General features: G+C 37.6%; 1 protein-coding gene across 2 annotated transcripts; it reads left to right on the forward strand.

Moving 5' to 3' along the window:
- Window positions 1-1,399: 1,399 nt before the first annotated feature.
- On the forward strand, window positions 1,400-223,947 carry KCNK2 (potassium two pore domain channel subfamily K member 2). 2 transcript variants are annotated; one of them, XM_036756312.1, is made up of 7 exons: window positions 1,400-1,508; window positions 44,482-44,792; window positions 85,479-85,596; window positions 145,583-145,743; window positions 148,632-148,818; window positions 160,157-160,296; window positions 223,340-223,947. In XM_036756312.1, exons 1-7 carry the CDS (start codon window positions 1,400-1,402, stop codon window positions 223,655-223,657), a joined length of 1,344 nt encoding a protein of 447 aa, XP_036612207.1. In that variant the 3' UTR covers window positions 223,658-223,947. The 2 variants fall into 2 exon arrangements, with proteins under 2 accessions (XP_036612207.1, XP_036612208.1); XM_036756313.1 differs by lacking the exon at window positions 1,400-1,508 and adding an exon at window positions 41,300-41,345.
- Window positions 223,948-288,358: the final 64,411 nt, after the last annotated feature.

The following is a 288,358-nucleotide window of genomic DNA, read 5'->3' on the forward strand; positions in this document are numbered from 1 at the left end:
AATTGAAACAAGACATCTCCCTGTAATAATAACATATTTCTTTGACCATTTCAGACTTACATCATGCTTCCCTCATAACTCTGTGAGATCAACAATGCATAAATTATTATATTTGTTTTGCAATAGGGAAAGTTGAGGCTCAGAGAGGTTAAATAATTAACTTAGAATGCTAAGTGTCAGTTCTGAGATTCCCAAACTAGGTCTCTCTGGACTCCGAGTACTACTGTCATTTTCATTTCCATTTCTTGTGAACATAGCCTGCAAGGAAACATTCCTCCAGTGCCAGTGCTGCAAGTCTGCAATATTAAGTACCCATTGGATGCATGCCATAGGAGAAATAGGGAGTGAATAGTGAATCAAGCCTTACCTTCAAAGAGAGTAATGTAAAGTGAAGGCAGGACAAATATACCTGAATATTTCAATGGATCCATGCCTTCATCTAGGTCGGTAGTACATCTCAAAATGGAGGTTACAACTTGTCCATACCTTCTCATCCTTTGTGGTTTGTCCATGTCCTCAGAGAGGGTCCATGTAGTGTGTTAGATGCCTTCTCCTGGGTTACTTAAGATTCTGTTGCTACCAAGGTAACACACAGACTGTCTATCTGTTATCCCTTGATTTAACCAACCAAGCAATCACCAAGCATTGATTAGGTACCCACTATGTTCTAGGGCAGTGGGTTAGGGATAAAAAAGAAAAAAATGAAGTAGTCCCTGCCCTTAAGGAGCTTACCTTCCATCAGCGGCGACAACATGTGCATACTACCAAAAGCAGATATAAAATTAATGAGAATTAGATATACAAAGTAATTTGGAGGGCAAAGACCCTAGCAGCTGAGAAGATCGTGAAAGAGCTGACATTTCTCTTTTTCTGAACATACATTTCTTGGGTGATATTTTTTTTTAAATGTCACTTCTTGCACATATCATAATTGATAAGATATTGTTACTTTATTATATCTACCATGCCTTTCACCATTTCCCTTTGGGACATTTGCAACTGCTCTTCTTTGATGACTGCAGTTTGCTATGAATTATAGTCATGTAGCATTGCTGGGAAAAAATGATTTAAAAAGTGGATTTTTTTGTGGGTCAGGGAGCAGTTTGGGATTTCTGAAAGCACTACATATTTCCCCAAATGCCACCCAGCCAACTTTATTCCTCCTATTCAATTCTAGGCTCAGCTCATTGCCTACCTACAGTGCCTGTCCAAAATATATGGTAGTGAGAGACTAATTCAATAAGCTTCCCACTCAACTACATCTCTTAGCCTGGAAAAAGAGGCATGCTTCATTCATTTTGTTTTTCCTTTGTGGATTGTTAGACCTATCTTTTTTGAGTGGTCGTGACTCTCATTGAAGAGGCTCTGTAGTATTCTGAGGCTTGATGCAATCAGCACAATGTCATCTGAAAACAGGAGCATCCGGAGGACCTCACCATCTATAGGGAATCCCTCTTCCATTTGGACTCTGCATTGGACATCCTCCATGATGGTGGCCAATACTTTTGGTGAGTATACATCTCCCTGTTTTATGCCTCAATTGATAGTAATAGACAGAGGGTCATAGAATCAAGTTATCTGTGTTTATGTCTTTCAAGGGAGGAATTTTATATTGGAAACTCTTTGCTGGCAGAGAGGCTTCAAATTGATGTTTGGTTCTATTGTATCAAGTGCTTTAATCCAACCAAGTAGTGGAAAATGTAGTAGGATCTTGTATTCTTTATACCTTTCAGTTAATTTTGTGCCTGAAAATGTGGACTGCTATAGAATCAATCAATCAATAAACATTTATTAAGTGTTTACTATGTGTCAGGCACTGTGTTAAGTGCTAGGATATAAAAAGAGCTAAAGGACAGCCATTGCCCTCAAGGAGCTAGAAAATCATTTGAGAAAGCCTGGCTTTTCCTTTCTCACATTTTCATCAAGGATACCTTCCATATAAGCATAAATCATCATTAGAAATATTTAAGAGAGATGAAAGAGTAGCCACGTGGGTTGGCATATATTATTTATATTTAGCTTACTTTTTTTAGTAACATTATTGTCCATGATTTTTTCTATTCTCTTGGTATTATGTCCATATCAGATATCTACATAATTGATTCTTCAATGAATTGAACATTTTGTTAGCTCTGGTACAGATTTCTTCTTTGATCTTATCTAACTGGCCTTCCTATCTTTACCTTTTCTGAGTGCCATTTCTATTTCTAGCACATTGCCTTGGAAATATATACCTGTGATATGTTATCAACAATGAAAATCACTCATATAAATACTGGCAGATCTGTCCCATGTTTTTGTCTGTTATCTTCTAATTTCATCTATAAGTAAGGGGATATACTGGCTTGCATAGGTTTCCTGCCAAGCCTTTTGCAGATTCATTTCCTACTCAATGACTTTTGGAAGCTTTTTGAAGCAATGATGCTCATAATCTTTTACAATTATCCACTGTAAAGTTTTACAAATGACTTTAAATTCTAAACTGATATTGCTCTTACCTGGCATATCTCTCTGTATGCCTAGGAGATCAAGTGTTTACTGCCTTGGGTGATTTCTGGACTCTTTGTGCTTCCTCAGTGCTAGCACTACTTTATGGTCATTGTCTATGGGGAATAGTGATAATTCATATCAATGTCTTTTCCTTTATCCAGTTCCCATTTTTCTGTACCAAGAATTTCTTCAATTAGGCCATGTTACAATGTTGTAATTATTTACAGTATCTTCTTTATCCTTTCTTTCAATTTGACCTTGATTGTGAAATTTGCTTTAACAATTCAGTAGTCTGTCTGCTCATAGTTAGTTGATTTAGAAGTGGCTTCCAAATTAGCAGCCAATCACTTCCTGTTTCTTAAGGTATAGTCAAATTCACTTCTTATAATTTCAAGTATTTACCATACCCAGCACCTCCCAGTTTTTTTAAAACAAAAGCATTACTTAAATAATGCTAGATATGCTAAAGCAATTTGAAAATTATTATTATTTGTAAATATACTTTATTGATTACAGAGGAATTTGATCTATTACAGAAGATCTAGGCAGGTTATCTCTTTTGTCAGCCATTAACTTAAGTTACTTAGTGTCCTCAAAAGTAATAAAATACATTTCTTTAAAATTATATTATACCAGTTTTAAAGAATTTCCCTCCTAATTAATTTGAGTATTTAAAATCAGTCTTTGGAGGACCTTTGCTCAAAAGTATTTTCCTCAGCAACTTACCAGCTACAGTGCTTGTAATTTCTTCCCTCCAGAGTCAAGGTTTTGGAGGTAGCATATTAAATAGAAAGAACACCAGTTTTTGAGTCAGAAAACCTTGGTTTAAATGACAGGCCTGGTTCAAATATAAGCCCCTAGACTTGCTTTCTATGTGATCTTGAGAAAATCATTTATGCCTCTCATTTTCCTTATTAGCAAAATGAAGGAGTTGGATTAGATGGGTTCTGCACTTCCGTCCAGCTCTAAGTCTGTGATCCAACACCCCTATGACTCTGAGATAAGGCATTAACGGCACCCGTAAAGTGTACCTATGTTATTATACCTGGAGAGACGTTGGTTGGAAAGGGGCTAATGTTATCTTGGATTTATCAGATTAGCTGGCCACTTAGTAACTAGTCTTCCTTGAAAGAATGAGACCTTGAACATATATTTTGGTTGAGAATGCTAGGAAGAACACACAATCCCTCCTTGGAAGGGAGATGAGGTCACAAATGTGAGCCCTGGGCTACAGAAGTTTGGGGGTATGACATAGAGTGAATGTCTAAAAGGCAAGAAGAAAGCTAAAACGAAGCATGGGTAGAGGGCTATCAAAATGTACAAAATCAACTTTCTTTTTTTCACAACATCACCAAAGGCCAGTCAGTATCAGCAGCCGAATAGAAGAGAATAGCTGGACCCAAGTGTTTTTGGTCTGGGAAGATTTTTGTGCAGGAAGTGTACTTAAAGAGAACCAAGAGGGGGTAGGTATGGGGGATAGAGACATGTTTGGGAGGAGATGAGCCCTAGGAATGATCCCCACAGATTTGCAGAGAGGATGAGTCAGCAAGCTATTGCTGTCAGGGAACTGACTAGAATTGTGTGTGCTCACACCACGAGGAGTGCAGACTTGATATCATTACCTGCATCACTCAAGCCAAAACACCACTTTCACCTGGTGTAACTAGGTAATTAAGGCAGAAGTATACAGGGCTTTGTTGTTGTTATTGTGGTTTTGGCTTGGATGCTCAGGATAATTGTCTCGGTTCTAGGATCATGGGGTTTAGAGCTGGAAGGAACCATACAGATTATCTGGGCCAGCTACTTCATTTTGTTTTGTTATTTATTCTGAAAGTAGTAACCATCCAGAAAAGCTGACATTCAAACACATGGACTCCCTTTGCCATTCCCACCCCCCAAATCTTATGAGATCACAAAGTTCATTATTAAATGTGTATGTTCACTTTAACAGAATAACAATAATATCTTCTTTGCCTCTGAGTACTCCTCTAAACTTTACTTTTGACCAAGTTCACTTCTCTTTGTTGCTGTTATCATTCTTCATATCATTCTAGTTATTGTCTATATTTTCCTGACTCTACTTTTTTTCCCAGTTCAATTGAACTCAATTTGATGATCATCAGCCAGATGAAAGGCAGGGTGGTGTAGTGAATATAGAGTTAGCCTCAGAGCCAGGTTCAAGTACCACCTCTGACACAAACTGCATGGCCCCAGGCAAGTTGCTTAAAGTCTCAATGATCTAGACTACTTTTTGTAATTAAAAGTTGCAAATAAAGTGCAGGGGGAATTTCCTCATCGGAGAGTGTTCTTTATTTGCAAAATACATCATGCACTGTGCTAAGTTCTGAGATACAATGACAAAAAGGAAATAGTTACTACTCTCAATCATATACTACTCTGCATTCATATATATTTTTCTATATTTATTTTATTTTTCAAAGTCATTATTTCTCATGGAATAGTAATATTCCGTTATATTCCTATGTTCCAATTTGGTCAATTATCTCCTACTGTGTAGACACAGGATGTTTTCTAGTTTTTGTTTTGTTTTGCTTTTCTGAATAAAGATGCTATGAATATTTTTATGTTCCTAGTGTTAGATGTAAGGTCAATTATTAGAGGATCAGCCTTATTGAATTTGTAGAGGCTCAACCCAGGTTGGCAATAGGATGAAGAATTTTCGGGCAGCTAGGTGGCACAGTGGATAGAGTACTGGGTCTGGAGTCAGGAAGATTCATCTTCCTGAGTTCAAATTTGATCTCAGACACTTACTAGCTATGTGACCCTGGGTAACTCACTTTATCCTGTTTGCCCCAGTTTCCTCATCTGTAAAATGAGCTGGAGAAGGAAACGATTAATCACTCCAGTATCTTTGCCAAGAAAACTGCAAATGGGGTCATGAAGAATTGGACATAACTGAAATGATTGAACAATTCTTAAATACCATTCATTAATTTTAAAAAGTTATAATCTGTATTAGTTGGGGGCATACCTGCACTGAAGAAATTACAAATCCTTAGGGAAATGAAGTGAGAATATTTTTGCCCAGAAAGGTGGTGGTTATATTTTTTTTAAATCCAGTAACATTCTGAACAAGCTCTCAATTTTGCAGGTGAGGAAACTGAGATATAGATATGATTTGCTTAAGTTCACACAGGAAATAAGTAGCAGAGGCAAGATTCAAGATTCTTTGACTCCTCAATTCAGCAATCTTTGTGGTGGTGGTCCACACCAACATGGAGTCTCTCCCTCCTCCCTTTTTAACCTGGGTCTGTGTAGACACAGCCAACAGAAAGCAAACATCTTTGATTTTTGTCCTAGAAAAAGCCAGAAATTTCTTCCAAATGAAATCTATCCTAGTTCATCTGCCTCACCTTTGTGATGTGGCTATAGAATTAAAGGTCTTAATCTAGCAGACAGAAGGAGGAGTATCTCTCTCCTTGGGTGATTCAAACAGAGATTGCCCAAGTTTGGCAGGCTGAGGCTTGTTCAGTATTTTCTGTGAGCTCTCCTTTACAACACAGAGACTCTGCATGAAGTGTCTCACAAGTCACTTTTTCATTTGAGCCTGGTAAGAATCAATTGAGTCCAGTGTCCAAGAAGCAAAAGATAGGATTGTGATGATAGAAATTCCTGATGTTTTGGTCCTGTTAAGCTAAGCTTCTTGTATTCTTAAATATAGGAGGAAAGATTTTGTCATAGTGTGGTTATTAGTACAGAAGTGTTCTGGCTGAAACCCAACTCTGGTAATTTTATTATTTATCCCTAAATTATCTTGCAATTTTAGCTGGAAAAAGGTATAACCTTTCTCTCTCTCTCTGACACCCTTCTATTCTCCCTGTGTTTCCTGTGCTGACATGCTGTGTAGTGGTACAGTATTTAAATGATGACTGTATCTTGCCCATAGGTCATGTAATTACTTTGTTCACTTGTATTTGGGGAATGGCTAAAGTGGGTCTGTGAGTGAAATATTAAGGACATTTGGAGATATATGGTGTGACAGGCATGTGGGTTTATAAGAGGACACAGATATAAAATAACTGCAAAACTGATGAAGGAAATAGCCACATTAAAGCTCTAAGCCATTTACCCAAATGCACACACAAATGTATTTCACTATATACAGAAGCATCTTGTGCCTGGGAGATTTAATCTAGAGGGGTTTCTGATTTGCCATTTCAGTTCTGAAGTCTTTTCTTCCTATAACCTTAGATGAACCTTTGCACATATCTTAGGTACTTATTGTGTACTATGCTGTATTATAATTATTTCTGCTTGATGACCTTTTCTACAGTATAAGATCTTTTAGTTATCTATTTATTTGTTGAAGAGGTTGGTATAAATTAATATTTTGAAATCAAATTCCATTTTAAATTAATTAGGGGAACTCACTTTTTAGAGCAACCCTGTGGAGAATCTTGTTACTACAATCAGGGAGTTAGAGCAGTTCAGCGGTAGGAGCAGGAAGCCAACAGTTGCTATAAATAATCCCAATCAGGGCATAAGCCTCTCTGCCATTGAGAAGCTATCTGAAAGCCTCCTGTAAAAGCAAGAACACCCATCTCTGGGTTGTTGTTGTTCAGTTATTTCAGTTGTGTCCGACTCTTTGTGACCCCATTTGGGGTTTTCTTGGCAAAGATACTGGAGTGGTTTGCCATTTCCTTCTCCAGCTAATTTTACAGATGAGGAAACTGAGGCAAACAGGGGTAATGACTTGCCCAGGGTCATCAGCCTTACCTTTGTTATGTGGACAGAATTAAAGTTCTTAATCTAGCAGACAGAAAGAAGAGTGCCTCTCTCCTTGGGTGATTCAAGCACAGATTACCTTGCCAGGAAGTGTCTGAGGCCAGATTGGAACTCAGGAAGATGAGTATTCCTGACTCCAGGCCCAGTGCTCTATCTACTGCACCACCTGGCTGCCCCTCATCTGGTAGGTGTTCCTTAAACCATTTTTGTTCTTTGACTGTAGAAGAGAATGTATTGATAAAAGGGAGAGAAAGAGTGTTAGCTAAGACCTCACCATTGGTAGACCGGTGCAGCTCTAGGGTATCTGATCACCTGGTTATCCTTCCCTGGTATCTCTGCCTATATGTCCCTGTATTGGGTGTTTTATGCTTTGTACTGTGCAATACAAGCTATTTGAACCCTTGTTATTTCTTGTTCAATTGTTTCAGTCATGACCAAGTCTTCATAACCCCATTTGGGGTTTCTTGGCAAAGATATTGGAGTGGTTTACCATTTCCTTCTCTCATTTTACAGATGAGTAAACTGAGGCAAACAGGATTAAGTGACTTGCTCAGGGTCACACAGCTAGTAAGTGTCTGAGGCTAGATTTGAACTCACAGAAATGAATCTTCCTTACTTCGGGCCTGGCACTCTATCCACCATACCATGTAGCTACCCATTTCAGCTATTAGCTACAAAATATGCCATAAGCTAAGCGATTATGACCGTCACAAAATGGATACTACCTTCTGAGTTCTGTGCCAGTAGTCACAGAATACTGACCCATAATTTTATAAAGCCCAAAACCAGTTCCTCATTTATCTAATTTTTGAAGTTTAGTTTTTTGAATTGAGTTTTCTCAAATCAAGATGAACTGCCTGACATAGGGTAGGTATTTAATAAATGCTCGCTTATTGGTTTTATAAAATGATATGTAAACCATAAGAAGTTTCACAGTGGAAGGGTATATTTGTCTAATACTACCTCCCTAAGCAGCAAGAAAACCTACGCTTTTTTTTACTTTCAGATTTTTTGCAAATGGCCACATTTGTATTGATCTTGATTCCAAAACAGATCTTCTAAAGGAAAAAAAAAAACAACTAATCGAGATTAAGAAGACCCAGCATTTATCAGATTTGTGAACAGGAGAGACACATGGAGTATGTTAAAGTAGTGAAAGTGTAAAGCTAGCAGACCAAAATTCTTTTACTAACTAGACTTGCAATGAGACATACTAAGACTTTGGGCAAGTCAAGACATCTTGTTTTAGTTTTCTTTCTGTCTTCAAGGAAAATTAAAGGCCCTGAAGCTAGCAGGTGAAAAGGGCTTTGTTAAAGCAAGGTGCTGTCATAAAATTATTTAGGCAATTAAATAGCAAAGATCTCTTGTACAAGTAATTACTCTTCTTCCACAAGTATGCCATGACTTCATGGAAAAAACCTGGATGGTGCCATGTCAGCAGTTTTTCTTCTGCATTGTAGATGTTCTCAAATCTTCTTGGAAGAAGAGCTGGAGGGAGCCAAGGAAGTAGATGTACCTTCTAAACTTGTAGCATTTATTGAGCTGGTTGGTCGCCCTTTTCTTTCTCAGTGTCTAAATCATAGATTTCATGTCTCAGGCACAGCAGTCAGTTAGATTGTGCTCATGATGACTCTTGTTCCGGCTCAGGTTTTGGCTGAAACTTTTCATTCCTGATCCTACTTCTAGAATTTCTAATTCCATACAAGAAATATGTGGGATCCTGAGTAAGCCAAAGTAGTGGGGATCTATTGAGGGATGACTGTCACCTTCTCCTTGACCTTGCATGGCCTTGCTTTCATGGTAGAAGCAGCAGGGGGGGCGTATCCTGGTATAGTGGAAACAGCATTTCAAATTAGATACACTTGAGTTTGAGTCCTGATTCCAACATGGGTATGATCATTCATCCGACTAGCAATATACCATGGGCAAGTGCCTATAGCCAAAATCATTGTCTTTCTCCCTAGACCTACCCTTCCTCCAAACTTCTTTATTTCTATGGAGTGAGCCACCATCCTGCAAGTCATTCAGGTCTGTTACCCTAGAATCATCTTTTACTGTTACTTCTCTTAGATGTCCCTCAACCAATAAGTTTCCAAGTCCTGCTGACTCTACCTCCACAACACGTTTTTTTTATCCTTTCCCTTGTTTCCATCTGGGTGGCCACATAACACCTAGCCTTTATATGATACTTAAAGTTCGCAAAGTGCTTTACAAGTTATCTCATTTGATACTCATAATGACCCTGTGGGACACGTGCTCTTATTGTCTAGTTCAGGCCCTTATTGCCTTTTCATTGGAATACTGTGGTATACAAGTAATTGATCTTCCTCCCTTCTGTCTTTCCAATCTATTCTTTATACAGCCTCCAAAAAAGAAAAAAAAAGTCTTGCTAAGGCATGAGTCTGACCTAGTTATTCCCTGCTCAAAAATCTTCAGTGATTCCCTGTTGCATCTAGGATAAAATACAGATTTGATAACCTGACATTTAAGGCCCTCCACAATCCGGCTTTGACTTACTTTTCCAGCTTTCTCACTTCATACGCTCTATGAGCCCGCCAAGCTTGAGGACTTAGCTATTTCCTGAGCTTGACATTCCCATCTCCTGACCCTGCTCATTTGCTCAAGGTATACTCTGTCCTCTGGTTGTGCTCTCTTCTTATCTCCAACTCGTATAATTCTTCCCTTTCTTCCTTTAATCGCTAAATCACTAAATCAATCAACATTTATTAAACACAGTGCCAGACACTGCATTAAGCTCTGGAGTTACAAAAAGAGGTAAAAGATAGTCCTTGCCCTCAAGGAGTTTATAATCCAATGATTCAAGGGTCATAGGTGTCACCTCCACAAAACCTTCTCTGATCCCTCCTCCTGTCCATTGTTAGTACCATTTCTCTCTTCAAATTTTCCTGGAGCACTTTGACCTCTCCCTTGCCCTGTTCCCCCTGTACTATATTTAGTCGTGGACATTTTTGTATCTTACAGTAGAACATACGTCCTTTAGAACATAGATATTTATTTCAATTCTGTCTTTGCTGTGGCACCTAGCAATGTAAGAGAGTCATAGATTTAGTGGTGCTGTTGAATCGAATCAATCTTAATTCAATTGAATCAATCTTGAGGTACCTCAGCCTCAGTTTCCTCCCCTCTAACATGAGAGTAATGATTCTTATGTTCCCTGCCTTCCAGGCTTGTTATTGGGTAGATCGGATTGGGATAGAATGGGATTATACGTAAACACTTCTTAATGATAAAGCATTATATAAATGTGAGTTATCATTTGAGGACCTTTTGATTTCAACCTTGGGTTCAAAGGGTTGCACTTTGGAGGACAGCATATAGACTACATTTTATCATCACATCTGGACCTTGCAGAACAAGTGCCTGGACTGAAGGAGACTCTCTTTCTACAGAGGGAAGCCACTAAACAGGTTTCATAGCCTTGTGGTTAAATCCTTAACTGCTTGAGTTATGCAGATATAGCGTATGAGGGAAAGAATTCAAAATCTGAGATTGATGCAGATGACATCCATCAAAAAAGGCAAAAGAAACACTACAGTTAATTACCAAAGAAGGTTGGCAAGACATTTTGGAATCTGTGCAATGCACTATTGGCTTTCTTTCTTGGGAAGAGTATCAATGGAAAATACTAATCAGGTTTTTTTCCATATACCAGTCATCCAAAACCAAACCACCACAAAATTCAACTTTCCACTGTTGGGATAGATGTGAAAAAGGGGAAAAATAGGTAGTTTATACCACTCAGAGTTACATGTGGTTGCTAAAAGATTTCCATAAACAAATTTTAAAAAGGAAAAGCAGAATATAGTTGTGATGTATGTGTGTGTGTGTGTGTGTGTGTGTGTGTACATGTGTGTGGGGGGTGTATCTGGACAGCTGCTGTAGGTCTTTGCTAAAATCTCATAGAATCACAGAATACAGGAGTTGGAAGGCATTTTAGAAGCTTTGTAGTCCAAACCATATCTGAACAAAAATCTCATTTACAACATTCCTGAAAAGTATTAATCCACCCTCAACTAAAAAACCTCCTGTGAAGGGGGCTCACTACTTCTAAAGGAAGCCCCTTCCATTTTTGAACAGTTATAATTGTTTGGAAAAAAATCCTACAATTTCTTTCTATTCTGTATTGTTCTACCCACTGGAGACAAACAGACAACTCTCATCTTTCTTTCAGTCGTCAGCATCTCAAATAATTGAAGCCAAGGGATTATATTTCCCCTCTTCTAGGCTAAACATCCCCTATTCCTTCAGCTGATCCTTATGTGACATGGAGTCCTATCTCCTTACCATTCTGGCTGCTAACCTCTGGATATAGTCCCAGCTTGTCAATATCTTTTCTAAAATATGCCACTTAGTTGAAAACAATTCTGTAGATGTGATCTGATCATGACAGAATGCAGCAGGAATATCACCTACCTTGTTCAATAGGACGAGGCCTCTCAACGCAGCCTAGGATCATATTCACTTTTTTGTTTTCCATGTCACAGTGTTATTAATTCTGAGACTATTACACTAAAACTAGTAGATATTTTTCATTTGAACTGCAGTTTTGCCAGGTCTGTCCTGGCATTATGGAATTAAAATCTCAAACCCAAGTATAGGATTTTAAATTTCCCTATAAAATATCAGCTTAGTAGATTCTGTGCAATTATTCACCATGTTAATTTTTCCTTCCAGTTTCATGGATCTGATTTTTAAATAAATAGGCCATCCAGGTCTTATCCAAGTCATTGATAAAAATGCTAAAAAGCACAAGGCCAAGGAGAGATCCTAGGGGTACACTAGTAGGTGCCCTGTTCCAGGTTGATATCAGACTATTAGTGACGATTTTTTGGGAATGGTCATTGATCCAACTAACAACATACCTAACCTTACTACCTTCTAGCCCACATCTCTCTCTTTTGTCCTCAAAGACATCATATGAGACTTTAAGTGTTTTACTGAAATATAGTGCTACTGTGTGAGAGGGGACTATCTGCTATCCCACATCAATTAATGTAATATAGTCACTGAAGGACTGGGCAAGTTTTGTATATTTACACAAGATGATTTACAGTACCCTATGATCTCTTGAGAGGAAGTTAGGTGGCACAGTAGATAGTTGTTGGGCCTGGAGTCAGGATAACCTGAATTCAAATCTGGCCTTAGACAGTTACTAGCTGTGTGACTCAGGCATGTCATTTAACTTATTTCTGCCTCTGTTTCCTCATAAAACCTTATAAAATAAGGTTAATAATGGCATATACCTCACAGGGTTATTGTGAGGAGGATTAAATAATATTTGTAAAGTGCTTAGCACAGTGTCTAGCTCATAGTAGGTGATTAATTTTCTTTCTTCCTTGCTAGCTTCTTTTTTTATAAGGTGTGAATCTCTTATTGAGTCAATAAAAAGAGCATGGCTGGCTAAGCTAAATCCACTGAGTCTATGTATAAAATGCTCTCAGTCCATTGGTAACTAATTCACTCCAGAGGCTTACAATCCAGTGCTGGAAGATATTGGTTTGGGAGTTGAGGATTCCCGTTCAAACCAAGTCCCTGAAAGGAGATCATTCTTGGGAGTTGGGTGAAGAAGAGTCTCTTGCAATGACCATGTCCTCAGAGAGAAGGAACCAGGAGGAGATAATGTATCCAACTGGGAAATGATTGACACAATGAAGAACATGGACAAACACAAATAGAGACAGATAAATGAGGATGGCCATCTAAGGGAGGAAGCAGTTTCAAGAAATAGTTCGTGTTGCAGAAAAGAATAACGACTATGGGCTTAATAAAGAATTTCTGGGAGCCAAGAGCCCTAGCCACAGTATTCTCTATGTGTCTCTCACTATCATTGCATTTTTAAAATTTTAAAAATTTTTTATTTGTTATCATTTTTATTTAATATTTTAGTTTTCAACATTGATTTCCACAAGATTTTGAGTTATAAATTTTCACCCATTTCTACCCTCCCCCCCATTCCAAGATGGCATATATTCTGATTGCCTCATTCCCCAGTCAGCCTTCCCTTCTTTCACTCCACTCCCCACCATCCCCTTTCCCCTTACTTTCTTGTAGGGCAGGATAGATTTCTATGCCCCATTCCCTATATATCTTGTTTTCCAGCTGTATGAAAAAAACAACTTTTTTTTAAGCATCTGCTTTTAAAACTTTGAGTTCCAAATTTTCTCTCCTCTTTCCTTCCCACTCACCCTCCCTAGGAAGGCAAGCAATTCAACATAGATCACACATGTATCATTATGTAAAACACTTCCACAATGCTCACGTTGTAAAAGGCTAACTATATTTTCTTCCATCCTATCCTGTCCCCCTTTATTCAATTTTCTCCCTTGACCCTGTCCCTTTTCAAAAGTATTTGCTTTTGTTTACCTCCTCCCCCTATCTGCCCTCCCTTCTATCATCCCTCCTTTTTTAATTCCCTTCCCCTTATTTTCCTGTGGAGTAAGATGCCCAATTGAGTGTGTATGTTATTCCCTCCTCAAGTTGAACCTGATGAGAGTAAGATTCACTCATTCCCACTCACCTTCCCCCTCTTCCCTTCCAACAGAACTGCTTTTCCTTGCCACTTTTATGTGAGATAATTTACCCCATTCTATCTTTCCCCTTTTCTTCTCTCAATAGAGATCAACCCTTAAATTTATTTCATTTTTTAGCTATCATTCCCTCACATTCAACTCATCCTGTGCCCTCTGTCTATATTCCCTTCAACCCCCCTAATGCTGAGAAAGCTCTCCTGAATTACACACATCATCTTTCCATGTAGGAATGTAAACATAACAGTTCAACTTTAGTCCCTTATGAATTCTCTTTCTTGTTTATCTTTTCATGCTTCCCTTGATTCTTGTATTTGAAAGTCAAATTTTCTATTCAGCTCTGGTCTTTTTATTGAGAAACCTTGAAAGTCCTCTATTTTATTGAAAATCCATATTTTGCCTTGGAACATGATAGTCAGTTTTGCTGGGTAGGTGATGCTTGGTTTTAATCTTAGCTCCTTTGACCTCTGGAATATCACATTCCAAGCCCTTTGATCCCTTAATGTAGAAGCTGATAGATATTGTGTTATTCTCATTGTGTTTCAACAATATTCAAATTGTTTCTTTCTGGCTGCTTACATTATTTTCTCCTTGACCTGGAAACTCTGGAATTTGGCGACAATATTCCTTGGAGTTTTCTTTTTGGGATCTTTTTCAGAAGGCGATTGGTGGATTCTTTCAATTTCTATTTTACCCTCTGGCTCTAGAATATCAGGGTAGTTCTCCTTGATAATTTCTTCAAAGATGATATCTAGGCTCTTTTTTTGATCATGGCTTTCAGGTGGTCCAATAATTTTTAAATTATCTCTCCTGGATGTATTCCCCAGGTTAGTGGTTTTTCCAGTGAGATATTTCACATTGTCTTCCATTTTTCATTCCTTTGGTTCTGTTTTATAATATTTTGATTTCTTATAAAGTCACTAGCTTCCACTTCCTCCAATCTAATTTTTAGTGTAGTATTTTCTTCAGTGTTCTTTTGGACCTCCTTTTCTAATTGGTTAATTCTGCCTTTCAAGGCATTCTTCTCCTCATTGGCTTTTTGGAGCTCTTTTGACATTTAGGTTAGTCTATTCTTTAAGGTGTTATTTTCTTCAATTTTTAGGGGGTCTCCTTTAGCAAGTTGTTGACTTCTTTTTCATGGTTTTCTTGCATCACTCTCATTTTTCTTCCCAATTTTTCCTCTGCTTCTCTTATTTGATTTTCCAAATCCTTTTTGAGCTCTTCCATGACCTGAGACCAATTCACATTTTTCTTTGAAGCTTTTGATGTAGGCTCTTTGACTTTGTGGACTTCTTCTGGCTGTATGTTTAGATCTTCTTTGTCACCAAAAAAGGAGTCTAGAGTTTGAGTTTGAGTCTATGTTTGAGTCTGAGTTCATTTTCACTGCCTGTTCATGTTCCCAGCCAACTACGTGACCCTTGAGCTTTTTGTCAGGGTATGACTGCTTGTAGAGTAGAGAGTACTTTGTCCCAAGCTTTAGGGTCTAAGCACTGCTGTTTTCACAGCTACTTCTACTCCACTGTCACTGCAGGCTCTGTCAAAACAGTGCTCTTCCTCCCCCAAGAACCGCAATACAGATCCAAGCAGGGCATAGCAAGAGAATCTGCCTTTGTGCCCACAAAGCACTCCTTGCAGTCCCACTCTGATCAGCTGCTAGAGTCCTCCCACTGTGTGAGCCAGGGACTCAGGAAGCAGCTGACACTGCAGCTCTGGAAGCAGCCTTAGGAGCTTCCTGCTGCTGCAACTACCAGCACTGCACCACCTCTGCCACCCCCAGGGTTGGTGATCAGACCACTATGAACTCGATCCCGCAGTTTCCCTCTAACCTGCTCTTTGGCGTTTGTGGGTTGAGAAGTCTGGTAACTGCCACGGCTCAATGATCCATGGCCCCAAGGCCTGTTCTAGCTGGCTGTCTCTGGGTCTGGTCTGTCTTTGTGTGTCTTATGCTGGGCTGCACTCTGCTCCCAGAACTGTGCGATAGACTCTTCAGGTGACCATCCAGGCTCTCCTGGGCTGGAGACCTGTTTCCCTCTGCTATTTTGTGGGTTCTGCACCTCTAGAATTTGTTCAGAGCCATTATTTACAGTGTTTGGAGGGATTTGGGAGAGAGCTTAAGCAAGTCCCTGCTTTCCAGCCACCATCATGGCTCCGCCCCACTATCATTGTATTTTAAATTTGTGCCCACTCTCCCCTGGGGCATCACACATATTTGTGGGAGATTATATCCCAGTCTTTTTGGGGGGGGGATCATTTTTGTATGAACTGTCCTGTATACTTGCTTAGTTAATGCCCATTCTAAAAGCTAATTAAGTCTGGCTAATAATCAGTGGGAATCAAACTGGTGGGAGTTTGTGAGCAACAGTGCTAGAACCTTAAGCCTCTCATGGTTGTCCCTGAAAAGTAGTCAGCCACTCTATGGAGACCTAACCTCTTGGTACTACTGGGAGTTTCGGGTATGAGTCGAGAAAGGCTACTATACCATTTTTAAAGCATTCTTTGATTTACCAGCCTACTAACTGCCACAAGAATAAAATAAAATAAAATAGATAGATAAATAAAGTGAGAGTAAAAGGGTATGAATTGTTCTTGATAAAACTATGCTTGTTTCTAATGTTTTCCCAATTTCCATTTCTAAATGATTACATACTACTTCTTTAATTATAAATTATAAATTTTTTCCAGGACTCAGTTAAGGTCACTAGCTTATAGTTGTATAATCTGTGTTCTTATTTCTTTCAAAAATTAGGATATTTGGTCTCCTTCAATTTTGTGGCATCTCTCCTGTTTTCCACAGTCTTTGAAAAATCAGTCATAATGACTGCTTCTTTCAGTACCCTACAATGTAGTTTTTCCTGGCTCAGTTAAGTTGTGCTCATTGATGGAAAATTAGGGACTGTCTTGTCATCGTATTTGTCTTGGGTTTTAACTTTCTGTTTTACCATTTTCATTTTATCCTTCACAGTATTAAAGCTATTCTTGGAAGAGAAAACAGAAACAAATTATGAGTTGAGAAGTTTTGCCTTCTTTCTCTCATCTGTTATCATATATGCAGATACCACCTCATCCTGCACCTTGTTACCTTTGTGACTAGGCAAGTCTATTGATCTCTTTAGACTTCACTTCCCTCATATATTAAATAAGATGTTTGGATTAGAAGTTCTCTAACATTCCTGTAAAAGTATATGGTCTTGTGATCATTGTTTAGTTCTCCCCTAGAGGTGAGATGGTGATCTTGTTAAGAGCAGAGCTAAACAAAAAAGGTTCCTTTTGTTGTTGTTCTTGCTATCATCAATCAAAGTCATACTGAACTTTAACCTTCTTAGACTTTTCTCATGCTAATCTTTAATATAATTTCTCCATCACCTGTCTTTGTTTCCATCTCCTATACATTATTAAAAAATCTGAGTTGGTTGATGACTTTCCTGTGTATCCACATTAATCTTTTTTAAAAGTTCTATATTTTCTTCCAGATAGAATAATTTTTGTTTTTGTCTTCAAAGTTTCATTTTTGTGAGTTTCCCATCCCTCTTGGATAAACGCCCATGTGGAACTTTGTATCCTTCTTATCTAATGCTTTGACTTCTGCGTATAGCTTTTCCCTCCTTTATGATCATAAATTTTTTTCTTAATAGTTTTATTCAATTACATATAAAGATCGTTTTCAACATTCATTTTTGTAAGATTTTTGAGTTCCAAATTTTTCTCCCTGTCTCCCTTTCCTCCCACCTCCACAAGACAGCAAAGCATTCTGATATGTTATTCATATACCGTCATGCTAAACATATTTCCACATTAGTCATGTTGTGAAAGAAGAGTCAGAATAAAAGGGAAAAACATGAGAAAGGAAAAAAAAACCAAAAAACAAAAAAAAGGACATAATAAACTTTGCTCTGCATTCAGACTTTATAGTTCTTTCTTTGGCTGTGGTTAGCATTTTCCATGAGTTTTTTGTCTCGGATCATTGTATTAATGAGAAGAGCTAAGTCTATTATAGCTGATCATTGCACAATCTTGCTGTTACTGTGTACAATATTCTCCTGGTTCTGCTCACTTCATTTAGCATCAGTTCATGTAAATCTTTCCCAGTTTTTTCTGAAATCTGCCTGTTCAACCTTTCTTATTGAACAATAGTATTCTATCACATTCATATACTACAACTTGTTCAGCCATTCCCCAATTGATGGACATCCCCAATTTCCAATTCTTTGCACCACAAAAAGAGCAGTTATAAATATTTTTGGAGATGTAGGTCCTTTTCCCTTTTTTATGATCTCTTTGGGATACAGACCTAGTAGTGGTATTGCTGGATCAAAGGGTATGCGCAGTTTTATAGCCTTCTGGGTGGATCATAAATTTTAAGGTAGTCAATGCCTCCCCCAAGGTTCTCATCATTTCTACCTCAATACCCAGTTGCTTCTTGTTGGTCAGAACACAGTTTACTTGTCTTTCTTTCATGCTTTGAAGAATAAATTATCATTGGGGAAAGTCAAAATTTCATCAGAATAAAATTATCAAAATGAAGTTTCCTCCAAAGAGAAAATTTGACAACTCCTTTTGAAAATTCTCTTTGACAGCAAATAAGAACTCCAATAAATGTCTGAAAAGTAGGAATTCTCCATTATTAAGTAATTTCTAACTCCATTCCAAGTTTGTGAACCATTCCTCAAGTATCTTTTCTATTTTCTTTGATCCAGGTGGTCTCCAGTGCATTCCTACAACAGTATCATTTCTGCTTTTTTTTCTTTGACTCAAATTCTCTCCAGTGTGTTTTTTCCTCTTCGAGTTCCTGGATTTCTTCAGCTTAGTCTGTTATCTTTAGGCATAATGCTATGCCATTGTCCCCTTTGTCTATCTCTTACTTTTAAATAAAGAATACTTTTCCCTAGCCATGTCATGAGTCCCACCCCACCAAATTCAAGTTATACCTTTGAGATTAATTTTGTCTCCTTGCATTTGAATTTCTAGTTCCCCCTTTTAATTACTTTGCACATTTATTTACTGATATCTAAGGTGCTAAGTTTCATTTGTCTTTCATCTCGGTAATTTTCTTCTGTGAATTACTGATCTTCTCAACTGCCATTTTCCCTATACTACAAATGCTATTCTGTATGGTTTTGGGAAATTTTCTCACTCATGTCCATCTTCAAAATGTTTCTAAGACTTTATATATATGTTTTCAACAGACTTAATTAGGTGAACATTAGGTGTATAGGTGCTATGGCACATTGGATAGGTGGAGGATCTTGAAATTGGGAAGACCTGAGTTCCAGGCCTGCCTTTGAAGTGGGGGAAGGGAAGGAAATAAGTACCTACTATGTGCCAGGTACTGTGCTAAGCACTTTACAAATAATTTCTCACTTGATCCTCACAACAATCCTTCAAGGTAGGTGCTGTCATTACCTCCATGCTCTACTTGAGAAAACTGAAGCAAATAGTGGTTAAGTGACATGCCCCAGGCCATTCAGGCAGCATTTGAGATCAGATTTGAACTCAGTTCTTTATAACTCCAGGGGAAAAATACAAATAAATATATATGTATATGTGTATATGTGTGTATAAATATAGTCACATATAGATAAATCTCTGAGAATATAAATGAGAGACAAATTACTGACCTGCAGTGTTGGAGGGGCAGCTAGATGGAGCAGCGGATAGAACGCTAGGCCTGGAGTTAGGAAGACCTGAGTTCAAATCCAACCTCAGATACTTATGAGCTGTGTGGCCTTGAGCAAGTCACTTAACCCTGTTTGCCTCAGTTTCCTCACCTGTAAAATGACCTGGAGAAGGAAAATGCAAAACACTCCACTATCCTTGCCATGGAAACCCCAAATAGGGTCATGAAGAGTTAAATAACAACAGCATTGTTAGATGGATTTTCCATAATGGAAATTCCTTATGCACCTGAAATCGTAAGACTGAACCTCCTCAGATCCCTCCTGAATCAGAAAAAAAAATTTGTTACTTGCACCTGAACCTTTATTTTAAGCTGAAAAATTCTCAACTTGATAATTTCGTCTTTTAGAAGATCGAGTCAGGTGGAAGACTGATTTACTGGACCTGGTACTAATCTATAAGGGGGAACTAGTTAGTGAAGAGAAAATTATGGGAGAAATTGGAATAGTTAGCTTCTAACCTTTATAATTCTAAATTTACCTTAAATTATTTCAAAGAAATAGGATGAGTGAAACAGGGGTGGGGTAGAATAGCATTATGTATTAAAAAAGATATAGTCTTATCAGGAAATCCAAGAAGTAAGGGTAAGAGAGAGAAGCAAGGTGGAAAACATTTTGGAGGCAACAGAAATGGAAAAGGAATTTGTATTGTTATTGGGCTATATACAGAGCATCTGCACAGAGATGTTAGATATGGATCTCAAGAAAACATCACAAACCTGTCATAGAAGCACAATATATTAATGACAGGGGAATAGAGTGACCTGCTCATCCATGCTGCCTCTCTCCTATCTTTATTTTCTCTCTCTCTCTTTCTTCCTCTCTCGTTTTCTCCCCTTCTGTCTCTGAGTCTCCTTCCTTCCTCTCTTCCCTGTTCTTTCCTCCTTCTGCTTCCTTTTCTCCCCAGAACATAGCAGCCAATAATCTCTTGATTGACTTTAATCATAATTTGATCCTTCAAAAGACAGAGAGACCAATAAATCAGAATTATTTTCTGGATCTAATTTTCCCCCAAAAGAGGAACATCTGGTTGCTGGAGGTAGAAATCATGGGAAAATTGGGGGAGAATAACCACTTTATCTTAGATTTCACATCTCCACATAGCACAGTGATAACAGCTGTGGAGTTGTAGATTGAGCACTAGATATAGAGTCAGATGACTTGGGTTTGAATCGCCTCTCCATCCTTTACCATCTGCCTGATTTTAGTCGAGTAATTTAATCTCTTGGGTTTTTGTTTCTTTATGTGTAGAATGGAGGAACTAGGATAAATGACCTCCTAGGGTTCCTTCCAGATTAAAAAAATCTAATGGTAAAATGGGAAGAACCCTGATTCAGGATGACATATTTGCTGGGTTACCCTGGGCTTGTCGCTTCCTAGCCATCCCCATATGATTGCTAACTTCCCCACTCCTCCTTATAACCTTGGAGCCTGACTTCATCAGAGAAGTTCTGATGGATGAGCTTCCACTTGATCTTGCCTAGGAGCCAGGCATCTCCATACATTGCCTCCTCCTCCCTCTTTTCCGGCTCTCTGTTTATGTTTTGTCTTTCTTTCCCTATCAGAATGTAAACTCCATGAAAGCAAAGACTGTCTTTCTTTTACATTTTCATTCATAAGTATCAGTACATAATAGGTGCTCTCAAATGATTCATCTATATAGCTAATTCATTTAACCTGTCATTTTTTTTCAATCTGACAGGTATCAGGTAGAACCCCAGAATTGTTTTATTTTGCATTTCTTTAATTATTAATGACTTGGAACATTTTTTCAAATTTTTGTTAATAACTTAGATTTCTTCCTTTGATAACTTCCTGTTCATATTCTTTGATCATTTATCTATTGGAGATGGTTCTTTTACATTTGAATCAGTTTCATATATATCTTGGATATGATACTTTTATCAGAGAAACTTAGTGCAAAGTTTTTTCTCAGTTCCCTATTTACCTTCTAATTTTAGCTGCATTGGTTTTATTTGTGCTTCTTTATTCTATGTAATAAAACTGTCCATTTTATCTTCTATGATCTTCTCTAGCATTTAGTCATGAACTCTTCATTTATTCATAGTTGCGAAAGATATTTCTTTCCTTGCTCCTTGAATTTGTTTATGATGTGACTTTTTCAATTTGTCATGTATGTTTTTGGAGTTTTACTTGGTATGTGGTGGGAATAATTGGTCTAAACCTAATTTTTTCTATACAGCTTTCCAGTTTCCCAAGAAATTTTTGTTGAATAGTAAGTCCTTAATAGAGAAGTTGTAGTCTTTGGGTTTATCAAACACTATGCCTCTCTCTTCATTTGTTTTTGTGTTATTTACATGATACCTTGCACTTCTTTAAATCTCAAATTTTTTTTCATCTCCAAAATGTGGGTAATAATACTTCATCGGCTACCTCACAGGGTTGTTTTGAGTAAAGTGCTTTGTAATTTTAAAGAACTGGGTAAATATGAGTGGTAACTATTATGATTCTACAAGGGGAGAAGACTTAGTATGCAATATCCTGAGCACTAGAACATCTCCAGGTTTTCATGACACTCTGCTCTCCTGGTTTTCCTCTTACCTGTCTGAATGATCCTTCTCAGTCTGTTTTTCTGGATCTGAAATCAAGACATGGCCATTAATCATGATGGCCCCAAAGCCTCTGTCCTATACTTGCTTTTCTTCTCCCTTAATTCTATTTCTCTATACTATTAGCTCCCGTGGATCTCTATGTCGATAACTTTCAGCTCTATTTGTTTATCCCTAACCTCTCTCCCTACCTCTAGCCTCTCATATCCAAATTTCTATTAGATATCTTAAACTGGATGTCCTGTAGACATCTTAAATTTAACATGTCTAAGATTTAACTCATTATGTTTCCCTTCAAACCTTTCTTGTTCCAAATTTTTCTATTACCATTGAGGGTACTACCACCTTCCCAGGCATCAAGGTTTGTAACCTAGTTGTCATACTTAACTCCTCACTCACTTCCTATATGCAATAAGTTATCAATTTCTGTCATTTCTACCCTGTAACATCTCTTATATATGCCCCCTTTGCTCCTTCCACACCTCCACCATCTTTTTTTTGCAGGCCTTTATCGCCTCATGCTTGTACTTTTGCAATAGCCTGCTGATTGGTGTCCCTGCCTCAAGTCTCTTCCTATTTCATTCTATTTCCCTTATAGCCTTTATAGAATATAGTATTTCCACCACTCCTTGACATGTGGTTATCTTCAACTTTCTTCACTATTTCCTACTTCTCCTAGTGTGGTGGACAGACTTGACTGTTCCTGTTTGAAGATGCTGCATCTCTTTTTGCCCACAAAATCCTCATCCTATTCAAGCAATGTGTCTAATTTTCCATTTGTTTGTAGAGAAGAATGGGAATGAGAGAGCCTGTAGACTTACCCAAAATACTGGAGTTAGAGAACTGGTTTTACTACTTAATAGCTCTGTGACTTGGGCAAGTCACTTCTTTAGCCTTAGTCTCCTTTTCTGTCAAATAGGGAAAACAACATTTTTATGAGCTATCTCACAGGACTGTCATGAGAGACTTTGTTAGATTGTAAATCATTACAGAATTGTGAGCTATCATTATCATCATTGCTATTACTCTTCTGTTCACATTCATTGGCTCAGGTTACCAGCTCCACTGGCTCTCCTAGGTGTGATTCATCAGCTTAAGTGCCCTACAGCAGAAGTTCACTGAATATCATCTTATTGCTTTATTGTATATAATACTCTAAATACACATTGAGAGTAATCGCAGGAAAGTTAAGGCCCATTGTGAACTGAAACATGCAGTAAATGCTAAAGAGGACAAAAAAGAAGTTTTTTAAGTTATGTTGGAGACAATCAGGGTCTCACAGGAACATAGGAATATCAAGGAAGGATCAAATATTTACCTTTTTCTTTGGGTTGAGTAGGAATGTGATAAGAATAATGATTTAGAGTTTTAGGGAGGCCCTCTGGTTCAATGTCTTCATTTTATGGATGAGGAAACTAAAGTCCAGTGACCTGCTCAAAGTTACATGGGTCACAGAGGGAGAATTGGAATATACCTTGCTCCCCATTTCCACTTATAGGCTCCCTCTGTCACCATTACTCAGTAATTTCTCCTCCTTTGAGGTTAATATACTCTATATTTATCACAAGATTGTGGTGATAATTGTCTACCAACCTCCAGGACACTCTCCTTCCTTCCTCAATGAGTTCAGGGCCTGGTTCACAGTGTTGCTCTCTGCTTCAACTCCTGTCCTCATATCTGGGGACTTCGTCATTCATATTGATACTCCTTCCAACCTCCTACTCTCCACTTCTTCAACGTACTCATTTCTCATGACCTAGTCTTCCACCACACCCCAACCACACACAAAGAAATTCATATCTTTGATCTTGTCATCACTTACAAATATACCACAGTCATGTTCATTAACTCTGAAATTCCTTTAATTTGTTACACTCTGTGGTGATTTCACTCGCATACTGGCTACACTTTCCTCACTTCCCTGTCTCGACCCCTTGGAGAACCACTGCAACTCTATACTGTTTTCTTGTCTTGATTCCTTTGCCTCCTTACCCTCTCAAATACTGTGCCCTAATAAGCCTCAGATCTGGATTACTTCCATCATCTGCTAACTTCACTCCTATATACACACATACTCCAGCTTAGTAAAGCTGGAGAAAATCACCAAACTGTGCTGATTGGGTCCACTGGAAATTTATATTGCAAAAAAAAGTTGGACCTCACTGTGGCAAGGCAACCCTTCATATCTCCCTAATTGACACACTATCTGACTCACCACAGCAACTGTTCCAAACCTTTTCATTCCTCCTCAAGCCTCCCTTTAACTGCTCAGCTAAGAACCTTGCCTCATATTTCTTTGAAGAAAGTGAGACAGTTCATTGAGACTTACCTCTTTTTTTCTTAATCATCTAATATTACTCACCACCACATTCTACCACTACTTCCTCTTTCACCCCTGTCTCATAAGAAAAGGTGGCTCTCTTCCTTTCCACCTGCACAAATGACTCTATCCTGGCCCCTCTTCTCCAACAGGTTGTCCCCTTTATTTCCATCATTCTCTCACTAATCTTTGATCTCTCTTGGTCTACTAGCTAAGTTTCTACTGCCTACAAATATACCCAAGTCTCCACCATCCTTAAAAAAAACTCTCCCTTGATCCATTTATCCCTGCCAATAATAATCTTATATCTGTCTCTTCTCTTTTTTGGGTCTAAGCTTCTTGAGAAGATTGACTATACTTGATGTTTTAACTTCTTTTTTAAACTCTCTACAGGTTGTCTTCTGACCTCATCATTCAACTGAAACTGCTACCAAAAGTTAGCAGTGATTTGTTAATTGCCAAATCTAGTGGTCTTTTCTCAATCCTCAGCCTTCTTGACCTTTTTGTGTCCTTTGACACTGTCCATCACTCTCTTCTCCTTGATTCTCTCTCTCTCTCTCTCTCTCTCTCTCTCTCTCTCTCTCTCTCTCTCTCTCTCGGTATTGGTCTCTCCAAGTGCTCTTCCTGACTGTCTGACCACTCCTCCATCTCCTTTGCTGACTACTCTTTATTCAGCTCATGCAAGCCCTCTTCAATTCTTCCATATTATTTTTCTTGGTGATATCATGAGATCCCATAGGTCTTTATATTTGCAGATGACTCTCAGATCTATTTATTGAGCTCTAACCTTTCTCCTAACCTCACCTCACATCTTCGACTACCTATCAAATATCTCAAATTGTATATTCCAGAGACATCTTAAATGCAAACTGAACTCAATATCTTTTCCCAAAAAACATTCCCTCTTCTTAATTTTTCTATTGTGATTACACTATTCTCCCAGTCACTCCAGTTTGCAACTTACGTGTCATCATTGACTCCTCACTCTCTCACCCCTCTATGTCCAATCTGTTTCCAAGGTCTGTAAATTTTACCTTTCTAACATCTGTTCTCTATGCCCCCTTCCCTCCTTTGCTACTGCCACCACACCGTAGCAGGGCCTCATCACCTCATTCCTGGACCATTGTAATCACCTGCTAGTTGACCTCCATGCCTCAAAGTCTCTTCCCACTCCTGTCCATTCTCCACTTAGCTGTCAAGTTGAACTTTCTAAAAAGCATATTTGACCATGTCAACCCCACTCTCATCCAATCCACTACAATGGTTCTCTATTGTCTTCAGGACCAAATATAGGCTCATCTATTTGACTCTTAAGCCCTCCATAACTTGACCCGTTCCTATATTTCCAGTCGCTTCATACCTGACTCTCTCAACACCCCTCCCCCCACTCTATGAGCCAGTTGTTCCTTGAACATGACACTCCATTTTTCAATCATGAGCATTTTCACTGGATGTGTCCCATTTCTGGAACTCTCTCCTTCCTCATCTCTGAATCTTCACTTCCCTGGTTTCCTTAAATTATCAACTAACAGCCCACCTTTTACAAGAAACTTTGTCTAGCCTTTTAATGCCTCTGAGGCTATTTCTAATTTATCTTGTAGAAATACTCTTTGTACATAGTTGTTTGCACATTGTCTTCCCTACTTAGACTCTGAGCTCCTTGAGAGCAGGGACTATTTTTGTTTGTTGTTTGCTTTTTCTCATATCCTAAGTGATTCTTATGGTCCTTGGCACATAGTAGGAGCTTAATAAATGCCTGAAAAAAGAATGCAAATCAACTCTTGTTTTACATCTGTTTTCCTTACTAAAGAGAATAATCTTTAAGCTAGGATGAATAGGGGGGAAAAGAATAATTAGGAAAATGAAGCCCAAGATAAGTGAAAAGATGATAAGATAGCATTTAGCTGTCCTGACTAAAAGTCACCTGGCCCAGGTGAACTACAGGTAGAACTGTAGATGGGACTGATGAACAATAGTGATCTTTGAGACAGTCATTAGCTAAATTAGTAACCCTTTATTAAGTGATTACTACATTCCACACACTAATCTAAGCATTGAAGATGTCTAAATGAAAAAAAAAAGTCCCTGCTTTCAAGGAGTGTTCAATTTGTAATTGTGGAGACGACATACAAACAATTATCTATAAACGTGATACTTGCAGGATAAATTGGAGGTGAAATGATTAGGAAGCACTAGCAGTAAGGGGAAGTGGAGGGACCAAGAAAGAGTTTTTGCAAAAGATGGGATTTGAGCAGAATCTTAAAGGAATTCAGAAAAGGCAGAAAGTGGAGAACATTCCAGGTATGGGAGCTTGGTGAGTAGGCAGCCACAGAGGAGGCATGAAGTAGAGAGATGGAATAGTAGATTACCTTAGGGCTCTGCCCTTGGCATTGTTCTGTTTATCATCCTCTGTCAATAACTTCAATGATGGCACACCAGGTGCCCACCAGGTGAGTGCCCAGCTCTGAATCAAAAAGTGGGGGAAGTGACTATATCAGAGGTTGAGGGTTTCTAGATGAAGTAACATTCATTGCAATGGTGCACAGGATCAATTCAGTCTGTCAGTTAAATGTTTATTGATCACTTATTATGTGCCAGACACTGAGCTAGGGATCTAAAGAAAGGCAAAATCATGCTTACATACTTTCTTCTTCAATAGACTATAAGCTCCTTGAGAGCAGGGACTGTTTTTTTTGGGGGGGGGATGTGGGCTGACTTTCTTTGTGTTGACTGGCACATAGTAGGCATTTTATAAATTCTTGTTGACTTGTTAAACAGTCTCTGCCCTTCAGGAGCTCATATTTGGTTTTTTCTTTTTTAAATTTATATTTAGTTTTAGTTTACAGCATTCAGTTCCACAAATTTTTGAGTTCCTAATTTTCTATCCCTCCCCCCAAGACTGTATATAATCTGATATAGGTCCTACATATACCTTCACATTAAACTTATTTACAAAATAGTCAATTTGTAAAGAATAATTATAACCAATGGAATGAACCATGAGAAAGAAGAAACAAAACCAAAAAAGAAGAAAAAAGAAAGACCAAATAATTTGCCTCAATTTGCATTCAGACTCCATAATTCTTTCTCTGGATATGGATAGCTTTTTCCATCATGAATCTTTTGGAGCTGTCTGAGGACCTTGTATTGCTGAGAAGAGCCAAGTCTATCAAAGTTAGTTATCACAGATACTGTGTGTCTGTAATCATGTATAATGTTCTTCTGGTTCTGTTCCCCTCACTCAGCATCAGATCATGTAAGTCTTTCCAGGTTATTATGAAGTCCATCTGCTCCTCATTTCTTATAGCACAATAGTATTCCATTACATTCATATACCACTACTTGTTTAGCCATTCCCCAATTGATGGGTATTCCCTCAATTTCCAATTCTTTGCCACCACAGAAAGAGCTGCTATAAATATTTTTTGTACATATGGGTCTTTTCCCCACTTGTATGATCTTTTTGAGATACAGCCCTAGAAGTGGTATTGATGGGCCAAACGGTATGTACATTTTTGTAACCCTTTGGGCATAGTTCCAAATTGCTGTCCAGAATGGCCGGATCAGTTCACAACTCCACCAACAATGTACCAGTGTTCCTATTTTCCCACATCTTCTCCAGCATTTATCATTTCCTGTTTTGTCATGTTAGCCAATCTGACAGAAAAGATGTGGTTTTGATTTGCATTTCTCTAATCAATAGTGATTTAGAGCATTTTTTCATATGCCTATAGGTATCTTTAATTTCTTCCTTTGAAAACTGCCTCTTCATATCCTTTGACTATTTCTCAATAGGGGAATGACTTGTATTCCTATAAATTTGGCTCAGTTCCCTGTATATTTTAGAGATGAGGCCTTTATCAGAGACACTGGATGTAAAAATTCTTTCCCAATTTTTCTACTTCCCTCCAAATCTTAGTTGCATTGGCTTTTTTTGTACAAAAACTTTTCAATTTAATGTAATCAAAATTATCCATTTTGCATTTTGTAACACTCTCTGTCTCTTGTTTGGTCATAAATTCTTCCTGTCTGCGTAAATCTGACAGGTAAACTATTCCTTGCTTTCCCAAATTGCTTATAGTATCAGCCTTTATAACTAAATTGTGAACTCATTTTGACTTTATTTTTGGTATATGGTGTAAGATATTGCTCTATGCCTAGTTCCAGTTTTCCCAGCAGTTTTTGTGAAATAATGAGTTCTTAGCTGGCTCCTTTGGGCTTATCAAAGTGTAGATTACTGTAGTCATTGCCTACTGTATCTTGTGTACCTAACCTATTTCATTGTTCCACCCCTCCGTTTCTTAGCCAGTACCAAATAGCTTTGATGGCTGTTGCTTTATAATACAGTTTAATATCTGGTATGGTTAAGCCACCTTCCCTAGCATTTCTTTTCATTAATTCCCTTGATATTCTGGGCCTTTTGCTCTTCCAGATGAATTTTGTTATTATTTTATCTAGCTCTATAAAATAATTTTGGTAGTTTGGTTGGTATGGCACTAAATAAGTAAATTAATTTAGGTAAAATTGTCATTTTTATTATATTAGCTCAGCCTAACCATGAGCAGCTGATGTTTTTCCATTTAATTAGATCTGACTTTATTTGTGTGAAAAGTGTTTTGTAATTGTGTTCATATAGGTCCCGGGTTTGTCTTGGCAGCTAGACTCCCAAATATTTTATAGTGTCTATAGTAACTTTAAATGGTATTTCTCTTTCTATCTTTTGCTATTGGTCTTTGTTAGTAATATATAGGAATGCCAAGGATTTATGTGGGTTTATTTTATGTCCTGCAACTTGGCTAAAGTAGGTTTTTACTTGATTTTCTAGGATTCTCTAAATAAATCACCATATCATCTGCAAAGAGTGATAATTTAGTTTTTTCTTTGTCTATTCTAATTCCTTCAATTTATTTTTCTTCTCTTATTGCTACAGCTAACATTTCTAGTACCATATTGAGTAATAGGGATGGTAATGGACATCCTTGTTTCACCCCAGATCTTATATTAGAAGTGCATCTTGCTTATCCCAATTACATATAATGCAGGAGCTCATATTTGAACTGGGGAGATAGTATATAAATAATGATATACCCAGAGTAGACAGGAAGTAGCCTCATAAGGAAGGCAATGGAAGTGCAACGAGAACAGAAAAGACTCCTTGAAGAAGAGAGGCTTTGAGCTGAGTCTTGAAGGAAGCTGGGGCAATCTATAAGTGAGAGTGATGAGGAAGAACATTATTCCAGGCATGGGTATTAGCTATGGAAAGGCATGGAAGGGGAAGAGAATAAATATTTATTAAATGCCTTTTACATGAAGGCACTATGCTAAGTACTTTACGAATACTTCATTTGATCAAAATACAGAGACAATAGTTAGAGGGTTGTATCCATGTGAAAAAGACCTAGGAATGTTAACTCAATATGAGTGAAGAGTGTATTTGGGCTGGCAAAAATGTTGGGATCTTGTACCATAGTAATAGAAGTATAGCATCCAAAATGATGGAGGTGGCACTTCCATTGTGCAATACCCTGGTCAGAACATGTCTGAAGTATGAGTTCCAGGTACCATCTTTTAAGAAGAATATTTAAAAAGCTGGTAAGAACAAAAAAGAGGATAAAGAGATACAATAAAGAGACTGAAGCAATTGCAGTTACTTAGCTGAGAGCCATTTTCAAACATTTAAAGGGTTGCTATATAGAAGAGAAATGAATCTTGTTCTTCTTGATTCAAGAACTAAGAGTCAAAGGATGGAATTTACAAGGAGACTGAGCAATCTAGGGTCAATGTGAAAGACAGTTTGTCAAACAAACAGACCCCAAACTTCTAGTATGCAAAGCTGCCCAAAGATAGAATGGATTCCTTTGAAGAATGGTGGAACCAGAGTACCTTAAGCAGAACCGGGATGACCACATGTTGGGGATATTACAGAGACAATTCATAATTTGGGAAACTAGAAACCCTGTGAATTCTCTTTCAACTTTGACATTCTATGACCCTGGCACTCTTAAATTCTCACCAAGGGAAGAATGTTTCATAACATGTCTTTGGGGGAAAACAATACACTTGACTTAGTAATGAAGAGAGAGGAGATGAAGAAAGATCTGGAATAATGGAGGCTTCACTGCCTTGAGGGACTTTGATCATAAGTTCCAGATTTGCCTGCTCTGCATCTGTACCCTAAGTTGTCTTTAATTTAGAAGAGTGGAACAAGTGACATAGGTCACCTCTATAGCAGAAGAGAGGGATGCAGAGCTTTGGCTACAACAAACCAAAGGCAAAAGGATCTCTTTTGAATGTGCTGCTTCTCTGGGACACATCAGTAAGGTCTTTGTAATGCTCTAGACTTGTTGCTAGGGTGAGGTTGATTTTCCATGGACTTGGGGGGTAGATTTTTGACTTTGCTTATTTTGTTTCTTCCCCTCAAATTTTAATTGCATGGTTTTATATAATACTGTAGTTCCTGTTCTGGGCACAAATGTTTTCCTGGTGGGTGCTTTAAAATTCCATAAATAAATTTGCATAATTGTCTATGGCAGGTCTAGCATGATGTTTATGTGTCTTGTATTTCTTTGGATCGAAGAGGCAGTTTGCATAGATTGGTGACAATCCTGGAGACAAATATTTTGACCTCAGTTATTATTTCATCATGCACATTATCTGATGGTGGGGTCTGTGGTACTGACACAGGAGATGGACTACATTTTGAGTGCATAATTGGGAAAAGCCAGAGGTACTGGTGTTCACATTGACACTCAAAACTACTCAAAATTAATTTCCAAGTTGAATGCTTGAATCCACATCCATAGCATTCAGTTTGAACTAATGCCCATTTGTTGAGTACAAGTATCACTTTCTGTTTTTCATGGCCAGAGAGAATCTGCCGACTCTCTGTGGTTGATAACATGGAGAGATTAGTGAGAATGTTTTGATGGATTAAGACAAGCTCATCCCAGAAGTATACCTCAGTGATGGTGGTATCATTCTTGTCCATAAGGAAATAGTAAAGCTTCGATTTTTCTTCTGGTGAAAAAAAAATTGGAGAAAGTCTTGGAAATATGTAACTTACAGTGGGGTCACTGGGGTTTTACCTGATGGCACCAAGATTTAGAAAGCAATGACAGCACTCACATTCCTTCTGCAGGGTAGAAAAAAAAACTGAGTTTAGCAACAGTAATATGTTAAAATATGAAATTGTTAGAAGGCTATTTCCTCTGCTCTTTCCCTTGGTAGGTGTACCCCAGGTGACCTACTCCTTCATGCAGCTTCATGCTACTCCTTCCTCAACCCCTCATGGATGACTGCTTCCCCAACAGGTACTTTAAGGAGCCCACTCTTGGGTCTTTGCTCACAGTGGAGGGTATCCTGACCTCTCTGTATCTATTCCATCATTCAATAGTATCATAGGATCTCCATCCACAAGTCCCTTAATCAACTGAATTTATCTTAAACACTGATTTCAGGGTATGTTTCATGTTTCACCAGGCACCAAAATATCTAGTCATAGCTGTGCTTGGGGGCATTTGAAGCATTTGCTTTGCATGGAAAGTACTGGGGCACTGTAGTAGGAGTCAGTGGTACTTAATATTTATTTATGAATCAGCTGCCAATAGAGGGCATGCACTTGTAAAGTCAGAGGCTCACAACTCACCACGAATTTTTAAAGAATCGTCCCAATACTTATAATCTCTGTGAAATGTCATTTTCTACCTAGTGATATTCATGAATATTGACTGTTTTCTGGCTATATGACTTACTCTTTGGCTTTGCGGGCAGGATAGTTTTGCTTTTGGATTTCCCACACCCCTATAGACTTTATTCTTTGGCTGCAACCATGGATATGGAATTGGTGAATGCTTCTACCCATGGCCTTCTCATTTCTCAAAGCTACTTCTAAAACATAGTTACTATCATGGACAGGTACTTAGGACTCATCTATCTCTGCTCCACCTTCCATCTGTGGTAGAGGCTGGGATTGGTCCCAGTGGAGAAGAGAAAACAAACAAAAACAAACAAAACAGGAAACCAAAAAATAAACAACCAAGGAAAAAGCAGGAAACTGATTCCCAGGTTTTAAATAGTTTATATAGCGGGGAAGGCAAAGCACTCATGAAATAAGATGGCAATAATTATGGTGAGATGCAACAAATGAAAATGATATAGTACTGATTGAATGGAATCATAGACTCTTACATTTGGAAAGGGTCTTAGAAACCATCTAATCCAACCTCACTCCTAATGCAGAAATCTCTTCTACAGAACCTCTTGCAGATGATTAGCCAGCCCCTCTTGCACACTTCTAGTGTCGGAACACTCATTACATTGTAAGCTCCTTCACTGAGTCCTTGTGATTACTTTACTACTTCTAATTGTTGGAAAACTGTTCCTTGTTTTTAAGCTGAAATCTGAGTTTCTGTCATTTCTGTCCATTGATTCTAACTTTGCCCTAAGAACAACACAGAATAAATATATATTCTCTTCCACGTGGTATCTTTGAACAAATTCATGGTCATTCAGTGATTTTTCAGTTGTGTCTGACTTCTGTGACCCCATTTGGGATTTTCTTGGCAAAGATACTGGAGTGGTTTATCATTTTCTTCTCCAGTTCATTTTACAGATAAGGAAACTGAGGCAAACAGGGTTAAGTTACTTTCCCAGCGTCATACAGCTATTAAGTGTCTGAGCTGGATTTGAACTCAGCAAGATAACTCCAGGCTCAGCACTCTTTCCACTTTACCACCTAGTTGGGAGTTTAATTGAGAGAAGCTTCTTGGCATTTTAGGTCAAATGGGTGCTCATTTAATTGTAGAATCAAAAAGCTGAAAAGGACCTCAAAGAATTCTGTGTTTGAATTCTGAATACACCAATATCTAAATTACCATATATATGATAATGATTTGATTTAAAAAGAAGTCAATTTTTAAACATCTTCTGGCCTTGAACAGTCCAATTAATTCTACTGTATATTCTATGTTACAATCACTCTTACACTTGAGATTTTTTTCCCTTATGTTTAAGTAGACTCTCTTCCTGCTTTCTCCCTGTCTATTTGACCCCTTACTTTGTCCTAGAAAGCAAGCATTAAGTTAGCTTGACCTGCTCTTCACAAAGACGCTGTGCCCGCAAGCCACTACTTAGTGATCTTTAGGTGACTTGGAAATGCTGCAAATGGTTGGAAGGCAAGACTACAATTCACTGCAGAAAACTGGATTTTCTAAAATGCAAAATGCAGCATAAACCACTCAGATTCCGTGCTTCTAATGAAGAACTTCTTGTTTGATGGCATTCGTTTGCCTTGTCTTGGGAGAGTTAGAAAATGCATTCAGTGAATTCATTTTAGGGAGGCAGTAAATGTCATGGAGGATTTACCTTTGATTGCCACAGGTAGAAAATGTTAGATAATAAACTGCAGACTGATAGCTTAATTTTCATTTCCTAAGGATAGCAGTTTGTTATACTGATCTTGGAAAAAAAACTGGAAAATCCTGGAGTGGAATTTCTTATTTGGAAGCAAAATGGTTATAGTGGTTTTTCTGAATAGATTCCTTATCTGAGAATTATTTCACAAGATTTGCCCCTTGTCAGAAATAAAAACACTGTAAAATGTTACACTGTTATCATATTCTAATTAGTGTTATATTTATTTATGTACAGTTCTTACGATATCTCTCCAGCCTGAATATAATAAAAGCCTTAAGGATTTTTATTGTTCAGTCTTATCTGCTTCTTTGTGACCCCATTTGGGGTTTTCTTTTGCAAAGGTGCTGGAATGGTTTGCCATTTCCTTCTCCAGCTCATTTTACAGGTTAGGAAACTGAAGCAAACAGGGTGATTTGCCCAGGGTCATATAGCTGGTAAATGTCTGAGGCCAAATTTGAATTCTTAAAGATAAGTCTTCCTGACTCTAGGCCTGACACTTTACCCATTGTGCCACCCAGCTGCTCCCACCCTAAGGATGGGATATCCTATCGAAACCTTGTCCATTGTGTTTTCTCCAGTGTCTACTAGAGTGTCTGGCAAAGAGAAAGTATTTAATATTTGTTGAATGCATGAAAATTTTTCATTCAAAACTCACTTCTTGATCCCTTTGTTGAGACAAGACATGGAAGAAAGTGATTTATTATTAGGTTTTTTTTTTCTGATCATGTTATTTCATCATCGTAGGGAATTCCTGGTGTAGAGACTCACTCAGTCTAACAAATGGGCAACAAAACTTCTTGGAGAAAGTGGGAAGTTAAATGATTTGCTCTAACTCATATAGTTAGTCAAGATATATCAGAGTTAGGATTTGAATATAGGCCTTCTCGATGCTAGGGCAAATCCTCTTTCTACTATAGCATGCTGCCTCTAGTCTTATATTTAGTACATACTTAGTAAATATTAGTTGGAGGCAATTATTATCATTACTAATAATAATGACTAGCATTTATATAGAGCTTTAAGGTTCACAAAGCACCTTGCAAACTTTATTTCATTTAATACAACCACCCTGGGAGGTAGGCACTTATTATCTTGATTTTACAGATAAGGAAACCAAGGCAGATAGAAGTTAAGTGACTTGGCCAGAGTCTGAGGCTGGATTTGAGCTCAGGGCTTCAGGACTCTGGGCCCTTTGTTCTATCCACTGTGCCATCTAGCTGCCTTCTATGGCATTTTTGAATCACAAAAGGACATGCACATTTAGATGACCATGGATATAAGAATGAGGAGCTGAATTGCACATTTAAATTTTTCATTTTGAAAGTGAGAGTGAATGTTGATACACATAATTGCCATTTAACCTTAGATCTTTATGTTGGAAGGGGACTTGGTGGTCATCTAGTCCTATCTTGAATATAATGCAGTGTAACATAGTGATCAAATCCTACACTTTCTTGACTTTGGATAAGCTTTCACTTAAGCCTGATAATGCCCCCTTCACATTGTTATCAATCAAAATCCTATCCGTCCTTCAAAGCTGTCCTTAAATTTTACTTTCTTCATAAAGCCTTTCCTGATTATTTCAACTAGAAGAGATCCTTCCCATTGAAATCATATAGAATTTTCTCTCCTATTAATCTTCATACCCTACTTTGTATGTCTATAAACATCTTATTTCCTCATTTGAGTCCTGGTCATATACTATATATTATCTCTCTTTGGTACCTCCTTAGGATGTATGTCAGTGCCATGCACATAAGAGATGTTCAATATGTTTGTTGATTTTGTTGTCATGGTTGCTGACTTGGAGACCTCTGACCGATGATCATTCAGACTCTTCTTGAATATTCCACATGAAGAGCAGATCATTTTCATCGTTGTTCAGTTGTGCCTGACTCTTCATTAGCCCATTTGTTTTTTTTCAACAGAGATACTAGAGTGGTTTGCTATTAATTCCTCTGAGCCAAACAGGGTTAAACAACGTACCCAGGGTCACACAGCTAGGAAGTGTCCAAGGCCAGATGTGAACTCATGAATTTGAGTGCTCTTGACTTTAGATGTGGCACTGTATCCACAGCACCACCTAGCTGCTATACGTACTTAGCTTTAATTATTGGGAAGATCTTCCTTATATTGAACCAAAGTCTATCTTATCTGTAACTTTGAAGTAATTGATAGTCAACTTTTATATCTTTGTTTACAAAGTGTTTTGTACACAGTATACTTTTTGATCCTTACAATAACCCTGTGTGAGCTAGGTAGTACAGGTATGACTATCACCATTGTACAGATGGGGAAACTGAGACTCATAAAAGTGGAGGGACTTCTCCAAGTCACACAGCTAGCATTTAGCAGGGGCCAGGATTCAAGTTTGGATTCTCCCACTCCAGATCCAAATACTCTTTGCACCAGGACAAACAAAACCACAGGATTTAGGCCTTTAAGGCATGTTAGAAGTAATTTTTCATCATTTTACAGATGAGAAAACTGAATATCATAGTGCATATGTATCTTTCATCAAGGAGCAAGGCTGGGATTCAAACCCAGGTCTTCTGTCTCTAAATCACTATTCCATGCTCCCGGCCGCTATACCACCCCTATCTCAGAAGTCATACGGAGTAAAGCTAATTCTGTATAGAAATAATATCGCTATAAATATTGAAAAATGACTGCTATGACTCTTCTAATTCCTCCCCCCCTCCTCTACCCCAGTTAAAAAGTCAAGTTTCTTTAAGAATTTTTCATATTGCTAGTTCGCACAGTGGATAGAGTGCTGGACCTGGAGGTAGGAAGACTCATCTTCCTGAATTCAAATCCATCCTTAGACACCGACTAGCTGTGTGATCCTGCACGAGTCACTTAATCCCATTTGCCTCAGTTTCCTTATCTGTAAAATGAGTTGGAGAAGGAAATGGGAAACCACTCTAGTATCTTTGCCAAGAAAATCCCAAATGCAGTTATGAAGAGTCTGACGTGACTTAAAAACGACTGACCAACAATAAACACAGTCCTATTTACTCACCTTTGGTTACAATCCACTTTGTCAAATGAAATGATATGTATAATGCTCTTGGTAAACTTTAATGCATTAATAAGTGCTAGCTATTGTTGTTGTCAATGCCCATATTAAAATGCCGTTCATGAACTGAATATAGAATCCAGGTGTAGTCCAAATAGTATTTAATATAATGATTCTATTGCCTTATTTTTTCTGGACATTATGTTTCTGTTAACGTAGCCTGAGCTGCATTCCTCCCCTATGGTCCTCTCTGATACCTAATAGCCTAATAGCTGGCATTTATGCACTTATACAGTTCTTTGCTTTACAGATATCTCCTCTGATCCTCACAGCAACCATGGAGAGTAGGTGCTTTTATTATCCTCATTTTACGGATGAGGAAACTGAGGCAGACAGAGAGTTAAGTGATTTACCCAGGGTCACACAGCTAGTATCTGATGCTAGATTTGAACTTAGGTCTTCATTGCACCAAGTCCAGAACTTTATCCACTTCACCATCTAAGTGGATTTTGATATAGAATAAACCCTTGGCTCTTAAAAGTTACTTGGTGGAACTTAAGTTTAATCAGTTTCTATCAAGTATGATATCTCTGCCTAACTATATCTTTTATTTGAAGACTAGTCTAATTTCAGAGAGGATCATCACCTGGTCAACCACAAAGTAATGAGCTTTTGGGCCACAGCAGCTCTCAAATATCAACTGCTAAATCCTTGAGAGGGAGGGGACACTCGTGGTGATGAAATAAATCACAGATCACGGAGGTATTAAAAGATTAGATTGCTTTAGGGTACCACTAGATCTCATAATTGACTTACATTGTGTTTTTAGTCGACTAAAATTTCTAGCTATGTTTCCCATAAATAAAAACTCCCCATACTCTAGTTGGGTAAATTGACTTCAACACTCAGTATTAATTGGGTTAACTAAACAACAACCTTGGTTAACGAACAAGTGGTGACATTGCTTGTTTCTTGTGGCCCTGAGCAACTCTGTCTCCGACTAGGTTACTGGTCTAATCAGGATTTCGAAGAATCACGCCAATGACATATTCATTTTTATTATGTCACTTTGAATAGGCCAAGGTTGCATATCAAAATAAATGTTAAACTGAGTTCAGGGTATTTAGAGCTGCTGCTTGAGCTAAGTAAAGTTGGGAAATGACATTGTGGCATTTCTTCAATTGAATCTTGCTATTATGTGATATTTCTAAACTCCTTATTCTAAATGCTATGCAAATTTGTACATGTTCTTAGAAAAAAGGAAGCCAGGATAGGTCTGAAGGATATCAGTAAAAGAAATGGAATCGACTTGGTCCTTCATAAAATGTTCTTGTGGGATTTTCTACTTTCCTGATGATATTGGCATAGATGTAGACAGGATAAACCATCCCATTCCCTTCTTTCTGCAAATGAAATGATATACAAACCAGCCTACTTCCTTTTTTCCCTCTTGCTTCAAACGCTGAATGACTGAGGATATGTGATTCGAGATGACACTGCCCCCTGTGTAGTACTGGTCTCTGAATAGAAGAGGTGCTCATAGGCAGGAGAATTGAAGGATGGTGCTGGTAAGCATGAACAATAGTCATCTAAGTAATAGTTTATTGGTCCCATAAACTTGTGTATACAAGAAAAGAAAGAGAGGTCCACAGATTCACTTATTGTGATTCTTTTGATTCTTTTATGAATTTTTAAAAAAAAATCTCTTTGCAAAAAACATTTGTTCTTAAATATCCCCTCTACACTCAGGAAGGCAAGGTCAATCCAGGGAGTGATACAAGGGTGAAATTGAGGCAGTTTGTTTGCTATACATGGAGATGAAGAAGGACTGACAATTTTCAAAAGGAACAGATATTTGGATCTTGTGGTGAACCACTAGCTGAAAATGTTAGCCATACACTGTTTTTGGGAAAAAGGAAACATTTTATTGGGACTATGGTATGAAGGAACTGTGAAGTAACTTCCCACCATATTTAGCATTAGTCAGCCCTTGGTCTGACTTGGAGGTCTACAATTTGAGTAAGATGTGGTTGATTTTTACAGAATCCAGAGGAGAAAAGGAAAAAAAATAAACCCAATTAATTGGAGATTGGAAAACAGGGGGAAGCAAGAAAAGTGAGAGAGCGACTGGGATCATTAAGCCTGGAACAATGTAAGAAGAGAATAAAACTGTCCAGAATATGTATTAATTCCATGACTAGGAATACACCCAGTCTTCACAAACTTGAAAGGAAATTTGGAATGATGGTTAGTAAGTTGAGGTTTTTCATTTTCGTTAATAGAAGAAAGGGCCATGGAGTTGGAGGAGGCTAAAGTTAAAAACTTTTGGACACACAGGAGCTGTGATAGTTTATTATACTTACAAAGGCAAGAGGCTGGGGGAGAGGGATCCATAAACTGCACTGAACATTTTAAAAGAAAGTTCATAATTTCTTAGCCTTATTAAAGGTAACCTGCAGATCTGTTGTGTACCAGGAGTCACCTTCCAGGTTCACGTGGTCTCTGGGTTTCACCAGGAAGGTCTGCTTATTACAGGACATGCACTCCTATTTGCCATGACTTACTGCAGTTACAGAAGGTAAATTTGGTGTGGTTGGTGGGGGTGGGAGGGTGGAACACAGCAGGCAATTCATGCTGCAGCCCTGGAAAGGGAAAATAATTTACTCTGGGAGCTTTGGTTATATTCCTGTTAAATCATTTGTGTACTGTGAAATGATTTGTCAGTTAGCACAGGAGTTTCTAATCTAAACACCCTCTCCTCTCCTACTAGTCTCCCAACTGCACTGTTAAGCAGGCTATGGCCACAAATTTAGAGTATCCTGGAAAATGATTCCTAAGAGGATAGATAAAAGGACCTGGCAAAGCCAGGGCTTTAAAGTGGTGGAGGGGGCTGATCTCATTCATCCGACTTCTGCTACCCTTCTGCCCCCACTGAAGTAGTACACCGTGTACCTCTACGAACCCTTGGCAACTGGTAGTTTCCGTAGAGGACGGTGCTTTCTCCCCTTTCATCCTTCAGCATCCCTTCTTAGTGTTTTTGTCCTTGACACATCTGCTCTCCCCGTCCCCTCCACCCCCACCTCCCCAATCCTGTCAAAGCAAGGGTTGGTCAGAGTTCTCTCAGGGAATAAAGGAAGAAGCATCAGTGGTTGCTGGGATGGATGGCTTGGCAGAAAAGAGAACAGATGGACGTTCTCACATCGGTACCAAGTAAGAGAGAGGAAGCCCAACTACTGGGGTCTCTTTTCCACACACTTACCCTTAGGCTCTTTAGCAAGAGCAGAGTGCCAGCCTCAGTGCGGGAAAGTCCCAGAGAGAGGAAAGACCACGTGGAATGATCTTAAGGACTGAAGACATCCTGTCTCCCTCCTTCAGCTATGAGGGACCAATGCATAGATTCCAGGGAGGAGGTTGGGGATTGGGTGGGGCTCTGAGACTAGAGTACCATATACCTGAGAACAGTGAGTGTCACCTGGTTTTAGAGAAAATGGTGGCAGAGTCAGGGACCAGGGCACAGAGGGGAAGAGAGAAGTCAATTGGGCGCAACAGAGTTCCATTTCCAGCCAGGGGAAGGGGCAAAAATCAGAGACGGAGCCATAGGCAGAAGATGGCAGAATGGTGAAGGTTGTTGGGAATTGGGGGGAGGATTGACAAGCGAAGAGCAAAGGCAGGGAGGAAGGAGGAGACAAGTAGGAGGGAAGATTGAAAGGAGGGAAAGGAGACAGGCTGTGGTGGGGCGGTGGAAGGGAGAGAGGGAGGGAGACAAGCAAAGAGAAGGGAGAGGAGGGGAGACAGGCAGAGGTGGGGAAAGGAGGAGGGAGCCACACGGTGACTGTGTCACACACACACACACACACACACACACACACGTTCATACACGCGCGCTCACGCACTGGGGGTTGGGGTGGGGGACTTGCGAGAGAGGAGACACACAAAGACATGCAAAGAGGGACAGAGCCAGATTCTCACACAAAGACAGCAGGGCGGACAGGACCGACTGACACAAAGACGCCCGGTGACAGAGCAAGGAGGCGAGGGAGAGCCTGGGAGCCCCCTGGGCGGTGGTGGTGGCGGCAGCAGCCCCACTCCTGCTCCCTCTTACTCACCACCCGGTGACAGCTGCAGCTCTAGATCTCCGGAGCAGCACCTTGCTCTCCCGGGTCTGGGGGGACTTTGGAGGGGTGCTAGGGGCAGGAGGATACAACTTCTCGCCTTGTCCTCTTTCAGCTAGCCAGCCACCAGTTCCTTCTCCTCTGGTTCCCCCCCCCCCCCGCCTTTTAGATTCACGTCTGTTTTCCCCTCCTCCCCTCTCCCTGCCCCCCCCCCCCCCCCCCCCCCAGTAAAACAAAGACTGGGAAAATGCCTGCCCCTGAAACTCGGAGCGCGCATCCAGTCTGTGAATAAGAAGTGAGTACCTCTGCGTCTTTTTTTTTTTAAAGCTTCGAGGCCCCCTCCCCTCCAGCCTGCCCCCACCCCACCCCCCGCCCTTCCCCCAGTTTTGAATGCTGCATGCATGCCTCATGCTTTCTAGTGCCTCTCAGGAGACAACCGGCTGCAGTGCAGGAGGTAAATCCCTTGTTCCCAGGCGTCATCCCTCTGGTCTCCCAGGGCCAACTTCGTCCTAGGGAACAGTCGCCTGGCTTTTTCCAAGCTGCGGGTAGTCCATCCGGACTCTGTTTAAGGTCAACACCTTGGGTCTCACTTGGCGAGCAGATCATTAGGGAAAACCCACTTTTTTCCTATCCTAGCCTGACCCCTCCTTTTCACCCCTATTTCTGCTCCCCCCATCCCCTTAATATCCGGACGTTTGCATCTGCATTGAGTTTTTGCTTTGAATATTTTAAAGATTTGTGATGGGGAGGGAAGGGAATAGAAGGAGGGGTCTATGAGGGAGAGGGGGAGGTTAGGATTGTCTAGGGTTATGTTATGCCGTGGTTGTCCACACTTGTTGCTAACTGTGTGAGGAGGATAAGTGGTGCTGAAGTCTGGCTTCTGCCAGCATCAGGTCTCCAGTCAGAACTCCAGAAGAGTCTGTTTGAAGGATAAGTAAATGGGTGAGGATGGGGAGCATCTGATTAAGAATAGCCTGTCATTAGTTTAGGAACCCTCTTTGCTGAGGGAGGAAGGAGAGAAGGGAAAGATATAGCCTCGATTTCTTTTCTCTGAGTAGCTTCCCTTGGGCTTATACCAAGTAAAGTTACCAAACTTACTGATTTCCCATATTTGACTTAGAAAAAAAAGATTATTTTTGGTTTTTATGTGGGATTTTACCAAAATTTCTTTATACTCAGTTATTAGAATATACATCTCATTTGTTTTTGGTAATTGAAAATGTTTTAATTACTGGAGGGAAGTAGATTTCTTTGAATTTTAAAAAGAAAAATTTGGGCTTCTTCCAATAATAAATTAAGTGACTGTTATAGGTGCATAAGGAAAAGTGAGATGATCTTTTGAGAAGCAAGTAATTTTGAAAGGTTCCCAGATTCTTCAGGTTAGAAAAAACTGATTTAATGGATTGTCTGTGTCTGTGTATTGAAGGGCTTTTGGGGAGCTCTGAGATTTCTTCCAAACAATAAGTGCAGTGCTTGAGTGTGTATTATTTGTCATTAGTATTCCTGTTTACCACCCAGATATGCCAATAGAGCTTGTCTGTCTGTCTATCTAATCAAACCTTATCAAGATTGTATTGTTTTCCCTTGAGGACAGTGACTCTGAAAAGAATCCTCATTTAGGAAGTCTGAACTTTGATTTTTCATAATTATATAATGTTATATACATTCATGTTATTTTCAGTTGTATAATCAATTATCTTTCAAAAAAGTAATAATTAATGGTTTTAATCACTGACATTATTTAATACAGCTGAATATACTTGGGGAGAAAGATAAACACATACATATACATGAAGATATTTATCTATCTGGATACATATTGAGGTGTCCTCAGAACGTTTCCTGTATTTTTTTTAGTAGGTGAACGAAACATGGTATATTGCTTTACAGCTGTGAACTCACTTTTTTTTTTTTGGAGAAAATTGAAAAAGGGGTATGAGTTCTACTCAATGAAGAGACCATTTTTTTCATCCCTCACCATGTTACAGCTGTGCTTAAGCCCAGAGCTTTAAATAGCTTTGTGTACAAAGCTTCTTGCCTAAATGCTACTGTAGATTTATTTTATGAAATGATACTGTGGTTGGTAGCTGTATAGTTTAACTCACAGAGGATAGTCTGGGAGAAGAGATTAGACATGTGAAATATGATATCTTGATTTTACTCCTTACTAAGTATGTATTCTTAAGTTTTCTATTGTATTTGAATTTCCCATATGGCTACCTAATGTGTATCTTGCATCATCAAAATTAGTGAGTGTACCTATAATGCACAATATAGTAAATTCACTTGCTGAAATATTGAAATATGCAGTTTGGTAACTCATTCTATGACTATATACTTAGGGAACTTGATACTACAGTCTCTTCTGTTTGGGTTTATGTATATACTTCAAATACATTCCCATCTAACAAGCAGCAAACATTTGTTAAGTGGCTACTATGTGCAAGGTACTATATTTGTAAGGTCATAAGTCAAAAGTATTTTGGTTAAAATTTTTTTTGTAGAATATTGCCATTCCAATGGTTTGTTGAGGTAGATATAATCAAATGACCTTCAGTAGATGATTGATTCCCTTCTTCCCTTCCCCCAACATGATAGAATTCTGCTATCTCTTTTATTTTCTAAAAGAGAATCCATTAATGATATTTTTGAATAGCTGAGATGAATAATAAATGGCTTCACAGTTACAGCAGAGTGTATGAGAATTTGTAAGAGGACATATAAACATACCCTAATGGACAATTATCTTTTTCCAGAGCATGTAGAGTACAAGAGTACAAGGGTAAGAGACAAAGTTTAAGTTTTCTTTTTCTGGATGACTAGTCATTATTCAAATACTTGTGAGTTGTATCTAGGATTGTGTTATTGTAAGTAGCAGTGAGTTTCCTTTTTTTGAATATACTACAATTTAAAAGAATGAAAGAGAAAATTTTATTTGGAGGTCCCACTGGGCACTAGGAAAAAGAGCTTTCATGATGTAAAGAAGGCTCAGTGACATTATAAATGCTGCTGATTTACTATGCACAAAAATGTTGGTGTCTTAAGGACCTTAAGGTATAAAAATAATCTTTACTTTAAATTGCAAAATAACAAATTATTTCTTATATTGTTCTGACTGTTCTGATTGTAAGCTGCTCGAGAACAGGGGTTGTAAGTGCTTTATTTTTAAAATGCATTTCAAATATATAGGACTAAAAAAACCCCATTTATTGTTTAGCATGGAAGATGGCTATAGAAAACAGCTTACTAGAGCAAAAGACTACAAATTTGGAATTTTAAAAGGGAATTCTTTGCAAATTCTCATCTTTGTTCAAGTTTCCAGGTCCACTCTTCTTTCTTCTCTCATGCCACATGACATCATGAGAGTAAAGATCTCAACCCTTTGTCTCAGCAGATACCCATATATAGGCTGCTGGATATGAGATTCTAGGAGGTGATATCTGGTTTAAATATTAGAGTTCAGCCACCTTCTACCAGGAAAGCAGGGAGAGTTGAAATAAGTTATGCTGGCCCCATAAAAAAAAGAAACTCACCCAACCAGAACATCCTAAACCAACTCCAACCTAATACTCCTTCTCTGTTATTACTAGTGGCGGCACCTGACTTGCTGGATCCTAAATCTGCCACTCAGAACTCCAAACCGAGGCTCTCATTTTCTACAAAACCCACAGTACTTTCTTCCCGGGTGGAGAGTGACACAACTATTAATGTTATGAAATGGAAGACGGTCTCCACGATTTTCCTGGTGGTTGTTGTCTATCTGATCATTGGAGCCACTGTGTTCAAAGCTCTGGAGCAACCTCATGAGATTTCACGGAGGACCACCATTGTGATTCAGAAGCAGACATTCATATCTCAACACTCTTGTGTCAATGCAACTGAGCTGGACGAACTCATCCAGGTAACCTGTATGTAAGGAGCTGCTGCTTGTATATTCTCTGAGGAGAAAGGAAAGGGATGGTTTAGACTTTGGAGTAAGGGTTGGCAGTCTATAAGATACCATTTTTTTCTCCTTTTCCCCCTTTTCTTTCCCCCCTTACCTATATCATAGACTTGCCAGTTGTAGTACTTATAGATTTCAGGGGCGGGCCTTCTGGGAGCTCTCTGGTGTAGAGAATCTGTTGATCTCTGATCAGATAGTAGGATGACTGATTATTGCAGAAAAACGTAAAAAATATGTGTATGTTTGGGGGCTGTAAGAATCGGCTAACACAAGTGAACTGAGAGAAGAACAAGGTGGTTATCTGAAATCAGAAGCAAAGGGGAGCTATTGCACTTATGAGTTGCTCTTCATGGCCAACAAGTTGTTTCTGATTCCATTTCCTCTGATCAGTGTGCATTTATCATAACCTCCTTGGTGTGAGCACCCAGGGGGTACTGATTAAACTGCCATTCAGCAGAGTTAAAAGCAATTTACTAGATCCCAGAGGAATGAGCTTATTGATTCGTCTTGACTTAGTTTAACTTAGTTTACAAAATATGAAGAAAGAAAAAATATGAAAAACTGAATTCAATCAAACAAACATTTAGTATGCATCTACTGTATGCAGAATACTGGGGCAAGCCTTGAGATAAAAGAACAAGTAGACCTGTTACTACATTATCAGAAGGGCTATGTCATTTGCTCCTTCCCCTCTTTTAAACTGTCTTTATATTGATCAAAAGGATGACACTAGAAATTTCCCAGAAGGAGAGAAGTGACTCATTATTCAAAGTAATTTGCATTAATATTTCTCTTATAAATCCTAATTTCTATATTACTTCAAGTCAGATTGGAAGGAAAGTTAATTATTTATATGCTATCAGCTAATTTTCTTCTCTTTATCTCTCAAAGACCATATATTGTCTGAATTTAACAAAATGAACTCCTTGGAATAGGGAGAATTGTTAGAGAATTGTTTATTTCTAAACAAGCTGCAGGTTCTGGGAACTTTATTATAGTATTCCCACCATATTCTACCTTTCTGGCTTTCAATAAGCCTTTCTCTGTCTTTCTACATTACAACTACATAATTTCATCCTAAAAAAGCAGATGTCTAAATGCAATAACCTTGTTCAGATCCGTACCCAAAATGCTGCTCACTCTCAATCCTTCTCATGTTGCCCCCGTCTTTGAGTCCTCTATTGATATGTCCTTTTCCCTTCCATATTTTGCTCATTTGGTGGCCCACGCCAGATAGGATAGATTATGTAATTTTAGGTGGTGCTAGAGGATGCCCAGGGCCCACCAAACAACCTAGACGTCATGATATCTTGGTGTGATGTCTCAGAGAATATTTATCACTTTGGCCTCATTGTTTTTTAAATAGGTGAAGATTACTTCAATCAAATACAACCCATTTTACCTTATTGATCTTCACAGACAATCAGGATCAATCTTACTGATTTCTATTGCAAACTGACGTATTTGCTCATTTGTTGAAAATTGCTTTCTTTCAATTCCTTTCTTCTTCTCCTTCTCCTTCTCCTTCTCCTTCTCCTTCTCCTTCTCCTTCTCCTTCTCCTTCTCCTTCTGCTTCTCCTCCTCCTCCTCCCTCCTCCTCCTCCTCCTCCTCCTCCTCCTCCTCCTCCTCCTCCTCCTCCTTCTTCTTCTGAAAATTGTGATAGTTGGGATTATCTGTTACTGACTAAATGTGACAACAGCCATCAAACCTATTGTTTCAAGACGTTCTTTTTCCTATAGAGGAATTACTACCAGTGACATATTGGGGAGAAAATGGGACTTGAATTCAGATCTTTGATTCTAAAACAGGTATTAGGAACTATGTAAGAGTAGAAGGGAGGAGATGGTGGTAAAGAGAGCTCCTATTAAGAGGATTGTTGGCAGATGCTATTAGTCTGACTGTCAACTGGTCTGATGACTCTCATCAGGTCAGTTTCTTCAAGAATTAGGGAAGAATCGATCTTTCCTAGTATCCTTGCAGGTAAAGAATACTAGTATTGATGAACAAGCAGTTCAAGAGGAAGGGGCAAAGAAAGTGCTCTAGAGAAAGAGTTTGTTGGCTTTGGCTTTTCAATACTTCTCTCAACAACATGAAGAGAAGAATCAAACCGAATTTGATCTGATGCCAAGAACCATTAAATTCAAATTAGTATTGGTAGGAAGAAATAAATTTAAGAAATTAAAAATGCTGCTTTGTCATGACTAATAAACTCTCAGTGTGCAGAACCCTCTGTACAGTTTTGTCTAGGTATGGTTTTGTCTAGGCTGAAGCTCTAGTTATATTTGTCACATACATAGTAAGGCATAAAGCATCTCCTGCTTTATAAGTGTTCTAACCTGAGTTAATTTTGTTATTGAGGCACCTAGGTTGCACAGTGGATACAGTACTGTACCTGGAATCAGGATGGCCCGAGGTCAAATCTAGATACTCCCTAGAGATGTAACCCTAGGCAAGTCACTTAACTTCTACCTGCCTCAGTTTCCTCATCTGTCAAATAGAGATAATAATAGCATCTATATTCCAGGGTTGTTGTGAGGATCAAATGAAATAATATTTGTGAAGTGTGACACAAATTTTAAAATGCTACGGTCACATTAGCTATTGTTATTGTTGTTTCTGGATGCCAGCATTTTAGTGAGATTTGCCTTTATGAACATCCTCATTCAGGGGTCAGTTTCTAGATTTACATTAGATCCAAAGTCATTTTGTCCTAGATTCAGTTTTTTTTTTCATCCACAGAATGAGGGCATTGGACTATTTGGCCCCAAGGGACCTTTCAACTCTCTATCTGTACTCAAACGTTATCTTAGAAGGTTAATGCATTTCTCTAAGGATTACTTTCGTAGTTTACATTTGATGTTGGATCATGGGATTGAGAGTTAGAAGGGACCATTACTCCTTCATTTTGAGGAAAGTGAGGCTTAGAGGGATTGAATGACTTGCTTGAGATGATTCTAATATTATTGTAAAGAGTAGACTGAGGATTTGAGGTCGGTATCGAAGACTTCAATTCCAGGGCTTGTTAGACTATATCATGTTGACGTTCATGTTTTATGTTAGCAAATTGGTTAGTTTCCTTTGAAAGGGGGACCTTGAAGGAATGGCACTGGATAAGAAAGTTTCGTTGAAGCATGGCATCAAGAAACATCTACAGTATGAATTTTTATTAAAAGATCCAGGTGGGGTGTCTCAGTCACTGGGAGTGAGAAAATTCCTGACTGCCAAGAAAGCAGCATCGCTGGTTTCTTGGAGAAAGGTAATTCAAAGAGAAGAGAGGGTACTTAGGAATAACTTCCTACTCATATCTTCTCCCCTCTGCACACACTCAGAACTTTTCCTAGCTCCTTTCCCCCACCCTAGTATAACTGTCTCAGACTGTTCTATAGCTCAGATATAGATAATAGTTTCAGACTATTCTATAGCTTCCTGATTTTAATGACAAAAGTATTAAAGGTTATTAACTTTGTCTCATTTGAATTCCTTATTTGAATTCTGTGAATTTAAAAATATAATCTTTATGTAGTGATAATAATACTTTTTTTTCTGGGGGTGGGGAAGGCAGGGCAATTGGGGTTAAGTGACTTGTCCAAGGTCACACAGCTAGTAAGTGTGTCAAGTGTCTGAGGCCGGATTTGAACTGAGGTCCTCCTGACTCCAGGGCCAGTGCTCTACTCACTGCACCACCTAGTTACCCCAGTAATAATATTTTATGTAGTGATAATCATACTTGGTGTTGGTGTTGGTGGGGGGATGGTGTTATGAGAGGTAGGTAGTACAGTGGATAGAGAACAAGCCTCCAAGTTAGGAAGACTTGGGTTCAAGTTCTGACTCTGCCATATGCTGGCTGTGTGACCCTGGGAAAGTCACTTAATCTCTCTGTGCCCCAGGCAACTCTCCCAAATGATAGGGTTCAAAGTAGATGTTGATCTGCATTGGTAGATGGAGCTGCCTACACTGGTAAAATTACAGGTCTGATTTCTGTACCTCTGCCCCTCCCCTCAAATAAGTTAGGGTAGGATTATAAGCTAAAAACAAAAAGCAGCTTGTTGAAGAAAGAATGTTTGGTTCATAAAGGCATGTGAGCATTAATTAAGGAATATTGGTAAATTGCTTTGGAGAGGATAAAGGACATGGGGCTACTATGTGTCATCAGGTATCACTCAAACTGGTGTAGTAAAAGATTCACTAAAAGAATATTAACTAAAAATAATGCATAGGAGGGTATCATTGGATGCTTTAATCATAAGTTGAGAGAGACCAAGGGGAATTATTGTGATTATTCACTGTAATACACTCTTTATAATAGTCTATTTATGGCTGAGTATTTCTTGAGTCTAAACTAAAATAAAACATACGTGACATTAATTTAATTCTAAGCCATGTATCCTAGGCAAAGAAACATTCATGGAACAAAGTTGGCCATAAATAATTCGTATATGAATTGACCTAATAGAATATTGTCAACAAAAATAATAATATCTAATATTAACGGTAATGAGTACCTCGCACTTTTATAGGCTGTCTTCATGACTTTTAAAAGTGCTTTCACATACATTATCTCATTTGATCTTTGCCTCAATCTCATGAGGTAAGCAGGGTAGGCATTATTATCCTCATTTTACAGGTGTGAAACAGAAAGGTTAAGCGATTTGCTCAAGGTTGTATACCTAGCAAACCTCTTCCCACTCTCACTCCTGTCATCTACCAACCCCCCAGAATACTTTCCCACCTTTGTCAATGATTTCCTGACTGACATTCTTCCTTTCTCCTGGACCTTCTGCTGCCATCTTCATTGATGTAAATATACCTTAATGATTCTTCTAATACTTGAATCTGTCAGGATTTCTTAACTTTGTCAGCTCTAGTGACCTCTCCTTTCAACCCATTGCTTCAGAACCCTGGATTATGAAATTTTATGTTCTGATCCTAACTTATGGTCTTTCCATCTTTACTTTTCATATATAAGTATTGAATAGGTACCAGGGCAGGGCTGTCCAAAATACGGCCAGTGGGCCGCATGTGGCCCACAGTGAGATTTTATGCAGCGCTCCTGTGGGTTTTAATTTTCATGAGTGAAAAAATAAAATAATAATTTGCATGGAATGCATATAAGATTTTTTAATTCCATCACTAATAATCTCATTGATGTTAATTTTCTTTGGTGTTTTTAAACAGTATTATGGATGGAACATGTCACACGGAATTTTCAGTAGATCTGTGGGATGCATTCCTTCTGTACAATGCAGACTAGTCAGTATGCACCAACCTTTATACTGTCGTGTTGTCGCTTAGTGGTTTTATGTTTGCTTTCGCTCTTCGCGCTTTCACCTGTTATATTGATGACACACGTCCCCCCATTTTCTATTAGTGTACTATATTTTTTATTCTGGGTGCAGGCCTCAAATAATTATTGTATTTTAATGTGGCCCTATGATAACCTAAGGTTGGACAGCCCTGTCCTGGGCATCACATCTGTGCTGGCGTCATTTGTCACCTTACTCAGGCCAAATCCTATGATCAGCCATTTAAAATTTTTTTTCTACCACTCTCTCCCCATGAGTTAAAATATCATCTCTATGCAGATGATTTCCAGAGCTATGTCTCCAGCTCTAGTCTCTCTCTTAAGCTTTTCTCACTTCTCTCCAATTGCATCTTAGGCAAGCTCGACATGTCCAAAACAGAGCTCATTATCTTTTCCCCCAATCCTTCTCTCCTCTCACATTTCCCAATTACTGTCACAGGTACTTTCAGCCTTCTAATCACACGTGCTTACAACCGCAATGTTTTAAACTAAATTCCTTGTCCTTACTTACTTTATCTATCTAATCCATTGCCAAATCTTAGCATTTCTAAAGTTGCATCTCTTGTGTCTCTCCCCTCCTCTCTGCTTACGCAATCAATCAGTCAATAAACATTTATTAAGTGCCTACAATGAGCTAGTCACTGTACCAAATGAGGCATACAAAGAAGGATAAAAGACAGTGCCTGCTTTCAAGGATCTCACAGTTTAAGGATGGAGACAACATGCAACCAGATATATACAAGTTACATATAGTACAAATTGGAAATAGTCAAAAGAGGAAAGGCACCAGAATTAAAGGTGATTAACAAAGGCCTGTTGAAGGTAGGATTTTAGCTGGGACTTGAAGCAAATCAACAGACAGAAAAGAGGAGGGAGAGTATTCCAAGCATAGGGGACAGCCAGTGAAAATTCCTGAAGTTGGGAAATGGAGTGTCTTGTTGAAGGAACAGCAGAGGCCAGTGTCACTGGATCACAGAGTGCGTGGAAATATAAGGTATAAGCAGACTGCAAAAGTAGGGAAGGCAGGTTATGAAAAGCTTTCAGTGCCAAACAGAGGATTTTGTATTTAATCTTGAAGGTGATAGGGAGCCACTGAAGTTTATTGAATAGTAGGTGGGGGAGGTTGATATGGTAACCAATGCTTTAGGAAGATCACTTTTGATGGCTGAGTGAAGGATGGACCAGAATGGAAAGAGACTTGCAGCAGACAGAGCAACCAGTAATCTGCCTATTATGGTAATCCAGGTGCAAGGTAGTAAGGGCCTTCACCAGCATGGTGGCAATGTCAAAGAAGAGAAGGGGGCGGATGTGAGGTATGTTACAAAGGTGAAACTGACAAGGCCTTGACAACAGATTGTATATGGAGGTGGTGGTGGTGGTAAGAGAGAATGAGGAGTTGAGGATGACCCCTAGGTTGCAAACCTAAGTGACTAGGAGAATATTGATGCCCTCAGTAGTAATCGAGAAGTTATTAAAAGGAGGTTTGGGGTAAAGATAATGTAACAACAACACTGCTTGCAGCTGCTATGGAGGTGTAAGGCCAACAACACCAGCACACAGGAGGGCTGCTAGCACAGGTTCTTTGATCTGCTTTTCTAAGGAAAGCAACTTTAAGGGGTTTACAATCTCACTTTAATTAAACATATATATATATATATATACATATATATATATATATATGTCATTCACTTAGTTCAGGGGAAAAAGTCAGCACCCTGAACTTCAGAGAAAACACAAACAGAAATTACAAGCAGAAATTATATAAACAGAGAAAATAACACAAATCAGCAGACAGGGCTTCTGTCTGTCCATAGCAAGACATATGTAGTTACCAGAGAGAGAAGTACCAGCATCTGGGTTTTCCAAGCCGGGCGTGGGGGGTGCTCCTTAATGGCTACCCAGAGTCTCGTCTGGTCAAATCACATGAACACTCTTCTAGTGAGTGAGCCCCCAAAGCAAAATACTAACCTACGAGTATATATATGCTTCTTCAGGGTCAGAAGGCATCACAATCATGTGACTCAAACTCATGTGACTTAGGCTTTCTTGTAACTTAAGCAGGTCATCAAAGACTCATGATTCAAACAAAGGCAAGACTAAATCAATGGCACTTAGTGCTGAGAAGCACTCCAAAAGAAAAAAAAACAGCAAAAAGTCCCATTTTGCTTGCCATTACAGGTAATGAGTTCAGTTTTGGACATGCTAAGCATGGCTAGAACCCTAGTTCAGGTCCTTATTACCTCTTACCTAGATTACTTCAATAGACTTACAAATGGTCTCCTTTACTAAGTGTCTCTGCAATCTACTTCATCCTCCACTCAGCTGCCGATATGATGTTTCTAAAACATAATTCTGAACATGTTCCTTCTCCCACAGTGATCTCCAGTGACTCACGATGACCTCCAGGGTCAAATGTCAAATCCGCTAGTATTTAAAGCTTTTTATAATTTGGCCTCTTCCTCCTTTTGCTACCTGCTTGTGCTTTACTGCCCCCAAAATTTTACTATCCAGCCACACTGGGCCACTTGCAAGTCCTTGAACCTTCCATTTCCTATCTCTCTGCCTTTGCCTTGGCTGTCCCTCATGATTATAATAATTTCCCCTCTCATTTGTACTTAATTTCCCTGGCTTCCTTTAAGACTCAGTTCAAAGCTTTTCTGCAAGAAGACTTTCCCATTCTCTCCTTATGCAAAATGGCTTTCTTTTTCAGATTAACCTTCCATCTATTCTGTATGTATATCACTGTGTATGTATAGCCTCCTCTGTTAGAATCTACCCTTCTTGAGAGCAAGGATTGCTTTTTGTGGCCTTTCTTTGTGTCTTAGAACAGTGCCTGGCATATAGTAAACATTTAATAAATGTGTATTGAGTGACTGACCACCCAAGAATCTCTCATCCATCTTAATCTTCCACAATCTCCACTTTTGAGTGGTTGAACCTCAACTCTGGTTTGTTTGCTTTCCAGTCAAACTCTAGGCTGCAAATTTTGCTCAAAAAGTTAAAAAAGGTATTAATTTAGTGTATTATAAATTCATACTGACTAACCTCACCTGAAATCTCACTGCTACTACACAAAGGAAGGCAGCATAATGCATTGGACAGTGTACCAGACATAGACTGGGGGCCTGGGTTCAAGTCTTAGCTCTTGGACCAATCAGCTGTGTGATTTTGGGCAAGTACCCCTCCCCAACCTGTTTCACCGTTTGTAAAATAATATCTAAGGACTCTTTGAGCTCTAACAAACTATGAATTCTCTTGTTAACTCCTTACAATAAATATTTATAACCTTTTCCCCCTCTTGAGCCCCTGGCCCTCTTTTTTGTCTCATATTCTCAGCAGACCATTTCACCTCTTCCTTTATTCAGCAGATATATGTCATCTTCTTCCATGGCTTCAATGACCATCTCTATATAATTAACCCCCAAATCTATATTCATTTGTAAGATGGGAGCAAGAGTAATACCCTACAAAGTTCTAAGGCTCAAACAATGTACTCTGTGTGAGGTGCTTTGCAAACTTTGAAGCACTACATAAATGCTATTATTATCATTACAATTATTTTTATTGCTCTGATTAATTTCTGAGAAACAGAATTGCTTAGTACACAAAGGCCCAGCCTTGGAACTGGGGAAGACTTGGGTTCAAGTTCTTTCTCTCAAACATATTTTATGTGTGACATAGGGAGTTAACTTTTCAGCTACACCTTTCAGTGACTGGTCTCCTTGTTCCATGAGAAAGACACTCTATCTCTCCTCTCCAGGGCATTTTGTCGGGCTGGCTTCCATGCCTAGAATCTTCTCCCTCCTCATCAACTCCTCCTGACTTCCTTCAAATCCCAGCTCAAATCCCATCTTCAATAGGAAGCCTTTCTCAGCTCCTTGATTCTAGTACCTTCTCTCTGTTAATTATTGCCTGTTTTTCTGTGTATTGCTTGTTTGTACATATTTGATTGCTTGTTGTCTCCTCTATTTTCCTGTGAGCTCCTTAAAGGCAGGGACTTTTTCCTCTTTCTGTAACCTCAGTACTTAGCACAGTGCCTGGCACAGAGAGGATACTTAATAAGTGTTTGTTGAGTGACAGGCAACTGTTTATGACTGTAAACTGCAGATGAGTTGCCTCTGCATCTGTGAAAGGAGTTTTTATATAAAAAGTTTCCTATACTGATGGAATCACAAGTCTGGACCAAAACTAAAACAAAAACAAAAAAGCTCTATTATTTCCTCTGAACTTCAGTTCCACATCTCCTACTACCTGTTGGACACCCCCCACTTGGATATCCTTCTAGTATCTAAACTTAGCGAGTGAAAATTTGAATTCATAATTATCCTCCTCAGAACCTGCCCTGTTCTGCCAATTTTCCTTTCCTGTTGGCACCCCTCTATTCTCTCATTTTCCGGACCTGAAACCCTCATGTCACCTTTGACTCTTCTCTCCATCACTATCATCCTCAAATGTTGCCAAATCCTGTCAATTGCATTTTATGCCAACTTGCCAATCTGTCCCCTTTTCTCCATTCATTCTTGCCACCACACTGGTGGAGGTCCTGATCATGTTCCATCTGGATTATTGTTAGATAGTCTCTTAGCTTGTCTCCCTGACATCAGATTCTCCTTTTTCCTTTGTTTATTTCCATAGCTGCCAAAATAATGTCTTAATGTACAGATGATATCTTCCTCCAAAATAAGTAGAGGATCTTTACTCCTAGAGAAGTAAATAGCAGGTACTTCGCAGAATATTTTAATTAAAATTTTTATTTAAGTTTGCTTTTCGCCCCTCGAACTCCATTGGAAAAAATAAAAGTAAAACCCTTTTATCAAATATATGTAGTGAAGCAAAACAATTTCCCACATTGGTGGAATCCAAAATTATGTGTGTTTTTTGCATTTTGAATCCATCATTCCTCTCGAGGGAGGTAGGTAGCATGTTTCATCATGAGTCTTCTGGAATCATGGTTGATTATTGTATTGATCCGAGTTCTTTAGTCTTTCAAAGTCATTTGCTTTATAGTGTTTTTGTTCTTGTACAAATTGTTCTCCTGGTTCTGCTCACTTCACATGAGTCTTCCCTAGTTTCTCTGAAAAAGTCTTCCCCAGTTTCTCTCTTTCATCATTTCTTATGGCACAATAGTAGTCCGTTACACACATACACCATAATTTGTTCAGCCATTTTATAAATTGACAGACACCCCAACCCCTTAGTTTCCAATTCTTTGACACTACAATAAAAGCTGCTATAAATATTTTTATTACATATATGTTTATCTCCTCTTTCTTTGATCTCTTTAGCGTATAGGCCTGGCAGAGTATCTCTGGATCAAAGGGTATGCATAGTTTAGAATGCTTCACAAAATGTCACAGAACTTCTAAGTTGGAAGGAAACTCAAAGGTCATCCATTCCATGTCATACTAAACAAAACAAAACAAAAACTCCTCTGCCACATACCGGACAAATGGAGGCTTGAAGGCCTCCATTGAGGGAGAACTCCAGAACTCCAAAAGCAGCACATTTGTTAGGGAGTTCCTTACATAAAGCCTAAATGTGCTTCTTCATAACACCTATCTATAGCACCTACCTCGATCTCTGCTCCTAATTTTTCCTCTGGGGCCAAATAGAGCAAGCTTAAATCCTCTTTCACTTGACAGTCTTCAAATACTTCAATAGCAAATGTTTGTTGAATTGTTATTGATATTTAAGGCCCTCCAAAATCTGACTCCACCTTACTGCCTTTACATGGGCCCTTCCCTAGGTGTTGACCTTCTCCATCTCCATTCTCTTCCTTGCTAATATCATCTGTTGTTATGGCTCCAGTCAGCAGCTCTTTGCAGATAAGTTCCAAGTTCATATTTCTCTGATTTGCTTCTCTCCTAAACATAGATTTCAATGAATATCTATTTATTAAACTCTTATTATTTATCCCTTTCTGTGTGAGGTGAAGAGATAAAGAGGGAAAAAACAGTCCCTATCTCCAAGTGCTTCCGTTATAATGTAATAACAAACCCACTCAAATCTATGAGTGTGAGTGGCAGACTTCATATTTACAACAAACCAAAGGAATTAATGGACTAATATAGTAAAGTAATATAGTAAAAATATAGTTAAGTGGATATTTTAAATATTTTTCTGTCATATGATGACAATTAAGAGAGGCAACCTGGAGGGTTGCCAGGGGCACTGAGGGGCTAAGTGACTTTTGCATGGTCACACAGTCAGTGTGTGTCAGATGTGGAGCTAGAATCCAAAGTCCTGAGACTGGCTTCCTGTCTTCTATCATACACTGCCTCTGAAAATTGCTATTGTATGGTCGAAAAGTACTTCACAGGAGGCACAGAGGAATGTTCTGGTACAAAATGACACAGAATGTGAAATACATAGGCTTTTAACCACTGCGCATGTGAGCAAGAGAGATCTCAGCAATGTAATGTTCCAGTCAAAGAAATGTCTCTTTTCCCTATATTTTATTTCTTGCCTTTAAAGCAATTCTCTATATCCAAATATTATTCACTTTTCCATGGTAATTCAGCTTTTTTTTCTTTTTAGTACCCTTTGGTGTAGAAACTCCTAGTCTATTTAAAATTATGCCAACTGTTTTATCCCTGCCTTTATTTATCCTCTCAGATAACTCCATAAGTTAGCAGGGCATAATTTCCCTCTACTGAAACCATTGTGCCTTCCCAATTAGCTTGTGTTTGCTTATATATTCAAATGATCCTACATTTCATGATATGATTGTACCCTGTTACTCTTCAGGCTATTTCTTAGCCAATTCACTTCCATTCAGGATCTGCAATTATGTATGTGGGCTGACTTCAGTTTTCATGCCTAAGTGTTAACCAATCTGTTCAGTGGGCATAATGATACTATACCCATAAAAATGTTAACTGAAAAGTGACAAACATTTGCTTGCTCTTGAGTTGAAAAGATTTTTTTTTACTCTTTTAAGGGGCACCAAAGGAATCAACAATCATTCAATGCTCCTAGAGGTTTAGCATATTCTTTGGTTGTGGAAAAGTAAAATTGGCTTTGGGAAATAAGTGAATCTTAGGAACTGGAGGACTGGGAAAACTGGGAAAAACCTCTCTAGAAGTCATTGAATGCCGAAACAAATCACAAAGTTCTTTCCAGGGAAAGGAGATTTTAATTGGTTCTTAAACTTTGTAATTTTTAGGATTCCAACAGGGTTTTTATTTTTGTGTTTTGTAGTTGTTGAATTTCTATCCTTTAACTCTTCCAGTCACAGCTATCTACTCCTTTAATTTTTGCTGGAGTCTATACTTGGAAGATTATGGATTTAGACCTTCCTTTTAAAATGCAATTATTTCTTCTGTTGAATGAAAATAACTTTTACTTCATTTATTTTGAAATAGGTTATATCCCAATGTGATAACTGAGAAATGTTATATCTAATCTTCAGACTATCTAAAGTGAATTTTCCCCAATAAGATATGTGTTTTGTTCCAATGAGATGACAAAGCCCATTGGACTCAGACTTTGGAATAAAGAAGCAAGAGAAGTTAAGAAATCAAAGCATAGACTAAATCACAGGCTAAGACAAAGCATAGGGATTCTAGTTACCTCTTGGGCATAGAGGAGACTTGGCAGTTGAAGTTTTGGTGGTGTCATTCTGACATATGGAGCCTGCATGTTCTGTCATTTTCGTGCATATCAGGCTTTCACTGGAATGATTTACAGGCTCAGTTCTGCTGCTTTCCTGATACTAGCTAATCTTTACCTAGTTCCTATTTCCATTCCTTGAGTTCTCTTTTCAGTTTTTGGTGTATTTCAGTTCCTTTCGGGTCCTGTTGAGGTACAGGATTTGTTTAGAATTGACTTTATTTGTTTAAACTAAACTCAGTTCAGTGGGTATTTGTTAAATACCTACTTTGTACAGAAAACTGTAGCAAGCACTGGTTGGGGGAAGTATAAAAATTGGTAAAACATTGTCTCTACACTTATTAGACCTCATGGGTTATAATTTAGCAAACATATACATCCAATGGCCATATTACAAAGTAGATCATATTAAATGTATATGAGTAGTGGTATTTCATGGCTATGAAGCAGAGATCCTGGAATTTGGCCTTAGAAGGGACCTCCAAGACTAGGTGATCCCAGCCTTCCTTTTTACAGCAGAGAAAACTATGGCCCAGAAAAGTACAGTCATTTTGCCTAAAGCAGGGGTGGGGAACCTTTGGCCTCAAGGCCACATGTGGCCCCTCTAGGTCTTCAAATGCAGCCCTTTGACTCTTCAGATCCTTCTGTCAAAGGGCTACACTTGAGGACCTAGAGCTCCACATGTGACCTCAAGGGTTCAGGTTCCCCACTCCTGGCCTAAAGCCATATAAATATTAATTCTGGGAATCAGGATTTAAACCCAGGTCTACTGACTGCCAACCTATAGCTTCTTCCAGTGTGATACTATCTTTCTTTGTGATTGTGAGAAAACTCACCTTCCTGAAACCAGCACACTCAGTATCTTCAGATTCCCAAGAAAGGCAAAGCAAAACAGAAGAGATAAAATGCATTATTTCACTGTCTTTTGGTGTATCCGCTGCCTGATTTTCTTTATGATTTAAACACAGAGGAAGATTTTTTTTTTACTTTTCTTATTTTACCCATGAAAACAAGTTTTCCAAAATAAATACAGTTTAATAAGCAGCATCTTGCCAGCCAGGAACTTCATAAGGCTAGTGCCCAAGTCTTTAAAAGTAACTCTTGTTATTATATGATTTTTAGATCAGTAAATTTGTTCCTATTTGCTGTGCCAAGTACATAGAAATTAAAATTTCTGAGGAGTTTTTGAGCTTGCTTGCTGCTGTCCCCCTGTTTAGACTGTATTGGACATTGTTAATGATTTCTCAGGGAGAAGGATGGTTTTTAGTACTGTTCAATAGGACAGCTACTCTGCTTGAAGTTATGCTATCTACAGGAAAAATAAATTTTATGATATTTGATAAATTATGCTTACGGAAAAAGTTACATTTAATCATGAAGCAATTGAACAAGTCCATCACAAGTGGAAAAAAATCAAGAATTGCTCCATAAATTTTAATTTTTTTATTTTTTTGTAACTTAAAACACATCTCCTATGCCCTCTTCTCCATCATCAGTCAACCTTATTTATTTTGTGTCTACTGTCTTCAGAATACACAGTAAGGTCTATATTCCATCAGTCATTAAGGAGTAAAGGATGGCATTTAACAACCATAATTCAGTTCAAATATTTATTAAGGGCCTACTGTGTGCTAGGTATTGGGTGAATTCAAAGTTTGGATAAGAACTTATCGGTAATCTTATGTAACTTACAGTCTGCTGTGGGAATAGCAAAAGATACATAATACAGACAACTATCATATATAATACATGATAAGTAGATTGTAAAAGCATACTTGAGAGTCTTATTTAAAGAGAGAAATAGGATAAGCCATATGAATAATAGCTAGTTTTCATATAGCATTTGTCAGATGCCAGCCCTTTGCTAAGTGCTTTAGAGTTATCTTGTTTAATCTTTACAACAACCTTAGGAGATGGATATTATTATTATCTGGGGACATTGAGGAAAACAGGTCACCCAGCGAGGAAGTGTCTGAGGCCAGATTTGAACTCAGGTCTTCTTTGCTCTGGGACTGCTGCTCTGTCACTTGCGCTACCTAGTTGCCCCTAAAAACGTAAATACACAACATAAATATTCCATTTATCCTGACTTCATAGACCTATACATTCAAGTGTTGGAGAGGTTGATATGATAGAAGTGATGATCCAAGAAAGACGAGCTATTATTATCCCCATCTTATAGTTGAAGAATTTGAGGAAAACATAGGTTAAATGATTTGCCTAAGGCTACACAGCTAGGAAGTATCTGAGGCCTGATTTGAACTCAGGTCTTCCTCACTCCAGGTTTAGTGTTCTATCACTCGCACCACCTAGGTGCCCCTAAAAACATAAATATACAACACAAACGTGTAATCGGTCATGACGTCACAGACATACACACACACATACACACGTATATATATATGTGTGTGTGTGTGTATATATATATATATATATATATATATATATATATATATATATATATATATATAAATGTTGGAGGGGTCGATATGATAGAAGTGATGAACCAGAAAAGTTTAATGTAATTGATTTCTGAGGGAAAAAGATTTTTGAGCAGTTTTTGAAAGAAGACTGAGGCAAAATCTGATTAAGAGAAATGGAAAGTGCCTTATAAGCAAGGTTAGTAGAATGGATAAGAGTTGTGGGGTGCAAGAAAACAAGTTGTATATAGGGCATTCACATAGTTCAGGATGTCTAGAGAGGGGTAAGAATTGAGATGACAGAAATGGGGGTGGCTACTTAGGAGAGGCTGATTTGTTGGTAAGTTAGGAGTATTTACTCATTTTCAGTAGAGCTAAGAGAAACATTTTTAAAGTAAATGGTTTTTATGAGATATAATAATGAGAATATTACCTAGGATACTTTTCCTATCTTCCCTGTGGTAGAAATCCTTTCCATTTCAGTTTGATTTCCTCCCTCAAAATCAATTTTCAGCGTATTTCAAGAATATTAAGGGGTTGATGTTTTTAAACCTAGGATTGATTTATCTGAGTGCATTGAAGTTTAGATTCTAGAGAAAATGATTGGTTACATTTTGTCAGTAAAATTGCCTTTTTTTGTGGGTTAACAAGTTTAGCATTATCTCTTGAATATTTCATTTCTGGAGAGAGATTTATCAGATGTTGACAACTGACACATAATTTGAGCGGACCTGGTATTCTAGTTTATAAAACTGACATCAAATCATTCAGTTTATTAAAATTGTGCTTGATTATATTTTAAAGGAAACATTACTCCTAGGAGATATTTTTCTTAGACAGTTTGTACGTTGCAACTGAAAACAAATATTCTGTGGATGGCAGGGGAATAGCCCCTTTCTTCCCTCACTGGATTCCCTATGACCTAGACCAGGGATGGAGAACCTGCGGCCTCGAGACTACGTGTGGCCTTCTAGGTCTTTGGGTGTGGCCTTTTGACTGAGGCCAAGTTTTACAGAACAGATCCTTTTATTAAGGGGATTTGTTCTGTGAAGTTTAGATTGAGCCAAAGGGCCACACTTGAGGACCTAGAGGGTCACATGTGGCCTTGAGGCTGCAGGTTCCCTACCCCTGACCCAGGCTATTTCCCAACCAATAAAAAAAAAATAGAATTTTCTCCTTTGTGCTCCTTTCTAAATGAAAGGAGTACACCACGAGATGACTCATGAATAAGGAACCTGTGCTACACAATTGGAACAGTGTTTACTTTCTTATTTACATATACATGGTATCAAAGCATAGAAATAAAACCCCTTACACTATCTGTCTCACAGAGCTGTAAGGAAAGTGCAATATAAGCTATGTGATATTATCAAAATGTGAGCTATTATTATTAACAATAGTAACTATTAGTACTGTGATTCAAACCTTAAAGGGAATGCAAATTACAAAGTCTAGCTCTAGTTCTCTGAAACAGAAGAAAACTCTATCTGTTTCACTGTAGGGTGCTCAAAATTGTCTGGATACAATGTACTAGGAAATCAATCAACAACAAAAAAGCATTAATAAAACACTAATTATGCTCCAGGCACTGTGCTAAGATCTGGAAATAAAAAGAAAGATTAAAATAGTCTTTGCTTCCAAGGAACTCACATTATGTGGGGGAGAGAACATACAAATAACTAAATACATCCATACAAGATATACACTGAGTAGATGGGGAGTAATCTCAAAGGGGAAGGCATTAGAAGCTGAGGATACCCTTTCAGAAGGTGAGCTCTGAGCTGAGACTTGACAGAAGTCAATGAAATTAAGATATGGAGGGAAGGAAGAATGGATGTTTTTATGCTCTGTTTATTGTTCTATTATTTCTCATTTTTTTAGAGCTCTATTTCTTACTAACCTAAGTTGTATCTTCCCAACATTTTGCTCTTCTATTTAAATAAAGCAATGGTTTCAATTTCATCCTTTAGCCACTAGGGCTGTCATATACCATCATGGCTGACCATAATGACAGCTAGCATTTCTATAGAATTTTAAAGTTTGTAAAGTGCTTTGCAAATATTTTCTCATTTGATCCTCACAACAACCTTGAGAAGTGGGGGCTATTATTATCCTAGTTTTACAGATGAGGAAACTGAGGCAGATAGCGTGGCTTTACCAGGGTCGCACAGTTGGTTAAGTGTTTGAGACTGGATTTTAACTTAGCTCTTCCTGATCCAAGCCCTGCACCACCTGGTTGCCTATGATGCCTGCAAAGGTAAATAGGATAAATGTAAACTTTTCCCCAAAATTTAGTGAGACAGTTCTTGGAAATTATTTTTAAATTTAAATAGCTTCCCTTCTTTGTAGCAATCAAAATCCTACATGTTTATGAAAACCAATTTCTATTTGTTCCCAACCACTCTAATTCATACCAGCTTCTCTAGAACTTATATTCAATGCCTCACAGTTTAGGACACGATTATTTTTGGAAGTAATGAAAAACTGGAAGACAGAATGTGATAGAGAACCTCCTGAGAAAATTGTCAAACGTGAGGACTGACGTGAACTTCTGATGATTCAATGCTTAGCACAATTCTTGTCACATAGTAGGCAATTCATATATGTTGATTGATTGATTGATTTAGAAACAAAATGCTACTATAAGAAGGAACCTGGAAAGAATCTCCAGGGAATATGAAGACATGAGCAGAATATTGAAGAATTGAAGGGGAACAGGTAGTGTTTTATTAATTATCTTCAGCTGAAAAGAGGATGTTTAGAAGAGAAAATATGTGAGAAGTTAAGAACTGGCTAATAATGTAGTATTGGAAAGTGGGATTTTGTTTTCTGGACTCTCTTAAAAGATGCAAGTATATATATACATATATATATACATATATATGTATATATATATATATGTACACACACACACACACACACATATATATATATATATACACACACACACATATGTATACCCATACATACACATATACTCACATAAAGGCATTTTATGAAGATAGAGAGAATTCAGTTCTTAGATTAATTATCCATCTGCTCTGTCTGTCCCAGTTATATATTCTGAATGTTATAGAGACATTGAAAAGTTTCCATTTTCATCAATATGTTTTAATCCAGTCAGATTCATCTATGAATATTCTTGGAATGATGTGGTTATTTCTGGAGACTTTACATCCAGTGTTTTGTTTTTAATTGGATGATAATATTTGTAATTGTCTGCCATTCTTTTCTGTAGTGTTTTACAAATAAGTTTATATTCTAAACTAGCTTCTTTTAACTATCATCTTTCTGTTCTTGGCAAGAATTTCAAATGTTTCTTGGCTAAGGCAGTTTCTGTGTACTTTTAATCTTCATATTGGGGCTTCCATTCTATATCAGTTAAATTTTTTAATGAGATTTTCATAAATCTGTCATCTTTGCCTGAGAAGGGCCTTCTGTTTATTAGAAAAAAGAGTAAGGAGGAGAGATGAGAAATGATGTCATGGGGTTTTGATATGTATAGTCAGGGAGTAGGGGGAGTTTATGAAAAATGATCTCTATTTTCTCAGTCTAATATGTAGAAAGGATCTTTTGTGAGAATCTTTTTATTTACATTAAATAATTAATAATAAATCACAAACTGTTTCCACCCAAATTATATCTTAATAAAATGGTTCTGATCTACACAGGAAGGAGGGATATAGGATGGTATGATAGGTTTTAAGAGAGAAGAGAGTATTTCAAATAGCTTTTTTGGAAAATGTGATAGTCAATTAGGGAAGAATGAAAGGTTTACCTTGAAGCAATGAAGGATCAGTTGATACTAGATAATATAGGAGTAGTGGATCCAGTCAAGCATTTTTTAAGGAAATATTTTATTTTTTCAATTATAAATAAAACAATTTTTAATATTTGTTTTCCAAAATTTTGAGTTCCAAATTATATCTTGAGAAGGCAAGCAATTTGACATAGGTTATACATGCGTAATCATGTAAAACATATTTCCATATTAGTCATGTTGCGAAACAAAACACAGAAAGGAAAAAATAATAAGAAAAATAAAGTTCTAAAAACATGCTTCAATCTGAATTCAGATTCCATCAGTTCTTTCACTGGGGTGAATAGCATTTTTCATCATAAGTCCTTTGGAATTGTTTTGGATCATTGTATTGCTGAGAATAGCTAAATCATTCACGGTTGATGATCATACAATATTGCTGCTACCTTATACACTATAATCATGGTTCTACTTATTTCACTTTGCATCAGTTCATGTAAGTCTTTCCATGTTTTTTTTGAAATCATCGTGCTTGTCTGAGAGCATCCCGCATCATTTTTTATAATGCAATAGTATTCCATCACAATCATACACTGCAACTTGGTCAGCCATTCCCTAATTGATGGACGTCCCTTCAATTTCCAATCCAAATTCCACCACAAAAGAGCTGCTATAAATATTTTATACATATATGGACTTTTCCTTTTTTTTAAAATCACTTTGGGATACAGACCTAGTAGTGGTATTGTTGGGTCAAAGGGTATGCAAAATTTTATACCTTTTTTAGCATAGTTCCAAATTGCTCTCCAGAATCATTGGATCCAGTCACAACTCTGTCAACAATGCTTTAGTATCCCACTTTCTCCACTTCCCTTCCAACATTTGTCTTTTTCCTTTTCTGTCAAATTAGCCAATATGATAGGTATGAGGTGGCACCTTAGAGTTATTTTAATTTTCATTTCTCTAATCAATGTTGATTTAGGGCATTTTTAAATATAACTAAAGATAGCTTTAATTTCTTTATCTGAAACTGCCTGTTCATATTCTTTGACCATTCAACTTAGTTCTCTATATATTTGAGAAAAAAGCCCTAGGGAAACTTGCCATAAATTTCTGTTTCTCACTTTTGGTTACTAACTCTATTTCCCTCCACCCTACTTTTCCCCTGTTTATCCTTCTCTTTCTCGTTCTCTTTCCCTTCTCAAAAGTGTTTTGCTTCTGACCACCAACTCCCCCAAGCTACCCTCCCTTTCTTCTCCCCCTTTCACTCCTACTTCCTTGGAGGGTAAATAGATTCCTATACCCAATTGAGTGTGTATGTTATTCTCTCTTTGAGCCAATTCTGATGATAGTAAGGTTCAAGCATTGTCCACAACCCCTCATATTCCCTTCTATTGTAAAAGCTCTTTTGTGCCTCTTTTATGTAAAATATTACCCTATTCTATCTCTCCTTTCTTCCTTCTTTCAGTACATCCTTCTTTCTCAGCCCTTAATTTACTTTCTTTATCATCCCACCACAGTCAACTCATCCCCATGGGCTCTGTATGTTTCTACTCTTTCTAAGCACCCTAATAATGATCAAGTTCTTAGAAGTTACAAACATCATCTTCCCTTGTAGGAAAGTAAACAGTTTAACTTATTGAATCCCTTATGGTTTATTTTTACTGTTTACCTTTTTATTGTTTCTCTTGAGTCTTGTATTTGAAATTTTATTGTTTCTCTTGAGTCTTGTATTTGAAAATCAGATTTTCTATTTAGCTCTGGCCTTTTCATCAGAAATGTTTGAACGTTTTCTATTTCTCTAAATATCCATTTTCCTCCTGAAGGATTATACTCACTTTTGTTGGGTAGGTGATTCTTGGTTGTAATCCTAGTTCCTTTGCCTCTGGAATATCAAATTCCAAGCCCTCCAAACCTTTAATGTAGAAGCTGCTAAATCTTGTGTTATGCTGACTGTGGCTCCATGATATTTGAAATGATTCTTTCTGGCTGCCGGTAATATTTTTTTCTTGATCAGGCAGCTCTGAATTTGGCTATAATATTCCTGGAAATTTTCATTTTGTGATCTCTTTCAGCAGGCAATTGGTGGATTCTTTCCACTTTTGTTTTGCCTTCCGGTTCTGGGATGTCAGGGCAATTTTCCTGGATGATTTCTTGAAAGATGATGTCTAGCTCTCTATTTTTTATCATGGCTCACAGGTAGTACAATAATTCTTAAATTATCTTTCCTTCATCTATTTTTCAGGTCAGTTGTTTTTACAATGAAATATTTCCCATTTAAAAAAAATCATTCTTTTTATTTTGTTTGATCATTTCTTGATTTCTCATGGAGTTATTAGCTTCCACTTGCCCAATTCTAATTTTTAAGAAATTATTTTTTGTCAATGAGCTTTTGTACCTCCTTTTCCATTTGGCCCATTCTGCTTCTTGAGGAGATCTACTCTTCAGTGAATTTTTCTGCCTCTTTTACCAGTCAGCTTCTTCTGTTTTTCAAGGTGTACATGTTATTCAGTCTTTTTGTGCTCCTTTTACCAAGGTGTTGACTTGTTTTTCATGATTTTCTTGCATCACTCTCTTTTATTTTCTTACTTTTTCCTCTTCCTCTCTTAATAGATTTTGAAAATCCTTTTCAGGCTCTTCCGGAATTCTTTTGGAGGCCTGAAACCAATCCATATTTTTCTTTGACATTTTGCATGTAGCATTTTGACTTTATTTTCTTCTTTTGAGTTTGTGTTTTGATCTTCCCTGTCACCACAGTAATTTTCTATGGTTATGTTCTTTTTTTTTGGTTATTTTATAATTTTCCAGCCTATTTCTTGACTTTTAACTTATGTTAAAGTTGGGTTCTGCTTCTGGGGCAGAGGGGGCATCGCTCCAAATTTCAGATTTTTGTTTTGGTTCTGCCAAAATGGTATGACCTAAGGAGAGGTGTGATAACTAGTCTCCTGGCCTGTGTTTTGGTCTGTGAGTGACCACAATCACTCTTTTCTACCCTGAAACTGTGATCAGGTTCCCTGTTCCCCTGTGGCCACATGCTTTCACGTGCTAATGCTCTTCCTTGCCTAGAGACTGTGAGCCAGAGCACAATCCTGCATCTAGTGCCAGCAAAAGGGACGAGTTGTCTGGCCCCTTTTACCTCTGTGGGCTGAGACCTCTGGAAGCAGCTGCTGCAGTTTCAGTTGTTTTCAAGGCCTGCTTGCTGGCTTGGGTACGCGGCCTTTCATCCCATTGAAACAGCTCTTTCCTTTTTTATGTGAAGGGTATTTTATTATTTCCAATTACATGTAAAAATAATTTTAAGTATTCACTTTTTACAAGATTTTGGGTTCCAAATTTTTCTCCCTTTCTCCCCTACTCCCCAAGATGGCAAGAAATCTGATATAGGTTATACATGGCAATCATGTTAAACATGTTTCCACCTTAGTCATTTTATGAAAGAAGAAACAAATCAAAAGAAAAAAATCACAAAAAAACACCAAAGAAAGTTAAAATAGTATGCTTTCATTTGCATTCTAGCACTATCAGTGCAATTCCTCTGACACGAACTAGCTGTGGGACCAATATGGAAATCACGTAACCTTGTTAAATAGTGGGCAATTCTTTGAAACTGTTAGTTATAGATAAACAAGGTCAAATCTGCTTCAGTCGAGGGTCTTCCCTCATCAATTAAGTCATAAGTCATTGATGTGTCATATAAAATCAGTCCCTTATCACCAATAGCTTACTGGACATTTCCAATTGGTTATCATTCACACACACACACACACACTTCATACATATAAAAAACTCTTTCCTCTTTCTTTCTGTCTGCATAATATATACACATATAAATAAATATTCTAAGTTAATGACATCTAGTTATATATAATATTATAATATGCACATATCTTTTCTAAATATACAAACATATATGATATACATATATATCTTATACAATGTCAGAAAGATTAATGACCTATGATTTACACATATATGTTAATTGTGCAATACTTTAATATACATGCAATGCACACACAGATGTATGTCACAGACCATAGATGTATTGTATGGTATATGTGTTTATACATATATGGAGAGAAAAAAGAGGAGAGGAGAGATAGAGGGAGGGCAGGAGGGGGGGAAGGGAGGGAGAGGGAGAGAGAGGGAGAGAGAGAGAGAGAAAACGAAAACTTTTTTCAGCTACTAGACAGAGCTAAAAATACTAGCAGAAGCATGATATGTACTGGCAAACTTCAAAATTAGCCCATCTACCAGTGCGGTGTATGTTTTATACCAAAACCCAGTGTGACTTTTCTCCCCCTTGAACACTTCCCTTTACTAACCTTATTTTTTGGTATACGAATATCTTTTCAGGCAGGTAGGGAGTGTGGCTTGCCCCAGGTCCTACATCTCTTTAGGCATGACTTTGGAGAGATGCCTCCTTAGAGGTGGTCCCCACAATAGTGTAATTTCTAGTGCTGATCAGAAATTTTCAAAGTACTTTTCCTCCTTCCTGCTGCCCCTCAGGTATAACCCTTGTGCCACCAGTGGCCATGGGGCCAGGATACCAGAAGGAAAAAGGATGCTGCAGAGAGTGGAAAGAGTACACAAGCCAGGCAAGAGAGTATAGCACAGCTCCGTTTGTTAATCTGAGGGAAAGGGCTTATATACTTTTTAGGCAAGCAGATAAACAAGTTCCCATGTGAAACATTTTGTTACATTGTGTGACTTCCTTGTGCTTTGTTCCCTTTTGCCACAACAATATTGTGTTAATAGTCCACAGAGGGTAGTTAACACGTGTGTGCCAAGGGGGTTTGGAGAGTCCACATCCTGAGTTATCAGCCCAAGGGCAAGAACAGGCTTCAGCAAAAACATGGCTTGTATTTTATCTCAGAATGGACTTTCTCAGAGCTGGCCCTCTACACCCTTGTTCTATGTCCTGATATGCCTCAACTTAATGAGTCCCTTACCTTCTGTTGGGTGGTAGTTGTGCTTATGTGCATTGAGATAAATAACCTAGTATCTGAGGAAAGATACTGTGAATTCTGGTGGCGGTGATGGCACTCTCTTGATTTATCTTTCTATGAATAATGACTCAGGGAAGGGTTTAATTATGTAGTCATGTAGTAACTTATTGACAGGTATAGCTATTTTATAGTACCCGGCTTGAGAAATTGAGCAAGACACCTCAGTTGGTCTTGTTTTCTAAAGAATAGATTTATGGAAAAGAGAAATGAATATCTGTTAATGTGTTTATGTGTTAATGTGTAAGTATTTGGGAAAAGTTTTTTGCTATGTTTATTTCCATGTGTCTTTATCCTAGCTCCTTTGGAATGTGGATATGTCTTTTAGGAAGGGGGTCATGAAAGGGATTTGGAAAGGGAAGTGGGACAGAATAGGATGGATAGTACAGGGAAATTAAAAGGGCAGATGACAGGGAAACCTTACCGTTTGGAAGCCATGTGTACTTCATTTGTACTCTCTAAAATTTGTTACATAGAGCCAGGGAATTTGCACGTTTTCATTTTTTAAATTGCAAGATTGCTCTTTTTCCTCATTCAGCCTGGTGGGCAAGTCAAGGAATTTTGCCCAGTTTCTGGAAACAGAGAGATGTCTTGAAGTGTGACTGCTTGCCATGTATCCACTCAGTCTCAGAAAAAGAGTTAAACTTTTATGTGAGACCCAGAGTCTGGATCTATAAGATGAAAGTCATCAAAATGAAAAGCAGCCCTTCTGCTTTGTTGAGCTTTTTTAATGGCACATGTCAATATGGTTCAATAGAATCAATTGTTCTGTTCGAAAAAATAACACAAATTAATTGACCAAAAAAATGGCCAATTTGGGGGTGGTGTGTACACCTAACTGCAGTGTTTGGATCCAAGCCATGATTTTCTAGTTTTTATTATCCTTGAGAGACTAGGAGGAGAACACCTTTGGATTATAGGATCACAGCATTCAGACACACAACTGACACAATTTAGACCTGAACGCCAATTTTTAGATCTACTTAAAAGGTTGCTTTTCTATGGGATCAGAGATTATCATTTTCAATTAAAATGTTATTTTGTCCATAGTTTTCTAGATTAAGGAATTCAATTAAATTCATCATTCATCGATTGCCTACCATGTAGGATATTTTTCTAGTCAACAAGTAAATAATCATTTACTAAGCACCTACTCTATATCAGCCACTGTGCTAAATTTTGGGATATAAAGGGAGGCAAAAGACAATCTCTTTTCAAGGAGTTCACAGTTTGATGGAGATAACATGCAAACAGTTATGTACAAATAACATATATACAGGATTAATTGAAGATAATCTCAGAGGGAAGGCATTAGCATCAAGATGGGGGGACACTTCCCATCTGTTTCTTGCAGAAGGGATTTTAGCTGAGATGTGAAGAAATCCTGTGAATTTAGGAAGAAGTAAGGAAGGAGACAGTTCCATGCATGGGAGACAATCAGTGAAAATATACAAAAATAAGATCATCTTGTTCAGGGAACAGCAAGAAAACCAGTGTCACTGGATCATAAATATGTAAAGAGAAGTAAGGTATGATATGCTTGGGAAGACACAAAAATGAATGAAAATCTTCAATATACCCCCAAATTGTTATTAAAAACAAGAGAAAACTATTTGTTCAAAAATATGAAAAAGTATTCTATAATAGGGTAATGCTTAAGTAAATTGTGGCATATTAATGGAATAGAATAATTTAATGCAATTAAGATCAACAAATATAAGTAATATAAAGATATCTGGAAGACTTTTAATGAAATTATATAATGTGAAAAAAGAGCCAGATGATCAGAGTACACAGTGCAACCATATAAATGGAGTAGTAAATGAAAATTATAGGAAAGACTTGGAAAGAATGAGTGAAAAGTTATATTATTTTGAGGATTAAAATGAATTTAACTGTAAATAGTTGTGAGGCAAGCTTAATTGATGTTGACATTTAGTATTTATATTTAATATTATTTTAATACATTATATTATTAATACATTAAATATATTTAGTATTATTCATAACAAATAATTGTGAATTTGGTTTATTTTAATTTTTAATTTATGGAATAAAACAAGCACTTCCATAACATAGTATAATTAAAAAAGTTGAAATGACATTATCACTACCCTGATGGAGGATAGGGATCACACACATATATAATATTATATATATATATATATATATATATATATATATATATACACACACATACCCAGAAATACATTCCTGCTAAATTATAACTTTTTATTTATGACTTTTCATATATGTGTATATGCATATACACATATATGAAAAGTCATATATATTGCCATATATATTTATATATAAAAGTTATGAAGGTAACTTTCGATGTGTTTGTTTCCCTATTCTCCTATAGTGATAGGCTTATTAAATATTTATTATATATGTTAATCAGTAAGTACCAGTAATACAAAGAAAGGCACTAGATAGATCAATCGATTGACAGTAGATAAGAATTGAACTTCTGATTTCATTTGATAAAGGGAATGCCTGGATGAGGAAATTTCATCTATTAATGCAGGTTCACATTTACTCTGTAACTTAGTCTTGGAGAATAGCTCTAGAACATTGAAAAATAAATGGAACTGCCCAGAGTCACCGTGGCATTATTTGTCAGGGGTGGAACTTGATCCCAAGACTTCCCGATTCTGAGGCCAATTCTCTATCCATATATCTGAATGTATGTATGAGAGGCAGTGGGGTGAGGGAGAGGGAGGCTGCAGGAAGAGAGAAGGGGGGTAGCTGACCGGGTTGGGTGGGGGAGAAGAGAAGAAAGAGGGAAATGAGAGTGAGATTAGTGATCTCTACTTCTTGTGACATCAAGGCTTTAAAACCGTACTATTTGCAATAACACTTTTCATTGTGAGCAGATACAAATAAGTAATATATGTACTCTTTCTTTACCTTTACCTTCTAATTCCCTATAATTTATCATTCAGCAGACATTGCTACCTACTAGGCATACGTGTCTCTTGTGTACATGAAACATTAATTCTGCTAAATACAACTCCCCTTCCTTCCTCCCCTGATCAGTAGCTGGCTTATGAGATAGATATTCATTACTTTTTTCTTTTTTTTTGGAGACAATTGGGGTTAAGTGACTTGCCCAGGGTCACAAAGCTCATAAGTGTACCAGGCCAAATTTGAATTCAGATGCTCCTGATACCAAGGCCCATGCTCTATCCACTGTGCCTCCTAGCTGCCTGGAGATACTCATTCCTTGTGTTATAAATGTGGCATTCTTGAGCTCTTGGCCCTGAATAAGCCGCTTACTTTCTTAGTACCCCAGGGAAACTCTAAGTTGGAGAGCAGTGAAAGATCTGCAATCATGGAATTTCCTTATCCAGTGTTCTTATACCGGGAGTTCAATATTCATCTTTTGCCTACTATGTAGAACTAAGGGAGATGCAAAGAGTTGGTCAGCACTGCTATGTTCCTTGGATCTCAGCTATATCCAATAAAGATACCCAATAAATAGTTTTGTATCTTTTAATACCTTGCACCTGCCCTCAGGCTATTGTAGCCAAGAAACTTACCTGGTTCTGTTGAAATGTAATCTTTATCTCCTTCCCAAGAGCTTTTCCCCTGTCTTCCAACACTACAAAATTCTAATCTGATTACCTACTGGAGAAGGTGCCTGCCACTCCTGGCTCAAGCTCTTTCTCCCTTCATGAGTACTGAACAGTTGCAAATTCTGAAGCTGATAGATATGAGAGGGAAGGATTGACGTAGAGGAATATGTGTTTTTCTAGGGATTTGTGAGTTGCCCTCATAAATCCAAGTTAAATTTTAATGGTGGCCTTCTGGTGATTGTCCACATCACACTGAAACTGGTTCGCATGTATTCAGGGAAATGAAATTTTACACACACACACACACACACACATACACAGTTCCCAATTTGCCTCGATGGATTCCCTCTCCATCAAAATAAAGAAGTTGTAATTTATTTTTATGTGCTTTTAGTGATTAATGGGCTAAAACTGCAAGCCTGTTTCGCTTATAGATAAGAATGTGGAACTTTTATTTTCCCAATTATTGGGAGGAAAAGATCAAACCAACTGATGATTGCTGTCTTTTAAAACATTTCAACTGTCCAGATCAGAACCATGTGAAAGCATATTCACACTTCTTAGAAGTCATTTAGCATCTTAATCGAATGTCTTATAATGAAATGGAGATGACCCAGGACTCTCAAATGCTATACTTATTGAACATTAGCTCTAGTGGGTAGTAGCCAAGTAGAAAGACTTTAAGTATGGGCACTACAATGAACTACCTGTCTATCATTTGAGAACCAGTTCAAAGGGTTCCTCATAAATCGGCTGGCTACTAAGTTGTAGTATTTTTTTTAAAATTATCTGTTTATTTTTGGCCGCAGAGACTCACTAAGACTATCTAATAAGTTGTGGATGATTTGTGGTCTACGGTTTTTGGAGAAATTACCAACATTAATGAAATCCTTTAAATACCCAAATATTAATTTCTACCCAATGTTTGTGACAGTAAGCATTTCAGGGGTCCTTTTGAAAAGGGGTTCAGTTTTCAAAGTATAAACCCTCTGATTTTATGATCCAGAAAGTCGCTTGCAAATAATGGGCACTTAAGAAATGATTACTGAATTGAATTGGATTGAAAAAAGGAAGGATCAAATCTGGGTTTTCTTACCAAAGGATTTCCTAGTAATTGTCCTGACCAATGGTATTGATCAATCAACAAGTGTGAAGTGAAACTCCTACTATGTGTCAGGCACAGCACTAGTCACTGAGGATATAAATACAAAGAAAAAATAAAACAATCCCTAATCTCCAGAATGTGCATTCTATTGAGATGGACAGTGGATAGCTATGCAAGTATATTTAGAATAAATATTAAATAAATGCAATGCAGTTATATGGGATATGACTTTTTTCCCACTGAAGTCCTATAAAGATGGTTGGGGTTAGGTGGAAAATTTGTAACTACCAGCAAAAAGAAAATTTTAAGGCAAAAGACTAAGAAATAACATTTTAACTTAATTAGAATATTCCTACTTTGTGATTCAGAGAACTAATATATATGATATATATGCACATATGTATATATATACATATATGTATATATATACATATATATTTCTAGCATCTATTGAGCACTAATCATGAGATATACTGGCTACTTAAGGAGGCAACATGTTGTAAGGTAAATGAGAGAGCTCTGAACTTGGAATCAGAAGGCCTGGATTCAAATTCTGGCTCTGACACTTGCTTTGTGACTACAGGCAAATCCCTGAAGTTTTCTGCCTCAAGTTTTTCCATATGTAAAATAGGAGTAATCATAAGGCTTGTGCCACCTAACTAACAGATTTGTGGAGAAGAAAGTTGTTTTCTAAACTTCAAAATGCTATATAATTGGAAGCTATTATTGCTTCTAGTTCATTTCCAGGTCAGTGCAGCCTTTGAAAAAGATATGACAATACATCGTTATTGGATAATAAAAAGTTTTAATATATTTAGTTATATGTTCCTAAAAGTCAGAGCAATGAAATCAAAGCAAAGGCATGTAATCAGTAACACAAAAGGATTTAGAATTCTAGAATTAACAGTCATATATTCAGAAATTTAATGGATTATAGGCTGAGCTGGGGAAATCACACAAATTGCTAAAAGGTTTCTATTATTTGTATAATTGGTTAAAGGTTGGTGTTGCAAAACTAGCCAAAATGTGCTTATTTCTAAATGGAGTCTATTGAATTTGGATTATTGGAAGTGAAATACAAATATATTTGAACCATAAAAAATTTTATTTGGAAAAGAACCTTAAAGATTATCTAGTTCATACCTCTCTTCTTTGTAGTCAGTCAACTGGCATATAACAAGCACCTACTATGTGTCAGGCACTAGAAACAGAGATTTGGAAAGGACAAATTACATAGATAGTTGATTCTGCCTCTACTATATCTTGCTTCTTTCCCCTTCTCTTAATTCATATAGCCAACATCCTAGTTCATGCACATATCTCTTTTAGTTGTACTGTGGCTATAACCTCCTAATTAATCCCTCTGCCCTGATCTTCTCCTTTTCTGATACATCCTCCACACAGCTACCAAATATGTATTTCTAAAGTGAAGATCTGACGACATCAGTTCCTCGCTTAAGAACCTTCAGTGGCTCCCTATTGCTCCTAGGATGAAATACAAATATTTCTGTTTGTCGTTTAAAGTTTTTCATAATCTGGTTGAACCATTCTAGATCGAGTTCCCATTATTACCCTTAATCATGCTACAGCTGCTTGATGTTCTGTTTCAGAGGTCTTTGACTTTGCACAGACTGTCCCACATGCCTAAAAGGCTCTGTCTGTACACTCTGGCCTCTTAGGATCCTGATTTTCCTTCATGTATTATTTCCTAATTGTGCCTTTCCTGATAAGCCCAGCTGTTGCCATTTTCCTCAAGTCTCTTTTCCCCAATTGCCTTGTATATATTTTGCTTTTATTTACTTGTGTATGTATTGTTTCTCCTGTTAGAATGTAAAGGTGAGGATTACTCTGTTTTTGTCAGGGGCCAGCACCTAGCAGAATGACTGCTGCATAATCAGATTCTTAACTAATACACTTAGTACAGTACCTGGCACATAATAGGCACTGAATAAATGCTTGTCGACTCAATTTGACTAATGCTTGTTGATTTGAATTAAGCCTAGGTCTTTCAGCTCCCAGTTTACTATATTTCTCAATAATATCTTCTCAATCAATTCAATAAAATAAGTGCTTATTTTGTGAACAATGCCAAACATTGGGGTTTGATATAAAGGTGAGTTAGATGTTCCCAGCCTCAAAAGGTTGGTAATGGTAGTGGTTCACAGAGCTTTACACATGTGATGAAGCAGAATCTGGAGATAACCCAGGTCCTATTCCCACTCCAGTACTTATTCCAGCTCACCATGCTTAGGAGATAACTGGACACAAATAACAACAATGCAAAATAGAATATGACATTCCTTCCTCATCTATTGGGTTTGCAACTTTGGCATTATTCTTGACTCCTCACTCTTCCTTACTCTATGCATTCAATCAGTTTCCAAACCTTGTCATTTCAACTTCTATATCATCTCTTGCATTCTTTGCCTTTACTCCACCCTCACCCAACCACCACCTAAGTGCTTTTTTGATTGACTAATAAGAGGGCACACATATGCTTTGCTAAATTAGAGGATATGAAATGAATGAGTGAATGAATAAATAGCTTTTTAAAAAGTGCTTACTATGTGCTAGATGCTGTGCTATGTATTGGGGAAAGACATATAAAAGCTGACAAGCTTACCTCCTAATAATGAGAGAAAACAGATAGGGAAATGGTAGCCAGGGAAGAGAATTTCAGTCTGTTAAGGTTAAGGGACGATAGGCAGTCAATTGATATGCCTTTTACAGAAACAATGATATCGTTGATTTGATGCCAGTTCTAAAAGCAAGAAGAGGAAAGTAGGAGAGGGATGGTGCCCACCAGTTGTCAGATTAGAAAGTGTTTGGGACCCTGGTCACATCCTGGATATAATGAGGTCTCATCATTCAGGAAAGGCAGAATGTTTCATATTGGTGGTGGGAATGTGCAGGGAGAATTTAAAGATGTGGCATTTCAGCTAGGTCTTAAGGAATGTAAAGGATTCCCACAGATGGGTGGGTGGCATTGAAGATTTTAGCAGTAGCCAGAAATCATAGGATGAGTTTGGAAGAGAGAAAGTAGTCCATCCAGTTTGACTGCAGTGTAAATTAACACATTGACGCCATGTCATTTATCATAGCTTTAGTTTCCTTCTCTTCTTTCCCAACCCCAACTTCTCTCACTGCTACCATTTCCTCACAAGTTGTTGCTTCTTCAGTCCTTTGGTGCTAACTGGCTGTGTGACAATGGACAAGTCAATGAAGCTCCCTGGGTGCCAGTTTCCTTATTTGATATACAAATGTCATCTATTATTATTAATTATTGTTACTACTAATAATGATAAAAAGGGCCATGCCAGCAAAGCAGAAGTTCTGGCCAATCCTCCTACCAGAAAGATTTCAGAGATGGGCTTAGTAACATCTGTCACTAATACTAACTTAGTTCCAAAAGGCTCATCCACTAAAAGTTTTGGAGGCTTGATATTTTGTTGGTTCCAGTAATTCTTAACCAAAGAGGTTGCAATCTGGATCAGTGGGAAGAATACTATTGGAGTCTTATCTATTGAAATATAATATTAGTGAAATATATTTTTTCATACACAATTTCTGCATCTTACATCCCTGTGATTTTCCCTTTACCCACATAAAAAGGTTTTCCTTTGAACAATTTTTAGTAATTGATACCTTGAAAACCAAATTTGGTTGGCATTATTTCATTTTTTATTCTTCCTTCTTCCTCATTTACCAAATACAATCAGTTGCTAGATCCTGCTTATTCTAATTCTGTGATCTCTCTGATTTATTCCCTCAGTTACACACAGATAATAAGTGACATGTTCATGAATCAATCAATAAGAATTTATCAAGTTCCTCTTATGTTCCAGGCACCAAGCATACAAATTTTTAAAAAAAGAAACACTCTCTTCTCAAGATTCCATAATAACGGGGAGCAAACATGTTTATATATAATAAATTTGAAGCTTACTAAAGCTTAAAAGTAAACTAAGCCTTTGGGAACATTATAATGAGAACAAACACAAAATAGAAAGGGAGGGGGAGATCAGAAAGTGGTGTTTGAGCTAGGTCTTGAATGAAAAGATGGATTCTATGAGGCAGAGGGGAGAAGAGAATATTTTAGTCATGGAAGACTGCCATTGCAAAGATAGGTGAGAGAAGGAATGATGAGTGTAATTGGAACCCAGACCTTCCAATTCACTTAGGCAGGCAGTCAAAAAACATTTATTTTAAGGGCTTACTATGTGCCAGGCGCAATGTAAAACACTAGGAATACAAGGAAAGGCAAAAATAATCCAGGTCCTCAAGGAGATCATATTCTAAGGGGGAAGACAACATAGAAATAATTAGAAGTAAATATGTATTTACGTATACGAAATATACAGAGAAATTAGAAGGTAATTTCAGTAGGGAAGCCAGTAGCCATTGAGGGAGGGGGAAAACAGGAAATCCTTCCAAAGTGAGGACGCCTTCCGTTATAACACATTGCTTATTTTGTAAAACATATCTTACATTAGAGTAAGCCAGAAGCTGCATTTTAGTGTAGATTTAGACATCAGTCAGTCAAGGAGCATTTATTAAGTACCTATTATGTGCCAAGCAGTGTGTTAAATCCTTGGGTTACAAAGAAAGGCAAGACACTCCCTGATTTTGAGAAGCTCACAGTCTAATGGTGGAGACATGTAAAAAACTATGTACAAACAAGATACAGACAGGATAAAGTGCAGGTAATCACTAGAGGGAAAGCACTAGCATTACAAGGGATCAGCAAAAGTTCTTCAAAAACAGAGGAGATTTTAGCTGAGATTTGAAGAAAGCCAGGAGGAGGAGATGAGGAAGGAGAGTATTCCAGGCATGGGGAACAGCCAGTGAAAATACTCAATCAGGAGATCAAGGGTGTTGTGTGAAGAATAGGAAGGAAGCCAGTGTCATTGGACTACAGAATATATGGGAGGGGAGGAGCAGGGGGTATGAGACAGAAGAAGCCTGGGAAGGTAAGAAGGGGACAGTTTATATAAGACTTCAAAAAGCCTAACAGAATCTTCTATTTTATCCTGGAGGCAATAGGGAACCCTTGGAGTTGAATGAATGGAGGGGAGTGTGACATAGTCACACCTGTACTTTTGAAAAGTCAATTTGACAACTCAATGAAGGATGAGAGTAGGAAGATCAGTCAGTAGGCTACAGCAATGATCCAGGTGTAAGGACCTGCTCTAAGATAGTGGCAGTATCCGGGGAGAGAAGAGGGTGTATATCAGAGGTAGAAACTATGAGACTTGGCCAGTGTTTGGCTATGGAGAGTGAGAGAGAGTAAAAAATGGAGGATAATACTAAGGTTGTGAACCTGGATAGTCGGGAATATTCAATTCAAAAGCTCTTCAATTTAGAGCTTTTTAAGCTTGAATTGTTGATGGGGATGGTTAAAGTGATTATAGCAAACCTAGCACAGAACTTTTTGTCAGGATCATAAAGGTAGGAGGGGACTTACAAAGGGTTTCTGTGGGCTTATGTCAGTAATTGGGGAATAACCTTTCCGTGACCTTCCTCCTATCATCCTCTAAAGCAGAGGTTATTAACCTTCTTTGTGTCATGTACCCTTCTGGCAGTCAGGTGAAGCATATGGACCCCTTCTCAGAATAATATTGTTAAATGCATAAAATAAAACACATAGAATTACAAAAAAAATTATGTTGAAATATAATTATCAAAATATATATTAAAAAACACAAGTTCAGTTTCCTCTTTTTAGAATCTATGGGAGCCTCCATCCCTGCTTCATCTTTATAATTTGGTCTTCAATCTTTGTTTTTACATATGGCTAATAAATTCATACTTTCAAAAACAAGAAGAAAAATGCTTAGAATGTATTCATTCATTAGCTAATACAAAAATAACTTTGGAAGACTGAGGCAAGAGGGAGAGAGATGAAGGAAAAGGGGAAGACAATTCTAGAATTGCCTTCCAAAGGATAAAAGCAAGGGAATCTTTCTCCTGGAAAACAATACAGTATTTTATACATTAAAAAATCTCATTCTAATAGGAAATGTTGAAATATGTGGTCAGGATTGATTGTGCATTATTTGGGAGGTTGTCTAAGAGTTTTTAAAACCTTTTAAGGAAAAAAAGGTTTTATTTTCATCCAAGCTGTTCTCTTACAAACAGTGATAATTATGTCTCCTGCTTCTCTCCCTACCCTGGGAAAAAGAAAAGTTAGCATATACTGACTGTCTGGCTTACATAACATTCTATAGAGAAACCTTGAAAACATGACTCTTACCCAGAACCTAAATACAGTATGGCCTAATCTAACCACCTGTAATCTTAGTAAGTTACACGTATTCACAGCTATATTTTTCTCTCTGTTGATGTAATAACCTGTGTAGGAAGACAAACACAAAACCAAAAGTAACCTGCAGGTGAAGAATTTAGATATGGGGGAGGGCAAGGCCAAGATAGAAAAAGTTTCATTATTACCAGCTGAAAATATAGGACAATTACAATAATCCTGTCAATTCTGTAAAGGTCCTTCAGTCATGGATTTTTAGTGTGAAATGTGACTTTAGGACTCACTTTTGTTTCTGGATCTATACATATCCTGCTGGTGTTTGGCATATAACGGAGAGAAAAAGTAGGTTTTAAATCCTAGGTAAAGTGTGTGTGTGTTTACATACATACACAAATACTTTAAATTTCAGGTCTTCATTCTGTGTAACCTATCTTAAATTTGGCATGCCTCTATTATATCTAAAGATGAGGATATGAGAAAACATCAGCAAATAAGGAATAATTATCATAAAATTCACTAATTAAAAGATATGATTATACTTCTATTGTCAAATATAACCATGTATTTAATCTTAGGTCATTAATACATATTCTTAAACCTAACCCTTTCCCCAATTTCCCTATTTCTGTTAAAGACCATTTTCCCAGTTACCCCTCTTGTAGCACTGTATTCATTCTAAATGCCTCGCTTTCCCTCATGACACATTTCCAATCAGTTGTCTAGTCTTATTGGCTTTACCTCCTCAATATCACTTATATCCATCTCCTTTTCTCCACCTACACAACAACCCCCCCCCCACCAGTTCAAGCACTCATTACCTCTTTCGGTTACTATTCCAATAACCTCCTAATTGGTTTCCATGCCTGACATCTTTTCCTCTATAATCCATCTACCATATATTTGCCAAAGTGATGTTCCTAATGCACGGTCTAAAAAAGTAATACATTGCTCCAAAAACTCCAGTGGCTCCCTGTTGCCTCTAGAATCAAATATAGATTCTTCTGGCATTTGGAAAGCCCTTCTCAATCTGGCTCCAACCTACCTTTCCAGGCTTATTATAAATTATTCTCCTTTGTGTCTTCTATGATCCAGCAAAATTCACTTTATTGCTGTTTCACATGCATGTCTTTCCATTCCCCATCTTTAGTCCTTTTCATAGGCTGTTGTCCACTATGCTTGAAATATCTACCCTTCTTGCCTCCCTCACTTAGAATTCTTAGATTTTTTCCAAAGCTTAAAAATGCCACTTCTTTCATGAGGGATTCCTTCATACTCTAGTTACTAGAGCCTCCTGTACTCCTCCCTCCGATTCATTTGTATTTCCCTTGTACATATTCTGTAATTAGGAGCACATATACTAAAAGAGAATGCAAACTTATTGAGGACTGATCCTTGTTTCATTTTTGTCCTCGTATCTATGGCTTACCACAATGTCTGAAACATACATAATACGTATGTATGTATTGATCGATTAATTCCTGTGAGATGACTAAATTTCAGAAGCACGTGTGACTTACACACATTTTTATTTCTTGTCATGGGCCCACAATAAGTCAATGCTTTGTTAATATTGACTGAGGTTTCAGAAAGGTGTAGCACTAGCCAAAAAACAAACAAAGAAAAAAACCCTATCAAACTGATTTGCTGTTTAGCTGTTATTATGACTACAGCTGCAAATAAATCTAGTGAGTTAATACATAAACAGTCATTAAATTCAATCAATTTTGGAAATATTTATTAAAGTCTCTATCATGTGCAAAGCCATTTTGCTATGGAGCTATGATGATAAATTAGTCTCTTTGTTTAGAGCTTATAATCTACTAAGGAAGTATTGTACCCAAATAATTAATATGCAAAATAGAGTATAGAAATTACATATGAAAGGGTCAGAGTATTCTTTGAATTCAGAGGAGGGATATGTCATTTCTATTAGGGAAGGTCAAGGAAGAAATGATGTTTGAGCCAGGACTCGGAGGATGAACAGGACTCTAGCAGTCAGATGTAAGAGATAGAGAAAGTGAAGGGGGAAGGGGATTCTATGTGTAGCTAACAGGTAAAAGAAAGGCATCACTAGGCTAGTCAGGACAAGTAAAATGTCTGTTTTGGCTAGAGTGTAGTATATTTGCTGTAAAGTAGTGGGGTAAGGCTAGACAGGTTTATGGGGGTCAGATTATCTTTTCTAGAAATGCCAGATTGAGGAGTCTGAACTTTACTCATTTGGCAATGGAAAACCACTAAAGAATTTTGAGCAGTAGTATGATTTAATGGTAGGTGTGTGTTAAGGATATTACTTTGGCAGGAGTGTTGAGAACTACAAGTGGAAAGAAAAGATGAAGCTATTATAATTGACCAAGCAAAAGTCTGTGAGCCAGAATGCTGACAATGGAAGGCTGGGAACAAATACCAGAGACGCCAAGAAAGTAGAATCTAAAAGATTCACTGACTGATTAGCTATGGGAATGAAAAAAAGAGAAAAGCTTAAAGATGAAAAGGAAGTTTCACATCTGGCTAACATTAAAAGAAACAGGGAGGTCTGGATGACGGGATACTTTTGGAAAAATGACTAATTTGGTGGCATAGCTAGTTGACTATGTCCAAGAAGTAGTTGAAGATGTTGATCTGGGGGTCAGGGAAAAAAAGAGTAGAGAGTTCGACTTCAGAGTCATGTGTACAGAGGTGAAATTTGAAACCATGAAAGTGGATGATAGGACAGGAATAGAAGAAAGGAAAGATGTTTGCTTAGAGCTGATGTGGGAAATGCCTAAATTAAAATGACAGGAAAAGGACCAGTGAAGGAAACAGAGGAGTGATGAGTATTCACATAAGTACTATATAGTGTCTCTGAAGCCATGAGATTAGGCAGAGATGTGATGTGCTAGTAAATGGCTTCGGTGTATCTAGTAAATGTTTAACAATTGACTCTCTGTTGCAAATACGATTTAAAATGTAATTTGTGTTATTCATATTTTCTCCTTTCCTTTCTTAAGACAAGACACTCAAAAATAAATCAAGCCCTGCTTTATAGAATTTGCTAATTTGCAAGATATAGATACACCGAAAATTTAATAATTGGCTTTTGGTGTAATTCAAGCTGGTACCAGTACACCCCCGAGAGAAGGTGTCAGAGAATAGATGATCAACAGTATGCAGAGAATGAAGATTGGAGAAAGAGGAGGACAATTAGGAGGTCATTGATGACTCTTTAAATGACAGTTTCAGTTGAGTAGTGGGAGAAAAGCCAAATTGTAAATGCCTGAGGAGTTGACAGTTGGTGAAAAAATTAAGACTTTGAATTTAGACTCTTGAGGTTCAAGCAAAGAAATGTAAGAAGAAAGAAGAGAGAGATGAGGCAGTACTTGAAGAAGTATATAGGATCAAGGGAAATTAATATATTGTATACACATGAACATGCACATATTAGTCAGAAAGACCTGGGTTCAAATCTCACCTCTGACACTTACCATCTGGGTGATCCTGAGCAAGTTACTTAAGCTCTCTGGACTTCAGGTAACTCTCTAGGACTTACCTACTAAGTCATAGATGGGTTGGATCTGCATGGTGGAGGGAGTTCCACCACAAAGAATTCTTCACACTGGTGGTAATTCATAAAGCATGACTTCAGGACAGGGGAAATTTGAACCTCTTCTTAGACAGAGGGCAGTTGCTTTACAGATGACTTTTCAAGAACATATTTATTGTCTAAAAATGAAACACATCCATAATCTTCCACTGTGTTAGACTCTTTAGTCTTATCCCTTTGGAGTAACTCCCTAGGATAGCTCTTCTACTTTCATTCATTTAGTTATTACTTATATGAAGATGATTTCCAAATCTACACCTCTAACTTGGGCAGGTTCCCCTCTTTCCTTTTCTCTTTGTATTTTATTCATGGATTTTCCATATCAGTTTGTATATAACCACATAGGTGTGCACTTTGAATGCTTTTAAATCATCTTTGTATATTATAATATAATAATAATATTAACTTCAGATTTTTAGATCTTTTAATAACCAGCAATATAGTTGGTTAACAATAATATTAACTCCAGATTTTTAGATATTTTAATAACCAACAATTCCCTGAGAGAGGTAGCTGGAGTATAGCGATTCTGATTTTGCATATGAGGAAGCCCTTAGTTGTGAATAACCAGATACGGCAGAGCTAATAAAGCAGATCATAGATCAAGTGCCAGAAGGAATCTTAGAGATTGTCTCGTCTAGTGCTGTTGAACTCAAATAGAAAAGTAGCTTCTGATCCATACAGAAGGATCCTTTCAGGCCATATATTCACTTAGCTTGAAAATATAGTGTTATCTATGTTTTATTGTACTTTTATTTATTTTGTTAAATATTTCCCTATTACATTTTAATCTTTTTCCAGCAGTAGAGAATACATGGGTTTGGCTGTGTTTGATGCCACCGATCTAGTCCAACTCCTTCATTTTGCAAATTATGAAAGGGAAGTCCCAAGAAGCAAAGTGATTATCTAAAGTCTCACAGATTGTCAATCAAAGCCAGAATGTGATGCTAGACCATCTGACTCCAAAGGCAGCATTTTTCCTATTGCATCATAATTCTCTTCATGCTCTTACTAAACTATCTGCTCCTTGAAGGGAGTGATTGAGTCTTCTCTTTCCTCATAGCTCACTACACCTTCTGGTATGATGCTTCCCATCCAATAGACACTCAAACCTTATTGTACAATAATGGCTAAGTGAAGACTGTGAATTTCCCATCACCATCAGTTTTTTTAAAATAATAGTTCAGTTGTTTTTGTCCGACTCTTCATGACCCCATTTGGTGTTTTCTTGGTAAAGATGCTGGAGTAGTTTTGCCATTTCCTTTTCCAGCTCCTTTTGCAAATGAGGAAACCGAGGCAAACAGGGTTAAATGACTTTCTCAGTGTCACACAGCTACTTAGTGTCTGAAGCTATATTTGAATGCGGGAAGATGTCTTCCTGACTCCAGGCCTGGTATTCTCTTCACTGTGCCGCCTGACTGCCCCTTTTAAAAATAAAACTGTTATAAATTGTAAGAACTTTGAGACTTTCTGAAATATCACACTTTGGACTTAGGTTCAGTAATGACTCTATTGTTAAAGTTTGTTTCTCTTTTACACCTTATCACAATCTATTTTTGAGTATAATTGGTTATGTTCTAAATTAATGATCATTATTCACATAGAGGTATAAAAAACAGACTTGATGGACTTGTTAAAAAAGATTTTACTTTCTAGCATTTAAACTTCTGTGTAGTTTGCAACTTTTGTATTTAAGCTCTATAGTCATTTCTGACGTAGGGGAAGCTTTATTAAATTCATATTGGTTAAATATGTTAATTAATGTATATCAACACTGTGGTATTTATTTTATCCTATTCCCATGGTTTTAATAATTAGTTGATATCAAACATAACTTCTCATAAATTAATTATAAGAACTTTACATTATAAAGTATTGTTCTAAACTGTATATGATTCACATTAAAAAGTAAAACCTTAGGACTGATTTTTCATATGATTAGTAATTAATAATTCTTTAAAATATTCTCTATAATTCCTATGATCATGTATACTGACAAGTTTCTTTTTAAACTTGCAGCAAATAGTGGAAGCAATAAATGCAGGGATTATACCTTTAGGAAACACCTCCAATCAAATCAGTCACTGGGACTTGGGAAGTTCCTTCTTCTTTGCTGGCACTGTTATTACGACCATAGGTAGGAAATATCTTATGAATTTTTATTTTGGGAAAGTGGTGTGAGCTACAATGCATTTCTCTTTGAAAACTGTTTTCCCTCCAACAGTTGGTTTGCTTTGTTGGTCATAATGTCACACTTCAGAACAAAGTAGATTTCTGCAAGTCATATGGAAACCAAATTGTGGTAATAAATGAGAAAGAGAGGATTGCTTAAAATGAGGTAGTCCCCAAAAGAAAAAAAAAAGGAAAACTGCAATCTTAATGTAACATGAGAGCTGAGGCCTCAAGAAATCTGGGTCTTAGTTATTGTCTTACCTTTAAATTGGGAAAATCATTTATGCTTTGATCCCTGTCTTGTTGTTTTAATGCACAGATATGGAACCCATTTACACCATTTTGATTTTGTGCTATTTCCATATTTATGTTATAACTTTATGTTGTGTTTCAGCAGATATTGTCATCCTTTGTGTACTTGCATATTTTTTCATATTGTTGAATGATGTTTATGGTTTAAGCGATGAATTTTGAAAGTTGTAAATAGCCCAGGCATAAAAAAAATCTATATGTGTGTGAAGATAACAGAATGAGACTGAAAATTTATACTACTTTACTTTATTGCCTACTATAATGGCAAAAAACCTACTAAAATTGCATCTATCTTATTTTAAATCTTTCTAATGCATCTGTTTGGCTTCATCCCCGGTAATACCTCCTAAAGGAACTATATGGCATAGTGGATGTGGGAATGGGGTGGCTATCCACAAAACAGTCTGCATTTGTGCTTGTATTATTCATTCTGCCTACACCAAGTGTCTATATGTACACAGTCCTATAAAATGAATGGCCAGGGGACACAAGAGCATATGAAGCTAGTGCAAGCAGGGTACATACCTGTGGTGAGTAGGTACTGGGAATGCTCATGGTTGGGAAGGTTTTCCATGAGGAAGTGGTTTTGAAGCAAGACAAGAAAAGTAGTTTGCTGAAGAAGATGAAAATATTTCAGGGAGGAGGAATGATGTGTACAAATACACGGGGTTGAGAGTGAGGTAGTTTTGACAACCTGAGTAGATATTCTCGCCCCCTTCAAATAATTTGTCAAGGACTTCCCTCTGTAGGTCTAAATAGATGTGATCTCAGACTACAGCATCTCAGGGTAAGATTTAATGTTCTGATCTGACTATCCGAGGAATAGCAATACGATAAGGCCAAAGTCACAGTTCCACATCATTATTTTTAAATTAAACCTCTAAATTCCAGAGCAAAGTACAACAAACATTCACTAAGTACCTGCCATGTTCTAGGTACAGTGCTGGGTATAAGGGATATAAACCAAAAAGGAAACAGCCCCTGCCCTCAAGGACCTCTCTTCTACTAGATTGTCCAGATTACCTATTTTTCATCAACCAAGGCCTTGTTTTGTTTTCTGTGACTCACTTCACAGTTAAGATGCTACTGATGTATGAATTTCTGTTTGTGGAAGTTAGACTAAGTGGTGAATTAAGCTATTATTGTTATCATTATTTGTAATTTACCAATATAACTGTGCAATAGCAATTTTGGGACCCTCCTTTCCTGATTATTAAGTGGACTTAATTAAAATCCTTTTATTTTTTTGCTGGAGTGTTAAGAGTTATCCATTTTCTTTGATGCCTACCCACCTGTAGCCTCACAAATTTGCATTCCAGAACTTCAGGAAGATGTGACTCCCCACCCCACTTTTTGTAACCTTTGCAAATGACCTAATACTCATTCTGAGATAGTAATAATTTCTCTTAGGATCATTTTAAAATAATGATTTTGAAGTTTGCTAGAGTGTATACTCTGAAGTAATCTTATGTCACTGAATATCGTTACCAAGTAATTTACAATAACAGCTAGATAGCACAGTGATCAAAATGCTAGACGAGGAGTAGGTAAAAACCTTAGTGTGAATCTTGTCTCAGACACTCATTAGCTGTGTGGGCCTCTCATTTAACTATGTGCCTCAGTTTTCTTATCTCTAAAATGAGGATAATTCTAATGCCTTCCTCTCATGGTTATTATCAGGATCAAATGAGGTAATTGTAAACCGCTTAGTGCAGTAGCTTGCACACAGTCAGTACAATATTAATCTTGTCATTGTCAGGATAAAATGAAATAATATCCATAAAGTTCTTTGTAAACCCTAAAACACTGTACAAATGCTAGCTTATTATTGTCATCATCATCATTGTTATTATTTTAGTTATTAACTGTTTTATCATAGGTTTTGCTTTAGTGAAAATAGCACTGAGTTTTTGAGTCAGAAGACCTGGTTTCAAATCTTGCCTCTGTCTTGTCTACCTGTTTGATTGTGGACCTCAATTTCCTCATCTTTAAAATGAGGAGGTTAGACTCTGAGATCTGTTCTTGGTATACGAGCCTAGGAATAGGCATCTACCTCTGAGGGTCTTGACTGTATGTCAAGGAAAGCTGTCCCAAAGACAAATTACTCATGAGTAATGACATATATGAAAGACTGAGAGCTTAGATAAGTGGGCCTTGGCCAAGTAGCTTTCAGAAAAGATCATCTAAGAGATCAGGTATGTGTATGTTGGCCAAGTAGTACTCAGATCTTTAAGAACATTTGAAAGGCAGAGCCTTAAGGAGAGATATCAGAAGTGGAGTTTATATAGAGCCTCAAATCCTATGTCAAAGATTTCTTCTAGGATCCTCACATAGATACTGCACTTGTATCAACATGAAGAAAACTGGCACTGTATAGATTGAAAGAACATGCCTCGCATCCAGAAATGCCCAAGGGGACCTTGATAGCTTTCACACTTCTTGTACTCATTTTTCATCCAAAATCTGGGCAATCAGAATTCAGATCCTTCAGTACACTACAGTAGAACACACATGAGTTGTCGGTTGAATTTCACTGTAGACTTTTAATGATATGGCAGTAATGTTTACCATATAGCTATCCATTTAGAGAACATTCATTGCTAAATTTTAGAGAATGAATAGGAGAGTCTGATCTGTTATTCGACCATTAAAATTAGCCTCATGAATCTAACATATGAGCATGTATGTGTGTGTGTGTGTGTGTGTGTGTGTGTGTAGGGGAGTTAAAACACATGCTCAGAGAAGTTAATACAAATATTTAAAGACAAAGAGAGTATTAATAATTGTAGGGATTAGAAAAGGCTTTATTTAGGCACTAAGGCTGTGGTTTGAAGGAACAAAAGAATTCCATGAGTTAGAAATGAGGACGGATGCACATGAGACTTGAGAGATCACTTGTATATTGAGTTAGGAGATAGAATGACATATAAAGAAAACAAATAGGGCAATTTGACTGGAATGGAGACTACGAAAAGTAATAATATGAAATAAGAATGGAACGGTAGGTGGGAGCCATATTGTAGAGGGCTTTCAATACCAGTTTAAAGAGTTTGTGCTTGATTCTAGAGGTAATTGGAAAAAAGTAGAATAAAACTAAAGGAAATGCTACTTAGATTTTCTCCTTTGAAGTAATTTGTCTTCTTTTCATTATGAGTTCACGACAGTCTTTCTACCACTAGATCATACTAGATTGAAATATCTTAGTTTGCCTTAGCCATGAGCCAGGTCAAAAGTTAGGTGCCTGTGAAAATCTGGAAGAAAGGAAACCCTAATTTTCAACCATAATTATAGGTTAAATTTGGAGCTTAGACATTTTGACCATTTCCACTCTGAAAATAACTATTTATTGTTTGAATTACTTTGTGTCCGAAGGGAAAAAATCATCACAAGAGTGTGTGAGGATGGTTATTTTCTGCACAATGAAAATTCAAAAGGTCAGGTTATACCCCTTTTGACTACCACCAAATTGCTTTGAGAGAAAATTCTGTCCGTCACTACACAGACTTAATGTTGAAGTTCCACAGTATGTTTATAAACAGTCTGATTTCAAGAATCCCCAAACCTGTAAGGTTTGCAGACATATACTTCAATACATAAAAAATACACTATTATTACCAGCCTTACCTCCAAATTATAGCCATTGAATACAGTAGCTGATTATTTCCATTGCCCTTTGGAGTCTACAGGCAGCCAAGATCTCTCACTGTTTGAGATCAGTCTCTAGGTTTTAAGTGAATTAGTTCATTTTGGGTCAGTAACATCTTTCCTAATGAGATATTTTTTGAAATAGAAAGCCCTAAAGCATCCTCAGCTCTTTCTTAGAATTTTAATCACAGAATCAAAGAAATTTCAACATCGGAAAGGCCACCAGATTCCATATCGTCCAAACTATACCCGAAAAGTAATTCTTTCTACAACATACCCTATATGTGTCAAGTTGCTGAAGTTCTCTAATGAGACTGGAAACTTGTTGCTCCTTGAGGCAGCCCATTCCTAATTGTTGGGAAGTTTTTCTCCCCCTAAATTGAGCTTAAGTCTGCCTCTTTGGACCTTCCACTCAACTTTAGACAGTAATACAAAAAATAATTCAAGATACATTGTTATTTCTATTGGAATATAAACTCTTAAAGGCTTTATATTCATCATAGGTATATACCTGAAAGACACCTAAGAATTCATATAATTTATGCCCTTTATTTGATGGGTGAGGAAACCAAGGCCCAGTAAGGTTAAAATTGGTTATTAGGAAGTGAATTTTGAACACTGGTCATCTGACCCCAAATCCAACGCTCTCTTCGTTGTACTAGCTGCTCATTCAAATCTCAGCTGTACTGATTATTTTAGCGTTCTTATCAATTATATTACTAGGGAGAAGTGTAATTAGCTTTCATTTGCAATCAAATAAAAAAGATACTTTAGGATTTAGTTATTTTGTACTCTTAGGGAAATGCATGTAAAAGTCGTTGGAGTTTATTGCATGCTAGAAAGATGCTACATAAACACAACATATCATTATTAATCCTGTTAGGAATTAATAGTAGTCTGAGAAATAGTGGGCCTCCTGCACTATCTGTACTTCATTAGTTCTTTAAAAATACAACTTTAGAGAGTTTTGGAAAATAAGTTACAATGGTTTTTTTATAGAGTGGCTGGTACAGACAGTGCCTCATGGGGACATGCTAGACATGTAGTTACCCAAGGTTTTTTAGTCAGGTTATAGCTATTGGTCTCAGAAGAGTAAGAAAACTTTCCTATTAGGGAAAATGCCTAATGGGAATTTTGCTTACAAAGAATAGACCATCTTAAAATTTAAGGACTTGTTTCAGAGAAGCTCTTACCAAATACATCTGTGCACACATGTTGTATATTATGACACACAATTAATAGTACTATACCAGCACCAGGTGTTGTTTTTTTCCTTCTGGGATTTGAATTATTGTTTGGGGAATTCACAGAATCCCAGAACTCAGAGGGAACTCAGAAGCCATCTACAGTAGTCCAATGCATACCTGAACAAAAAGTCTACTGCATACCTGAACAAAAAACAAAAAAATATATTTATTGGGCTTCTTTACCATTTTTTGGAGTCCCAAACCCCTTTGATCATCCAGTGAAACCCATGGAACCCTTCTTAGAAGAATGTTTTTAAATGCATAAGATAAAATACATAGGAATTCAAGGGAAACTAATTATATTAAAATATAGTTGACAAAATATTTTTTAAAAAAATGTTCATAAACCCCAAAATAAGAACCATTGCTCTTAGCACAGTGCCTTGTCCATAGTAGAAATTTAATAAATCTTTATTAACTGACATTAATCTATTCAAGTAATCATTTAATCTTTGCTTGAAGACTTCTAATGAGGGGAAGCCACTACTGACTAACTCTTAAGACAGTCCATTCTACTTTCAGATAGCTGTAATTGTTAGGAAGGTTTTTCCTTAAATCAAACTTAAATTTTTCTCTGAATTATTGTTCCAAATTAGTTTGGCTTGAATCTGTCATCACTATGGCAGCCCTTCACATATTTGCAGAGCGTTCTGATGTTTCCCCAGGTCTTTTCTTTTTCAGGCAGAAGGTCACCAATTTGTTCAAACAGTCCTGATTGGGCATGAACATGAAGTCCCTCACCATCTTGGCTGCCATTTTCTCGATGCTATCCAGCTTATCAAAGACCTATTAATAATGTGTCTTTTAGAACTGAACACAATACTAAAGCTGTCATCTAACCAGGACAGTGTCCCGCAGCACTATTATCTCCCTCATCCTGGACGCTCTATCTCTTTTAACATAGTTTAAGATTTCATTAGCTTTCTTGGCTTCTCTATAATGGCAGCTGACAGCTATGAAGCTCTCATGTTTGCAAAGTGCTTTACAGATGTTATTTCATTTGGGCCTCAGAAAAACCTCATAGGTCAATTCAATAGGATTTTATTGTCTCCATTTTGAAGATAAAGTAACTGTAGGCCAAGGAAGTTGAGTTTCTTACCCATGATCCCACCGCTAACTTTTCACGGGGTAGAGGGCAGGTTTTTTTTTTTAACTGCACATCCAGCACTCTATCCACTAAGCTATGATGCCTTATAACACTATTAATTCATATTGAGTTTGAAGGCCAACCTGAGAATTTTTTTTTGCCAATGAAGAGCACCAAGTGTATTCCTCCCATCTTCTACTTATGGCATTGATTGCTTGAACTCAATCTTATTCAATTAGATCCAGTGTTCTCTTGACAAAGTCTTTTGGAATCCTGATTCTGTGATCCCATATAGCTTTTGCTCATATCCTTGTGTTACCTACAAATCTGATAACCATGTGATGCCATACTACTTTTGCCCGTTATTGATACAGATAATATGGTTTATAAGCTCAAGCATAGACTTCTAGAACACCCTCCTGGAGATCCCCTCCCAGGTGGACATTGATCCATTTAATGACTTCTTTGTGAGTCTGGTAATTCAATTAGTTCAGAATAGGCTTACTTGTGTTATTATTCAGCCTATGTTAGCATGAAAGATATATCCCTGAGGCATCCACCAGGAATCTCTTTGTAAGTTCACATTGAACCATTAATGACTGCTCTTCGGATCCAGTTTTTCAACCAGAACTATATGTAAAAACTTCTTAATATGTAAGAAGTGCTTTGTAAGCTGCAAGGGAAATTTAAATTGCTCTTATTGCATTGGCTTTTGGTGATGAAGAATTTAACTATAACTCAAAATAATATGAGCCAAAAGTCTTTATGATGTACCCCTTGTGTACCAGGAGTTACAAGGGTACTATGGTGGATTAATGTGAGTTTGTTTAAGAATTAATGAGTTCAGCCACTAACTGTTCCTGTTCCCAGGAAATTTGGGAACTTAACAACATGGAAGGATAACAATTAGTATTTCTGTGAATGGTTAAGCCATTCTAAATTTGAAGTATTAACATTAATAATTCAGGGACCATGAAATGGTCAAGCAGTTGACGAGACTGAGCAAATACAACACATTACTTCAAGAATTCAAAGAAAGTTAAGAGATTTTTCAGGAAGTGGCTGGACCAGACAATTTATCATCTAAGTTCTCTGAATACCTTCTTTGAAATCAATCTATTGATATTGGTGATCCCATGACTTATCACTGATGTGGAAATTTAAATTTTTAAATATTGTGCTAGATGGCTCAATGGATAGAGCTCTGGGCAGATTTCAATCACTCTGCAACCTAGTCATTGGGAGTTGATATGGCTGAAGAAATCATCACTCTGTATCTAGTTTAATAATAAATCTCTCTGAACTATAGCTAGGCAGACTAAACTGTGCATGACAAGTCTGTTCTTGAGGCTTTTATGACTTGGTAGAACCCTCCACAGCTTGAGCTCTGCTGCCTTAGCCTTTGAGAACCCAGGACCACATCCATACCACATTGAAGCTCCAGAGGTTTTGGTTGTTGTCTTGAAGCCTTAATAGGCTTTGTAACTCTAATAGATAACCCTCCTTATCATGAACTCTCCCAATCTTATCTCAGAGGTCAAGCAGGGGCAGGCATAGTTAGTATTAAGATGGAAGTCCATGTGGTAAGGCTGAGTAGCAAAGGCTTTTCTGTTAATGAATCAATGAGATGAAGTAGAAGGAGCACCAGGTTTGGAGTCAGAGGACCCAGGTTTAAGTGCCATTTCTGTCATCCTCTATGTGAGCTTTGGCATATGTCTTAACAATTAGGGGTCTTTCCTCATCTGTAGGATGAATGGGTTTAGAGTAGAGGACTTTTGAGTTCCCATGCAACTCTCAATGTATGGCCCTACTTCATCAAATACTACACTGTCTAAAAAAAAATGAAATCATAATATTTTGTGGCTTTAGAAGTTAGTTAATTGATTTGACTTGTTGATTTCCCACTTTGAAACCAGAGATTTTAACTTAATGTGCTGCTGCTTTTATTGTTCATTTGTTTTCCAGTCATTGCAAACTCTTCCATGACTCCATTTGTGGTTTTCTTGGCCTAGAGATACTGAAGTGGTTTGCCTAAACAGGGTTAAGTGACTTGCAGAGGGTCACACAACTAGTAATTGAGGCCAGAACTCAGGAAAATGAATCTTCTTGACTCCAAGCCACTGTACCACCTAGCTGCCCTATACTGATACTTAAAGATAAAATTTAGAAATCTTAGGGTAGCCTCTAAATAGTTGCTCAGAAATCAGATATCTTCTGCTCATGGAATGAAGTTGCTTCTGTGGGATTATTTTCTGCTCTTATTTCATGACATGCATCTTGGTTAGGTGGTGCTCTATTTTACATGATTATGGAAGTTCTTCTTCCTTCCACCTTCCGTTTTAAGCTGGAGTACTCAGTTGAGATGCAACCTTTTCACCAGAGGAGGAAGGACAAACTCTAATGTCTCTTTTTTAGCATATTTTTAAGAAATTTAAGCTTCATTTCTTTTAGTGAGTTAGGCTCTTCCTATCCCCAATATCAGTTGAATAGAAAAGGTGCTTTTTCTCCCTCTCCATTGAGAGAATTCTATCAATTCTAAGAGTTAACATGGAGGAGATTTTCATCTTCAGAAAGAATTTTTGCCTCCAGGAGCCAAGTATTTTTTTAGGTACATAGAACAGCCAGGAAGCTTAGAAGAATCTATAGGCATTAAACCTGATACTTTTATTTTTAACCTTCTTTATCTGGAACTGAATTACAGTTTCTAGATAATACTCGGACAGTATTATAAAATCCTTGTAACTTCCGATGAGTCCTGATTGCCAATCATTACTCCTTTAAAAATCATTTTTAGTGGTAGTAATTGTCCTTTCAAAGAGTTACCAATGGTTATCTGGTTTCAGGCCCCAGCATTTTTAAGTCACTCCCAAGCCCCTACTCCCCAAATCCCCTGGTTTCCAGTAGAAATGAAAAGGAGCAGTAAAAGGCAAGGACAAATGACAGGTACAGGCATCATTCCTCCAAACATTTCTTCCAATGACTAATCTTGATTATGTATATGTGGCCAGCATCAGGTCTCCCAAATTTTGGTCTGGCTTTCTTGTTCAGTTTTTTTTTCAGTTGTATCTGACTCTTTGTAACTTCCTTTGGGGTTTTCTTGGCAAAGATACTGGAGCAGTTTGCCATTTCCTTCTCCAGCTCATTTTACAGATGAGGAAACTGAGGCAAAGGTAAGTGACTTTCTCAGAGTCGAATGGTTAAGTAAATGTCTGAGGAAGATTTGAATTCAGGTCTTCCTGACTCCAAGCCCAGCACTCTATCAACTGTGCCACCTAGCTGCCCCAGGTTCTGGCCTACAGATGCAATATTATTATGTTAGAAACCTTGGCTAGTCCATAAAACCCTGTTTAATAATTTTTGAATGGTAGTACTAGAATGCTAGACACACTATTTCTTAAACATGACTAAAATACATTTATTTATCCTTGTTACATGTAAATTTTTTGCATGAGAAAAGTAGGAAAAATGTCATCTACATTACAATATTATAGTCAGAGGCAACTAGGTGGTAAAGTGGATAGAGTTTGGGGCCTGGAGTCAAGAAGACCAGAGTTCAAATTCTACCTTAGATACTTATTAGATGTGTGCCTTGGCAAGTCACTTAACCTTTGTGTGCCTTCATTTCCTCAACTATAAAAATGGGGATATTAATGGCAGCTAGGTGGTGTAGTGAAGAGAGCACTTACCCTGGAGTCAGGAGGACCTGAGTTAAACTCTGGCCTCAGACACTTGATACTTACTAGCTATGTGAACTTGGGCAAGTCACTTAACCCCAATTGCCTCAAAAAAAGACCAAGATTTTCAATTAAAAAAAAAGAAAAAAAGACCCTCTCCCCAAAAGGGGATAATAATAGTGTCTACCTCTAAGGGTTGTTGTGAGGATCAAATGAAATAATATTTGTAAAGCACTTGGCACTGTGCTTGGAATACAGTAGGTATTAAATAATTGTAGGTATTATTTAGTAGTGATATTAGCATTACTTTGGCAGAGGGAGGGTGTGTTGGAGTCTGTAAGGGCAGCACCTTCCAGCAGCTGGGGAGTGGGGAAATCTGGCAGCAAGCAGTGGAAGCAGAGGTTGTAACTTCTCAAGCAGGCAACATTATGGGGTTTGGTAGATATGGCAGTGGGAGAGACACACGGCAGCAGGGGATGGGATTGTAAAGGCCATTCATGTACACAACATGTTAGTAAGTCAGGAGTTTGTAAATTGGGTGCGATACATACTTTGGAATAAGACCTGCATGTCAAATTTTCTTAGTAGCATCTTCTTAATCTTCAGAATAGTGATTGTCAAATGTCATGAACTTACAGTTGCCTAAAATCAGGGAGCAACAGATAGACTTAAAGGTCATGAACTGAATAGAAACAGAAAACCTGGGAGTTTTTTTTCTTTTTTAAATAAGCACTTCCATCCACAGTTGTTTGGAGAAAGTTAATAGATTTTAATATAATGGGATCTAAGCCTCAGACTGCCAACCAGAAGTGCAAGTAAGCCTTTGGGTATGATTATGGCTGGATAAGATTGTTATCAGAAGTATACTTTTTTTAAAGTGTCTCAAGTATTTCACTTGATAAGGAAAGAACATGGGTTGGTTTTTGCCCAGGCCTGTCTACTTTCAGTTAGTAATTATGCCACATATTTGTTTCCCTCCCAATTCTTTTTTTCAGACTTGTGCAATCTTCCTGTTGGAAAATTGGCATTGTTATTTATGTGGTACTGTAAATATAGCATGATGTTTACAGAAGATTTACTCGTGCCATATGAGGTTCGTGTTTAAGTACTGTGGTTTATATGCACGTAAAGTACAATGCAGATACGACTCATTCCAAAAGGGAAAGGATTGTTGTGTATCCAATTCTTAGTTATGTATGGTAGTGGGGGAGATGGTGATAATGTGGATAATTGAGTCACAGGTCATTAAACAAAACCCCTTATTTCAGCCATTCATTTCAACCTTCTCTTCCATGAAAGTCTTTTGTTGTTTTACTAGAACTGCTAACAAGAGACCTAGTTGACTTGCTGTGTTTCTCTTCTTCCTTCTGATTCTATTTGGTCCACTCCACTTCCAATTGGAAATGGTAAAAGAGAGTGAATATTCCAAAGACAAGCAACTTGGAGAAGATGGAGATGAAGAGAAGGAAATGGAGGCCCTGAATAATCCACAAATTGTATTAAAAATAACCTCTCTAGCCAGAATGCTGCTTTTGATGGATAAGTTTAGTGGAACATATGGACTTGCGGATGGGAAGTCCGTATGCAATATTTGAACTTTGTGGGAACAAGTAATTTAACAAGACTAAAATAACTTGGCTTCTTCCAGATGACTCCGCATCTCATAACCTCCTGACACAGTGGGCCTGAAAGGAGTTAGAATATTCTTTGCTCTCCACTACCACTTTCCAGCCCTTTCTTTGCTGCTCTCACTCATCAACTTCTTTCCTCTGAACTGATTTATGCTATCCAAATTTATCACCTAATCTAAATATTAGAAAGTTATTAATTTCCCTCCTCCCCCTGAATTCTCCTTCCTTTCTCAAAGAGTTAGCACCTGCTTATAGTTTTTATTTCTACCCAAACTCTTCCCTTTTTTACTACATGTTGATGTCCTCTGAAACACCTTAACCTCCTTGTTGCTAAATCTTCTTAGTTCCCATCATGTTCTCTTCTATTGCTATAGCTTCATGTGGACTTGGGTGTACTCATAATCTTATCATCACCTGCATGTATATCACTTCTCAGACCAAAATTCCCAAAATTCTTTTATCAGGTCATAAACTAACATACTATCTCTTCCTGTGCTGCATCCCTGATAAATAGTGCTCTCTTCACTGGGATCTCCATAGTACTTTTTCAGGTTTTCATTCATGATTTAACATCACTTCCCTCCTTTCATTTTTTTTCTTCTCTTCCTGGAAAACTTTTTATTGTAGGTGGAATGGGATAGCTGGACACAGTTTAGATGATTCCAATTTTGTTGGCAACATCTAAAGCATCATAGTCTCAAGCGAGTCATACATAGGCCTTCTTCTCTTCACCAGGCTGGATCAGTGTGTTGACCTTGGCCATGCTGATATCATACAGCTTCTTTACTGCCTGCTTCATCTGATGCTTGTTGGCCTTGATGTCTGCAATGGAGACTAGTGTGTTGTCCTCAGTCTTCCTCATAACTGACTCTGTGATCAAGTGGAACTTAATGATGGCACAGTGATCAAGCTTGTTTCTCCAAGGGGCACTTTTCTGAGGGTATTTGGGCTGCCTTCGAAGTCTTAGTGTCTTAGGTCACTGGAAGGTGGGGGATGTTTGGATCTTCTTTTTTGTAGCTATGGACACCCTTCAACACTGCCTTCTTGGCTTTCAAGGCCTTGGACTTGTTTTCTGTCTTGGGGGGGACAATGGCTTCCTTCTTCACCTTCAGCACTATCTTGGAGGAAAGGGTCACTTCTCTCCTTTCAAAGAAAGAGATGCTATCATTCATCAGTTCCACTTTATCTATATTCCTATTTCCATATCGTTTGTTGCTGGTCCTGTCCATTCTCATACCTTGAAAATCCAACCCTGAATTTTCTGGTTGTTTCCTTCACCCCTACTCATGTACTGATGAAAGGAGCCACAGACAAGCTCACTGGATTCGCTACAAATTTATGTCTTCTAATCATTTTTTAAAAATTTATTTATTTAATATATTTAGTTTTCAGCATTGATTTTCACAAGAGTTTGAATTACAAATTTTCTCCCCATTTCTACCCTCCCCCCACTCCAAGATGGCGTATGTTCTGGTTGCCCTTTTCCCCAGTCGGCCCTCCCTTCTGTCACCCCACTCCCCTCCCATCTCCTTTTCCCTTCCTTTCTTGTAGGGCAAGATAAATTTCTACACCCCATTGCCTGTGTATCTTATTTTCTAGTTGCATGCTAAAACATTTTTTTTTGTTTTTGAACATCTGTTTTTAAAACTTTGAGTTCCAAATTCTCTCCCCTCTTCCCTTCCCACCTACCCTCCCTAAGAAGTCAAGCAATTCAACATAGGCCATATGTGTGTCATTATGTATAACCCTTCCACAATACTCATGTTGTGAAAGACTAACTATATTTTTCTCCTTCCCAACTATATTAGGAAGGCAGAATTTATGATTTCAAAGAGAATCTGATATGTGCCTAAGAGGTCCGGAACCGCAGGATATAAGGAATTCTCTAGGCAGAAGGCAGGAGAACTAAAGCATGTATTTACACTCCACAGTAACAAGCCCACAAACCAGCGTCCCCATTTTGATATTTTCATCAAAAGCTTCCAGGCCCAATAAGTCCGCCTCACAAGGGTAACCAGGAGGCCACAGAGAAGTGAGATAGTATAAGGCAAAATCATATACATGCTTCCCCTCTATGGTAAGAAGATTACCCACTGGCCTCCAGTCCTTGCTCAGCACTCCAGTCAGCTCTGCTACCGGCAGCTCAGCTTTGGCTGTAGGCATCTCTGGCTCCAACTGGAAAAGGAAGAGAGGATCTTCAAGCTGTCCTCTCCCCTCTTATAGAGTTTTTGACATCATCAAGCGCCACCTGAACGACCAGGGCCAATTGGCCCCTCCCCCTAGCGTAGACCAGGTTAACACACCTCCCCTCAGCCAGCCCCATGACTCATCACAAAGGAAGTTCTCTGATTCCTGGCATGGTCATAGGGCTTCCTGCCCCGGAAGAGCAAGCCCCAGTGTCCAGGGAAGCTCAATGAGGTAAGCTGAGTCATTCAAAGAAAACAAAGTCCATTCTGGTTACACCAACCCATCCCCCTTTATAGAATTTTCTCCCTTGACCCTGTCCCCTTTCCAAAGTGTTTGTTTTTGATTACCTCCACCCCCATCTGTCCTCCCCTCCATCATCGCCCCCCCCTTTTTTATCTTCTTCCCTCTTCTTTCCTGTGGTGTAAGATATTCAATTGAGTATGTATGGTATTCCCTCCTCAGGACAAATATGATGAGAGCAAGATTCATTCATTCCCCCCTCACCTGCCCTCTCCCCTCCTCCCACAGAACTGCTTCCTCTTGCCACCTTTATGCAAGATAATCCACCCCATTCTATCTCTCCCTATCTCCCTCTCTCAATATATTCCTCTCTCATCCCTTAATTTGATTTTATTTCTTTTAGATATCTTCCCTTTATCTTCAACTCACCCTGTCTCCGCTCTCTCTCTCTCTCTTTATATATATATATATATACACACACACACACACACACACACACACACACAGAGACACGTATATACATACATACACATTCCCTTGTGTATATATATATATATACACATAAACATATACATATAAACATATATATATATATATATATATATATATATATATATATATATACATATATATATATATATATATATATATATATATATGCATATTCCCTTCAGCTACCCTAATACTGAGGTCTCATGAATCATACACATCATCTTTCCATGTAGGAATGTAAACAAAACAGTTCAACTTTAGTAAGTCCCTTGCAATTTCTTTTTCTTGTTCTTTTTCTTGACTACCTTTTCATGCTTCTCTTGATTCTTGTGTTTGAAAGTCAAATTTTCTATTCAGCTCTGGTCTTTTCACTGAGAAAGCTTGAAAGTCCTCTATTTTATTGAAAATCCATATTTTGCCTTGGAGCATGATACTCAGTTTTGCTGGGTAGGTGATTCTAGGTTTTAATCCTAGCTCCATTGACCTCCGGAATATCGCATTCCAAGCCCTTCGATCTCTTAATGTAGAAGCTGCCAGATCTTGGATTATTCTGATTGGGTTTCCACAATACTCAAATTGTTTCTTTCTGGCTGCTTGCAGTATTTTCTCCTTGTTCTGGGAGCTCTGGAATTTGGTGACAATATTCCTAGGAGATTTCTTTTTGGGATTTATTTGAGGAGGCGATTGGTGGATTCTTTCAATTTCTATTTTACCCTGTTGCTCTAGAATATCAGGGCAGTTCTCCTTGATAATTTCTTGAAAGATGATATCTAGGCTCTTTTTTTGATCATGGCTTTCAGGTAGTCCAATAATTTTAAAATTATCTCTCCTGGATCTATTTTCTAGGTCAGTGGTTTTTCTAATGAGATATTTGACATTGTCTTCCATTTTTTCATTCCTTTGTTTCTGTTTTATAATATCTTGATTTCTCATCCGGTCACTAGCTTCCACTTGCTCCAGTCTAATTTTTAAGGTAATGTTTTCTTCAGTGGTCTTTTGGACCTCGTTTTCCATTTGGCTAATTCTGCCTTTCAAGGCATTCTTCTCCTCATTGGCTTTTTGGAGCTCTTTTACCATTTGAGTTAGTCTATTTTTTAAGGTGTTGTTTTCTTCAGTATATTTTTCAGTATTTTTTTGTGTATCCTTTAGCAAGTCATTGACTTGTTTTTCATGGTTTTCTTGCATCCTTCTCATTTCTCTTCCCAATTTTTCCTCTACTTCTCTAACCTGCTTCTCCAAATCCTTTTTGAGCTCTTCCATGGCCTAGGTCCAGTTCATGTTTTTCTTGGAGGCTTTTGTTGTAGGCTCTTTGACTTTGTTAACTTCTTCTGTCTGTATGTTTTTTTTTTTTTGTCACCAAAGAAAGAATCCAAAGTCTGAGATTGAATCTGGGTGCGTTTTTGCTTCCTGGCCACATTCCCAGCCAACTAACTTGACCCTTGAGTTTTTCAGCAGGGTATGACTGCTTGTGGAGTTAAGAGAACTATGTTCCATGCTTGGGGGGATGTGCCAGCTCTGCCACACCAGCACTTCTCCTTCCCCAAGAACCCCCAACCTGGACTGGGTAGATCTTCAGCAGGTTGTGCACTCCTGCTCTGATCCGCCACTTAATTCCTCCCACCAGGTGGGCCTGGGGCTGGAAGCAACTGCAGCTGTACTTCTGTAGCTGCCCCACCTCTGCTGCCCCCAGGGCGGTAGCCAAACCGCAAACTTCTTTCACTCCCGCAGCTTTTCCCACTAACCTTCTCTGTTGTCTTTGGTGTTTGTGGGTTGAGAAGTCTGGTAACTGCTGCAGCTCACTGATTCAGGGCACTAGGGCACACTCTGCCCAACTCCTGGTCTGGTTGGTCCACGCCACTCACGCTGGACTCTGCTCTGCTCTGCTCCGCTCCGCTCTGCTCCCAGCTCCTTGTGGGATGGACCTCACCCAGAGACCATCCAGGTTGTCCTGGGCTGGAGCCCTGCTTCCCTCTGCTGTTTTGGGGGTTCTGCAGTTCTAGAATTGGTTCAGAGCCATTTTTATAGGTTTTTGGAGGGACTCGTCGGGGAGCTCATGCTAGTCCCTGCTTTCCAGCCGCCATCTTGGCTCTGCCCCTTATGTCTTCTAATCTTAATAGAGCCCTCATTGCAGCAAGGCAATCCTTTGACTATTCTCTAATTTATTCCATATTCCACTTTCCACAAAACTGTTTCAAGCCTTCTTCTCTCTCTTCAAGTCTTATTTGCAATCCATCCCTTTTTCATTTAACTGGGCTCATATTTTATTAAGAAAATAGACTATTCACCACTATCAGCTCCCTTTTGCCACTTCTCTACATCACAAACCCCTTGATATCATTCTCAGTTTTTTCTTCCTTTATTTCAGTCTCTCATAAAGAGTTGAACCTTTCGTCCAAGACTAACTACTCAATTTGTACGCTGACCCCTTCCTCTCTTGACTCTAGCAGAAAGCTTCTGCAACTAGTTTTTTTACTCTAATCTTAAATTTCTTCCTATCTACTGATTCCTTTCTTAGTGCCAACAAATACAACTAAGTCTCTCCATCATTAAAAGGCCGTTTAGTCATTATTCTATATCTCTCTCTTCCCTTCCTCAGCTAAAATTTTAGAAAATCAGTCTATACTTTTTGTTTCCATATCCTCTTTTTTTCACTCACTCCTCAGTTCCCTATAATCTGGCTTCTAATTACCTAATTCAATTCACCCTGGATTTACCTGTGGTTTCTTAATTGCCAATGACCTTTTCTCAGTTCTCATCTTTTTCAATCTGAGTTTAGTATTTCACATTGTTAGCCACCCTCTTCTCCTAAATACACTGTATTTTCAGAGTTTACATGACAGTGCTCTCTTTCGGTTCTCAGTGTCCTTTGCCTATACATCATCATAACCTTCATCATTACCATCTTCACCTCAAGCGTTCATATAGTGCTTTAAGATTTGCAAAGCATTTTACACATATTATCTTATTTTATCCTCAGAAAACTGTTGAAGCAGACAGAGATTAAATAAATTGTCCAAAGCCACATAGCTATTAAGTGTCCGAGTCTGGATTTAAACTCAAATCTTCCTGGTTCCAAGTCCAGCTCTCTTATCTGCTACACCACTTAGCTAACTCTGGGTGTCCATCAAAGCTCTGCTTGGAACCTCTTCTCTCTATATAATCTCACTTGTTGAGCTCATCAGTTCTCATGGGGTTAATTAATAGGTACATTATAGAATATATAGACTATTCCAAGATCAAGCCTTAATATATTTCCTGAACTCTAGTCATACATTTCCAAAGTTTATTGGACACCCCAGCTTGATGTACCCATCTCACATTCCGCAAATCAGATGGGCTAGGTTGTATATTCTTCTCCAGGCTGCACTCTTGACTACCTCTACCATGTCCCAGAAACCTCTTCATCCTGGAATCACTACAACCCTGGAATTCACACATTAGAATTAGGTTCACTTTTGCAGGGTCTTCCTTTGGTTGGTTGATTTCTCCTAGAGCCTCCATTTAAGGAGAGGCCCCAGGCCAGATGTGTCTCATTTTTCTCTATGCTGCACTGGAGGCTTAGTCTACCTTGTTCCCATACCACACCTCTTCTCCCCTCTTCCTCCCTTTTAGCTCCCTTTTATGTCTTGTCTTCCTCTATTAACCTGTAAACTCTTTTTATTTCTCCTATTTTTACGCCTACTTCACAAGACAGGGAGTGGCACATAGTAAGTGTATAATATAAGCTTGTGGACTGAACAAAATCCTTTACAGACCAGCTACAACCTACTTTATCTCACTAAACTCTGTTTTAAGACTCAACTCAAATGCTGCCTTTTAAATGAAATATTTCCTGATCCTCCTAGCCACTAGTTTTGTTGTTGTTGTTTCAATCGTGTCTGACTCTTCATGACCCCATTTGGGGTTTTCTTGGCAAAGATACTAGAGTGGTTTGCCATTTCCTTCTCCAGCTCATTTTACAGATGAAGAAACAGACAAACAGGGTTAACTGACTTGCCCAGGGTCACACAGCTAGTAAGTGTTGAGGCTATATTTGAACTCAGGAAGATGAGTCTTCCTGAATTTAGGTCCAACACTCTATCTAGTATAGCGCCTAGCTGTCAGTACCCCCAAATTACCTTAATTAATCTCTTTCTATTTCTTACATGTATATACACATGTTTTCATTGATAGCACAAGTTCCTTGAAGGCATGGACTGTTTCATTTATTTGTCTTTGTGTCCCTAGGACAGTTCCTAGCACTTAGTAGGTACTTAATAAATGCTTGTTGATTGATCAAAGTTTCAGTTTTCTGTAGAAGTGAGATTCTAATTAACACATACACACATACACATATATAATTTATGTTAGCTAGGTTGGGATGATGGAGGTATTCCCTCTTGTAGTAGTATTCTTGCATACAGTTCTAGGAAGCTTCTATATTTACATAGAAAGTCATTCTATCACTCTTCAACCTTAAAAACATATGAAATTTTAGTCTTCACATGGTATTTCAAACTTGTTCTATGGGACTAGAATTTTGTATAAAAGAAGCAGAGTATACAGTGATGCCACCATATGTGTGTCCTGAAAAGTTAATCTACAGTTATTTTGTCTATACAATGTCACATAATAATTTTGACTATCTCTGCCACCACCCTTCCCTTAATAGACTGACATTTTCATTTTATTGTGAGTTTCATGAGAGCAAAGACCATACCTGTCTCATCTTAACTTTGTATCTCCCCCAACACAGAGCACAGTGCTAAATAAATTCAATTCAATAAACATTTATTATATATATATATATATGTATATATATATATATGTAATATATATGTACATACACACACACGCGCACACAAAGCAAGTTCTATACAAGATTAATAGGAAATAATTAAAAGAAGAAAAATGCTGGAATTAAGAGTTAGGAAAGGCTTCCTGCAGAAGGTGGGATTTAAGTTGTGTCTTAAAGGAAACCAGGGAGGTCAATAGTTGGAATGGAGGAAGGAGAACCTTTCAGGCATGGGGAACAGTCAGAGAAAATGCCTGGACAGCTGAGAGATGGAGTGTCTTGTTCATGGAACAACCAGGAGGGTAATGTCCCTGGATCATTGAATCTCATTGGGTTAACTGTAATAACTGGTGAATGTAGTGCTAGATAGATATCATCCTAAATAAAATTACAATATGAAATACTGTAGAACTGTGATATAGTATTATAAAATAAAAATCACTATAATGGTGGTCATTTTGGACTCCATCCAAGGAGGTCTAATTGTTGAAGTAATCTGTTATTAGGTGGTCTTACCTATGAGGCTTCCCTTCCTCTAGTATGTAACCATAGAGCACTTATACTGATTCTCCAAAGTGCTTCTTGAATTAATAGCACCATAGGATATTAGAGCTGGAGACCCTCTAAGTTGTTAGACCACCTCATTCATTATATAGATGAGGAGTCTGAGGACTTGATGTCTTAGTTGAAGTCACATAGCTAGTTAATGGCAGAGTTGGGATTCAAATCTAGGTCTCCCAAAACCCTGTCAAATGTTCTTCTCATTAAATTATGTTGTCCCCTCATTTTTTGGCGTTAAGGGTCAGTGAAGATTGTGTTCTTCATCTGCTGAATATTTATAGAGTCTTGACTATGATCTTATAACCAAGTCAAAGTTAGTAGAAAGTTAAGTATTGACTTGGCTTATCCAGAGAATAGGACTGGAGTCAGGTTGATGAGTTCAAATCCAGCTTCAGACACTTACTAATTTCGTGGCTCTGGGCAAGTCACAACTTCTATCTTTCTTAGTTTCTTCATCTATAAAATGAGGGAAATAATACCACGTACCTCTCAGGGTTGTTGTGAGGATCAAATGAGATGTGTGTAAAGTACTTTGTCAAACCTTAAAGCACTATATAAATGTTTGCTGTTATTTCCCATCACAATTAGAATTTAATATATCATGGCCCATGGCCTGAAATTTTTAAAAGATTTTGGATTTATACCTTTAGAATGTCTTAGAGCATTTCCATTTAATATTTTCCTTTATTCTAAAAGATATCTTGTGCTGAACTTCAAAATCTAGGAGAGTACAGCACAGTAAATAGAGCACATATGGAAAATATTATGCCCTAAACAGTAGTGAGTGTGGCAAAGTCTGTTGATCTCGTGTAGGCAGTTGAAAACTAAGGCACTACTTAATTTGTTGTGTACAGTGCCTAGGAGGTTATCATAAGCATATGTGTATTTAATAATAAAGGAAACTTGATAATCATGAGAGTAATTTTTTAAAATAGCACTAAAAATATAATATCACACTTTGTTTTAAACCCTGGTGTAGCCATGTTTTTGAAAAAAAAAATTCCCTTCTCTTAACATCTTACAGATCGTAAAAAAATACCATACCTTGTTTCCAAAAGCATGATGGGAAATGACATCTTGCAAAGGAGGCTAGAGTACTACCAATGCCATGAAATTTAATCCTTTAAAAAAAAGCTTAAGAATCCTTTTAAAAACTCCTTCTGTAAAAGGTTCAGGGAAATGTGAAATTTAAGACCCAGGCAAAGTGAATGAAAGGGGTAACAGATTTCTGAAAGAAATACATCAGGAAATGGAAATACTGGGTGTATTATAGTCAGCACAAAGGAGACAGTTTCAAAGAGAGTTGTAATGTGGGGAATTAACTGAGTGGAAAGGAAAAATCCATAACAAGGAAAGGATTGTGAATGAAATTTCATGAACTATGTGTGTTTTGGGTTAGACAACATTTTTTCCAGGTCCTCTAGACCAGGGGTCTCCATACTTATTTTCACTGTGTAATTCCATCAATTAAAAAATTATTTTAAGCATGATCACACATATATATGTATATATATATACATATATTTATGAATTACATATATGGACTACTAATATGAATGTATTATACATATCATAAAACATATAGAGAATATAAATTAGATTTTAAAGTATGATATAAAGATAAGAAATGTTTAAAAGTATATGTGTATGATATATACACAAATATGTGTTTGTATGTGTATGTGAGTGTTTTTTTTTGTTGTTCCTGAGCACTGAGTGTCCTATCCTCAGAGATTAACAGAAATTATTATAGACTTAAAGAACCATAATTATTTTTAGCGTAAAAGAGGAGAAAGTTCTTGGAAAAGATCATTCTTGGTATAAATATACACCTAAGGAAAGAAGGCCCTTGAACTGTTTTGAATTTATTAATAAAACATTATCTTCTGGATCCTTGAGATTTCTTGGGGAATTTGGAATGGAGAGAGGAAGGATAAAAGTATACGGGTTTGTCTAGTCAATAGACATACATTTATTGAATAGAGACATCCCCACACCAAATATTCACGTGGATTATTTGTTCTTGACCTATGGTAGAGCCTTCAGAGCTCCTCTTGGTCTGATTGGCCACAATCAGACACACTGTACCTTGACCCCAACGTAGTGATGTCATTTTGATACTCTTCAAGACTGAAGGACAACAATAATTAATGAGGAGGTCTAACACCTAATGGAAAGCTATCCTTCTTGGTTCATTGACATTGGATGCAAGGAGTAAGGCTAATAGGATATATCAAATCCAAAAGAATTTGAGTGGCCTATTGCATCCTCACGGCATGGAGGTTACCTCGGGTTATGAAAGCCTTTCCAGATGGGTAGGAGTCTCCAAAGAATGCCTCTGTCTCATTTGCTTTCTTCTGTGTAGCTCAATGCTAGGCCTGCAGGCAGTAAGACCTGAATACAAAGCAAGCCTCAAATACTTACTAGCTGTGTGATCATGGGCAAGTCATTTAACCTCTGTTGCCTTAGTTTCCTCAGCTGTAAAATGGGGAAACATATAACACCTACCTCCAAGGCTTTTGTGATGAGCAAAAGGGATTAATTTTTCTGAAGCACTTAGCATAGTGCCTGACATGTAGGAGGTGTTTAATCGATGTTTATTCCCTACTCATGCCTACAATGGATCTCTACAGTCCCCTCTATATGACACTCATTTTTGATTCTTCAGATTTTTGGATTTCGTGTCTCATTGATAGAGTAAAACTGGTAGAATGCAAGTATTGAATGTACAGGCCTTTGTTTTCACAGAAAGCATGGTTATATGATGTGGTATTAGAGTCCAAATGCCCCACTATCTTTGTTAGTGAAAAGAGTCTGGTATAAAAACTCATATATATTTTCTATTTTTTCATTGTCTGTCCTTATACTTTCATCATTATCTATCTCAAGTCTGACTTTATCCTTTCCAATCTTTTTTTAAATTTGTTTTCCCCACTACTACTCACTATTTTATGAAGTAAAAATTTGCTGCTCATATTTTGTACCATTTCTCCCCCAAAATAATTACAAATGTGTTTAAATTCTAAACTGGTGTCACTCTTGGCTGTCATATCTCTCTGCTTGTCAAGGAGATCAAATGTTCACTGACTGAGGTGTTTTCTAGGCTCTATTCACTTCCATGTTGTAGGCACTGATTTACATAGGTCAACTGGATTTTAAAAATAGTTGTAATCATTGTCAATGTCCATTCCTTTATTCATTTCCCATTTTACAGCATCACAAGTTTGTTGGATAGGTCAAATTGGAAATATTTCAATTGTACTCCATTTCTTTTTTTAATTTCAATTCTTCTATTTTTGCATTAACTTTGACTTTTCTCCAATTTGCCGGTTCAATAAGACTATTGATTCAGGAATGACACATATTGGTAATATGTATTGGTAACAATTCCTTTTCATTAAACTATTATCAACTTAATTTTTTTGATGTAATTTGGTGCTTCCCATGTTCAGTGCCTCCTCATTATTTTCTCAAAGAAAGCATTCAGGATATAGCAATGTGACACTTCTTTACAATCTACTAGCTTTAATATTCTCTTAATTTTTACTCCTGAACAATATGTTCCAACATATTTTTCAACATCCTTCACTATGTCCAACTTTACCCAAAAGCTATTGAGTATAAATATATGTTGTTTTAATTTGATTTTATTATTTAAAGAATTTTTCTACCACTTTTATAATTTAAAATTTTTTTTGGCAAGGCAATTGGGATTAAATGATTAAATGATTTGCAGGGTCCACAAAGCTAATGTCAGATGTCTGAGGCCTATTTTTGAACTCTGGTCCTCTTGACTCCAGGGCTGGTGCTCTATCCACTGCACCACCTAACTGCCTCCAATTCAACTGTTTTTTATTTTTTTTAATTTTTACAAATACTTAGCATGAGTACTGCAGGTTTTTTTGGATATGTGCTAACAACCTATATAACTCCTTTATGTAACACTTTGGATAGAAAGAATACAGGAACCATCCTTTCCCTTAAGTGAGGACTTTTGTTTGTTTGTTTGTTTTATAATAAGAATGTCTACATGGATACAATTCTTGTCCTTCAGGAACATATCCATTCATTGGTCATTGGAGAATGATGTCATAGAGTAACACTAACAAAGTTAATATTTGTAGATGGTCTAAAGATTGTGAGATTAAAAAACAATAACTTTCTATTTCTTTTTCTATCACTCTGCTATCACTACATAAGCCGAAGAGTGGCATGTGTGTAGGGGAGGTGTACATGTCTAGTGGCATGTGTATAGGGCAGGCACATAGGAGTGACAACAAATTTCTCATTTTCTTTATTTCATAGGTTGCCATGGCCAAAATAACTCATTGCCAAGTGCCTAGTGGTGGTGATTCTTTCTACACTTACCAAGACTGGTTCTTAGAGACCAGACAGTATTTTATCAGAAACATCCTCATAAATCTTTGAACATGGTATAACCTGCTTGCACTCTGTTGGCATAACCTTGAAGAATCCAGGGTAACTTTCATATCATAATGAGACATCAGGGTAGAACTCTTTGAAGGGAAGTAAACATGGAGTTGACTTACATTATTACTATGTTACCTTTCCAAAAATTAAATGAATTACACATAAATAAATGTGTAATAAGGATTAACAAATAATATAAGTAAATATAAATGATTAATAAATAAGGATGCATAGATATTTGTATACCTTAATGATTATTTGGTGAACTAGTCTTACCTAGAAATGAGACTCAGCGGTGCTAAAAATGTTGCAGTTCATCAGAATTAGAGATGATTTTTGTGATAAAACATTATGTCTAGAAAATACTACCAATACTCACATTAAGTTCCTGGATAGTTAGGCATTTCTGAGAGATTTGACTTGTTGGATTTCCTCCCTCATCTTATTATTGACAATGATAGTGCTTGCTGGCTATTCCTCCAAGATAAAAGTTAAAGGTCAGTCTTGTTTGTTGCAAATAAATTTTAAATTGATATTTCATGGAATTTAGGCAGCCTCTAACTTCCATGGCTTCACATCACGCATTTCACATTGTCTGTTCATCCCATGTTGCCTAATTAGGATTCGTACCTCAGCTCCACGGGGCTAAATCATAAATGTAACATAGATCTTTGTAAATTGGAAGCATGGATGTCACCTTCCCAGCTATAAGATTGTATAACTCTATGAAAAAAAGTTTTTTGCTGTCTTTAATTCATTTGCATTCGCCTCTTTCATGAACAGAAGGCAATAGCATGTGTTGTCAGGATATAACTCAGCAAATATGTCCTAATCACCTAATGTAGACAAAGCAGTGGTCTATGGGCTGGGCATATAGACCAAAAAACAAACGTGTCAGAGTCGCCTCAAGTAACTTGTATTCTATGATAGGGATGGGATATATGCATATGTAAGTAAGTACAAAATAGCTTAAAGAAGGGGAAAGAGCAGAAGCAACATAGTACAATAGATATGGTTGCTAGACTTAAGGATCAGAAGGGCATAGGTTAGAATCCTACATCAGGCAATTACTAACTGAGTCAAAGTTCCCTCTTTGGTAAAATGAGGTGGTTCACTCAATGACTCCTATGATACCTTCCACCTCTTTTTATAGGATCCTATGATCAGGAAAGGCTTCACACAGAAGGTAGTTCTGAATTGTGCCTTGAAGGAAATGAAGGATGCTAAGGCACAGGTGAGGAGGGAAAGTGTTCTTAATCATGTTTTAGCAATTCGGTGAGAGAGCGTTTGAAGCTCCCATTAAAATCCAAATTGCTATTTATCTGACCCTATGTTTATGGCTTCTGATGGTGTGTGAAAATGTTTTCATAGCTGTCAACCTAATGTAGAGTAGGCTCTGTGACTTTGAATGGTAAGAATGCCTTTCAGCCCTTATTATTTCTTGATGAATTTTATATGATCTGATATTGTACTTTTTATGAATGAATTGAGGAAGTAGGAGAGGGTGAAATGAACGTATCAGTTTTCAGTAGGAGTACATTGTCACCAACCACAACCTGTTTGTTCTCAGGGTTATCATGAGGCACTATTGTGTAGAGAAAAAAGTGATGGATTTATATGAAGGAACCTACTTTTTGTTTGATCTTCTGTTTCTGCTTACGAGACCTTTGGTTGATCCTTTATCTCTCTCTGGGCCTTTGTTTCCTCATCAGATGGGATCGGGGTTGATGATTTTTAAAGACACTTTCCAGTTGTAAGCCCTATTAACTTATCAGTGAACTCTGAGGTGAATGAAATTAATTTGAATGCTTTTTGCAACAGAGAAAGTTATCAAGAGAAAAAAAAAGCCATCATCTTTCTCAGATAATTTCTCCCCTTCAAATGGAACAATTTAAACCATTAACCCCCTCTAACTTTCCAATAATCTAATTAAGCACAATTGACATTAATTAGTTATTTACTATTTGTCATGCAGGTACTAAAATAGTTCTGTGATTTCATTGATTTAGAACCTCCATTTAATTATGCAAATCACAATCCATCTCGTGGGACTCTATTCCAATGATCTATAAGTTTTCCTCGTGGAGATCCCCTCATTGTATTAGAGGCTTTCCCTCCAAATTTTAACCATACCACTGCACTACCCTATCTGTCCTTCACTCTTGCCACATGCCAACTCATCTTCTTTTTTCTGTCAAATTATTTGTCAATAATTTTATCATGGTATTTTGCCAAATTTCTGATTTAACAGAGTTACGCTTTTACATGCTACATTAGTTAATCCACTTTTTACTCATGTGGACTCAACATATGCACCAATTTTGTGTATAATCCATTCATGGGACTTTGTGCATCATTTTCATCTTTTTAATAATTAGGTTCATGGTTGTATTGTGGCTTTTATAGCATATTGTTAGTCATATCCATAGGGTTTTATTGACGCTAAGTTCTTGTTTAGGAAAACAAACCCGAATGAGAACACTCTTCCTGCAGGGAAAGATTCTCTGCGAAATGCTTTTCAAGAGAGCATAACAGCAAAAAGTAGCTACTGCCTGTCTTTTCACATGTAAAGACTTTTTAAAATATACAATCTTTTAACTAAGAAAAATCCCCAAATTTCCTTGATTCTAGTTATTTCATGGTTCCTAGAAAAAAAAAAACCTCAACTGAATTAGATGGAAGTTCATATAGACATGGATTCACAGCTGAGTTCAGAAATTACTTCAACATACCTTGAATTAGAAGAAGGAGCAGACATTTTGCTGCTAGGATAATAAATGACATATGGAGAACAGCTTTAAAATTGCACTGGTGACACCTTGAGACTATGAGATTTGTAACTTTGAATGTATAAATTGAGATTGCAAACATACTCTACAATATGTAAATCAAGATTTTAAACATTTTTGAAAATCCAGGAGCCATCAAGATTTTTTTTTAGATTTCTTAAAGATGGAGCATGCAATCTTCTAGAGATTAAAATACTTGGATTAGAATTTATAGTGGTCCATAAGCTCTGCTTTATGATGAAAACATTCAATTTGGAATCTTAAACTGTAGAAAAATGAATGTTATCTGCACCCAGAGAAAGAACTCATAAATAGATGTATAGAATAATTTTGCATATATATACACACACATATTTGTGTCTAATTGTAGCTATCTCTAGAGTGGTGTGGGGGAAGGGAAAAAGAGATTTAAATAACTTTATTTTATATTTAAAAGGAACAGCAAGTTGTACATAATTGATTTGTTTCATGTGCAATCATTTTATTATACTATATTATGGAAATACTTATTTTGTTCCTGCGCTCAAGGAGCAAATATTTAAATTGGAAAATACAAAATGGGTACAAGGTAATTTGGACAGATGTGAAACTTACTGGAAGCTGGGAGAATCAGAAAAGTATTCCTGTAGAAAGTAGCTCTTGTGTAACAACTGGCTCTTAAAAATTTTCTAACTTTAGGTCCAATTCTAATTGTTCCTAATTTTATGTTGTACTTCAAAATATTCTACAGTACTTTGAGAATATCACTGTTTCTACTCACAATTTTTTTTTATTTAGCTCATTCAAAAGTTCAGGAATATATTAAAAATATTCATAGCTTCTCTTGATAAACTAATATGGATATACTTTTTCTGAATGCATTTAAACCTTTCTTGATTACATCTATATTTTTAGTCTATGCTGCTCCTTAGAGTAATGAAGTTTATAAATTTTCTAAGCGATATATAAAACAGTACTTTATTTTATTCATCCTTAAAAAACGAAGCTACCTGCCTCTCAAGCTCCAAGGAATATCCATTATTCTTTTAGTATGAAATTTCATGAATAAAAAATGAGGAAATTCTCCTTATCCTCTCTCAGCCATTCCCCCAACCCTAGACTGGAGAGCCTTCCTCTATGGAAATCTATTCATTCTCCTTCAATTTTAGCTTTCCTTTTCTGGACCATCTGCAACTCTGTTACATATTTCTTAGTACCAGAGTAACTGGATCTAAGTGGGACTGGATTGTCTTGTCCCAAAGTACAATCTGCGTATCTCTTCGTTCTCTGTCTTTCTTTAGGGAAGCTAGATGGTACAGTGGATAGAGTGCCAGGCCCGAAGTCAGGAAGACTCACCTTCCTAGGTTCAAATCTGGCCTCAGAAACGTCCTAGCTGTGTGACCCTGGGCAAGCCACTTAACCTTATTTGCCTCAGTTTCCTCATCTGTAAAAATGAGCTGGAGAAGGAAATGGCAAATTACTCCATTATCTCTGCCAAGAAAATCCCAAAGGGGTCATGAAGAATCAGACGTGACTGAAAAATGACTGAACATTAACAGCTGTCTTTCTTCAGTTGCTACGATGAATTTGCATTGACACAACCATATTTTCTTGCTCCTTCTATACAGTTATCAACAACATGAATTTGCATAATGGGTTATCAAGAAGACAGATCCAGTCAGTACATGGCTAACAAAAAAAAAAAAAAAAACAACTGGCAGCCCTTATGGGATGATTCAATCCATAGCCTTGACCTTTGCAATGCAATGGTCTAGTCAACTGAGTTAACTAAGCCAGAAACCATGATGCACTTTCTCTTTAAGTGGAGGACTTTTCATAAGGAAAATTCTATTTAAAGGAAAAGCCTATACCTTCTGAAGGAAGAACTCAAGTAATAAAGGCATATTTTATTTTATTAAATTAAAAATACCTGTTTAATTATCTCTTTGAGTACAGATACATTTCTCCAGAACCAGAACTTCCTTTGAGTTACTTAAGTTCTTTCCCTTGATACTAGCATTCTTTTTTTTTTTTTGGCCAGGTGGTAATGATTCCTGACTTCAATGCTTTACACAATTAACAATTTTTCTTATACTAGTAATTTTTGCATGGAGCAATTTCACATCTGCATTGTCATATTCCTTTCTTTCTGAACCTTCCTTCAACCTTGGTATCTGCAATTAATATTGTCTCTTCTACACTGAAGCATTAAAAAAATCAAAACTTCCAGCCTGGGGCGGAGCCAAGATGGCGGCTGGAAAGCAGGGACTGGCGTGAGCTCCCTGCTGGGTCCCTCCAAAGGCCTATAGAAAATGGCTCTGAACCAGGTCTAGAACTGCAGAACCCACAAAATAGCAGAGGGAAGCAGGGCTCCAGCCCAGGACAGCCTGGATGGTTGCTGGGTGAGGTCTGTCATGCACGGAGCTGGGAGAGGAGTGGAGCAGAGCTCAGCGTGGGATGCCTGGACCAACCAGACCAGGAGCCCGGTGGAGCAGGCCCTAGCTCCCTGAATCAGTGAGCTGTGGCAGTTGCCAGACTTCTCAACCCACAAACACCAAAGACAACAAAGAAGAACTGCAGAACCCACAAATAGTGGAGGGAAGCAGGACTCCAGCCCAGGACAGCCTGGATGGTCTCTGGGTAAGGTCTATCGCCCAAGGAGCTGGGAGAGGAGCAGAGCAGAGCCCAGTGTGGGCTGAGTGGACCAACCAGGCCAGGAGCTGGGTGGAGCAGGCCCTAGCACCCTGAATCAGTGAGCTGCAGCAGTTACCAGACTTCTCAACCCACAAACACCAAAGAAAACAGAGAAGGTTAGTGGGAAAAGCTGCTGGGGACAGGGTGATAGAGTTCCTGGTTCAGCTACCACCCCGGGGGCAGTGGAGGTGGGGCAGCTACAGACTACAGCTGCAGTTGCTTCCAGCCCCAGGCCCACCTGGTGGGAGGAATTGGTTGGTGGATCACAGCAAGAGTGCAGAGCCTGCTGAAGATCTGAGTCCAGTCCAGGTTGGAGGTTCTTGGGGAAGGAGGAGTGCCAGTGTGGCAGAGCTGGCTATAATAGCTCTGAAAACAACAGTGCATCCCCTCAAGCTTGGAAAAAAAGTACACTTTACTCTACAAGCAGTCGTACCCTGATGAAAAACTCAAGGGTGAAGTAAATTGGCTGGGAACATGGTGAGGCAGCGAAAACGCACCCAGATTCAGTCTCAGATTTTGGATTCTTTCTTTGGTGACAAAGAAGACCAAAACATACAGCCAGAAGAAGTCAACAAAGTCAAAGAGCCTACAACAAAAGCCTCCAAGAAAAACATGAACTGGTCTCAGGCCATGGAAGAGCTCAAAAAGCATTTGGAAAAGCAAGTTAGAGAAATAGAGGAAAAATTGGGAAGAGAAATGAGAAGGATGCTAGAAAACCATGAAAAACAAGTCAATGACTTGCTAAAGGAGACCCAAAAAATGCTGAAAAATATACTGAAGTAAACAACGCCTTAAAAAATAGACTAACTCAAATGGCAAAAGAGCTCCAAAAAGCCAATGAGGAGAAGAATGCCTTGAAAGGCAGAATTAGCCAAATGGAAAACGAGGTCCAAAAGACCACTGAAGAAAATACTACTTTAAAAATTAGATTGGAGCAAGTGGAAGCTAGTGACTTTATGAGAAATCAAGATATTATCAAACAGAACCAAAGGAATGAAAAAGTGGAAGATAATGTCAAATATCTCATTAGAAAAACCACTGACCTGGCAAATAGATCCAGGAGAGATAATTTAAAAATTATTGGACTACCCAAAAGCCATGATCAAAAAAGAGCCTAGATATCATCTTTCAATAAATTATCAAGGAGAACTGCCCTGATATTCTAGAGCCACAGGGTAAAATAGAAATTGAAAGAATCCACCGATCGCCTCCTCAAATAGATCCCAAAAAGAAATCTCCTAGGAATATTGTCGCCAAATTCCAGAGCTCCCAGATCAAGGCGAAAATACTGCAAGCAGCCAGAAAGAAACAATTTGAGTATTGTGGAAACCCAAACAGAATAACCCAAGATCTAGCAGCTTCTACATTAAGAGATCAATGGGATTGGAATACGATATTCCAGAGGTCAATGGAGCTAGGATTAAAACCAAGAATCACCGACCCAGCAAAACTGAGTATGATGCTCCAAGGCAAAATATGGATTTTCAATAAAATAGAGGACTTTCCAGCTTTCTCAGTGAAAAGATCAGAGCTGAATAGAAAATGTGACTTTCAAACACAAGAATCAAGAGAAACATGAAAAGGTAATCAAGAAAAAGAACAAGAAAAAGAAATTGCAAGGGACTTACTAAAGTTGAATTGTTTTGTTTACATTCCTACATGGAAAGATGATGGGTATGATTCATGAGACCTCAGTATTAGGGTAGCTGAAGGGAATACACATATATATTTATGTGTGTGTGTGTGTGTGTGTGTGTGTGTGTGTGTATGAGAGAGAGAGAGAGAGAGAGAGAGAGAGAGAGAGAGAAAGAGAGAGAGAGAAAGAGAGAGAGGGAGGGCAGGCACAGGGTGAGTTGAAGATGAAGGGATGATATCTAAAAAAAAATAAAATCAAATTAAGGGATGAGAGAGGAATATATTGAGAGAAGGATAAAGGGAGAGATAGAATGGGGTAAATTATCTCACATAAAAGTGGCAAGAAAAAGCAGTTCTGTAGGAAGAGAAGAGAAGGCAAGTGAGGGGGAATGAGTGAATCTTGCTCTCATCAGATTTGACCTGAGGAGGGAATGCCATGCACACTCAATTGAGTATCTTGCCCCACAGGAAAGAAGGAGGAAGAAGATAGAGAAGGGGGATGACAGAAGGGAGGGCAGAGGAGGGGTGGAGGTAATCAAAAACAAATACTTTCGAAAAGGGACGGGGTCAATGGAGAAAATTCAATAAAGGGAGATAGGTTAGGAAGGAGCAAAATATAGTTAGTCTTTCACAACATGAGTATTGTGGAAGGGTTTTACATAATGATACGCATGTGGCCTATGTTTAATTGCTTGACTTCTAAGGAAGGGTGGATGGGAAGGGAAGAGGGGAGAGAATTTGGAAATCAAAGTTTTAAAAACATATGTTCAAAAACAAAAAAGTTTTTGCATGCAACTAGAAGATGAGATGCACAGGCAATGGGGCGTAGAAATTTATCTTGCCCTACAAGAGGGGAAGGGAAGGGGGGATGGGAGGGGAGTGGGGTGACAGAGGGGAGGGCTGGCTGGGGAACGGGGCAACCAGATTATATGCTATCTTGGAGTTGGGGGGGAGGGTAGAAATGGGGAGAGGGTTTGTAATTCAGGCTCTTGTGAAGGTCAATGCTGAAGACTAAATATATTAAATAAATTAAATAAACTGAAAAAAAAACAAAAAAAACTTCCAGCCCAAGAAGCAAAAACTATAGATATAAAATCTTTTTTAAAGCTTTTTAAAAATCAGTGGTCTAAGAACTTCACTTTCTAGCCACAAGTGAATATAATTAAATACAATGGAAATTATTAGAATGGCAAATAGCAGGACATAATAGTTTATATTCTCTAAAATATGAGAGTAGATAAAATGTAACTTCATCAGGTCTATGCTATAATGGAAATACATGTGAATCCTGATTTTTAAAGGCAACATACAAAAAATAGCACTTTAAGAAATGTTTGTAAAAACTCCTCTAATCTCTAAATGTTAATTCTATAATAACTTTCCATTTAAATGGTATATTGAATTCCCTTTAATTTTTTGACACATGGATTTTCATCATACACATGTAAGGAAGTAGCTAGAGGGAAGACAGTATCCTCTTCATTTCAAAGATGTACTCAGAATAATTATAATTTGCTTTGGACTATATAATAAATGTTAGTCATTAATAGAATGATTGCTCTCTTATTTTGTTGCTCCCTTATTTTGAATCTCCTTAGCATTTATGTATTAAATTTGTAGTCCTTGCATACTTATTTTCATTTGTTGACATATGGCTTTGTACTTTTTGTTAAATTATTTCTGTGTATATATTTGTTCTCTTGATTTCAAAGTCCTTGAATTTGGGGATAGTCCTCTAATTCCCAAATCTCAGAGTATGAATCAAGTCCAATTTGTACCTGAATAGGTCTTCCCTCTACAGTATCCCAGGACAAGTGGTCTTCAAACTCCTTTTGAAGGCCTCCAATGAACAGGCACCTGCTACCTCCTGAGGCAGCCCCTTCTACTTTTGACCATCTGTGATTCTCAGGGAGTGTGTTTTGTTTTGTTTGCTTTGAATATCCACCTCTCTCCAAATTCCACCCTTTAACTCCTGTTCTTCCCTCTAGGACCAAGAAAAAGATTTAATCCTCTTTCTAATGACAGTCCTTCAAGACACCTATTGTCCTTTGTAAATATCCTCTTTCCCAGGCTAAACATCCCTAGATCTTTAACTGACCAATCAACCATGTAGCATCATCTACATCATCATCTATCCTGGTACTTAGAAGGCTCTTAATAAATGCTTGTTAACGTGTCTTGACTTAGTAAAAGGTATGAGGGCCCCAGAAAAATAAAAAGTCTGACATGCCATCCATTAAGTATTTTTATACCATGGATACTTCCAAATGACTGAGAGTTATGCAGTCCCAGTTTAAGAAACTCCTTCAGGACTTTCCTTTCAATTTTCTGTGAATTCCAACAAAGGAATGTTAAAAAACAAAGAAATAACAACAACAACAAATAAGAGCAACAACATGCAAAGAAATATGGAGAAAAGGTTATTATCATGCTCAGACTAAAAATATATGACTTCATAAAGGACATCCTTATGTAGATTCATAATACATAATGGGGATTAGGAATGTAAGCATATTTCTCTGAAGTCGTTAGTTGGTTCTATGAAAACACATCATTAGTCACAACAATGTTGCGGGGTCCTTTTTTCACTATAGGAACTAAAGCACTAGTTATTTTATAGAATCAGAAAATCAGAGAGATGGAAGGGCCCCCGCCATCAGTCATCAAGGTCATCTAATCCCTAACTTATGTTCATCCAACCTTAGGTCATTCAATTCCTTAACTGCAACATGAGTCTCCTCTGTAGTTGAAGCAAGTGACTATCCATTGTCTACCAGAGAATGTATTCATTCCTGAGGCTGCCAGCACAGGGCAAATAATTGCTAGCTCTATGATTTGTGTTTGGTGGCAATTAGGCAAATGAAATTATAGTGGGATTTCATGATATAACAATGGGGTTTGGTCATAATCTATTAATAATATGATTGAGGAATCAAATTGGTTGGGGTAACTTTGTATTTTAATACAAAATGGATTACTATAATCTTAGTTCTCTTTTATTGTAAGATAACTTTTTGCTATAATACTAGACTACCCTATTCTCCTATTGAGATTTCTTCCTTCCTTCCTTCCCCTCCATTTCTTTGTTTCTTTTCTTTCTTTCTCTTTCCTTCTTTCTCTTCTTTTTTTGAGACTGCCTCTCCCTATCTCTGCTAGGCTGGAAGAGTAGTGTCTGCTCCCAGTCTATATGTAATTAAGAAGTGAAATTTCCTTGGAAACTTTAACCTGCTCCATTTTTCTTACCTGGACCCTTTTTCGTTTGCCATGTTTTAGGCAGCTTGGCAACCCTTTGCTCCAAAGGGTTCACCATACTGGTGCCAGGTTTAATGCATTCAACCAATCAACATTAGTCCTATTACAGCTCAGAACTCTTAGAGTCAAATTATCCAGTAGCTTCAGCCTCCCCAGTGACATGCACTAAAATCATGTTTTGCCGTGCCTGACTGAACCAAACATTTTAAAAAATTTTATTTCAATTGATTATTGACTATTGACCAATGAGGAAATGAAATTTGGTCAATAGTCAACAATCAATTAAAATATATTAAATGGCTATGTCAGAGGCATTGTGGCCAGGGATATAAAGAAAGGGAAACAACATTCCCTACCATCAAGGAGGTCACAGTCTAATGGGGTAGAAAACATGCTAACAACTATGTGCAAACAAGCTATATATAGGAAAAATTGGAAATAATCAACAGAAGGAAAGCTCTAAAAGTAAGAAGTATCAGAAAAGACTTCTTGTAGATTCTAGGGAGAATGAGATCTTAGTGGAGCCTTGAAAGAATCCAGGGAAGCTAGGAGGCGGAGGTGAAGAGGGCATCCTCCCCAGGCATGGGAGATGTCCCAACTAGTGAAAAGCTCAGACTAGGAGGTGGATTGTTTTGTTCAAGGAACAACAAGGAGGCCAGTGTCACTGGATCACAGAGTAGATGCTAATGGTATTTGAGTGTGAGAAGAGGAGGGACAGGTTTTGAAGGACTTTGAATGCCAGATATGATATATTTGATACTGGAGGTCATAGGTAGTCACTGGAGTTTATTGAGTGGGAGAAGGGAGTGGCACAGACAGACCTACACTAATTTAGGAAGATCATTCTTGTTGCCTTTATTGTTATTATTCTGAAAAGTATGCTATCACAAATTGCCGCTTCAAGTTGGGGGTGAAACCTTGAACACTATTTTCAGTAAAACGAGCCTATTTCCTGAGTAAAAGGTTAAATCAGTAGATAAGTCCCTCTAGCTTTAGCTTAGACAAGAGAACCGTGCATTTTTCACGAACTGCCTGTTATTTAAATAAAACTCTCATCCTCTAGAGCATTTGATTTGAAACTGACAAGTCCGAACAGCTTAATTTTATTTAATTCCAACAAGGCTCACATGGAAGGTTAAAAGGCTGCTGAAACCCTGGTTTAGTTGAAATTCAGACTATTTTTCATCAATCTGTGGTTAGGATGTTCATGTTTCAAAGGAAAAAAACTCTCTTGGGCAAGAAGTAGCCCTTTTAAGAGCTCTCCAGTTTGTATCCTGAGGAGGCATGAGGGACAAGCAGTAACAGTTAGGTGCAACCCATGTCCCTTTGGTTGACCAATTTAACATTATTAACATTTGAAATTGCTGAGTCTCAACATGCTTCTCTCAAAGAGCAATTCACTGTTTAAATAACTGTAGCTAAGGATCCAACTAGGTAATCATTTCATATCACTAGGTGAAGTGCATGACTAATTAGACCATCATTGACTTTATTATCAAGTGGGGAGATTTGCCCCTTGATGAAGAAGAGCTACAAAGCTGTTTACTGGCATGTTTGTGTGTTTGTACTGTTTACAACTGCTAAAAGGGCATAAAGAGAAGGGGTAAATTCATCGGCTATCAGGGGACGTAGGAAAAGAGGACTTCTTCGTTCACTGTAAAAGCCATGAATTTACATTTTAAATCTAATACTGAGCATAAATCATTGAAAGTTTTGCTCATGGGATAAAAAGTGTGATACAGTGGACAAAGGGCCCAGGCCTGGAGTCAGGAAGGCCTGAATCCAAATCTAGTCTCAAACTTATATTATCTGGGTGACCCTAGGCAAATGACTTAAACTCTGCTTTCTTCAGTTTCCTTGTCTGTAAAATGGGGACAATAATAGCACCTACCTCCCAGGATTGTTGTGAGGATTAAATGAGGTCATATTTGTGTAAAGTGCCTAGCATAGTGCCTGTATAAATGTTAGCTATTATTGTTGCCGTCATTATTAATAGTAGTAGTATGTTCTGTCTTCATCCACATCTTGCCAGTGGGCAGCTCCTGCCATCAGGCGTCTAGCTCACCATTCCATTTCAGTTGACCTTTTTAAGTCTTTTAGCAATCTCCAAAATACCAAGCCCAGTAACCATTTATCTGTTTTTGTCATCTTTGACCTTCCTACAGCATCTAAAGCTGTTGAACATCTGTGCCTTCTTGAAATTCTCTTCACCAGTGTAGTGGATAGAGCACGGAGCTTGGAGTCAGGAATACCCAAGTTCAAATATGGCCTTATGCACTTACTAGCTGTGCGACCTTGGGCAAGTCACTTAGCTTCTGTCTGTTTCAGTTTCCTTAATGAGAAAATCAGGATAATGAGAGCACATACCTTGTAAGGTTCTTGTGAGAATCAAATGAGATTATATTTGTAAAGCACTTACCACAATGCCTGACACATAGTAGGCACTTAATAAATGCTTATTTCCTTCTTTCTTAGCTTTTATGATATCCAGAAAGGTTATCCTTCTCTAATGGTTCATGTTCATTCTTTTCTTACCATGTAGAATGCCCCTCCTAGATTGCCTGTTGACAATCGGTATCTTTTCTATCCTTCAAGGCCAAGATCAAAAGCCATCTCCTCCATGAAGCCTTAAATGATCATTCAAGCCTGAAGTGGCCTCTCCCTCCTTAAATCCCAATTTTATTTATATTACTCATGTAGTATACATTTATATACCTTATTGTAATATAATTAGTTGTGTGCTTCTTGAGATTGAGGTAGGTGCCTTATATTAATTTAGTATTTTGCACAAGATAAATGTTTACTAAAAATTTGTTGAGTCAATGAATGCTCATCAGTCAATCAAAAAGTGTTTATGAAATGACAACTGTATACCAGGAATTGTTAATTATTGGGTATAGAAATGCAACAATCCCTAGTCATAAGGAGCTTACAGTGTACTGGGGAAGAGAAGTAAATATCTAATTTATTTAAAGAGAATAAATACAAAATAGTCAAATACAAGGTAGCTTGGTAGGGAGGGCACTAGCATTTGGGGGATCAGGAATGGCTTCACGTAGAAGGTGAGCATCGAGCTATATCTTGAAGGGATTTTCTGAAGCAAAGATTAGGCAGTAGTGTGTCCCAGGCAAGGGGCGTAACCAAGGCAATGGAAAAGACATAAGAGAGGGAATATCTTATATGAGAAGAATGAGAAATCCAGCTTGGTCTACCAGATCACAGAATTCAAGAAAGTAGGATCATTGGATCCATTTTCAATGAGTCTAGGAAGATAGGTTAGGTGCTGATGGCTCTGACAGCTTAAAAAAGTGAAAGGTTCTGCCCTCAAGGAGCTTATCTTCTCTTTAGAAGATAACATGTACACATACTGTATAGTTATATAAAATGCATGCAAATGACTCAGAGGATGAGGAAAGACACTAATAACTGGAAGGATCAGGGATGATCTCATATAGAAGGTATCACTTGAGTTAAACTTTGAAGAGGGTTAGGGACCCTAAGAGGATAAAGGAAGAGAGGAGAACTTTCAAGGCTCTTACGTGGAACAGCAAATGCAACACCTGAGAGATCAAAAATAGAATTTGATATATGAATAATGGGAAAGCTAGTTTGATGATATGTGTATAAATAGGTACATCTAAGATACATTCAGAGTAGAGTGAAAGTAGGGAAAGGTACTAGCCATTGGAGAAATGATTATCTCTTAGGAGTGGGCACTTGAACTGAGTTTAACGAAAGGGATTCTAATAGGTAAAGGATAGGAGGGACAGCATTCCAGGCTTTGGGGAACAGCCTGGGAAAAACTACAGAGAGATGGTAAAATGGAACACAGTGTGAGAATAACAGCAAATAAGCTAGTATGACTGGAATACAGAGTGTGTGAAGAGTAGAAATGTATCATAAGATTGGGAAGATAGGGCTAGCTAAGACGGTGAAGAGCTTTATATAACAAATAGAGGAGTTTACATTGTCCATATTGGAATGCTCTGGAATTTATTGAGAAGCAAAGACGTCTGTTCAGACTTTAGGTAGGGATTTTTAGATAGGTTTCACCAATCCCCATTTTATATGTATGCAATTTGTTTTATTTATGTGAGTGCTCTGCTTATAATTTTCCCCATTTCTGCTACTTATTATGATTGTGCCCTTGGAAGGTGACTTTAGCTTTTGAGACTTCACTTTTGTTCTCTGTAAAATGAATGGGTCAGACTAGATGAGCTCTAAGGTCCCTGATGGCTGTATGACCATCAACCTGTGATCTTTTAAGAAGTCTTACTATGTCAAGCCCTTACTCAGTAAGCTCTAATGGCTCTCTGTTATCTCTAGGATCAAATCTAAATTATGTTTGACTTTTAAAGCTCTTCATAACTTTCTGCTTTCCTATCTTTCCAGTCATTTTGCATATTACTCCCCTTTGTGCACTGTACAGCCCAGCCATATGGGCCAATTGGCTTCTCCTCACACATTATATTCCGTGTCCTATGTCCCATGCCTTGTACTGGCTGTCCTCCATGCCTGAAATTTGCTCCTTCTTCTCCTCTGCCTTTTGCAATCCCTCATTTCCTCAAAGACTCAGCTTGGTTGCTATCTTCTTTTCCCACTTCACTTACTAAAGATAGTTTTCAACATTCACTTTTATAAGATTTTGAGTTTCAATTTTTTCTCCCTCCCCACCCCTTCCCAAAATGTCATGCAATCTGATAGGCTATACCTGTACAATCATATTAAACATATTTCCACATTAGTCATGTTGTGAAAGAAGAATCAGAAGAAAAGGGAAAAACCACAAGAAAGAAAGAACGAAAAGCAACAAAAAAGAGAGAAAATAGAATTCTTCGCTCTGCATTCAGGCTCCATAGTTCTTTCTCTGGATGTGGATAGCATTTTCCATCATGAGTCTTTTGGAATTGTTTTAGATCATTGTATTGCTGAGAAGAGCTAAGTCTGTCAAAGTTGGTCACTGTACAATTTCTGTATCTGTGTATGATGTTCCCCTGGTTCTGCTCACTTCACTCAGTAACAGTTCATGTAAGTCCAGGTTTTTCTGAAATCCTCCAGCTCATCATTTCTTATAGCACAATAATATTCCATTACATTCATATACCACAACTTGTTTAGCCATTCCGCAATTAACGGGCACCCCCTCAACTTCCAATTCTTATCCACCACAAAAAGAGCAGCTTTAAATATTTTTGTACATGTGAGTCCTTTTCCCTTTTTATGATCTCTTTGGGATACAGATCTAATAGTGGTATTGCTGGGTCAAAGGGTATGCACATTTTTATAGCTCCTTGGGCATAGTTCCAAACTGATCTCCAGAGTAATTGGATTAGTTCACAACTCCACCAACATGATTGCTATCTTCTGCTGATGGATCTACCCAGTCTTCTCAACTGCTGCTGCTTTCCCACCTAAGGCTAGCTTCTATCTACTCTGCATGTATCTTGTATGTACATATATTATATTCCATTAGAATATACTTTTTTTGAGGGCAGGGACTGTTTTAGCTTTTTCTTTGTGTCCTTAGCACTAAGCATAGTGTGTGGTATGTAGAAAGTAATAAATGCTTGTTGGTTACTTGATTGGTTGATTACACCTATTTGTCTAACTTATTAGACTATTAATTTTTAAATTTAAATCTAAAAATGTAAATTCTCTACTATATAAATCATCTGCTGCTCTTGTAAATTCATTGACCATGCTTTGATTTCACTGTCAATTTTGGTTAAAAATTATTAAGAGTAACTTTTGTGGGGAGAGAGCTTTTGTATATTTAAGATACTATCATGAGAGACAGCATGGCATAGTGGATACAGAATCAGCCTTAAAGCTAGGGAGGACCTGGGTTTAAGTCCAGTCACTGCCAGATACTGGAGAGAGGTCACTTATCAGTGCTCTAGGTCACTTTATAAGACTATTAAGTTATAGAGTAGTTGTAGATCAGTATTTCTACAGGGAGTTGTTCACCTGTAATTCCCTATATTAATCATATCACAGGTCCCATCCTTATCCCTGTCACTTACATGTAGAGCCAAAGCTGGAATCCTTGATTTTATATTACATGAAGAGAATGACACTGCTATCGTGGCAGTCAGGCTATGTAGTATGTACTATAAATTTCAAAGCTCCCGGACAAAAGCATTTCATAACTTATTAGCTACTATCTGGGTTAGTGGTTGTCACATGCTGTGGGGATTATAAGAAATAGTATTGGAATTTATTTTGGTAACTCTTCCAACTGTAACTAAATATATTAACCTATATTAGAATCATAAAACTAGTTGAGTACAAATGTAGTTCTTGATTTTAGTAAAACTTCCAAGCTCATATGAGAGTGATGGTGACCAATGTGTGAATCCAAACACTTTGAGATGAGAAATGAGGCATGACACATGCCTTTTGAGTCTTTTAGCACTATCTTGTATGCATTTTTGAAAATTTGAGGCTGACTTTTAGGTTGCTTTAAATGAGCTGTTCAAATGAGCTGTTCAAATGAGACATATGAAAACCAGTTAGCTGTATTCCCCATATGCGATAAATGTTCTGCAGAAAAGTTGAGCAAATAAAATAATATTTACAATGGAGCAGGGAAACTCCCTACTTCATGGAATCATTTGAAAAATACTTGTGTAAAATGAAAAATCTTTCCATGTTAAGAAAATATTGCCCTCTAATTTTTGTTTTGCAGTTTTGGACATTTTTGTGCAGTATTATTGTTGTCTTAAGTGCAAACCTGTATTCAGTAAAAATAAACAGGATTAGGACTATTCAACATTCTATAGCAACAGCTTAATACGCCAGTGGTATGGAGGAGGGTCAGAATTACATTCTTCCAATAGATTTGGGGATATTCTATAGGTGGCAGTGAGGGAATGTTCTCTGTTTCTGTTTAAGACATGGCAACAGGTAGTGGAAACCACTGAGTATGGTCATTGAATCCATATTGTTAAGGACAACGAAATACTACATAATCAAGGCTTCAGTGAGATAAAAGGGATCTAAAGTGGAGGTAAGGAAATGGGAAGGGACACTCCTCAGAAAGTTGGAGAGAATGAAGGGGGGGGGAGACTTCCAGTCAATATGACTGCCTGTGGAAGCAGACCACCTAGAAAACCTACACTGGCAAAACTCCAATGTTAGTAGCAGATCAAATTTTTGTTGCTCAGTAATTTTTAGTCATTACAACTGTTTGAGACCACATTTTGGGTTTTCTTGGAAAAGATACTGGATTGGTTTACATTTCCTTCACCAGCTAATTTTACAGGTGAGGAAACTGAGGCAAACGGGATTAAGTCATTTGCCCAGGGTCACACAGCCAGTAAGTATCCGGGGCTGGATTTGAACCCAGGTCTTCCTGACTCCAGGCTCACTGTTCTACCTACTATATCACCAACTGCCCTTGCAGACCAAATACTGGTTAACAAAATGAATTAGGAATTATAGTAAGTGACTTCTTATGCACCAGAACTACACAAAAAGTCAGCTATTATCTTATGATTTAAAAAATCTGGATAATATGATTCAAGGTATAATAAATGAAAACTTTCCAGCTATATAGGAAGCAGAGTGCAAAATGAAGACAGAAAGATTCCACTGATCACTTCCTAAGAGATATTCTGAAATGAAAAGTCCCAGGAATGCTTTAGCAAAATACAAAAACTGAAACAAAGAGAAAAGTAATGCCAGCAATCAGAAAGAAAATGTTCAGGTACCAAAGATCACACAAGACCTGAAATCTTCTACTTTAAAGAGGAGCAATATTGGAATACAATATTCCACATGGCAAAAGAGATATGCTTACAACAAAGAAAGTGTAATTCCTGCAAAGAAAGTGTAATCTTACATGGGAAAAAATGGATCATCAGTGGAGTAGAAGACTTCCACGTATTCCTGAAAAGACCAGAACTAAATGGAAACTTTGAAATGAAAACAGAAGAGACAGATGTATAATAGAAAGGTGTATTTATTTAAACCGTTATAAGAATTGCATCATGATACAGTACTTATATTCTAATGATATTCCAGTAGAGGGAAAAGAAATATGTCCCTTTAGAACTTTAATGCTTTTAAAGGGTATATTGATGAAGTTAAATAAGAAAAACAGAGGTCCTAGAGGGGGGGTAGATTAGTTTTATTCTGAAGGCTTTAAAAAAGGTAAAAAGGAACACATTAATATAGATCAGAGATACTTGCTATTTCTGAGAAGAGTGTGTAAACATGGAAGGCTGGAGAAGAGGGCTTAGGACAGACCTGCACAACCTGAGAGGAGGTAGGGTCCAAAATTAAAATAGACTAAATTTCTTTGGACTGCAGATGGGTTAGACAATAGGGAGACTGAGGATGGTTGTTTGCCGCATGGGTCACGTGACAAACAGGAGAGTGAGCAGTGCCAACCCTACATTTTTTGCAGGCTACCCAAAATCCTTTGGTGGGCTGCAAGTGGCCCACAGGTCATATGTTGTGCAGGCCTGACTTATTATGAACCTCATTCTTATCACAAATGGACAAATGGACATATACACATCAAACTCAAGAAGGAAACAAACATGGATAGGGAAGGTAGATAATAGTGGGGAGGGAATGTCCATAAGCAAAACAAACTTCCTGATCCTGAACAGAGCTACTAAATGAAGGGGAGGGGGAGCAAATAATTACAATCTAAGAACATGACCATCTGTTGGGAAAAGGCTCAACAAAATGTGGCTTCTAAAAGGATACACGTCAATTATGGACTGACTGAACAAATTGTGGCATATAAATATAATGGATCATTATTGTTCCATAAGAGGTAATGAAAGAGATAACTTCAAAATATCTTGTAGTATGCACTGATGCAGAGTGGAGTGAGCAGAGGCAGGAAAATTATACAAAGAGAGCAATATGGTAAAGAAAAACAATTTTGAAAGATTTAAGAACTCTGGTCAATTCAGTGGTCAACTATATTTCCAGATAGACTCAAAGTGCACAAAAAGACACATTTTTAGACATGGCCTACATGTGATTTATTTTATTCAACTATGCTTAAATGTTATAAGGAATTTCTTCTTTCTTTTTCTTTTTAATTAGGGGGTTAAGAAGGAGGAAATACCAATAGTGATGACAAAAAGGAGGCCATTGAAACATTTTTAGAGTGCACAAAAGTGAACAGAAATAAGTTCAGAAGGAAGCACAGACAGGCAATTTTAAAATAACATGTGGAGTTATTATGTACTTAAAAATAAACAGTAGAAAATAGAGATTCATAATACTCTTTTTGTGTTCTTCAGTATAGAAATGCTGTTTTTTGGTGTTTAAGTTCAGAAAAAATTAAGAGAATAGAAGGGGAGAAGGGGAAGGAAAAAAGTCTACACTCTGAGCTCAAAAGATATATTTATGCTTTAGGAGCTTGAAATGTGGGATATAGAAATTTTAATTAATTATTTAATAATTTAATTATTTTTTTTTCTAGTTCATATGTATGAAATCCTCTAGGACAACTCTCTAAGACCAGGAATTACAGACCTGCATTGGCAGTCATATTTAGTTTTTTCTATGTCAACTTGGATCAGCTTTAACTTTGATTCTCAATGTTTTCCTACCTTCATACTTTGAGAATCACTTTTCCTATGCAGAGACTACTAGTGGCATTCAAATATTAACTCTTTTAAGGCTTGCAACCACTGCCCCAAATGTTAAAATTACTCTTGGTGGGGAAGGCATTGAGAACAATCAGTCTCATTGACTGGACACTAACTGAGAGTACCTGGTTTCACACAAAATCTTGATTCTCACTCTCTGTTGTTCAGTCATTTTTCAGTCATGTCCAACTCTTCATTGACTGCATTTGGGATTTTCTTGGCAAAGATATTGGAGTATGCCATATGCTTCTCCATCTCATTTTACAGATGAGGAAACTGAGGCAAACAGGGTTAAATGACTTGCCCAGAATCACACAGTGACTGTAGTGAGTATCTCAGGCTAGATTTGAATTCAGGAAGATGAGTGTTCCTCACCCCAGGCCTTGCACTCTATCCACTGTGTCACCTAACTGCCCCTCTCACTCTCTGAAGCCTTCCTGAATCAAGATTTGCTCTATAATCAAACCAACCCTCAAGGGTTCCCAAACCAGAGACACCAATAAAATTGCTAAAGATATTGTACTTATCACATATCCCCACTGCTTGGGGACCTATGACTGAACATCCACATACACATTTACTCTCACAGCATGTTTTGTTCTTTTACTCTCTGATTGGCACCGCCACTCTGCAACAACTCAACTCCAATCACAATGCTAATTTTCTGTCTATACCCTGGATTCCATACCCTGAAGAACTCATTTGTTAACCACATCTATGGATTACCAGAATCAAGACGCTGTCAGAATTTCCCCTATGGCTCAGAGCATAATTGAGAACAATAAGCAGAAATGATTCCTCTTCTTAGATGCATGGCTGTAGATGTGATTTTCTTGTGTTCTTGTTTCTGTTCTTGTAGTGGGTATGCAGAGGGTCCTTCTTGGGTCCTTATTGTACCAGCAAGAAGGCCCTTTAATGGGGAAGGGTTTTTTGAGAGGTCTCTTAAATGAAACATGAAGTTTTCTTGACAGGGTTAACTCTGACAGCTGTGAATCCCTTGAGATGTTCTGGTATTTGTTGTTCCATTGAGGCTTAATTGATAATGACGATGTTTTGAAGTAAGTTAATATAGATAAGTTATAGCCTTAGACTTGGCTTTTAAAAGGAGACATGGAGAGAAAGGATGAAGGTGAGAAAAGGGAGGGTGGACAGAGAGAGAGACAGAGAGAGAGAGACAGAGAGACAGAGAGAGAGAGAGAGAAGGGGAGAAGGGGAGGGGAGGGAAGGAGAGGGGGAGACAGACAGACAAAGAGAGACAGAGATTGTGGAGAGTGAGGCTAGGCTACACAAAAATTCAGAAACATATTCTTGAATGGAGTACTGTAAATATACAAAGCTCCTCTTGGAAACCACATGACCCCAGAGATGTGAGCAGGAGACAGAGGCAGTGACTGAATGGCAAGATGTTCCTAGACTAACTGGGAAGATAGAGGAACACTATCACAGCAGTGGAATTCTTCTTCTGGATCCAAATCTGCAGGGCCTAATGCCTTATTTGAGGGATGTCTAAGTAGCACTTAAGAAGATCATTAGGAAGAATGACCGGATATAACTAAAAACATTTATAATCACTACCTTTGGGTTGGAATAGATTTCCTGTGAGGTTTCTTCCAGTTTTAAAATTCTGATTCAATGATTTTGTCACCTTTTCAGATTCTATCAATATTGCTAATAATAATTGATGCTGATGGTAATAATGGTTGGAGCTGACTAGAAAATAGATAATTGTTTGTTTTCTTCATTTCCAAACTTACCCCACAGAATGGAACCAAAAAGACAATTCCATGGCTTTATTGTTAAACGTCCCATTGTTTATGACTATGTTAATTCACTTAACTCATATTTCTTTAAAATTTACATAGCACTTTACATGCATCATATTCATTAGACCCTCACAGCAACCCTGTGAGGTAGGTAGGGAGTGGACACCATTATTTTACAGATTAGTGAAATGAGGCGTTTGGGGGACTGTTAGGTAGCACAGTGAATAGAATGCTGGCCCTGGAGTCAAGAGGACCTGAATTCAAGTCTGTCCTCAAACATTTACTAGCTGTGTGACCCTGGGCAAGTCACTTAAACCTACTTGCCTCAGTTTCCTCATCTGTAAAATGAGCTGGAGAAGGAAATGGTGAGCCACTTCAGTATCTTTGCCAAGAAAACCCCAAATAGGGTCTCAAAGAGTTGGACGTAACTGAAATGACAGGAACAACAAATTGAGGCTTAGAGGTTAGGGTAACTCTCCCATTGTCATACAACTGATTTGTATCTGAGGCAGGATTTGAATTTCGATATCCCTGATTCCAAGCCCAGCACTTCCTCCAGTATTCCACCCTGCATCATTATACTTGGATCAGGCAGACAAGGACTTTAGCTCGTAGGCTGGCCATCTCATTTTCTTTCTCTATTCTTTTTTGCCTTAGATATATTACTTTGCAAAGATCAGCTAATGTCTTTGTCTTGATCTTTGTCTAATGTGCTGAGCACATTAGTCTATTTCATAATTCACTCAAGAAAAAGTTAATTGTTAAGGCTTATTTGAATAGGGAGACAAAGGGTATTCATAATAATTAACTATCTCGAGCTGGCAAAAAGTACTCTTGAGTGTCTAAATAGACTAAAATATCAAAGGATGCTCTTGTACCCTGAAAAAAAATAAATGTGCTTATAGAGCTAAAACAGAAATTCACATTAGTTCTTTATAAAGATGCATTTCTTTGCTACTGTTCATTCTCTCTAGACACTTTTAATATGAGGATTGTAAGCCTATCCTAAATCATTATCAATTCCAAGAATTCTCTTACTCAGTGGCAAAAGCAAGCTGTCTAAGTTTGGGGAGTGAAGCACATTGTAAACTTACATGTGAGGTAAAAGGAAGACACATTTCCCTTGCTCGAGTGTAGCTATTCCATCCAAATATGGCAAACTGCTTCTTTTGGGGAAGTGTCTTTTATCTATGTAGTATTTATATGCCCTATTAAGGTTTGTTATCTCATTTTTTCCTCACAAAAGCCCTGGGAGGTAGGGGCTATTATAATACTCATTTTATAGATATACATGATATACAAAATGCTATGTAACCATATCTTCCCCTGTGGCAGAATGATGTTACCTAATATAATATTTGGTCAGTTTTATTATTATTTGTTTTAACATAATAGATTTTTTGTTGTCATTTTTCAGTTGTGGCTAACATTTCATGACCTCATTTGGGTTTTTATTGGAATTTTAGCAGTTTTTATTGGATTTTTATTGTATTTTTTTGGATTTTATTGGATTAGATTTATTGGATTATTTTACATTTCCTTCTCCAGCTCATTTTACAGATGAGGAAACAGAGGCAAACAAGGTTGGGTGACTTGTCCAGGGTCACACAGATAGTAAGTGTCTGAGGTCAGATTTGAACTCAGGAAGCTGAGTCTTCTAAATTCCAGGCCTATCCACTGAGCAACGCAGCTGCTCAATATAATAGATATTTCCCAGCAAATACCTGAGTAACGTACCCTTTATTTCACCTCCTATCTCCAAATACATTCTCTGGAAACAATAATATAAAACTACAGTAATGTGATTGCCACCAACAGCATATATCACTTTCTGTCTTTCCAGTTTACCTATTGTTAACAAAGATAGTTATTAGGTACCAGTAAAATGTGGATTTTTTTCCATTTAGTGTTATGTTCCTTTAAATTTTGTAGTTATGTATATTGCTAGCATATAGGATGTTAGAGTCAGGATCTGAAAGGATTTTAACAGGCTATAACATTGAGATAAAGGTTATAAAATTAAATTCGGTAGGGAGAAATATAAAGTCATAGACCTAGGAACAAAACAGTCATGAGTATAAAACAGAAAGACAGCAATTTAAAAAATATCTGGGGACATTGGTGGACTTAAAGTATGATACTACTTAGCATTGTCATGTGGCAAATTAAAAAAGATAATGAGTTTTTGGGATGAGTTGAGAGGCAGAGGATTCAAGAATAAGAAGGTGGAAATCCTACTGTACTTTGCCCTAAAGTGACCTCATTTATAATATTGTGTTCAATTCTGCATGCCACATTTTAAGAATGATGTTGATAAACTGGAAAGTGTCCAGAGAAGGGCAACCAGGATACTGAATGATCTAGAGTCTATGTCAAATGAGGATCAGTTGAAAGAACTGAATGTGTTTAACTTGTAGAACCTAAAGGGGGTGGGGCATGATAGAGATGTTTAAGTATTTGAAGGACTATGATATGGTGGAGGGATTTGACTTGTTCTGTTTGGCCCAAGAGGATAAAACCAGAAGCTCTCAATAGAAGTTCCAGAAAGGCAAACAAACAAACCAACCTTTCCTAACAATTAAAGATATCCAAAAATGCAGTGCTACCTCAAGAGATAATGACTTCCCCATCATGGGGGTTCTTCAATCTGAGTCTAGATGCCCACTTTTCAGATGTGTGACAAGGAGAATTTTGTCTAGTTTAGTCTAGATGGCCTTTGAAGTCTGTTTCACTCCAAATTGCAATGATTCTGGACATTTTTTTCTTTTGGATCTGCTTTCTTTGATTTGAATAACTTCTTTTTTTTTTTTTTCTTGCAATTTATTTATTTAACATATTTGGTTTTCAGCATTGATTTTCACAACAGTTTGGATTACAAATTTTCTCCCCATTTCTGCCCTCCCCCCCCACTCCAAGATGGCGTATATTCTGGTTGCCCTGTTCCCCAGTCAGCCCTCCCCTCTATCACCCCCCTCCCCTCTCATCCCCTTTTCCCTTCCTTTCTTGTAGGGCAAGATAAATTTCTACGCCCCATTGCCTGTGTATCTTATTTTTTAGTTGCATACAAAAAGTTTTTTTGTTTTTGAACATCTGATTTTAAAACTTTGAGTTCCAAATTCCCTTCCCTCTTCCCTTCCCACCCACCCTCCCTAAGAAGTTGAGCAATTCAACCTAGGCCACACATGTATTATTATGTATAACCCTTCCACAATATTCATGTTGTGAAAGGCGAACTACATTTTGCTCCTTCCCAACCCATCCCGCTTTATTGAATTTTCTTCCTTGACCCTGTCCCCTTTCCAAAGTGTTTGTTTTGATTACCTCCACCCCCATCTGCCCTCCACTCCATCATCCCCCTGCCTTTTATTTTTTTTTTTTTATCTTCCTCCCTCTTCTTTCCTGTGGGGTAAGATACCCAACTGAGTATGTATGGTATTCCCCCTCAGGCCAAATCTGATGAGAGCAAGGTTCACTCATTCCCCCCTCACCTGCCCACTCCCCTCCTCTCCTAGAACTGCTTCCTCTTGCCACCTTTATGGGAGATAATCCACCCCATTCTATCTCTCCCTATCTCCCTCTCTCAGTAAGTTACTCTCTCATCCCTTAATTTCATTTTATTTCTTTTAGCTATCTTCCCTTCATCCTCAACTCACCCTGTGTCTGCTCTCTCTCTTTTACATATATATATATATATACACATACATACACATACATACATATACACATAGATACATGCATACATACACATTCACTTATATATATACATAAACATATATATATGCATATATATATATGCATATTCCCTTCAACTACCCTAATACTGAGGTCTCATGAATCATACTCATCATCTTTCCATGTAGGAATGTAAACAAAACAGTTCAACTTTAGTAAGTCCCTTGCAATTTCCGTTTCTTGATTACCTTTTCATGCTTCTCTTGATTCTTGTGTTTGAAAGTCAAATTTTCTATTCAGTTCTGGTCTTTTCACTGAGAAAGCTTGAAAGTCCTCCATTTTATTGAAAGTCCATATTTTGCCTTGGAACATGATACTTAGTTTTGCTGGGTAGGTGATTCTAGGTTTTAATCCTAGCTCCATTGACCTCTGGAATATCGCATTCCAAGCCCTTCGATCTCTTAATGTAGAAGCTGCCAGATCTTGGGTCATTCTGATTGGGTTTCCACAATATTCAAATTGTTTCTTTCTGGCTGCTTGCAGTATTTTCTCCTTGATCTGGGAGCTCTGGAATTTGGCAACAATATTCCTAGGAGATTTCTTTTTGGGATCTATTTGCGGAGGCGATCGATGGATTCTTTCAATTTCTATTTTGCCCTGTGGCTCTAGAATATCAGGGCAGTTCTCCTTGATAATTTCCTGAAAGATGGTATCTAGGCTCTTTTTTTGATCATGGCTTTCAGGTAGTCCAATAATTTTTAAATTATCTCTCCTGGATCTATTTTCCAGGTCAGTGGTTTTTCCAAGGAGATATTTCACATTGTCTTCCATTTTTTCATTCCTCTGGTTCTGTTTTATAATATCCTGATTTCTCATAAAGTCACTAGCTTCCACTTGCTCCAATCTAATTTTTAAAGTAGTATTTTCTTCAGTGGTCTTTTGGACCTCCTTTTCCATTTGGCTAATTCTGCCTTTCAAGGAATTCTTCTCCTCATTGGCTTTTTGGAGCTCTTTTGCCATTTGAGTTAGTCTATTTTGTAAGGTGTTGTTTTCTTCAGTGTATTTTTCAGTATTTTTTTGGGTCTCCTTTAGCAAGTCATTGACTTGTTTTTCATGGTTTTCTCGCATCCTTCTTATTTCTCTTCCCAATTTTTCCTCTACTTCTCTAACTTGCTTTTCCAAATCCTTTTTGAGTTCTTCTATGGTCTGGGGCCAGTTCATGTTTTTCTTGGAGGCTTTGGTTGTAGGCTCTATGACTTTGTTGTCTTCTTTAGGCTGTATGTTTTGGTCTTCTTTGTCACCAAAGAAAGAATCCAAAGTCTGAGACTGAATCTGGGCGCGTTTTCGCGTCCTGGCCATATTCCCAACCAACTAACTTGACCCTTGAGTTTTTCAGTGGGGTATGACTGCTTGTAGATTACAGAGTTCTATGTTCTACGTTTGGGGGGGAGGTGCCAGCTCTGTCAGAGCCACACTCCTCCTTCCCCAAGGACCCCCAGTCCAGACTGGGCTCAGATCTTCGGCAGGCTGTGCACCCCTGCTGTGATCCGCCACTTAATTTCCCCCACCAGGTGGGCCTGGAGCCGGAAGTAACAACAGCTGTAGCTGCCCCACCTCCGCTGCCCCCGGGGCTGGAAGCCGAACCGCGAACTCCTTCCACTCCCGCAGCTTTTCCCACTAACCTTCTCCGCAGTCTTTGGTGTTTGTGGGTTGAGGGGTCTGGTAACTGCTCACGTATTCAGGGCGCTAGGGCCCCCTCCGCCCGGCTTCCGGTCTGGATCGTCCACGCCGCTCAGGCTGGGCTCTGCTCCACTCCGTTCCCAGCTCCCAGCTCTGTGTGGAATAGAGCTCACCCAGAGACTATCCGGGCTGTCCTGGGCTGGAGCCCTGCTTCCCTCTGCTGTTCTGTGGGTTCTGCCGTTCTAGAATTGGTTCAGAGCCATTTTTATAGGTTTTTGGAGGGACTCGGGTATGGAGCTCACTCTAGTCCGTGCTTACCAGCTGCCATTTTGGCTCCGCCCCCCCTGAATAACTTCTTACAGTTCTTGCAGTGTCTCTCTTGATGTCTCTCCTTATTTCTCCCTTCTTCAAGGTAAATATTCCTGGTCCGTTTAGCTAGCCTTCAGATGACATGGACTAATGGTCATTTATTTAATAAATGCCCACTGAATTGATATTCAACGCTTATAGCTGGGCTGAATCAGTATAAAAATAATGAAATAATCTAAATTATTCCACAGATTAGTGCTAAGAAATCACTCTCTTGATCTACCATTGCAGAAAACGTGGCAATAGATGAAATTAGGTAAATCAGTTCTCCCTGTTTTTGTCATGGTTTATCCAAGGACAGCAGACTTAGGGCTTCATATCCAAAGCCTTTCCATCTTAGACAAAGAACTTGCCAGAACTTATGCTTCACTTTTGGAATCCAGGGTCATCTCTGAGCCATGATGAAGCATTATAGTTGAACTTTATGAAGGAATCTCTAGTCTAATATTTATTACCCATATTTTGTACATTTTTATATAGGTCTCTTTCTTGGGTATTGTGTCTTGTGAATTGCCGGTCCTCTCACTTGGCCTTATTTCCTCATTTTATTTGGTGCTCTCTGTATTTGAGATATAGAGAGACAGAAGAAGGAGAGGGAGGGAAAAAGACAGAGAGAGAGAGAGAGAGAGAGAGGGAGAGATAGAGAGAGAGAGAGAGGAGGGAGGAAAAGAGAAACAATTTTTTCCTTCCTTGTCCATTTTCAATTAAAGTCCTTCATCAATATCAATGGGCCTTCCACTTGGGCAGCTAAGGTCTTTAGTTTTTTGCTTTGAATTTCAATTTCATAATCTTTAGTGATATTTCTACGTTATTCTTGGCAGTATCATCTATCCCCACATAAACCAAAGGGAGTAGGTAGTGATCATTTGATTTGACAAATTTATAGACAACCTCTGTCATGTCCCAGATGCATGCCTTGAGACAACAGCATTTCCCTTTCTTCCTTTTGTCAGGTTGACAAATAGCAACCTTGCTACCACACAGCAGGAAGTCATCAATCACTACTACTCCATTCTTTTTCCTCTGACCAATAATGAATGATTTTTCACCTGAGGGAATCTGTGGCACACCACCATTATTGCTTGGAGACCAAGATGCTATGTCCTTCTGAGATTTCCTCCAGCCTCTTGCTTTATACAAAGAGAATCTTACCTATCATTTGTCTTCAGATATACCCTGTTCTTTTTCATTCTCTGGAAGGGTATGGATCTTAGTAATAACATAGCATAACTGAGATAGGATAAATTTTTGTTGTTTGGTTGTTTCAGTCATGTCTGACTCCCATTTGGTATTTTTTTGGCAAAGATACCAGAGCTGACACCCACGTGATACACCAGCTATCCAGGATCACACTGGTAGTAAGTGTCTGAGACCAGATTTGAACTCAAGATCTTTCTATAATTAATAGAAAAGTGGCTCAATGAGAGAATTGTAGTGAGCCTTATAGAATGGGTATGCTGTAGTGGATAAAGTGTTGGATTTGAACTCAGGAAGACCTGAGTTTAAATCACACACTAGTTAGCTATGTGAATGGTTGATTATTTAGCCTCTCAAAGCCTCAATATCCTCATAGTTAACAAAAAGCTGATAATATGTTTGGTACATATCTCACAAGGTTGTTGTGAAGCTCAAATTAGATGATGTGTTGAAAGACTTTGTTAACTTTAAAGTTGTCTATAACTGTTACCAAAAGTGGTAGGATCCTTGTCTTTCCTAGAACAGGAGTGCTTGACATTCAGAATTGTATCTGATTACTGTTATAATTTATTCTCAAAATATGCCACTTGTCAGATAATGGCATTATGTCAAAAATCATTAATTTATTCTTATAACCTAGTACCTTATACATAACCAGTACTTTTTACATGTAAATTGAATTAAATGAAAGCTGAATAAATATTGGTTCATGCCTTTTGTTTGGCTAAAGGAAAGGGATCCAACTATGTCTTTGGAAGGCATACAGATTTGTCAGCATGGCATTTAAAGCCCTTCACTATCTGGATCCTACCTATCTTTACAGACATTCATATTTTTCCCCTTCACACACTCCATGTTGCAACTAATGTGTCCTACTTGTTCTTCCCCATAATTGACACCCTATCTCATACACCTCTGTCTTTGCATATGTTGTCCCCAAATCCCACAATGTTCAGCCTTTCCACATCCCCCTTACAGAATTCTTAGCATTTTTAAGGTTCAACTCAAGCTCTCTCCAATGAGAAGTCTTCCTTAATCCCCCTCATTGTCAGTGCTATCTTCCTCCTCATTTTATCATGTATTTACTTGTCTGTGTGATATCATATTCTCCCCCTCAACAGAATATAAGCTCTTTGAGGACAGGCAATATATGTAATTTTTCTTTATATCCACAGTGTCCTTCATATGGTAAGCACTCAATATTTTTTAAAAGATGCTTATGGAATTGAATTGAGTGTATTGCAAAAACGCAGAGTAATTTTCACGAATGTGAAGTCCCAAGCTCAAAGATGTAGATATTCCGTGTATAAGCCTTAGTTTTTTATGTATGTGAACTCTTTTCTGTTCAATATCTCTAACATCAGGGTTTTTCTTGTTTTTTAAATATTTCATTTCTTTCCCCCAGTAATATGTAAAAACAATTTTTAACATTCATTTTTAAAACTTTGAGTTCCAAATTCTCTCCCTTCATCTCTCCACACCCCCCTCATTCAGAAGGCAAGCAGTTTGATATAGGTTATACATATGTGGCCATGCAAAACATATTCATAATAGTCACGTAAAAGAAAACATAGATGAATAAACTCAAGAAAAATAGAGTAAAAAAAGTGTACCTGAATCTGTATTTCAGACACCATCAGTTCTTTGTGTGGAGATGCACAGCATTTTTCATCTTAAGTCCTTCAGGGCTATCTTGGATCATTTTATTGCTAAGAGTAGCTAAGTCATTCACAGCTGACCATCCTACAATGTTGCTGTTACTTTGTACACAGAGCATCCCATTTTGCATCAGCCCATGAAGTCTTTTCAGGTTTTTCTGAGAGCGTGCTGCTCATCACTTCTTATAGTACAATATTATTCCATCATAACCACATACCACAACTTGTTCAGCCATTCCCCATTTGATGGACAGCCCCACAATTTCTATTATTTGCCCCCAGAAATGAGCTGCTATAAATATTTTTTGTATATATAGGTCCTTTTCCATTTCGTTTTTAATCTCTTTTGGGATACAGACTCGGTAGCGGTATTACTAGGTCAAAGGGTATGCATGTTTTATAGCCTTTTGGGCATAGTTCCAAATTGCTCTCTAGAATGGTTGAATAAGTTCACAACTCCACCAACAGTGCATTAATGTCTCATTTTTCCCACATACTCTCGAATATTTGTCATTTGCCCTGTTAGGCAATCTAATAGGTATGAGGCAGCAATTCAGAATTGTTTAACTTTGTATTTCTCCTGTCAGTAGTGAGTTAGAGTATTTTTTCATATGACTATAGATAGCTTTGATTACTTCTGAAAACTTATTGTATGTTTTGATCATTTATCAATTGAGAAATGGCTCTTATTTTCATAAATTTGACTCAGTTCTCTACACATTTGAGAAATGAGGCCTTTATTGGAGTAACTTGCTTCAAACTTTTTTTCACAATTACTATTGCTAAGTATATTTGCCTCCATCCTATCCCCCATTGTTTATTTTAGTCTCTCCTTTCACTTTTTCCCTTCTCAAAAGTGTTTTGTTTCTGACTACCCCCTCCCCCAATATGCCCTCCCTTCTGTCACCAACCCGCCCTTCTCTTATCCCCTTTCCCTCCTACTTTTCTGTCAGATAAGATAGATTTCTATACCCGATTTAGTGTATATGCTATTCCCTCTTGAAATCAGTTCTGATTAGAATAAGATTCACTCATTCCCCCTCATGTTTCCCCTCTTTCCCCTCCACTATAAAACTTTTTCTTGCCTCTTTTATGTGAGATAATTTACCCCATTCTACCTCTCCCTTTCACTTTCTTCCAGTATATTCCTCTCTCACCCCTTAATTTCATTTTTTAGCATCATCCCTTCATATTCAACTCATACCCGTATTGTCTGTCTATATATATATATATATATATGTATGTATGTATGTATATATGTATATATGTATATATATACACATATATATGTGTGTGTATATATATACACATACGTATACGTATACATATACTCCTTCTAACTACCTTAATAATGGAAAAGGTCTTATGAGTTACAAATATCATCTTCTCATGTAGGAATGTAAACAATTTAACCTTTTTAAAGTCCCTTAGGATTTCCCTTTTCTGATTACCTTTCATGCTTCTCTTCAGTCTTGTATTTGAAAGTTAAATTTTCTATTCTTCATCAAGAATGTTTGAAAGTACTCTGTATCATTGAATGTCTATTTTTCCACTGAAGGATTATACTCAGTTTTGTTGGATAGTGGATTCTTGGTTGTAATCCTAGCTCCTTTGACCTCCAGAATATCATATCCCAAGCCCTCTGGTCCTTTAATGTAGAAGCTGCTAACACTTGTGTTATCCACAATACTTGAATTGTTTCTTTCTGGCTGCTTCCAATATTTTCTCCTTCAGCTGGAAATCTGGAATTTGGATATAATATTCCTGGCAGTTTTCATTTTGGGATCTCTTTCAGGAGGTTATTGGTAGATTCTTTCAATTTCTACTTTATCCTTCCAGGATACCCTTCTACCTTAATAATTTCTTGAAAGATGATGTCTAGGCTCCTTTTTGATCATGGCTTTCAGGTAGTCCAATAATTTTTAAATTATCTCTCCTGGATCTATTTTCCACGTCAGTTGTTTTTCCAGTGAGATATTTCACATCGTCTTCTCTTTTTTCATTCTTTTGCTTTTGTTTTATTGTTTCTTCATTTCTCATAAAGTCATTAGCTCCCATTTGCTCCATTATAATTTTTAAGGAATTATTTTCTCCAGTGAGCTTTTGGACCTCCTTTTCCATTTGGCCAATTCTGCTTTTTAAGGTGCTATTTTCTTCAGTATTTTGGGGGTTCACTTTTACCAAGCCGTTGACTCATTTTTCATGATTTTCTTGCATCACTCTGTAACAACAATGTGGCTCACAACTGCTGCTGATTGTAAGACTCAACAAGACCAGCAACAAGAGCTGCCAGCACAGGTTCTTTGATTTGCTTTTCTAAGGAAAGCAACTTTAAAGGATTAACAATCTCACTTTAATCAAACATACATATATCATTAACTTTGTTCAGGAGGAAAAACCAGCACCCTGAACTTCAGAGCAAATACAAATAGAAATTACAAACAGAAAATATCAACAGCTCAAATAACACAATTCAAGAGACCGGCTTTGTCTGATCAAGACATCGCATACATAGTTACCAAAAAGAGAAGCACCAACATCTGGGTTTTCTTCAAAGTCAGGGGGCTCCAATGGCTACCTACAGTCTCCATATCAACACTCTTCCAGTGAGTTGAGTGAGAGCCCCAAACAAATGCTAACCTCTGAGTTTATATACCCTTCTTAGGGCCTGAAGGCTTCACACCTAATCAGCAAAAGGGTATGGGCTTGGTGCTTAGCACCTAGCAAGACTTAATCAAAGGCACTTGATTACTTTAGCATTCTAGAAGAGAAAACAGTAAAAAAAGTCCCATCTTAGTTAATATTACATACTCTCATTTCTCTTCCCAATTTTTCCTCTACCTCTTTCATTTGATTTTCAAAATCCTTTTTGAGATCTTCCAAGGCATGAGACCAATTCACATTTTTCTTGGAGGCTTTGGATGTAGGAGCTTTGACTTTGTTGTCTTCTCCTGACTGTATGTTTTGATCTTTCTTGTCACCATAGTAATTTTCTATAGTCAAAGTTTTTTTTTCTGTTGTTTGCTCATTTTCTCAGCCTATTACTTGACTCTTTACTCTTGGTTAAAGTAAGGCTCTGCTTCCAGAGTGGAGGGTACACTGTCCCAAGCTTCAGTGGTTTTGTGCAGCTATTTTCAGAGATACTTTTAGGGACCTATAAGTTTTCAGTTCTTTCAAGGTAGTATGATCTGAGGAGAGGTGCTTTCTATTCTCCTGGCCTGTGCTCTGGTCTGAGAGTGACCACATGCATTCTTTTATTTGCCCTGGAACTGTGAGGTGGGTCCCCTCTCCACTGAGGCCACAAGCTCTGGTGTGCTAGTGTTCCTCCTTGCCTAGGACTTCCACCTTGGATTTCAGCCTGGATCTGAGTATGAGCAAAGCAACATAGCCCTGCCTCAGTGCTAGCAAAGAGACCCCTGTAATCTCCTTCTGACCAGGTGTTCAACCCCCTTGCCATCTAAAAGCTGAGATCTCTGGAAGCAGCCTCTGTAGTTTCTGATTCAGTCATTCCCAAGGCCTGCGCCTGCTTTGCTGGGTCTAGGTCTGTGCTGGCACACACTATGCTGGGTTGTGCTGTTGCAGCCTGTGCTAGACTGAACTCCACTCTCACCCAGGTTTGACAGACCTTTCCTGCTGACCTTCTAAGTTGTCTTTGGCATCTGTGGGCTGAGAGGCCTGGAAATCTCTACTGTTGCCAGTGATTCAGTTGCCCTGAGGCCTGCTCCTAGTTTGCTGGGGCCCAGTCTGTGCTGGCACAGCTTGTGCTGGACTGCACTTCTCTCTCACTCTAGTACAATAGACCTTTCCTGCCAAACTTTCAAGTTGTCTTGTGCTGGAAATTTGTTTCACTCCATCTTTTTGTGGGTTCTGCTGCTGTAGAATTTGTTGTCATTTTTTAAAGGTATTTGGAAGGGTTTGGGGGAGAGCTCGGGCAAGTCTCTGCATTTGTTCTGCCATCTTGGCTCCACTTCCCCTAGGGTTTTTCTTAGACCTATCCTCAAAGTAGAAATCACAGGGTCACTCCTAGGCAGGGGTAGAGAGCAAGAGAATAAATCTTTTCTCTCTTTTATGCAAGACATCTTCAAATATTGATGATATTTATGCCTCCCCTCCAGCCTAAACATCTCCCTCTTTCTCAAAAATTTCTTATGTAATATGGGAACCTAGGTGTATCAATGTCACCTCTTAAATTGGGATGCATAGAAATGAACACATTATTCCAGATGTGGCCTGAGCAGTACAATACACAGGATGTGCATTACCTCCTGTTAGTTGACCGTTATGTCATTATTAAATTACATCATTATTAAATGATAGCTCTCTGGGATGACATAGAATTTTTAAAAATTATATTTTACTCTCTTTCCATTCTTGGCTATAATACATTCCCACTTTTCTAATTTGAGAGTTAGGAGGGGAAAAAATCTCTCAAAGCATGGTTCTTTCATGTTCCATGAATGCCATAAAGGCCTGGAATATTTGTTAACTTTTTACATACCATAAGAGAGTTTCCTAAGTGAACATAGATTTAATTTAGAAACTTAGTCAATTCGTGAAAGATGGTGGTGTTGAACTGGTTGAATTATAACCATAATCTGTTGCTGTCAATCCTAGAAAATGTGGGATTCCTGATCAAATGAATCATTTTGTAACTTTTTAATCATGAGGAAGCCAGGTAGTAAAGTGGATGGAGCATTGGGCTTGGAGTCATGAAGAAAGGAATTCAGATCTTGTCTTGAATACTTCCTAGCTATGCAACCAAGTCATTTAACCCCTTTTAGTCTCATTTTTCTCATCTGTAAATTGGACATAATAATTGAACCTACCTCACAGGGTGGTTGTGAGGATCAAATGAGAAAGTGCTATGTAAATATTCAGTTATTATATTGTTATTATTATCTGAAAATAAAATTAAAAATCAAACTCTTAGGGTAACTTAACAATTGTTTAATAACATTTAAAATAGAGTGATGCACTTTTCATATTGAATGCCCACAAATGTTTAAAAATTTAGTAGAATTTTTTCTATATAGAAATATGTTAAATTTAAAGTTTTTGTTTCTTTTGCAATTCCTATATTATAAATTATGTCTTGTTCAAAAATAAAACAAGAGAATGCTAAATATACTTTCTGTAGTCCTAAACTGCCATTTATGCTCCAAAGTATTTAGTGAAAGACGTTTTATATTGGCTTAAAATTTTTACCCAATAAAAATACAAAGACATTAGCAGTACATAGTGGCTTCATTGTGAAACATTCTGCAAGTTCTCACTCACCTTCTGTCTTGGCGTGTACTTTTATATATCACTCATTTGTAAATAGCATAAGTTTATTTTATTTTTTTGGTTTGTTTTTGTGATTTAGGCTTTGGAAACATCTCACCACGTACAGAAGGTGGAAAGATATTCTGTATCATCTATGCCTTACTGGGAATTCCCCTCTTTGGTTTTCTATTGGCTGGAGTTGGAGATCAACTAGGAACTATATTTGGAAAAGGAATTGCCAAAGTAGAAGATACATTTATTGTGAGTATTTAAATATTTTACTATATATATTTGTCACAAAACTTGCAAATGTTTGATGAGGAAAACAAAGTAAACTTAAATGAAGAAATAATTTTATTTTACTATATCTGTGGTAAGTACATTATTTAAAAAAAAACATAAAAAGGTTCAATATCTTACTATATTTTATGACCTAGCATAAGTTTGCAAAGTGGGTGATACCCCCCCGGGGGGGGGTGCATGGAAGTATTCACTGGGCCAGTATTTTTTTTGAAATGATACAAATGTTTTTTTAAAACTGTTAAAGTATTAAAGAAAGTAGATTTCCAGGGGGGCACTGAGTAATTTTATTTTGAAAAGGGGGTGGTAGGCCAAATAAGTTTGGGAACCTCTGAGAGTTTAACTGATTGAGGTTTTATGGCACTTTAAAATCCATGGCACTTGACATATATTCTTTTGTTTTAGTCTCAAAACAACCCATTATGGAAAATTAGGTGAAGAGTCACCTATTTAAATTCCAGATTAAAAAAAAACAACCCTGATTTAGCAATTTTTAAGGCTTTAACAGTGTAACTTAATTTTTCTCAATTTAGAGGAATATTAGGATATTAGGCAACTAGGTGGTGCAGTGAATAGAGTGCTGGGCCTGGAGTCAGGAAGACTCATCTTCCCGAGTTCAAATCTGGCCTCAGACACTTAGTAGCTGTGTGACCTCAGATATGGTTGTTTGTGGACCCTGTTTGCCTCAGTTCCTCATCTGGAGAAGGAAAAGGCAAACCAATCTAGTATCTTTGCCAAGAAAACCTCAAATGGAGTCCTGAAGAATCATGAAATGACTGAACAACAATAACCACAAAAAAAAAATATCGTGCATGAGAGACAGCGTGGCACAGTGGATAGAAAATTGGCTTCAGAGTCGAGAAAACCTGAATTCTAGTCTTGCTGCTGTCACCTAATGACTATGTGATTCTTGGCAAGTCATGACTTTTCAGTGCTGCAGGCAACTCTCTAAGACTAGAAATAAAAGAGCAGATAGTAATCTGCATTGGTAGAGAGAGGACTCTCACTTTGAGTTCCTTACATGAGTAAAAATCATAAATCCAATCCAAAATAAAAATCCAGTTTTACCAGTATGTTCAGTTCAATTGACATTTATTGACTACCATAAAAGGCATTTTTTCAGTTTTTAAAATTTATATTGGCTAATATTTAAATTAGTTTGTATCCTGCTGTACAGTTAGCAAGGGAAGATAGGATAAGGAGTTATCCTGAGAGAGCCAACGTGGTGTTCAAAACTGGATTAGAAGCATTCATGTGAATAATTAAAAATTGCCATTTATGATTATTCCTCTTGCTATAAGTTTATGAGTACCTCAATGGCACGCCATATGATTAACTGCTATTGTTGTCTGAGGACAACATGTTCTTAGATAATACATGACTTCTGTGAGGCAAAGCATTGCCTGCAGGTATCATTGGCAAAGCTAAGAAATTGGCAGGGGAACACTCAAAAAACAAAGGAAGAAAGAAGGATAAAAAGAGTAAGAAAGTAGAAAAGGAGAAAGGGAGGAGTAAGAAAGAAAGAGAGAAGACATATGGGAAAGAAAGGTAAGATTTAAAAGAGGCTTATGGTGAGGTTCATATCCTACTCACAGGTGCCAGTGTCCTAAGTCACAAACCCCTATCTCTTCGTTTCTGCATTTTCATTATGATTTATACAGTTGTATACAAATAGCTATTTTTGATATCATACAGTCAAATCTTGGAGAAGATTTTACTGACTTCCTATTATAGGTATGAGCTTTGTCTTCCTTTTCCCATATTGACAATGACATTTTCACATAGATTCATCCTTAACCTGTTGCCTGTCTCCTCTGTAACAAAAGACATCATTTCATAGAATAACTTCCTTTGTTACAGCCATGAAATTGAGGTAAAAACAAGCCCAGGTGGGAACCAAACTCATATACTTAGGACTAGTATGCACTTAATTGAAACTCTATCTCCCTTCCTCCCTCCTTCTCTTTTTCCCTCTTTCCCTTCTTTCCTTCCTCCTTCCCTCACTCCCCTCCTTCCTTTCTTCCTTCCTCCCTTCTTTCCTATTCATCTTTTAGTCAAGGAAGCTAAATAACCACAAGAACCTATATTTAAGACCTTTGTTTAAGTCAAGCCAAGTAAAGTAAAAAACAAAACAAAACAAAAAACCAACACACTTGTTTATTACGTGTCAGGCACTGCTAAATGCTGGAGATACAAAGAAAGGCAAAAATGTGCCCTACTCTTGTGATCTAAATGGCAGAAACAGCATGCTAAGTGCTATACAAAAGCAATATATAAACAGGATAATTTAGAAGTAATTTCAGAGTGAAAGCACCAGCATTAAAGGAGATGGAAAAGCCTTCTTGCAGAGGATATTTTAGCTGAGACTTGAAGGAAACCAGGGAAGCCAGGAGGTAAAGATAAAGAAGGAGAGAATTCCAGATGTGGAGGACAGCCACAAATGTACAAGGTCAGGAAATACAGTGTCTTCTTATTATCTCATTATGCATAGCAAATATTGAGTACTGGGCTCACTCCTCTCAAATAAAGATACTTCTAGAAAGACACTTACCTCCAATTTGTCTGTAAAATTATACATATATATATATATATATATGTTATTTTTAGTCTAAGCAAAAAAATAATGTAAATGTATAACTCTGAACAATTAAATTAGTTAAATTCTACTAAAATGCTTACTTTGGGGCCATCTACATCACACATGTCTTCTAGGGGTAGAGATAATTGATAATTAATATCACTAAGGGGACAAAGTAACATGGTTACTTGCGGTTATTTTTGCATAGACATATATGTCCAATTTTTCAGGCACGTCAATAATGAAAGTATTCTTTTTCTTTCATGCCCAGAAGTGGAATGTGAGTCAGACCAAAATTCGAATCATCTCAACAATCATCTTCATACTGTTTGGGTGTGTTCTCTTTGTCGCTCTACCTGCAGTCATATTCAAGCACATAGAAGGTTGGAGTGCCCTCGATGCCATTTATTTTGTGGTCATCACATTAACAACCATTGGTTTTGGTGATTATGTTGCAGGTAAGGGTCTTTGTTTCTATTTTTGTTTTCAATGCTCACATCTATTCTTTTCAAGGTTATTTCAGCGGGGTTTGAATGAGAAGAGAGCAAAGACTCTCTTCTTATTGGCTTGGACTGAACATCATGGTAGAATTTAAGAGTATAGCTGTCATGTGACATTAGAGATGGGCGGAAGCATAGTGACTCAACTTCCACTTTGTAAAGGAATTTTAAACTTCTTATTTTACAGTCACACTGTAGGTTTAGGAACTATGGCAGTATCAGTTTTCATTGTTACTCTTTTAAGCAATTCTAACTTAAGAAAGTGTTATGTTACATGATAGTGTTTTTTTTTAAATCTGATTTGACTTTCCTCTTTTACCTGTGCTTCACATAAACATTTTTTCTTTTTCTATTTGCCTTACTGAAAATATATTGTATTTTTCCTATTGTATTTTTGGTTTCACCAATTCTATGATTTTTTAAAATCTAACTCTTGTTTGACTCCCTGTGATATCTATTCATCTTCTACTGTTATCTTTTAAGCCCTCTGCCTTTAGCAGAAATTTTACAAAGTCAGTTTCCCCATTGTTTGGTTCATAGTTTGACTGAATATTATGGCTGGAAGGCACCATGGAGATTATTTAGTCCAAACCATCTTTGGAGAGATGAGAAACCTTCTTCTCAGAGAGGTGACATGTTTGAGTAGTAGCCAAAGCTGGATTTTAATCCAGGACTTCTTACCCTAAGGCTAAAGGGACAAAATTCTTTCTCTTCCATCATGCTGCCTTTCTAGGATGAATTGCGAAACACATTTTCATTTTTTCTTTTTTTTTCTGTAACTCAGTGTTTTCCTTTTTTGAATCAATATAGGGAACACTGGAACTCCCTCTACCAAGTCAGATCAGCACCTTTTCTATAGTCTATAATCTTAGTGAGCTGCCTAGGAATGAGGGAAAGAGAAGTGTCTGTGCTGAGGTTACCTTCTTTGGCCAGGGTCACATATCCAATGCGTCACAGGCAGGATCTGAACACAGCTTTTCCTGTCTTTGAGGCCAATCTTCTAATCATTATGCCTCACAGCCTTTCTTCACTTTGATCAAATACTCTAAAATTATCTTTATGGTTTAAAATACCAAAGCAATTCTTAATTATTCAGAAGATGATTATCTAGCCTAGATAACAATGTGTGTTTTTTATTTATACTCTGATTTCACCTTGATCCTTCCTTTGGCATTTTTATTACTTAACACATCCACAAGAAGGTAAGAAGGGGAGAAAAAGGAAGAGAAAATCCATCATTCAATTGGTTTCATTTGAGAAATAGGTCAAACCATGGATAAAATGAGATTTAGGGGTTATCTATGAATTTCACTTTTCTATTTTTCCCTTTCCTTGTGTTCCTTCTCTTAAAGTCGAACATAAGACTATTAGAGTTATTTGTGTATGCTCTGCCTCAAAATTTACCTAACTGAAGAGACTGAAAAAAAATGATTCTGTGGTAAGATCACCAAAATTTCTCTGTAAAAATTATGTTTTCTGTGTACTCTTTAGTTTAAACATTTTCTTTCCCCAAAAGTATTTTTTTTAAAAAAGAAAATGGTTTTTGATATGACCAAGAAGTTTTGTAATTCCAAGATCTGTGTTGTTTGGGAGGTATGTGGAAAAGTTATGATTGTTTAGGAGCAAAGAGTATGCAAATTCTTAGTATATATCATTGTATACATGATTGGAGGGAGCAAGAATGAGATCTTTTCAGAAGGAAATATAGAATAAAATGGTTGAGAGACCTTCTGATTTAAGACTGCCATAGGGGTTTATGCTCCTGGCACACATATGCACTGTGTGACTGTAATTGTTGTATTCTCTATTCCTACTGGATAGAAAGCAGGAAAACTAGAGATAGCAATTAGTGCAGAGAACCAGAGAACAGATGTTAGCTTTCTCTTTCCACTTGGCTACTCTTTCTCATGTTATTTGAGACAAGTAGAGTCTGAGAAGTGAGGCAGTGAGAATTCTGAACACTGTTGACTAAGAAAGCCTGTGGCAATCAGAAAGCTGGACCTAAGAATTTATAACTAGCTACTGGCAAAAGCTACTAGGGATTTTTAACTCCACTGTACTGAAATTTTGGAACCTGTTCACAAGCTCCAGGACAGATCTCACATCAAGATAAGGATTTTGAGTTAGAAAGAGGTGCTCTAACCATGTCTGGGGATAAAACCAGGGTTATATTAATCAGATTGATAGCAGTTATAGATCGAAGAGAAAGGTACTGCATTGTACCTAAGCATTTATCTCTTCCAGGGGTGGGGAACCTGAGCCTTTGAGGCTACATGTGGCCCTCTAGATCCTCAAATATGACTCTTTGACTGAATCCAAACTTCATAGAACAAATTCTAGGATGTATATAGTCATGTATGTATATGTATACTTGTATATATATATGTATATGTATGTATATGTATACATGTATATATATGCTCTATACTGTGTATACATATATACACTCTCATATGTATATACTATTTAAATATTTATTTAAAATTTTAACATTTTATGTAAATTTATTTAAATAGCATATATGTATTTTTAAAAGCAATACATTTTTATTATATAATTTTACATGATGCATGTAATATATATGTTTCATATGTTTGTGTATATTTATGTTATATATATATGAAATCTTTTCAAACTGGTGCTTAGTAACAAAGATTGGGTTCAGCTGATTTAATTAAGAGCATTTAATAAATTCACAAAGGTCATGCTTGTTTGGAACACAAGACAGGAGGGTCATCTTTACTCATCTCTTGTTAGCTTATCCTAATTGCAGAATAAATAAGGAAGAAGAAAAGGTCTCCTGATTGTTTAATTAGCTAATCCGAAAACAGAAGTAGCAGGTACTTAATAGCTTCTCATTTATCCTTTTTTATCTCATTTCTATAATTGAATATATATCAAATGGGCCATTCATTATGAAAATCATCATATTTATATGAAAATAATATTTCTATTTGTAAGAAAACATGTTATAGCTGTTTAATGGAAAATATCATAGTAGAAACTCATAACAGAGTCTGAAAAAAGAATGTGTCAGAATAAAGAACTAAATGTCATCCATCCTTTAGAAGGTACCAAATTTAACATGATCAAAGAAATCAGGAAATATAAAAAGTGTTTTATAAGGGCAAAAAGTTCTTTTTTCAAGCCACAAAGGGTGTCCTTTCATGAAAGGGTAAAGCAACATTGGTAACCATAAATGGAGTCTAAATTAAAATACTTGTAAAGAAAGGAATATATTATTTGAACATGAACAGTTTAAAAATAGAGTAGTATGCATAACAGCCAGATGATAAAACATTAACACCTCCCTCTTTAGTGAGTTATTTTAACAATACAAGCACCTTGAAGTAGATAAGATGTTTGAGTCAGACGAACTGGCTGTTATGTGGGACTCTATATATGAAGATGAGACCATAAATAAGGTGAACTGAAACATTACTTCAACATACTTTAATTCAGAAATGTGAACAAAAATGTTGCTCATCTTATACTGCAGAAACTATAAATCCTATATTTTAGCATAAGCAAGAGAGCCTGCTAACATAAATACTTATGAAGGTGAAAATTCACCTTTAGTTACCAATTCACCATAATAATAAAAAAGTTTTAATTTAATTTGGAGATTTGTAAGAAAATAGATTGAGAACTGGAAGTGACATCAGAAGTCATCTAATCCTACCCTTTTATTTTGTAGATGAACCGAGACCTGGGGAAGGCTACTGCCTTGCCAAAAGTCACATTTTACATGCCATGTTTGAATCTGGATCCTCTGTCTCCAAACTTTGTGCTTTGCCCACTGTATCTTGCTGAGTTCCTCTTCATAGAATTTCTCTACCTCTTTATCCTCTGCAACAGCTGTTGGAACACAAGCAGTGACTTGTTGATGGGGGTATTTTTGATGATTCTCCTCATAGCATTGCAATCAATGCTAGATTACTAATTGTTCCATGAAATGGTATTTCTTGCTGCCTTTGGATGCCCAATAAAACCTACCCTACCAATCTTTACTTACTTCTCTCAGAGGAATATGTGGATATCATTTTCATTTAGCCAAAATTTCCTTATAACTTTGTTTTGTTTATAGCAGAAATGTCAAAGTTAGAAACTCCATTAGTATGGCAACTTGTTGATAATTGGACAAGCGTCCCATATCTATAGTACCAAGAATTAAATCAATGTCTAAAAAATTTAGGCATTTAGAGAGGTGGTCTAAAAATGGTGTGATTGTAAAACTGACATTTTTTTTCTTTATCAGCCTGCTACTATCTCTATTAGGGATCCTCACAGGATCAAGGCCGATTTTGTATTTTTTTCTTTGAGTAACCATTGCCCAAAGTCTCATCACCTAATGACCAGCCTACTGGAGGTAGGCCTCTTTTTGCTTACATAAATAGGCTCTTCATTAAAAACTTTTTAAAAAGTGTATTAAAACCTTCTAGAGCTTGTGTTCTACTCCAGCAGCCTTTGAGAATCCAAACAACTCTGGAATATCCGAGGACTAAATTTAAACCTAAGAGAATGAATAGGGTCTGTGAGGTATTTAGCAGTTCCTAGTTTCATAGATTTCCCCTTCTTCATCATATTGCATAAATTTTAACTGGGAAGTGACAATTAAGAATGGGAAAATATACTTTTCTGAGATTGAAATCCACAAAACATTGTGGGCTGACTGTTTTACCCAAACACAGACCTTAAGTGATTAAGTTAATTTACCCTTCTCAAAATGTGACATCCTGTTTATAAGAAAGAAGACATAAAAAGTCACCTTGATCATGAACTAACTTTTCTAAAACGGAATCTTGGTGGACATATGTGTTAAGTGGCTCATGAGTACTTGGAGGAAACTTTCCTAAGCATTGGTTTTGAAAAAAAAAAGTTCTTGGGGAAAATATCCTTTTGGTTTTACTGAAATGGAAATATTTGAAAAACAGAATTACCTGGTGAACCTAATTTGCATCCATTTTCCATACAAACTTCCAAGTCAGCGCTTTGAATTTTCAAACATGTTTTCCCATGAGCATTGTAAGCATAGATCATCCACCATAAGATACTGCTGCTGCTGGCATCCCTTCTCCCTGGAATGGCTGAGCAAATGGAGACCATCACCTTTATCTGTAAGAGTTTGAAGGTTCTCTTATTTGCCTTGCAAAATATCTTTTCTTCATTGCCTCTGTATAGTAGAGTTTTATTTGTGGCTAGGGTAATGCTTCAATGTAAAACTTTCTTTATTGTTATGCTTTCATTAAACATGTGGTACTACCTGTATGTATAAGATTAAGAAGTGGTATGACCACTTGAAATTTCCATGTCAAATGGAATAGGTTACTTGAATTTATGCAACAAAAGCCTAGCTCAAATTGGGGCAAATTCATTTATCTATGTGCATGTGGAGTCTAATGTGTTGATGCAGACAACTATATGATGGGGGTGGATGGATGTAAAGAAACAGCAACACAAAGGACAATTGCTCGATTGTTCCAGGAAAGGATGGTTGGTCACCCAGAGAGTCTGAGTCCTTGGTAGTGATAATTGGCCTGGGAATAGGACAACCCAGTGATGGACCTTTGGTGAGGTGGAGCAGAGGCTGGCAGTTAACATTCCTTTGGAGGACCATGAAGCAAGGAATTGTGGAAAACATGAATCCACCCACCTAATGAGAAAATATACCTTATCCTTCTTTTCTTTTGGAATTCTCCATGTGTGCCCTGGAACAAAACTCTTTTCATGTCATTCCATTGATAGGTCTGTATATAACAGATAAAACAATATGTAGATATAACTTTTATAAATTCAATTTAACATTTATTAAGCACTCATTCATGTAGGTGTCTGGGATACAAAAATGCAAAATGACAATACCTGTCCTCAAAGAGCTTACAGTTTAAAAGGGGGGATGGGATATACACATACCTAAATATGCTATAATATTATAACTGACTTGGAGAAGTCAATCAGAGAAGAACGAAACATCAGAGAAAAAGGGCTCATTTCTAATGGAGGGTAGACTTGCCAACCCGTTGTTGTTTTACTAGGCTCGCTAGTATTTTTTCACAGAAGCTGGTTGCTTCTCATTAATACCCTATTTTGTATCTCTTGAGTTTTTGTCATTGTACTTGCTATTAAAACCGTTAGTTTTAATTCTGGCAAGCTCTGCTAGCAGGTATCAGGGAAAATTTCATGAATGATCTGACTTTGAAGCTGGGCTTGAAGGAAGAAAAGGATTTCAAAGGGCAGAACTAGGATAAGAAAAAACAGGATGAAGCTAGTACCTCATTAGGTTAGAATATAGAAAAATAAAGGAAAGTGAGATACTCTGGAGTGATCAGCAGTAGGCATGATAGCCATGCTGTATAGGGTCTCAAATGCCAAGATGTTTATATTTTATCTTTTAAGTATCTGGAATTTCCGAATGTCACAAGTTAATAAATTCAGAGCTTGAAGAGATATCATAAGCCATCTAGTTCAGCCCCTCATTTCAGATTCTAATACCACATTGCAATAATTAGCTCATTTAAGCCTAACATGCAATATAATAATAACCCCTAAGGTCCACTTGGTTTCATTTTTTTCAACGTTAGGGAATTTATTTTATATGAAAAGTTCTGAGTTTAGTCATAATCTTAAGGAGCCCCCAGTTGGAAAATTCTTAATACTTAGCCAGAAATCAGGCTCTTTGCCTAACCTTACATTTGTATCTATCTCTAGTTAGCCTCTCTGTGGGCAGCTAGGTGGTACAGTGAATAGAGGATCACATGTGGAGCCAGGAAAACCTGAGTTCATACCTGGCCTCAGATATATGCTACCTGGGTGATGCTGGATAAGTCACTTAACTTCTCTTTGCCTCACTTTTCTCACCTGTAAATTAAGGATAATAATGGCACCTAACTTCATGGTTGTTGTGAGGAACAAATGAGATAATGATTATAAAACATTTAGCTTAGTACCTGTCCTGTATTCAGTGCTATATTAGCTATAGGCTATTATGAAGTAAAATTCGGTTTACTAGACTGTTTTGATAACAAAGCAGCAGATTATGTTATAGTGGATAGACAGGCATCAGAAGGGGCTCTGGGACTCTGAATCTACATTCCAGTTCCTCCTTATGACCTAGCAATAAACTTTGGAGGGTCCTGATGGAAACCAAAGCTCCTAGAGCTCATGCTTTCCATTCAGTAAATGCTAGACTTACTATCACTGTCAAGGTACTGCGATTGCTTCTCATTGTGATTAGTGGAGAGGGAGGTCCCAATGGGAGGCTCTGGCATAACATGATTCTTCCCTCTTGCATGTGAATTTGAGCTCTTGAGGTCCTATTTCCAATGAGTAACAGGTACTTTGCATTCTCTCTGGCTCAACATCTGGGGCATAGATGTATAATTGATCCTCCATAATGCCTGTGTATCATAAAACTACTCCAGGGCAGGAACTAGACATCGTCACATATTATGACCAAAAACAACTTCCTAATGATCATATTATTCCTCTACCCAAGACCCTTCAGTGACTCCCCAATACAAGTAGGATAAATTGTAAACCCTTTATCCTAGAACTTAAGCGCCTGCACAACGTGATTCCCACTAGCATTACCAGGTTAATTTCACATGATGATGTGAATATTTGATGCCTGATTGTTTCAGCCCAGAACCAGCTAGTCAATCTGAGAGAAATTACTTTGTGCCTTTGATAAAGCTGCTTTTGTCCTAAAAATGCATCTAGAAATCAACTTTCCATTTCCCACCTCTGAGAATTTGCTCAAGCCATCCGCCATGGCCAGTAAATATCAGAAGAAGGATTTGAATCAAAGTCTGGCAGCTCTCTTCCACCACTCCATGCTGCCTCTCACCTGGCGTATAGTAGGTGTTTACTAAGTGTTTTTTGAATTGAATTGCTGACTATACGTGAAACATAGAATGGTTCAGTGCAGGTATAACTACCCCGTATTTTATATGTGGGTCACTGTGACTCCTACTTTAGAGCTTTCTTTCAATTGCATGGAGTTATTTATTTGACCCCTAACCTACGAAGCCTTCTCTGAGTTCCCAGTCAAGAAAGTTCTTTCCCTTCCAACCTCACCCAACACTTTGTTTTGCAGTGCTCTAATGCACATATATTATGATCTAGTATATTATTTAGGTTTGTGACTCCTCACTTTCTTCCAGATGGTCAGCTCTGTGAGGACAGTGTCTTATCCAAACTTTATATTTTCCCAAGTATTTAGTGTAATGTATTGCATACAGTAATTCATAATGCTTATTTAATCCATTAATTAAATAGAAGTATGCCAAGATTTTTTTTAAAAATCCATAGCTATAAATACAAAGAATTGGGCTAGTTAGGTGACATTTAATGGAAGAGATAAGAAGAGAATAGGAAGAAGGAATAAAAGAAACTATTCCAGACAGTAGGGACAACACGAAGAAGGAGACAGACAGGAATTATCATGACACGCCTTCCCAGGGACATAATTAACTATGCATTTGTCACCCTAATCAAATTAAAACCATTAAGAATGGTTATCATAGGGGCAGCTAAGTGTCAAAGTGAGTAGATCACCAGCCTTGGAGTCGAGTCAGGAGGACCTGAGTTCAAATGTGGCCTCAGACACTTGACACACTTACTAGCTGTGTGACCCTGGGCAAGTCACTTAACCCCAATTGCCCTGCCTTCCCCAATTCAAAAAAACAAACAAACAACAAAAAAGAATGGCTATCATTACTTGCCAAGCATATCAAGAGGGTCAAAATGTTCATTGACTGGAAAATGATTAAACCAGTTTGGTTCATGAATATAATCAAATATTACTGTAAAATAAAATGATGAACAAGAATAATATAAAGGACAAGAGAACTTATATGACATGATGCAAAGTGAAGTAAGCAGAACAAGGAAAATGTACAAAATGACTAAAACAATAACAGAAAATAAAAAAGAAAACCCAGACCGAACACTATATATAATTGCCAAGTTCGGCCCCAAAGAAGAAATAAGAAATTGCATCTTCTTCCCTTCTCTGCAAAGGTAGGGGAACTATGGGTGTGGAATATTAAACAAACTGTCCAGCTTGGCAGATGTGATAGTTTTGTTGATCTACCTTTTTATTTATCTTTCTTATTCTTTGTGGCAGGGGTGGTTTGCTGGAGAGGCCAATGGGAAGAATGCAAATGGATATAAAAGGCAAAAGATACTCATAAATATTTAAGATAAACACAGAAATGAAGGAATGAACAAAAGATTGACCAACAGTTTTGCAAGCTAAACCGTGTAATTAGTAGGCCAGTCTGGGAAATTACTTTGTGCTTTTCATCAAGATAGGTTTTTCCCCCTAAAAGTGTAAGCTTCTACTAAGTTAAAAAAAACACTTTAGTATATCTGCAACATGGAAAAATAAAGGTTAAGAAAGTGAACGTGACAACTAAAGATGACATTTATATAACTGACAACATTGAAACAAGGACTAGTTAGAATGATCAAAGAAAGGAACAATTCAAAATTCTTAGGTCAGATATTTTCCATCTTTGAAATCAAATCATCCCAGATTTTCATTAATTCATCATTTTCTTTAGTTTTTTTTTTCCTCCAGGCTTTTCTCTAGTGACTGGACTCTCATTTGTTTGTAAATTTGCTTGTAAAGCTAGGGTCTCAGCTTTCCCTTTGCTTTGAACCTGGGCAATTTCTTCATTTGCTGGGTTTAGCTATGGGGCAGCCAGGTGGCACAGTGAATAGAATACTGGCCCTGGAGTCAGGAGGACTGAAATTCAAATCCAGCCTCAGACACTTGACACTAGCTGTGTGATCTGGGGCAAGTCACTTAATGCCAATTGCTTTACCTTCCCTCCTCCAGAAAAAATGCATCCTTCTTCCTCACCACCTCATCCTTTCTTAATTTCTCCAGTGTGTCCACCTGGAATCAAGACATTAATATGAAAGGCCGAAGTAGTGTGTGTGTGTGTGTGTGTGTGTGTGTGTGTGTGTGTGAGAGAGAGAGAGAGAGAGAGAGAGAGAGAGAGAGAGAGAGAGAGAGAGAGAATTTAAACTGGTAAGTAATTAAAGCACAACAGAAATGCTAGGGAAGTAGCACAACCTTCATAATTCCTGGATTATCTTTAATTAGCTTGCCTTCAATTAGCAGAGGCCACCAATTAATTCCCCCAAAAAGTTCTATGTTAAATCAGTTGTGTGCTGTTCTTAGTAATTAAGCAACCTTAACTAATTGAACAATAAAGGACAAATTTGGTCTAGAAGACAATGCATTTAATAGGATTTCTGGAGATACAAATCCCACCTTCACCTCTCCAACTACTTATCTTTGGGACTCTACCCTAGGGGAAGCAGAACAGCCTAAGGGAAAAAAAGTAGGAGAGATAAGTCAAAGACCACCTGTATTTCGATCCTAGCCCTAACATTTAATAGCCATGTAAATTTAGGCAATTCACTTAACCTCTCTCAGCCTCAGTTTACCCCAGTTTAAGATGGGGAAAGTAATTATACCACCTCCTTCACAGTCTTTTTATGATTATTATTGGAAAATGAATTTGTAAATCCATGTGGCTGGCCTTAGCACATCCTAGTTGCCAAATTGACCTTGCCTGCACTATCATGCTTCAGCTCTTGTCAAATTTGATGGTCTTCCCTCAGTCCTTATCCTTCTCAAGCTCTCTGCCGCATCTAACAACACTACATACCATTTTTCTCTCCTGGATCTCTTCCTACCCAGCTGATCACTTTTTCCCAGTCTTCTTTTCTGACTCCATCATCCATGATGCTCCCTAACTTTGGGTGCCTCTCAAGTCTGTCTTGGACCATCTTCTCTTCTCTCACTACACTCTCTTGGTGACCTTATTAATTCCAATAAGTTAAATTATCATCTGAAATGAACAGGAGGCTAAAAGCTTTGGAGAATGGAAAGGGTATGATAAAACTGACAGTTCAATTAAGTTTAATTAAATCCAGCAGGCTTTCTTTATGTACCAGACAATACCCATTATGTACCAGGGAATTAATTATGCATTAGGGATACATAAAAAATAAAAACTGAGACAGCCCCTGTCCTCAAAGAGTTTACATTTCATTACCAGAATTAGGATAGTTAGAAAGAAGAGTCCATTAGTCAGATTTTTTTTCTCTAGTAGTCTCCTGTTGTATTAGTGATATGGATGGATGAATGGATCCATTAATAAATGTTATTAGTAATACAAATAATAAAAAGGCAATTTAAGACATTCATAAATTACCTGGGATGCTTAATGCATGCACCATGGATTTATTTTTGTTCCATTTTGTTTTCCCATTACAGGAGGATCAGATATTGAGTACTTAGATATTTACAAGCCAGTGGTGTGGTTTTGGATCCTGGTAGGGCTCGCTTACTTTGCTGCTGTCCTGAGCATGATTGGGGACTGGCTTCGTGTTATATCAAAAAAGACAAAGGAAGAGGTAAGAATTATACAGTGTGCAAACACACTTCTTTTTCAAAGCTTATACAAATGAACCATATATGTTTACTTTTGTTGAGTCAAAGCATATCTAATGCCATTTGTAATTATAGCAAGTTCATTTCCTTTACAATTAGTTTTGTTTTTTACCTTGAGGTTTTCAAGTCAACTCAGAGTGTATTTGGTAAAAGTAAATATGCAGAAATACATACAACACATCTTTCTCTGTGTTGAAATTCTAAAAGCAACATGGTATTATTAAGGTATATGATGTGTCACAATTCAATTTTCTGGTTATCTGCTATGTTATTTATTTCTATGTTTTTGGCTTGTATGTACTTGTATTAAGCATTGGCTATTATGATAGGCTGCACTGTGGATAGAGAACTGGGCTCTGAGCCAGGAAGATGTAAATTCAAGTCTTGGCCCTGGCATAGACAGGCTCTGTGAACAGCTCAGCACTTTAGGCAACTCTCTTAAGTCTTTAAGTGGAAAAGAAGATGCCACACTGCATGAACTTCTTCATTGCCAGCAGTTTCTTGTACCAGTGAAAACACAGGTCCATGCTTCTTCCTGTGTATATGTGAATATATGTATATATAGCCACTCTACATTTTACAAAAAGATTATATTCCAAAACTTCAATTGAAACTTGGAACTTAGACATTTTCCCAGAGAAATAATGTTATAAATGATGGTTAGGTACTCAGGACAGTTCCCAAAGCCCAAGGAATCTGTCATAGGTAGGGGTGTGCTGAAACCAGCTCTAAGTGGTTTGTGAAACTTAGTGTTAATTTTTCAATGTGGGCATTTATAACTCAGAAAACACCGGTTGCTGCAAATCAGGGTTTGATGTATTGTTTTGTTGCTTATCTATACTTCATAATGTGTTAATAATGCAGATTAAATTTTAAAAATGTATGCATATTTTCTTTTTTCCCAAATATCCCCATTTTTCTCTCATTGACCCTAACTTGACATAGAAGGGCAGAATCCTCTTGACTCTCTCAGCTCCAAGCCAGCAATGATGTTTGGGGAAAGGATTCCATCAAGGCAAGAAATGGGGGAGGATGACAGGGTCTGGGGAATAAGAAACTGTAGGAGTGGGGTTAATGGGACTCCTGCTGGTAATTCCCCTGGAAAAAAAAATCGGTCCCAACTAGTTTTCCAGTCATCCCATTTCTTTTCTTTTCAAGTATTAGCTTTCCCTTTTACTATTATCTACTGTTTCTTCTGGCCAAGGCTTCTTATTCTTCCTGGACAATTGTGGTATACATTGTATTCTCATACTCAGGACAGTTTGAGGTTTTATGAGAATTATTCTTTAAACCTCAGGTAAACACTTAGAAATATACTCATTATAATATCCACTTTCTCTTTCTTATTTCTGTTACCTTAGACCCAAGAGGGGTGGGGGAGAAAGAGAGAGAGAGAGAGAAAGAGAGAGAGAGAGAGAGAGAGAGAGAGAGAGATTGATTTAGGCAAAGAAATTTGAGAAGGATTGATTTCTTGTGGGTAGGAGTATGAATTAAGGGAGCTAGATGGCACATGAATAGAATGCATCAGGAAAACTCATCCTCCTGAGTTCAAATTTGGCCTCAGACACATACTGGTTGTATGACCTTGGGTAAGCCACTTGACCCTGTTTTCCTCAGTTTCCTCATCTGTAAAATGAGCTGGAAGAAAAAAAATTTTTACTACTGTAAACCCCAAATAGGGTCACAAAAATTCAGATATGACTGAAAAATGACTAAACCAAGCAGAAATTAAGGAAGACTTCATGGCAGAGGCATCATCTGGAAAGGGCCTTAAAGAGAAGGAAGGATTTTAACAAATGAAAGTGAGGGTGGATTCCATTCCAGGTATGAGGAAAAGCATAAGCAAAGGAACAGCCACAGATGGCAGGAAATAGGTTAATCATGCCTGATTGGAATATAGAATTAATGGGAAAAAATAGTGTGAGATATGTAACCAGACAAGGAGGTTGGATCCAGCTTATGGAGGGTATTGGCTAGCCATAAGCACACACTTTATTCAGAAAACAATAGGGAAACAGGAGGTTTTTGTGTAGAGGAGAGATATGAGTATAGTGGTATATTTGGAAGATTAATTGTAAATGCTTACGGAGGATGGATAGGAATGGAGATAGATAGGAAACAGGAAGACTTGTTAGGATCTAGAGAAGAAGAAATGGTGCCTGTACTAGGTGAGTGGAGAGGTGGTACCTCTTGTAAGAAATATCATGGAGGCAGAAATTTAGAAAAATTTAGCAAAGGATTGAATGTGTGGGGTGAGGAGAAAAGAATCATACCTAAACTAAAGATTTCAAATATGGAGGACTTAGAAAATGGTTTTGCCATTAGTACAAATAATGAAGTTTGGGGGATGAGCGTATTTGATGCAAGATGGAAGCATGGCAGCACAGTAGCATAGGGAGAAGACTGACTCTGACGTTACATTCTGTGTGACTTTTGGTAAACCACTGAAACCTCTCTGGGCTTCACTTTTTGAAATTGGCCAGGAGTAGATAGTTTCTGAGGCCACTTCCAGCTCTAACTCTATGATCCTCCAATCTTATACTGATTTTGAGATTCCTGAGTGATGTTCAGCAGCAAATTTGAAATTTGCTACTGGATGTCCAGATGAGGGGATATATGTGGAGATTGATTTGGGAGGTGATGATCGAAGCCACAGGAGTAGATGAGACCACCAAGGGAGAGTATAGAAGTAAAGGAAAAGAGATCTAAAAAGAACAGTTGAGGAATACTTATATTCAAGGGGTGAGAAGAAGGCGAGGAATCACAGAAGTCAAGGGAGAAATGGTTATCAGGGTGGGGGATACTCTTTTTGTCAAAGATATAGTATGGTCTCATGAAGAGGTCACAGTAGACTAGCTGTATTTCCTTTTGTGACAGGGTTACTAGCCTATTAAGTTAAGGGAATATTATAGATTACAGATATAATTTACATATGTATGTTAAACTTACTAAGTTTGCAGTATAGCTCAGGTGTGGTCCCCATACCTTCAGGCCAATGGAGCATGAGAATGGGGTGCTAATATGACACACATAACCCTCCTGCTCTTCTCTCTTTCTGGGTAGAATCACCTCTGACCTGTGTGCATTTGGGCTGGTTTCCCCTACCCCCACCCAATTCAATGGCCGGCCATGTTCATTCTCTCTCAGAGTCCTAGAGGCAATGTTGGTGTGTGTGTGTGTGTGTGTGTGTGTGTGTGTGTGTGTGTGTGTGTGTGTGTTCTCCTACTTGTCCCTGTAGTTCCTGAACTAGTGTATTTCCCAGTAGACAAAATTAGTCACCATGACACCATTAACTCTTGAACATAAAGCTGAATAATAAAGAAAAAGCAAAAATGATCACACATTTACTCAATAGAAAGCAAAAGCAGGTATAAGCAAAGCACCACAGTCTGCCTACAAACTTGGTTCACACTCAACCACCAATGTATACAGTGTTTCTTAGAGGAGAGTGGGCACACACTTAAATCTATAAGCAAGCCCATGGGCCTAGAACAACTCACAGCTTTGGACTGCAGGCATCGAGGTCCTTGGTCCTGTCAGGAACAATCTACCCTTCACAAAAATCACTTTTCTGTTGCTGTTCCTCCCTTCTGGTTCTCACTACATTCCTGCTTGGCAAAGCCTCTCCTCCTCTGCTTTCAAGCTAATGAACCAGACTCTTTTAGCTCACAATCATTCTTAACCATGACACTGAAAAAAAAATATTACACCCTCTCAGTGACAAGATGTTCCCTTTGGTGAGAGAACTTCTAAACTGCTCAGATCCGCAAATAGCAGAGAATTCTTTGTCCAATCAATGCCATGTTTCTGCTGACAGCAAAACACAGCTCACAGCAAAACAATCACAGAACTTGGTCTTTCCCCCTGTGTATTTTCCTCTTCATCCAGAAAGGGCCTGTTGCCCTCTACTATATAGAGAGCTTTCCCTTCTCTCAGGATAAAAATGACACTCAAAAACAGTAAGTCCTGAAAGCTCTTTACATAGCAGCAAGATTCAGCTCTTTTCCAATGAATTTCTGATAGCTGTTGTTATCATTCAGTAGTTTCAGTTGTGTCTGACTCTCCATGACCTTATTAGGGGTTTTCTTGGCTGAGATACTGGAGTGGTTTGTCATTTCCTTCTCCAGCTCATTTTATAGGTGAAGAACTGGGAGGCAAACAGGGTAAAATGACTTGCCAAGGGTCACACAGCTAGTAAGTGTCGGAGGCCAGATTTGAACTCAGGAAGATGAGTTTTCCTGACTTCAGGCCCAGCACTCCATCTACTGTGTCATCTAGCTGCCCTTTTCCAATGGCTACCCTGGGCTTTCTCCAGCCAGTTGACAAAGCAATGTTGCTCTTCCAACCAGCAAGTTCCCGACAAAGCAATTGAAAACTCTGTTGTCTCAACTGGCAACCTTTAATGCCTTCTGTCCCCAATTTCTTGTTAAGACCTACTTGTTCAGCTTATATTCCTGCTTATTATTCTATCTCATCCTATAGGTTCTTCTCAAAATGTATTCTGTCTGGCTTCCTATATCTTCCACTGACTCAAATGAGAGTCTCTTGATAGTCAGTGATTGATTCTTATATTAGGAGATAAAAATTTTTAAAAATCAATTTTTTGTCAGGTCTGGACCCCAAATTTATATAAGCTTTCTATAATTCCCTAATAGTTATATTACCTACAATTTTGTCTCTGAGCCTTTAGAATAAGTCACAAGAAATGGGTTGATGGGCCAAAGTGCCTTGTAGCCACATTACTTTCATTCTCTGCCTTCAGATAAGTCCCATTAATACATTCATCTGAAAGGCAATTGTCTATCTGGTCTTCAGAACAGCCTGTGTCTCTCCTTAACATTTTATCTGAGAGACTACTTTTCTTCACAAGTTGATTTTATCCATTTTTGGATGCAAATGTTATGTATCCAAATGTTCTTATGCAAATGTTCTTCTTTTTCCCCTTTCAGCAGCCAAACTGTTCACATATGAAAGGGGCAATATCTTGTACCCAGCTTTCATCAAAGCATTTGACAACATCCCTTGTGCCGTGCTATTCTGGTGGAAAAGAGAGAGAGATGTAGACTAGATGATAATGTACTTAGAGCTAGTGGAATGGCCAGACCCAAAGGTTTGATGTCAACTCGAATTTAGAAAGTCTTTAAAGGAATGTCTCTGAGAACTGTGCTGGGCCTTGTATTTTCTCAATGATTTGCATAAAAACTTAGATCAATTGCTTAGCTGGCATGCTTATCGAAATTGCAAATAACAGAAAGCTAGGAGGGATAATTCATGTAAAGGATGACAAAATTAAAAAAAAAAAGACCTTAACAGGCTAGAACTTTGGGCTAAAATCTAATAATATGAGACAAAAGGAATGAAAATAAAATTTCACATGGGTTCGAGAGTCAGCTTTACAAGAACAACATGGAGTGGACATGGCTAGATGGAGTTCATTTAAAAAAAAAACATCTGGGAGCTTTAATATACTACAAATGATAGTGTGATATGGCTGCCCCCCAAAAAAATCCCTGAAATATTAGGATTTAATAAAAAGTCATGCTGAAGTGATAGCTTTCTATTCTGGCCTGATCAGACCACATGGGAAGTATTGTTTTCAATTTGGGGCACTGCCTTTTAGGAAAGGCATTGACAAGCCCTAGAGAATTAATGAAGGGATTTGCCAGACAAGGATCCTTTGAAAGAACTGGGGTTGTTTAGACTGAAGAAGACAGGGAAATAAGGGATGTTGGGATATAGTAGTTGTTTTCAAGTATTTGAAAGGTTGTCAAGTAGAAGAGGTATTCTATTCATCCTGTTTGGCACCAGAGTACAGAATAAAGAAAGACGGGAGGAAGTTATAAAGATACTCATTTAAGTTTGATTTAAGGAAAAACTTCCTAATGGTTAGATCTACTCAAAAGTAGAAGATATTGCTTGACATACAGGTGGCTCCCCTGGAGGACTTCCTGTAGAGACTGGATGATCACTTGTATAGGATGTCATAGTTGAAATTCTTGTTCAGGTTCATTTTGGATTAGATGACCTCTGAGGTCATCTCCAACTCTAGAAATCTGTCAAGCTGTGGTTTGTGGTTCTGGTGTATAGTATTAAATGTCATTAAGAAGGCAAGAAGGATGGGGACAGAAAATGAATAATTGGATTTGTTGTTAAGGAGTTAAGATAGAGAGAGAGCTCCTTCAGTAGAATGTTAGTCATAGCATGACTTTTTAGCAGACACCACAATTTCAAGATTTTGTTCAGCAGAATTCAGTAGCACTGAAGTAATAAGATCAAAGGGAGAAAATGATTCAAAGGTGAAGGAAAGAACATTATTGAAATGACTGACCATAGAGACAATACTGCACGGGGATAAAAATAAGGTCAGAGCAGTCTTGATAGACTGGGAGGGGTGGAAGGAATGGAGGTGCCAAAAACCTAAAAAAAGAAAATAGGTTTGGGATGAATAAAGAAATGGAGGAATTGGAAGATCAATAGATTGTGGTCTGACATAAATTTCTGAGTACCAGATCTCAGAAAGAGAGCCGTTTTCATGAATTGTGAGCTCTAAGGTCTGACCAGCCTGAAATCAGGAGGATTCACCTTCCTGAGTTCAAATCTGGCCCCAGACACTCACTAGCTGTGTGACCCTGGGCAAGTCACTTAACCCTGTTTGCCTCCATTTCCTCATCTGTAAAATGAGCTGGAGAAGGAAATGGTAACCTGCTCCAGTGTCTTTGCCAAGAAAACCCCAAGTGGGGCCACAAGGAATTGGAGACAACTGAAATGACTGAGGGACAACAACAAAAAATATGGCCAAAGAAGCGGTTGTGGAATGATTATGTCAGAACAAAAGTCTGGAAATGCCAATCAGCAACCAAAGGTGCACATCTCATCTACTACGATGAGAGGACAGGACTCATTAGAAAAGACCCTGATGTTGGGAAAGATTGAAGGTGCAGAGGATGAGATGGATAGAGAGTGTCATTGAAACAATGAACATCAGCTAGGTTAGACTTCAAGAGAGCAGAGAATAGAAGGGCCTGCCGTGCTGTGGTCCAGGGAGTCACTAAGCGTCAGACATGACTGAACAACATTATAAAATGAGTTCTCTCATTAAGTTGGCCTTTCACCAATGGAGTCACAGGCTTAGCATCTCTCCCCTAACCTATAAGCAGAGGAGGAAAAGGTCCAGGATGAAGGGACATTTGTTAACATTGGAATATGCATTCCAAAGGACCTGGTGGAAGGGAGCAAGCAAGATAAAAAGGATAAATGAAAGTCAGGTAGATACTGCACATTCAGAGATCAATGTGTCAAGGACCCATGATCTTGTCAGTGTGGAAACTACTCCCACATACAGCTAATGCATAATTTACATTCTTAAAGAATTGCCTGAGGCTCAGAGGGATTAAGTGATTTCTGCAAGGTCATCCGGTTAATGTGTCTCTAAGGGCAGGATTTGAACCTAGGTCTTCCTGACTCTCAAGTCTAGCAGCAGTCTACCATACCATCCTAACCCATTTCTTTCATAATATAGCAATTTGTGGGTATCCATATATCCGTATCTGTATATACCATTTATGTTTATATAAACATAAAAATACAAAGACAAAATTTTTATTACATATACAATTCGTCTGCTCTATGAGATAAATAGTTCTGTTTAGATTGACATACATTTAGCAGCTCATATGAGATAACTAGGCAAGTGAGATAACAGATATAAAGTGCTCTGTAAACAGGAAAGGCTTTACGTAAATGCTAGCTATGCTTATTATCTCATACAAACTCTCCTCTGACTTCTGTTACTTATAGCCACACAAATCTTTTAGCTGCAGAATCTCAGTATTAATATTTGGGATGCAAGCTACTTAAAACAATTAAATCTCAGTTTCTTGGTTTCCATTTCTAAAGGACTGGCTAGTTTAGTTATATAGGTGGGTTAATATTTTAGCTTAAATCTTAATCTAGATTTTTTTTGGTAGCCACATTTCTCACCAGATAGCTATCTTCCTCTGCTATCAATCTACATCTATTTTCATTATCCAATAATTGCCCGAGGGATCTTTTGACTGAAAAGGATTTTCTCTTTTGACTGAAAAGGATTTTCTCTGTACTTACTAATACCCAGAAATTAGGCAATCTCCAAGTTTTCTTTGCATGTCTCTTAGTATAATGATGATGTCTCAAAAGAAAGCTTAGTAAATTCCCATGAAATCATAAGGAAACCTGTAGGTTTTGTATAAAAATCTCTGGGTAAGTGCCAGATTGTCATATGAGGAAATAGCCAATAAAGATTTGAGCATATATAGCAATGTCTCTAGCAGAGCAAAACCTGTTTCTAAAAATGTCTTTTACACTACAGCAACTAGGTGGCACAGCAGATAGAATGCTGGACCAGGAGTTCAAATATGACCTCAGACACTTAATAGTTGTGTGATCCTGGGCAAGTCACTTTTAAAAATACTCTATCTACCTCAGTTTCCTTAACTATAAATTGGATATTATAATAACACCTACTTCCCTTGTGAAAATAAAACAAGATAATATTTATAAAGCACTTTGCACACCTCAAGGAACTATATAAATGACAGCTACTACTACTACTACTAGGGGCATCTAGGTGACTCAGTGGATACAGTGTTGGGCCTGCTGTCAGGAAGACTCATCTTCCTGAGTTCAAATCTGGGCCCAGACACTTTCCACTTATGTGGGAACCCTGAGCAAGACACTTAACCCTGTTTGCCTCAGTTTCCTCATCTGTAAAATGATCTGGAGAAGGAAATGGCAAAATACTCCAGCATCTTTGCCAAGAAAAAGTCATGAAGAGTCAAATAAAACTGACCAACAACTACCACCACTACCACTACCACTACTACTACTACTACTACTACTACTACTACTACTACTACTACTACTACTACTACTACTACTACTACTACTACCATCCTGGGTAAGTTGCCTAATTGCCATATGCCTCAGTTTCCTCATCAGTAGACACATACTAGGTGTGTGACCCTGGGCAAGTCCCTGAACCCTGTTTGCCTCAGTTTCCTCATCTGTAAAATGAGCTAGAGAAGGAAATGGCAAACTACTCCAGTATCTTTGCCAAGAAAACGCCAAATGGGGTCACAAAGAGTCAGACAAACAACTGAAAAATGACTGAACAGCAAGCTTCCCAGGGTTTCCTGAGGATAAAATGAGGATGGTATTTGTAAAGTCCTTCACAAACTTTAAAGAATTGTAAATGTTAGGCATTGTTGTTACCAGTTTATGCAAAAATGGTTTTGTGTCCTTCATCTCACTCAAAGCTTCGTGTTGAATATGCAAGATTTTGCTGACATCTTTGTCAGACTGAGGGCTAATTTGTGAATCTTGGTGTTGTTCTCCATTTGGATGTGCTTCAAAGCTAGAAAAAGGTTTCATGAGAAAAGAATGTAAACTAGAATAGGTCTAGGACAGGGGTGGGGAACCTGTGGCCTTGAGGTCACATGTGGCCCTCTAGGTCCTCAAGGGTGGCCCTTTGACTGAATCCAACCTTCACAGAACAAATCCCCTTAATAAAAGAATTTGTTTCGCAAAACTTGGACTCGGTCAAAAGGTCGCACCCGAGGACATAGAAAGCCACATGTGGCCTTGAGGCTGCAGGTCCCTCACCCCTGTTCTAAGGTGTTCATATGATACATACTATTTTGATGAATATGGCTGAAGGAAAGTGCTCATTATGTCCAACAAAATATGTTCCAGCCCCTGAAACACACAAACTCTCTCACACACACACACATACACAAACATACACACCCTTTTAAGTTTTGTTGATAATATAAATATATCTGCTAAATGAAAATGGGAATTTTTCTTTTGCTTAAAGAATAATACTTTTGCGTGTTCCTCAAAACAAAACCAAAAGTTAATATAATCCTCAAAAATGACCACCTGATTACCTTTGCCCTGGGGTACATGTAAGGACACCAAATAAGTAAACACGTGCTCACATGTAATTACGCTCAAATGACCTGATTCCAGAAAGGAGATCCCTATTTTTCCTACCATTTTTACAAAAGGAGCTAACTTCTCATTTTATAGAAACTTCTTAGGACCAAGACACAAAATGTCAACAAGGGATATAGGCCAAAGAAATCACGATTGGAAGAAATAATTTACTCTACACCTAAACCTTCTTAAGATTGATGAGAGTTGTATTCTGTTTTCTTTTAAGTCTTTAATGATCTAACGAGTTAATAAAATGCCATAGGAAGCAACCTGATTATTTGTTTTCGTTTTCCCCTTATTCTAAGAATATCCCTGAAATTCCTTTGCACTTACTTTGTATTTTATTTTAACTTTTCTGTGTACATGTCTCCATCCCCCTAACATACCCATTCGATCCCATCTGCCTCCAGGAGAATGTAAGCTCCTTAGGGGCAGAGACAGTTTCATTTCTGCTTTTGAATCTCTAGAACCTAGCACAGTGCCTGGCACATAGGATAGCTAGATGGCACAGTGGAAAAAATACTTCACTTGGAATCAAGGAAACCTGATTTCAAGTCCTCTCTCAGACACTTACTAGCTGTATGACCCTACTCAAGTCTTTAATGTCTATTTGCCTTAGGTCTCTCATCTGTAAAACGGGGATCATAATAGCACTTCCTTCCCAGGGTTGTTGTGAGGATAAAATAAGACAGTATTTGTACAGCATTTATAAACCTTAGAGCTTTATATAAATGCTAGCTGCCTAGTAGTAATAGCAGTAATAGATGCTTAACGCTTGTTAAATAAAATCAAATTGATCTATATTTTTAATCTATACGTCAGTTTTGAGCTATATGTTCATCAAACATATTTTAAAAAAATCATCTTAAACAGTGCAAGTGAGTAGCACAGTTTATATAATTTAAAAAGACACAGAATATAGTATGGAAACTCTAAATGATTGTACTGAGACACTATTGGGTCTCTGTGTTAAAGACCCATTAATTATATGTTTTCTCTGGATGAAAGGATTATGTATGATACTGAAGCCAAACCTTATATTATTATGTCAATAAAACGTGTCCTCTTCTGGTGTGTTGTTAAGGTTTGAGCGCACGAATCTATGCGCATACGTGGTTTATTTGCCTTCTGCTTTTATATTAAAATGTGACTTTTTCCAGTGAAAAGAAATAACTTTAATGAAAATATCATGTTTGGAAGGAAGGAAAAATAGATTGTTTTCAATGAACATGCTGAAATAAAAGCTTGTTGGTTATAGCTAATCTGCCTAAAATATTTGTAAAGGAAATGGTTGGTTGGAACAAAGCTATATTGTTTCAAAAGTGCCACATATAATTACAGTTAATCTGCATTCCTCAAGGAAAACTGTAATGAACTAAATAATTTTCCATGGAGACATAATAACTGCAGTGAAATTGTGTTTGTTTTGTTTTGTTTCTTTTTTTTAAACTGTAATGGAGAATGAGCACAAGACTGATTGTAAAGGATTGGTATGAGTAAAAACCTTTTTTCATAAAATCACATTCTCCCTTCTGCTAAAATACCTCTTTTTTGGAAACAGGGTATTCATATGTAGACACTAATGGATTATTTAGATGGTGAGACAAAAATACTTAGGTGAGTAGAATGGGATTTAAAAAAAATCAGTGGGTCCAGTTTTCCTTGGTTCATGAAGACTGCCTCTAAACAGCAAAGAATATTCTTTCCAACCCAGCTGGCTCTCTCATAATCATATAGAAAGGTTGTGATGAATCTGCTACCAAATCTGTTGGGCATGTAAGTTTTTCACCTTTCATGTATACTCAATAAAAATTTAATGAAATAAAAATTTAATTTCAAATGAATATTTATTGAATGTCTACTATGCACAAGGAGCTATGCAAAGTAGTTGGAGGGAATCAAAGAAACAAGAAGACATATTTCCTAACCTCAAAGAAGTTACAATATAGTTTTGGAAATAATTCCTAAACATATGAAAATGATAATATAATTTTAAGAACAGTTCAAGATACAACAGAAAAGTTGCCACAAGACAATAGTTGTAAAATGAATTATGAAACTAATGAACCTTGTGAGAGTTTGAGGAAGAGAGGAATTTATTTGAGACTGGGTGACCAAGAAAGGTTTAAATGCAGGAAATAAAAGATTGATCTTGATTGGTAAATTCTACTTAGCAAAAACACAGAGGCAGGAAAGCACAAAGGTTGTTTAGGGGAGAGTGAGTTAACTAGCCAATAACTGGCCATGATTGACAGGGTAATTAGGACAGTAGTGGGAGATAACAGTGTTAAAACAGTTCAAAGTTAGATTATGGAGGACCTTGAATGTGCAGCTAAAGAGGCTTGAACCTCACTATCACTAGGGAACTATTAAAGGTTTTGCAGCAGAAGAGTTATATCATCAAAGTAGTTATTTTTTGAGAATTAATCTAATAACAGTCAGCAGGAAAAAAGACTGGAGGCTCAAAGACCAGCTAAAAGACTTTTCTTGTACTAGATTATCTACTTTGTAACTGAAAATGAGTTCATCCAGCTTCGTACGGATCTGTTCATAAGGAAAATTACAACAGATAATGAAAGATTGTCTTTATGTTTGAATATGGATCTGGATGCTGGCTGCTTTTTCTTTCCCTTCTCTTCTTCTTTTAAAGCTTTCAGATTTTCAGAGCCTTTTTTAAAATATCCTGTTTTTATTACCTAAATACAATTCTTCACTCTTTACACCACTTTTTTTGTTGTGGGTTTGAGCATCTCTAGGGAATAACCGTTCAGTACAAATACTGCTCTGGTGTTCTTCCCCCCCCCCACCCCCGCCACCACTCTAGCTCACAACCTGGTGATTTGAAAAGGGGTTTTCTATGAATATTTTAAGGTGGACTTTGGGAAGGAACAGTAAGCATCGGTCAAGGTTTGTAAGAAACTTAGGCCCTGAAATTTGTATCCTCTTTCTACACACCTGCCTCTTGCCTGATTAAAGGATTCCCTGTAAAAGGACAAGAGAAACAAGGTGTATCACAACTGAAAATTAAAATGACATTCGGAAGAGGGTGATTATTATGAGTTAAGTTGTGTCTTTATAATACAGCAGAACTGAATACGATGAAAGATGTAATTGGTCCAAAATGCTAAAGGTTTTTCCATAAGGTTTCTTATGAATTCTAGAGCATCAAAGGGGCTCTGTTCATGATGGCCCTTTGAATTTTATGACACTTTTCTTCCTTTTTAGGTTTTCCCTTTAAATTAATTTGTTAATTTTAGTTTTCAGCATTCACTTCCATAAGTTTCTGAGTTTTAAATTTTCTCCAGCTCCCTCCCCCTCCCTTCCCCCTCCCTTCCCACTCCCTTCCCCCTTCGTCCCCCTCCTTCCCCACGATGGCATGCAATCTGGTAAAGGCTCTACATATACATTCTTTTTGTTGTTTTTTGGAGGGGGGAGCCAGGGCAATTGGGATTAAGTGACTTGCCCAAGGTCACACAGCTAATAAGTGTGTCAAGTGTCTGAGGCTGAATTTGAACTCAGGTCCTCCTGACTCCAGGGCTGGTGCTCTACTCACTGCTCCACCTAGCTGCCCCTACATATACATTCTTATTAAACATATTTTTCATTAGTCATGTTGTAAAGAATTAGAATGAATGGGAGAAATCATGAGAAAGAAAAAAAACAAAACAAAACAAAGACAAAAAAGGGAGCAAATAGTCTGCTTTGATCTACATTCAGACTCCATAGTTCTTTCTCTGGATGTGGATGGCATTTTTCCATCATTAGTCTTTTGGAGTTGTTTATGGCACTTTTCTTAAAGATTTTCTGAAGGTGGGACTATCCTTAGCATAGTGGATAGAGTACTGCATGTGGAGTCAGGAAAGTCTGGACCATAAGGTCGGTGACAATGGGCAACTCACAACTTCTATCCTCTTCAGTGTTCTTATCTGCAAAATGCGGATAATAGCAACACCTAGCTTAGAGAGTTGTTATGAGGATCAATTGAGATAGTACATGGAAAGTTCTTTGGAAACCTTAAAATGCCTGTAAATGCTATTATTAGGACTATTACTATCATCATTATAGGTAAGGCTGACAATATAATAATCTTGACAATACAGAAGTCTTTAAAAGAAGACAAAGGGAAAATTGAAAATAAAATAGGATCTTGGACAATGCCAGAAATAAAAAACAGATATTTTGCTCCTAATTTAGATATGTTGGTCAGGCCTATTTATTATGGGTACCTTGGACTCAGACCTCCAGATTTGTCCCATCTCCATTGATATCATACAAATTAATTACAATGAACTGGATAGGTCCTAGATAATTTGAAAGTGGTTTGATCTGTGCAAGTCTCGGTTTCTTTTTACTCTAATGTGGAACTTGAAGAATATTGCCTCCTTTGATTACAGAGAAAGAACTCTGTATACCTATAGAGGCTAGTACTCAAGTTCATCTAACTGAACCATCTAACACCTTAGAGGTTGCAAGACTATTTTAAATGAAATTCTTCACAGCCTCCTTGCTGTTACTTACATGTGATGTATCATCTCCCACCTCCACACCTTTTCAGTTATCTCCCATGCCTGGAATGCTCTCTCTCTTCACCTCTGCTTCTTGGCTTCCTTGACACCCTTCAAGTCCAGCATTTTCAATAACTTGGTTTCTTTCTTTGGAAGGACATATTTCCTCAGGCACCCTCTCTTACACTTCTGTCAAAGTGCTGTATAATTATCACCTGGAAAAGAAAATAAAGTTTCATAAAGGAATTGATTTTTTAAAATAATTTTGAACTGAATCTTCACTTCATAGAAAAAATCATGTCCTCCTTTGGCTTTGAGTGTTTTACAAAAAGTCATCTCATAATCGGAAGGTCAGGAAAATTTGTCTATTCTTTTAGGCATAATAGAAAAATAATTTTAGAGAATAGAGAAATTTTTCCCTCAAGGAGCTTTGCAAATATTTTCATTTTATTTAGATAGAGAGCACAAAATGGGGACTTAGAATATCAAGATTTAATATTATATCCTTTCTCTGTATCTTTTCTTTTTCTTCCTTCCTTCCTTCTTCCCTCTTTCCTTTTTCCTTTCTTTCCCTTCCTTCCTTCCTCCCTCCCTCTCTCTTTTTCATCTCCCTCTCTCTCTCTCCTTCTTCCTCTCCCTCTCCACCTTCCCCCTTTCTCTCTTCTCTCTCTCCCTCCCTCTCCTCCTTCTCCCTCTCCCTCCCTCTCCTCCTTCTCCCTCTCCCTCTCTTCTTCTTCTTCTTCTTCTTCTTCTTCTTCTTCTTCTTCTTCTTCTTCTTCTTCTTCTTCTTCTTCTTCTTCTCTCTCTCTCTCTCTCTCTCTCTCTCTCTCTCTCTCTCTCTCTCTCTCTCTCTCTCTCCTTCCCTCCCTCTCTCTCTCCCTCCCTCTCTCCTCATCCTCCTCCTTCTCCTCTATTTTGGCATAGTTATAAATTGCCATCAGCTTTGAGATCTTGTGCCAAGAAAGGTGGCCAGCACAAATGTTGCTTTCATAATTTTATTTATCCTCCTTTTATTAAGGTAAAGGATTGTGCTTGCCAGTGCTCAGAGCTAAAATCAATCACATTTCACACAAAATAAAACCGCTATTATGTAGTATGCTGCATACACTGAGAACAAAGGCAAGTGTCTTGTCATAGATGTCTGGGAAAATGGCTTTGTTTTCAGTTCCTGTTGACAGATGGCACTTTCCAAATGAATGTCAGCACGTGCGGGACATTGTGAAATGTGAACAGGGATCATTTGATCCTCTTCAGCAACAATGAGTGATGAGTGAGTTGTATAGTTCAGTGTGCAGTAACCACACTACTCAGAGAAGGGTCTCTCAGTTCCCCAGGGAAGCAAGCAAGATTCTGGGTCTAGACAGAAGAGATGATGCTCTCTAAAGACTTAGGGCCATGTGCACATTTGATAAATTTTCTGTTGGTTTCCAAAATCTCTCTTGAAGTAGGAATTATCACCTACAGTATTTTCATGGAGAAAATATTTTCCTCTATTGCTTTTTATTCCTTGCCTCCTGTTTCTTTTGCCCCTTACCTGAAAGGGCAGGTGTCAGACTGTGCTTCATTTCATATACTCATCATATTCTCATCATATGCTGTTCTCTTAAAGAGGGAGGAGGCAACTTTTGAGGAAGGGGATTACCAAGCAGCACTTTACAATAATTTAATTAGTGAATGAATAATTTAATTAATTAGTGGCTATAAGCATTTTCTTCACGACAACTTTGAGGAAGATAGATAGTATAAATATCACCCCCATTTTACAGGTAGGGAAAGTTGGGCTTAAAGAGATCAAATAATTTGCAATGGATAACTCAGCTGGTAAATCATAGACAGTGCTAAGTATCTCAGAGTTGAGAGAGACCCCAGAGGGCATCTTGCCCAAACTGTCTCTAAACAAGAAGCAAAACTCACTGCCTCCTTGAGGAAACTTTCACAGATTGCTCCTAGTTTTACACTCCTTTGTCAAGCATGACAAGTCTCATATATTTCTCACACAATAGCTCTTAAAACACTTGAAAAGAACTATAGTGCTTCACCCTCTCTAGTCTTATCAAATGCAGGCTAAAAATCCCCAATTCCTTCAACTGACCCTCAAACTGCTGAGATAAAACTTAAACCCAGATCACTTGGCTGTGAATTCCACCACAGCTCGTTGCCTACAACCCAAATATAGGTGACTATAGATGGAAAGAGCTCTGATCTCTGATCCTTTATCTATTAATTTTGAAGGGGTAGGTAACCAATGGATCCTGAGAACTAAAAGAGGGATACCTTGACCTTTTGCAGAAAAAAAAAGCCAGAAAAGATTAACTAAAGGAACAATTTACTCATGCCTGAGTCCTTGTTTCCTCATCAATAAAATGAGAGGGTTGGGCTAGAAATTTGATCTATAAGATTCTTCCAGCCCTCAAGCTGAGTTGTTATGTAGGCTTGATTACTGAAGGTCTTGTATATTATTTTGCATGATATTAATCTCTCCCTTCTACAATTACTGATAAAATTTTGGTTTTAATCATACTACATCCCCTATAGATCAAAGGAATAAGGATTTCCATTCCTTGCATAAGCCAGGACAAAAAAAAAGAGGCAAATCCAGAGACTTCAAAGACCCAGGGAGAACTGATGGATTTGAAGTTAGATGACCTGAGTTTGAATCTAGACTCTGTCATTTAATGACTGTATGACTTTGGGCAAGTCATGTAACTCTTCTGGATCTCAGTTTCCTCATATGTAAAATGGGGATGTTAAAACAGCTGTCCTCTCCAGTACCTTATAACTCTAGATCTGATTCTGTAACATAGGATTGATGTAGTGGTTATGTAGAGAATGGAGACACCAAAGTAGTAGATCAAGTGTGTAGACCTGTTGGAAGATAAGGAAAGGCTCATGGAGTAAGAGGGATATGCTATAGAAAAAGAATACGGGAACTCAGCTCTAAGTGCTGTGCCCCCCCCCAAAAACCCAGCAGATAGAGTGCTGGACCTGGAGTCAGGGAGGTCTGAGTTCAAATCTGGGCTCAGACACTTCCTACCTGACTTACCCTGGGCTCAGCTGTGTGACTTTTGTCTGCCTCGCTTTCCTCTTCTGTAAAATGATGATGGTAATAGCATCTATCTCTAAGAGTAGTTGTGAAGATAAAGTGAGCTCGACTACATTTGTGAAGGGCTTTGCAAAACTTAAAGCACTAAGCCAATCCTAGCTATTAATATTATTATTTTTATCTATAGCATAAAACTTTATAGGCTTTATTTACTCCACTAGAAAATGAAGTAAGTAGATAAAATCAATAGCAAAACATTTTACTTATTTTTTTTAAAAGAAGCCTATAGATCTATGCATCAGGTATTTTTCTGCCCTTAGCATGACTGTTTCTGTTCCCAGATCTGAGCAGAATGCCCCTGTTGCACCCATTCTCCCTGATATATCCCAGAGGTTGTACACCAATGTAAAATTCCCCTGGGAAAGTTTGTTGAACTTAAGTGAGAGGTTTTATATAAAGCTTAGGAACAAACCACATGTAGAATCTAGAACCACATAAAGCAATAAGAGAAAAAAAGGAATCTTTAATTTTTAAAATGAATATAAAACAATCCACAAACAAAATCCACAAGCCTAAACCTTCCCCCATGCAAAGAATAAAAAAAAAGATGATTATATGAAACAGTGAATCATTAGTACATACAGCTTTTTAAAAAAGCATACATTAAAGTTAACACAGAAGTACCAACACTGCCCTACTGGTCTGTATTCCTTTCTGAGTTTCCTTCTGTTCTCTTTAGCATGCTTTTAAATGCACCATTGATGCCCCAAAGAGGGATTTCTTCCAGAAAACTTTCTTGAAATGTATTTTAGGACAGGGCTGTCCAAAATGCGGCCTGTGGGAGATTTATACGGCTGGCCTACAAGTACAGAAATTTACATAAATGCTTTAGTAAAAGAAGCCGAGCTACCGCAGAGCTCTCACTAAAATGGCAAATCAAAATATACTGTCTATTGTTTCAATAAAAACCTGAGGTTGGACAGCCCTGTTTTAGGATGTAAGATGGCAACAAGTGTTTCTTCAAATCTTGAGGGTTCATTTTTCCTTGAAGTTTGAACTACCTGTGAGATGACAGAATGTTTCCCCCTCCCCGCCCAGGTGATTTTGTCACACTTCCCTTCCTCATACCTGACTAAAATTCAAAATTCTTCAAAGTGGTTATGCTAATTATGCAAAATATAGAACCATTATCTCATCCCACTTCCAAGACAGACCAATTTATAGCAGTATGTGAAGGTGGCACAATAGGGGGAGAAAGCAAAAGGTTGGTATGGATTTTCAAGAGTTTTTCCTGTTTTTAAGAAAAGAGATGGATGGGGGGAGTTACAGAGGGAGATGGGAAGTTTAAAGTGAATAGCACCAGGTTATAAATATAGTAAAGCCCTGATTCACTTTCTATAAAATAGATTTGGTTATATTCTGGGTAGAGAAGTGTCAATTAAAACATCACAGTGGAGATAAGGATAGTTTAGCCTTTAAATTAGTTGTTAATCTTGTCTTCTGCCATGATCATTACAAAGGGGTCCCACTCTACCATGTTGTGTCATCAATATAATCAAAGTAGTCTATTCTATAATATGTTGTATTGTACTAGTTGGCTTTGTTTCTATTGCCCCAGACCTCAACCCAACCCTCAGTCTTCCTTGGTATGATTGGTTCTAGATCACCTGCCATGACAAATTATTGTCATTATTATGATGTCTAGTCTAAAGAAATGTTACTTGACTAAATACACATCAATCAGAACTACAGATTTTGAGGTGGAAGGGATTGTAGAAGCCATCTGGTGCAGACCCAGCATTTTACAGATGAAGCACTGGGGCCCAGAAAAGTTAAGTCATTGCCCAAGGTCATACAGGTAGCAAGTAGAAGAGCTGGGACTAAGTCCCAGGCCTGAAGACTCCAAATCTAGTACTGTCCCATTCTCTTCTCTCAGTTTTCTTTTTTAATTTAATGTGTTAGGCAGAATAGGCCAGACTAAAGGCCTTCTTTAGTCACTTGTATTTCCGAGCTTGGTTGTTCCAATTTCTGAGAAGAAATAGTTAAAGGACAGGATAGCGTAATGATCTATACACCAACACACCTAGTATCTGTCAATGCAGGGAAGGATGAGATTTGTTTCCCTCGTTCATGTACTTCTCCCCAAATTCCTGTGCTACAGGTGCATAATATAGCCACTAAAGGATGTGCGGCTCTGAGTTGTGCAAATGAGAATCAAGATGAAGATGGAGAGCGTGTTTGATGTGCCTCTTGTGTCTATTTGCTGTTCAGTCACTTTTCATGGCCTCTTCATCACCGCATTTAGAGTTTTCTTGGCAGAGATACTGGAGTGGTGTACCATTTTCTTTTTCAGCTCATTTTACAGATGAAGAAATGGAGGCAAACAGGGTTAAGTGACTTGTCCAGGGTCATGCAGCTAGTAAATGTCAGAGGCTGTATTTAGACTCAGGGAGGTAAGTCTTCCAGACTCCAGGCCTGGAGCTCTGTGCACTATGGTGCCCCCTAGAGCCCATTATGTTACCCTTAAGGTGGCGCTCCTGTCCACAACAGGTGGAACTGAACCATTAGGATGTAGCCAGACTTAATCTGGGCATAGATTAGAGTAGAAAACAGATACACACACACACACACACACACACACACACACACACACACACACACACGCATCCACTTCACTAGTCAAGAGGGTCAAGCCAAAAAGGAAACAAGCATTTATTGGACACCTTTTATGTGCCAGTGACTGTGCTAAGCCAAGTGTTATCTCATTTGCTTCTCAAAACAACCCTGGGAAGTAGGTGCTATTAGTATCTCCAATTTACTGTTGAAACTGAGGCAGACGAATGAAGTGACTTGCCCAGTGACTACATTTCTGAAGCTATATTTGAACTCTTCTTCCTGACTCCAGGTCTAGCACTCCATCACTATACCACCTAATTGCTTCTTGCGTGGTAGCACAAGCTCAGGGTTTGAAGGAAATTAGGCTCCTTGAAAAAGGAAAAGGGAGTGAGTTTTATGTGTGATTATTATTGGGCAGTTTGGCAATTCAGTGGATAGAGCACTGGGTCTGGAGTCAGGAAGACTCATCTTCCTGAGTTCAAATCTGGCTTCAGACACTTTCTAGCTGCGTGACCCTGGGCAAGTCATTTGATCCTGTTTTCCTCAGTTTTCTCATCTGTAATATGAGTTGGAGAAGGAGAAATGGCAAACCACTCTAGTATCTTTGCCAAGAAAACCCCAAATTGGTTCATGAAGAGTCAGAACTGAACAAAATTATTGACTCCAAAAAATTTGGTGTCTTGCTCCTTTGGGACACCAATTTTCACTGATTTTATATACCACCCCTCAGACACTGAAAAATGTGAGGACTGATAACATAATTAAGTGCAGCTGATAGAGTTTTTGACCGTATCTGGAAAGTAGGGTTATAGTAACTTCATTGGCTAAGTTCCTGATTTTTTTAGATGTTTTTAGATACAAAAGAATGTCTTGAATTTATATGGCATAATTAATTAGGTACCCAGTCCTAACAGTTAGGTGAGACTTTCAAGAAGCTTTTAAAAATCATTTTTAATACAATTACCAATAATCCTGATCATTGTCTTAATGATGTTAGTACACTAAGAGCAGGAGAGAGAAAGCACAGTCTTCACTGAAGTTAGAGAGAAAGTCTCCATCTGCATAAAAATGTCAGTATTTTCTTTCCTTCTTGGTATGATGGTTTTATGACAGGCAGCTTTCTGGCACTATCAATTACATGTTCTTTCCATAACTGGCTCCATTTTTCCCTGCCGCTATGTAAAAGTGTTTTCCCCCTCACTGTTATATGACATGCCACTTATAGGCATCAATTCTGTTTTAAATATAGGAACTATTTCCAGAGGGTTTTATTGTTTTTTAATGCTTTTGACCATGTAAGGCTGAAAATTAGATGCTCTGGGGGCATTGTTTATTTGATTAGAGCTATCAGTTACAGACATGCAAGAAGAAAGGCAATGTGTCCATAAAGGATAACTCTCTCCTCATCTCTGCCTTCTGGCTTCCCTGGCTTCCTTCAGGTTTTAGATACTAAAGTCTGCAAGATTCCTTTCCCAGTTCTCCTTAATCTTAGTGCCTTCCTTCTGAGGCTAGGTCAAATTTTTTCCCAGTTTATATCTTGTTTGTATATAATTGCACGTTGTCTCTCCCATTAGACTGTGAGCTCCTTGAAAAGAAGGACTTTTCAACTATCTTTTTTTATTCCCAATACTTAGCACAGTCCCTGGCACTTAGTAGGTTCCTAATAATTGCCAGTTAATTGACTGACCTGCTTGGATGATGTAAGTAACAATGAACGGTATATTCAATAGACTCCTTGAATAAAGTTTGGTAGGTTTTTTTAATGCTCAGGTAAAGTATTTTCTGAAAATATTTTTGTTCAGTGTGTAATTATGCAAAAGAATTACTCAAACACTCAAGATCTCTTAGCTAAAAACATTTCTCTTCACTGTGTAATAGTCAATAATTGACTACCCTTTAAAATGAGGAACTGAACACTCAAAAATGCAAACTTTAGAACAGCTGTTTGCTTTGAACAACCCACATTGTCTTCTTCTGTTTGGAACTTGAGAAGGAATTTTCTTTAATGGGAAATAGTACCAAAATCTCTTCAATCCTGAGTGAGGAGAGTTCTCTGTAGAGGAGTAATGGTCCTGTTTTCTCAGTTTTTTGATATGAAAAGCTTTTAGCCTTCTGTTAAATCTGTGAGATGTGAACTAATCCTGATGTCTTACCATTATGTAACTACATGGTGCCATTGAAAAATATTTTCTTTGTACTTTGAAATACAGGTTATTTTCATGCTTGGGTTAAAGTAGTTTAAAAAAGTGATAGCTAGTCCTGAAATGTTTTGAGGTTTTAAGGCCTTCAACAATAAATATGTTTTACCTAGTTTTAAGCCTATGATAATGGCTCATTAAAATATTTTCCAGATTAATACAGCCAGAGTTGCAAAGAACCTCAGAGATTATCAGTCTAACACCCTCACTTTACAGATGAGGAAACTGAGGCCCAGGTAAGCTAAGTGTCTTGACCAAGTTACATAGATAATAAGCATCAGAGACTGGATTTCAAATCAAGTCCTCTATAAGAAGTATGCTTTCTGAAACTTTATTATAGTTACTGAAATATGGAAAAATTCCTCCAGACACTCCATTCCTTCACTCATTTATTGAAGATATATCATTGGGTATCGAGAAAGAATACTTCAAGCAAAGGCTGGATGACTTTTTCAGGTTTGTTGCAGGGAGGATTATTTTTCAGGTCCAGATTAGATCAGATGACTTCTAAGGTCTCTTTAACTCTGAACTTGGGTGATTCTGCATAACAGCAACTGGGAAAATTGTTTTATCTCACCCCTTAGCATGGAAAAAGTTCTGATATATTCCAGAAAAAAAAATTAATCTAATAATCAACTTTATACTATTGAAATTCTCCTATAGTTTCAATACTTTTAAAAAGAAACCTAATAAAAATTGCAAAGTTCCCTCTCCTAAGCCCAAGGACCAATACCAAAATCTTTTCTCCAATCCTCACACCAGTAAAAATCACCAAAAGTATATGAGTCGTTTCCAAAGTAAAGTTTGGTTAGAAATATATAGAGTTACTGGCTATGGAGAAGCATCTATCAATTGCTAAACATTTACTAAGTAGCTGCTATGTACCAGGTACTGTGCTAAGCAAGTCTATAATCTCTGCCACTGGGAAAGTTGAGACTGGTAGATAGAGCAAGCTCAGGAATTCTGAGCTGCAGTAGACCTCACCAATATGGTGAGTTTCCTGTGAGTAGCCAACAGGCTAGGTAAGGAGGGACAAACCATCTCAGTTCAGAAACAAAACAGGTTAAAGCTTGTGGTATTTCATCTATGAGCAGCCATTGTGATTCTAGTCTGGACAAGATAGATCCAGTCTCAGAAAGAGAGAGAGGAAGAAAGGGAGAAGGGAGGGAGGGAAAAAAGAGAAGAAGGGAGGGAAGAAGGAAGAAAGGAAAGCAGAAAAGGAAGAGGGAGGAAGATAGGAAGTAAAGAAGAGAGGAAGGAAAGAAGGAAGGAAGGAAAAAGAAGAAAAGAAAGGATGGAAGGAAGGAAGAAAGGCAGGAAGGAAGGAAAGAAGGAAGGAAGGAAAGAAGGAAGGAAGGAGATCTTGTTCCACAAAAAGGCAGCACATATTTGTCAAAATAATCAGATAAAGGATTAGAAATAAAAATTGGAAATCATCTCTAAATAACTTTGCTAGGGGCATAAATGTAAGGGGCTCAGATCAAAATTACAGTTTCTGTAGGTTGAAAGAACAAAATATAAAACTTCTGAAGTTCTTGGAAAATGACAGATAAGTGGGCTAAATGGCCCTATGTTTCGGGATTTCATCCTCTCTCAATCCATTTCCCCTGGTATCCTTTTGTGTCTCTTTGCCAAATGGAAACTCACCTGCTATATTCCCCTTTATTCTCTACTCGATAAAAGATACAGAAGCAATTTCTCTCTTATTCCGTTTACTTTTAGAAACTATTTCCAATTGCCACATTACAGACTGTTTATGCCATCTGTTCTACTGGTAATTTTTTTTTATTTTTATATAACTTTATTGAATTTCCAATCAATTGGAAGTTTTGTCTTAGAGAAGCTCCCCATTTCCCTACTATATTACTTTATTTGGTGGGTGATATATTTATTGATAGAAATATTGTTCATATCTCAAATAAACTGTTTGATACAATGGTTAAAGCAGAGGAAAAAAAAGAGCTATTAGTTTTCTTTTCTCCTGGATCCATTTTCCCATGCACACAGACCAATTCTAACCACTCCTTTCAATCCAGCACTAGGAAGAGAGGAGAGGGAGAGAAAAGAACGGACCAAAGTGGGAGATAGGAAAAGGAGATACTAACCACAGCATTGCCATGATGACCTTTCACGTCTACACCCACAGTTGCTCAGTATAATCTCTGGCACTGCAATAGGAATGTAGGGTCAAGTTTTTTTTTGTTTTTGTTGTGGCCATATGCTCAGTTTCTAGATTCTGTTCATTGCTTTTTTTTTAATTTGCATTTGTGTCTGTTCTTTCTGTTTCTTGAGCAGCCTCTTTACCCTTTAGTTAGGTTAATTGAAATACAGTGACATCCGTAGAAGACAAAGTGTTTCCCTTAGCAATAAGTGGCTTTTCTGTTGTACTAATTTGGTAATGCTAAATTTGGTTTGGGGAGGGAAGGCAGCTGTGAGTTCTTGCTTAATGAGCAATAAACACTTTGAGTTATTGGGCTTCGTTCTGCTACTTTTGCTTTTTGAGATGGGGTGAGAAGAATAGTGTTTTTGCCCTATTTTCAGATAAGATAGAATTTTTGATTTCTTTTTTTAAACTTTGCTTCCATCTGAATGGTATTTTCATATATTTTATTTAAAAAGGACACAAACATGATCATTTTTAGTGCTTTCTATTTGAAGAGAGGATTGAAAGGTCATTACCCCACTGACAAAAACATCTTTGGTTTTTGCAAAGTTCAGACTTCTGCTGGGGCACCATTAAAGTTTGAGCACAAAATTTAAAAAAAAAGAAAAAGCAACTTTGCTGGGTCAGTAACTGATATGCTGACATGAGGACCCTGAGTTTTGTAGTTGTGCTTTAACCCATAGATACTTCAAAAAAATCCACCATTTGTGCTAGTCTGTGAGCTTGTTGTCCAAGTGCTCTGAGATGCAGTAGCCCAAATATCCATCCTAATAATCTGTTGCTAATAAGCTATATGACTACGCACATTGATTCCCCTCTGTAGGAACTTTCTTATCTGTAACTTTCTTATCTAACTTTCTTATTTGTCAAATGCTAATTATGGACTAAATGATCTCTAAGTACATTTATTTTTTTTGGTATTTTTTGGCAGGGCAATTGGGGTTAAGTGACTTGCCCAAGGTCACACAGCTAGTATATGTGTCAAGTGTCTGAGTTCACATTTGAAGTCAGGTCCTCCTGACTCCAGGGCTGGTGCTCTACTCAGTATGCCACCTAGCTGCCCCTCTAAGCACATTTCTTACTCTCAAATTACAGAATTCTGAATCTCCTGGGAATGTTGCATTGTTGGGGACCAAATGAAACACTTTATTTAAAGTACTTTGTAACTTTAGAAAACACTTTGGTAGTTTACTTTAGTAAACCACATTATGGTTTACATAAAGTACTATATAAATTTCAGCTATTATTTGAATGTTGTCATTAATGATGGCAATAGCCAGAGGCGGACTGGCACCGTGTGAATAAGCTTGGGAGTCAATTGTTACATTTTCTGTGTGACCATTTATATCTTGGAAAAAGACATATGTTACAGATCAGAGCTTGATTCATTGATTTGTTGATTGTCTAGATTTAAGAAATTGATGGAGAAAATGTCAATAACGCAGATTAAATTTAAATTCATTTTTTCCCAGAGAGCCATTTGTTAAACATTTACCAGGTCACCCCTACTGATAACTTCAGTTTATGTAGAATTTTCAGATTTGCAGTGTGCTTTACATGCATTATATCGTTTCGGCCTTATATCTGAGTTATCTATTACAAATTTCGTTTTCAAGGTGTGAAAACTCAGGCTTATTTTGCAGGTGATGAAACTAAGGTTTATTTTTTGTTCTTGTTGCTGTTGTTCAGATGTTTCAGACTCTTCATGATCCCATTTGGAGTTTGTGTGGCAGAGATACTACAGTGGTTTGCCATTTCTTTCTGCTGCTTGTTTTGCAGATGTGGAAACTGAGGCAAACAGGGTTAAGTGACTTGCCCAGAGTGACACAGTTAGTAAGTGTCTGAGGTCACATGGACTCAGGAAGATGATCCAGGCTCTGCATATTATCTACTGCCCCATCTAGCTGTCCAAGGTTTATTTTGCAAGTGAATAAAATAAGTCTCAGTTTGTGATTTGCTTGTGGTCATACAACCAGTAAATGCCAAAAGCAGAATCTGAACCCAGGTTTTCCTGATTCTAGGTCCAACCCTCTATCCACTATACTGCTCTTTGGAAATGTACGTTTCTCTGTAGTCAGATAAGATTCTTTCCACTTTGGATTCACTGGTTTGGTTTGTTTGGGAAATTGACCTATTTGCTGTATAATTTTGATGTTTTAAAATTTATTTTATTTTAAATTTATGAAATAAAACAAACATTTCACAACAGTAGAATAAAAAAGATGATTGCGCATGAAACTGCATAGCTATTACATACAGCTTGCTATTCCTTTTAAATATACAATAAAGTTATCATATAACTTTTTTATGTACATGAGTAGCATAGTACAGGGCTGTGAGACAGAAAGACCCAAGTCCTCAGACTGCCTGACTCAGAAAGTTCCTAGTTGTGTGACCTTGGGGAAGTCATTTAAGGTCTCTTAGATTCAGTTTCTTCATTTGTAAAAAAAAAAGAGGGGGAGTTGCAATCAGTAGGCTCTGGGGTGTATTCTAGATATTGTCTAAATCGATAGCTTAAGAAGTATGATTCTAGATAAGCCGGCATTGAAATCTATAAAGACTCCCAGAGTCACAGATAGTCAGAGTTGGCAGGAACCTGAAAGACCATCTAGAACAACCTGTACCTGAATGGCCGACTCATCGTCTTTGAGGCCAGAGGATAGTTCTTTTGTTTATGCAGCTCCTTTGATCTGCTGGCATCTCTCCTGGTGCCTTGTATGACTACCAGTTACATCTTCCCTCTCTCCTGAGCTCCAGGCTTGCATCATTAGTCACCTACGGGCAGTAATTTCAAACCAGTTGTTCCAGTAACCCCTCCAACTACCTGTGAAAGTATGAGATCTTGAGTATTGGGGTTCTCCACCCCCCACCATGTATCATCAGCACCTAACAGTGCCAGGCACACAGTAGGTTAAGAAATGCTTATGGTTGATTGTACATAATGATTACATAGAAAACATTTGTTGCATTGAATGGAGTAATCATTCTTTATTATTGCATGAGATCACATCATCAATTCCTTTTTGTCAACTCTATAGTTTATACATATATGTACATGTACATATATATATACGCATATATATATGTTATCTATGTATGGGGTAGGTAGGTGGCATAGTGGATAGAATATGAGCCTAGAGTCAGGAAGACCTGAGTTCAAATATGATCTCAGACACTTTCTAGCTATGTGACCCTGGGCAAGTCATTTAACTCTGTTGGCCTCATCTGTAAAATGAGCTGGAGAAGGAAGTGGCAAACTGCTCCAGTATCTTTGCTCATGAAGAGTCATACATGACTGAAACAACTGAACAACAACCTCTGACTTTGGATCCAGTATTGTTACCATAATAGCTTGCTGATAGTCCATATTTACAGGCAGCCAGGTGGCATAGCGGATAGAGAACTGGGCCTGGATTCAGGAAGATTCATCTTCCTGAGTTCAAAGCTGGCCTCAGACACTTAATAGCTGTGTGACCCTGGACAAGTCACTTAATGTTGTTTGTCTCAGTTTCCCCATCTGTAAAAAGAGCTGGAGAAGGAAATGGCAACCACTCCTGTATCTCTGCCAAGAAAACCCCAAATGGGGTCACAAAGAGCCAGAAATGACTGAACAGCAACAAGATTGTATTTATATTTTTCCTGTACCCTGAGGACCTTTACCTCTTCTCTCCCTCCTCAGATTTCCCCAAAGCACTTACTCTGGCTTTCTCTTTTGCTCTTACCACTTTCTACCTTGAAGGAAGGGGTAAAGGACGCTTTCTCTTTTCTTTTTCATATTTGTATCCCTCGCACCTGGATGTCAATAAAAGTCTGCTGGATTGGACTGAATCAAATTGAATCTTGCTGCTTCCTGGTAGATTTCCCATTTATAGAACGCTGCTGCTTCAGAAAGCTCCTTTTGCTTTCTTTCTTGCTCTATTGTTCATAGTCTAGTAAAGCAATTATCTACACATGAAGGCCTGGAGGGGCAAGGTAATAGAAGAGAGTATGTAAAGTCCTGCTTCCTGTGGGGCTGAACTATAGCACCTTCAAGTCCCCTGGGAGAGCCTCAGTGGTGGCAGTGATTATTCTTTAACTGCCTTCTGTAGAAGGCTTGCAGTAACCCTTATCTAATAGAAAACATTTAAAGTTGTTAAGAAAATGAGGCTTATCTCTTATGGTTCACTAGTAAAAGATAAGGAATTAAAAGAGAATTGTTTGGGGGATAAAAATTAATGGTTATGAAAACACTGAATTCATTATTCCTTAATACCCAAGATAATTGGAGAATGCCTCTTAGCTTCCTACTTCACTTGTAGTCCCTGGGTTTTACTTTTTAATTGATATGGTTCATGTAGACACTATAACCACTTCCCAAAAAACAATCCCAATGGAACTGTATCATAAAAAAAAGCAAAACTGCATGAAACAGCAACAGAGAATGACCCATAGGCAGCTATGCAATTACAGCCTACCATTTCTTAATGGAAAGGAAGTGTATTGGGTGCAACTTTGACTATCATGTCTGACCTCAACTTGAGTGTCTTAATGTTGTCTTGATTTGCACTATTGCAATGACATCGGAGAGCCAAGTGGCTCTGGGCCTGGAGTCCAGAAGACCTGAGATCAAATCTGGCCTCAGACGCTTATTGGCTGTGTGATCTTGGCCAAATCACTTAACCACTGTATAATAACTTGGAGAAAGAAATGGAAAACAAATACAAAATGGGGTCATGAAGTCAGACATGACTGAACGACCACAGTGAAATCACATGAAGACAGAATAGGAGGGGATTCCGTTCCAGGGATGAGATGCTATGAAAAGAAATGGAATGATATTGCTGGAAGAGACTTTAGAGATCACATAGTTCAACTCCCCCGTAATACAGGGAAGTAACATGGGTTCCAATGAAGTGAGTTGCCCAAGGTCACCTAGTTGTTAGGTAGTAGAACTGATGATTGAACTCAAGCCTTCTGGCTCCAAACCCAGTGCTTTTTCTATCAGACCTGATCCGCTTTGAGATAACTACTTGGACAGGGACCCAGACCTCTAAGGACCAACAATATTTTATTTCTTAGCTTAAAATGTCTTTTTCTAGATTTCCATATTCTTCAATGAAAGATAACCTTATATGTGATGGGCAACATATCTCATTTGTTAGTATTATATTAGTGTGGAGTAACAATTTAAAAGCATTAAGAATAAGGCACTTTGAGTAGAGCACCAGCCCTGGAGTCAGGAGGACCTGAGTTCAAATCCAGCCTCAGGTACTTGACACATGTACTAGCTGTGTGACCTTGGGCAAGTCACTTAACCCCAATTGACCTGCCTTCCCCCCTCCAAAAAAGAAAAACCCAAACAAATAAAAAAAAAGAATAAGGCAGAAGACCAAGAGGCTACTGCTAAAAAAACAAAACAAAATGAAACAAAAATTCTGTTGTTTGCCTAGCACTTCATAGGTTATTTTATTTAATCCTTACAATAACCCTGCAAGGTAGTTAACATAGATATAATTATCCCAATTTTACAGTTGGGGAAACTAGAGAACAGAGAGATTGAGTTGCCCATAGCTTCACAGCCAGTAAGTTGGTTAATCAGTCAATAAATGTTTATTAAATACCTACTATGTGCCAGGCACTGTGCTAAGCACTGGTGATGTAAAAAAATAGGCAAAACAAAAACAAATCAAAGCAAAAAAAATCCTTGCTTTTAAGGAGCTCACAGTCTAGTGAGAAAGACAATATGAAAAAAATGTACACATAAGATATGTACAGGATAAACTGACGACAATCAACAGAGGGAGAGTGAAATTCAACTAAGTGAACTGAAATTAAGGGAGATTCAAAAAGGTTTCCTGTAAAAGGTGAGCTTTTAGCTGTGACTTATGACTCCATTCTCCTAAGCGAAAGGTGATATGGGATGAGTAAAAGGAAGGAGTTAAGAAGGCTTGGATGACTAGGAGGATGGTGGCACCTTCAACAGAAATAGAGAAGTTCAAAAGAAAGATGAGACTGAACAAAAGCTAATGAGTTCGCATCCAGTTCAAAATGTCCAGCAGGCATTTATTTGGTGATATGGAATTAGGATTGCAAACATCAATCAACATTGAGATAATTAAACCCATGTGGGCAGGTAATGTCATTGACAGTAAACCTGCACCTAAGGGATAAGTTTTAGGTGAAGATTCAGCAAAGGGAACTAAGAAGAAGTAAGACAGATAGGCTGATAACCAAGAAAATGATGTTATAGAAACTCAGAGAGAAGAGAGTATTCAGGAGGATGGTCGGCGGTGTCAAGTGAGGCAGAGAAGTCAAGAAGGATTGGGAAAGAAGGATCATTTAGATTAGGCAATTAAGAGATGGTTGGTGACTTTGGAAAAGGAAGTTTCAGTTCAGTGATGAGGTCAGAGGTCAAATTATAGAGCCATCAGAAGAATGGGAATGGAGGGGAATTGTTAATTTACTTCTCAGTACTTCATTAGGAAGATAGAACTCTAGCAACTGAGAGGACTCACAATAGTAAGAATGGTTAGTAAGTAGGAATCGTAATCTTTGCTTGGCGCGCTCAGGTAAATGCTGCTATGCTAGAACTGTCTCAATTGCTTTTATTTTCTCATACTTTCTCTATACAACAGACTGAAAAGCAAAACTTATTTTAAAGTGGACCCAATCTTATTGTTAACACAGTTTGTCATTCCAGTTTTAATTACGCCACCCCCATCCAATAAATAATGTTTTGTACTTGTATAGAGTACTTACTCTAAGTATCTCTAAAATATTTTAGAGACATTGCATATCTTTCTGGGGTTATTCCAAAGTAGATAGGAGGCAAATGGCATTAATCTTAATTCTTAAAAAAGGAATTGAGACTTGGAGAACATGAGAGGCTTGATTAAAGTTATGCATTAGAGTCAAGGAAAAAGTTTGGAATAAAATATTTTTACTCTCTGTTGAAATGTTCATCTGATGCAATTTTATGTAGCCCAAATCCTTGTATTTGTATACATGCTCACCCTTGATGACAGATGTCCTTTCCAGAATCCTGTCATGAAATATGTGTGTACAAAAGGATTTCCCCTTGTAATATAAAATATTGGTGCTCCATTTTCCATTTGTTATTTCGTTATTTCTATTATGATGAAGCAACTAAGTGGCCCAGTAGATAGAGCACTGAACCTGGAGTCAGGAACACTAAGTGTTCAAATCCAGCCTTAGATACTTAGTGGTTTATGACTTTGGACACATTTCTTAACTTGGTCGTCCTGGTTTCCTAACTTGTTGAATGGGGGAGCTAATAGCACCAACTTCCCAGTGTTGTTGCGGGGAACAAATAAGACAGTATTAGAAAAGTGCTTAGCATGGTGCCTGCTGTATAGTGGGCTCTATATAAATGCAAGCTATTATTAGCCATTATTATTATTAAAGAAAATGGTCTTCTAGCAGTAATGCAAGTTCTACTTGGTCCTTAGGATTTCTCTTTTCTCCTTTTGCTTTCATTTAGGGTTCTTAAGATGTTGTTATGAAGAAACATATCTGGTACATTTCTTATAGCGCAAAGAAGCAGCATCTTAGCGTTTCCAATAAGCTCTTGGAATTCTAAAGTCCTCCTCAAGTAATGCCCTTTCCGAGCTACTTTCCTTCCCCAGATTTCCCAGATTAGGTCCCCCAGGGGACAAATACCCCACTTTCAGGGTAGTTTGTGGATCTACACTCATAAAACCATAGTTCACAAGCTCCCGCTGGAGAGTTACTTCAATAGTCTTCCAGAGGACACGAATAGTTTAAAGTAATGGCATTAACCAAAATGTCATCTTAATAAGAGAAACTATAGCCCCCCCCCCAATAAATCTGGTACATGTTCTTTTACAGCCACACATAGCATCAGTGGGGGAGAGGGGACACATACATAGAAAGCACACATCACCCAGGCAACTCACACCTTTGGCACTGTGGTGATCCAATGGCCCTTCTCTTCTCATGATGGTTTCATGCTGCTTCCCCTCTCCACAGCATCACTGATGTGTGGTCACTAAGTTCTGCAGTCTGGACCTGTTTCTTTCTACAGCACACATCCCAATAGCCACTGCTAACTCCCAATTCATAAAATTTCTCTGGTCTCATGCCTTGTCTGGGGCTTAATTCCTAATGGAAATAGTACCTCCTATTGAAGTTGCTTCATTGCAAGATGCCATGTATGCTGAACTCCTCCTTCCATAGATGGCTCTCTTTTTTCTACTCACAGAATTCAAATTTCTTGGAGCCAGCTTTTATCTTAACCGAATCAGAGTCAGTTATTGACTAGAAGAGACTTTCTAGAAAGAGAGGGTGGTCACCAGTATCAAATGAAGCAGATAGGTAGAGAAGAATTATAGAGAATGCTTACTCTGTCTCAAAGTATTTTAGAGACATTGTATATCTTTCTGTGGTTGTTCTAAAGTAGATAGGAGGCAAATGGGATTAACCTTTTAAAAAAAGGAATTGACAAAGATAATTAGTTTGGCAGGTAAGAGATCGCTGATTACTTTGGCTAGAGCAGTTTCAGTTGAATGGTGAAGCCAAAAGTCACACTGCAAAGGGTAGGGGAGTAATTGAGAAGAGATGAAGTAGAATCTGTGAGAGAAGACAAATTTTTCAAGAAATCTGGCTGAGAAAGAGAGAAGAGACATAGGGTGATAGCTTGATGGAATGATAGCATCTAATGAAGGTGCTATGCCAATTCTTGGAAGCAAATCATCACTGGTAGTTTAAGTAATTTATACCAATCACATCTCACAATTATGTTTCATGATTATTAGAAGCAACGTGCAAATTCCCAAATTCAATTCTGCCCTTTTTTAGTCTTCATTCAATTTGGACCCAGGTCATAGTCCATCTGCAGTCTCAGTTCAACTTGTTATTACTCAGTCGTTTCAGTAATGCCCAACTCTCTATGACCCAATTTGGGGCTTTCTTAGCAAAGATACATTTCTTTCTCCAGCTCATTTTACAGCTGAGGAAACTGAGGCAAACAGGGTGAAGTGACTTGCCTAGAGTCACACAGCTAGTAATTGTCTGAAGCCAGATTTGATCTCAGGAAGATGAATTTTCCTGAGCCTAGCATGCTATCCATTGTGCCACCTAGATACCTTTCAGTTCGATTTATACAAGCTGATAGACTCATTCAATGGAAATATTTGCCATAATTTGAGCAATAAGCATTTGTCATATGCTTATTTTTCCCAAGTGTGGCTTGTTCTATTGATTTCTTTTGAAAAAACATAGATTTTCTTGAGAAGACCTTTTTTTGTAATATTTTGGAGCTTAATGAAATCAACATCATGTCATCTGCAAATTGGAGTGGAATGTAGTTTTCATTGTCATAGAATATCTCTTACAGACTTCGGAGGGAAGAAATAAGATTTTCTAGTTCATGCATTCCTCACAATAACTCAATGTCAGCTTTAGGATTCTGTGCTGGGGCTAAGATTTTTAACTGGTGGGGGAAACCTCACCTCGATCCACTAAATCCCAGCAAGCCCTAGGCTGTGTTTTTCATTCTATCCAGAAGTCCGCTAGCACACTGGAACCAATCCAGTTGGACATCCAGTTTTCTGACAACCCCTTCTCACTTATACCTCTTGCTGTTGTTCTGGGAACGATAATCAAATTAATACTAGCATCGCTACTAGAGAGGATGTGGCTCCACTCACAATCCTTGTGATTACATAGATCAAAGAGCCTTCCTTTGACTACCACTCCTTTATAGGTATGCTATTGAGAATGTAAGCTCCTCGAGGCCCAGGATTGTCTCAGTTTTGTATTTGTATTTCTGGTGTCCAACATAGTCCATGGCACATACCTGATACTTAATAAAACTTGACTGATTAAGGAAGATAATGCGAGTAAGCTTAGACATCCTCTGGATGGTGAAGGTGTGAGAGGTTAAGCCCATAGTCAAACTTGTGAGATTCAGAGTTGAAGCTGGAGCCTAGGTTTCCTTAACTTTAGATTTAAGACTTTTTCAACTCTGCCTTTCTCCGATAGAGCTAAATATATCCTTTCCCCACTGAGTTCATCCCTAGGCATAGAATGTAGGTGGATTTGCAAATGATCAACTGTAATTTAACTTTAAAAATATGGATATTTACAGAATCATATCTTTTTACCTGATTATGCCGATGTGGAATTGTATGTGTTTATTATGTACGTGTGTAGGTTTCTCTCTGTGTGTATTAGTACTCAGAACATTCACTAATATCAGATCAAATTTCTTTGACTATTAGAGAAATTTAGGATTATGATATGTATAAAGGTTTAAATATTGAGCCAAATATATAACAAATAAGATGAGGTATGAATTAATAAATGAATGAATGAATGAATTTTCAAAGGCATTTACTAAACACTATGCCAAGTACTGGGCTAATTTCTGGGGATAAAGATTGAAAAGTAAGAAAGTCTCAACAGTCGAGAAGTTTGCATTCTAATGGAGAGCAATCACATAAATTGGAGGATTCAGCTATAGGGCAGATGGAAAAAGTCCTTGTGGTCCTTAGGGTACAGCTGCTCACATAAGAAAATACCTGTATTTATGGATGCATCTGTACTTACAATCCAAAAAAATGTCTTTCAAATTTTTAGACTAGATTATAACATGAAAATCTTGAAAATAACTAAAAAATATAAACTGTGCATCCAATGACACAGATTAATGTCTAGTGATTTGAATAGCTATCCTTAATACCAGTGTTTTTCCAAAGGACATATTAATATATTATATCATCTCTTCTTCAGGAAAAAATATGGTATATGCTTAAATAGTATGAGGAGTTTTCTAATAGTCTGTTACATTCTGACAGTTCAGAATTGTTCAGTGTCTCTTATTAAATATCTACATGTCAGTGGATCCATTCTGGAAACTAAGTGATGATAGACTCAGAAACCTCATTATCCTGTCCTTCCTAATCGCATTTTTTCTGGCAGAGTGAAGTCTTCTGGGAATTTTATGAAATTTTTATTTATGAATAATTCCTTTCATAAGGAAAGACTCCATTTGAGTCCTGCACTTATGAGTTCCTGGTGATATTGATTAAATAATTTTCCAAATCATTGTGAATTGTGGACCTTGGAAAGCAAATTACTTATACTTAAGTTTACAGGAGTAAATAAATTGGGAGCCAATTCAAGACAACATCTCTTAAACACTCAGTCCGTAAAAACTACCGTGCTAAACACTGGATACAAATTTTAGTTAGATGAGGGCTCCTTCCTATGCTCCAGTCCACCCTCTGTACAACTGGTAAAGTAATTTTCCTAAGGTAGAGGATTGACCATGTTGCTCCCCTACTCAAAAAAACCCAAAATTCTAATAGCTCCCTATTAACTTAAGATTAAATATGAATTTATTTGTTTCAAATTTAAACCCCTTAAAAACCTAGCTCCAACCTACCTTTCTGACCTTATTACATATTAGTCTGTTTCAGGCACACTCTGGTTCTGTCAGACTGGCCTTCACACACAATACTACATCTCCCTTATTTGCATGTATTATCCTCACATTCCTGGAATGCACTCCCTGCTCACTCGTTTCTTAGAATCCTTAGTCACTTTGGAGATTCAACTTAAGAGCCGACTTCTAAATAATACCTTTGCTGATTGCAGGAGCTGCTACTGCCTTCCTCTCAAAAAAAAATTTTTTTTTACTTTGTATTGATTTGTGTGTATGTATGTATGTATACACTCACACACACAATCTCCCTTGAGAGAATGTAAGCTACTTCAAGATATTTCTGTCTACGAATCCCCAGAAGCTAACACAATATTCAGCAGATAACATTAATAAATATTTCAAACTGTGTTTGTCCTTCATTCTGGAAGAGGACTAATGACATCATGAGGGTCATGTCTTGACTTGTGAGTGAAATGGACGTAAGGCTGAGCTGCGTAAAATCATCAGCCTCATTCTCTCCTCCAGAGTCATCAGAGTCCAGTGGCACAAGTCAAGATAACTGGACATAGCCCAGCAAATGCTTTTAACTGATTGATTGAGAAAGCAAGACAGCTATATAGATGGTTGTAATTTGAATTATAATTTTACAGATTTGAATCTAGTTACATTGGAGAAGTACAACGCAAAGACAGCATAAGATCTGAAAAAGGAAAGATTACTTCTAACTGGTGGGGGCTTGGAGAAGAAGGCAGGGGCAGGCAAAGCTTTCTGGAGAAGGCAGCATCTAATCTGGGTCTTGATGAATGGGTAGGATTTCAATAGCTGCAAGTGTATCATTCTAGGGATAGCGTATGTAGTAAACAAAGGAGTGGAAGAAGGAAAGGGCAAGGCAGTTTGGAAAACGGGAAAGATTCCTATTTGGCTAGAGTATAAAATAAATGAAAGTGAATGGTGCCAGAAATTTGAGCCAGAGAGGTATATAGGGGTCTAATTGTGGAGAACATTGAATGCTAAGCTAAGAAATTTGTGTTCTATTTAGTACTCAGGTAGAAACCGTTTAAGATTTTTGATCAGGATAATACCATTTTCAAATCTGTGTGTTAGAAAGATTCCTTTTGGAATCAGTAATACATTGTAGAATGGGGTGGGAAAGACTAGAGACTGGAAGTTAAACAACTGTTGGCCAAGATAAAGAAGTTGAAATGACAGTTGGCAGTGGAAATGGAAAGGCAGGAATCTGTGTGAGAGATATGAGAGAGAGAGCATCAGTAGGACTTTGTAATGGTTCTTTACTATAGGTGCCTTTAATTCCTTTCCTCTCACTCTTTGCAATCTGGCTTCCAACCTCATCATTCAACTTCTCTCTTCAAAGTTACTAGTGGTCTCTTAACTGACAAATCTAATGGCCTTTGTTTTTTTTTTTTCTCCTTGACCTTCTTGACTTCTATGAAGCCTCTGATGCCGTCAATAATCCGCTTCCCCTTGATACGATCTTTTCTCTACGTTTTCATGGTACTGTTTTCTCCTAGTTCTCCTCCTACCAGTGTAACCACTCCTTTTCTGTCTCTTTTGTGGGATTTTTATCCATATCTCATGCCCTAACAGTAATGGTCCTCCAAGGCTGTGTCATGGGCTTCTTTATATAAAACTTCTCTTTTCTCTCTATACCATTTCACTTGGTTATCTCATCACCTCCCCTGGTTTCAGTGATTATCTCTATGCAAATGCCTCTCAGATCTACCTATCCAGCCCTAACCTCTCTTCTCTCCAGTGCCTCTTATACATCTTGATTTTAAACTTAACATTTAAATTCATTTTAAACTTAACATTCCAAAACTGAACTTAATATCTTCCCCCACAAATATCCCCCTGTTCCTAACTTCCCTTTTACTGTTGAACACACCATCATCTTCCCAGTCCTCCAGGCTTGCAACCTCAGTGTTATCCTTGAGTCTTCACTGCCATCCCCCCTATCCAATCAGTTATTAAGTCTCCATGAGTCTGCCTTTTCTGTCCTCTGACCCTGCAATCATCCACACCTCACCTCTTGCCACCTGGAGTATTTGAATAGCCTATTGATTGCTTAGATTGCCTTAATTCTCTTTCCATACCAATCTATGCACTAAGAAGCTGTCAAATTGATCTTCCTAAAAGAAAGTCTGACCATGTTATTCCCTTATTCAGCAAGCTCCACTGATTCCCTAATATGTCCAGGTTAAATATAAAATTCCCTGTTTGGCTTTTAAAGCCTTTCATAACCTGGCTTCTTCCTACCTTTTCAGACCTCTTATACCTTACTCTCCTCCATGTACTCTAGGTGACACTGACTTCTTTTTTATTCCTTAAACAAGATACTCCATCTCTTGACTCAGGTCTTACCAATAACCCTACCTTCTAAAAGAAGCCTTTCCCATCCATTGAGTTTAATGCTTCTGAAATTATCTCCAATTTCTCCAGTATATATCCATTTCCTCTCTGTCTCTGTCTCTCTGCCTCTGTCTCTTTCTGTTTTTCTGTCTGTCTCCCTCCCTCCCCCTCCCTCTGTCTTTATTTGTATCCCCAGCACTTAGCATAATGCTTGGCACACATCATAAGTGTTTAATAAACGCTAACTGACTGACTGCCAGAACTGCCTCAGTCCCTCATTTCACTTTGCCTACTGAGATGCAGCTTTTTACAGTACTTAATCATACAATCACCCTCATTTATAGAGATAATTACAATAATTTGATTTTGTATAGCGCTTGAACATTTTCAAAGAACTTTGTTCATAACAACCCTATAAAGTAGGAAATGCGAGTAGCCACATTGCTAGTGATGTATCACAGAGTTTAGCAAATTTTCTGCGTGTTCCCCAGACACAGCTCTCGTTCAGGCCCTCATACCTCTCATCTGGATTGTTCCAGTGGCATCCCAAATGAATCTCCCTTCCTCACAGCTTCTTCCCTTTGCAACCGATTCTTCCCAAAGCTGCTAGAGCTCTGTTCCCGGAGCATAGGTCTAATGATGTCACTCCTTGCTCCAAAAGCATTAAGCTGTGCTCTTTAGCATTTAAACCCCTCCACAATCAGGGCCAGCTTATTTTTTCAGGCTTCTTACTAGTTTTTCCCCTTCATGCACTGCAATCACTTTATCTACTCCCTATTGCCTCCTATGCCTTTACGTAAATCTTCCCCCATGCTTGAGACACATTCCTTGTTGCCTTTAAAGATCATTTGTTCATAGATTTAGAGCTAAGGAAAGGAACTTAGAGGCCATCGGGTCCAATCTCTTCATTTTAGAGGCAGCTAGGTAGCACAGCCGATAGAGCACTGGGCCTGGAGTCTGGAAGACCTGAGTTCAAATCTGGCCTCAGTGTGAAACCTGAACAAATTTCTTAATCTCTATCTGCCTCAGTTTCCTGTACTGTAACATTGGGATAATACCCACACCTACCTTTCAGGGTTGTTGTGCAGATCAAATGAGATAATGTTTATAAAGTGTTTAGCACAGTGTCTAGAACATAGTAGGCATTTTACAGATGCTCCTTACCTTCCTTTTCTAAGCAAAGTAACAAACTGTGAGAGGTTAAGTGATTTGTCCAGGATCATATGGCTAATAAGTTTTGGAGGTAGAGTTTGAACTCACATGTTCCGTATCCCAAGTCTATTATTTACTATATCACCTAATGCTACCTCCTATGGGAGGCCTTTCCTGGTCTCCTCCTTCTTAGTAGCTCCTGATCTCATATATACTTAGTATTTACATTCTGTTTCCCTGAATAGAATGTTAGCTCCATGAGTGGTGAAGCTTTTTCATTTATTTTTTTTAGGTCAGGGCAGTCATCAGTTTCAATATGACCAGTTGATAAATTTAGCAACCAAGCATCTCAGAGGGCTGTGGGGTCCTTGTATTCCAGTAAGTTACAAGAGTGTACGCAGTCATGCCAAGCTATGTAAGGGTAAAGCACACCACCATTCATTTAAAAAGTTATCTACTATATGTGAGTCACCGTACTAGGTACAAGGGCAAAGACAAAAACCAAAGAACACAGTTTCCAGAATCGTCCTTGACAGTGACAAGGCATCGACTTCAGAGGAGAGGTCAATGAATGATGGTGCCAAAACAGAAATCTGGAAGGCAATGCAAAAGAAGGATACGACTCTACTTCTGTTGGTGCTGGGTGGGTAGGTGAATGACTGGGATCAGTTGGAAAAGGAGTGTAGAAGTGTAGGTCAACCAAAGATGCGGAGTCCTTGGGAGCAAACCATGTTTCAGGGAATGTGTGTGTATGGCAGGAGTAGTAGAGAAAGAGGTAGAGAATGAAGAAAAATACAAAGGGAGCAGTGGAAGGAGGTAAGCAAGGACTAAAATATATACTTAATTCAAGGACTGGATAGACAGACAGACAGACAGACAGACAGACAGATAGATAGACAGATAGATTCCAAGGACCTGCAAGCTGTCAGTTGTGAAACATTTCCCACTTACATCACAACTTATCTGTAATATATCTTAGAGTGTTAGTTTCTAGAGATTGAGAGGGGTTATTTGTCACAGAGCTAATATTTATCAGGAATGGAATTTGAACACTGACCTTACCCCAAGTGTAGTCAGCTTTGTATTTCCCATACCTCCCTCTCCCTCTATCACTATTTCTCTCTGTCTCTCACATATACCATATAAGGGTAAATATGTATAGGCATGCAGATCTATGTATTGATGTGTTCCTTACTAAAAGATGTTAAGAAAAATGCTTATTATAAGCATTTTCATCGACTCAACGAGATAAGTAATTCTGTCTCTTACACACATCATATATGTACGTACATGTGTAGGCATGCACAATCTAGATATTTTTGTTCATGCTAACAGACATTAAAGGGGTAGCTAGGTGGTGCAGTGAGTAGAACACAGGCCTTGGAATCAGGAGGACCTGAGTTCAAATCCGGCCTCAGACACTTGACACACTAGTTGTGTGACCTTGGGCAAGTCACTTAACCCCAATTGCCTTGCCTTCCCCCCTCCAAAGACATTAAGACAAAATGCTCATTATAGCCATTTCTCATCTACTCAATAAGTAGTTCTGCTTAAATTTATATACATTAGAAAGATTATACATTTTATACATTATGCATATATATTATATATATATTAACATTAGAAAGATTAAATGAGGTAATTAATCAAATGAGATAATACCTTTAAATGCTTTGGAAACGGCAAAGTAGTAGATAAATGTTGACTTTACAACATGCTTATTATCATATATGCCCTTCATTCATTCCCATTACTTATGTCTACACACATGGCGTAATTGAAGAACTTCACCAATGACACTTTGGAGGCCACTTTTAAACATTAAATCTCAGTTCCTTAGTCTCATTTTCTAAAGGGCTAGTGGGGAAATTGGGCACATTAACATTTTAATGTTAACTAATTTCACAATGTGAGATCTCAGTCCAGCTTTGTAAGATTTTTTTTCAGAAGTCTGTCAGAAATCTCATAAATTTGCATCGACTGTAGTCACAGTGGTCCTGATTATACCCACAAAGCTATCTTTCACCTTCTTTTGTCTGCTATCTCCATCACCTTTCTTTTCTCCAAAATATTTTATTGATGTATTTTGTCTTTACATTGCTTTTATTTTCAAGTATATTTTCTCCTCCCCCCTCAAAAAAGCATCTATTTTAACTAAGAAAAAATAGAATATGTAATAAAATAGTTTAGCAAAGCCAACATAGCAACCATATTTGACAGTCTATGCAGCATTCCACATGTATAATTACCTCTAGAAAGAGAAGAGGGAGGTACATTTTCATGTTTTTTGCCTTTTTCGTTTTCTCTTTTTACATTATCCTACTCATTCTCTATATCGTGGTCCTGGTTCTGCTTGCTTTGCTTTACATCAGTTCATGTAGGTTTTTCAAAGCTTTAATCATTCCTTACACAATGTTAATATTCCATTCATTCATGTACCATTTTTGAAGCATTCTGAAATCAACAAGCATCTGCTTTGTCTCCCATTTTTTCTGCCACCACAAAACATGTTGCTGATAGAGATCTTTTATCATATTTGTGACCTTCCTATCTTTGACCTTCTTGGGACATATACCTAGTGGTAGGATCTCTGGATCAAAAGTATAAGTGCTTTAATTACTTCTTTGGCCCCACAGACTTTCACTATCCAGATTTAACCAAGTAGAATGTTATAAAGATAAAGAAAATATATGAAATGCTCAAAAATTTGAGTAGAGAGATAATTTTACCCAACAGAATCAAAGAAGCCTTCATGAAAAAAGATGATATAAAAGCTAGGTCTTGCAGAAGTGAAGGATTACAATTGATAGAGAGGAAGAGAGAATGTCTTCCGGGTATGGCAGATGGCCTACATATATACCCGAAAGCAGAATGGTGCAAGGGAAATGGGTACAATTCTGGTTTGGCTGGAAAAATAGGTAGAGCCTGAGGGTGAAGAGTAGGACATGGACAGGAGTATGGTGGTAAATGTTTAACATCTGACTTTCTGGGGGAAAAATTGTACAAATTATGCACTTTTAAATGTAAATTTTCTTATTTTCTCCATCACTTTCTTAAGTCTAGACAATCAGCAAAACACAAAATTAAGCCCTGATTTGTAATATTTGTTCATTTGTAAATGCTTGCATTGAAAATTTAACCACCAGCTCATGTGAACTGGTATAAACCAGCTCCAAACACACCACTGGAAATGAGACTGGAAAATTAGTTGGAGGCATTTGGAGAGGGGAGAACAAGAAGGAGTATGAATATTAGGATGAAGAGTTTGCTTTTCATCTTATTGGGAATAGAGAGCTACTAGATATTTTTGAAAAGGAAAGTCAGACCTGGATATTTGGAAAACTTGGAAGCTGTTTGAAGAGCTTGGAGAAGGGACAGACTGAAAGAAGGAAAATTACTTTGAATAGTGGGGCGGAATCTGGACTGGAGTGGGGAGAGACTTGAAGCAGGAAGACCAGCCATGTCCAGAAGTGAGGTGATAGGGGCCTGCAACAGGGTAGGGGCTATGCCTGAGGGGTCATCTATGAGAAATGTTGCTAAGGTAAAATCAACAGGATTTGGCAACAGATTGTTATGTCTTTAAGGACCAACTCAGCTAAGTTCAGAAAAATTTGACGCCAAGTTGACTGTATTGGCTTAAATTTTTGCTCATCTTAACTCTTTAAAAAATAGTTTTATTGTTTCTTTTCCCATTTTGTTTTTATGTCATACTTATTTTTTTAACCTGACTACTCCCTTGATCCTTTCTGTTTTATAACCAAAAAATCCCTCCAAAACTAAAAAAAAACTCTCAGCATCTAAGCGAACTCTTATCCCTTTGACCCTTCCTTGTCACAACGGCAACAAAAAAATATAACAAAACACTCCTTAAGCAAAGCTAGCTGATAATAATAGCTAACATTTCATAGCGCTTTCATGTTTGCAAAGTGCTTTGCAAATATGACCTTATTTTGTCCTCAAAGCAACCTGGGGAAGTAGGTTATTATTATCCCTATTTTACAGATGAGGAAACTGAAGCAGATGGAGGTTGTGATTTGCCAAGAGTCAAACAGCCAGTTAAGTGTCTGAAGCCATGTTTGAACTGAGGTCTTCCTGACACCAGGCTCAGTGCTCTAACCACTTCCCAACAAGCCCACTGAGTAAACTGGCCTGGCAGTGCATTTTACATTCTATATCTATAATAGCTAACTTTTTAAGGAAAGTATGTTTCTTTGTCAGTTCTTTAGCTTCAAGATTATCATTAAAATGAATCATTTCATTATTATAATTTAAATTACTGTAGTCATGGTTATCAGTTTTTGGTGCTATTTTTTTCTGCTGTATCACTTTAGAGAAGTCCTCTCATGTTTCTCTGAATTTTTCATGTTTGTTGTTTCTTATACCACAATAACATTCTACTCTATACATATACTGCAAATTGTTCAACCGTAACAAATGAATAGGCACCCATTTTGTTTACAATTTTTTTCGACTACAAAGATTCATGTTATGAATATGTTGTGATATATATGGCCTTCTTTTTGTCTTTGATCTTCTTGGGCTATTTAGCCAGTAAAGGTATCCCTGGGTTAAAGGGCATGAATAATTCAGAAAGTTCAATAACTTTACTTTTATAATTTCAAATTGATTTCCAGAAGGGCTATAGCAATTTATGGTAAAAAAAAATATTTAAAAAGCAAGAATATTTTAGTGATCTTATTTACCTGCATCTCCCCCAACATTCACTCTTTCATGATTTTTAATCACTATGAGGTGAAACCATAAAATTATTTGTATGTCTCTTACTTTTAATGATTTGAAGCAATCTTTCATGTTTTTGGCAACTTAATTTTTTTTTCTATAGAAGACTTTATTCATATCCTTTGACCACTTATCTATAGGGTAGTAGTTTTGGTTGTATAAATTTGTGATGATTTCATACATGTCTTGGATATCAGACTTTTATCAGATATATTTAATGCAAAAATTTTCTCCCACTTGACAGTTTCTCTTTTCTTTCTAGCTTCATTGATTTAATTTTTGAGAATGCTTCTTAATTTTAAGAAATCAAAATTGTTTCTTCTACCTTTTTTGATTTCCTCTTGTCTAGTTAAGAATTCCCTCTAAGCCATTTAGGAGAAGATATTAGATAGATAGATAGACAGATAGATAATTAGAATAGATAAACATATAGGTATATGAGTGTTATATGTCACAAGAACTCCCAAATAAAATTTATATATAAATTCTATTAATAAATAATATGTGAATAAAATTATATATAAACTATAAGTTTATATATAACAATAAGACTTACAAATGTATATAAACCATAAATTTATAGAAAAACTACATATACTACATAATATATAAAAATAAGTTTATATACATATATACACACAGGGCAGCTAGGTGGCACAGTGAATAGAGTGCTGAGCTTGGAGTCAGGAAGACTCAATCTTCCTGTGTTCACATCTGGCCTTAGACACTTACTAAAAATATGATCCTGGGCAAGTCACTTAACCCTGTTTGCCTCCATTTCCTCATCTGTAAAATGAGCTGGAGGAGGAAATGGCAAATCACTCCAGTATTTTTGCCAAGAAAACCCCCAATGGGGTCACAAAGTGTCAGCCATGACTGAAATGACTGAACAACAATGACACACATTTATTTGGAGGGCTTCCTTCTACCTCAAAGGAGAAGAAGTTCCTAAAGGCTTGACTCTGTCTGGTCTAAATTGCTGAAGTTAATGGTATAGTAATAAGGAGGGGACACTAAATTAATTTGCTTATTCCTCTTTGCCTTATAGAGTAGGGGCTTATCGTAGAATATAGTATTGATGCTGTTTTAAACCAAATTTCTGCCAAAATATTGTCCAGTTTTACCAAAGAAATTTGCTCATTGAACCTCTTGAAGACTTAAATTACAGAGGATTGGAATCTGAATTGGTGGAGTGAGCACTTACAAAAAAGATATTATAGTTCTTTGAAAAATTGAAGCTATTGTGTATTTAACAACAATGTATCTCAGTTTCCCTATCTTTAAAATGGATATAATTATATTTTCTTCTAAAATATCAGGGGGCTATGCATGAAGAAGGATAGTTTTCACAAAAGAGGTTAGCGAAAATACTGGGATGCTAAACTCTCAGGGCACTAAGCCACAAATCAATTTCTCGTGGCATCTAGTCACTCATACTCTTTCCTCAACCTAGAGGAACAAAATTGCATGTTTTCCTACAAATAATTATGTAAATGCCAAATTCCCCAATGAGAAAGAAAGTCCCAATCCTAGTATTAATAATAATAATAATAATGCATGTTTACTACTTTGAGGTTTTAAAAAGAAAGATAGTATTTAAGTCCATGATATTCTTATTATTGAAAATTATACTTACAGAAAAATATTAATCAGTCTTCTTATAGAAGGTGCAAACTAACTATAAAATGCAGTTCAGTTTGAAGAGGTCTTATGAATATTACATAGACTTGCTCGAAAAAAAGGGGAAAAACATTAAGTACTGTTCCACAAGAGATAATGTGACAAGTAACCCTTTTTAGTTTAATTAAACAACTAAATTGTAGAAAGAATCATTTGAATTGTTCTTTTAAAGTAAATGAACAGTAGAGTTCAAGGATAAAGTGAAATGTCAATACTACAGAAAATGAATTAATGATAATTGTTAGAAATTATAGTCTAGGCATCCTGTAGAATTGGCATACAAAGAAGGATCCAAATTACTTCACAAATTTAAGCGGAGAGATACTCCAATCTAGCTAGTTGCTATTTAATGATAAAATCTCTTTGATGGAATAAAAATAGTCAAGCCAAAAAGGGTGAATTTAAATTCTACTTTCAAATGGGAGAATATAAATATCAGTCAGTAAATTTAATTTTACTTCTGACATAGAAAATTCCTTAATGGACATCATCAAATCCCATATGCTTTGCTTCATATCCTCTTAAAAGCATCTTTTAGGTAGAAATACCATCTACTTGTTCCATTTCCCATATGAGAACAATTTTGATTCCTGAAGGTAAACATAATGTTATGTGGTTATAATTACTGAAGCACTTATAATAATTAACAAAATGTCTCCCAATTCTCTAGGTTGCTAAATGTCAGTAATCTCAGAATACCATAGGGTAGTTTCAGTTAAAGATCCCCCGACCAGCTCTGCCTTGGTGAAAGGAGCCAACGATACCAGCCAAAGACCGTACCAGCATACAGGTGCGACCTGAGCACAGCAAGAGACATTATGAATAGGAAATAGGAATAGGAATGAAAGATAGTTGTTGGGAGAGAAGGAAAGAGTTTTATTATAACTAGAAAAATCACTGATTTCTTGAGCATAAAGTGAGAATAGGGTGGGGGAGGGGGAGGCGAATAATAGAATTCTTTCCTGGAAAATATCTGTTCCATTGTGTTTTCATCTCCAAGGGGCATACTTTGAGGGAGGGCAGTCACTAGATTGATTTATAGCTCTGGCAAGTATCATTTTTCCCAACCACAGAGAAGGAGTTTAGGGGTTGCCCATTTTCACCTTCGGCAATGGGTAGACTTTATTTGAAGTAAGATTCTTTCACTCCTTTCCTTCTGCCAGGAAACTGAAACCCCATAAAATTGGGCTGAAATGCCCAAACTGGCTCAGTTAGTTTAAGAAGTAGGAAATCAACATTGCTTTGTGTCAGGCTGGAATAAAATCAGTTATTACTTCCATTCTTATGCATATAGAAGAAGCCATTGTTAGGGGTTAAGGCTAGCATTTAAAAATTTTCTTTTGCTTTATTTTGAGTCCAGACTTACAATTTCATTGATATAGGGAGCTACCAGAAAAGAAAGTCTCTCTACTAAAATATAAACAAAAATACACACACACAATTCTGTTCTATTATATGTGTATGTATATATGTGTATCCATACATATATGGATGTGTATACACACACATAGGAAGCTTAAGGTCTTAGAGAGTTGTCTAGATACATTGAGAGCTTGTGTCTTATCCAAATTCATGTCAATATGTGTCTGAAACCAGGTCTTCCTAACTCTAGAGTTGATTCTATAGCTACTATGCCCTACTGCCCCAAACCTGTTTCATCTTTGACTTTAAGCTGCTTACTCGATATTTGAGGAAACAAAATATGTTCAAAAGAAATAAATGGGGGGAAAGGGTTCAAAGAGGAAGAAGTAAATACCAAAGGTATAAAAGATAATAGTCCCTCCCATTGAGAAATTGGGATCGCTGATTACCAGTTAGAAGGAACCTCAGAGATTATCTTGTCTAACAAATACCTGAATAAGAATCCCCTCCAAAAGATAACTGGCAAGTGGTCAGGAAGACAGACTGAAGTGAGGGGGAACCTGCTATATCCTAAAGTTCACCCTTTTACTTTTGAATATACTCAGTTGTTAGGTGTATTTTCTTTATTTGCCAAAACTAAAATACAATTTATCATCTTTCCATAAAATGGATTCCCCCCAACTCCCCTATTCCTGTCAGTGGCATGATTTTTCTCAAATTGGGAAATTTTCTCAGTTCCTATATCCAATGAATTACCACATATTATTGATTTTCTTTAGTAATATCTTGCATCCATTTATTTCTTTCATTCCTAGTGCCATCATCTGAGTTTAAACTCTTCTCACTTCAAGCCTAGATTACTCCAACGGTATCATAATTCTAATCATATTTCCACCATTTCAACCACACCTCACTCCAGTCCATTCTGCATACAGTAAATTAATCTTTCTAAAATCATCCTTTCATTACCCAAAAACCCACTCAAAATGTTCCCCGCAGCTAACAGGATAATAACCAGATTTCTTGGACTTCAATTAGGGTACTTTATAATCTCATTCCAATGTACTTTTTCAACTTTACTTTTCACTGTTTCCCAACATAAACTCTTTTCCAGCCAGACTAGTCTACTTATTGTCCACTGAATCATCATCATCATTCCCTTTATTTGTAATATTCTCCTAGCCTTGGAATTCTTTCTCCTTATCTTTCTTCCTACCCAAAACCTTTCAAAGCGGTACCTCCTTTCTTAAGCTGGCAGCCCTCAGATATTTCTTCCTTTTTTGAACATCGATAACATTTGTTTCTATCAATGATTTGGCACTTACAACATATTCTAAAGCATTTTTATTTAATTGTTTCATGTGCACATTTTTTTCCTCCCAAAACTAAACTGTGACTTCTTTGTGAGCAAGGACTACTTTGTGGGAACTACTTTGTATCCCACAATGTGGTTTGCCATTTATCACAGTGATATAAATGGGATATACACTCAGTTGACTAAATTCAATACTAATTATAGAGGTGCAATTTCTCAGGATTCCTAATATTTCTTCAAATTCCTGTAGAGATAATTACATGCCCACTTTTTGCCTACTTAGAAGATATAAGTTGCCAGGCCATCAGGTCTTGTTTCATTATTCCTTTGGAACTGAGTTAAAGAAAGCTAGAGTGGACTTGATGCTTTTATGTAGTAGATTTTATATGGTAGATTTTCAACATGCACCATTATTATGATTATTATCATCATCATCATCACCAGCACATTATTAACTGCTTAACAAGTGTGATTAACCTATATGCAATGGTGGAATTCTTTCCGTCTTTGAAAGTTGCTAGAAAACAGCAACCTCTAGTCTTGACTTTGTAAGCCCTTTGGAGTATTTCTCTGTATCTTCAGGACACCAGGGAAATTTCAAAGTCAATATTAAGTTTAATTCCTTTTTATGTAAAAAATGAATATGTGCAGTGATGTCCAAGAGCCAATTGTTAAGTTTTCAACATAAGCATTTACACCTCAGAAATCAGCAAGTTCTTCAAATCAGGGCTTGATTTATTGTTTTGTTGCTTGTCTGGATTTAAGAAAGTGATGGAGAAAATATTAACAATAAGGATTACACTTAAAGATGTGTTGTACATATTTTTTTTTCAGAGAACCTGTTGCTAAACATTTATAGTACACCCCTGAATATGTGCTATGGTCAGCCTTTTAAGTGAGAGTGGAAGTAAATGAAAAGTCAAATATGAATAAGTGGCAATTGTTTTAGAGAAATGATATTTGAAGTCATTTGACTAGATACATTCTTTTAGAGACAGAGCATTTATTGAGTATAACAAACTAAGGTTTGAGGCAGTCAGTCAAATAGCATTTATTAAGCGTCATCTATGTCACAGGTACTATGATAAGCAATGGAATCCTGGAATCAACTGCAATGAGGGGCAGAGAAGGTGAGTGTGGTAGGCTCTGAAGCGTTTCACAGCTCACTTATGCTGACAGAATCCCAAGTAGAGTGTTTCCTGACTGACTTGTTATTGTTCAGTCATTTTAGTCATGTTCAATATTTCAGGACCTCATTTGGAGTTTTCTTGGCAAAGATACTGGAATGGTTTGCCATTTCCCTCTCCAGTTCATTTTACAGATGAGGAACTGAGGCAAATAGGGTCACAGAGCTAGTAAGTGTCTGAGGCTGGGTTTGAACTAATGAAGTTGAGTCTTCCTAACTCCAATTGCAGTGCTGGGATCACTGTGTGGCATTTTTCTTTCTTTAATCTCTCTGCTCTTTGACAATCCTGCATTCCTAACCTTATCTCATTGTCCAAAGCAACCATTTCAATCATTTTTTCTCTCCTCTTTGTATTCATTGCATACTCCTTCCCTATACTTATAGCAAATGACCAAATTCCCTAATTCTCTGAGGAAATTGTGAGCATACATATGATTTCAGGATCTGAGAGTTAGAGGAATTTATAGACCTTATAGCCAATACTCGCTTCACCAAGAGTCCCATCAAAAATATCTGCAATAAGTATTCCCTGTGAACTCCCAACATGACCTTTCTTAGCCCCCATACTTTTCTTTAAACTTAAGCATTATCGTCCTTTTCTCTTCCTTCCTCTAGTCATCACTAAAGAAATATCCTGACTACTTGCCAAGAGTAATCCTATTTCCCTTGACTCAATCCCCTCTTCCTTCCTCCAGAACCTTCAGAACCTTTGTCTCTCATGTGTCTTTAATCTCTTACTCACTACTGAATGCTTCTGAACTGCCTATAAAAATGGTCGGGTCTCCTCAATTCTTAAAAACAACATAGCAACAGCAAAACTTCCCTTGACTCTTTCCATTCAGCTACCATTAATTCTCTCTCCTCCTCTTTACCATTGAGCTTCTTAAAATGTAAAAAAAAAACACCAAGCCAAACAAACAACTTTTATTTCCTCATTACTTACTGTCTTAAACGCCTGTTTGAATTTCTGTCACCATCATTCTATTTGGATCATTGCCTCTAACGTCACCCATAAAAATCTAATCATTAAATCAGGGGCCTTTTATCAGTCCTCATCCTTGTTGGACTCTACAGCTTCTGACCTTGTTGGCCCTCCCTTCCTATTGGATTCTCTCTCCTCCCTCAACTTGGTTGTTCTTTTATAAGACCTTATCGGTCTACTTAATTTGCTCTTCATATTTTTCTTGACCTTTTAATCAGTGGTATGCTTTTTAAAAATTTTTCATATTTTATTATTTAATATTTTTAGTTTTCTACTTGAATTTCACAAGATTTTGAGTTACAAATTTTCTCCCCATTTCTATCATTCCCCCCAGTCCAAGATGGCATATATTCTGATTGCCCCATTCCCCAGTCAGCCTTCCCTTTTGTCACCCCACTCCCACCCCCATCCCTTTTCCCCTTACTTTCTTGTAGAGCAAGATAGATTTCTATACCCCAATGCCTGTATATCTTATTTCTCAGTTGCATGCAAAAACAACTTTTTTTTGAGCATCCGCTTTTAGAATTTTGAATTCCAAATTCTCTCCCTTCTTTGTTCCCCATGCATCCTCCCTAAGAAAGCAAGCAATTCAACATAGGCCACACACATATCATTATGCAAAGACTTCCACAATAATCATGTTCTGAAAGACTAACTGTATTTCCCTCCATCCTATCCTGTCCCCATTTATTCAATTTTCTCCCTTGACCCTGTCCCTTTTCAAAAGTGTTTGCTTTTGATTATTTCCTCTCCCAATCTGCAATCTCTTCTATCCTACCCCCTTTCTTATCCCCTTCCCCCTACTTTCCTGTGGGGTAAGATGACCAATTGAGTGTGTATGTTATTCCTTCCTCAAGTCAAATCCAACGAGAGCAAGATTAACTCATTCCCCCTCACCTGCCCCTTCTTCTCTCCCAACAGAACTGCTTTTTCTTGCCACTTTTATGTGAGATAATTTACCCCATTCTATCTCCCCCTTTCTCCCTCTCTCAATATATTCCTCTCTCATCCCTTTATTTTATTTTTTAGATATCATCCCTTCATATTCAACTTACCCTGTACCCTCCGTCTACATACAACTATATTCAACTACCTTAGTACTGAGAAAGGTCTCATGAATTACAAATATCGTCTTTACATGTAGGAATGTAAAAAAAAACAATTCAAATTTAGTAAGTCCCTTATGATTTCTCTTTCCTCTTTACCTTTTCATGCTTCTCTTGATTCTTGTATTTGAAAGTCAGATTTTCTATTCAGCTCTGGTCTTTTAATTGAGGAAAGTCCTCTATTTTATTGAAAACCCATATTTAGTCTTGGGGCATTATATTCAGTTTTGCTTGGTAGGTGATTCTTGGTTTTAATCCTCACTTCCTTGACCTCTGGAATATCATATTCCAAGCCCTTCGATCCCTTAATGTAGAAGCAGCTAGATCTTGTGTTATTCTGATTGTGTTTCCACATACTCAAATTGTTTCTTTCTGGCTGCTTGCATTATTTTCTTCTTAACCTGGGAACTTTGGAATTTGGTAGCAATATTTCTAGGAGTTTTCTTTTTGAGATCTTTTTCAAGAGGCAATCTGCGGATTCTTTCAATTTCTATTTTACCCTCTGGTTCTAGAATATCAGGGTAGTTCTCCTTGATAATTTCCTGAAAGATGATGTCTAGGCCCTTTTTTTGATCATGCCTTTCAGGTAGTCCAATAATTTTAAATTCTCTCTTCTGGATTTATTCTCCAGGTCAGTGGTTTTTCCAATGAGATATTTCACATTGTCTTCCATTTTTTCATTCCTTTGGTTTTGTTTTATAATTTCTTGATTTCTCATAAAGTCACTAGCTTCCACTTGCTCCAATCTCATTTTTAGGGTGGTATTTTCTTCAGTGGTCTTTTGGACTTCCTTTTCCATTTGGCTAATTCTGCTTTTCAAGGCATTCTTCTCTTCATTGGCTTTTTGGAGCTCTTTTGTCATTTAGGATAGTCTATTTTTAAGGTATTATTTTCTTCAGTATTTTTTGGGCCTCTTTTAACAAGTCGTTGACTTATTTTTCATGGTTTTCTTCCATCATTCTCTCATTTCTCTTCCCAATTTTTCCTCTACTTCTCTTGAATTTCCAAATGCTTTTTGAGCTCTTCCATGGCCTGAGACAAATTCATATTTTTCTTGGAGACGTTTTATGTAGGCTCTTTGACTTTGTTCACTTCTTCTGGCTGTATATTTTGATCTTCTTTGTCACCAAAAAAAGATTCAAAAGTCTTTGTCCAAGTTTGAGTCCTTTTTTGCTGCCTGGTCATGTTCCCAGACAACTACTTGACCCTTGAGCTTTTGTCAGGGTATGACTGCTTGTAGAGTAGAGAGTACTTTGTCCCAAGCTTTAGGGGCTGTGCTGCTGTTTTCAGAGCTACTTTTCCTCTACAGTCACCACTAGCTCTGCCATGCCATTGCTCCTCCTCCCCCAACAACCACCAACCAAGACTGTAACCCAGATCCAAGCATGGCAAAGCAAGAGAACCCTGCCTCTGTGCCAGAAAAGTGTTCCCTGAATTCCCGGTCTGATCCACAGCTTGATTCCTACCACCATGGGTCTGGGGCCAGAGACAACCGCAGCTGGAGCTCTAGAAGCAGCTGCAGGAGCTTCCTGCTGCTGCTGCTTCTTCTGTGGCCACAGCTTCACCTCTGCCACCCCAGGGCTGGGGCTGGACCCACACCTCTCTCTCCCCAATCCAGCAGTTTTCCCACTAACATGCTTGTTGTCTTTGATGTTTGTGGGCTGAGAAGTCTGGTAACTGCTACAGATCAGTGATTCATGGCCCTAAGGCCTGCTCCACACCATCTCCTCAGTGCCTTATCTGTCCTGGTGTGGCCCATGCTGGGCTGTGCTCCACTCCCAGCACCATGTGATAGACCCTTCCCAATGACTATCCAGGCTGTCCTGGGCTGGAGACCTGCTCCCTCTGCTATTTCGTGGGTTCCGCAGCTCTAGAATTTGTTCAGAGCCACTTTTTAACAGGTGTTTGAAGGGATTTGGGGGAGAGCTTAATCAAATCCCTACTTTCCAGCCACCATCTTGGCTCCACCCTCAGTGGTATGTTTTTAAATATTTTACAACTGGTTCCTTGGGGGAAAATGTATGCATAATACTTTTAAGTTTAATTTGCACTATTAACATTTTCTCCATCACTTTCTTAACTGTAGACAATCAACAAAACATTAAATAAAGTCCTTGTATGCATAATACTTTTAAGTTTAATTTGCACTATTAACATTTTCTCCATCACTTTCTTAACTGTAGACAATCAACAAAACATTAAATAAAGTCCTGATATGTAAATTTCCTTGTTTACAAAATGAAAATGCTCTCACTGAGCTCTCACTAGCTACACAACATCCCTACTTTTAATTTGGTTCATCTTCAAAGGTGTTTTGTAGGAGTTTTTCCTCTTTAAACTCTCTCTCTTTGGTAATTGTCATTCACTTCTATAGTTTGAATTACCATTTCTATGTAGATGACTCTCAAATATTGAAGGTGGTATGGTGTAATGGACTGGACTTGGAATCAGGAAGACCTAATTCAAATACTGTATCAGAAACTTATTAACTGTGATGTTGTGGCTGTGTATATATGTAGTATATTTTGGATATCAGACTTTTATAAGAGAAATTTGATGCAAAGATTTTTCCAGGTCAACCATCTCCCTTTTTATTCTAATTGCATCAATTTTATTCATGCAAAAGGTTTAAATTTCATATAATCATAAAATGATCATGTTATCTTTTATAATTATTTCTAACTTTTATTTGGTTAAAAATGTATCCCCTAACCATAGCTGTGAAAGCTATGTGATCTTCTTTTCTTCCAGTTTTTTAAATGACATAACCTTTAATATTCAGTTCGTGTAGCCATTTTGAGTTTATTGTGGAATGTGGTATAACACACTGTTTTAAACTTTGAAAGATTCCTTCGAGTCTTACCAACAATTCTTGACAAATAGGGACTTATTTTCTAGGTAATTTATATTCAGGGGTTTATCATCCATGGGATTATTGAGTTCAAACATTAGAGAGACAACATAATTAAGCATATTAAAAACAAAACATTGCAACCATTCTCAATTATAGGAGTGAGGCAAAAAAATATCCATTCCCTTGTTGTTGTTGTTTCTGTTCAATCGTGTTCAACTCTTTATGACTCCATTTGGGGTTTGCATGGAAAAGATACTGGGGTGGCTTGTCATTTCCTTCTCCAGCTCATTTGACAGATGAGGAACTGGGGCAAATGAGGTTAAGTGACTTACCCAGGGTCACAGTGCCAGTAAGTATCTGAGGCCAGATTTGAACTCAGGATGATGACTCTTCCTGACTCCAATCCTGGCACTCTTTCTACTGTGTCACCCAGCTGCCCAATCCTTTTGCTAACATTATTTAATATAGTCTAGAAATATGAATAATAACAAAAAAGACAAAAGAAAGAAATTAAAGGCATAAAGATAGGCAAAGAGGACAGATAACTATCCCATTTTGCTGATGACTTGAAGGTTTACTTAGAAAAATCTAGGGGATCAAGAAAGATATTAATTGAGGCTGAACAATTTCTATAATTTTTCAGGATACAAAATAAACCCACAAGGATAAATATTTTTATATAACAATAACATAAAGTAACAATAAAAGTACTTTTGTATTGTAAAAAAAAGTGCAATTCTAAGTAACTTCAAATTTCATAAAATATCTGGAATCCAATCTAGCAAAGCACACTTAATTCCTGCATATGTAGGCTAGGGCCTGGATCTGTGATTGCATTGATATAGGCAACTCCTTGGGAGAAAACTCTCTCTACCAATATAGTTCCACATCTTCTCTGCAAAGAACAACTGAAATAACTGGAGGGCTAGTCAGTGTTCACAGTTGGGTCATGCCCATTTAAGAAAAATTGCAATGTTATCAAAATGAATTTATACATTTAGTGCCATGCTGATTTAGCACCAGAATTATGCTTTATGGAACTAGACAAAACATAACTCATTTGGAAGAACAAAAGATCTAGATTATCAAGAAAAATGATGAATAAAGATAGGAGGGAAGGGGTCAATAGCACTTCCAGACCTCAAATATATTATAAAGCTGTAATCAACAAAATACTTAATTTCTGGTTAAAAATAGGAAAATTAGATTTATGGAACAGACTAGACAAGGCCTAATCTCTTTTAGGCAGCTATGCTTGAGGATGCAACTAAGGACATAAATGGTGGTGTTGGAATACACTTATGTATGAGAAACATTCAAAAGCTCAAGACTCTATGAGGATCATCTATTATATTTGGCCACTCAGAAACTTATACATTCCCAAACTACTGCTCCTGCCTGCTGGTAACGATATTCCTGAAGTACAAGCATAGAAAGCATTCAAGAGATGTTGGACTGCCTGGCAGAGTCAGCCCGGAACTCTGGACCATATGAGGCTGATAAAGATATTGCTGCACCAGGTGGATGCAGCGAATCCGCATACCTTACTGACGACTTTGTTGGCAGGATAAAAATGAAACTGCCATTCCCTTCTGCTACCCAGGAAGCATTCTGGACATGTGTACAAAAGAAAAACAGAAACAAATCAACAAGGCCAGCATGTCCTTTGAGAACCAGCAAGAGTATGGGAACAGTGTGATATTAAGCTCCAGGTGCACTGTAGGCCTCCAGAATAAATATTTAGCTTCTTTCCACAAGTCATTCTTAAAGTTAAAAGGAAAGACAGACTAGTCAGCATATGGAATGTGTTCCTCCAGGAAGCTGTGAACAAAATACAAATATTCAATGAGGGCTTAGATTAATTCATGGATAATAGATCTATTAATGGCAAATTAAGAAATAATGAGTGTTTGGAGGGTATATTCCTGACCTCTGAGAATATAACTCTAATCTGTAAATTCTGGGTGCCACATTTTGGAAAGATGGGAATAGACATGGGTTGGACATGGGTTCAGGAACATCTAATGGAAATTGGCAGCCAAGATGGTAAGGAAAGGCCTTTAAGTTCATGTCACGTGATAATTAATTGAAGAAAGGTTAATATTTAACCTAGAAGAAGCAAACAAATTACACAGCTTGACCAGAAGACAGAGCAGGGAACAATGGGTAGAAGCTACAAAAAGGTAAATTCAGGCTTAATGTAAAGAAAACATTCTAAAAGAGTTATCCAAAAAGTGGAATGGGGAAGCCCTTGTTGGTTATATATGAAGAACATTAAAGAAACATTAGAGGCTGGATGACCACTTAAGTGTCTGGTGTATTGCAGAAGAAATTATTTTTCAGGTACAGTTCAGACTAGACATTTCCTGGGATCCCTCCCAACTGTGAAATTCTGTGATTTTTATGCATCCCATTAAGAAAGGATAACTAGGGGGCAGCTAGGTGGTGCAGTGAGTAGAGCACCAGCCCTGGAGTAAGGAGGATCTGAGTTCATAGCCGGCCTCAGACACTTGACACACGTATTAGCTGTGTGACCTTGGGCAAGTCACTTAACCCCAATTGCCTTCCCTTCTCCCCTCCAAAAAAAAAAAAAGAAAGGATAACTGCCAAGCTTTCTTAAAGCTGCTGATCAAATCTTGGGATCAACGGAGAATTAATCTGAATCAATATGACATTTCTTTGTTGTTAGAAAAACCTGTATTGCTATAGCACCCACTGTGTAGCCAGGCACTGTGCTAAGCACTTTATATGTTATCTCATTTTATCCTTACAACATCCCTGTGAGATAATGATAATAGCTACAATTCATATAGTGCTTGCTATGTGCCAGGTACTTTTCAATGATTGATCCTCACAACAACCCTGGGAGGTAGGTGCTGTTTTTCTCCCCATTTTACAGTTGAGGCAGCTGAGGTAAGCAGAGGTTAAGTGACTTGCTCAGGGTCACATAGCTAGGTGTCTGAAGCTGGATTTGAACTCACGTCTTGCTCACTCCAGTCCCAGCACTGTGTACATTTTGCCACCTATCTGCCTCAACACTAGTCGGGGAAAGGTTCAATAAGTAGATACATTATCTAATTCTTAAATATTCATCGATTAACAAGATTTCCTCAACACTCTTTTTTCGCTTGATGTAGAAAACTCTTTGCAATGTATGTTACTATTTCCTCTAATGGAAAATACCTGGTTGAACTTCTATAAGTGGTATAAATTGGGAAGGTAATTTGAGATCAGATCATGGAGACTCATGAATGATTGGCTAATGAATATGGATTTTATCCTTGGAACAATGGACAGCCATGGAAGTATTCTGAGCAAGGCTGTATGATCCCGGGAAATAAGTATTTCTAGGTTGATGAGTTTGCTAATTAGCTAAAAGTTTAACTCCCTTTAGTTTTAATTTTAAAACATTTAATCATTTTAGATGGAAATCCTTCCAAAATCCCTTACCTTCTTCTTTTTAAAAAAGAGCATCTCAGGAACTATTAAAATTTGTAGAGATAAATGTTTAATAATTGGAAAAATAGAATTCAATTTGAAAAAAAGAAATATGTGGGCCTGGTGCCTTTAGGTTAAATAGTCCCAGACAGCTGACCTTTTTGAGATTTCTGCTTTTATTAGTCACTTTAGAATACTTCCTATTGTAGTCCTTTTCTCCTTGAATTTGTTATTTCTAATCTTCTTTGGACTTAGAAACTAGGAAAAGGGGCTTGAAGGCCAGGGTACTGTCCTTTAATTCAAGTGCATGAGTTTTAGTGTAAACATATCATGACATTTATTTTTAATACTGTGTACTATGATTAAAGGCCAAAGTGGGCAATAAAAATTCCTATGATCTCCAATTTTTGCATGTTTTCTAATTTTTGGAAATCTTCTTGATAGATGACATTTTTGTAGCTGAGTTCCAAACAGGTGAAATGTTATTATAATCTGATTTAGGGAATTTTAACAAAAGGCAATTAAAGCAAAAAAAAAAAAGAATTTAGAGCCTAAAAGGTTAGGACACACACACACACACACTCTACATATATATATATATATATATATATATATATATATATATATATATATATATATATATATATATATATATATATAAAGGGAGAGAGAGAGAGAGAGAGAGAGATGGAGGTATAGAGGTACAGATATATAGATATATATAGAGAGATAGATATAGATATAATCTATTTGTATATGTAAATATATGTGCATTTATATACACACACATATATATATAAACTGTATTATATATATACATATATAATAATCTAACATTTATATAGCACTTAATGGTTTGGAAATTGATTTAACTATGTCATTTTTCTTAATCCTTACGACTCTTGAAATAGGTGGCATTATCCCAATTTTAACTGGCTTGCCCAGGGCCACACAGCTTATAAGTACCTGAAGAGGTATTAGAACCCAAATCTTCCTGATTCCATGCCCTCTACTCCATCTACCATGCCACTCGGCCTACAGGACTTCAGAAGTTCAGATATTACAATCAGGAAAATAATTGTCTTTATGTATCCCTGGACTTGAGAATTAGTTTGGCATTATAAAGTTTTGGACTTCAGTAAGGAAAACCTGAGTTCAAATTTCTCCACTGACATTCCCTGAACAACCAAGGACAGATTTCTTAGCCCCTCTGAACCTTCAATAACTTTTTATAACTGTAAATTTCAGATAGGTACAGTGGGGATAGAATTTGTGTAACAGAATTACACAAATAAGGATGGGAGCAAGATATTAGTCTAGTCCTATCTAATAAGCTTTCTCATGGGCTGTTGGCTTTCTCGTTGTTCCTCATGTATCCCACTCCATCTCCTGTCTCTGACCATTTTTACTGGTGACCTTCAATGCCTGGAACCCTCTCTTTCCTCATCCTTAGCTCCAGGCTTCCTTTAGGAGTCTGCTAAAATCCCACCTTCTGAAACTCCTTCCCAGTCCTTCCTATTCTTAATACCTTTGCTCACAGAAACCATCCCTAATTTTATCCTGTAAATGTCTTGCTTGTATATAGTTATTTGCATGTTGTCTCTCCATTAGCCTAAGTTCCTTGAGAGCAGGAACTATTCTTTTTTTAAATCTTTCTTTGTATCCTATTTGCTTACCATAGTGCCGGCACACAGAATGTTATTAATAAATGCTCATTGACTGACTACTGACTTGATTTTTTGGAAGATATTCACAGTAACGCGAGTATGTCATCAACTCACTATAACATGATTTACTTGAGTGTAGAATACAGTACAATGGATCTACCTTGAGTCTTGCCCAAGGGCACAGGTCCTGGAATCATCAGAGGGCCTTTGTTATAATAAGTCCTCAATTATAACACAAACTTATGACACAGACATTGGAGGTAGCTCCCATCAATAAATCCACAAGTATTTATTTGAGTATTCATGGTATGCACTCAGTATATTTAAATGGTTTATCCAGTGGTGGTGAGGCCTAAGGTAAGCCATTCATTTCTCTCATCTTCCTCGTGACAAAGGATGAATTTTTCTGTAATGAATGCACAAGATAAAAGATGCCACTTTTAATTTTAATTTGTTCTTACAGAATAGATATTATCTGATGATTGAAACTTAGACTCACAAATGTACATTTTATAGATGTGGAAACTAAGGTTGAAAGAGGATTAGAGGTTTGTCCAAAATCCTGCCAGCAGTTACTGACAAAGTAATAAGACTGTAGTTATTAGACTTTTGGTATAGCACTCTTTCTATGATTGGCCTCAGATTCCTTTACTTGTCTTATTTTTATTTTTATTTCATCTATACATATGTGTGTATATATAAAGCTATATAATATATGTGTGTTAAAGATATATGCATATATGTGTATATAAAGACATATATAGTATGTATATATATAAAGATATGTACATATGCACATATCTTTATATATACACATGTACACGTATATGTGCATGCACAGATACATACATACACACACATAAATATATACATGCATACTGTATTGCTAAGACAATATTCACAGGGGTTGTTATTACTATGAATATGCCGGCGTGGTTCTGAATCACAAAATATAACAGACTCTCCTTATAGAAAACAGAAGCAAAACATTTATTCAGATGCCAGAGAACCACATCCCAGCACCAGTAAACCGAACCCATCATAGCAACAGAGAAGTTAATACACATTATCGCTACAGGGAGCAACTCTATTCCAGAGCCTTCCCATAAACAAACACTCACAATCCTAGCTGCTTGCCTGAGTCCTCTCCCTCCCGCTCCTCTAACTGCTCTGACCTCACTTTCTCTCAGTTCCACTTCACCCTTCCTGTTCTACCCATTCAGCAAGCTCCCCCCCCAACCACATGTGACTTAGGCTTCCATGTGACTTAAGCAGGTCACATGGACCTCTTAATGAATGGGAAGATCTTCAAATTAAGCAAAAATACATTAACAATACACATACATACACATAACTTTTTCCCTTACCCTTATGGAGCTCAAAACCCCCAGGGCTTTATCCACTGTCAGGAAGCAGGAGGCTGGCAATTCTTAGTCTGCAGGGCAAGACAAGGGGAAAAAATCAGGTGGTTCTGGATATTTGGATCTCCCCTTTTAAGTCTCCCCCACATTCTACAAACTACAGATTAGATTTCTAGTCACTTTGCTTTTACGAATATCTCCGTTCCCTTCTTTCCTGAACTCTTTGCTATGTACTGTGATTAAAATGAAACCCCATGTTATCAAATCCAACCTAAAATCAAACCATATAACTACACAAATTCCACAAAAATAGAAGGGAAAAGGGATTCTTGGAGAAAACAAAAGATAACTTCTATTTAGATTTAGTGTAAGCCATGATCAGAAATTGAGGCATTTATTGATCTCAAATAATTAGGTTCTTGATTTTCTTTCATTTATCCTACTTTATTCCTAAACTAGAATTAACCGCTGACTTGTAAAAGCCTTTTGATCTCCAAAAATTCTTTGTGTGTGCCCTTTTGATTATTTGCTCAGCCTGAGAGTTATGCTTTTTCATGAGTTGTGAGTGCTGTCACAGAGAAGGTCTAGTCTGCTTAGAATCCAGAGTTTGATGGGAGTTCTGTGTTCCTTGCTCGACTCCAAGTACTCATCAAAGTTTCAAACTACAACAGGGAGGAAATTTGTATTATATTATTATTTAAAAAAAACCAACTAATCACAGAAAAAGTAAACAGCCACAATCAGCTGTCACTTTAGACCTAATAAAAATCTGATTATTTGCTAGGAAAGATCTGAGACTCAAGAGCTGGGAATGAGAGATAGGATAGAGTGATAATAAGAATGCTACAGCTAAAATAGAATTGGAAGAGCTTTAAAAAAGAAACAAAAAGTTCAAGAGCCAACTTGTTTAAGAGAATGGAGTAGGTTGGCAACTCAAGAAAGATGGTAACTAAAACAACCCTGGAAGAACAGGTCTAATTTTAGGCCGACCAGCCTTGACAACATCATCCTCAGAAAATATTGCATGTCTTATCAACATGATGTAACTAACAGAATTTTTTTTTGTAAAGCAATAATCTGATGGTGTAGCTGAGATTTAGAGTTTAAATGTTTATATATCTGAAATGAATTCTGACTTCTTTCTTATTTCTTCTTGTTCTTTTCAATCTTTCTTCTCATACTGAGAAAAGTGGATTACAGAATTAAAAGTATCATATAATAAATTGTCTTTTGCATATTTACGTATTTATGAATTCTGGAAGCAGTAGCTGTTAATGTTACTTCTGTGCAGTAAACCTTTTAATCTGGGAAGGGGATGAATTAAGATGAGATGGAAATGTGTTTGGCTTAACAATTCTGTGCTTGTGTGTGTTTATCTAGATGAAGATAATTTGCTTTTGAAATTGTCAGTCTATGTCATAAAACTATATTAGTTTAGTAAACTGCCTTAAAGTTTTTAAAGTGCTTTATTTCTAGGCTGCATTGATCATAATTGCTTTACACCTAGTCACCTTCAGACACACTTCTAAGTTTTTAAAATGAAACTGATGCTAATATAGAAACATGTTGTGTTTCATTTTGTATCATTACAAACTAACAATTCAAGGATTATGCTGTCTAATAGCTTTATAAAATTTTCATCTATAAAACAGTGACTTAATGTTTGGTACCACTAAAAGATTTTTCCTATTTAAGATGAAACTACTTGAGAGTTAATTTACTATTTGACCTGTAAGAATTTAAAAAAAAATTGAAAAAGAAGATGGTACAGTGGGAAGAATGCTGGATTTGGAGTAAGAGAATTTTTAATCTAATTTAATCTAATTTTTAAAGGAAGCACTTTAAGTGTCTAATGTTGTACTTTTTTATAATTGTGTATTTGTTATAGGTGGGAGAGTTCCGAGCTCATGCTGCAGAATGGACAGCCAACGTCACGGCTGAGTTCAAGGAGACTCGAAGGCGCCTGAGTGTAGAGATTTATGACAAGTTTCAGCGGGCCACCTCCATTAAAAGGAAGCTCTCGGCAGAACTGGCAGTGAACCACAATCAAGAGCTGACCCCATGCAAAAGAACCCTGTCAGTTAACCACTTGACCAGTGAGAAGGACATCCTGCCTCCACTAATGAAGACTGACAGTATTTATCTGAATGGTTTAACGCCACATTGCCCAGGTGAAGAAATTGCTGTCATTGAGAACATTAAGTAACCCATGGTTGGGATACTGGTTCTTTGAAAAGCCTTGGTCTTAACCATGGCTGAGGACTTTGGTATGCTCTTTATAAATGATGCTGTTAGCATTTTAAAGTGTGCATGAGCTCAAAAGAAAAAAAACCCACAAATACCCATCATAGTCATCTACCATCAACAGAAATTGGGATTCTGAGCCAGCACTAAACTTTTGGAGATGCTTGTTGAATAGCACTACTATCTTTGATAGGTGGTGAAACAAGCTATGTCTGATGCCTTTCTGTGCCCAGACTGTTTTTTTTTCCTTTTCCTTATTTTTTCCTAATGTGCCATAAGGCCTAAGAATGAATTCTAATTGTTTATTCTAATTATGTAGCTTTGAGGGATAAGTCCTTAACTTTTCAGGGTCTACCTAACTGAGCCTAGACATGGACCATTTATGGATGACAACATTTTTTTTTGTAAATGGCAAGAAATTCTTATGCAGCCTTTTACCTAAGAAATTTCTGTCAGTGCCTTATCTTATGAAGAAACAGAACCTCTCTAGCTGTTGTATGATTTTTCTGCCCCATGACCCCATCCCCTGACCTGCTGCCCTGCTCCTCATGCCCCCAGTGCTTCGTGCATGGATACCCTACATTCCTGGAAACAGTGTGTGAAAGTAATTGAAGTGAGGATACCTGATGAAGGAATGGACAGTGAACAAATTAGATGGACGTTGGAATAATGCTCAGAAACCCTAATTTTAAAGGCACTACATTTACAAGAGTTGGAAAAAACATCCCCTAAAATTATTTCTTTTCTTCAGGCCCCACTGATAAAACAATCTTGTGTAATTTCAGTCCGGCTTATGGAATTGTCAAGCTCCATGCCAGGTCTCATTTTTGTGGTAGTTTTCAGAAATGACCCCATTTGTCATCAAGTGTACCAAAAAAGGGGAGAGAATCCACATGAAATAAATTATCTGACAGATGAAAGCACTCAATATATTTTTTAAGATGACTTAAATTCATTGATTTTTCTAAACCAAAATAGCAAAACAAAAAAAATTCAAAAATGTGTTTTTGAAGCATTTGCTAATAAACAGTTTACCACTAGCATTTTTTCTTTGATGTTTGAAAGGGTTGTAATCCCAAGGACCCACCCCTGCCCCTGGACACAAGACAATGATACAGCTGCCCCAGGGGTGCACAATCATTCTACCCTCCAGTGGCTGCTTCCTCTGGAGCTGTGACTGAAAGGAGAGCAGAAGTTGAAACTGGTATCACTGTGACTTTGCACATTGAAAATGTAGATTGTAGGCATAATTCATCCCTGCCATAAGAGAGAGAAAGCTGTTATAGCACAATTTAAATACTGATAGCTCTTTTTAGATAGGAAAGGCTGATATTCAGAACTAAAACCTTTTTTAGTTAATTTTGTATCCTCTAGATTTGTGGATATTTCTAAGATGCAGAAGAAATGCTACAAAATTACCCAGTAGATTACTAATTTTTTCCTTTATTTTCATATTTAAGCCTATTATAGATAAAAATAAGTTGAAACAACACAATTGCCTAAAATAAAATTGGAAGAAAATGTATTGGATTGTGTCCAACGAGACTGTCTTTAAAAAAATATTGATACTACAAATGCCTGTTTTTCAAAAATAAAGATTTAAGCTAGAAGTGTAAATATACAGTTAACTTGCTGAGGGTACTGTTTTAAATTTAGGAAATCTAACACAAAATTTTTAGGAGGCCAGGCGCTTTTAGAAAGAAAGCTACACCCATTTCCTCAGTAACTGTGTTCTGAAAGTTCATATGGTGAGATACCCCTCTTGCCATGTATAAACTGTGAATTGTATGGAAAAAATAAAGTTTTTAATTAAAGTCAGCTTTTTTGGAGTGTCCTGCTTGCTATTGCTACTCTAATATTGAACAATTAGGTCTATCTCTGACCACATAGACACCCCAGTGGGGCAGGCTGCATAAGAATTTCATAGTGGCTGATTGGTAAATGAAGGGTGTTTGGCAGAAGGGACATGCAGATTCTGTTTAGGAAACATCATTTATCTGTCTTGTGAAATTCTCATCTTTGAAAGGTAATCAAAACCTGGCAATCCTGTAAGCAGATATTTTAAGATCAGAGTACATGAAAATAAAATAAATTTGTTCTAGTACATGATGTAGGATACGTTCCTTAGGTGATGTTTTTGAACTAATCCAATTAACTGTGGTTCTGCTTAAATATCTTTCCACTTTGAGGAATTACCATGTTAGACATTCTCTTTAGAAAGAAGAAATTTAGGGGGGCGGAGTCAAGATGGCAGAGTAAAAGCAGGGACTTGCTTGAATTCTCCCCCAAATCTCTCCAAACGCCTGTAAAAAATGGCTCTAAACAAATTCTAGATCTACAGAACCCACGAAAAGACAGAGTGAAAGAAGTCTGTAGCCCAAGATGGCCAGGATGGTCACGGGGAAGGGTCTATCACACAGTTCTGGGAGCAGAGAACAGCCAAATATGGGCCTCACTGGCACAGACCACACCTGAGCAGACCCAGCAGAGCTGGACTCAGGGCACTGAATCACTGAGCTGTGGTGGTTTCCAGATTTCTCAACCCACAAATGCAAAAGACAACTTAGCAGGTCAGTGGGAAAACTCTGTTGGACCTGAGTGAGAGAAGGAAGGGGTCTGGCCCCAGCCCTGGGGTGGCACAGGTGGCTGCACACATACAAATACAAATATGTATGTGTATTTAGTGTGCATGTCTTAAATATGTAGTATGTATATGCACTGTCTGTATGTACAATGTACATATACATGTATCCATAAACATGCATATGTATATGCATACAAATACAATCTGCAAATATATACCTAATATGTACATGCGTATCCACATATATGTATATATGTACATGCTTATCCATGTGTATGTTTATATGTGGGTACATAATACATATATTTCAAATGCTTGAGCTCTGTTTAAATTTCTTCATTCTTTTTTTTTGTTTTTTTAAAGATTATTTTATTTATTTTTAGTTTTCAACATTCATTTCCACAAGATTTTGAGTTACAAATTTTCTCCCCATCTCTCCCTTCCCCAAGATGGCATGTATTCTGATTGCCCCTTTCTCCTCAGTCTGCTGCACCTTCTATCACCACACTCTTCCTGCCTTTATCCCATTCCCCCTTACTGTCTTGTAGGACCCTCATTCAGTTTCTCATTCTAACCCCCAAGGCTTTGTCTTGACCCTTCTTTTCTTTTCCTTCTCTACTCTCTCACTTTATGATCTCTACAATTTTGACTCTTGAAAGAAGATAATGGGGAGGAAATGGCAGACTTTATAGCCAACAGTAGTAAAAGTAATTAGAGAATGGAAAAATTTGGATTCATTCATCATTTCTATGTTGTTGATTCTCAGACCTACTTGTAAGACCTAAACTCTCTCAACTTCTAGCCCAATATCTCTGACTGCCCATTTGACATCTTAAACGGAACATCCTACAGATATCTTAGGCTAAACATGTTCCAAACTGAACTCATTATCTTTCCCCTAAAATTCTCCCCTCTTCTCAACTTTTCTATTACTATTCAAGGGTATTACCATCCTTGTAGTTGTCTAGATTTGAAATCTACATGTGAGCATTGTCTCATCAATATCACTTATCCTCCCTCTCCCCAGAACTCCATATCCAATCTGTTGCCAAGTCCTTATGATTTTACCTTTGCAACATCTTGCATACATTCCTTTCTCTCACATGGACTATGATAATAGCCTTTTCATTGGTCTCTCTGCCTCAAGTCTCTCTCAACAATTCCTTCTACCACTTAGTTGCTAATCTTAAAGTGCCCATCTGACCATGTCATCTGCTTAATTCATAAGCTCTATTAGCTCACTATCACCTCCAGGAACAAATGTAAAACCTCTTGTTTACCTCTTAAAACTCTTCACAACCTAGCACCTTCCTACCATTCTGTTCTTCTTACACTTTATTCCACTCTGCATACTCTAAAATCCAGTGGCATTGTCCCCTTTATTGAAACTTGTATAACACTCTGTCTTCCAATTCTGAGCCTTTATACTGGTAGACTCTACTTCTGGGATTCCTTCCCTCCTCATCTCTACCTCTTAGCTTAATTCAAGTCTTAGCTCAAATCCTATATTTGGCAAGAGGTCTTTCTGTTTCCTATCAATGGTAGTACCTTCTTTCTGAGATTACCACCAATCTACCTTGCATATACTTTGTATGTACATATTTGTTTGTGCATTGTCTTCTCACTTAAAAAGTGACCTCCTTAAGAGAAGGGACTGTTTTTGCCTTTCTTTATATCCCCAGCACTCAGCATAGTGTCTAGCCCATAGTAAATGTTTAAATGCTTATTAACTTAGCTATAGGATATGGGACTGTTGATCAATATAGAATGAACAAGAAGAATGGTTTCAAAAGATCCATGATTTCTTCAGGGTCAGTACTTTTTTCTAACTGCCTTAGCAGTTAGAACTTTATGAATCCCTGCATCCAAAATAATTTGTTACCTGGTAAACACCCTTTTGGTGATTGTGACTTTCCATGCTTAGCTAACATGCTTCTCTGATTACAGAGTAACATAGTCCTTCTCCACTCCCATACTAGAAGCTCCCCTACTCCAGCTCTGTAGAACCTACTAGGAGTTTCACTCCATTGGATTAACCATTGAGAACTAATAATTGTCACCATGCCAGGAGGCTTCTGATGTGGTAAAGGAGAAAAAGAAATGTAATGAATGAAAATTCCAACTCGCTTCCCAGAGTTCTGTGTTTTTTTGTCACATGAAGTTCTACTTAATGGTCTGCATGCAAAGAGAAGAGGATAATATTGACTAAGTAGAATTCTATATTCATGTTCCTAACTTTATTCCACTATACAAAATAGAACATCAAATCAAAAATGCATTAAGAAAATAATTTTAGATGGCAGCTGGGAGCAGAGAACTTGCAAGGACTAGGCAAGGACTTGCCTAGGGCTCTCCCCCAGGACCCTCCAAACACCAATAAAAATGGCTCTGAACAAACTCTACAACTGCAGAACCGACAAAATAGCAGAGGGAAGCAGGGCTCCAGCCCAGGACAGCCTGGAGGGTCGCTGGGTAAGGTCTATCGCACACAGAGCTGGGAGCAGAGCCTGGAGCAACCAGACCGGGAGCCAGGCAGAATAGGCCCTAGAACCCTGAATCAGTGAGCTGTGGCAGTTACCAGACTTCTCAACCCACAAACATCAAAGACAACAGAGAAGGTTAGTGGGAAAAGCTGCTGGGGACAGAGTGAACAGAGTTCATAGTTCTGCCATTGCCCTGGGGTCAGTGGAGGTGTTGCAGCTACAGAACTACAGCTGCAGTTGCTTCCAGCCCCAGGCCCACCTGGTGGGAGGAATTAAGTGGAAGATCAGAGCAGGAGTGCAGAGCCTGCTTCAGATCTGAGTCATGTCCAGGTTGGTGGTTCTTGGGGCAGGAGGAGTGCTGGTGTGGCAAAGCTTGCTGTGTAGAAATAGCTCTGAAAACAATAGCACATCCCCTCAAGCTTGGAACAAAGTACTCTCTACTCTACAAGCAGTCATACCCTGACAAAAATCTCAAGGGTCAAGTAGTTGGCTGGGAACATGGCCAGGTAGCGAAAACGGACTAAGATTCAGACTCAGACTTTGGAATCTTTCTTTGGTGACAAAGAAGACCAAAACATACAGCCAGAAGAAGTCAAAAAAGTCAAAGAGCCTACATCAAAAGCCTCCAAGAAAAACATGCACTGGTCTCAGGCCATAGAAGATCTCAAAAAGGATTCAGAAAAGCAAGTTAGAGAAGTAGAGGAAAAATTGGGACGAGAAATAAGAGTGATGCAAGAAAACCATGAAAAACAAGTCAATGACTTGTTAAAGGAGACCCAAAAAATAATGAAGAAAATAACACCTTAAAAACTAGACTAACTCAAATGGCAAAAGAGCTCCAAAAAGCCAATGAGGAGAAAAAGGCAAAATTAGCCAAATGGAAAAGGAAGTCCAAAAGACCACTGAAGAAAATATTACCTTAAAAATTAGACTGGAGTAAGTGGAAGCTAGTGACTTTAGGAGAAATCAAGATATTATAAAACAGAACCAAAGGAATGAAAAAATGGAAGGCAATGTGAAATATCTCATTGGAAAAACTGGCAAATAGATCTAGGAGAGATAATTTAAAAATCATTGTACTACCTGAAAGCCATGATCAGAAAAAGAGTCTAGATGTCATCTTTCAAGAAATTATCAAGGAGAACTGCCAGAGGGTAAAATAGAATTTGAAAGAGTCCACCAATCACCTCCTGAAAAAGATCCCAAAAGGAAAACTCCTAGGAATATGGTCACCAAATTCCAGAGCTCCCAGATCAAGGAGAAAATATTGTAAGCAGCCAGAAAGAAAGAATTTGAGTATTGTGGAAACACAATCAGAATAATACAAGATCTAGCAGCTTCTACATTAAGGGATTGTAGGGCTTGGAATGTGATATTCTGGAGGTCAATGGAACTAGGATTAAAACCCAGAATCACCTACACAGCAAACCTGAGTATCATGCTCCAAGGCAAAATATGGATTTTCAACAAAATAGAGGACTTTCAAGCTTTCTCAGTGAAAAGACCAGAGCTGAATAGAAAATTTGACTTTCAAACACAAGAATCAAGAGAAGCATGTAAAGGTAATCAAGAAAGAGAAATCATAAGGGACTTACTAAAGCTGAACTGTTTTGTTTACATTCCTACATGGAAAGATGATGTGTATGATTCATGAGACCTCAGTAATAGGGTAGCTGAAGGGAATATACATAGATAGATAGATAGATAGATAGATAGATAGATAGATAGATAGATAGATAGATAGAAATATATATATAGACAGTGCATAGGGTGAGCTGAATGTGAAGGGATGATACCTAAAAAAATAAAATGAAATTAAGGGATGAGAGAGGAATATATTGAGAGAGGAAGAAAGGGAGAGATAGAATGGGGTAAATTATCTCTCATAAAAGTGACAAGAAAATGCAGTTCTGTTGGGAGGGAAGAGAAAGCAGGTGAGGGGGAATGAATGAATCTTGCACTCATCGGATTTGACCTGAGGAGGAAATAACATACACACTCAATTGGGTATCTTACCCCACAGGAAAGAAGGAGGAAGGAGATAAAAAAGGGGGGGGGATGATAGAAGGGAGGGCAGATGGGGGAGGAGATAATCAAAAGCAAACACTTTTGAAAAGGGACAGGGTCAAGGGAGAAATTGGATAAAGGGGGATAGGATTGGAAGGAGCAAAATATAGTTAATCTTTCACAACATGAGTATTGTGGAAGGGTTTTGCATAATGATACACATACGGCCTATGTTGAATTGCTTGCCTTCTTAGGAAGGGTGGTTGGGGAGGGAAGAGGGGAGAGAATTTGGAACTCAAAGTTTTAAAAGAAGATGTTAAAAAACAGTTTTTGCATGCAACTAGGATAGTAAGGGAAAAGGAGATGGGGGGAGTGGGGTGACAGAATGGAGGGCTGACTGGGGAATGGGGCAATCAGAATATGTGCCATCTTGGAGTGGGGGGAGGGTAGAAATGGGGAGGAAATTTGTAATTCAAACTGTTATGAAAATTAATGCTGAAAACTAAAAATATTAAATAAATAATGATTCAAAAAAAGGAAAACAAAGAAGAAAAGAAAGTAATTTTATATTCAGTCACCAATTATTGTATTCTTTCCCTGAGATGAATATGTAATTTGCATTTTTCTTCCTTTTTTGTATGTTTTTACAAATACCTCTCTAAAAATTTTCCTTTGAATACTTAAACCAATCTTAATCAAAAAAAATCTTAAAAAATACTATGTGTATGCCCAAACTAGAATTATAAATCTTTAGAGCTGGTCCACTCCATGAGAATACTGAAGTGCAGAAGTACTAAATGATTTGCCCAAGGACAAAATCTACCTTGAGAAAGCTTAATATGATCATTAGATAACAAACAAGTTCAAAGGCCTTTTGTCTTTCTCTTATCACTTAAGATAATGTTTTACTAGCATATCTATGTGGAGATCTTACAAGAAGAATGAAGGAACTGTTCTCAGTTTGGGTGGTGCTGAATAATTATGAAGAAATGCTCATGTAAACACAAAACATCTATATTTCTTCAGCCACGGCAAGTGGGGAATTTATGTTATACAATGTCACCAGGAGATATTTTATTCTCTACTGAAATTGAGTGGAGCCTTTCCATGCTTTAAGAAAGCACAGGAATATTCAAAGCAGAAACTGCATGTCACAGTCACTGTAGAATAGAGGTTCTTAGCCTTTTTGTGTATTATGGACCCCTTTGGCACTCTGGTGAAACCTATGGACTCCTCAGAATAATGCATAAAATAAAATGCACAAAACTACAAAAGAAACCAAAGGTTAGGGAAAATAAAGATATAATTTTTCCCATCAAAGTTCGTAAACCTCTTGAAATCTAACTGCAGATCCATAACATAGTACCTGTTAGGAATTCTAGGTATAAAGGATATTTATGCTGGAGATGCAATTATGACTTCTAAAGTCCCATCCAACTGTAAGAATCTATGAAATCCCTTCCTAGGTCTTAGGTGGAAGTGTGCCACTTACAAAGGAAAAAGACTAAGTAATCTTTGGAGGAGGTGAGTTCCTTTCTTTTTTCGGTAGGGACTCAATGTGTTATGATTTAAGTTCATAAGGCTTATTTAAAGTAAGAAGGATAGGATCCTGTATTATCAACACAGTATTAATATTATGAGATGTTAAAAGGAACTGACTCAGACACCATTCTAAATATTTAAATCGTGATTTCTGTAACATTCTATTTTTCTTCTTAAAAAAGGCTTCTATGAATATGAATAGTATTTTTGCATATACCTGAACTTTCCTTCAGCCTTCAAAATAATGTCTATCAATAGTCTAGCCTATCTGTTCTCTAGAAATTGCCTAAATCTGCCATAGATTTTAAGGCAGTCTTTTAATAGCCTGTCCAGATTATTCTTCCCTTCTCAAGGGATTCAGTACTTGTTTCATAGTCTTTCTTCTCCATCCAACCAACACTCTCATACTTAGGGCCTTCAATATATACAGATATCCCTTTTATTACTCTGAGCTCCTCAACTATCTCAAATCCCTCTCTCTCAGCCACCAACAGGGATTACTATATTTTATTTCCTTTATCTACAGAGTTGTTAAACTAATAAACATGGATAACACTGTGACCATTGTTACTCCGCCACCCGCCGCCAGATCATAGCCAAGCATTTTGCTCCTCTCTTGGTTTCCATGACACTGCTAACTAATCTAGTTTTCATCATTCCTCAGGTTCCATTGATTATTTGCAATTATCCCTTGCCCTTTAATCATGGATGGCCCACAAATTCTGCCCCTTTTATTTCATTTGCACACTCTCTTGCTGACCTCATCAGCTCAGTTGGTAGGGACTTCAGCAGCCTATTTTAACTTATGCAAAGAATTAATCTCCATTCTTACCATTTCTAACATCTACAAATCACCACCCAGCCCCTGTTTGAAGACTTCCAATGAGGAGAAACCCACTACCTTTTAAGACAACTATACAGACAAACAGAACATTTATTAAGAGCTTACTATATTTCAAGCACTCTAAGTGCTGAGAATACACATGCAAGCAAGACATCTCTGCCCTCAAAGAGATTACATTTTCTTGGGGAGATACAACACATAAAGGGGGGAGAAGTAGGGGAGGATGAGGTAAGCTTGTGGTATTATGGTGTTAAGATGGCCTAGAAATGGTGTGGAGGCCTCATTCTCAACAAGATAAGGTGAAAAGTCACCTACCAGAGCTGGAATACTGAGGGCCAGAGTCCACAATTGCAGTTTGGGAGGTAATAAGGGATGAGTGTGGGAGGTTATAAGGGATTACTGCCAAAGAACAGGCAGCATGGTGAGGAGATGGCCAGAAAGTCACAGCTCATTTGAACATCTCTAAGTGTTACTATTTTTTTCCTGACATTAAGCCTAATTTAGCTTTTTTCTAACTACTATCCCTTGCTCCAGATTTTGCCCTCTGGGTCAAAACAGAACAAGTCTGAACAGTATAACCAAGTGAAAATTATGTGGTAAAAACCTCTATTATGTACACACCTACATCAATGCCAAACAACTTAATTCTAGTTCATAGCCACAGACTGCATGTCTTATCTTGGCCTTAATATCAAAATTAAAAAAAAACCCTTGAGATTTTCTAGTCTTAAAATGTCACAGAATCTCAATTGTATTTTTAGTTTAAAAAACTCAGATTACAAACAAATCATATTCATTGTACCTCATTGCAAAAACAGAAAAAAAAATTAGGAATGGCCTCTTTTCCTCTAGAACATGGAGAAAGAAGGCAAAGGAAGCATTTTTCTTCTTCCTTACAGTCCTTTGAGAAGCTATCTGGGTAAAATTCCCACCCTCGTTCTTTGTAGTTCCTTGCTCATGATACAAAGTACTTTTAAGTACCTCTGCAGCTAAATGTATTCTATTTTATCTCCATGCCCAGCTGAGAGAAAAGAAATGCACACCTCAAGATCCTAAAAGAAAGTTATTTCGAGTATTACATTAAAAATTCATAGGATCTTTGTAGGACTGAATTTGTGGTGAGGGATTGTCAAATGATGATGCTAAGCAAGAACTGGATGAATCAAGGAGTCAGCCATTAATTTTAAATACAGTCACAGGTTTATAATGAAGGAATTCAGATTATCTTGTAATGTGAGTGCTGACAGTTTTTCCCAGAGCCTGACCAGGTACATCTGCATGGAATGAATGGGCCCTGATTAAGGAGAGGGAAGGGGGAAACTGAAGTTTTAGAGGATCCTTTCTTTAATGTTGTAGTCAAGCTGTGTTCCCCACCCCACCCCGTGTTAGTGGACTTTGCCAGTAATGGGTGAACATATTTTTAACAACCACGTGGTGTGGGGGTGAGGGGCAGCAGGATGTATACAGAATTTAAGCATAATTTGCATTATTAACATGTTCTTCATCACTTTCTTAAGACTAGATAGGAAACAAAACAATAAATCAAGTACTGATTTGCAGTGTTTGCTGATTTCTGAGGTGAAAATGCTCACATTGAAAACTAATCAATTTGACACTCAGGCAGGTCCAAGTTGGTTCCAGCAAACCCCTGCGTCTAACTAGCAGTCCCAGTTCCACTAAACCACTTAACATCTATTAGTTTTTACAAAGGAATGTTTACATCAAATATATGGTAAGAAAAACACAAGCAAAAATTTCCCTCAACACCTCAGGGGCATAAACCTTCCCTACAGCAGTGATGTCAAATTGAACTAGTAACAGTCCACTAAATCATTCATAATGATACCCATGGGTCATGCTGATTTAGTTTCAAAATGTAAAATTATGTTTTATTATATTTTTATTAATTTTGTCAAACATTTCCCAATTACACTTTAATCTGGTTTTAGGGCACTAAAGTGTTGCAAATGGGCAATATTTGATACTTCTGTCCTATATCATATCAGTCTGTGGTGGGGAGGAGGGGTAGGATGACAGATTAGGCTCATAACTTAGGTCAAGTCATGCATGATATAGTTCTCACTAAGTATATGTCCAGATTCTTCATCAGTGTCATGAGTCCTTCCACCAGGCTGGAGTCCTGAAGATGTATCCACGTTCCTCAGAGTCTTGATGCTGCTCTGGCCGCAAAAGCCAACCTGAATTTCAATTCCCAGATTCCTGTGATTTGCTTTTTTGACCTTTGAAACTTTCAGGTTTAGAGATTCCACTCATCTGGAATGGAAAATTATAACTAAAAAAGCCAAGGACTGAGTATTTCTCAGGGCCATATATCCTCTAGGGCCTTCCCATTTATTGTATGAGCTTTCACTGGTTTGGGGAGGAAAAAAGCTATCAAATGAAATAAAGAAGTAGCCAAAGTTGACTCTGACCTTTTTCTGGATGTACTAGTAGTCTTGAAGTCAGAAGATTTGGGTTTGAATCCTACTTCAGGCTCCTAATAGCTGTGTGAACATGGGCAAGTATATTAGCCCTATAACAAACACTGCTTCCCTTACAGGGTCCATGTGAGGAATACACTCTGAAAAAATATGTAAAATTATTTTGAGTTGTTATGTAAGTAGAGTAAGTGGATTCATACAAGTTCTAGTTGTGTATCCAATTGAAAAAGGCTCTTCCCAATCACATGGTAGGCAGCTGGAACCAGTCACAGAGTGTGTATGAAATCTCCACATTCTCTCCCTTATTGGTCATCACAATTCACCTGGGGGCAAGCTCTCTAGTGTACTCCATGGGGAAAGGTTGCATTGGCCAACCAAGCTGATGGGATCCGCCCAAGTACCAGATTTCCATTATAAGCTGTAATCACCTCATAGGATCACACAGCTGGAAGTGATTTTCAAGGTGGGCTAATCCAACCTCTTCATTTTACAAATGAAGAAATGAAGTATAGAGAGGTGAGATTACTTTCCCAACAAGGGCATAGAGGTAGGAAGAGGCAGAACTGGGATTTGAACCCCAGTCCAATGGCTCCAAATCTAGCACTCTTTCCACTGTACCAAACTACTTCAAATAAGTGAAGACAACTAAAGCCTGTTCCATTATGTTTTATTCATTGATGCTTTATTTTATTTGTTAATCACTTAAATTCAGTGAGACCAAGACTTTGTTGTTTAGTCATTTCAATTGTGTCTGACTCTTTGTGACCCCATTTGGTGTTTTCTTGGAGAATATACTGGAGTGATTTGCCTTTTCCTTCTCCAGCTCATTTTACAGATGAAGAAACTGAGGCAAACAGGGTTAAGTGACTTGCCCAGGATCACACAGCTAGTATGTGTGTGCAGTTGGATTTGAATGCAGAAGATAAGTCTTCCTGACTTCAGGCATAGAAATTTATCTACTGTACCACCTAGCTACACTGACATCATTAGTCTGGGAGAAAATTCTTCTATGGAAGTTAGACCATGCCTTTTTCTAGGAATATAGTTGAAGTAAGAATCAGAGGATCCATCCTCCTTACTTGATTCTGCATTACAGGATAAACTACTTGGTCTGCACCTTAGAGTAAAGAGACATACAGACTATCCAGACAGCATTTCTGTTTTTGATCTTTGCCTCCATTTTGTTATAGAATATTTCTTTTATCTCTAATATACCTTGCACTACCATGCTGACTTGGTAAGCAAATAGATGACCCTGGTGCAACTATGACAGGTGAAATATCTCCAAGTAAAATTCAGAAGCACCAACAGGCTTTTGACCCATGGAAGTCCTTTCAGTGTGTCTTGCAATGGCAAAAACACAATAGTTTCTCACAAATGGACTGAGAAAAGAGGTCATTTGAAGAAGGTTCAGTTGTTGAGGAGAAACTGAACAACTTCCAGGGCCTTTTGAGAAAAGGAACACAGTCTTCTTATGTCCCATGGACTAAGACAAAGGGTTTAATATGATACATTCCACCTGGACTATTTGTGAAGTGTCTGAAATACTGAGAGGTACTCAATTAAAACTCATTGAATTGAATTAAATTCAGGTCTTCTTTGGCTATCTTCTACTGCTTTTAACCTATGGAAGGAACTTGGTCAAGTAACAGTCTTGAGACTGTTGCTCTTGAGACTGATCAGCAAGGATATTGGCACATGGAAAAGGGTTTTAAGTTGAACTGGAGTGAAAGCTGGGGATTGCAATCTCATTGTGTATTGGAAAGAACATTGACGTAGGAGCCAAGAAGCTGGCTTCTCTTTTTTTTTTCATCAAAAACTTTCACAACTGATGATGCTATTTTCCATCATGATGATGGCATCTCAGTATTCTTTTTTTTAATTTTTTTTTATTTAATATATTTAGTTTTCAGCATTGATTTTCACAAGAGTTTGAATTACAAATTTTCTCCCCATTTCTACCCTCCCCCCCACTCCAAGATGGCATATATTCTGGTTGCCCTGTTCCCCAGTCAGCCCTCCCTTCTGTCACCCCACTCCCCTCCCATCCCCTTTTCCCTTCCTTTCTTGTAGGGCAAGATACATTTCTATGCCTCATTGCCTGTGTATCTTATTTTCTAGTTGCATACAAAAACTTTTTTTTTTGTTTTTGAACATCTATTTTTAAAACTTTGAGTTCCAAATTCTCTCCCCTCTTCCCTTCCCATCCACCCTCCCTAAGAAGTCAAGCAATTCAACATGGGCCACATGTGTATCATTATGTATAACCCTTCTACAATACTCATGTTGTGAAAGACTAACTATATTTTGCTTCTTCCTAACCTATCCCCCTTTATTGAATTTTCTCCCTTGACCTTGTCCCTTTATGAAACTGTTTGTTTTTGATTACCTCCACCCCCATCTGCCCTCCCCTCCATCATCCCCCCCTTTTTTCTTCTTCCTCCTTCTTTCCTGTGGGGTAAGATACCCAATTGAGTATGTATGGTATTCCCTCTTCAGGTTTCAAATCTGATGAGAGCAAGATTCGCTCATTCCCTCTCACCTGCCTTCTCTTCTCTTCCTATAGAACTGCATTTTCTTGCCACTTTTATGCAAGATAATTAACCCCATTCTATCTCTCCCTATCTCCCTCTCCCAATATATTCCTCTCTCATCCCTTAATTTGATTTTATTTCTTTTAGATATCTTCCCTTCATCTTCAACTCACCCTGTGCCTGCTCTCTCTCTCTCTCTCTCTCTCTTTCTCTCTCTCTCTCTCTGTCTCTATCTCTGTCTCTCTCTATCTCTGTCTCTGTCTCTCTCTCTCTCTATATATATATATACACACACATACATATATACATACATACATACTCACATATACATATATATAAACATATATATATATATATGCATATTCCCTTCAGCTACCCTAATACTGAGGTCTCATGAATCATACACATCATCTTTCCATGTAGGAATGTAAACAAAATAGTTCAACTTTAGTAAGTCCCTTGCACTTTCTTTTTCTTGTTCTTTTTCTTGATTACCTTTTCATGCTTCTCTTGATTCTTGTGTTTGAAAGTCAAATTTTCTATTCAGCTCTGCTCTTTTCACTGAGAAAGCTTTTAAGTCCTCTATTTTATTGAAAATCCATATTTTGCCTTGGAGCATGATACTCAGTTTTGCTGGGTAGGTGATTCTAGGTTTTAATCTTAGCTGCATTGACCTCCAGAATATCGTATTCCAAACCCTTCGATCTCTTAATGTAGAAGCTGCCAGATCTTGGGTCATTCTGATTATGTTTCCACAATACTCAAATTGTTTCTTTCTGGCTGCTTGCAATATTTTCTCCTTGATCTGGGAGCTCTGGAATTTGGCGACAATATTCCTAGGAGATTTCTTTTTGGGATCTATTTGAGGAGGCAATCGATGGATTCTTTCAATTTCTATTTTGCCCTGTGGCTCTAGAATATCAGGGCAGTTCTCCTTGATAATTTCTTGAAAGATGATATCTAGGCTCTTTTTTTGATCATGGCTTTCAGGTAGTCCAATAATTTTTAAATTATCTCTCCTGGATCTATTTGCCAGGTCAGTGGGTTTTCCAATGAGATATTTCACATTGTCTTCCACTTTTTCATGCCTTTGGTTCTGTTTGATAATAGCTTGATTTCTCATAAAGTCACTAGCTTCCACTTACTCCAATCTAATTTTTAAGGTAATATTTTCTTCAGTGGTCTTTGGGACCTCGTTTTCCATTTGGCTAATTCTGCCTTTCAAGGCATTCTTCTCCTCATTGGCTTTTTGGAGCTCTTTTACAATTTGAGTTAGTCTATTTTTTAAGGTGTTGTTTTCTTCAGTATATTTTTCAGCATTTTTTGGATCTCCTTTAGCAAGTCATTGACTTGTTTTTCATGGTTTTCTAGCATCCTTCTCATTTCTCTTCCCAATTTTTCCTCTACTTCTCTAACTTGCTTTTCCAAATGCTTTTTGAGCTCTTCCGTGGCCTGAGACTAGGGCATGTTTTTCTTGGAGGCTTTTGTTGTAGGCTCTTTGACTTTGTTGACTTCTTCTGTCTCTATATTTTGGTCTTCTTTGTCACCAAAGAAAGATTCCAAAGTCTGAGACTGAATCTGGGTGCATTTTTGCTGCCTGGCCATGTTCCCAACCAACTTACTAGACCCTTGAGTTTTTCAGTGTGGTATGACTGCTTGTAGAGTACAGAGTTCTATGTTCCAAGCTTGGGGGGGATGAGCCAGCTCTGCCACACCAGCACTCCTCCTTCCCCAAGAACCCCCAACCCGGACTGAACTTAGATCTTCAGCAGGCTCTTCACTCCTGCTCTAATCTGCCACTTAATTCCTCCCACCAGGTGGGCCTGGGGCCAGAAGCAACTGCAGCTGTACTTCTGTAGCTGCCCCACCTCCGCTGCCCCCCGGGGTGGTGGCTGAACCGCAAACTCTATCCCCCTGTCACCAGCAGTTTTTCCCACTAACCTTCTCTGTTGTCTTTGGTGTTTGTGTGTTGAGAAGTCTGGTAACTGCTGCAGCTCACTGATTTAGGGTGCTAGGGCCCACTCCGCCCAGCTCCTGGTCTGGTTGGCACGGCCCACGCTGGGCTCCGCTCCATTCCACTCCACTCACTCCACTTACCCAGAGACCATCCAGGCTGTCCTGGGCTAGAGCCCTGCTTCCCTCTGCTATTTTGTGTGTTCTGCAGTTCTTGTCTGTTGTCTTTGGTGTTTGTGGGTTGAGAAGTCTGGCAATTGCCACAGTTCACTGATTTAGGGTGCTAGGGCCTACTCCACCCAACTCCTGGTCTGGTTGGTCCGTGCTGCCTCCACTGGGCTCTGCTCCACTCTGCTCCACTCCCAGCTCTGTGCGTGAAAGACCTCACCCAGCAACCATCCAGGCTGTCCTGGGCTGGAGCACTGCTTCCCTCTGCTATTTTGTGGGTTCTGCAGTTCTAGAATTGGTTCAGAGACATTTTTATAGGTTTTTGGAGGGACTTGGTGGGGAGCTAACGCTAGTCCCTGCTTTCTGGTCGCCATCTTGGCTCCGCCCCTGGCTTCTCTTTTTGACCTTTAGGATGTCTCTTTATCTCTGAGTCTCAGTTTTTCTTCATCTAGAAAATTAAGGAAAAAAGTGGCTGAACTAGCTTTACCTATAAAATGCCTTCTGGTTTCAACAGTCTGTGTTTCCATGTACCTCTGGGGCCAAGGTATGACAATCTTTTCTCTCCCAGGCCACCAATCTCTTTCACGGATGATGAAAGACAGAAACTGGAACAAAAAAGAATGAGCTCAAACAGATTGTGCCTGTCAGAAATGAAAAGTGCTAAGGACTTGTATTGCCAGTTTAAGGGACTGAGTGTTCAATTTGCCTGACTGTAGGGCAATCATTAAACTCTCCTCCTTAGCTTCCGCTCCCCAACAGTTGCTGGCATGATGTTTCTGTGTATGTACTGTATGAAAGGATTCTGAATGACACCCAGGTTCTCATTGTTTAGAAAGATAGGCATCATGGCCTTTAGTTTATTTAATATTTGAGTCAATGGAAATTGTAAACAAGTTGATAGCTCTTAGTTCCCTCTCCCTCTCCCTCTTTCCATCACTTTCCATTTTCTCCTCTTTCTAGACTTTAGAAAAGCATGTGCAAAGTCTGGCATGCTGCCTGGTAGAGTACATGTTTCTTTAATATCCCAAACAATAGTGATTTTCCTCTCTCTAAGATACATCTCGATGAAATGGCTCATGGGTGGATTATAAGCTTAGCTCCAGGAGAAGATTTCACTAGGCCCAAAAAGCATTCTAGCCATTAGCAAGCAGATAATAGTGAGGACAAACAAATAAATGAAGGACTTTAGTACCTGCTGCTTGTAATAATGATAAAGTTTTGTGGTTTCTGTTTGTTAAAAATCAACCTATTTTATAAGGGAATTGAAGCTTAATTCTCCCAGAGGTGACTTTTGCCTTGATTATTACCCTAAATAAATGAAAGTGTATTTGGATTCCACAAGTATATGTGGCTTTTGCTAGTGTTGTATTTCCCACTGGGGAGCTAGGCTTAACACATATGATCTCCTGAGCTACATTTCTGGTGAAAATGGTTTGTGTTGTTTTTGTGCCTTTTTGACCACAGGCACATGCTTGAGAAGCAGCTGATTCAGTTAGAGATGTGCCTGGGGTTCTAACCAGTGGAGCTGAGCATGTAGCATGTCAGGACTTTGGCCATGAGCCCCATTAGAAGCACCCTGACTGAAAGCTCTAGGAATGAACTGGTCATCAATGGCTTCTGAGATTTTATGCCCATCTCTGCCTTTTCCACAGGACTGTATTGAATTACTTCTTGACACAGGACAGGAGGACTAATGGGCCATTAATGGGCCATCTCCATGAAGATGGGATAACCATCTCCACAGATCCAGACTACCCTGACATTGTGGACCTTTGCAATTTAAACAGGCAGGGATACTTGAGAAGTTGCTGAATTTGATCTGCCAATAAAACATGGTGTTTCTTCTCATTCCTGGAATTTTAAAATATAAAACCAAAATACTAAGTCATTCTTAAATACTAAATATAGTCAGTATACATTTAACATTACTGAAAAATTTGGTTATGGGAAAAAAAGAAGATTAAGTGTCATGTCTCAGGACACTTTCTGAAAGGGACCTTAAGAAATAAGGGGATGAAGATACAATCCTTCAAATCACTATATGTTCAGAGCTCCTTCAGGGCTACCAGCAAAATCTGCACTAAATTCATTGAAAGAAATCAACATGAGATGAGATTATTGCCTCCTGGACTGGTACTTGGTGACGACAGCTTTAGTAGCCATGACTATTGTATAGATTTTCAGGACCAAAAACATTTTCCCTGCCCTCCAGAAGCTCACCTTCTAATGGAGGAGACATAATATAAATAACTATGTACATAGAATACAAATAGGAAAGTTCAGAAGAGAGGGTATTTGGAGGAAAGATAATTTTATTTTTCACGTGTTGAGTTTGAGCGACCTTTAAGATATACAGTTCAAAATGTCTATTCAGTAGTATGTAGATCAGTCTTGTAAAAGATTTATAGAAATGTGAAAGTAGGCTTATGGGTTGGTAGTTGCTTATGATTGTTTGGTTTCATTTTTTTCAAAGTTTTATCTAAAATTGCTTCCATTGTTTTAATCTTCCCCTCTTTGAAATATCTTGAAAATCATTTTCCGAGTGACTTTAAAAAGGTGCTATCCTCAGCATGAATTTCTTCCACATGAATTTAATTCAATTTCATGTCTATTTTTGGTTCTTCTTCTAGAAATATTCCGCTAGAAATATTCCCAGGATAATCTGGCTTAGCTAGGTCTGGTACCTCTCTAAAGGCTTTCCCCCCTTAACTACTTTTCACTTTTTTTGTGAGGTGATGTCCATATAATTTTCCATGACCTGTCTCCATAATTTTGTGGAAATGAGCTTGCACTCTAAAAAAATTTTACTCTTGGCTCCTATGTCTTACTGCTTGGCAAGAAGATTGAGTGTTTGCTGCCTCAAGCATGTTCATAACTCTCTTGGCTTCTTCATTGTGGCAACTGGTTTAAATCCATTAAATTTCTCTAAGAAATGGTGAGAATTGGGAGAAGAGCCAAGATGGCAGAGCATAGGCAGCAGCTTATTCTTGAACTCTTCCAACATTCCCCTAAAAACAGCTTTAAAATAAAGCCTCAAATCCAATTCTGGAGTGGCAGAGCCAACAAAAGTTCAGAGTGAGACATTTTTTCAGCCCAAGACAACATAGGAGGTCAGCAGGAAAGGAATGTCACACCAAGGTGGTGGTTGGCTCAGAATACAATGCAGGTTGGGGCAACAGTTCCCCCACAACACCAGTAGCAGGTATACAGGCAACTGTGACAGTGGCAGCAGCTTCCTGAGCTCTCAGTCCATAGACAGTAAGGGGGTTGGACAATTGGTGAGAAAGCAATTAGAGGGGACACTTTGATGGTGCTGGATCCAGGACCTTGTTGCATTGTCCACACACAGTTTTAGAACCCAGTTCCAGGAAGAAGAGGAACACTTGTGCTTGCAGTTGCAGGGGTGCAGAGTTCCTGGTTATAGTTCCAGATCAGAGAAGAGTGCTTGTGATTGCTTACGAGGGAGCAGGGGCCCTGGTCTCAGTTCCAAGGTAGAATGCAGTGCTAGTGCTAGAACCAGGATTAAAGTCAAGATTAACCAAGAAGAAAAACTGAGCATAAACCTTCAGGGAAAAAAGATATTTAATGAAATAGAAGACTCTTCAGCATTTCTTATGAAAAGACAAGAGCTGAATAGAAAATCTGACTTTCAAATACAAGACTCAAGAGAAACATAAAAAATAAACATGAAAGAGAAATCATAAGGGACTCAATAAGGTTAAACTGTTTATATTCCTATATAGGAAGATGATATTTGTAACTCCTAAAGATTTTATGATTATTAGGGCAGTTAGAAGGCATATACATTGACAAAAGATACAGGTGTGAGATAACTATGGTGCAATGACTTTTTAAAAAGTAAGGGGTCAGAAAGAGAGATTCACTGGGAGAAAGGAGAAGGGAGAGGAATAATAGGGAAAATTACCTCACATAAAAGAGGTGCAAAAGGAAGAGGCTTTACAGTGGAGGAGACAAGAGAGGGGAGGTTTGGCAAGACTTGTATCTTACTGTCACTGGAATTGGATCAAAGTGGGAATAACATACACACTCAGTTGGTTATAGAAATCTCTCACCCAACAAAGAAGTAGGAGGGAATGTGGATAAGAGAAGAGTGGTGGTGAGGGCACTAATAGATTGGAGGATGCATTAAGGAAGGTAATGGTCAAAAACAAAATAGACTTTTGAGGAGGGAGGGAGAAGGAGAGGGAGAGGGAGAATGATAAACATGGGAAAATAGTATGAAGGGAATACATAGTAATTATAACTGTGAATACAAATGGCTTGAAAACCCTATAATTTTTAAGTGATAGCAGAATGGATTAGAAACCAGAATCCACCAACATGTTCTTTACAAGAAACACTTGAAACAGAAAGACACACAGAATAAAAATAAGGAGTTGAAGTAGAATCTATCATGCTTCAGGAAAGATAAAAAAAATAGGAGAAGAAATCATGATCTCAGACAAGAAAAGCAAAAATAGACCTGATTAAAAAAGATAAGCAAAGATATTATATATTTTGCTAAAGGGTACTATAGACAACAAAATAATATCAATACTAAACATATATGCACCAAATGGCATGGCATCCAATTTTTTGAAGGAGAAATTAAATGATTTACAGGAGTAAAGAGACAGTAAAACTACACTAGTGTGGGACCTCAACATTCTCCTCTCAGAACTATATAAATCTATAAAAACTATTTAATCTAACCATAAAATAAATAAAAAAGAAGTTAAGGAAATGAATAGGATTTTAGAAAATTAGATATGAAAGAATTCTGTAGAAAAATGAATAGGAAATAGAAAGAAGTATACCTTTTTCTCAACTGTAACAAAAATTAATGATGTATTGGGGCATAAAAACTTAACAAACAAATGCAGAAAAACAGAAATATTAAATGCATCCTTTACAGACTATAATGCAATAAAATAATCTTCAGTAGAAGGCTGTGGAGACATAGGTTAAAATTATTTGGAAACTAAATAATCTAGTCCTAATGAATGAATGGATGAAAGAACAAATCATAGAAACAATAAATAACTTCATTAAAGAAAATGATGGTGAGATGAAATACCAAAATTTATGGACTATAACCAAACCAGTACTTGGGGAAAATTCATATTTCTAAATGCTTACATCAATTAAAAAGAGAAAGAGATTAATAAAATTAAAAGTAACAAAATCATTGAATTAATAAGTAAAACTAGGAGCTGGCTTTATGAAAAAGAAACAATAAAATAGACAAACCATTGGTTAATTTGATTTAAAAAAAGAATACCAAACTGACAATATCAAAAATGAAAAGAGTAAATGCAACACCAATGAAGATAAAATTAAAACAATTATTAAAAGCTATTTTTCTTAATTATACATCAACAAATCTGACATTCTAGGTATAGTAGGTGAATATTTACAAAAATATAAATTGCCCAGATTAACAGAAGAAGAAATAGGATACTTAAATAACTACCTCAAAAAAGAAATGGAACAAACTATAAATGAACTCCCTAAGAAAAATCCTCAGGATCATATGGATTCCCAAGTGAATTCTAACAAAAATTTTTAGAACAATTAATTCCAATACTATATAAACTATTTGGAAAAAATAAGCAAAGGATGAATCCTACCAAATTCCTTTTATGACTAAAAATATGGGCTGATACTTAATCTAGAAAGAGTATAAACAGAGAAAGAAAATTATAGACCAATTTTTTTAATGTTTGATTGATGCAAAAATTTTAAATAAAATACTGACAAGAAGATTACAGCAGTATATCAGAAATATCCATTAAGACCAGGTGGAATTTACAAGGGATGCAGAGCTTGTTCAATATCATGAAAACTATCAGCATAATTGGCTACATCAATAAAAAACCAGCAGAAATCATGATTATCTCAATCAATGCAGAAAAAGCTTTTTTGACAAAATACAACACTCCTTTCTATAAAAATACTAGAAATCATAGTAATAAATGACACTTAAAATGATAAATGTTAAAAGCATAAATGCTTAAAAAGCTTAAAATAATCTAATAAATAATTTAAAGGCTTAAAATGATAAATGTTACCCATCTAAAACCATAGGCAAGCATTACCTGTAATGGGTATAAGTTAGAAGCCTTCCCAATATGATCAGGGGTGAAACAAGGATGCCCTTTATCACAATTATTATTCAATATTTTACTAAAAATGCTCTCTATAATAAGAAAAGAAAAAGAACTTGGATGAATCATAATAGGCAATGAGGAAACAAAACTATCACTTTTTTGCAGACAATATGATAGTATACTTAAAGAATCCTAGAGGATCAACTGAAAAACTAGTTGAAATGATTAACAATTTCAGCAAAGTTGCTGAAACCCACATAATCATTAGCATTTCTATGGATTACCAACAAAATCCAGCAACAAGAGATAGAAAGAGAAACTTTATTTAAAACAACTGCAGACAATACAAAATACTTAGGAGTCTATCTTAGACAACCTAGAAATTATAAGAACACAATTACAAAACATTTTTCACATATATACAGACCTAAACAATTAGAGAAACATTAATTGCTCAGGGGTAGACCAAGCCAATAAAATAAAAATGACTATTCTACCTAAATGAATTTCATTTATTCAGTGCCATACCAAACTACCAAAATCATTTTATAGAGCTAGAAAAAAAAATCATAGCAAAATACATCTGAAAGAACAGAAGGTGAAGAATATCAAGGTAGTCAAAGAAAAAAAAAGTGAAGAACAGTGGCCTAGTAGTACCAGATCTCAAACTGTATTACAAAGCAATAATCATCAAGACAATCTGGTACTGGCTATGAAATATGATGGTAGATCAGTGGAATACATGAGGTACATGATACACAGTAATTAATGACCATAGTAATCTAGCGTTTTATAAATTCAAGGATCCAAGCTTTTGGGACAAGAAATTGTTTGACAAAAATACTGGGAAAACTGGAAAGCAATTGGGCAGAAATTAGGTCTATGACCAACATCTCATGATGTATACCAATATCAGGTCAAAATGGGTATATCCATTAGACATAGCAGTTGATATCATAAGCAAATTAAGGGAACATGGAAAATTTTACCTGTCAGAACTATGGATAAGGGCAGAAGTTATGACCAAATAAGATAGCATTATTAATTATAAAATAGATAGCTTTGATTATATTAAATTAAAATAGTTTTGCACAAACAAAATCAATGCAGCCAAGATTAGAAGGAAAACAGGAAACTGGGGAAATATTCCTATAGCAAGTTTCCCTGATAAAGGCCTCATTTCTCAAATACACAGAGAACTGAATCAAACTTATAAGAACACCAGTCATTCCCTAATTGATAAATGGTCAAAGGATATGAATAGGCAGTTTTCAGAAGAAAAATCACAACTTTTTATAATCATATAAAATGTTACTATTAATTAGAGAAATACAAATTAAAATAGCTCTGAGGCACCATATCACACCTATCGGATTGGCTAATACGACAGAAAATGAAAATTAGAGATGTTGGAGGTGATGTGAAAAAACTGGGACACTAATGCACTGTTGGTAGAGTTATGAACTGATCCAACCATTCTGGGAAGCAATTTGGAACTATGCCCAAAGGGCTATAAAGTCCAGCATACCGTTTGACCCAGCAATACTACTACTAGGCCTACATACCAAAGAGGTTAAAGAAAAAGGAACCCATATATTTAAAAAAATTAATCATTATTTATTTAATATTTTTAGTTTCCAGCATTAATTTTCACAAGAGTTTGAATTACAAATTTTCTCCCCATTTCTACCCTCCCCCCACTCCAAGATGGTATATATTCTGATTGCCCTGTTCCCCAGTCAACCCTCCCTTCTGTCAAGCCACTCCCCCCCATCCCCTTTTACCTTATTTTCTTGTAGGGCAAGACAGATTGTTATGCCCCATTGCCTGTATATCTTATTTTCTAGTTGTATGCAAAAACTTCTTTTTTGAACATCTGGATTTAAAACTTTGAGTTCTAAATTCTCTCCCTTCTTCCCTCCCCACCCAACCTCCCTAAGAAGGCAAGCAATTCAACATAGGCCACGTATGTATCATTATGCAAAACCCTCCCACAATATTCACGTTATAAAAGACTAACCATATTTTGCTCCTTCCTATCCTATCCCCCTTTATCCAATTTTCTCCCTTGACCCTGTCCCTTTTCAAAAGTGTTTGCTTTTGATTACCTCCTCCCCCTATCTATCCTCCCTTCTATCATCCCCACTTTTTTATCTCCTTCCTCCCTCTTTCCTGTAGGGTAAGATACCCAACTGAGTGTGTTTGGTATTCCCTCCTCAGGTCAAATCCGATGAGAGCAAGATTCACTCATTCCCCCTCACCTGCCCTCTCTTCCCTCCCAAGATAACTCCTTTTTCTTGCCACTTTTATGTGAGATAATTTACCCCATTGTATCTCTCCCTATCTCCCTCTCTCAATATATTCCTCTTTCATCCCTTAATTTGATTTTATTTTTTTAGATATCATCCCTTCATATTCAACTCACCCTATGCCCTCTGTCTAGATAGATAGATAGATAGATAGATATGTATATTCCCTTCAGATACCCTAATACTTAGGTCTCAGGAATTATACACATCATCTTTCCATGTAGGAATGTAAACAAAACAGTTCAACTTTAGTAAGTCCCTTATGATTTCTGTTTCTTGATTACCTTTTAATGCTTCTCTTGATTCTTGTGTTTGAAAGTCAGGTTTTCTATTCAGCTCTGGTCTTTTCACTGAGAAAGCTTGAAAGGCCTGTATTTCATTGAAAATCCATGTTTTGCCTTGGAGCATGATACTCAGGTTTGCTGGGTAGGTAATTCTTGGTTTTAATCCTAATTCCATTGACCTCCAGAATATCACATTCCAAACCCTTTGATCCCTTAATGTAGAAGCTGCTAGATCTTGTATTTTTCTGATTGTGTTTCCACAATACTCAAATTGTTTCTTTCTGACTACTTGCAATATTTTCTCCTTGATCTGGGAGCTCTGGAATTTGGCGACCATATTCCTAGGAGTTTTCTTTTTGGGATCTTTTTCAGGAGACAATCGGTGGATTCTTTCAATTTCTATTTTACCCTCTGGCAGTTCTCCTTGATAATTTCTTGAAAGAGGATATCTAGGCTCTTTTTTTCATCATGGCTTTCAGGTAGTCCAATAATTTTTAAATTATCTCTCATAGATCTATTTGCCAGGTCAGTGGTTTTTTGAATGAGATATTTCACATTGTCTTCCATTTTTTCATTCCTTTGGTTCTATTTTATAATATCTTGATTTCTCATCAAGTCACTAGCTTCCACTTGCTCCAATCTAATTTTTAAGGTAATATTTTCTTCAGTGGTCTTTTGGACCTCCTTTTCCATTTGGCTAATTCTGCCTTTCAAGGCATTCTTCTCCTCATTGGCTTTTTGGAGCTCTTTTGCCATTTGAGTTAGTCTAGTTTTAACACGTTATTTTCTTCAGTATTTTTTGTGTCTCCTTTAGCAAGTCATTGACTTGTTTTTCATGGTTTTCTTGCATCCTTCTCATTTTTCTTCCCAATGTTTCCTCTACTTCTCTAACTTGTTTTTCTAAATCCTTTTTGAGCTGTTCCATGGCCTGAGACCAATGCATGTGTTTCTTGGAGGCTTTTGTTGTAGGCTCTTTGACTTTATTGACTTCTTCTGGCTGTATGTTTTGATCTTCTTTGTCACCAAAGAAAGATTCCAAAGTCTGAGTCTGAATCTGAGTCCATTTTCACTGCCTGGCCATGTTCCCTGCCAACTACTTGACCCTTGAGGTTTTCATTAGGGTATGACTGCTTGTAGAGTAGAGAGTACTTTGTCCCAAGCTTGAGGGGCTGTGCTGTTGTTTTCAGAGCTATTTCTATACTGCAAGCTCTGCCACACCAGCACTCTTCCTCCCCCAAGAACCGGCAACCTGGACATGACTCAGATCTTAAGCAGGCTCCGCACTTCTGCTCTGATCTGCCACTTAATTCCTCCCACTAGGTGGGCCTGGGGCTGGAAGCAACTGCAGCTGTAGTTCTGTCCTCAGGTGCATCACCTCCACTGCCCCAGGGTGGTGGCTAAACCGCAAACTCCTTTCACTCTGTCCCCATAGCTTTTCCCACTAACCTTCTCTGTTGTCTTTGGTGTTTGTGGGTCAAGAAGTTTGCCCCAGCTCACTGATTTGGGCACTAGAGCCTGTTCTGCCTGTCTTCTGATCTGGTTGGTCTGGGCACAGCCCACGCTGGGCTCTGCTCCACTCTGCCCCCAGCTCCATGTGATAGACCTTACCCAGCAACCATCCAGGCTGTCCTGGGCTGGAGCCCTGCTTCCCTATGGTATTTTGTGGGTTCTGCAGATCTAGAATTTGTTTATAGCAATTTTTTTAGGTTTTTGGAGGGACCTGGGGGGTGGCTCACGCAAGTCCCTGCTTTCCATCCACCATCTGCAAGCCCCCTTATTTTTTTAATAAAAAAAATTTGAAGTAGCTCTTTTGGTTGCGGCAAAGAATTGCGGCAAAGAATTAGACATCAAGGGGATTCCTGTCAATTGATGAATGTGTGACCAACTTGTGGTATATGATTATGATGGAATACTATTATGCCATTAAGAAATGATGAGCAGAGTTCAGAAAAACATGGAAAGGCTTACATGAACTGATGCAAAGTGAAGTGAACAGAATCAGTAGAACATTGTACTCAGAAACAGCAATATTGTACAATGATCAACTGTGAATGACTTAGCTGTTCTCAGAAATACTGTGATCCCAGACACTTATGAAAGACTTGGGATGAAAATGCTATCCCACCTCCAGAGAAGGAACTTATGGAGTCTGAATGCAGGTTGAAATGTAAATTTTTCTTTCTTTTTCTTTCTTTCTTTCTTTCTTCCTTCCTTCCTTCCTTTCTTTCTTTCTTTCTTTCTTTCTTTCTTTCTTTCTTTCTTTCTTTCCTTTCTTTCCTTTCTTTCCTTTCTTTCTTTCTTTCTTTCTTTCTTTCTTCTTTCCTTCCTTCCTTCCTTCCTTCCTTCCTTCCTTCCTTCCTTCCTTTCTTTCTTTCTTTCTTTCTTTCTTTTTTGCCTTATGACTAACATGGAAATATGTTTTGCATGATTTCACATGTATAATTGATACAGCATTTCTTGCCTTCACAATGATGGAGAAAGATAATTTAAAACTCAATTTTTAAGTGAATGCTAATAATAAATGATAATATTTTAAAAAATAAGAAAAACAGAGATGTCAAAAAGTGAAACAAAATGCTGAGAATTAGTGAGCAGGTACTAGAATACATGCTGGACTTGGAGTCAGTAGATCCAAGTTCAAATCCTCTCTCTGATTCTTTCTAGCCATTAGAGTATGGTCAAATTATTTAATTTCCTTATTTTTACACTAGGGATGATAATTTCCACTACCAATTCTAGAGGATTGTTGTTAGGGAGAGCACTTTTTTTTAAACCTTTAAGTGTTACATATATATATATATATATATATATATACATATATATATATGTTAGTCACTATTTTATCTGTTTTTATTACAACTGCTTTTGTTGAATTTTCTTTGTTTCTTGTATCAATAGTTTGTGAAACCAATTAGGTTGAAGCTTCAGCAATTGGATGTACTATCTTTTCCTTTTCTTATCCTTTGTTCTACTATACTGTTGATTTGGATATTAGTGCTAACTAGTTAAAGGTATGACTATGTGAAACAATTGATTCTAAAATGTAACCCATATTTAGTAACCAGACATTTCCTGTTTGTCAAAATATTATCTGTCTAATTTTTTGTGATACTTAGTTTTCCCCTCATCTTGCCCCTCCAACATCTCCTTTTGAAGACTCTTTTCATGATGTAAAGATGCTGTTTATTGATACTTCTGAGCAATCTACAAGCCTTTGGTTTTCTTAGTTTCTTTATCATAAACTATTATTTCCTATAATCCTCCTCTGTGTTACCTTTCCCAATGAAGTCACAGAATATACAGGCACATGTTCAATCAGTCAATGAACAAATACTTATTGAGTAAGCAAATATGATGTGCCAGGCACCAGGATTTACAAAGACAACATTCTCCTCTTCACTTGGTATACAAAATTGTCTTAATTAATTTGAAGAAGTTCTCTACATCTTAATTCTTTGCAACTGATGGCATCTAAACTATAATTATCTTCACAATGATCTACTTATGCTTATTATACAAGAGAAGATAATAATTAGCATTTATATAGGACTTTAAAAATTGGTGGAGCACTTTAGGTATAATATCTTGTTTAACCTTCAACTTTATTTGACAATGACCCTGTAAAGGAGGTATGATTATCCCCAATTTATACATGAGGAAACTGAGGCAAACAGAAGTTATGTGTCTTGCCTAGGAATACAAAGCTAGTAAGTATCTGTACTAGGATTTGAACTGAAACTTTCCTGGATCCTCATCCAGGGCTCTATCCATTATACCACATAGCTGCCCGTGAAATGAAATTTCTTGTTGCCTTTGGGCACTGGATGAAGTCAATTCCTTTTATTCCTCTCTTTCAGGAGAACCTGTGAGCCACACTTCCATTTAGCTACAAGTTCTTTACATGTTTCTGGTTTTTTATTGTGAGAACATATAGCATACTGTGAGACATAGATCACACATTTTGAGCATAAACAGTTCAATTAGTGTTTTAGACCTTCTGAAAATTAATTTTGTAAAATAAAATATTTTTTGGTTTCTTGTCACAGAAGCAAAGAGGGAGTGAATGGGATATGTTTATGGTATTGTGCACTATTTTTCTGTTTGTTTCATAGTTCTCAATGTGGCTTAATGATACCTATCCTATCCTTTTGAAGATATCTATACCTATACCTTTAAGCCACAATGAGAACTATGAAACAAATAAAAGAATCATTTCTGAAGATGAGTCTCTATATGCATAAATAGCCTGGTTTTCAGTCTGCAGATGCTGTGTTGCTGGAACCATACTTGAAGCCTTTCTAGGTTGGTCGAGCTTTTCAAAATTTGTGTTCTTCTCGCAATAGTCATTGAGAAATCAGTTTCATGACGACACAATAGACTAGGAGTTATGTAGAGATTTAAAGGACACAATATAACTTTAAAATCATAGAACCAATAAAATTGGTCATATTTTTCACAATCTCTTTAAGGCTGCACCTGAAATTCTGAATAGGGGATGAAGAGAAGGATAGGATTATTAGCTACCTCTGACAACCAGAGCTGTGGCCTAGCCTGCTACTTTCTTCAGCTAGGTAGTAGAGTAATGACTGAGAAACTACCATGGGGGTTTAGGTAGAATTAGCCTGGAATGAATTTGCCTTTACAGATACACTTTACATGAATAGATTGTTCTGTACACCTCTACATAAAGTCATTTTTACTTAATGCAAATTTGCCCCTACCCACCCACTTCACTTAGCCATACACAAAATAAAACCTTTATGCAAGTCATAAAAAGTACTAAAATACAGACATATTAAACACTATGCCATGATAATAAACAGAATTATGAAATGAAAGTTAAAGTTAATGATAAAGCATGCACAGTAAAGTTAACATAGATATGTAGTATGTTGCTCCTTCCCAATCCACCACACTTAACCTTTCTCAGAAAATTCGGCTGAACAACTTTTTTTTAATGAATCTATCAAGAGATGTTTGGACAATGGCTCTCTTCTTGTCCTAATACATTTGATGATAGCAAGCAATATTATCCTCAACTTGTCTTTGAACTTTTAAAAATCTTGAAGTTTTTGGATTCATCTTTTCAATGCAAGAAAAAAAATCATTGAAATGATAAAATGCTTCTGCCATCTACTGCACTGCGAAGCTTTTCGGGTTTGACCTCAGGTTCTGAAGCTTCCTTTTCTTCTGTAATCTTGGCAGCTAGCAGCTCAATTAGATTCTCACTCAACAATTCTCCATGAGACTCAATGAACTCCTCCACATCATTCTCACCTGCTTCTAGCTTGAATTCCTGCGCTAATTTTACTGTCTTATTACTAGTGTCAAACTCTTTGTCAAATCTATGAAAATCAGAAATGAACTGTGGGCACACTTTTCCCCAAATATTCTTCATATATGTTTCTGTTACATCTTCCCCTGCCTTAGTGATGTTCCAAATTGCCTGGCAAATAGTATATGACTTCCAGAAATTTCTCAATGTCAAGTTCTTATCTACATCCAAAGCTGCAATTGCCTGGGTAAATGTAGTGGGTAAAAAATTCACCTTCACAATCATTTCCTGATTCATAGGTTCTAATAATGAGATAGTGTTAGGGGGAAGGTAGGCCACTTTTTCACTTTCATTAAAATCATCCAGATGGAAAGGGTGACCTGGGGCATTATCTAAAATAAGTAAAATCTTGAAAGGAATGCCATCATTACAAAACTCCTCAACATGAAACCAAGCATAAACCACTATTCAAAGGTGATAAGGGTAATCCATGCCCTAGGGTAAAGGGAAATAATGCGCAGGTAGTATTGTCTTGGGCACCTAGGTGGCACAGTGAGTGGCATGTCCAACCTAGAGTCAGGAAGACTCCTTTTTGAGAGTTCATATCCAGCCTCAGACACTAACTCTGTGACCCAGCAAGTCACTTAACCCTCTTTGCCTCAGTTTCTCATCTGTAAAATGAGCTGGAGAAAGAGATGGCAAACCACTCCAGTATCTTTGCCAAGAAAACCCCAAATGGGGCCATGAAGATTTATCTACAGCTCAACAACAAAAAGTTTTGTCTTGCTGATTCTTTTCAAGACTTAGGAATTTCTGAGTGGTGCACAAGAGCAGGTTTTAATTTACAAGTACCAGATGAATTCCCTCCAAGCAGAAAAGTAACTATTTTTCAAAGCTTTATTCCTAGGCATAGTTTTTTTCCTTCACTGAGATATAGGTTTGAGACAGCATTCTTTGATAAAACTAGCTGTCTTTATCTGTGTTAAAGATTTGTTCTAGCAAGTAGGACCTTCATCTATTGTTTTTTTTTTTTTTTGCAGAACTCTGGGAATTTCTTTGCTGCTTCAATAGTAGCCTTTCCTAACACTTGTACATTATGACATCCTGCATGATTTTTAAATTATTCAAACCAACCACTGCTCGTTGTAAATACCTGTGTTGCTTCAGGGTATTTTACCTTTAACTCTTCAAAGATTTGAGCCCTGGTTTGAATTGTCATCAAGCTTAAAAGAATATTCCTATGATATTAGTCTTCTATCCACACGGTTAATAGTTTCTCCCTCTCTAGAACAGCACCTTCTCTAAGTTGACTTCATGCAAACACTGCCTTTTGCATGCTCCTTTATCTGGGCAGCATCCTTCACTATAGTGTTCACAGTCAACGCCATAAGACTAAGTTCACATGATATCAATGACAATTTCTCTCCTCTTTCATATTTTCTAATTAATTTCATTCTCATTTCTTAGTCCATTGGCTTATGCTTATGAGATAGTTCATGTTTCCCCTCAAGAATGTATTTGCCACTAGCCATGGTGAAACTACAAGGATCTCAATTGAACACATATGGAAACCAGCTTGGAGATGCTTCTCAGCTTCTCACCATCATTTATACTCATAGTGTCTTATTGTACACTGTCTGCTTGGAATTTTTGTAATTTTTTTGGAATGCAGATTTTTTTTTCAGAATTTATTTAGGTAAAGTTGAATTTGCGTAATGCAAATCTATATAAAATAAGAACTGTTTGTACACTGCTGTAATCAACAAGCTTTCCCCGGGCCCTACATTCTTTTAACAGTGACCCAGGATTTGCTAGCTACATATCTTACACCTTCTCAATGGATTGGATTCTCTAAGAGTGGGGAGGGATAGTGCCTGATATTCTATATTGAATTTAGAAGATAGCTAACCTTTCCCTTTTCCTGTGATATATTATTAATTCAGAAATCAAGGGGAGGGTGGGGAGTGGGATTTCCATTCTCTAAATTTTTAATAGTATATGGTGATGATGTCTTAATTAATGAATCTTTTGGAAATTAAGATCCTCTATAATAAAGGCAGATTTATTACATAACTATGTTAATAAAAACAAGACTTTCATGAATCTCGCTAATCTATCCTCACCTTGGGTCAGATGGCTCAAGTGTGGACAGTTGTTTTCCTCATTTTACTATTTTATTGGTACAGCTTGTTTGGATACTACAGACAATTCCTACCAAACACCCAAACTGCTTGCCCTTCCCCACAAAGTGCATAATCTGAGAGCTCTTAAGCAAACTCATCTAAGTGGAATTGAGACTGCTTTTGCTTGTCATTTTCCACTTGTTTTGTTTCCTGATTGTTAATAGAAAGGAAGGCAATGTGCTTTAACTTTAATCCTTTGGTAACAACATCGTCCATGGTCTCTTCCCTGAGTTTTGTTGCCCTTTAATCAGTAGTAGGGAAGGGAAAGAATACATATTTATTAACCAGATGTACCAGATTGTGCTAGGCAATTTTCTAATATTATCTTATTTGATCTTTATAACAAGTCTATGAAATGAGTGCTATTATGATCACTCTCATTTTACCATTGAGGAAACTGAGACAAACAGTGACTTATCTGGGTCATGCAATTAGAGTCTGAGGCCAAATTTGAACAGGTCTGTGCCACCTACCTGCCTGGTACTCAAATTGCTGCTATATTTTGTTTGTTTAAAGAAATGTGTCATAAAACTGCTTAGATAGCAAGAATATGATTTTAAGACATATGATTCAATTCCTTTCCTCCTCCCCCAACCTCACTGTCCTATCGAGTTCCAGAAACCAAATAGCTGCAGAAAAAGAATCAGATACAAGACAATGGTTTTTCCTTTCTCCTAACCTACAGCCACAAAAGCTGTGACTAAAGCTTAGCAACCTTGCCAGTGATCAGACCTGGTACCTGTAAAGTGCTTTACAATTTTACTGGCATCTACTTTTTTCCAGTTTTCCCCCTATGACAAAAATGCTATTACAAATAAACAAAAACTGCAACTACAAATATTTGGATAGCTATGGAACATTTCTTTATATCTTTGACCTTTTTTGAGTATATGCCTGTTAGTGGAAACATTGGCTTAAAGATATGAACAGTTTAGTGACTCTTCTTGACCATACAAAGTGCTTTTCGTAATAATAGGATCCACTCATAGTTCTACCGAACAGTGTATGAACTTTTACAGTGTCTACAACTAATACATATGGTAAGGCGCTGACTGTATAGATTTCTTTGCCTCATTCCCCTTGTCACTTTAGTTTCTTTTCCTCCCCACTCACAGAACATAGGGTTACAGGTCACATTAGCCATCAAAACCCTCACATATCTCACTAGCTTACCTGGCACATCATAACTTGGTATGAACTAAAGAAAATCATAGTTTGTTCTGTCAATTTTTCTGATGTTCAATAAAGTTAGCTATTTTCTTCCCTTACATTTTACATTGTATTAACTACTTAATTAATGTTAAATATTTACCATTTGGTCAGCCTTTTTTCAGCAAGATCCCCGAAAGAAATTTCATAATCAATATTGATTGATATTAAACATGCTTTTCATATCCTTCCTGTATACTTTAGAAAATTTCATAATTAATGTTCCTTGTTTTGTTTTGTTGTTCTTTTTGTCTTTCTCCAATATGTTATTAAAAACAGCAGCCAAATATTTCCTAATGCAACTCTCCTAAGTCTTGTAAACCTTGGAGAGAAGTAGCGTGGTGTAGGGGAGAGGGTGACATTTTTAAGTTTGAATCGTACCTCAGATAGTTACCAGCTGCATGACCCTGGGCAAGTCCCTTAACTTCTCTGTTTAGGTCATGCTTGATGACTTCCAAGGTCACTCTTAGCCCTACAATCTAAGATCCTATGAACCTCAGAGTCCGTAAGACCCAGGAATGCTTCCTTCTTCAATACATTCACAATGCCCAGTAGTAAGCTGTAATCACTAATTATTTGCTTCTTTATTGTTTAATTAATATCCTAGCATTCCCTCGCATCATTTTCCATCTCTTTGTACCTTTTCTCACACTAAAATAATCCCATCTTTATTATCTGTAGTTTTCCTTGCAGCAGCAACTTATTCTGTCAGTTTTTATCTCTTAATTTCATCCTCACCCTCCTTTCTTATTTCCTTTTTGTTGGGCATGGAAAGATCTGTTGACTTTTGTTTTTTCCTAATTTCCTCTGTCTTCTCTTACCACGTTGACAGACTCTATGAAAACTTCTCTCATCTGATCACCTTCCAAGGCTGAAGCCATTCAGGATACAATCCCTGGTCTAATTCAATGGCAAGGAGGTTGCTAAGAAGATGACTGCAGTGTAAGGAGAAGTGTAACTGGGGTCCCCAGATATATTAGGCTACATGAAGAACTCCTATTTACTGGTGCAATTTTTAATGCTAAATATAGGACATTGTATTTACCCATTCCAATTTGACAAACATTTTAAAGAACCGTTATGTTTAAACTTATGCTAGGAGAAACAAAGATGAAAAACAACCCTGCCTAGGCCTCCTAAGAATTCACAACAGAATTGCTAAGGAAAACACACAAGTAAATATGGTAGAAGGTAAAATACATTAAGGGAACAGGAGAAATTCAAAGTTTAATGTCAATTTATTAGTTTCATCTCATTAATTCAAATTCTTGTGATCTTTCTGAAATTTAATCCTACTATCCATTGAATTAGTCACACTCTGTTTTGTAGGTTTGATTGACATGTCTTCTATATTGTTAGCCAATTGGTTGATGAAAGTGTTGTGTAGGACAGGGCCAGAGACCTAAGAATGTTGATTGAAGTTTTCTTCTAGGTTACTAACTGTTAAATATTTAACTTTTCTTCTGTACAGTAGTTCAATCAATCACAAATCCAACAAATATGCTGTCACCCAGCTTATTTTTTCCATCTTGTCCAAAGGGACATCATGCCATATTTTTTGTTAAATACCTTTTTTACAATTAAATATAATAACTCTATAGTTGTATTCTAATCAGAATATTGTTAAAAGGTGAAGTAAAATTATTTTTGTCATCATTTGCTCTAGTTGGCTTCTAGCGATCACCTCTTTTCTTAAAAGTATTCACAGATGGGGAGCTAGGTGGTGCAGTGAGTGAAGTACCGGCCCTGGAGTCAGGAGGACCTGAGTTCAAATTTGGTCTCAGACACTTGACACATTTACTAGCTGTGTGACCTTGGGCAAGACACTTAATCCCAATTGCCCTGTCTTCCCCCCTCCAAAAAAAATTAAAACTAAGTACTCACAGAGTGTTTAGAAATTCATTTTTTATTTCTGTCAGAATATCTGTCTTTTGAATGCTCTGTATTCTGTGATTTAAATAAAAAATTTCAGTGCTATATTGTCTTCCTTCCCTACTGACCAGGGTACCCAAACTATCCTTTTGAATTCAGTGCATTTTCCCAGTCATACTTAGCTTCATGTATCATAGTGAAATTAAATACAGTTTCCCTTCTGTTCAGGCCCCCTAGATCCTATTTGTAAAGGAGTTCTCTTGCTAGGGTGCAGGAAGTAAATCATTAACTCCAAGAAACTCGTTCTGAGTGAAATCATCTATGGAAAACTAGCTGCCGTAGAACCTTAAACAAAGTAAGGAGAGCGAATAGGAAAAGACTATTTGTTAAGGCCAGTATGGGAGTAAAACAGGAAGAATATCCAGTGAATTATGGAGAAGCTGTCAGGTGCCCCAAACCTCTGATGAAGCAGCTGTCCTTGGGGAAGAGGAGTGAATCACATCACCAACTTGCAACTAATTTTGCCAACACTTTATCACTATCTTGTTCCCCAAGGTAATAATATCAATACCCTGAGTTTCCATATTGACAGCTTCTACAACCCTGTCCAGAAGTGAGCAGCACCACTTCCTGGGACATTATTCTCCCAAGAGGAACAAGCCACAAATGCACCTGACAATTCCAACCAGAGCAGATTCATGCTGAGTGGGAAACCTAAGACACCATTTCAGTGTCCTTGGATCACATGATAGACCGTTCCCTTGTTTCTTGAAGCTCAGCAACCTCAGACCCATATCCTGCTGTCTCACAATAACAAAGGATTAATTTCTTATTCAATAATAGACCTTTGCTTCTAGGTGATTCCCCATTATATGTCCTCTAGGCAGTCTCAACCTTGGTGGAGCAGAATTGTTTGCAGTTATATCCATTCTGACAACCTGCCCAATCAATGTCTCTAAATGTTTGTTAAAGACCTACTATGTGCTGGGTATTGTGCTGACCCCTGGTAGATGAGGGTAAGAACAACACAGTCCCTACCCTAAAGGAACTTATATATTCCATTGTGGGAGGATCAGTACATTCATACATAAGTAGATACAAAATATATTCAAAGTGAATACAAGGCAATTTGGGGGTAATGGAATGAGACATTCACAGCTGAGGGTGATCAAGAAAAGTCTCCTGTAGGAGGGGGTACTTAAACTGAGCTCCGAAGGAAGAAGAGAGTGAAGACAGGAAAGCATTCTAGGCAGGGGAGACATCCCGTACAAAGACATGGAGATAAGAAATGGCATGTTGTGTGTGAGGAGCTGCACAAAGTTTGGTTTAAGTGGAGCATATAGCACAAGATCAGATGAAGGGGATTATTCATGTCTAATAAGTCTGGAAAGGTAAATTGCAACCTGGAGATTCTGAGGGGCTTTAAATATCATTAGATTCAGAACATCTTGAGAACAAGGGCTTTTGGCCTTTCTTTGTATGTCCAGGGTTTAGCACAGAGCCTGGAACGTAGTAGGAGGTGAAGACATGCTTATTGACTTATTGCCATCCAGAAGAGTATATATTTGTTTATAGACACAATAAAGAACTACTGATGCTTTTTCTTTTTGAATGATTGTCTCCACCCCTTAAATTTTGTGAAGCCCTGCTGATTTCCTTGACCTGCCTGCAAGGATGAAGAAAGAAGCAGACCAAGTTTGATAGGACAACTAAGGGGGAAACTGAGATTAAGAACAAAAAAAAGGCCATCAATCAGTACCAGAAGGAAGGAAGAAGCCCAAATGTGTTAGTCATGAAGATTAGTTATAGCAGGAGGAGGAGGACCAGGTTGAGGCCTTTTAACAAAGTACTACAGTTTGGTCACCATATCTACTGGCCCTTGTATCTTGAAGGCAAAGAATGTTGACATTGTCTCTAGCATTGATTTTTTAAATGCTATTGAATCTTCCTAATTTAAATTATGATTTAGCTATGTCTGTGTGATTAACCCATAGCCCTTTATGACTTCCTTTACATTTCATCCTTACTTTCTACCTTGGACTCCTTGAATTCTAGCTATCTTGGGCCCTCTGCTACTGCCTCCCTACTATAAGTAGTCTTCTGGAACTTAGCTCTAACCTGAAGCTCAAACAAGGAATCCTAGTTCCTGCAATAAGGGGGAATTTAGGAACTGACCATGAGGTCAGCTTTGGAAAGTGGATGGAGATGAAGAGGTAAATGTTCAGATTCCTATTTCTTGGTTTTCCAGGCCTTCACCCTCTTAGTGGGTGGTGGATGGAGGAGGGTAGAAATACCATACTATGAACCCATGTGGTTTTAGTGTAGTCGTGCAGAGGGGAGGAGTAACTAGCCTCCAGGTAATCTGTCCAGTCTCTCCCCACCCTCCACGAAGCTGACTCTCCTCCATGACTCTGAACCCTCTACCCCATCCACAGAGGTGTGTCTTGTGGGGGAGGGGGATGATCCAGGAATGCTGGGACATTCTTCATGAAAAAGAGCCATGAGCACCACAAAAATATTTTGGGACCCTTGAAAGTTGTGGCTGGGCCAATTTGGGGAGTCAGAGCAATTGCTACAGCCCTGGGGCCTGTGATACTATGAGGTGTGCATGTGGCAACCAGGACAAAGAGTCCCCCAGTTCATAATCCAAGTCTTCAGTCCCCAGACTTCTCAGCCCCTGGTCTGTGAACTCCAGACTCCTTTGATGCCTCTGGGTTACTACTGTAACCTCCCTCTTTCCAAAGCATCTCATGCAGATCTGGCCATAACTGAAGCTTTTTGAAGCTGTTTTGGAAATCTTCCCCTCAGTGGCTAGAAGGAATGGTTTCTGAGCCAGAAGATGGAATGTTATCCTGTGCTTGTGAGGAGTCTGGGGAAAATAAGAGCTTTTAAGAGATAAAGATTTTCATGCTTTAGTTTGCCTAGAAGATAAGGTGGATAGGACATTAAACTTTAGAGCAGAGTCTTTGGGGGAGTTAATAGTATGTTGATGTGAATCCTCTCTAACTTTAACTCAAGTTCTTAAAGACTTTACTATGAAATTTGTATACTTCTAGAAAAGGTATTGGGGACAGACAGTTAATCAATTGGTCAACTTGTATTTATTAAGCACCTACTATGTGCCTTTAGGCACTATGCTAAGTACTGAGACAAAGAAAGACAAAAAAAGTCTCTGTCCTAAAGTAACTCACAGTCTAACGGAGAAGAAAGCAAACAAAAAAAAGTTGTGCCCCCCCTTCCTTCCCTTCCCCTTCTTGCCCCTTTCAGATTTTGCTGATCTCCCCTTTTCTTCAAAGTCTGTCTTTAGAGCTGGTTGCTGATATCATGCCCCTAGTTAGTGGAAAGTGACAGATAATTCTGTGGACCTATTCAGCTTCTTCTGTTATTGTACTCACAAGCCTTTAGTGTGTGTGTGTGTGTATGTGTGTGTGAGTGTTGTCTACCCAAAGATCATCTTCTCTTCCTCCATGTCTTGGAAAGCCTCCTTCAACTGCAGCAATATCCCTAACTGCAACCCACTTTCTTTCTCCTCACCCTAATTAGCTATGTTGGCTTCTTACCAGAACTCAGAGGTACATGGTTCCCACAAAAACAAACAAAAAAACAAACCAAAAACCAACAACAATAAACTATCTGAGATAAAAAATAAAAGTAAATATGACTGTGAACAATGATCACACGCCTATGCACAATGCATGGAAAATAAGGCAAATTAGAAATGCTAAAAGCAAAGTGAGAAATTTGACCTGACTTACCTCATCTCTGATAATTGGTGGAAGGTACTTTAAGACGAAAATATGACTCTAAAACAAGGGTTCTTAACCTGAGGGCCATGGACCACCCCCCCCCCTGCAATGGTATACTGTAGCTAGTTGTACCAATTCTTGGGAGAGCCAATTGTTAAATTTTCAAGGTGAGCATTTATACCTCAGAAATTGGCAAATGCTACAAATCAGGGATTGACCCATGTTGTTGATGACCAACAGTGATGTCAAACTCAAATAAAAACAGGAACCACTAAACTAGATACAAGGATCCTTTAGGGCCTCATATGACTTAGAAAATCACATATTAACATTATCTATTTTATATCTCTTTTTTAGATATATTCTATATCTATTGTGTTATCTATATTTATTTTGTTAAATGTTTCCCAATCACATTTTAATCTGATTCCATACTCCAGAGTGTGGTGTAGCAATGTGTCAGTGGACAATACACCACTCTGCCTCACCCTAGTTTTAAAAGGATAAAACTTTAATTTAAAAGGAACCAAATGGATAAAGGGGGGAAGTGATGGAGGAACATTTCAGATTTAGATTTCAGATGCTCATATGAGAAAATCCACGTACTGGAGAGGAAAATCAAGATGGAGCACATTTGCATGAGGATGAGTGGAAAGAGAAATAGAAACAATTATTCCAGATCATCTAGCTAGTAGGAAGAAATAGATAAAGGGTTTACATGGAGCAGTTTAAGTCTTCACACAAGTATGACATAGCAGTGATGGGAGATTTCCACTATCTGGACATCTGTTGGAGTATTCTCTCTCTCTGCCAAAAACACAGCAACTGAGAAATTCTTGGCTAGTTTTAATGATATTTCCATTCTTCAAAAGGTGGAGGAGATGATGAAGTGAACTGCTCTCCTGGACCGGATTCTGACTAATAAGGAAGAGCTAGTTGCATAAGTATAAATGATAGTAACCTTGGGAGGAAGTGACTACTCCATATTGGAAATTGAGATAAAAAAAGTAAAGAGAGCTGGTCATAGTCTGTTTGCACATATCCTAGGTTTTGGGAGAGTGGATTCCAAAAATTCAGGGATGGAATAGTTAGTATCTCATGGTCTAAAATTCTATGGAAGAAATCAGTCAAAGGTGAGAAACACTTCATTAATGAAGTCTTGAAGTGAAGAAGGAGCAATGCTGATGAAAGGGAAAAAAGGAGGAGTTTTAGGGACCAACTTGAATGCACAGGGCACTCAAATTTTAAAGATAAAAAAGGGTGAATTTGAGTAGGCTTCAATACATGATTATTAACAAGGAATTATACAGGAGAAACAGAGTCAAGGACACTATCAAAGAAATATATGAGCTGATGAGTTGTTTGTAAGACAAGAACAAGGAATACAGAATTGGTGTGTCTTTTCAGTATCCTCATAATATCAAAAGAAATTGAAGAAGACAAAGCTCTCTCACACCGCCAAAAAAAGAATTTGGGTGGATCATCTGTGTTAAATTTATGGAAGGACATGTACAAAAGTCTGACTGAATGAGGAGGCATGGATGGGTTAGGATTTCTACTGTTGAAGGCAATTTCTATATCAATAGGGTAAAATATCCATTGACATGCAATACATAGAAGATACAAGCAAGGGTAAGCAACTGAGAGACATGGGCCTGTAAGAAAAGTGTCTGAAGCCCCAAATCTCAGAAGGAACTGAGACTGAGAAAGCATGCTAAAGATAATAAAAAAGGTCTTTTTAGCTCCGCTATGGTTGAGGTAGACTAAAAGAGAGATGATAGCAGCTTGGGGGATGTGGAGTAATGACATTGAATGATGGTAGGAAGAAAGTTTGTAGACATGATGGAGAGAGATGGGTTTGATGATAGTTTAAGTGGATTTGGAACATGTCCTATGACCATACCCAAAGAGCAAACATTAGTGGTTCAATGTTTATTTGGATGGAGGTCTCTAGGGGAGCATCAGGATTCTGTGGTTTTTTTTGGGGGGAAGAGATGTTTTGGAAAAAGGAATAATGTGATAATTAAATTTGCAAGTGATACAGAGTTAGGATGGATTACTATCACATGAAATAACAGCCAGGATACCCAAATATCTTGATAGGCTATGACAATGAATTGAATCTAGTGAGATGAATTGTATCTTTATAGAGTTATGGTTTTCACTGATGTGGTCACTCTTCCCACTGGTACACATGTAGCTTATCATGTTAAATGATTCTCGTTGATAGTCAACACACTGGAAGTCTTCTTTTAGATCTTTTACTATTTTGAGTGGGTACCATTCTAGCCAAAATACTATCCATATATTATCTTTCACTTTCACTACATGAACTACTCATATTTTTAAGCCTGTTTTTTCTTTATAATATCTTTTATATCATTTCTAGTATATAAGCTAACATTGGTAATGATACAACTTTCTTATTAATCTCTCTGTTGCTTTTTGGAATGTGATAATTCCTTGACTTGGGAGATGAATTAAAAACTAAAAATTCCAGTGGTCTATATGGGCCCTGGCCATTCCCCCATCTTGTATAAGAAACATTTCATCATGACTAACCAAACATTGTCATCAGAAAAATATTGCTTCAGCTCTCCCTTGTGTGTTGTCTTCTCCCCCTACCACTCCCTTGAGAGCAGGGACTCTTATCTTGCCTGTATTTGAATGCCCATGCCTTAGCAAAGTGTATGGTACATTATGTACGTTTGATAAACGTCTGTTGTCTGTCTCCTTGTTTTCATATGATTAGTCAAGGAGAAGCTTAAGATCATTGAAAGAGTGGCAGAATTTTCCAGATGCAATTCAGCCTGCTTTCCTATTTTCAATTTCAAGTCTACCTCACTGTCCATCTAGCATACCTATTGTGTGTATATCTGTGTTTATGTTGTTGTTCAGTCATGTTTACTCGAGGAGTTATTGTTTAGGGCTGTTTGGTAGGTGAGAAATGGGACCGTTTTTCCTTGGCACCAAAGAGGGGAACTAAAAATAAAGAGCAGAAGTCTCGTGGGAGCCAAATTAAGCTTAATATCAAGAAAAACTCTCTAATTATTAGAATTGTTCCAAACTGAAGGCGTTACCTCATGAAAGAGTGAGTCCCTGTCATTAGAGTAATTCAAGCAGAGGCCAATAAACCTTATCTGGATATTTGTCAAGTTTTATCATTTCTACTTCCATAACATCTCAGTGATAGTGGATGTTCCAGAGGACATCTGAAGCCACAACTTTAACATATCTATATAACACTTGAAGGATTACAAAGCATTTTCATCAGAACTCATGACATGGTTGTGATGTTAAGTGGTTGTAAATATGACAGCTGACTGAAAACGAAAAGCCTATCCATAATATAGTCCTCAGGACATCCTAGATTTCATTTCAACTAAAAGTTCATTGACCAGAACCTTCTAGTGTCTTGGTGACATGCAGGGTTAAACATACACATCCACAGGGACATTAGGAATGCCCACAATGTATTCCTTTCCCTGACTAAAATTCCACCCAAATTAAAACCAGGGGTACGATACTTCCTCTGACCAAAATTAACCCTGTGACTGTGTCCTCCAGATGTGAAGCACATTGGATGATTTGTTGATGGGTTATCCACAGGCTCTGCTTTGGAAAATATAGAGATGCTGGTACTTTGGCTGCCGATTGCTGAAGCATTTGCAGCAGTTGTTTGTGGGGCCTATGATCAGAAACCTGAATTCCTGACTGACTCAAAGGATAGATCTATTTGGCACCTCTGCCAAAGGACATCATCCTCAGATCCTCTGATTGTTTCACAGAAACTCACTCCTTATCATGCTCTATTAAGATACAGCTGTGTTTCTGAAGCATTTGTGTGGCAGCTGAAATTATAGACTTTGAGACTGGCGTGTCCAAATTAATTAATCATGATTGCGGGCATTGTTGTGAATGTCAATGTTTTTCTTGCAGAAGAAGGGAGAGGGTAGGGTGTTTTTCTAACATATTTTTTAGTGATGATGTGTTTGGAGACCACATTAAAAATCAATTGGAACCACCCTGGCAATTTTCAATGTGAATTTTTATCTACAATTAAATGAAATTAGAAAATAACATTTGGACTGTGTCTACATGCTACTCAAACATGCAGTTGAATTAGTTTAAAAAAAATACCCAGGCAACAGAATGAATATAGACTTTCAATTAAGCAGACAATGATTGGTTGATTCACTCAAAAGTTTCTGTTTGAGATTTCTTAATGATTCTACCAGCATGGTGTAGTTGAGAGATGGGGTCAGGTTCTTCCTCAGACACACACTGGCTGTGTGACCCTTGGCTAGTCACTTAACTTCTCAGTAATTTAGGTAGGTTTATAAAATTTTAAATTACAGAAAAAGATGTCAATCTAAATTCATAGAGTTTCCTCATTTGGAATTTCTCTATACCAATGAAATAACAGATATAATTCCTCTCCTCAAATGCCATTATGGAAGATAAGATCACCCCAAACCTAGTTTGATTATGGGATCATAGATTTAGAACTTGAAGGGACTTTGGGTATCATCTAGTCCAATCTCCATATGTAGTCCAATCTCTTTATTTTATAGAAGAAGAAACTGAAGCCTAAAGAGGTTGTGACTTTTCCTAAGGTTACATAGGTAATATCCAGCAGAACCAGGATTTGAACAGCCAGGGCAAGTTATCTCAACCTACCTCAAATAAGCTCTTGGATTATCAAAATAAAATTAATTTTAATTTGCCTTAATTTTTAAGAATGCCATCATGAACTCATTCATTTCATGAATCCATTTTCAGAGTCTACATGTAAGCCATGGCCCTAACCTTAAAGAAGCTCACCAGTTACTACAGAGATAAGATACATATAGAAATAACTACAGCACAAGATGGTTCTAGCTAAGAGCCATGTTACTGGGCCAAAAGAGATTATCTAAACAAAAGGGATATGCTAACCCAACAAAAGTCAGGTCAGTGGTGGACAACAGTCTCAAGCAAATCAGTTGTTTGCTTTGGGGTAGATCAAACATCCAGATGAGATTCTAAATTGACCAGATGTTTTGGCACTGTAGAGATCAAGTTTGATCCTTGGTACCACATATGGTTTATAATTAGTTTGCCTTTCCCCACAAATAGCAGAATGAATCACACTGTCCTGGCAGGTTGGGTAGTGAAGTCTGCTCAGCAGCAGAGTACATGTTTGCAGGGAATTTGAAGGCCTCTGAGTTGGTATATTACCAAACAATTTATCTCATCAATGTCCTGATCCTGCTGAACTGTTGACATGGAGAGAATGCATTTTCATTCATAGCATCATAGAACCTCAGAGGAGAAAAGATCTCAGAGGTCATCTCTAGTCCAGCCCTTCCAGACACAAGTGTTTCAAATTTTTCTACAGACTGATTTGTCAGATAACAGTTGTTGACAATTCACTTTGTTCAAGACTTTTGGCTTTCTTCCATGAGATAGTTGAGGCTCTGGAGGTGTGAGAAAACTCCCATGGGGATTCTTATCTGTCATTACTTTTTTTTCTCACTTGGCATTACTGCCAAATTATACTTGTGGGAAGGATAAATACTCTTCTCTCTGGGCAATTCCAATGCCAACCTAGGAGATAGCAATCAATTTTAAAGTATCCTTTCACTACTAGTTACTTATATACTCTTTTGATGTTTTTATAAACCGAAGAAGAGGATACTGCTGATGAGGAAAGATGATGATGGCTGAAATTTGGAACATGATTCTTTCCTCACAGAAGCTGTGGGGACCCAATATTACCTTTTGATACAAAGAAATGGAAGAAAAAGTTCTCTTGAGCTAAAAGTTACTATTAAAAATACCAAACCAACAACACAACTATTAGAGCCAAACCTAAAAAGAGGTCAGAGAGAAGAAAAAGACAGATGTGCAAAAATATTTATGGTAGCTCTTTTTTGTAGTGGCAAAGGACTACAAACTAAGAGAGTGTCCACCAGCTAGAGAACAGCTGAACAAATTTTGATAAATGAATACAATGGAGCATTATTATCCCAAAAGAAAGCTTAGCTTCAGAGAAACCTGAGGAAGATTTGTATGATTTGATGCAGACTAAAGTGAGCAGAAACAAGAGAACAAGTTTTACAATACCATTATAAAGAAAAATGTTGAAAGAGTTAAGAATTCTGATCAATAGAATAACCCACCACAATTTCAGATGACCAATGCAAAGGCAAGCCACCCATCAACTAACAGAGACACAGAATGAGATTCATTTTTGAACCACGGGAATCTGTTTTCATTGACTTGTGCATATTTTTTGATAGAAGGAAGATGGAAGAAAGCAGGGTAGAGAACGGGGTCCCCCCAACTAAAAAAAGAAAAGAATTAGATCATAAGAAATTACAGACACCAAACCCACTCTGAAAGTTATATATTAAATTTACTATATATTTTAAAAAATAAGGAAACTCTACTTAACGGATATTGACAGTTTCTTGTACGACTCTCTCCTGTTTGACAAAACATGAGGAAATGTTTTCTCTATTTTGTGTTTGTTATGTATATATATATGTATATGTACATAAATGCAAATGCATACATATATACACACATGTTATGCATATATAATGTTTGTGAGATAAGGTATAACAATAGATCATCCTTATGCTCCACTGGTATCCATGCAATGTCAAGAGACTTTGTGGGAGGCCATCAATATTTTGGGTTGACCCCTTGGAAAGAATTTACAGGAATATATGGACAAAAATTATCCAGGATGAGTGGCGTGGATGCTTTGCAATTTGCATCACTGGAGGAAGTACCCAGATTGAGGATATCAATCACATTATTCAGAGTATTGATCATAGGGATCAGGTTGAAGATTGTATTGGTATACCAAAAAACAATCACATGGGCTAAGAATTCACTATTTCACAAAAACGGCTGGGAAAATTGGAAAATAGTAGGGCAGAAACTGGGCATAGACCAATATCTTATACCATATACCAAAATAAAGTCAAAATGGATCCATGACTTAGGAATAAAGGCTGATATTATAAGCAATTTGGGAGAGCAAGAAATAGTTTACCTATCAGATTTACGGAAAAGAAAAGAATTCATGACCCAACAAGAGATAGAGAGCATTACAAAATGCAAAATGGATAATTTTGATTATGTTAAATTGAAATGTTTTTATATAAAAAAGCCAATGCAACAAAGATTAGGAGGGAAGCAGAAAATTGGGAGAAAATCTTTACAACCAGTGTCTCTGATAAAGGCCTCATCTCTAAAATATACAGGGAACTGAGCCAAATATATAGGAATGCAAGTCATTCCCCAATTGAGAAATGGTCAAAGGATATAAACAGACAATTTTCAGAAATTAAAGATATCTATAGGCATATGAAAAAATGCTCAAAATCACTACTGATTAGAGAAATGCAAATCAAAACAACTCTTAGGTACCACATCTCTCCTGTCAGATTGGCTAAAATGACAAAACAGGAAAATGATAAATGCTGGAGAGGATTGGGAAATTTGGAACATTGTTACATTGCTGGCGGAGCTGTGAACTGATCCAGCCATTCTGGAGAGCAATTTGGAACTATGCCCAAAGGCCTATAAAAATGTTCATATCTTTTGACCCAGCAATACCACTTCTAGGGTTGTATCCCAAAGAGATCACACAAGTGGGTAAACGATCCATATATACAAAAATATTTATAGTGGCTCTTTTTGTAGTAGCTAAGAATTGGAAATCAAGGGGATGCCCATCAATTGGTGAATGGCTGAACAAGTTGTGGTATATGAAGGTAACGGAATAGTATTGTGCTATAAGAAATGGGGATGATACGGACTTCATAACAACCTGGAAAAACCTACACGATACAATGCTGAGAGAGCAGAACAGAGCCAGGAGAACATTATACACAACCACAGATATATGGATTCTGTGAGGACTAACCCTGATAGACTTTGCTCTTCTCAGCAACACAAGGTGCAAAGACAACTCCAAAGGACTCATGATGGAGAATGCTCTCTACATCCAGAGAAAGAACTATGAAATATGAATGCAGATTGAGGCACACTTTATACTTGCCTTTTTTTGTCTCTTTTGTTTTTGTTTTTGGGGTTTTTTTGGTGCTCTTTCTTCTTTCTCATGATTCATAACATTGGTCATAATTCTTCTTCACAACTTGACCAGTGTGTAAATAAGTTCAATGCGAAGTTATACGTAGAAGATACTTTGGATTCCATGCCATCTTGGGGAGTGAGGGGGGGAAGTGGGGGAAGAAAATCTGGAACTCAAAATTATGTAGAACTGAGTATCATAAATGAAAAATAAAAAAAATTATAATAAAAAAATCACATGATTCTCTAATTTCTCTAGATAATTCAGATCAGAAACCACCCCCATTTTACATGTAATTGAAATAAAAGGGATTATTTCCCCCCCCATCAATATGTCAACAAGTCCTTATTGAGTATTTGCTGTGTGTCTATCACTCTGCTAAGGATTAAAAGTAATTATTAGCATTTATGTATTGCATTAATAAGCAGCCTGGAATCAAGAGCCCAAGTCTAAATCCTCTTCCAAGTGACAGCCTTCAAATATTTCAAAACAATTATCATATCTCATTTAAGACTTCTGTTCTCAGGCTAAGTATACTCAGTTCCTTTAATCTATTCTCATATGGCATATGAACTTGAGGCCCTTCGCAATTTTGTTTGCTTTCCTCTGAGTGCTCTCCAGCTTATCAAAGTTCTTCCTCAATGCAAATACAAATTCTGGATTCATTCTGATTGAGGCAGAGAAGAACAGGACTCTCAGCTCTGTAGTCCAGGAAACTGCACTACTCTTAATGTAGCCTAAGATCACATTAGGTACTTTTTATTTCCATGTCATGGTATTGTCTCATATTGATCTTGAAATACATTGAAACACACAGATCAGTTTAAGTTACTCTGCTATCTAGAAACGTGTCTTAATACATATTTGGTAAGATTCAGGATCCCAAAGTACGGTCCAAGGAAGCATGTAGCACAGTGAGGCAGGGTCAGCAGAGAGAAAGTAAAGCAAGCCAGTTTTATGGAGGGGAAATACAATTGAGAAGGGGGCAGTAAAGAACATGAAAGTAGGACACTGGGGAGTCTTGGGTCATGTAAAACACGTAAAATATGGTGATGTTTATAAGGTTCTCGTCTGGGGTAAGCAGGAAGAGGCATTGGGGGAAGAGCTAGAGAGATTAGACCTGAGGACTGGTCCTCACTCATGTTTGAAGGTGGGGAGGAGATTCCTAGGCAATTGGTAGCTAGTTGATATTCAAGACCCCAATAGTGGAAATTATTGCAGGCCTTTCTTTGACTGGGTAACTGAGGGGTATTTGAGTTTCCCTGGTGTTTCTTTAGTAATTGGGGCAAGGAGGCAACTGAAGTCCTTGCGTTATACTTCTGAAATCATATTTGTGAGGTTGAGTTCTTAAAGGTAAGTGAAAGAGTTTATATTTATTCCATTAAATTTTATCTTGTTTGATTCAGCCTAAGGTTCTAGACTGGCAAAATCTTTTTGATTAGTGATTTTATATCTATTGTGTTAGCCACCCCTCCTATCTTTGTCATTTGTGAACTTGGTAAGCATGTCGTATGACTTACATAAAGCCATATTTATTAAAATATTAAATAGAAAAGATCCAAAGATCCCTGGGTCATTCCACTGGAGAATTTCCAAGTTGCCACGAATTTATTACTGATTTTTTGGGGTGTAGATATTCAACCCATTCTATATTCCACTAAGTGTCCTCTTGTCTATCCCATATCTGTTCATCTCTAAACAAGGATAGCAAAGCTTTGTTTAAATCTAGGTAAACTATATATGCAGTGTTCCCAGTCAATAAAGCAAAAGAAGTTACCTCTTAGCATGTTCTTTTCTTTATGGAGCTAATACTAACTTTTTAGGATCATTTGATCACTGCATTTCTTTATATGCATTTGCTTTCCATCCATTTAATAAAACATTCTAGAATTTTGCTAGAGATTTAAGTCAAGCCCACTGCCTATAGTTTGCAGATATTTTTCTTAAAAAAAGCATTCACCCTTCTTCAGTTCTGCAGTGCCTCTCTCATTCTTCCTAGTCTTCCAGTAATCAGCATCAGTGATTTATTTACTAGTTCTTTTAATACCCTGAAATGTGATTCATCTCAGCCTCTTGACTTGAACTTGTTGAGAAGAGCTCTTACAATCTCCTCATTTACATTAGGTAGCAAGTTTGTATTAGCCATTATTGTTCTATACTTGCTAGTTAAAGATCATTCTCCTCGACAGAGAAAACTGAATCAAAAACAAGCAATGAATAGTTCCTCCTTAAGGTCTTCATTTTTCATCCCAGATACCTCTCCCTTCTCTGTCATCTGCTTTTCTCCAATGTGCCATGAAATCATTTTTTTCTCCAAATTCATGCTAAGCCTTTATTCTTCTGCCAATATTCTTATAGGACTGTGCCATAATTTTGCATTCATTCTTTATTACCTGACTTTCTTTGTACTCATTCTCTATTTCCTATCTTGTATGTAGGTATAAATTTTATCTATTCTTTTTCTAAACAGTATGTGAGTATAAATCCTATCTATTCTTTTTCTAAACAGTATGTGAGTATAAATCCTATCTATCCTTTTTCTAAACCCTTTGAAATCCATTCTTTAAAAATCTAGGATTCATGCCAGACCATTTCCAACTTTCCTCTTGAGTTCAAATCTCCTCTCAGACACTTACTAGCTGTATGACCCTGGGCAAGTCATATAACCCTGTTTGCCTCAGTTTCCTCATTTGTAAGTGAGCTAGGGAAGGAAATCTCAGACCACTCCAATATCTTTGCCAAGAAAACCCCAAATAGGGTCATGAAAAGTTAGACAAGTCTGAAAAATGTCAGTCTACAAGAATTTGTAAAGCACTTACAATGTGCCAGGTTCTGTGCTAAGCTCTGAGAATACAAAAAAAGGAAAAGTACAATCCTCCTATCAAAGCACTAACATATTAATGTGGGACATAACATGACAACTATGTATGTACAAGACATATTCAGAGGAGATAGAAGGAAATCTAAGAGAGGTTGAGTACTAGCAGTGGGGACTTGTGGGTAACTTTTGTTCCTTCCTAATTAAAGCTTCTTTTCTACTAGTATAAGGTACAGAATTTCAGAACTGGAAGAGATCTTGTTTGACAACAACAATTGAAGGGATTGTGATTTGCTTAAAGTCATCCTGGTGCCAAGTGTCAGACATGGAATAGGACCCAAGATTCTCAGATCCTTAGCTCAATCCTTTATTCACTATACTACTCTTGTAACTCAACTCTCATAACTATTTTCTGAAAAAGACGTCTGAGTCTTTGCTGTAGCTATTCTGTAGGAAGTAGGATGGATAACAAAGCAAATAAAATAACAAGGGAAAAAGTTGGTTGTGGGGGAGAAATTTTCTTTCGGCTGTCTCTGATAAAGGCACGATTTTCAAAATATATAGACATTTAACAAAAATAAGACCAAAAGCCATTCTACAATGAATGTCATCAAAGGATATAGACAAATATTGCTCAAAAGACTAATTGCAAACTATCAAAATCATAAAAATGTGCCCCAAAATGACCAATAATAAGATCTATGCACACACAAAACCCTGAGGTTTCACCTCATACTCAACAAGTTGTAAAAAAAAGACAAAAGATGGTAATAGTTGATGTTGAAAGGTCTCTTCTGATTGGTGAGAGTTCACCATATTAGCTACTCTCCACTGTGGCCATCTTCCTGACATGCCTATACCTGTATCATTCAATTACTCTCTTAGTCTATATATTATCTTTGTGACCCACGACTTCCCATACCAGAAAAAAAGGCACCACTCTCCATGTACAACTTTAAATATCAGAATATAAGTTCCTTGAGGGAGTGACCTACCTTGTTTTTTCTATCCTCAATTCTTAGTTAATATATTCATTCATTCAAATATGTGTTTATTAAGCAAAAATTTTAAAGGAAATATTTCAACTAGTTTGTAATAGGAAAAAAAATGTTTGCTATTGTTGTTATTGTAACAATAACTACAATGTACTTAAGTTCCTGGAAATTGTTTATGCTTATTTTCACTTTCTTTCATCTTCATCGTAGCAACAATTTGGCTAGCAGCTGCTGTTGAGGTGTAAGACCCAACAAGACTATCAACGAGAGCTGCCAGCACAGGTTCTTTGATCTGCTTTACTAAGGAAAGTAACTTTAAGGGGTTAACAATTTCACTTTAATCCAATGCACAAATATCATTCACTTAGTTCAGGAGGAAAATCCAGCACCCTGAACTTCAGAGCAAATACAAATAAATTACAAACAGCAACAGACAGACCTTGTCTGATTCAAACCACAATTCATAGTTACCAGGAAAGCATCAACGTCTGGGTTTACAAGCCAGGGGGCTTTTAACGGCTGCCCAGAATCTCTTCAAGTCACATGCCACTCTTCCAGTGAGTAAGAGCCCCAAGGGAAAACGCCAAAGTCTGGGTTTATATAATCTGTTCAGGGTCAAAGGGCATCACAACATTCCATTCAAACCCATGTGACCTAAAAGCATCACAAACATTCCACTGAAAGCCCTAGGCATCAAAAACATGTGACTCAAACCCATGCAAACCAGGCTTTCCCTTGAAGTCAGAAGGTCATCAAAGACTTCTGATCCAATCAAACAAACAAAGGCCAGACTCTTCAAGGGCACTTGATTAAACAAGTGCTAAAAGAGAAAGCAGTAAAAGAAAGTCCCTCCTTAACTACTGATACATCTATTCACTCAACAAGCATTTATTAAGCCCCTGTTATGTGAAAAACACAGATCTGTCAAAATATAAAAGTATGTTCAATATACTAATTAATATTGAAGGTAATACCAAGGTAATAAAATCTTGTCCCTTTTATGATCAAATCTGTATTTTATTGCTTACTGCTGCCAAATTAATTTTGAATATTTCTGAAATTGAATTTCATATATTTTCAGATGATTCAGTTGAAACCAAATTTTCTTACTTTGTTCACCCACTTTAAATGTCTAAACTTTGATGCTAAGCTTTAACTGTCATGAACAGAATCACTTCTTACCCTGGACAGAAATGATTTCTTCCTGTCCTCTCCAGACAAGCAATATGAAAAAATACCAGATGTTATATTTTCCAATATGATTATCGTTTGCTTTTAAAGATACACATATATTCTCTCAATCCTTTAATCAATTTCATTTATGTGCCTTAGTAAGAGAAATTCAATACAACTTTGAGTATGTGATTCCTGCAATTTTTTTCCCTTTATACTGTCTCCCCGACCCACACACTTCACTGAACCTAACTTTGTGATAATGAAAGTGTTAAGTATAATGTGACAACAAAAGAATCACATCTGACAATGTAGGTAACATTCTGCACTTGTGTAACTGATTTTTTTCAAATTTCCTTTGACTTTCAATATTTAAAACACAGTATTTTGTCTTCATCTGTTGATTTGTCTTCCCTACTTACTTTTCTTTAGGCTTTGCATAAAGTTGCCTATATTACCCACAGAACATATTTTTATCACATGTTTACAAAGGTTCCCTGATAACGAGAATTGAGGTGGTAGTGACCATTAATGGAAGAATTGCTGTTAAAGCTATTGAAATGCACAATAAATTACATAAAAAAAGTTCTTATTTCTTAAGCAATTCTGAGATGTGGCAAAAATTTCTAAAATAAAATATACAAATGAATCAAGCAAATAAATCTTGGAAAATATTTCTATTTGAACATTGCTTTTTTTCAGATGTTATGACAGATGTTTGCATTGCTTATTTTTGAACTGACTTTTCTCTATAATCTGGCTATGTTTAATAAAAAAAAAGTGGGGGAGGGGGAAAATAGTAACCAGGCCAGATATTTTCCTTTGCAATGGCCCATTCACCCCCTGCGACCTCTTTTATTTGTCAAATTCATTTATTTTGATTCTATGAGGTGTGAGAGACAGCAAACTCTCCTCTACCAGAGAGTTAGCAGATTATAGATGATAAATTATTTTGTCAGAGCAAGAGACCAAAGAGGAAACACCATCAGCAGAATGACCAGATGGTCTGGATAATGATACCGTACATACCCTAAGTAAACCACAGCTGTTTATAAATGTCTCTGTTGACAAATGTTAATTTCAAATGGAAATCTCACTCCATTGAACCAATGAGAGTATTTAATTGAAGTTCAATATGAAAGCAGCAGAAAAGTAATAATAGAACAGAACTTTAAAGAAGCATCAACTCTCTGCTCAGCACGCACCAAAGTTCTTTGAATATATTTTTATGTATGCTAGTCAGGACTAATTGTAACCAAATGCTTCAGCGTGCACTGCATGTAGTCAGTCTTGACGTCACATTCGCGTCCCATGTGGTGAAGAGTTTTCCACTACAAACCTTAATAACTCGTGTGTGTGTGTGTGTGTGTGTGTGTGTGTGTGTGTGTGTGGGCAGGATGTATGTATCTATGGAAAATAACAGAACTCCAAGTTGCACCCTGATTCCCAAGAAGTAACTCATACCCACAAGAGAGCTATATTCCTGATCTTGCCCTTTACTAATACTAAAGCTCTCTCATCCACAGCTGTGATTGGAGACACATGTTTTGTGGAATACAGAAAATTACCCAGGATCTAGGGGTTCAGTGGTTAAAAAGCAAGGGGGCTAGACCCCTACACTTCCAACATAGTTCCATCTCATGGAATCTGAAAGTCTGAGGGTGGGAAGGGACATCTCAAGGCCAGCTGGGATAGTCCCCTGCCTCCAGGCAGGTGACTGCCTCAAATAATTGAGACAATTGAACACTAATTCTAACAGGGTTATTCAAAAAGTGGGTAACAAGAAACTAATTTTTATTATAAGGCAAGTAATAATTATAAGCGTTAATAGAGGACTGACCAAGCCCAGTCCTTATGAGCAAATGAAGCTCGCATAGCTGGTGCAGTCCCTACATGGAGTTTGAAGTACGCACAGATCTTCTGTAACCGATTCTGGTGTGCTAACCATGTGGTAAAGAAATGGACTTTTGATTGGCTGCTGAGCCAAAACTGGTGAGCGTTCAAAAGACCCTAGCCAAGCTAAAGTTAGTCTCTCTTTTTTTCTGGTTTTGAGAATGGCATTTAGTAAACGTCTGGATGAGGAGAGGTATCAAGCCTGTCCTGCCCAGAACTGAAATGTGCCCACGGATATGGAGCTTTTTGGGTTTGGCTTGTGGCACTAGTTCTTTCCTGTTTTTAGAGGAGGAAGGAAACAAACATTCATAAAGCACTTTTTTATGTGCCTGGCACTGTGCTAAATACTGGGGATACAAATACCAGCAAAAAGAAGAGTCCCCGCCCTCAAAGAACTTATCCTCTAATAGGGGAAGACAAAGGAGAGTTGAAAAGTGTGTAGGGAGGGGTAGGGGTATGAAGGCTTCCAGTACCAGGGACACAGAATCTCATAGCTGGAGAAGACCTCAAAGCTCACTGAGTCTAAAAGGTATCCCTAACAAAAATACCCTCTAAAAATTCCCTGAGATGTATTCATCTCATTTCTACTTACAATCTTTCAAAGCAGGAAATTCACTACTTCCTGGGGCACGGCATTTCACTTTAAGATCAGTCATTATTATGAAGTATTTCTTTATACTTAAACAAAGTCTGTCTCTTTGTACCTTCCATCATTTCCCCTAATTTTTCTATATCCCTCTTTCACATAACAATTCTCTAAATGCTTAAGGAAAGCTATCATGCCCCATCCCACTTTTCTTCTCAAAAGTAAACACCTATATTTTCTTCAACCCATCTTTTTTTCATGAGGATTTACAGTTCCCCTGTCTTTCTGTTGTTGTTGTTAAGTCATTTTTCAATTGTGTCTGACTCTTCATGACCCCATTTTGGGGGTTTTCTGGGGAAAGATACTGGAGTGGTTTGCCATTTCCTTATCCAGCTCATTTTACAGATGAGGAAACTGAGGCAAATAGGGTTAAGTGACTTGCCTGCAGTCACAGAGCTAGGGAATGTCTGACACCAGATTTGAACTCAGGAAGATGAGTCTTCCTGACTCCAGACCCAGCACTCTATCAACTCTGCCACCTCCTGAGCCACCCTCATTTATATGTTCCACATATTGTGAATATCTTTTCTAAAATGGGATGCTCAGAACTGTATACGGTACTTGTAGTATGCTCTGGCCAGAATAGAGTACAGCACAACTTCCTTTTGCTAGACACTATACTTATGCGAAAGTCTTAGGGTGGTTTTATTAACTTCAGGACTAGAAATATTACAAATTTATAGAAAATATTATCATTTAACAATTATTTAAATAATATTTAAAATGGGATTTCTTATTAAAATTCAATGTAACCTTTATCTCATGCTATGCATCATTATAATCACTTTTATGTGTTTCATATTTATTTATTTTATTTTAATTTATGGAATTAAACAAGCATTTCCCTAACATAATATAATAAAAACAATGACTGCAACTTTAAACTGCAAATCTATTGTGTACAACTTGCTGTTCCTTTTAAATATATAAAGTTATCATGTAAATTTCTTTTTTAAAGTCACTCAGTGCAAACTTTTGTTAACTGCTCCTTAGTAATTGTATGGATTGTATTTATAATCCTAGCCTTAAGATCATTCAAAGAATGAGGTTTTGGAGCATACATAAATGGTTTTGATGTGACCCCACAAGATAAAGCCTAATGGAGACAGACAGATCACGTGACTAAAGTGGCCGGGCAAGAGAACCTTTTCTACTGATCCATTTTTCTGAGAAAGTGTCATCTAGAAACTGTTGAAGATGCAATGCACAATGACAGGTTGCCCCATGGTGTTAAAATTGAAAAGAAAATTGTATTATTCAAAATCAATAAAATTAAGTATAAAAATTTAAATAAACTTCCAAATGATATTTTCATATTTGTCTTCCTTTAAGTCCCAACACAAATCCCATGCACAAACTGAAGTTTTAATTACCAAGCAAATGAATGGGATGCAAAGTATTTGAAGAAATATTAGTAATATTATAGATTGAATTTTTAAGTTGGTACCTGCAAAAAGTCATCTCAGGTAGTCTTCATCACTAATTCTCATCTATTCATTATCTCCCAGATTTAATAAGATTCCAGTCACTGTCCATTCTACTTTACTTGTTTTTCCAGGTGCATTCTAAGAGGTTATGAGTTCACATAACCAATGAGAACTCACCATCTTCTAAACTTTAAGCTGCCTGAGGGCAGGGAACTTACTTTGTTTTCATGCCCATTATATCACCTGACATGTAGTTAGTAATAATTAAATAATGGTTGAATGAATAAAAGAACTTGTGTTAATTTCACTTAGAAAAAGGGCATAGTGTAATTTTTTTTTTCTCTACCCCAAGGTCTTTTCTACTAGAAAAAGTCATAAGGGAGGAAGGTGGTTTGGGGAAGTAAAGAAGCAGAAGTCTTACTTTCTACAATGGAATTCTTTCCTACTTTACTGACCCTTAATTTCATCAGTGTGACTGGATACTGTGCCAATACAGATAACAACCCCTCCATGGCTTATTAGAAAGATTTTAAGAGTTGTTGAGAAAAATTTTAGTACCCTAAAGCCAATTTGGCGAAGAGGCTCTTCAGACTTTTTTAGGTTAGTCCTTTGTAGACAGATGTATCCCTATGAGAGTTCATATTCTACTAGCAAAGTCTTCAAATTATCAAGGTCGCCCCATGCCACAATGAGTCATCAGAGTAGGACTTTACAGGAGGAAAATAGAGCTTAACGGTTATAAATGTGCTGAGAAACAATTTGCAACAAAGGCAGAATAGAGAGATCTGTAACCTGAGAGTGAGCTTGGTATAATAGAAAGAGCCTTGTATCCAGAACAAGAACACCTGGGTTCAAGTCCTGGTTCCATAATTTACTAACTGTGTGATGTGGGACTCTATTTATCTAATTTTGCTCAGCCTTGGTTTCCTCTTCTGCAAGATGGAGAAAAGCTTAGTTGCAATATCTACATGAAAGGATTGACATGAGTATCAAATGAAATAATATATTCAAAAGTGCTATAAATGACCATAATAGCAATTGACCTAGCCATCTCCAAAACCTAACCTGATATGATTTGTATAGGTGCTTCTTTAATTTTAGGAGCCTGGATATATTTAGTGAAGGTCTTGAAATTTATTCATACCAAGAGATATGTGTGTGTGTTGGGGGAAGCAGCTTAGAGAGGGGAGTCCCAGATGATTTAAAAAAAAATAAAATTTTTCACTTCACATCACATGCAACAACTTAATAAAAAGTAACCCATGTCTATACCAAATCTTCCCCCAGCTGGCCCTGACAGATATTTATTTGAAGCACCAATACAGATGAAAATGAAATCCAGCTCTGGGGAAAATAAAATGAATTTATAGCAGGCTGTATTCAATAAACTGGGAGCACAACTGGCATTTCCCTGCCCTCCTAAAGTAGTAATAGAATTACTACATGTGCAAAAGGGACAAGCTCTAAAACAGACACTCCCTCCTGAGAGGCAATGTGAAGTAGTGGGAAAAGCACTGAATCAGGAGATCTGGGTTCCAATTCTTACTCTGCAACTTACTAGCTGTACGACCCAGTCACTTCAGTTCTATGAGACTTGATTTTCTTGTGGGAGAAAGTGGGATCATAAATCTAATTACTTCATGGAAGTGTTTTGAGAATCAGATGAGATAGTGTTTGTAGCATGCTTCATAAGCATTCAAGCATGATATATAAATGACTACTCATAATTATTGCAATGGCTGCCCCATATTCTGTTAGTGCTTTATGTGAGGGTTGAAATTCCAGGGGAAAGCAGACAATGGTTCGGGGAAGGTAGAGTATTCAAGCATCACCATTCTCCACAATTATCAATTATTACTTAGGCTATAAAGAGCAACAAGACCTTCCCTCGATATTGAGGATCATTTGGTAAGTGTATTTCCTTTCACTAAAGGTCTTCATGCAAGTCTTGAAAAATCACTTGTCATTTATGTTGTAGAAAAGATTTTTGTTAAAAAAGAGGTATAAATGACTTCTGAGGTATTTAAAGCATTGGGAAGAAAGAACAAAAGGCAATTTAGACTTAATGTAAGAAAAATGTTATAACAATTAGAGTTTTCCAAATGCAGAATGGTTTTCCTTGGGTTCCTCTTCAAACTCTGAATAGTTATCTGTTATTGATTGCAGAGGATTCTTATTCAGGTATAGAATTGGACTAGATGGCCTGAGGTCCCTTTCAATTCTGTGATTTGTCTCTTCCAAGTTTTAGTCTGTGATTCTATCACTTGGTGACTTTAAAAATTTTAAAAAAAAAAGCTAGAGGAGGCTTAGACCCACCTGTTAGCGATCCATTTGAAAAGGATCTGAGGGTTTCAGTGGGCTGAAAGTTCGATTTGAATAAAAAGTACGATACAGTGGCCTAATAGAAAGGTAATACAATACTAGGCTGCATTAAGAGAGACATAGTGACAAGTTCTAAGGAGATGATGTGTTTCTGTATTCTGCCCTGGTCAAATCATATTCTGAGTATCGTATTCATTTCTGGGCATCAATTTAGACGGGACTTTGGTCAGAGGGAGAGTGCTTCAAGGGGGAGGCAATAAGGATTGTAAAGAGTTCCAAGTTAATGCTGTATGAGGAGCAGTTGAGGTAATTAGGGATGTTTACTGAAGTGAAGAGAAAATGGACTGTGTGGGTGTATTTCATTATTGCAATTAGATAGATAAACAGATACAGCATTTTGAGTGTTTATTGAGTGTTAGGCCTTGTGCTAAGTGCTGGTGGTACAAATATAAGTAAACAAGACAGTCCCTACTTTCAAGGAACTTACATTCTAAAAGGAAAAGACCATACAGGAAAGTTGGGAAGTGGCCTGGCATGTGAGAGAGAGAGTGGGGGGAGGGGAGGGAGGGAGAGAGAGAGAGAGAGAGTTGAAGGGTACTACAGGATTAGTTTTGCTTGGCACCCAGAGGGCAAAACAAGAAGTAACCAGAAATGTCTGACTCTTTGTGATCCTATATGGGGTTTTCATGGCAAAGATACTGGAGTGATTTCCCATTTCCTTCTTCAGCTTATTTTGCAGATGAGGAACTGAGGCAAACAGCATTAAGTGACTTGCCCAGGGTAACACAATTTGGTAATTGTCTGAGCTCAGATTCTGCCTCAGAGGCAAAATTAGGTTTTATGTAATTAAAAAAAACTTCCCGATAATTAGAGCAGCCCCAAAATGGGTTTCCTGAGACATAGTGGGTTCTCCTTCACTGAAGGTCTTTAAGCAAAAGTTGAAGGAGCAATTTTCTGGTGTGTTGTAATTGGCATTCTTTTATAGGTAAGGATTGGGTTATCTTATCTAAGAAGTCTCTTCCAACCAAAAAAGCCTGTGATCCTGTTCTGTGATTCAGAGCTATGGCGGCATGAGATCTGACACTTGGATGGTGTGTATGTGTGTGTGTGTTGGAATTTAATGGTGTATGGTCTGATTGAGTGGAGCAGAGAGAAAGACTATCATAGTTTGCTCAAAGTAATTATAGAATACTAGGGAGAGAGGTCAAGGAAGGATAATTATTTGATCACAGACATCGAGAACTGATCTACTGGAGAAGAATATTAGACAATAGCTCTTGGTATAGTGGCAAAGATCATGAAACTAAAGGGGAGCCCATCAATTGACAAATAGCTGAACAAATTATGGCATATGAATGTAATAGAACTTTATTTTGCTATACGGAATGATGAAAGGGATGGTTTCAAACAAACCTAGGAAAATTTGTGTGAATTTCTGCTTGAGTGAAGTGAGCAGAACGAAACATTCATTTTTAAAGATGGTCAAATGTGGATATTTGTTTTGCTTGCCTATGCATATCTACTTCAAGGGATTTATTTTTCTTTCAGTTTGAGATGGGAAGTTGGGTGTAGGGTGGAGAAGAGAGGAGGAATAAGGAAATACTCATCTTATTTGATGTTAATTTCAGAAAAATAAAATTAAAATCATAGGAAAAAAGATTATTACAACATGAGAGAATCAGTGTCTCAGTACAGAAACCTGGAGCAGATTCTCAGAAATAGAACATTTGGGAATATACATGAAACATAATGGAGAGCTGAATGAATGAAGACTCTTGGCAACAATTCTTAATTCAGAATTAGTGAGCCATAGTGTGAATGTATGAGGAGACTGGGTGCTAGGGCCAGGTAGAGGCCATAGATGCTCCCTGCTTCTGTAGCTTTCAGGACAGTGTATTGGTAAGCAAAATGGGCTCTTAGCACTCAGTTCAACCAAGTGCCCTTGAAGAGTTTGGCTTTTGTTTCCTTTAATTAATTTAGTGTATTTCATTGAGTCTTACTAAGTGCTAAGCCCCAGGCCCAAACCCCTATTAGGTGCTAAGCCTATGTGGGTGTGCCGCTCCCAGGGTACTAAGGGGAGGTGCTAACTGAAGAGCCAATCATAGGAGCCTAAGTTCTGGTCATTCAGATGACGTTTGATGATGTCTGAAATGCTATAAAAAGAGAAGACAGAGCCATTTGCTCAGGGCTCTCACTTGGTGATGGTGCGCTGATGCAGAGACTCTGGGCAGCTGTAGCTAAGAGCCCTCCAGCTTGTAACCCGAATGTTGGGACTTTGTTAAACTCTGGTAACTGTGTATTGGGATTTGAATCAGACAAGGTCTGTCTGTCGATGTTTGTAATTTGTTTGCATTTTGCTCTGAAGTTCAGGGTGCTGGATTTTTCCCTGAACTAAGTGAGTGATATTTGTATGCTGGATTAAAATAAGCTTGTTAACCCCTTAACATCGCTTTCCTTATTAAAGCAGATCAAAAGAACCTGGGCTTTTGCAGTGTGCTGGTAGCATTCTTGCTGTTGGGCTTGTGTGGGTCTTTCACCCCCACAACAACTGCTAGCCAGATTGTTGAAACAGAGAGGTAGTATCACCCTGTGATGATGCCCACTGAGTGATGTTAACATGATAGAACAATGATGACAAGCTCTGGAGGGTGCTAAATGTTATTAGTGTAGCTGTAAGTTCCCAGTAATCATTGCAGGGAGAATCAAGCATGTGTAAGTGGGCATGGAGCTAAAATGTCAGGAGTGAGGGTCTCAGTTACTTCGGAGTATGGAAGTAATTTGAGAGTAGAAACCAACTCAATCTTTTCTGTAGGCATATTTCATAGTGATTTTGAAATGTAAAGGGAAGATTCTTTTCAGTCTCTGCTTACTTCTGAGTATATAGAAAAATAACTCCACTTCAAAAGCTTTCCAGGGTTGGAAATAGTCTCTTATCTGCTTGTCAATAGGATGAGAAATGTAGGCTGCAACACTCCTACAATCCAGATAGTGCTTTAGCACTCAAGAATTGGAAAGTAATTCCTGATATAAGGATGTTTCTTACAGTAGTTGGTTGAATGGAACATAAGCCCTCGGTAGTTCACAATTTCTGTCTGCACTCTTTCCTTCTTTATCTCTATGCCTTGGTGAAGCAGATTCTTCTGCATTATCCTTAGACTTGAATCCCTTGTCTTCTTGTCCTATTACAAAAAAGTCCCTTACTAAACCCAACCTTGGATGACTCCCACCATCCCCACCTTTGCTCCTGTTCACATGCTGCTGAATGGAGCTGGGAAAGGTCATAAAACTATGCTGACTGGGTCCAACACAAATTTGTTACATAATCTCAAATGGGCCCTTGTGGAAGGCAATCCTTTTATATCTTCCTGATCATTTCAGCCTCCTACTCACCACTATAGCTATTCTGTACCTTTCATTTCCTCCTTACCCTCCCATGGTGCCTCCTCTCCAACCCGCTTATTTGAGAATCTCACCTCCTAGTGAATGAAAAAAAAACTAAGTGTATTCCCTGTGAAGTCCCTCTTCTTCAACTCTCCAAATTTCCCATCACTCTAATGCCTCCTCTCATTATCTCCTCCTTCACCCCTGTCTTTCATGAAGTCACCCAAGCAGACCTCTCTACGTGTAGTGTCACAAGTAAATATTTTTGAGAGACAGAGTTTTTGGATAAATTATAACCAATTTTGTCACCCACAGCTAGCAAGTAGTTTACAAAAAAGGCTTATTTTTCCTCTCAATGACCAAAGAGAGCTCACCTGTGAAACCTTAAATATATATAAAGCCTTTGAAAAAAAGGGTATACCTGAGAGTAGAAATCAACTCTGATTGGTTAACAAGTAATGAGAGAATGAACATTATAATGAGAGATGAGCTTATACTAATGAGGGGCTGGAGGACATGATGCTGATCACTTAGTTTTGGTTAAAGAGACTTACCAATACTTATATCATCTGTCTAGGGTGATCTAGACAAAAGGGAGAATCCACATTTTTCTTGGACCTGTCTGAGAAAACACAATGGGCTGGAATGCATCAATTCACCTAAACTAAAATTTCCTTACCTTTTGAACAGATCGGAGTTTTCCCTTTTGTTATCAGCCCTACACTTCAAATACTATCTGAGCAACCTACTGGGGCTGATTTCTGAATGAGGAAGTAGAAAAGGGGAAGAAACCTTAGTTCTAATTCAATAATCAGTTATCAGTATAGGAAATAATCTTTTCTCTCATTCTCCCATTTGATTCTATTGAGAGACACAGTCTCCTCAACAAATCACTCACTGATATTACAAACACTTCATCAAGGGTTCTTAACTGTGGGACTTATGATAGGAAACATTGTGAGGGAGAAAGGGGAGAGATCAATTGGTGCATTGACAAAATCAAAGAGGGCAGTGCTCTAGATTTGCCTTGATACCATCCCTTACTGTATTCTCAAATAGATTGCCACCTTGATCATCCTTAGTCTCTAATCTTCAGCTCTCATTTACTGACTCCTTCCTTGCTACATACAAAAATGACCATGTCTCCATGAATCCTTAAATAACTTTTATTTGATCCTACTCTTCCTGCTAGTCATCTGCCTGCATGCTACATCCTCCAAGACATCCTACATCTTCCTCCCCTTCTTGGTTACATTTCCTGAGAAAGCTCTCTTAATCTGTTCCTCTACTCCTTCATACCTCATTATTCAGTTTAATCTGTTCTCTTCAAAGTTACCAGTGATCTCTTTTTGTTGTTGAGTCATTCCAGTCACATCCACTGACCATCTTAATGGCCTTTTCTCAATTCTCATCCTCCTTTGATCTTTCTGCAACCTTGGACACTGTAAATCACCCTTTTACTTCTAGATTCTCTCTATATATGTTTTCATGACATTATGGTTTTCCTCCCACATATCTGACTGCTCTCTCAGTCTCTTTTGTTGAATCATCCTCCAGGTCACAACCATCAACCTCGGGTATTTCCCACGTCTCTGTCCCAGGTCCTTTTCTCTTTTCCCTCTATACTATGTCATTTGATAATCCTATTGACTCCCATTGGTTCAATTATCACTTACATGCATTCTCAAATCTATTTATCCAGCCCTAACTTCTCTCTGTAGATCTCTTATCTTTAACTGCCTCATGGATATCTCATCCTAAATGCCCTATGGGCATCTCAAACTCAACACTTGCAAAAGAGAATTCATTATTTTTTCCTCTGAACTCCTCCCTCCTCTTAATTTCCCTATTATGTCAAAGACATCACCATCTTCCAGCCACCTAGGCCCTCTTACTTTTGGTACCAGCTTCTTTCTTTCACTCACCACACATATCCAATCTGCTATCAAATCTTTTCATTTCTGCCTTCAAAAGATCTTTCATAATCATTCCTTTCTCACTGGTCACTCAATCACCATGCTTGTACAAGCCTTCATCTTCTCAGGTATAGACTAATGCAATAGTTTTCTTCTGGTTGATTTGCCTTAATTCTCTCCTTATTCCAGTCCATCTTCATTCATCTTTCAAAAGATTCTCCTAACATTGGACCCAGTAATAGCAATATTTGTAAGGCTGATCAACTGTGAAAAACCTAGAAACTCTGATCAGGACAGTGATCCAAGACAATTCCAAAAGACCCATGATGAAAGATGCCATCTACCTCCAGAGGGAGAACTGATGAACTCTAAACGTAGCGTGAAGCATACTTTCCCCTCACTTTCTTTATTTTTATTGTTTTGTTTGTGTTCTCTTGCATAATGTGATAACTATGG

This window comes from Trichosurus vulpecula, chromosome 4 (genome assembly GCF_011100635.1).
Source record: "Trichosurus vulpecula isolate mTriVul1 chromosome 4, mTriVul1.pri, whole genome shotgun sequence".
Taxonomy (NCBI): domain Eukaryota; kingdom Metazoa; phylum Chordata; class Mammalia; order Diprotodontia; family Phalangeridae; genus Trichosurus; species Trichosurus vulpecula.

Excerpts from the sequence above, each read along its gene's own strand:
- KCNK2 (XM_036756312.1), top strand. The coding sequence starts at position 1,400 with ATGTCATCTGAAAACAGGAGCATCCGGAGGACCTCACCATCTATAGGG. Across the intron at positions 145,744-148,631 it reads AAGTAGAAGATACATTTATT|AAGTGGAATGTGAGTCAGAC; the intron begins GTGAGTATTTAA and ends TTTCATGCCCAG. Across the intron at positions 148,819-160,156 it reads TTTTGGTGATTATGTTGCAG|GAGGATCAGATATTGAGTAC; the intron begins GTAAGGGTCTTT and ends TTCCCATTACAG.